Source organism: Natator depressus, chromosome 12, assembly GCF_965152275.1.
Source record: "Natator depressus isolate rNatDep1 chromosome 12, rNatDep2.hap1, whole genome shotgun sequence".
Lineage (NCBI taxonomy): Eukaryota > Metazoa > Chordata > Testudines > Cheloniidae > Natator > Natator depressus.
In genome coordinates, this window is record NC_134245.1 from 26288654 (window position 1) to 26577011 (window position 288358).

Genomic DNA, 288358 nt, shown 5'->3' on the forward strand with positions numbered 1-288358 from the left:
GAATCAAAGCTCTGCCCACGCTCCCCTCCCAACTGTGCAGAAGGAGGAGTGACTCCATGGAAGCTGCCCTCCCCCGTGCTCTGACAGTGTGAGTAGCCCAAGGATAGGCTTCTCCCCCTTAGTTCCCACAGAGGGTGTGTAGGGTGAGCCATAATCTTGACCTGAATTAACCTCGTCAACTGGCAGACAACTAAAGAAGAGAAAGAGCAGTCCCAAATCGGTACAGATGCAACAAAAAGCACAGGAGTTCTATGATTTACATGTATGTTCTTTACTAAAAGTTCACTCTGCAAAGGTCAGTATACTAAAAATACCCCGAATAAAGGAGATGAATACAGACATGTGCCAATGGTAACAGCAAGAAACATTGTGTCCACACTGTTTTTCCTGACAATAACGAGATAAACAACAGGCCATGTCCTGCACTCAGCCTGCCCACTGGGCACCCTTTGAAGTTAAGAGAGTGTCCGGGGAAAAACCTGATAGCAGGATATAGTTCTCTAACCCAACTCCCATTAAACTCTGGAGAAAGAATCCTGTTGACTTCAGTAGGTAGGGGTTAGTAAGTAAGTAGGGGTTAGATTGGACCTTTAAATAGTCCTGTGTTCTCTAAGAAATTAGATTTCTCTATTACATAATTAAAAAGAACTACAGTCAACTCTTCTTACTCTGGTGGTGGTAGTAAAAATCTACTGGAGAGAGGTTATAGTTGCATACAAACGTCTGTTAATGGTATTCTCTGTCCTGAATAGTATCTGGGTCACTTCCATTCAGACTTGTCCAACTATTTCCGCAGTATGTTAGCTTTCACATGTTTAAAAAGAATTACCAACCAGTTTTTAAAAAGTCACTCCTGCAAGTCATTTCAGTGAAATACTAATTGCAAAGTTACTTAGTACAATTAATAACGTACTTTTACTTCTAATTCTAATTTGGAGGAAATTTTAAAAAACCCAACAGGTAAATACTATTTACTAAAAGAAGCACTTTTTCATTGGTCACTGTTCAGAAAGCAAGTATTTCTTTATAGTAAGTATATGACAAGATAACATACTTGTGCACTCAGTGCTAAATTACTTATAGAAGTACTACACTATTGTTAGTAGTATTTGTTTTACTTAAAACATATAAACAATAAATCATTGTTAAGCCCCAAACCAGCAGAAGTATGTGCCTGGCTTCTATGCTGAACGTGAGTATGGAAGATGATGTTCTAGTTGGCTTCTGTGTTCCTCGCTGACAAAGAAGCTGGACATATTTTTCATGGATTGGGCCCTCTGAGTGATGTCTACATAGTATGATAAACAGATGAGTTTATTTTATAAAACAATACACCACAAGGGGGAGCAGACAGCTATTTGTGAACAATCCTGCTACCTGTAATCCAGATTACAGTACTAAGAATGTTTTAGCTCTAGTGTATGAACAGAGAGTTTGATTAGATAGCTACAGTTTCAGCACTGGTAACATTTCCCTCACTCGACAAAATACAAATCTGTCATTCTCACCACCGCCTTCATCAAAATGAGAGTTTGGGGGGAAAAATCTGAGCCCTTCACCATCCGTTGAAAATTAATGGAGGGGAATGAAATAAATTAAGGGGGCATTGTCAGGTTAAAAATAATATTTAAAATGTATTTTCTTAGCTGTATGTTCCTAACAACAGACTGGGGACCTGATCCTGTGAGGTACAACGTGTTTGCAGCTTCAAGAGACACCCCCAGCACCACAACTTTATAGTTACAAAGGAAAGACTTTCTACACTCTCGTTTACTTTCTAATATTTATAGGTCAGATTCTGTCACCCGTTTACTTGACTAGTACCTTATTCTGCACGGAGTCCCACTGATTCCAGCAGGACTATTCATGGGGTAAGGTCCTACTAAATTCATAGATGCTAAAGCTAGAAGGGACTATTGTGCTCATCCAGGCTGATCTGTTTAGCCCAGGCCATAGAACTACCCCAAAATAATTCATACAGCAGATTTAGAAAAACATCCACTCTTGATTTAAATATTGTCAGTGATGGATTAGTAAGGAACTAAAGGATGGAAATGAAATTTTACAGCTCTACATGGGTTTATGGAAAATAGATCCTGTCAACCTAATTTGAGATCTTACAAGTTTGGTTGATAAAGGTAATAGTGTTGATGTAATATACTTAGACATCTGTAGAGCATGTGAGTTGGTATGACATGACATTTTGATTAAAAAGCTAGACTAATATAAAATTAACATGGCACACATTAAAAACTGGTTAACTGATAAAGTCTCAAAATGTAACTGTAAATTCGGGATCATCATTTTCATCAATGACCTGGAAGAAAACATAAAGCAAAGATAACATGTACTGTATTCATTTTCATAAGGAGTAATTACATACTTGTCCTTCAGAGGAGATATTAAATGGAGGTCCTTTCTGCCCATATGAAAATTGAAGAACTTTTGCCAGGGAAATATCTGCAAGAGATTTACCAAAATGGGCCAGATCCAATGGCTTCAAAGGTGCTACATTGATTTACACCAGTTAATGATCTGGACCACAAAGAGTGTATGCTCACCATACCAAGTAAGGTCAAATCTTCATATTTACAGAGTTTACCTCTATTGTTATTGGCAGAATGAGTCAATTTCTCTCAGATATAAGAGTGATAGAGATCTAAGAACAGATGCAAGATTTATGGACAGCTAAATTGCAGTGAAAGAGATCATGAATGATTAAAGGGGTTTTTGCAAAATAAGATTCACTATGTCACTGTGCATGCCAAATCCTGGCATCTATTATTTACTTTGCATTTTGGCAATTACTGCAGGGAAAGGTCCTGATCCCTAGAACATACTGTAGGCTCATAATTGAGAAAGACGACTAGCTCATGCCTGGAAATACAGCTTTGTACCACGAGAACCAGGCCTAACCTACCTGCTAGTATTTCAGATTACCTTTCCAGCCATGGCTATGCCAAGCCACCATGCTGTGACAGAATTTTCACAGGTACCAACCCCACCAGGAAGGCTGTTGTAGGCCTTCCTCATCAATTAGCAGTTCTGGAAACCCATTGCTATAGGTCTAGCCAATTAGGATTTCTGAGACTCCACTGACATTTCTAGCACTCCGATATCTTTTTTTAATTTTGAGGTGGGATTGGCACTTTTTGGAATGGCATCAAAAGCATGGTAGCAATATGTGTAAAGGTTAAGAATAGCAAAATATAGTCTTTCATCACCTTCAAATAGATGAGCAGTTGTGATGACCACATTTTCCAGATTCTATCCAGCCTGTCTACTTGAAATATATTTTAAATAAAAATTGTAGGTTTCTTCTTATTTCTAAGACATTTGTTATAATGTACCAATGATGTACACGAACAACAAAAAACTTTTTGCTCTACTACATGCGAATACCATAACATTGACAAATTGTGTCAATTGGCTAACGTATCTACATTAACAGTGGCTGACTTGAATGTGTTTTCAGATGCTTCAGAAAGATTGGATGAACTGCTTGTTGCTGTTGTTTTATTCTGCAGTTGTTTATATGAGACACCAGGGAATAATTCAAAGCCCAAAGATAAAAGTTTACCTAAACTTTCAAAATTCACTGTTAAAAAAATCCAGCCTCATTTAAAGATATAAAATAGATAAAAGTTTTATGGGTTTTATTCTTCCATTTAAGCCCCATCTTTTTTCATTCTGGCAGACTCCTCCTAAAGAGTGGGTGGAAAGAGCCACTTTCATTTAGATGATTTGGTTGAGAAGGGTTTGACAGTCAGTTGAAGAATTTTTCAGTACATCCATTGGAACCAGCGGAATGGGGCTATTTTGTTCACACACAACCGTCTCATACGTGGGGGCAGCCTCCAGAGTGAGTGCTGTCAAAGAAATTGATGAGATGGGCTGCTGCAAGTCTTGCAGTCTGACTGGATAATTAGAAGACCTTCCTGTAGTCCCAGAGGCTGCCTCCTCTTCCAAGCTAATGTTTATAGACAATTCATTCCTTTGACGAGGATCTGTCAGAGAATAGGGCGGAGGATCATCTGTAGGAATATAGATTTGTGTCGCTTCAGGCCCAATGCACTCATCGTAGCTGAAAGAAAACAAATGCAATGTTAGGTCTGTTGGCAGAATATATCAGACAGTAGTGTTCAATGTAAAAGAGGCAGGTAAAATAAAGGGGAAGCGATTATTTGATATTCCTTCCTCCAGATTGCATCCTCAGCCTGCCACTTTGGAAACTTAAGAGCATGAAAACTTAAATGCATGTCTTCAAAGAGGTCGTGAAAAAGTCAAGATATGCATCAGAGGCTCAATGAGTTTTAAGCCCCAACCCTTTCCAGCAGTGGTAGCCCATAGTAACACCTCACCTGGCATGAGCCAGCAACTGACCACAGCCCTGAAAATGAGGCAGGCTATTTTTTGTTTTATGTGATCGTCACTGTATATATATACACAGGAAGAGACAGCTTTAGATGGTAAGCTTGACTAGCTTACCATCTAAACAGGCGAGGTAGCTCATGGGTGGGAGAAAAAGAAGTACGCCCATTTTACAAACAGGGAATTGAGGCAGAGAGAGTAAGGCACACAGGGAGTCTGTATCACAGCCAGGAATTGAATGCTGGCCTCCTGAGTCATAGTCCAGTGTCTTAACCACAAGAATATCCTTCCTCTCTTCGTTTTCCGCATTGGGATAGCTAATTTCTGCTGGCCTGGAGGTGCAGAGGTTAAAGCTCCAGCCACTCTGTCTCTCTTCCCTGCCCACATGCTTGTATAGCGGAAGGAGAGCATCAGGCATGTAGACCTGTTTTCTAGCCTGCTTGGATCTGGAATGCATGAAGTTCTAATGTGACCATGCTGGGGTTTGGTGTCTGACTCCCCCTTAATCCTGTGCCTGGCTGCTTGAGGCTCAATTTCAATCTGTCCCCAAATAAAGAAACAGGCTGAAATTTCCTGTCCAAACCCCATCCTGCTCAACTGAATTGCCAGCCAGTTTTGCTGGAGCCAGATAAATTAAGAATCTATTTCCTCAATTGTATTAGCATCTGAGAGATGTCACGGGCCACTTCCTGAACTATATAATATTTAGAAGGGTTTTGATTCTGCCACATTTGCTCATGGTGAAGAATACTTTTGTCCATGAGTAGTCGTGCTGATTTCAATTAAAGTGCTTGCAGGTGTACGTATCCTATTCAGCATGAATGAGGGTGGCAAAACTGGCTGCAGCAGGCAAAGGAGGGAGTGAAAAAATACAGCCTGCATTGCTAAAGTATCTGGTTAACAAACTGCTCATAAATCCAGGGGATGTTTCTGTTTTTAGCTTCCTGGGGATAGTCCCTCTAAGAAGAGGCAAATGCTTTTAAACTCTGAAATTCAGATTCAGTAATTCAGTAATTGTTTTGTTTTAACTTGTGATCTTTACACATTTTGCAAAAAGTCTGTGGTTTTTTTTTTTCAGAAACAAAGCGTAGCAGATAAAAGGTTGAGTTCTTTTCACTCATGCATCACTTGGAAACCAACTTGGTCCATTCCTTATTAGTCCCACTGAAGCTTCCCGATGTATTTGATTTTCCTTTCAATAAAATCAGACCTTGAGCCAAGGATTAAGCATCCGTTGCTGCAAAGTGCCAACTCCGAATTAAGTCAATGGGAGTGAAATCTACTCAGCACCTTGCAAGGTTGGACTTTTAAACAGGTATTCAGAACAGCAGGTTTATTTTGAAGGATGCAGAGCCCTTGAAGTGAATGGGAGTCTTTTTGATCGCAATGGACTTGATGGGGCTGACAGAGCATCTATCCAGGCTACAGGTGTTTGAACAGCTTCTAAAACACAATCCAGGAAGCAAAGAATAGCTCCCGGATACCACCTGACTGTAAATTGACACAGCTCCATAGATTTCAATTGGGTTACACTGATTTACAAGAGCGATCCAGCCCAATAGCCTCTCAAACACCATAACTCAACTCATGTCACAAGAAGTCATCTGGAGCCCATCCAAAGTCTACTCACACTCTCCAAAAGCCCCAGTATCTCAGCCCTCTGCATAAGGGAAAACAGACAGACTTCGCAGGGGGTGTGTTTGAGATATTTCAAACCAGCCATGTAATTGGGTGGATGAATAGTAAGGCTGAGGACCCTTCCCAGCGAACCACCTTCTGGCTGACCCTCAGGATGCTCCACGGTTGTAACTATCAGTATTGCACAGGAAGAGGCAGCCTCCCAAATAAGTGGGTCACAAGCTAGTTACAACTTTATAGGTCAAAACTAACCCCTGAAATCCTACCCAGAAACCAAGAGGCAGCTAATGCCCATCACAGGGCATGGGTGTCCCATAGTGAGAGACTTGGTTTAGCAAGAAGGTTGCCTCAGTTTTCAGTGCAGTGCCAGGTAGAGTGGATTGCAGTGCTGAAGACGGGATGGATCATGGCAGTGAGGGAAAGGTATACATGCTACTGACCAGACAGAGAGTCGGGGTGAAAGTAATTTAAAGGACTTACCGGTACTTCGGAGTCCTCAGCAGGGGGACATGGCCTCGACCGGAAGAGGCGGGGGCTTTAAATACCAGAGCCCTTTAAATCAAGATTTAAAGGCCCCAGGGCTCCGGCTGGGAGCCCTGGGGCCTTTAAATCACCCCTGGAGCTATCAGCTGCACATGCAGCTGGGAGCCCTGGGGCTCAGGGGTGATTTAAAGGGCCCCGGGCGCTGGCCGCCGCTACCGCAGCGGAACTCCAGGCCCTTTAAGTCACCTCCGGAGCCCTGCCACCGCTACCCTGGGGCTCCGGCAGTTGGGCTTGGGTGGTGCTTTCAAGGGCCCCGGGGGCTCCGGCCGCTGCGGGGGTCCCCGGGGGCTCCAGCCACTGCGGGGAGCCCCGGGGATTCGGGGGGGGTGCTTTAAAGGGCCCTGGTAGCGGCCGGAGCCCCTGGCCCTTTAAATCAGCGCCAGAGCCCTGCTGCTACTCTGGGGCTCCAGCAGCGGGGCTCTGGCTGCGCTTTAAAGGGCCCGGGGCTCCGGCCACTGCGGGGAGCCCGGGGCCCTTTAAAGCGCCAGCCTGGGGAAGCCGGTCTGGTCTGGCACGGCACACTGGCTCTTGATGGTACGCTGTACTGGACCATACTGCAGAGAGGAGAAAGCAGCAGTTCTAGTGCCTGACTGAAGTCATTGTGAATTCTGACATTGACTAAAATGGGACAGGGTACAGGATCAAGGCCCTAGTCACCGCTATTATCTGATCATCAACAATTCCTTTCCTAGGATTCAAAATAATCTCTTTTAATATCTGTGATGGATTGTAGCACAGCTCTGTAAAACTAAAATGCTGAGTGGGATAAACATCAAAATGGTCCTTTGTGAAATAGACTTTGAGCAGGCTTTTAAACATCAAAATAAACAGAAACAGAATGACCATAGCCAATACTTGCTTTTCAGTCTGTTTTATGTAAAATAGCAATATGTTCTCAAAACTATGATACCTGCACGAGGAAATAAAGAAACAGATCAACAGAGCCAGACGTGTACCCAGAAGCCTCCTGCTGCGAGACAAGCCCAAGAAAGAAACCAGCACAACTCCACTGGTCATCACATACAGTCCTCAGCTAAAACCTCTCCAACACATCATCAGTGATCTATAACCCATCCTGGACAACAATCCCTCGCTTTCACAGGCCTTGGGAGGCAGGCCAGTCCTCACCCACAGACAACCCGCCAACCTGAAGCATATTCTCACCAGCAACGACACACCGCACCATAGTAACTCTAACTCAGGAACCAATCCATGCAACAAACCTCGATGCCAACTCTGCCCACGTGTCTACCCAGCGACACCATCACAGGACCTAACCAGATCAGCTACACCATCACCGGTTCATTCACTGGCACGTCCACCAATGTAATCTACGCCATCATGTGCTAGCAATGCCCCTCTGCCATGTACGTCGGCCAAACTGGACAGTCCCTACATAAAAGGATAAATGGACACAAATCAGATATTAGGAATGGCAATATACAAAAACCTGTAGGAGGACACTTCAACCTCCCTGGACACACAATAGCAGTTGTAAAGGTAGCCATCCTGCAGCAAAAAACCTTCAGGACCAGACTTCAATGAGAAATTGCTGAGCTTCAGTTCATTTGCAAATGTGACACTATCAGCTCAGGACTAAACAAAGACTGTGACTGGCTCGCCAACTACAAAAGCAGTTTCTCCTCCTTTGGTGTTCGCACCTCAACTACTAGAAGAGGGCCTGATCCTCCCTGATTGAACTAACCTCGTTATCCCTAGCCTGATTCTTCTTTGCATATTTACACCTGCCTCTGGAAATTTCCACTACTTGCAGCCGACGAAGGGGTATTCACCCACGAAAGCTCATACTCCACTACGTCTGTTAGTCGAAAGGTGCCACAGGACTCTTTGCAGCTTTTACAGATCCAGACTAACATGGCTACCCCTCTGATACTTACCAATATGTTGTTTCTCTATCTGTGCTCTGGAGAAATAAAAAAACAAACAAACCACCACTGCAGATTCAATCACCTTGCTTTTTTTTGGTAATCAGGATCACATTTTAAAAAGCTAATAGGGCACACTTGCCAGGTTTTCAATTAAATACCTTTTTGGCACTCTCAGTGCTGAATCTGCAGATTATCATTGCAAAGCAGGCAACTACAAATCATTCAGAGAGTGTTTTTTTACTCTGGAAGCGAGAAATACATTGTTGTATTTCATTTGCATTTCAGGGTCTTGATGTTAATGTTGAATTAGTCTTCTCTGAAAATACGTACGTGTTCAGTATATAAGTTGTTCTTGGCTAAGGACAGTGCTTCATTAGCTTACAATGCACAATTAACCCTGCAAACAACTATAATTATTATTTATTATAGGTGGCACAGGTAGTGATGCCTATAATTGAGTGCCCAAAATTTTCTATTAATGGATGCCAAGAATAAAAAGAAATATTGAGTAGCTACCCGTTCACTGAACACCATCTGTCCTGTGCACTGAATGAGGCAGGGTCTTGAGGAAAGAACAGTACATGCTTATGTAATTAAAGCCTATATTATAATGCATTATACACAAGAGGGCCAAACGAAGGTTACACAGGCATTTCCTAACTTTTGAGTGCTTGACTTTGCAACCGTAACTTTCTTCTAATGGGGGGTGGTGGGCTGTATGTAGGTACTGCAGTAATACATATACTAATGTATGCAATATCACAGGTCTGACTCGTTCTTTACACACACTAACACACAGCCCCAGCTCTAAAGAACTCACACTATATGAACGTCATTCTGCAAACCCTTGCTCATGTGAGTCATCCTTACTTATAGGAGTAACAGACCATCGCAAATGAGTGTTCCTAACACATTTATTCCACTCCACACAGTCATGGTTTTTGGGTATGCCTCGTGTGTTTCACAAACCATTCCTCCTCAAAGAGTTTTTAGGAAGTTTAAAACAATTGAATAGGATTATTTCTTGCATCTTTCCACCTGCAAAACCAGGTGCCTTAGTTACCATCAGTCCCACTGTACATGGCACAGAGAGAGTAACAAACCCCTCTAAATATGACCTTAACAAGCTTTTTTAAATACATTGAAAAGTCACAGTTTTAAAGTCAGATTTATCAGGCTCTTCCAGGGTTAGAACTGAGCACTGGGTCCCATTGGAAAGCTGGAAATCTGCGTTTCCCAACAGCCCTGCAGAGGTTGTGAGATGATGTGTTTTAAAGCCATGAAGTATTTATGTATGCAAAGGCTGTCAGTGGCCCTGGGCTGAATCTTCCCCTATTCTTGGCCTCTGTTGGGGGTAATTTTGGGGTGAAGTTCTACATTTGGGGACAGAAGATGGAACAGACCCCTCCACTGTACTGAAGGCTGCCTGGCATCGTCAGGCTGTGCCTTGGCGGGTAGGCCTGCTAGCCTGCAGCTCTGGGCCACCTGCTCCTTGGCTCCTTGCTTCCTGCACCCCAGCAGCAGACAGACCCAAGGTAGAAGGAGGGGAGCTGCCCAGCCAACAAGGCATTTTAAATAGGGGTGGGGCAAAGAGGCAGGAAGTTACTGGGCTGACACATTGTTCATCACACCAGAGAGGTGTGGAGGGGCATGAGAAGGGCCAGCCTTGAGCTGGGGTGTGTGTGTCTTTTTATGCACCTGTGACAATGGCATTGGCTCCCTTTGCCTCCAACTGAAATTGCTTGGCTCCTACTCTGCTCCTTGCCCTAGTCTCTTTGCTCCATGGAGTGGATTGTCTCTGGGACAGAAAAGCATATGGTCCAAGAAGACAGTGGGTGTACAGCAGCAAGGTAGGGAGATCCAAGCAGCACTAACTGGGGGAGGAAGGGCATTAATGTGTGTATTGGGGAGGTATTAGTTGTGTTGGGGTAAGGAATGAGCATCTGTGTGTTTGTCAGGGAGAGGGTTTGCATTAATAATAGCTGACATATTGTGTGTGTGTGTGTGTGTGTGTAGCTGCAGTAACTAAGGAGGAAAGTGGGCACCAGTTTGTGTGTGAAGGGGCAGGAGGGAATAGGACTGCTGCATTACTGAACTGGGGCAGCCCAGGCAAGGGCTCCAAACAATCGGAATGTGTTACCCCTGTGCACTGTTGCATGTCTTGCTATAACTGACAGATTATAATGTTTTTAAAGTGTAAAACTTGTTTTCTCGTGTGTGAATTCAGTTTTGCAATCCCTAAGAGGTTGATTTAGGGGAGGAAGGCTGTTACAACTCACAAAACTGGTTTAATTGACTCACATTGGTGAGAAAACACCCTTAAAAGCCAGGCTTTGCATTAAAAAAAAACACTATGAAGACTCAATTATGGCAGAACATGCAATGCAATACAACACAGGTGTCACATTTTGGTCACACATTTTGATGACTTGTGTTACACACTGGCCGTTTTGGAGGAGACTGAGTGGTATGAGATGCAAATGCTTCTATGTCAGGTTGATTAAAAATTGATGGTGGTTTGAAGCTGATGGAATGTTGGAATGGCACAGCAAGTCCTTGGGAGATGGATCCAGGGGCAGAGGGTAGATGTGATGGTCAAAGGTACATAGTAGCTTCTGCAGTTTATTAAACAGCTACAATACATTTGGATATATACACTTTTATTTTCAGTAGTTTGGTACAAGAGTGTGGGTCGCTGTGGAGGGATTGGGGAAGGACTACATTAAAATCTTCCATTGTTGTATGCAGTGTAGTTATAGCCATGTTGGTCCCAGATATTAAAGAGCCAAGGTGACTGAGGTAATATCTTTTATTGGACCAACTTCTGTTGGGGAGAGAGCCAAGCTTTAAGAGCTCTGTGTAAGCTTGTTTCTCACCAACAGAAGTTGGTGCAATAAAAGATATAATGTCACCCACCTTGTCTCTCTACATTATAATCAGCATTCTCAAGCTTGGCTCCATTTATCCCTTTACTTTCCTAGTAAGACAGTATACATTTCATTTTACAGCCATCCAATTAATAGTACAACTATACTAAGAAGAGTCAATGCCTGTTCTTGATATTAGCTGCCAGTTCTATATCTTAACTAAACTTGAGATGGTGTGTAGGATTTGTCAAGAGCTCAGTTCACTCAGACCTCAGTCACGCCATGCATTCCAACTCACTTTTCCGCCTGAATCAGTGTCAAGGTTCTTGCTTGTTCTCCCCACAGTTCACATACAGCCAGCATTTAAATTGGTTTTTTAAATGTTAGCAACAAAAGTCACATTATTCTTGGTGCTCTTGTTCCATTTATTTTGTAGAGTAACATGTCTTACAACATTCAGGTTAAACAGAAATGTCAACAGCGTAGCAGTCTAACTAGAGAAGGGTTGAACTGACTTGAATACAAGAAGAACCAAACTGACCCTTAGAAAATGGAACCTGGTGTTGATTAAAAAGGGTGGTTAACATTTTTACAGGTTGTTTTCATTTTTGTGTTCCTTTACACTTCCTGCTTTTCCCTGGGATTCAAAGTGGAAATACCGCACAGGAAAAAAAAGTCAATGTGTACCACGTCAGCGACATCCGAAACACCTGAAGGACAGTGTAAAAGAAGAAAATGTCTTTTCTCCTTTGAAATAAGGGGAAAGGGGAAAATAGATGTCAAAAGGTGGACAAAGGAGGGCCCCAATCTGGCAAACACTCACGCACATGCTTAACTTTACTACCATGAATAGCCCCATCAATTTCAATTGGACTACTTACAATAGTGAAGCTAAGCATGTATGTGTTTGCAAGATTGGGTTTAAGTGCACAATGCCTAAAGTAGTGAGCACTTGGAGACATAATTTTATATTAGGAAGATGAAACTTGCATCATTTGACGTTAGCTGAGGACCAATAATATTTGTTAACATTGTACTCGGATTTTTGCATGCTCCTATGATCTTTTATCTTGACATTCATGCTTCAAACTATTACAGTAGAACTTCAGTGTTACGAAAACCAGAGTTATGAACTTACTGGTCAACCACCCACCTCATTTGGAAGCGGAAGTATGCAATCATGCAGCAGAGACCCCCAAAAAAAGGAACTATTGTACAGTACTGTATTAAACTTAAACTACTGAAAAAATTAAGGGAATTAAAAAAAAAGACTTGACAAGGTAGGGAAACTGTTTCTGTGCATGTTTCATTTAAATTAAGATGGTTAAAAGGCATTTTGCTTCTGCATAGTAAAGTTTCAAAGCTGTATTAAGACAATGTTCAGTTATAAACTTTTGAAAGAACAATCCTAAAGTTCTGTTCAGTTACAAACATTTCAAAGTTACGAACAACCTCCATTCCCGAGCTGTTTGTAACTCTAAGGTTCTACTGTCATCTCTGAAGTTATTGTACCTTTAAAAACACAGTCTGCACATGAGGTTCAATGTTGCATACATACAGAGAAATCCTTCTAAGCAAAAAAGGATATACTTCCGGGAATGACTGTGTTATTGCAACATAATGAACTGGGATCCTGGGAATTTATTACACATGCATCTCTCCTGAATGCTGCTATTGTCCTCCCTGAAAGAATTTGCAGAATCAGTTAATCTTTTGTTTCCTGACTCCTCAGTTAAAGCATTTTATGAAGCATTTATTTTAATCCATTATTTTCTTAATTGCAGCACATTAAGATACAGTACACCTTACAGGCATTCCTGACTGGGTAGGAGGGTCATTGACCTTGAAGCATGCTTTAATCTATATTTCTCTGGCCTGGTTTCTGACAGAATGATGATTTCATTCTTCTTTTAGCCTTCTCTTTGCCATCATCGTTTAAGAGAGGATATCTTATTCATCATAAGGAGAGGAAAGATGGATGATTTCTGGTACATCCATCCTTAGCAAGAGCAAATTTATTCTCCACAGGGAAAATATCACTTTCTGATTTAAAAAAATGCAGTGGATCTCTCGTCTGACCCCGTTGACTCAAACTGTTGTAGTTGTTCTAAAGAGGGGAAAGGGAATCACTCACTCCATGATTGTGTCAGGTCTTACTGAAATGAGTATTAAGACAGCTTTGTTGCCAAGGAAACACAAAAGAGCTTATTTAATTGGTTGTCATTCATAAATTATGATCTTCTCACTAGGAAGAGACGAAGACGGTTCTGCTAGCAGAATTTGTTAAGAAGCAAACAAACAGACTGATTAAAATAAGCTGGTGATGGGGGAGAAGGGGTGCTTCAAAAAAGGATTACAAATTTATGAAATATACAGGGCTCCTTGTTAGCTAACATTGGGCCTGCATTCTCCACTCCACTACATTGGCATAAAGCCACTGAAGTTACCTGTGTCATTATAGCGTAACTTAGGTGGAGATCTACTGTTTTCTTTTAAAATCTAGTAAACAGAACCACACACCCCTGCCTAGAAAATAATTCTGTTAACAACATTAAGCTCAAAATAAAGGTTGTCTACATGATGATGCTGCCTAATAAAGGAAAGCTGAATCTCGAACGAAAATGCTGTGACTTCCTAAAATGAACATGAAGAGAAAAGCTGTAATGTGACTGATGCTAACCTGAGTGGTTTGGATGGTGATGGTGCTTCATCTGATTTTATAACTCCTGGATATAAATAGCTGGGTTTGTAGGACAGTGGCTTGAAAATCAATGTCATTATTTCCTCTTGAGTGTTTCTTCTTAAAATTGGTATACAATTTTGTTGTGTAACTGTCATGAGGAAACGTTTGCAGTGTTATTGTAGCTGTGTTGGTCCCAAGATATGAGAAGGACAAGGTAGGTGAGGTAATATTTTTTTATTGGACCAACTTCTGTTGGTGGAAGGGATAAGCTTTCGAGCTTCCCTGAGCTCTTCCTCAGGTCTGGAGAAGATAACCAGAGTGTTCAAACTAAATGTAAGGCGGGACAATGTTAAGCATATGGGGTTCATACATGCTGTTGGAGATCACTCAAAATGAAGTGTGCAGTCAAGGATTAACAGGCGGTACAGCGTGTTACAAATTATTGTAATGAGCCATAAAACCAGTGTCTCTGTTAAGTCCATGGTTTTTAGTGTTCAGCAGAGTTATGAATTTAAGTTCCCCAGAGTTGTCTTTTGGAGGCGTTGTGCAGGTTTCCGTGGAGGACAAGGACTGAGAGGTCAGATGCGGAATAATCACTTTGTGAAAAGCGTTTGCCCATGGATAGAGCTTTTAGTCTTTTATCAGTTTCCTGTGTGAATTCACTTGAGAGCATAGTGATTGTCTGGTTTCACGCACATACTTGTTGTTGGGGCACTTGAGTTACTGCATAAGTTACACCAGGGGTTCTCAACCTGTTTCTTTCTGAGGCCCCCCCAAACATGCTATAAAAACTCCACCTGTGCCACAATAACTGATTTTCTGTATATAAAAGTCAGGGCTGGCGTTAGGGGGTAGCAAGCTGGGCAATTGCCTGGGGCCCCCGTGAAGTTACATTGCTCAGGCTTCAGCTTCAGCTCCGGGTGGCAGGGCTCAGGGCCCCGGGCTTCAGCCCCATGCAATGGAGCTTCAGCTTTCTGCCCTGGGCCCCAGCAAGTCTAATGCTGGCCCTGCTTGGCGGCCCCCCGAAACCTGTTTGCGGCCCCGGACCCCTGATTGAGAACCACTGAGGTACACCACAGGTTGTGACAGGCATGTGTAGGACTTATGGAGCTTGAAAGGTGTGTTGGGGGCGGGGGTACTGATCATCATAGGAAAGGAAATGTCAAATTGTGATAGCATTGCTCTTATCTATCAGTGAAACTTTTTATGCTAGTGGACTGTGGATTTTTCCTAGTTGTCCATATTTTTAAATAGAGATAGTCTACACCTGTCTGATGTCTGAGTGATTTAAAAAAATCTATGAAATGTATTTTGATCTTGTTTTTAGACTTATAGGCTAAATATAGGCTTCTATTTGCTGGTGACTGAGTAAGCATTAAAGTACTATTTTCGCAAACTCAAAGAAAGTTTAAAAAAAAATCCACTCCGTGTGGACATCTTTCAGGTGCTTGTGGAGTGCTACATCCATGGGAAGTGCTGGCCACATTAAAAGTCACCGGCTGCCTGTGCCACTGGATGTAAACCATAGAAGTTATGGATTCTGCGGCACCATCCACCTGATTTAATTATCAAACTTTAGTCTATAATGAAGTCATGAAAGTCTGTTTTATTTGAATAACTATTAGATCACTTTCTGGAGATATCCGTATCCATGGACACAGCACCTGTAACATGCACGTTCGTAATACACCCATGTTGCTTCTTCCCTCCCAGCTACAGATTTATAGCATCCTCATATCAATATCCATCTCTCTCGGAGATTCAATAATAATAGATCAGGATTTTTGGTATGACTGGCCCTGAAGCAGGGAAAGAAAGAAAGAAAGGTGATAATTAACAATGTCTGCCATTACCTCATTTTCAGCAAATCTACAGCACCCTTAAACAGGGCACAGACATTCATGTACCATGACTTAGAGACATCTAGTAACACAATCTCAATAATGTTAGACCCAGAAGTTGAGTGAAAGACAAACTGTAAACAAAGGAAAGCTGTGAAGCAAGAGCAGCACCCATAAGACTTCAATTAGAAGTGAATCAATGACTTGTCCTTCCAGTTCTGTTGATGGTTCCAGGGATATGATGATCCTCTGACTTGAAAAGGCTGAATCATGACAGTGTGACTCTAATGCAATGCCATCATCAGCATGTGGTAAAGGTTTGGGAATGATAAGTGCCAGCCAATAAGGTGTTGGGATCTCTCAACCCGTGCTGCTTTCAACAAGAACTGATGGCATGCCCAGCCATACAGGACTGAGGCTTGAGAGACTGATCCAGCACTCACTGAAATCAATGGGTGTTCTTCTGTTGGCAGACATATCAACCTCTCAATAAGCTGGCCACACATGCACGACACAGGCGGCTATAACCAAACAGAAAATTCTCCTTTAAAGAATACTGACTCTGTTTTCTAGAACTGTGAGAAACTGGCTATCTCCTCTCAGTGAATAAGCTTGTGAGACTCATAAGTCTTTTGGAAAGCTTAATTAAAGTCAAATAAAAAGGTGGTGTGAAGGCACGCTCTCACTCTAGTAGAGAGGAGACTAATAAGCTGTTCTGGGCTGGTTTAGCACTAATCAGGCACACCTGTAAGGCTTGCATGGTCTGGAGGGCAGAGAGCTTAAAGAGGGACACCTGAGGAGGGTGGGGGTTGAACTGGAAGACTTCTGTACTGCAGGGACTGCTGACCCCCCACAGTCAGATCAGCTAAGATGGGAGACAGTTGCAGGCCTTGCTGCCTCTGAAATGGCATGGTTCAGCTATAAAGCAGGTACCACAAGAAGAGGCGCTAGAGGTAAGCCCTAATAAAAGACACTGTACTAGCTGATAAGCCAAGCCCTAAATGCGTAACCCCAAAAGACTGCCTGAGGGACAGATCACCTTTGCCTTTCTTTTGCTCTGATTTTTCCCTCCTCTCAAGGGAAAGAGAGAGACTAGGATCTTTCTTTTTTTTCTTTTGTTTGGAAAACCCCTTGTGCCCTACAAACAGGGGATGGACATTACAAACAACCTGAATTGGGTTGGTAGGGACTCAGGGGAGCCCCAACCCTCACAGGTGGGAAAACAGACACTTGAAAGAAAAACAAAGAGCAATTAAAAGCAGAACAGTGTGGGGAAATGGTGGTTGGTTGTTTCTTTAGCCTTTCTTGTAATGAATCCCCTTCTTTTGACTGTTGGTGTATTTTTGCAACAGAGTTTACAAAATAGCATTATAAACAGCAGCTGTTACATATCTTAGAGAACATAGAATATTCTGAGAAAAGGAACCTAAACAGTGAGAGAATCCATGAATGTTAAGGGTGAGGGGAGGAGGCAACCTGCAATTTAAACTCTGATACTACTAACAGGAAATTGATTGTGAAACTTCCTTACACTTAGAAAAGGTGTTGTGGTAAGTGTACACACTGTCTCTAGATTCTGAGCTCCTCAGGGCAGGGATTGTACCTACTCTCTGTTTAGAAAGTGCTGACCACATCTTGGTAGTGACCAAAAACAAATAATGATGGTAATGCCCGTTTTAGACTGTCCAGGACTCTGGAGAGTAGAAAGATGTGGGAGGTGTGGTGCAAGCAGATGCCTGAATGTGTGGGTTCTGTTCCCATCTCTGCAAGCGACTGGTCCTGTGTAAGTCACTTACCTTTTCTGTGCCTCTGTTCTCTCAGTTAAGTCAGCTAAAAAAGTCTCGTCTCAAAAATTGAAGTTGATTGTAGATGTTTTTCATTCATAATGTAGTTAGAACAGTCCTACTGATAAAGTACTGTACTTGGGATCCAGTCCTCCAGTCCTGGGGGATGCGTGTAGTATATTATTGGAGCCTAACAAATATTAGGCTTGTGTTTTCAGTGGGATTACTTGGATGAATAAAAGCTGCAGGACTGGGGCCTTATTTTGCAATATGCAGGGAGGGGGAAAAAAGTCTTGCAGAAAACAGTTGTGGCTCATGAACATTTAATACTTTTATAAAAACAAGGTATAGAATATTAAAGATTGTTTGTCAAACGAGAGCTTTTAAATGGAATGGAAGCACATACAAGCCAGTATCTTAACTAGATAAATTGCTATTTTGTATATTGTCATGCAGCTTTAAAATGACCAAAGCAATCAAAATAAATATGTTCCAAAGAAAATCAATCATTTTATGATGAAAATTTTGTGACACAAATTTCAGCCTGGAAAGAATTTTTTACATACAAATTATAGACCCTTGATAAGCAGTGTTTAGTGAGTGTCTGCATTACCATTATAAAGGACAGTGAAGCTATGGGCACTGCTACAGTAATCAAAACCAATTATGAAAAGTGTGCCTTCTTAAAATAATCCATTATGCATTTACCTCCATTAGAACTACGAGGCCTCGCATGGGGATATAAACATCCTAAGAGACACCAATATTCATTTTAATAATCATCGTTGCAGTTGTTAGTGTCCTCTCATATCTGAGGACCTCTGAAAAATAACCAACATTATGATGGGTGAGTGTGTAAAGTTCTGAATAGGATCATGCTTCTCGGAAAGGGCTTTGTTTTGATCTAAAAATGAGTTTTCCAGCAGGTGACAGAAATATCCAGTTTGGTAGGTAACATGTTCTAGCCAGTGGAAAACCAGAGGAGAACTCAGCAAGGATTTTTTTTTTCTAGGAGGGCAACTACTTACTCTTTCAGTTCTGACTATCAAGGGCCTCTTAACTTTATTGTGGCCATACTGCATAGTGCAATGGATTTCTGGCTAGAAAATCTTGGGGTGCCAGTGGGTTATGAGGTATTGCTGCTTTTAGTGCTGCAGCATATTGCATTTAATAATAGTTGGCACTTCTAGGGTGCAGTTTTGAAAAACTCCTCAGTGTTATCAATATGATCATGAACTCAAATGGGAGCATAGTTAGGCTGATTCCGAGTTTCACACCCACAGTGTGCCTTTTATCGCTGAATTTCAAACATTAATGACATCTCACCGCATCTATTTGAGGTAGATGATATTAGACTCATTTTACAGGAGAAATTGAGAAACAGAGGCAAAGGATCTGGTTCAAAGCCCTCCGAAGTCACTTATTCACTTTCTGTACACCAGTCATGATTGTATAGACCTCTATAATATTCCCCTTTAGTCTGCTCTTTTTTTTTTTTAGCTGAACAGTCTCTTTTAAATCTGTCCTTATATGGAAGCTGTTCTATACCCCTTATTATTTTTGTTGCCCTTCTCTATATCGTTTCCAATTCTTGTATATCTTTTTTGCGATGGGGTTACCAGAACTGCATGCAGTTCAAGGTGTGGGCATACCATGGATTTATATAGTGGCATTATGATATTTTGTTTTATTATCTATTCCTTTTCTAATGGTTACTAACATTGTTAGCTTTTTCAACGGCTGCTGCACGCTGCAAATTCATATTTTGGTGATGGGTGACCTCTGGCAAAGGACTGGATCTTGCATTATATCCTGATGGTATTTGGTTATGTTTGTTTTTTTTTTTTGTAACACTTGTGGAAGAGAATTCCATGCTCTGGATTCTTTGTGCCAGGTGGCATGGATCTTCTTTCTCAGCAATAATGGCTAGAGTTCTTGGAAGTAAATATCTTGCCCTCTTTTATCCCGAAACATTTGAAGCCTCTGTTATGACATAACACCATATAAAACTGCCCCAGCATTGTAAAACTTATTTGTATATGATAGGAACAGGCTATGAGGTGCATCCAAGTACCATTTTGATTCTTTCGTTTAAGACCTGTCAGTTTTTTTCTTCTCACGTAAAATCAGTTTGACAGACGTTCACGCAGATCTCATATTCATTAGAAAGTCATTACATCTCCTAAAGGGGTGTTTATGTATATGAGCACCATATATTTAGGGCTGTCAAGACAAATTGACCAAACTGCTTCTGTTTAACTGCCCCATGAGTGTGGCAGGACTATGACAAAACTGAGTGCCTGGTATTTCTCTAAATCTAATGTAAGAAATGATTAGAAAAAGCATCTACAGCGATAATCAAATTGAGCCCTAAATGAGATTTGCAGCTCAGACATCAAAGCAATTAAATTAACATACCAAAGCATTTTTCATAAATTTCCCAATTAGAGGTTATATAAATAGTATTCTACAGTGGACATCCTACTGGAGAGCTGTGTGTGGATGCGGCACCTTGCATAACTATAGCAAAGTGTAGACTGATTTTTGTGGACTGTTCCCCTAGAAAATCTAGGGTGTTGTGCTCTTCACAGCTCAGTTTGGGCTACAAGATACATCAAGTGGAATCTTGTCTTTCTGTGAAAGAGATTCATGAGATATAGAGGAAGGTCAAATTGCATTTACAGGTATCTCGGTTCTGTTTTTTCCTTACTAATGCTCCTCTTCTGATCTTGAGCTAAATATACAAGGTCAAATACTCTTCTGCATCAGGACAGCTTTGTGCTGCCTGAGCTGGCCCCAGGAGGATCTCTCTTATGTAGTGGGATTCTCAGGTTAGTTACTCCTAAGTCATGCAGATGGCATAGTCAGGAGAAAGAGGGCATGGCTGGGCTGTCCCTCTGCCCTGGCAATCCTGAGCTACAGCTCTCCGGGGCTGTAAGCAACTGTAAAATTTTATTCCTACATGCTTGTATGCAAACACTTTTTACTTTGTATTTAGTTGTAATTTTTTTCTTTGGCTGCTGTTTTTGGTTTAATTCCTTTGTTTTTTTTAATCTTTGTTTTTGGTTTAATTCCTCAAGATCCTTGTTCTCTTCGGCTGAATTAGTCTTGTGTTCTAGGGAAAGTTTATGCTCTGCTCACAAAGGCAACCCTTTCCCTTGCTTCATGTGGAGGTTGTCTTCCCTCAGACTGGTGCAAATTAACCTGAGAATGGGTGTCAGTCAGGGCTGGCGTCAGACTTGCTGAGGCCCAGGGTAGAAACTAAGGAGTGGGCTCCCACCCTGCTGTGGCCATGTGCGGCTGAAGCCCAAGCCTGAGCCGTACTTCACAGTTCAAAAACCTCTGCTTAAGTGTGATTTATTTCCATTTTTAGAGATTAAATTACTTTAATACTCTATTACATTTACCCACAGTGACTCTGTATGTTTGGAGTAACTTAGCTTTGTGGGTGCCCCTGTGGCATGGGGCCCAGGGAAATTGCCCTGCTTGCTGCCCTGTAACACTGGCCCTGGTGCCAGTAGCATGGGCCGGATCGTGCAAAATCTTACTGAGATGAGCAGTCCCATTGACTTCAATAGAGCTATCTGCCTGGGTAAGGGCTTGTAGGATTGGTCTTCAGGGTATTCTTTCATATCTGAATAATGCCATGGCTTTACAAATTCACCTGCAGTACCAGAGAGTTTTTTTTTTTGAATAATCTCCCTGCTGTGGATCTTGGAGGTCACACCCCTCATATTTCAGGCACACCCGGATCCTGGGATGCTGTCTAGCTTTGGGATTACAAATGATGCACCCATTGCAGAGTCTGTGTTCATTTCTCCTCCAGCTAATGATTGGTTAGCACGACATTTAGCCCTCCCCTAATTGCAGAAAAAGGGAAATCTATTTTATGCTCTTGGTTTTCTCCAAACAAACTACCTAATCTCTCTCTCTCTGGTTTAAGACCTGAGTACAAAACCTAATGGAAATGATAGTCTGAAACAATTATAGTCACCCTTTGGGCATAGAGTGGCTCCAGTCTTGCTCCCAGGAATTTTTCAGATGGATGTTTTCAGCAAAAATAATATGCTCAAGAATGCTCAACTCAGTGACACCTGACATTTGGGGGTGATGTAGCACTTCTGACTCTGACAGGACAAAACATTTAGAACAACCTTGCAAACTGAAACAAACTTTTCTGGTGCTTGCCCATGGCATTAGAACACTCATAGACTCCAATCACTTCAGGTATGTGCTAGGGAGGTTTTAATTTATTGCTGCTGTTAATGCAATGACTCCTATTCTGGGCTGCCACTTATTTCTGTTCTTCACCTCTTTTCCCTCATGCTGAGGCCACAACATCATTATTGATTTGTTGGTACCCTAGAGTACTTTTACATTACATGTTCCTCTCTGAATTAGAAGGAGAAACTCCAGTAATTCAGCTAACCTGACATTTTGCTATACCTATTAGTCAACGTTTTTATTTAGTACATAGCAATGTTGGTGCTTAATATTTTAAATTTTATTGTGACTTGCATGAGGACAAACAGTAAATAAGTTAGACCTAGAATTCTCTTCCCCTGGCTTGCAGGCCCAGCCCTAACCCAGTAGAACACAGCACCTCTCAGTACCCATTGTCATGGAGAAGAGTCCTCAATCCAAATCACAATAACTTCGCTGGTTCTAACGCTCTCTAATAGTCAGAAAATAGATGCTTGAACATTATGCCATGTGCCCATGGTATTTAAGTGCTATGAAAGTGGCGATGCTGAATCTTACTGTGATGGGATGGCTGACCCTCGCTTGTAGGTAAGGGGTTAAAGCCACCCTGGGGAGGCTGCGTGGGAGGCAGCCAATGAGGAAAAGGCTTATAGTGCCAGGCAATCAGGAGAAACTTTACTAGAACAGCCAATCAGGGCCTGGCTGGCCCATATAAGAAGGGCTGCTCAACAGAGCAGGGGCAGTCTCTTCCTGGAGTACAAAGGAGAAGGACTGGCTGTCTTAGATAGAGCAGTGCTGGGCAGGGTCAGGGGAGCAATAGGCAGCACCAGCCCGAGGACTGCCAGACTGGAGCCCCTGATAAAAAGGGCCGGGAAGGTGCGAGGGCTACAGGGAAATGGCTCAGGGAAATACGCAGCGGGAGTAGGAGGAGCAGCAACACATGGCTGCTGGCTATAGGGTCCTTGGGTCAGGGCTTGAAGTAGCGGGCGAGACTGTCCCCCCACTTTCCCCACACTTGCCTCAGAGGGGTGGCCAGTATTCGGAGTGCAGTACCCCTTGAGGTGAGGGGCTAGACCAAAGGCTGCAGGAGATCACAGCAGCAAGTGAATGGACTAGACAGCTGGTTCCCCTGGAAGTGGGGAGAAAACCGAGTGGGGCGCAGCCAGAGGGCTGTGCACAGAAGAGGATACTGCAGTCTGTGGAGTGACATGGGTTTTAGCCCTGGTCTACGCTCTGGGGTTAGGTCGAATTTAGCCGCGTTAGGTCGATTTTAAAATGACAGCGTCCACACAACCAACCCCGTTCCGTCGACCTAAAGGGCTCTTAAAATTGACTTCTGTATTCCTCCCCAGTGAGGGGAGTAGCACTAAAATCGACCTTGCTGGGTCGAATTTGGGTTAGTGCAGACGCTATTTGACAGCATTGGCCTCCGGGAGCTATCCCAGAGTGCTCCAATGTGACTGCTCTGGACAGCACTTTGAACTCTGATGCATGAGCCAGGTACACAGGAAAAGCCCTGGGCAATTTTGCATTTCATTTCCTGTTTGGTCAGTGTGGCAAGCTCAGCAGCACGGGTGACCATGCAGTCCCCCCAGAATCGCAAACGAGCTTCAGCATGGACCAAAAGGGAGACACTGGATCTGACTGCTGTATGGGGAGAAGAATCTGTGCAGGCAGAACTCCGAGCAAAAAGAAGAAATGCCAATATATGTGCCAAAATTGCACAGGGCATGGTGGAGAGGGGCTACACCAGGGACGCACAGCAGTGCCGTGTGACAGTTAAGGAGCTCAGGCAAGCCTACCAAAAGACAAAGGAGGCAAACAGTCGCTCCGGGTCAGAGCCCCATACGTGCTGCTTCTATGATCAGCTACATGCCATTCTAGGGGGGGACCCTACCACTACCCCACCACTGTCCATGGACATCTGCAAGGGGGGAGTCTGATGCAACAGGGAGGAGGATTTTGTGGATGAGGAAGAGGAGGAGAATGTATAGCAGGTAAGCAGTGAATCTGTTCTTCCTGGCAGCCAGGACCTTTTCATCACCCTGGACCCAATACCCTGTGAAGGCGGGATCCCTGACCCTGAAGCTGGAGAAGGCAGCTCTGGTGAGTGCACATTTGTAACTACAGTACAGGGTTTAAAAGCAATAGTGTTTAATGTTTGATTTGCCCTGAAGAATTGGGATGCATTCGCGGCCAGTACAGCTACTGGAAAAGTCTGTTCACGTGTCTGGGGATGGAGCGGGAATCCTCCAGGGACATCTCCATGAAGTTCTTCTGGAGGTACTCTAAAAGCCTTTGCAGAAGGTTTCTGGGAGGGGCTGCCTTATTTCATCCTCCACAGTAGGACACTTTACTACGCCAAGCCAGTAGCAAGTAGTCGGGAATCATTGCAACACAAAGCATGGCAGTGAATGGTCCTGAGTTTTGGTTGCATTTAAGCAACATTCAGTTTTATCTTTCTGTGTTAGCCTCAGGAGAGTGATATCATTCATGGTCACCTGTTTGAAATAGGGGAATTTTTGTAAGGGAACAGTAAAAGGACCCTGTTCATGCCGGGTGGTTTGTGCTTGGCTAAAAGGGATCATCCCCGACAATAGCCAGCGGTGGGAGGAGGGGGGAAGGGATCATCCCAAATAGCCACGCGGCGGGGTGAGGCTCCGGGCACCCACTCCAGAGGATGGCCCCAGCAACGGAAGGCTGTCATTCAAACAGTTTTGATTTGTAGTGTGGCTACAATAAGCAATGTGGCCTTGTTCTTCCCTCCTCCCGCACCCCACCCCACCCGAGCTACCTTGTCAGTTATCTCACTTTTTTTAATTAATAAAGAATGTATGGTTTCGAAACAATAGTTACTTTATTTCCTTTGCCAGCTGTGATCAAAGGGGGGAGGGTGGCTGGCTTACAGGGAATTAAAATCAACAAAGGGGGTGGGTTTGCAGCAAGGAGAAAAACACACAACTGTCGCACTGTAGCCTGGCCAGTCATGAAACTGGTTTTCAAAGCCTCTGATGCGCAGCGCGCCTAGCTGTGCTCTTGTAATCGCCCTGGTGTCTGGCTGCTTAAAATCGGCCGCCAGGCGATTTGCCTCAACCTCCCACCCTGCCAAAAACGTCTCCCCCTTACTCTCACAGCAAGCAGCAATAACAATAGGAATGTTGGTTGCACTGAGGTCTAACCTAGTCAGCAAACAGCGCCAGCGAGCTTTTAAACGTCCAAAGGCACATTCTACCCCCATTCTGCACTTGCTCAGCCTATACTTGAACTGCTCCTTACTACTGTCCAGGCTGCCTGTGTATGGCTTCATGAGCCATGGGAGCAAGGTGTAGGCTGGGTCCCCAAGGGTAACTATTGGCATTTCAACATCCCCAACAGTAATTTTGTGGTCTGGGAAGTAAGTCACATCTTGCAGCTGCTCGAACAGCCCAGAGTTCCTAAAGATGTGAGCGTCATGCACCTTTTCCGGCCATCCCATGTTGATGTTGGTGAAACGTCCCTTGTGATCCACCAGTGCTTGCAGTACCATTGAGAAGTACCCCTTGCGGTTTATATACTGGTTGGCAAGGTGGTTCGGTGCCAAGATAGGGATATGCGTTCTGTCTATCGCCCCACCACAGTTAGGGAATCCCATTGAAGCAAAGCCATCCACTATGACCTGCATGTTTCCCAGAGTCCCCACCCTTGATAGCAGAACGTCTGTGATTGCCTTGGCTACTTAGATCACAGCAGTCCCCACAGTAGACTTGCCCACTCCAAATTGATTCCCAACTGACCGGTAGCAGTCAGACTTTGCAAGCTTCCACAGGGCTATCGCCACTCGCTTCTCAACTATCAGGGCAGCTCTCATCTTGGTATTCCTGCGCTTCAGGGCGTGGAAAAGCAACTCTCAAAGTTCAAGGAAAATTTTTGCAGGCACTGTGAATCATCCCATGCCCGCAACACTCGGTGGTCCCAACACTCTCTGCTTGTTGGCCGGGCCCAGAATCAGCATTCCACTGTATCAACCAGCCCCACTGCTGCCATGATGTCCCAATTTCCACAGCCCGTGCTTTCAGGAACGTCTGTGTTTATGTCCTCATCACAATCGTCCTTGTGCTGGTGTCTCTTAGCTCGGTTCTGCACATAAACTCCAGGATAATGCGCGAGGTATTTACAATGCTCACAACAGCAGCGGTGAGCTGAGTGGGCTCCATGATTGCTGTGGTATAGCGTCTGCACGGGTAACCCAGGAAAAAAGGCACGAAAGGATTGTCTGCCATTGCTTGCACGGTGGGAGGGAGGGGCGACTGACGACATGTACTCAAAACCACCCGCGACAATGTTTTTGCCCCATCAGACATTGGGAGCTTAACCCAAAATTCCAATGGGCAGCAGAGACTGCGGGAACTGTGGGATAGCTACCCACAGTGCACCACTCTGTAAGTTGATGCTAGCCACGGTAGTGAGGACACACTCTGCCAACTTAATGCGCTTAGTGGGGACATAAGCAATTAACTGTATAAAATTGATTTCTAAAAATAGACTTCTATAAAATTGACCTAATTTTGTAGTGCAGACATACCCTTACAGGTGGAGACACCACCTGAGGAGGGCGTAGTGGCAACCCCCTGAGCTAATTCCCAGGGTGGCCAGCAGGAGGCACTGTGGGGGTGAGTAGTACTCTGTCACACTTACCTATCATACCAATGTTTTTGTATTATGTATTGCAACCCTTTTGTGAACTGAAGTTCCCACAGCAATAAATAATGCATTCAGCGAAAGCTTAAAGGCCTCACTACGTAATTCTCCACATTTTACTTTCAACCATCCGCTAAACTCTACTTCTCCTGAGATTTGGCCCCAACCGTGTTGCTAAGATATACAATTTAAGTTTTTGAATATTTGTCAAAACTATTCAGTGTTTTCTGCCTTGAATATTTAACTACTGTGGTAGTGAGACTAGAGAAAAAACTTTAAAAATGTGGGAATGCTTACTTTGTGATTATGATGCAGAGTTGATGGCTAATTTGGTGATCAGTGTTTATTTGCATATATAGTCACATACTGGGCCATATGTACAGCTCAGGCCTGGGATAGGGAATGGGAAAGTGGCTGTTAGCCACCTTTATGCCTCTCTGATCTTGGTCAATCAAGGTGCTGGCTGGTCCCCAAGTACAGTGTAGACTGTAGAGCACCCTGAGGGCTGCTCTAAATGATACAAAGTTGCTCTTGGCCCCAGGAGCCCAAATGCAGCTGGGGATTGCCAAAGCTTAGAGAGATTCTGGCCATGCACCCCTGTGCCAAAGGGATGATGTAAAACTATTATGGCAACTCTGTGCCACCTGGCAATTCCTCTTATGCAAGGGATGTCCTGAGGGGCCAGTTAAAAAGTTTTCTGACAGGGGAGGATGGCACTTCCAATCCTGTACAAACTATCGGCTAATAAAAAACCACTATTTTCTAGTACTGAGCTGGTTCAAAGTAAATAGCTAACCTTACACGCAAGCTTTCCCATTGCTGTCAGTGGATATGCTCTGATCAGTAAGGGTTTGCAGGAGTGGACCCTAGAGCAATGTATACTTGTAAGTGGATTTATGTACAGTTCTATGGATTTAGATGCAGGGTTCTGGTTGATTTCACACTTCTAGTCTAAGTGCTTTGTAAAAAACATATCAGGAAACAAGCATTTATTGCTTGGTATGGTTTTGAGATAGTTAATAGCTCCTTTGGAGGGATCAACAAACTGCAAAATGGGTGTCAGAGCCAGAAGAAATGGAGATGTAACCACTGTAAAACAGGTTTATGGGATAAAGCTGGCTGTTTGCTTCCCCCTCCCTCCCCATAGCACAACAGAGCAGGTAGCAAGTGCAGTGCCAGCAGGCGCAATGCTGGTCAAATCATGTACTAATCATGGAGCTGTCTTGCAGGTTGATCGTATTGCTGTACGTCTACCCACATGTCTATACACCTTATCTGTTTTCTGACTTAGTGGTACCTATTTACCAGGTTCTGCATTTTTCTATTTTGTGGACTTGCTACTGAAGATATCTGATCATGACCTATTTTTTCTGCCATTTATCCAATTCTCTCCTATCTTGGAACATGTCTGGTTAGTTCTGGTGGCCCCAAGAACTCCCAGAAAGGTCTTCTCAACCACAATTTGAGGATATGGAGCTACTATACACAACAGGGTGGCCAAAACATTCTGTTTACAAGCTTTTATTTGTCCTTGTTAATAGTCTTTAGTATAAGGTAATAAAATTATCCAAATATATTTATACTGCCTCTTTTGGAATACTTAAAAAGGGTATTTACTTATGACTAGTAACAGTCCCTTTTCACAAAGGCTCAGTCAGCAAAATACAAATATAATCACAACATTCTTTTGCAAAAAAAAAACTACCACTCCTGTACCTATAATATGTAAACAATCCTAAAAAGGGCTGGCAGAAACCCAGAAATGTGCTTACCATGGAGGTGAGTCAGGATACATGACATTGACCTGAGAGAGAGTCTCCATGTAGGAACTGAAGTCAAAAGCTGGTGGGAACTCTTCTGTGCAGGTGGATCTCAGCTCTCCAATTGAGCCACCGTAGGAGAAGCCATCTGGAGCTATAAAACAGGCAATTAATACTGAGTCTTTTCTCCATGGTGGCTTCTCTGCAGCTCTGCCATAATTTATACCTGTCGTCCACAAATGAGACGGCAGGATTGTTGGTGTTTAGGGGCAAGCAGGTCTTAAGGAAATAAAACAATTCCCTCTCAGGGGTGGCTGCCCACTAAATCTAAGCTACTGTGTATCATGGTGTGGAGCTAAGAATATACACCCCGTGGAACTCCCCAAATAGTGAGTGTTATTAATGCCCTACCCAAATAGAATACAAGGTCTGTACACAATCTCAAATGTTAGCACTGCTTCTCCATAACCACTGAAGTTATTGGGAGCTGCATATATTCAACATCTCTGAAAACCAGATCACTTCTATGTAGGTGTCTAAATAAGGGGCTAGGTGCTTAACTTTAGGCATCTGTGGGGATGTCTACGCTGCGGGTCAGAGGTGTGATGGCAGAATGGGTACACATACCTGAGCTAGCTTTGATCTAGCTAGCCTGAATAACAATAGCAGTGACGCTGCTGCAGCAGCACAGGGGTGGCAGCTTAAGTACACATCCTAGGTCCTGGATGGGCTTGTAAAACCTGTCTGGCTGCCCATGCTGCCACGGCTTGACTGTCATTGTTTGAGCTAGCTAGATCAAAGTAAGCACAAGTATGCCAACATGTGCTGCAGTCACACTTTTGACTGCAATGTAGACATCCCTTAAATTTGAGTCCTTAATACTAGGAGGCACAGGGGAAAAGAAACTGGAGAACAGGACTGGGGGGGAGAAAAAAACCAAAATACAAAACTGCAGTCCTTACGTGGCTCCCACAGAGATATCAGGAAACTGGTTGAAACACGGTACAAGCAGGGAGTGCTGTGTAAAGGGGCATAGTCTTCCATTGGAAGTTTGACACCTCAAGGTGTGCCAAAATCTAAAGGGGCAAGAGGTAAACTGGTGGTGCTCTTTTCTCTGCAGTCAGTGTTGGGCTTGCCTGCATGCAGGCTGTCACTGAGACAGGGGTTAGTAGCATAACGGAGAGAATACCAGCACAGACTGTGTGGAACCGTGGGCAGGTGAAGGGCCTACACCCAGACTTCTCAGCTGCACCACTTTGTGGTGTAGATTTGGCATCGCCTCTGCTTCTCTGGCTGTGTCTCACCGGGCCAGAGGAGCAGCAGCAGCACTGGCTGGCTGAAGAAAGGAGGAGATGATTCTCCTCCAGCAGTTCCAGGCTCCTGGCCCCTCTCCCCTTTCCTTCAAGCACCAGAGAGATGCCCCTAGGGACGGGAGTCAGGAGCTGACATTGTTTTTGGTAGGGCAGGGGTGAGGAGGTAGGAAGTCAGACCATTAGATTACTCTTGGAAGGGGAGGGCGAGCAGGCCCTGAGATACTGGGAGACTTCAGTGGCTGGCTGCCCCTTATGGAAAACAGTCTGTTCCTGAGCAGCTTGGGACCCTCTCTGTTTCACAGATGGGAGGGGAGAAGAGGAGGAGCTAGCAGTCAGCACCTCCATGGGGACAGCAGCTGTGGAGCCTTGCAGATGGGTGAGGGTGGCTAAATGTAACTGAACTGTAGGGGAGAGTTCATCTGGTCTGAATTAAGCTAACTGTATTGGGGGCAACCTGGTGCCCAGAGAAGCCTAATCAGGGACTCTTTCCCCAAACCCACCAGTGCCTGGACAGTAGCCCTCCTTCCTCTCTCCCTGTGTGCCCCCCCCCACCCTATGCACACCTGCTCCCATTGGTAACTGGTTACACAACTCATTTGCTTAACTCCTACAATAAGGAACTATATTTGTGTGTAATTTCAAGAAGTACAATGCTAATGTCTTCCTAGAGATTTTGTAGGGAACTGCTTCATAAAACACTGTTTTGCATAATTGTAGTTTGAAAGTAAAAACAAAAGTGGGGGTTTCTTTTTTGCTAGGTAGTAAAATGAGGCTTGGATAGGCAGCTCATGTGAAAGGACCCACAAAATGGAAAGTAAACACCAGGGTTGTAATTTGTAAATTATGCAGTTATTCCTCCTGCTGTTGAAAGCTAATACTGTTTCTTTTTGAGTGTGGGGGTGTGTGGAAATAAAGATGTAAAAGTTTGAAGTGATGGCATCATAGTAACATCTATAAAAATACCTACCCCCTGCAATCCATAGCATGAAGGGATCAGTGATAAAAGGTCAAGTCAATTTTTAGGCAGAATAGCCAACATATTTTTAATAATGAATCATCTGATCAATATAGTGAGCCAAGAAATATATCGTAACTGTTTAACTCTCCTTCCACAGAACATGGTGCCTTTCTCAGAGCAATAAGGTCTGACCTTAGCTTCAGAAAATATATATGAATCAATGCACTAAAATAAGATAGGAGTGTGTGTGGGGCGGCAGAGGGAACAGTAAGCCTAGGAGGTGCATCATTTTCAAGCTGTTTTCCTATTAATATTGCCTAATGCATACCTAGTCTTATCTAAAAGCAGGACATGTGTAAGGATACTGCTTAATCACTAGCTTAGGAGAGGCCATGGTGTCATTAAAAAATTCTGGTCTGAATGTGAAGGGTGAGGTAGAGTGAAGATGAATGGATTGTGTTAAGTATAAATGGGATAAGGCTTGTTACAGAGGGAGGTAAACTCTGTAAGATTCCCCTTGGGGGGGGGGGTCTTTTCCAGACTTTTCTATTAAGGGAATAGTGTTTGCAGTTGGTTTATGCACCTATCCAGGACCTCCTGCAGCTTTTCCTGGCAGCTCAGCTCATGTGGCAGCTAGAACTAAGGGAGTTCTCAGGGGACTAAGTAGGAAATTGAATACAATAGCAGGTCTTCAGTGACATGATGCCTCAACCCCACAGCTCCACCTCCTGCCCTCCCCTTTGTGAACAGAAGAGGCAAAATCAATCTAATAAAGGACTTCTGTATTCTTTCCTCAGCTCTAATGGTAGTTGTCAGACTTCCCTTCTTGTCCTGTAAGAGTTACCAGTAAAGCTAGTCACAATTTCATGTACAGTAGCACCATAAATGCTGCAGACAGAGCTTTCAAAATCTTCTGTAGTTTTCCGATGGCTTTCTCTATGTGAACAAAAATAACCAGGACAAATTGTCCCTGACTCCCTTAAGGAGCCGACAAGATGACAATTTTATTGCCTGTCTGTTTTTATGTCAGAGACATCATCCACTATGGGATTTTGCTGGTGGTTACGCCACAACCAGGTGCACTTCATGGAATGTCAGCATTACTCAGCGGCAGGCTAGGCCTGTTCTTTAGTGAGCTGACAAGGGCAGTCATGTTTCACAGAGGTGGTTAAACTCACTGATGTAGAAAACTAGTGTGGATAAAAATTCATTTGTAAATAAAAAGTAGCTCCTGTGAACTGTGTGCCTGCTTCCCATTTGTTAAGCTATCCATAAGGTGCACTGCAAAGTGCTTCCTTGCAATGATTACTCAGTCAAGGGCCAGATCCGCAGCTGATATCAACTAGCATAGCTCTATCAGAGCCAGTGGAACTATGCCAGTTTACACCAGTTGAGGATCTGGCCCTGGAGTCTGCGCTCATTGCCAGCACCACTGCTTTTAAATTTGACTTTTCTTTACCACAAACACATTCAGCAAATCTCCACAGCTATGGGTTACCCTGAGAAGACTTATCTGAAACTCTAAACAGTGGTATAAACTTTCTAAAGGTGTTCTGAGCTGTAGATAGAGAAGAATATAAGTTGTGCCCTCTAATGAAGCAAATCACTCTAGATCCATGAATTAGGGCTGTGACTGTATATAGGGATCAATATTTTTTTTTTATTTTGAGGGAGGTCTCTACCAGAGTAGTGATTTTTTGGATAGAGGTTGGGACACACTTCAACAAGTTGGGGACTGTCTGTGCCTTCCTCAAGCATTTTTCATCAGTGTGCACATTTTCAGTTAATTTTTCAGGGTCATTTTAATGGGTTAATTTATTACTGGTGGAACTCCACCAGGGATTAATTCAGGGCACCATGTTGACTGCACCTCTCCTATGTTTAGTAAGCTTAGTCAGCCAAGTTCACAGTGGTTCCTGGTGCTACAACTGGAGCCAATGGAAGTGTGCCCAGATGCTATGGTGATGGCTGCTAAGGTAAAACCTTAAGATAGGTAGATGAGCGCCACTGAGCTTGATTATTATTTTGATTTTTTTCTTAAATGATGCTGCTGAGCCCTGTCGTACAACTTAACACTTATTTCTAATAATCAGGTGGTAGATGGGAAAATATCTTTCTTCTTCAGATTGTCCTTTTCTCTGGGGGGCTTTGATGCCCCCGCCACCTTCTGTGTTGGTATGGAGCTGAAATATTAACATAGGCATTTTTGTTTAAATAATGACGACTTCATCTTATATAATATACAACACCTTTATAACGCCAAAACATCTGTGTACCGGCTTTACTGATGATACAGTAACTGTACAGCTCAGGGATTAGTGCTGCAAAGCCAGAAAAAAGACCAGAAAAAAATAGGTCTTACAAAAACAGTAGACGTTGCTTTTAATTTATCTCCAATGGACTAAGGTTATTTATTTATTAATTAAATATAGCAATTCTAAAAGAGGTGAAAAATGTGAATCTAAAATGGGGTCCAAAAACCTTGATGATAATTGCATTATTTGAAGAAGCTGACTGTAGACACTTATCTATTAAACACAGATCGAACACAAAATGAATAATTACAATAAAGATGAAAAATACGGCCCCAGATTGAAGCCCCATTGATTTCAATGGGAGCTTTGTAAATTACCTCAGTAGACTAAGTTTTGGTCCAATGTACTTTTAAGCGGCCTGAGAGGTATCTTCCAAAAACAGGGTAAATTTGTTTTCGGTAAGTGGTTTTCCTCCAAATTATAACGTTTTAGAATTGTTTTCTTGTAAAATCCTAAATGAACAATCCCTTGAGAATAACTAGAATTAAAAAAAATATATAAATTAACTGTCTCATGACAAACTGCAACCTTGTGGGGCTAGATCCTTCGTTAGTGTAAATAGCCAATGCCCCATATAAATTAAATGACCCTCAACTTCAGTGGAGCTACAGTGCTTTGCAGCAGCGGAAGATCTGGCCAATGGGATCACTTTTTATATCCATCCCTAATGTTTTCCGTTTTTAACTACAGAAGCGCATCTTCTGTCGGTTTTTCTGGTGTAATTGGCTCTCAAGCTTTTCTGATTTGCAGCCCTCAAAATGGCCCCAAAAGTCATCCTGGGACTCTTCACATCTCATATACTTTGAAATCACAAACGATTTCAGTCACAGGAAGAAAAAATTGGGACACTTTTTGAGTGGTAGGTTGACTAGTGCTGCTGGGAAGGGGCTTAAAATCTAATGTAACCAGATGTCCTGCCATGTTGCCAGGGCAGCATCATTACATGGAATTTTTCACTTCTATAGAAAACAAAGGGGCAATTTTCAAGGTCGGTACAGATTTGGAGACTGAGAACTCCATTATTTCCTGTTCTAGAAACTACTATATGCTGGCTCTCTAGCAGACACAAATTAAACTGGGCCCACAGACCAATGGCAGTAATGGGATTTCAATAGAGTGCAGCAGGAAATTAGGAGACTATAGGGAGGGAGACACAAATGTGTACAATACCAAAGAAAACTAAGCAGCCTGACAAACAGGAGCTATGCAGTTGGCTTTCACATATTCATTTTGACCACTTAAAATACTGAAATGTAGCTCTCATTACTTTGAGAGATGCAACTAAACAAGAAAACCAGTTGTATCCTCCTTTTGTCTTTTTAATGTTTGCTTTGCAGTTTCTGCAGTCATGCTCTCGCTATCCATAGGAGCAGTGCAACAAGACACGTAAGCACGATCTCACCATAAGTAGCTTCTCTCCTCAGGTGTGGGTGTCTTAAGCGTCCATCCTTTCTCAGGCTGCCAACAATGATTGTCACACAGGATAGAAACAGCACAAGTCCAATCACTACTCCAGCTACCAGGAGGGGGGAGACCAGCAAGCTGGTGTCATTGCTGTTTTCACTGTAGCCGGGAAACTCACTGATAGGGCTGCTCTGGTTCAAGTGAACTTCTGCACAGGAGAGAGAGAGTGCATAAATGATGCTGAAAGAGACAGACTGTGTTTAATTAAAGCTGCTGCATAAGCAACAGATATCCAGAGCAACAAGTTACAAATGGATTTCAACTTGGACAGTTGTTTGCATTGTACAGATTACATCTTGCCCCAATGATCTCCTTATGAAATTGTTAATATTTTTTCAAAAGATCTTTGAAGAGTAAGAATGTCCTGGCTCCCAGCCCGTAAAACTTCCTGTGTAGTGATGCACATACTCACTTCAAAGGCTAGAAGCGATCTGCTATTTGTACTCACCCCCTCCTGATTATTACTTCATTATCTTCATGAGATTATAGATATTTTATTTCTGTCTGTGTTGTTCTGGTAGCAAATAATAAAAGTTCCAGTGATCTCTACTGGAAATAACTGCCATGAATCTGAATAATTTGTCTGCCTGGGATACTTGGATAGAACCTATTTGGCTTGTCTGAGAGCTGAGTTTTCTCTCTCTCTCAGTATTAGTGCGCATATAATAACTGAATATGGGCACTTAGTCAGCCTGGTATGGTATGTTAAATATTAAAATAATTAATAAAATCAGCCAGCTAGCCTACTCTTTCTGCAGCAATTTAAGGATAGCGCAGCTGCACGGTAGCATCTCTGCAGGCTCTTCCATGCTAGAGTCTGTCTAACTTAGCAGTCCTGATTATCTAGTCATTAAGAATGTCCATTTAACAGCACAAGGTTGTCTTATCCTGCCCAATCTTCTGTCTGGCTTCAAGGAACATGTGCTATGAAGAGTGACCCTATTACCTAGACAAGTCCTACATTAATACCCACCTCATTAACAAACAATTTTACATTATAGTGATTACTTAACATTAAATTTAAAATATATGTATAAAGGAACTTTACTTAGATTTTCTTAAACTGTATTTAAACTATGGCAATGAATAGTGAAAGGAAGATAAATATTCAAATACCCTCACCATTCATACAGTTTCTAAAACAAATCTATAAGGTGCAGTGGGCTAGAAGCAGTGGATGAATCTGTGGTCTTTGTTACGCAGGAATTCAGACCGGATAGTCGTAATGGCCCCTTTTGCCCTTAAATTCTATTAAATGTCTGAGTACAAATGCATCACATGGCACAATCAAAAACCAAACCAGAATGGCAAACTATTTTTTCCCCACCCTGGGAATTTCCTATTTTTTTTAAAATAAGGAATATTAACGAAATACATTTCAGCTATGAACACGTCTATGCAAATGTTCTATAATAGGCATCAGCACAGGTATTTATATGCTGAAAAATAAAATGTTCAATGTACATAAACTTTAATTCTGTGAACTTTAGCTTTCCAGTTCTCCATACGTGCCTGAGAGGTTTAAAAGCTTCACAAAGTCTCCTGGAGGACTTACAAACTTTGCATGGATTCCTACATACAACCGTATTTCAGCATATTAAGCTTTATGTACTAATTAGTCCCACTCTCCCTTCACTCCAAGCAGCTACTGCTCTCCTAGACCATATGAAAGCTGGGGTCTCTGGGCCTCACTTAATCTCAGCAGATCTAATTCATGATATGGCAATATATAAGATGCACAGGGACAGGTATAGAGCACATTGGCCAACATCCTGGTGTAAGCTGCAGAACTGAGATGCCAGGTTTGCTCTTGGCTGGGAAGTCAAACTGGCTAGAGGTCAAGTGAGGACTAACAATATTGGGTGAATATAAGTATTATGTTTGTTTGTCTTTACCAATAACAAAAGCTTTCCAATACCATGAACAATTCTACTAAATAAAGTCATGTGGGGAGTTGCTTTTTGTTTTTTTCCCCCCAGTGTATTTTCTGAGCACTTCTTTCATTCTTATTTCATGTTGAAACTACTGTGTGACTTTGGCCTTGAAAACAGTGTAAATGTATTTCTGGCTTTCCATGTTTATTTCAGAAACTTTTAATTTCTGGAATTTTTCAGGATGTATATTTACATTTTTATTTTTTTTAAAAGAACATTAATTTCCAGATAGGATACAATTATTCTACATAGGCTTTTATACCACACTCATCACTGTAATATGAGTGGTTCTCATCTCCCTGGGGGAGAAGTGTGTGCAGTGTTGTGGATATATTTAATACACACACACACTGCTATATGTTTATGTAAGAGAAGACCAGGTCAAAGAAATGAATCTTGCACTTAAGGCGGAAGTGGTGAGATTTGTGGTAATTTTTAGTTCCTGCAGGAGTTTGTTCCACAGTACTGGCGACCCCCTGAGAAAGCTCTGTCTCTTGTACAATGTTTCCTTCCTGCTATTATTTATCAATTAAAAGATGACTTCTCACCAAATATAAGAAAAGTTATTAAAAAACCTCTGCATCTTCCAACTCCATTTCTAGATTATTTATCTGCAACAGCACATCCAGAGACACAATTCAACAGAAAAGTTGAATAAAACAACAACAAATCTGAAGAGTTAGAATGACTGCAATTGTTTTCAATGCAAATCTCATCCTGAGAGAAGCTAGACGTTTAACTTTGGGTTCCCCTAGAGTGTCTACTGGTGTCATGTGGATGGGCATGTGTTGATATTCAAAGCGCTGTGATACTTACAAAAAATGGAAAGTGTTACAAATGATGGGCTTGGGTAACGGACATAGCACTTGACTTGATAGGGTCCCCTACTAAGTAAAGCTATGGGGGGAAGTGGGACATAAAATAACCCTGTCAATTTCAGGGTGAAATTTTTAAAGCTAGCTGCAGCAGGTATTGTTTTCATGCCCTGTTACCCCATATTGCCTTGATCAGCAGAAAAACTCCAGTTGACTGCAATGGGTTTTGGATCAGGCTGTCTCTGGGAAGGAGGAGCCATATAGGGCTTTCTGGCTGCAAAAAGTGCAACTTACATTTTTGCAGGTGTACCCATTGGGACAAACTTTCAAAAATGGTACAAGCTGACATGCACATTGAGAATTTGTGTATGCACCATTTCTATGTACCAATGGGCGATTCCCTTTCTGGCACATTCCCCTTCTGTAGACATTCTTGCGAACAAAATTTTGCTCCTACAAATATTCCTGAAAAGCAAATAAAACATGTTGGGTGAGTCCTGTAAAGGTGTATATGCACTTTTTATTGGAATGGATATTAACAGATAATTTTCTGCAGTATTTATCCAATTCTTGCTACTGTATGATACTCTTAGTATACTCTTGCAGCCACATTGAGATTGCAAAGAGCAGCAGTATGTACATGATGGCTTCACACAAACATGTATTATCAGTGGCTAAAGCTTGATACTCTGTTTTTACTGGGGGGGGGGGACCTTGGGAATTTGTGTGCAGTGTTTGTGTTAATTTTTAGCAGCACTTGACTGACTGAGAATCTTCATGGGCATTTAAGACAGCTTTCCAAAAAACTTAGGGAGCTCTTACAAAGTCTTGCTCTTTAGTATAATAAAGCTTTTAGTCTGCAAGTTGGGTCCTTAGTGTGTGTGTGTGTGTTAATCCTATCCTAATTTTACACTAATGAAAACTCTTGGCTCACCACTTTCTCAGTGTGTAAAGTGCATTTGGGTTTAGCTGAGGTTGTGGATGTTGCATTAGGAGCCAGTTAGTAAATATCACTTCTAAAGATGGGTGCACAGTGCAAAGTTTGGATCTGGTTCTGAACCACAAGCTCATTGTAAAGATAGGAGCCAGCTGCAAAGTTTAGATCCAGATTTACATCCAATCTTTCCTGAAGATTGAGATCTCACCTCTAGTAACTTCCATAGGCTACTGATTGCTCACCTGTAAAGCTTTCATATAATGATAAGAAGCTCACAGAAAATGAGGATTGATTTTTACAATGTAGCTTTCCTGCTGTTATCACTTTATTCCACCTGAAAAGATATCTGGCACATTGACTACACTAAAACAAAGATGTATAACTTTTTTTAATGAGTGATTCCCTCCTGGTTGTTGGTGGGCGAGATTGAACCTGGGGCCTCTGGAGCTTAGTGCATGAGCCTCTACTGTATGAGTTAAAAACCAACTGGCTGTTAACTAAGGCTGTAGAGCAGACTCATTTTCTCTCTCTCTAAGTGGTCTCGGTGCCACTAGAGGAGACAGAACACCACACCCAGAAGGTGTGTGGGTTACACTGGCACTGGATTGCAATGACTTTGCTCTCCCTGCTTCACACTACCTAAATTCTTGCAGGATTAAATAGCAAAGATGAAAAGCATTTTCACAAGGACTGAAAACCCTGTGAAGTCCAGCTCTGAAAATCAGGCCAAGATATATGTAGCCAGATTTGCACAAATGTTCTGCAAGCTTTTGAAGATGAAAGGAAAGTGTTAATGTAGTACCCACCATAATGACATGAGATTGAGTCTTGATGTGGCAACAGACACTACCAGGTAGATTATCAGCATTTGAAGCAGAACAGAATTAAAACCACACAGACATTGGCATATTGACCTCCAAATATTTATTTTAACCAATTAGCAGATGGGAATATGCCATTACTAAAGCAGAGATTTTACTGTCAGTTTGGCTGAAAGCAACCTACTATAATCAACTGCCAACCATTTAACAGATCTTATAAAAGCTAAGTTCTCAGATAGCAGAAATGAGAAGGTCAGGAGAGAGTCACAGACTTGCAGCCCCTCCTTGATGCCTTTATCAGTCAATTGTTTCACAAGGCAAGTTTAAAACTTTCACATTAGGTGTGGCACTGATAATATTGATATTATACATCAGGTTGGTGATTAAAAAATGTCAGCCCTCTGAAGATGTTTTACATTTGAAAAACTGGCGCAATGCACAGGGCCTATTAATTTTGCTAGAATTTCACTGAATGCTAGGCAAGTCCACAAGACTATGTCAAAGGCTTTTCATCAGATTGATTTTAATTTGTAATTGGTGCAGGATTCAGAGTGAGATTAGACTTAAACTTCATGGCCAAATCTTTGATCTATTATTATTATTTACTTGTTAAGCACCAGCAATGTGCCTGATTCTTTCCAGCCCCTGAAAGAAGTGGACAGATTCTGCTTTCATTTATGCTGGTGTAAACCTGGAGTAACTCTAGTGAATTTGAATGAGATTGACACATGTCCTAGACCTAAGAGACTACTTTTGCCCTTTTTGTTTACTTAGAAACCTACTGGGAGATCCAGAGGAAGGTCCCAGGTTAATACTGTTCTTATTTTTGGGAGTGGGTGGATTACAGAATTTTGGATGGTGTGGGTTAACTTTCATGGACTTCACAGGAGAAGCTTATGGGTGGAATTTTCAAAAGCACTCATTGTTGGCTTACCACTGCTCCCATTGAATTGAATGGGAATTTTACCATAGACTTCAAAACTGACTATGATGAGCTGTTTTGAAAATCCTGCCCTATATGACAGTTTATTCCCTTTCTCATGCTCAGGATGAGTTTTTAACAAACCTGGCTCCTCACTGTAAATATGTATATATTAATCACTGTCAACAGAGTAGTAAAAAGTACAAGGAAAAAGGAATACAAAGTCTTGTGATAAGGACATGGAAAAAAATATGTGGAGTAATTAGCTGTGATCATTGGAAGGATCATGACCAAAAGGATTTGCATTAGTTTAAGAATATAGGTAGAGTGGGCTATTTTGAATATCCAAAAACTTCTGTTCTCTCCTCTCCCATAATTTTCTTTCTTATCAGCTAAACAAGCTCAGAAGATTACTGCAAGTGGAAAAAATGTACATTTCTACATGTAACAGAAATGCTGCAACAGAAGATGCCTCCTGAGAGAGGGTTCTGACCAATTTTATGAAGGTGGAATTTATTCCAATAATTACAACAGCCAAATTAGAATATACAGCCTTTACAGAGCATTCTAATTTTGGTGTTGGATCCCACCATTGTTATGCCTAACCTAACAAAATTCTGTGACTTGTTTGGTCAATGTTTAAGAATAAATCAGAAGCACTGGCAATTTCCTTTCACCGAAATACCTAATGGGTAACTGACGAAAACAAACCATTGTTTGGGTGTACAATTTATTGACTATGGTACAGAACTATTCTACAAACTATTTTGCTCTGCTTTTTAAATAACTGTAGATCTGGAATACTGGAAAAGTCTGAGCTGTCTTGGATGACTCACACGCAAAGGATAAATATCATACCATGGTTTAAACTAGTGCTGATGGTGTTTGATTCTTTTAAAAAAGAAAAATGGCTACTAGAATTACTATTACCCTAATAAGATTAATAGCTGCCTCTCAAACAAGTAAAGTGTTTACCAAAGAAAACTAAAGGATGGGTTGGTGCAGCAGGGTGGCTACCCTGCTCCTAAAATTGGAGGGGTTAAAAGCAGCCCTGCAGAGGGCTGTGGCTGGGGATAGCTGATTGGGGAAGCAGCCACAGCTGGGCCACGCCCCAATCAGGCCCTAGCTGGCCTGTATAAAAAGGCTGTGAGCCAGAGGCCTAAGGAGTCTCTCTCCAGGCAGGGAGAGAGCAGGGCCTGGCTGCCTGCCTGACAGGGTATTGAGGGTGGTGCTGTGCTGGGGAAGGAGCGGGGGGTGCTCCAGGCTGGCAACCCCCAGGCTGTAGGGCCTGGTCCAAGGCCCACAGAGGTACAGGGAGCAGAGGAAGGCAACAGGTCTGAACCCCCTTGCCTATGACGAGTGGCCTTTACACTGCAGTCTGCCCCAGGGAGCAGGGGCTTGCTGATGACTGGCAGTAGCCCAGACTGAGGCAAGGTGGGGATAGTGGGTTGAGGGTTCCCCAGGAAGGGGAGACCCAGAGGCAGAGTGTGGGGGTACTGCCAGGGGGCAGAACCCCAGAGAAAGGGGCACCGGCATCTGTGAGGGACACAGGGGCCAGAGCTGTGCAGATCACTGGCCTGCAGAGGGTGCTCCAGGCTGGAAAAGAGCTAATTCCCAAGGATGACTAGCGGGAGGCACCGCAGGGGCGAGTCCACACCTTTACAGTTGGCATTGTACAACCTTTAGACATTATTTAGCTATATGCGTTATGGATCAGATTCTTATATCCTCACTCATGTTGCACAGCACTTTAGTCGATGAGTAGCCTCACTGAAGTCAGAGTAAGGGTATCAGAATCTGGCCCTATTTTTGTTTATAGGAGTTTAAATCTCATTAGCAGGGAGTTGAAAAAGAAATTACTTCTAAACTTTTTAAATTCCCCTTTTGTACCCAAAGAAGCATTTCTTCTTGTAAGACAAAAAGCCTACTTATCTAGCACTGCTTCAGAGCTTTGAAGATGCCTAAGCTGTTCAAACTCTCATCCTTTTATCTCCTTTTACTCATTCATGAATCTTCCCCCTTTTATATACATATTAATCTAGTTGAACCCAGTCTCTGGCAAAAGCATGATATATTACAATATTACTGTTATTAAAAGGAATGAATTGCCCTTAGCCCAGCTTCTAAAACAATATGCAGTTGATAATCTCCTTCTTTTACAGTATTTTAAATGCTGAGGCTAATCCTGTGGACTTTACTTCCTGAATAGCATTAAGTTCAATGGGAGTACTCGAGAGTAAGGGCTACAAAATGAGACCCCTTATTTCTATTAACCATCTCCAAAAACAAAATGTATTCGTACTACTCAGGGCAAAGAATAACACCAACATTTTATATTTTTCTCTTACGCAAATTCCTCTGTTGGTAATCTGCATATTTATGCCTGGCAAAATAATTAACTTCCACTTTAATAAATATTAGGAATATGGATACTTACTTAGAGCTCACAAATATCTTTAACAGAGTTCCTAGTTATTCCATCATGCAATTTTTTGTAAATGTTTTCATCCAGTTGTGTTTCTGTAGCTTGTAAATACTTCATTGTGAATATTCCATATTAGTCCTTCAAAATTTGCCCCTTGTTGGTTACATAAATCACATCAAATTGCTTCTATTTGGTAATGGGGCAAATTGCACAACCCATCACAGGCTGTAATAGCCAAAATATGCAAACTCCATGCCAGCCAAGGGTTAATGAACTGCTCTGGGCTCAAGCAGCCCTACCTTGTCACATGTGCAACCATATCGAGCCTAGAAGAAAGGCCTAAAATGGGGAAACTTGGCTCAGTTAGCAGCTGGCTGAGGAGAGGAACATCCCTTCAAATCTCAGCTCCCAAAGAGGGGCTGGGCTGTTCCCTTGACCACTGCCTGGTTGAGCCCCCTTAAGGGAAGGTGGGCCACACCCCAACAGTTACTTTAAAACACTTGCTAGGAGTCATTCTCGTGAGGGTGTTGAACTGGACAAGACAGGGGCCTGCTGCCAGCTTCTGCTTTTCTTTTCTTTAGTGCTTGAGAGGAGCCTTTGGTAGTCCCAGAAGGGATAGATTCCTGTGGACTCACTGAGCCCTGGTCTACACTAGGAGTTGAGGTCGAATTTAGCAGCGTTAAATCGATTTAACCCTGCACCCGTCCACATGACGAAGCCCTTTTTTCGACTTAAAGGGCTCTTAAAATCGATTTCCTTACTCCACCCCCGACAAGGGGATTAGCGCTGAAATCGGCTTTGCTGGGTCGAATTTGGGGTACTGTGGACACAATTAGATGGTATTGGCCTCCGGGAGCTATCCCAGAGTGCTCCATTGTGACTGCTCTGGACAGCACTCTCAACTCAGATGCACTGGCCTGGTAGAGAGGAAAAGGTCCACGAACTTTTGAATTTCCTGTTCGGTCAGCATGGCGAGCTGCAGGTGACCATGCAGAGCTCATCAGCAGAGGTGACCATGATGGAGTCCCAGAATCGCAAAAGAGCTCCAGCATGGACCGAACGGGAGGTAAGGGATCTGATCACTGTATGGGGAGAGGAATCTGTGCTATCAGAACTCCGTTCCAGTTTTTGAAATGCCAAAACATTTGTCAAAATCTCCCAGGGCATGGAGGACAGAGGCCGTAACAGGGACCCGAAGCAGGGCCGTGTGAAACTTAAGGAGCTGAGGCAAGCCTACCAGATGGCCACTCTGGGTCAGAGCCCAAAACATGCCGCTTCTTTGATGAGCTGCATGCCATTTTAGGGGGTTCAGCCACCACTACCCCAGCCATGTTTGACTCCTTCAATGGAAATGGAGGCAACATGGAATCAGGTTTTGGGGACAAGGAAGAAGATGATAGCTCATAGCAAGCAAGCGGAGAAACTGGTTTTCCCAACAGCCAGGAACTGTTTCTCACCCTGGACCTGGAGCCAGTACCTCCCAAACCCACCCAAGGCTGCCTCCCAGACCCGCCAGGCGGAGAAGGGATCTCTGGTGGGTGTACCTTTTTTAAATACTATACATGGTTTAAAAGCAAGCATGTTTAATGATTAATTTGCCCTGGCATTTGCGGCTCTCCTGGATGTACTCCCAAAGCCTCTGCAAAAGGTTTCTGGGGAGGGCAGCCTTATTCCATCCACTATGGTAGGACACTTTACCACTCCAGACCAGTAGCACGTACTTGGGAATCATTGTAGAACAAAGCATTGCAGTGTATGTTTGCTGGTGTTCAAACAACATCCTTCTTTATCTCTCTGTGTTATCCTCAGGAGAGTGATATCATTCACGGTCACCTGGTTGAAATAGGGTGCTTTTCTTAAGGGGACATTCAGAGGTGCCCGTTCCTGCTGGACTGTTTCCCTGTGGCTGAACAGAAATGTTCCCTGCTGTTAGCCATGGGGAGGGGGGAGGGCCTAGCCACGCACTGTGGGGGAGGCAAAATGCGACCTTGGAACAAAAGCACATGTGCTATGTATGTAATGTTAACAGCAAGGTTTACCCTGAAAGAGTGTACCCTTTGTTCTATAAAATGTTTCTTTTTAAATACCACTGTCCCTTTTTTTCTCCACCAGCTGCATGTGTTTCAAGGATCACAGGATCTTCTCCTTCCCAGAGGCTAGCCAAGATTAGAAGGAGAAAAAATGCACTCGCAATGAAATGTTCTCTGAGCTCATGCTGTCCTCCCACACTGACAGAGCACAGACGAATGCGTGGAGGCAGACAATGTCAGAGTGCAGGAAAGCACAAAATGACCGGGAGGAGAAATGGCAGGCTGAAGAGAGGGCTGAAGCTGAAAGGTGGCAGCAGCGTGATGAGGAGGCAGGATTCAATGCTGAGGCTGCTGGAGGATCAAACTAATATGCTCCAGCGTATAAAGGCAGCAGGAGCACAGACCGCCGCTACAGCCCCTGTGTAACCAACCGCCCTTCTCCCCAAGTTCCATAGCCTCCTCACCCAGAATCCCAAGAACGCGGTGCGGGGGCCTCCGGCCACCCAGCCACTCCACCCCAGAGGATTGCCCAAGCAACGGAAGGCTGGCATTCAGTAAGTTTTTTAAAGTGCTGTGTCCTTCTCTCCTCCACCACCCCTCCTGGTGCTTCTCTCCTCCTGGGCTACCTTGGTAGTTATCCCCCGATTTGTGTGATGAATGAATAAAGAATGCATGAATGTGAAGCAACAATGACTTTATTGCCTCTGCAAGCGGTGATCGAAGGGAGGAGGGGAGGGTGGTTAGCTTACAGGGAAGTAGAGTGAACCAAGGGGCGGGGGTTTTCATCAAGGAGAAACAAACAGAACTTTCACACGGTAGCCTGGCCAGTCATGAAACTGGTTTTCAAAGCTTCTCTGTTGCGCACCGCGCCCTCCTGTGCTCTTCTAACCGCCCTGGTGTCTGGCTGTGCATAACCAGCAGCCAGGTGATTTGCCTCAACCTCCCACCCCGCCATAAACGTCTCCCCCTTACTCTCACAGATATTGTGGAGCGCACAGCAAGCAGTAATAACAGTGGGAATATTGGTTTCACTGAGGTCTAACTGAGTCAGTAACCTGTGCTAGCGTGCTTTTAAACGTCCAAATGCACATTCTGCACTGGCTCAGCCTGTAGTTGAACAGCTCCTGACTACTGTCCAGGCTGCCTGTGTATGGTTTCATGAGCCATGGCATTAAGGGGTAGGCTGGGTCCCCAAGGATAACTATGGGCATTTCAACATCCCCAACGGTTATTTTCTGGTCTGGAGCCCCTTCCTGCAGCTTTTGAAACAGATCAGAGTTCCTGAAGATGCGAGCATCATGTACCTTTCCCAGCCATCCCACGTTGATGTTGGTGAAACGTCCCTTGTGATCCACCAGAGCTTGCAGCACTACTGAAAAGTATCCCTTGCGGTTTATCTACTCACCGGCTTGGTGCCCTGGTGCCAAGATAGGGATATGGGTTCCGTAGATGGCTTTGCTGCAGTGGGATTCCCTATGACCTGCACATTTCCCAGGGTCACTACCCTTGATATCAGCAGATCTTTGATTGCATTGGCTACTTGCATCACAGCAGCCCCCACAGTAGATCTGCCCACTCCAAATTGATTCCCGATTGACCGGTAGCTGTCTGGCGTTGCAAGCTTCCACAGGGCTATTGCCACTTGCTTCTCAACTGTGAGGGCTGCTCTCATCTTGGTATTCTTGCGCCTCAGGGCAGGGGAAAGCAAGTCACAAAGTTCCATGAAAGTGCCCTTACGCATGTGAAAGTTTCGCAGCCACTGGGAATCGTCCCAGCCCCGCAACACTATGTGGTCCCACCAGTCTGTGCTTGTTTCCCAAGCCCAGAATCGATGTTCCATCACATGAACCTGCCCCATTAGCACCATGATGCCCACGTTGCCAGGGCCCGTGCTTTGAGGGAAGTCTGTGTCCATGTCCTCATCACTCTTGGCACCGCGCTGACGTCGCCTACTCGCCCGGTTTCGCTTTGCCAGGTTCTGGTGCTGCATATGCTGCTGGATAATGCGTGTGGTGTTTAATGTGCTCCTAATTGCCAAAGTGACCTGAGTGGGCTCCATGGTATGGTGTCTGCACAGAAAAAAGGGGCGGAACGATTGTCTGCCGTTGCCCTGATGCGACTGATGACATGGCTTACAGGGAATTAAAATCAACAAAGGGGGTGGCTTTGCAAGAAACAGAATGGCCCCCTCAAGGATAGGACTCAAAACCTCAAGGATAGGACTCAAAACTGGGTTTAGCAGGCCGTTGATTTCACAGATGGAGGGAGGAGAAAATGAATACAAAACAAATCTGGTCTATTTCTTGTTTTGAGCCACTTCATCTATCTTTATACATCTTGGCCATCATCTTCTGCTGGCTGCTGATTAAAAGACAGTGCATTGCTGGTAGGAGTGAACTGCCATGAGACAAAACTTAAAAGGGAAATGACCTGGCTGAGTCACTCCCATGTTTGCCCAGGTGCCCCTGACCTCATCGAGGTTGGTTAAAAGAGCACCCAGGACTACGTTGACGACGGCTACCAGTTATATTGCACTGTCTGCTGCCAAAAGGCAATATAACTGCTGCTGTGTAGCAATGCAGTACCACGTCTGCCAGCACCCAGGAGACATACGGTGACGGTTAGCTGAGCGGCCTCCATGCTTGCCATGGTATGGCGTCTGCACAGGTAACTCAAGAAAAAAGGCGCAAAACAATTGTCTGCCCTCGCTTTCACGAAAGGAGGGAGGAGAGGGGGGCTTGACGATATGTACCCAGAACCACCCGTGACAATATTTTAGTCCCATCAGGCACTGGGATTTCTACCCAGAATTCAAATGGGTGGCGGAGACTGCGGGAACTGTGGGATAGCTACCCACAGTGCAATGCTCTGGAAGTCGACGGTTGCCTCGGTACTGTGGACACACTCTGCCGACTACATGCACTTAGAGCATTTGTGTGGGGACACACGCAATTGACTGTATAAAAACGCTTTCTACAAAACTGAATTCTATAAATTCGACCTAATTTCGTAGTGCAGACATACCCTGAGGGCTGAATCTCCCACCCCTGGCCTGTGCTTGAAAACTACCTGGGTGTGGAAGGCTGCTGCCACGGTGAGTGCAGGGCTCCCTCACACCCCGAGGGGGCATTGTGGGAGACCAAGCCTATTACACAGCAAAATACACAATTTGAATATTAAGGCATTTGAGCTGGACTCTTTTTTTTTTTTTTTTTTTTTTGTGCTAGCAAAGCTCAGCCACTTTCAGATCCACAGAAAACAAACCTGAAATGAGTGCAAATGTGGTGGAGGCGAAGCTTGTTTTTGAATGAGAATGAATACTGGTGGAAAATAGCCTATTCACCCAGCTCTAGACAGCAACATCTGTCTGCAAAACCTCTCTAATACCTCCACATAGAATCTTAAACTGCCCTTGCACCACTCCTAACAGACTGTTTTTTATACACACTCCATTATGCTGGGGGAGGGGCAAGTCTTCTGGAAATTTTATCACGTGGTGCCATTTTCCCCTACCATGAATCTCTTTTGAAGAGAAACTTTTTTACACTGTTCTGGTTTATCTGGAGGAGGGAAAGACAGCTATTCAGGGTCACTTTGAATCTGATCCTAACCTGGTACACAGAATCTCTATCACAGTACTGGACACTTACTTCCAAAGGCTTCAGTGAGAGCTGAGGCTTCTCAGCACCTCAAAGGATATAGCCCTGTAACAGGGCTTAAACTGGCTTTCCCCATCTTGCAGTTCTACCTTTTTGCAGTTCGTATTGTCATTGGGGCAGAATGGAGGCCATACTGAAATTATTTCCTGAATGCATGTCATCTTGAAAGTAACGTGTATCCGGAATTTGTGCTGATGGGCATAATGTTCTTTGTAATTAGTAATACTTTTTTTTACCTGGATCCTTAAAAGAAGCTCTAGCCAGCCCTATGGGCAATGAGTTGGCTGCCAAGTAGATAGACAACGAGGAGAAGGGGAGAGCAGCTGGTCAAGATTGATGTCGTGTTGTGGTTATCATGTTTACCTAATAGGCAAGAAGTCCAGGCAGAAACCTGGTCTTTCCCTGCTGTGCAGGAATCCTCTTACTGCCAGTAGCCTCTGCCTTGTCATCAGTTCTGCACACAAGAGGGCAGTGACATCACACAAACGTGCATCTTTACATCAGCCTGGGCCAGATGGAGGGGTTAGGCCAGTCACTTTCTAGAGACTTGTTCTTGGCCGCCTCTGCCTTTGCAGGTTGGCATATAGAGGTGAGTTCTTCCTGCTGGCCTCCTTGGCATGTCTTCCCAGTGGAAGAACTAAGGCAGGAATGGGGCCAGGAATGTAGGCAACAGTGGATCTTGCTTTACTGGGCTGGCTAGAATGTCTTCCTCCTTGTGTGGCATGACTAGGGAAAAAAGCCCCTGAGAAAGTAATGAGCACATCACAAAAACCGTGACTGCCACAATTGTTGCCAATCTCAGTTAAGAAGCAAAGGCCTGAATGATCATGGAAAGCAAACCTCCTCTCCTGGAGATAGTGTCTCTGCTCAGATTTAAGGCATCTTAAGACAATACTGCATTGACACTGCCCATGCTGAATTTGTTTTGTGGATTAATAGAAAAGTTCATCCACTAGGGCTATAAATCTAGCACTTCCCATGAGCTTTAAATATATTGAATAAACAAACCCCTATATGACTGAACATGGGTGGAGGGGGTCTTATGTTAATGTACGGTGGCATATTGTGTAAACATTGTAAGTAGGTGCCATAGTTAACAAAATAAGGTGCATCATGTCTAAGCTATTCAAAGTATATTTCAAGAGCCTCATTTTCTCTACCTAGGATAAATTACTTCTTTTAGGAATGATGAGACAGACTCCTGAATATGCAGACCACTGAATATGCAGCCTTTTAATCAAGGGGAGAAGATTGACAGATGGTAAAGAAGGAATGATAGATAAGGCAAATTAGCAGAACGGATAAAGATTTCGTTGCTCCTGCTTTATAAGCAGTTCTTGTTCAGTGATCATTTAGTTCGGTCAAGAATGACCAATTGGATTCTGTGCTGTCTGCTGGACTGTGAAATAAACCTCTGGCTACCACAGCTATCAGACTGCTATCATGCTGTTTATTCCTATAGCTTCCATGCAGGAAACCACAAAATGAGCAGGGTAGGTGCATTACAAAAATAATCTCTCAAACACTTCAAACTACAGCGAACTGGCTGTGTGCCAAGTAGCACTGTCGCAAGTGAAGTGATGTAATTTAACTCATTCATACAATGTCCACATCAGGGCTAGATCTTTGAAAAAGAGGTCTGATGATTTACAAGACACTACACTTTGGATCAGAAAGAAAGACTGGTCTTGTCCATAAGGTCAGACATGCCAAGAGGTCTCCTGTCCAGCAGAGTCCATGGGCCATCTGCGATATGAAGTGTAAATCCAGAGTAACTCCAGACAGGCTTTATATTTGATTTATGACTATAGATGGCCTATTGTTTCACTTGTGTGCCAGAACAGGTTGCTAGTTTAATTTAAAATCCAAAATGGAGCTCTGGGGTGCATTCTTGTATTCAAGTAGAGGTTTTTAAACTGAGCTGGCCATTTAAAAGAAGACAAACCTTCTTAGTAATCTTTCAGGCCTTGAATTGTAGTGAAAGCATTTAAAATATTTTCAAGATATTTTGGTGTCATGTGTGATGGTTCCGATAGAGGGCTCATAAATTGCCTAAAAGGAGCAACACTACTTTCGCCATTCATAAAGCAGAAAGAAACTTTAGGTTTTATTATATATATATATATTTTTAAAGTCTTTCCTAAATTGCAGACCAGAGCGAATGTTTGAGAGTTTTCTGCATGCACATTTCTGCTAAGGGAAGCTTGGAGCACTGCTCAGTGATAAGTAATCTGATAGTGATCTCAACTGGACCCTACAATCACCTGTTTATTTTAATAACAGGACAGGGAGAAAATTAGGCCTGAATTTTATGCCCATGGGCAGCTTTTCCCAGCCCCTTGCTGCTAAACAACCACATAGGTACCTCCCCCATTCCACCAACCAGTGTTTTCTCCTGCCAGGACTCTCTCCTCCTGGTTGGGCAGTGGACAAACAATACTGTCTGGCATATGCCAGTCTACTGAGTGTTTGATCATAGAAATGTAGGGCTGCAAGGGACCTCAAGAGCCCCCATGTGAGAGGTCAAAGGCGGGGAGAAAAAGAGGCCAGAGGGGTTTGGAAGCGGAGAATGAGGATTTCATGGGGAGGTACCAGCTATTGTGGGAATCTGGAGGGCGGAAGATCTGCTAGTCAGTGGGGGAGAATGAGAGAAAAGGTCTTGCAGATCTGGTTAAAGCAGGGGGTTCTGTCGAGTGAGACTCATGGGCGGTGCCTTGTACGTTTGTGCATCATTTGGATGCTTAACCATACAACCCCTTGAACTTTGAGATTTACTTGTTGCTAGCATTGACACAGCTATGGTGGTGTGAATGAGTGCCTCAATATACAGTTCATCTGCAGTTCAAAAAACTACTAATTGTGCAATAGGAGCAGCATGCAACACAATCCTATGTATTAATCTTAACACACACAAGGCAGATAACTACTGTCTCAAGATGCCTAATATCTAAAGAAGGAATAAAAGAAATCTCTGAACCTGTGAACTTGTGACCTGAAGGCTCCCTCCGTAGATAGGCATATTTGCTTCTGCTGGTCCCTATGCTTTTGTACTCGTTATCTGCCAGCAAAGCTGAGTAAATTGGTGGAAAAATAGAATCATCTGGAAATTGTCCAGTATAAATCAGCTTAACAACTGTGAGAAAATAGTTTGGGAATAGGAATTCCCAGCTCAGGATGTCTAAGAGCTGATCTAACCCCTCTTTCTCGTTCACACACAGATACCTTTAAAATGAAACAGCTGAAAGACCATCTGTTTCTTAAGCTTATAACCCATACTCAATTACTGTACATAGACTGCTTTAAGCTTTACTTATTTCCTGTATTGTGTATATGTATCTCTAGATAATTAACAGATTTTTAAGGCCAGAAGGGACAACTAGATCATCTAGTCTGACCTCTTGTATAAAGCAGGCATAGAATTTCATCCAGTTACCTGTGGATTTAGCCCAATAACTTGTATTTGACTAGGTCTTGATCCGAAGACATCAGATCTCAATCTTTTTCTTGATAAGCTAAATAGAGTGAGCTCTTTGTCTCACTGTCAGGCATTTTCTCCATCCCTCAATATTTTTTGTGGCTCTTTTTGCACCTTCTGCAATTTTTTCCACATCCTTTAAAAAATATGGACACCCAAACTGGATGCAGTATTCCAGGATACTCTCAACACCCTATCCAGAAGTAAAATCATTCCTTCAAATCCTCTCTCACATCTAATTGCCACCTGAAGGCAGTACGAATAGACTTTAGCCCTGTCCATCTGGGGGTTCCCCTTAGCCACAGAGCAGCCCCTTCTGTATCCAACCTCCGAGCATGACTGGGTCTGTGATACTGGGCCTCCTGGGGGGGAGCTGCAGACCAATCCGATCCCATTCTACAGCTGCAGGAATTTTGCCTCAGGGCCATTTGGGTAGTGACTGGAGCCCATAGTCTCGGCTCCCATCATGGACTGTGCTGGGCTTGTTAGTGTCTCTAGTGTCACAGCCTCATACCCATCACCCTGCTACAAACACTCTGATACAAACCAGGCACAAACACACCCGCTGAGTGGATCCATGCTTCCAGCTGGGCCCTGGACTTGCTCTGCGCTGGCCACTCACCTGCACTCACAGACACAGCTTGATATTTTAAAATTTTTGTAAAAGTGGGATCAAATTAATATGCTACTTCAGAAGGGGACCATGTACTCACATCTAGGACTTTACAGGAGGGTCAGCTTATTTGGGCCCTGTGTGATGGGGGCACACTGGCAAGGAAGGGGTTAATGTGGGCCTGTGGACCCAACTGGCCCCATCCCACTAAACCTGTAGCATATATCAGGAGGGGAGTTATAAGGCAGAGACTCTGGCCAGTTTGGGGCTGACCGGGAAAGAGAGCTGAGCTCTGCTTGTCAGGCTGATGGAAACTGCGTTTCAACCAGGAGAGCGAGACAGCTTGCTGACTAGATGAACCTCCCAGTGTGTGGTGCGACCAGGCCCACACAGACTGACTGAAAGGGCTGGCTGCATAAAGACAAGCCCTAAGTAGAAGGGTGTCAAATTAGAATGGTGTAAAATTAGGCTTGAATAAAGACTGGAAGTGGATGTGTCATTACACAAAGTAAAACTATTTCCCTATGTTTATTCCCCCCCTACTGTTCCTCACATGTTCTTGTCAACTGCTGGAAATGGCCCATCTTGATTATCACTACAAAAGGCTTTTTTTCCCTCTCCTGCTGGTAATAGCTCACCTTAACTGATCACTCTTGTTATGATGAAGTGAGCTGTAGCTCACGAAAGCTTATGCTCAAATAAATTGGTTAGTCTCTAAGGTGCCACAAGTACTCCTTTTCTTCTTGTTACAGTGTGTATGGTAACACCCATTGTTTCATGTTCTCTGTGTATATAAAATCGTCCTACTGTATTTTCCACTGCATGCATCCGATGAAGTGGGCTGTAACCCACGAAAGCTTATGCTCAAATAAATTTGTTAGTCTCTAAGGTGCCACGAGTACTCCTGTTCTTTTTGCGGATACAGACTAACACAGCTGCTACTCTGAAAAGTGGCAGTTGTGGGCTCAAAAGGATCATAGGATCAGATTTTTAATGGTAAACAACGTTCCAACAAGATACTTGATAATATTTGAGGCATGACTGAAGAGGAGGGAAATAACGCACAACAGCTGAGTACAGGCTGTGGGCAAGCCCCCCTAATGCACTGATTGCCATTTGTCCTGACTGTTCACCAGTTCTATGTATTCCTCTTTGTTTCATAACCATGTGAGTGATGTAGAAATCAACAGGAGGTTCAAGTACAAGATCTTTGCCTTCAAGTGCCCTTTAGTTCTTAGAACAAGAATCTTGTAGGCTTTTCCCATAGTGCTTTCATGCAAACTATGATATGAACATCAGAGCCTATTTGTGCAAGTATTGGGTATGGCAGTTATGACTAGTAGAAGAGAAATAAATGCCTCTAAATCCCTGACACTGACAGAAAACAAAAGGGAATCTAAGAAATCATAAGGGATGCAAGCTATGTTGGCTGAAAGGGAAAATACCCACCTCCAAAGAGGTTAGGCTGATATTCTTAAAGAAGCAAAAGGGAGTTAAGCATCCAACACCCATTAACAGTCAACGGTATTAGGGTCCTTTTTGAAAATCCCATGTCTCATCCACTGACACGCTTCATCTTTTTGGTTTTGAGCACCCTAAATAATATTCTTACAAGGACTGTACTGCAGTTCTACTATGATGCTTTTTACTAGTGGTGGACCACAACTGGGACACTAAATGTGTACTCCTTCCAGCTCTGAGGCATGTTTATTATTTTTAAATTTGGGATCAGATGCAGTAAAAATCACTACTTTAAAAAAAAACATCCAGCTGTTCTCACAAGAGTTTGCTTTATTTGAGGAGAGATTTCAGCACTGTATCATCCAAACCTGAACCATAGCCATGAACTGGACAGAACCCCTAAATTTAGAATGAACCTGCGCCACATAACCGCCACCTCTTTGGCACACCTCTTTGTTTATATGTTCTAATTATAATTAAAACTTTGCCACTGTGTAGCAACCAACAAATCAATATCTCATTCAAAACATGAAACTGTGAGTATTAGGAGCATTGCAGGTTTATCAGATGCACTCAGTACAGATAGATTTAAGTGAGTTTACTGCATATTTGCAGGTACAAAAGCTACCAGTGACCTTGAGAAGCTCATCCAACACAACAAAGGTGGTCCACCCTCTGAGATAGCTAACGCTGCCTTTTTTATCATGTCTGCTAGCTATCAGATAATGACTTTTCTCTTCTTGCATGGACATCCTTATTATAGAGCCAGAATGAATAAGATTGGATCACCAGCAGCCTGCAAATTGAGAATGTCAGAAGCAAAGAGAATGCAGCTGCATATAAAGGCTCAGAAAATAAATCTTTTCAGATCCCATGGCTTTAAGGTATTATGTTGATGTCACCGCAGCATGTATAGGTGCTGTTTCAAATTAACAGGAAAAATCTTCCAATTTTCGGAACCCTGGCCTCTTTTATCAACATGATAAATACCACTACAGTGAAACAAATCACTCCGGAGGTAAAGCAGATCACCTTATGATGGAGAATATATATTTTCCCCCTTTTCTCCTGCTCAAACAACTTTGAGCTAATGCAGTTTTATAAACAGGACTTGAGCCTACTATTTCTTCTTTCCATAAACCATAATAGGGCTTAGAAATAGGTAAAATGTTATGTTATGTGAGTCTGTTAACGAGCTAAAATAAATTAGCATCACCAGATTAAATCCAGCCCAGAGCTCGTCAAAAATTGGAATCTCTATCCCAAGGGAAATTGCTATTTTGACATTTTCTTTTCATCCTGATTCAGCCTCCACAAAAAAATCAAAATAGTGTGGGGGTTTTGGAGGGGATGGAGAGTTCTGGAAAAATGTTGGTTTTTAAAATGTTGAAACATTTAGTTTCATCTTGATTCAGTACTGAACTGTGTTTATCTCCATTGCTGTGCTGCCTCGTGGCCACTGTAGTGCTTTGTGCCCTCATTTTCCTTTGTGCTGGGCTCCCTGGCTGGACTATATCTGATGTGGCATGGTGGTTTGGCCAGAGGAGAGAGCATGATGTATCATGGGGGATGTAGGCCAGCCAGAGAGCCCCACTCCTATTGAAAAATTTCTGCAAAATATAAATTTTCACATGCAATGTCTGCAAAATCAGAATTTTACATTTTTCCTTAAAGAAAAAAACCCCCGCAAAAAATTTGTCACAAAATTCTCAACCAGCTCTAGTAGTGCCCAGCAGTTACCAGCTGTCCACTGGCTAGTGCATTATTGCCAGCCCCATGCATTGAAAAACCAGGGGTTTAGATTGGCTTCAAAATTATAAGCTTTAAAAATATTTTTGGATTGTTTTACTTGCCTTCTGTTGTTTGAGACATTAAGGTTCACATTTTTCAGCTTCTTTCTGCAAATATGAGGGGTAGAAAACTTATTTTATTAAAAGCTGAAATTCTCCCCTATGATTAGGATTCCACAAACTGTGCCTATTAGAAAAGCATCAACTATTCTAAGACTTGCAATAAAATCATGAGAGTTGACACTACTGTTGGTGGCCTATGTGCAATGAGCTTGGTGGCTTTAAGGCTGTTTCCAGGGGACAAGTGTTCACACAACAACTCTGGAGTCACAATTTCTTCCCTGGGCTTCTCTTGGGTTGCTGCTGCCTTGTGCTGCTACCCCTTTATACAGGAAAAGTCTCACCCCCTCATTACTCCTAACCCCCTGGTGTTTAAGGGTGACAAGCCATGAGGGGAAAATCATGAAGATATGATTGACATTTCTACCTCTCAGTTCCTTACTATTTGACAGGAAATTTAGTAGCAGTAGAAATATTATGCTAGTTGGTTGCATAAGCAGCTAGGAGCAGACAGAAGCTCATTAGCAAGTGGCTGAATCTACATATCTTTCTCTCAAGACAGTGAATCTTTTTTTTTCCAGCTCTGAGATTTGAAACTTAAAATGATTTTGAAACTATGTACTGTCATGTGAGTCATTATTACAGGGGAGAGAGAGCAATAAACCAACAGTATGACACTCAATGGTCCCACCACTTAGGATCCCACAAACATGAGAGAGCCAGGCCAACAACTGACTGCATACCTAGCATAAAATAGGTTAGCCTTCTCCTAATGCTAGGAAAACTTAGGAATTTATTTCATTCATTCAGCTTTGGTATCAATAGCACCTTGACTTTAGTGTGTGTGTGTCGGTGTGTGTTTTCTCCATCTAAAATCTGGCTTCACTGCAGGATTTATGTTGAAAATTGCAGAGATCCCCACTGGCACAATTTGCTGAGCATCCAGTTTGCAGAGAAGTGTCTGTGATTTACTGTCTTGTCGGGAGACCCAAAATAGGAAGTGATGATGGCTAAAGAGGGGACTTGTGCAGGGTGGCTGAGAGAGTGACTGAATTTGTGAATACCCTGAGAAGAGTGCACTGGCTGACTGTGCTGGACCCCAGTCCGGTCTGGTTGTAAACTTCTCTGCCCTGCTCCAGGTTAGGAGGAACCTAGAACAGGACTGTCTTTCAGTTATGCCATTTTATAAAATCAATAGGAAATGGCACAGTGTACTGATCAGGTCTGACATCACTGCAGCTGAACTCGAATGACAGACTATAATGGAAACCATCAAGAAAGATACAGAATAAGCCTGCAAATAGAACCTTCCCTTGTTTCTTAGATTGGTCCAATTTAAATATTTTTATGTCTAAGAGAAGTTAATTACATTTGGACGGACAAAAATTTATAATCCTTTCATAATGAATGGCGTTCCATATGTGTTTGAACTCCTGTTATACCCGTACTCACACAGTACACTTGACAAAATCTGAAATGAAATACAGAATCTTTTCCAAACACTGCAACCCTATAGGGCATTTTGAACAAAACAGGCCATTGTTTAACGAAAAATAAATTAACATGAAGTACAGGGATGAATCTAATGAGACCTAAATAAGAGGTGTTTAAATGATACTGCTTGCAACAACAAAGACAGAAATGGCATGCAGCTCTCCACTCTTCTCACTGGTGTTATGTACATCAGAAACATGTTTATGGTTTAGTCTAATGTTAAAGGTCAGTTTTTGATCTAACGATACTGCATGGTAGTGATTTCATACATATGCAAGTAGTTCAACAATATTTCAGCTAGGGAAGAAGGCATGATGGCCTTTTGGTTCTGATCTAGCATTCAGATGGTCTGGATTGTATGCCCCCAGCTCCATCACTAACAGAAAACATTACGTTGGGCAAGTCACATAACACCTCTTTATCTCAGTTACTTCCTGTGGAAAATGGGGCTAATAAAACCAAACTATTCCCTAGGGTGTCATGAGGTTAATAAACACCTAGAAAGTGCTTGGAGATTCCTGAATAGAAGGATAACATATTATTCAGCTACGCATAGTCCTGGGTTTAACTGTGGGGAACTCGTTCATGTGTAGGCCCGCTGTGACCCTCTATGTCAGGGCTGGGCAAACTTTTTGGCCTGAGGGCCTCATCTGGGAATAGAAATTGTATGGCGGGCCATGAATGCTCACAAAATTGGGGTTAGGGTGCGGGAGGGGATGAGGGCTCAGGTTGGGGGTGAGGGCTCCAGCGAGGGGCCAGAAATGAGGAGTTCAGGGTGTGGGAGGGGGCACTGGGGTGGGGAGTGGGGGGGCTGAGGGCTCCAGCTGGGGTTGGAGGCTCTGGGGTGGGGCTGGGATGAGGAGTTTGGGGTGCAGGAGGGTGCTCCAGGCTGGAATTGAGAGGTTTGGAGGGCAGGATGGGGAACAGGGCTGGGGCAGGGGGTTGGGGTGTGGGGAGATGCTCAGGGGTGCAGGCTCTGGGCAACGCTTACCTCAAGCATCTCCCGGAAGCTGCGTCATGTCCCTTCTCCAGCTCCTAAATGGAGGTGTGGACAGGGGGCTCTGCATACTTCCCCGTCCGCAGGCACTGCCTCTGCAGCTCCCATTGGAGCGCCGGAGGGAGCCATTGTAGCAGGGCCATTGTAGCGTGTAGGAGCTGGAGGGGGGCCATGCCGCAGCTTCCGGGAGCTGCGTGGAGTGGCCCTCAACCCTGGTCCCTGGCTGCAGTGCCGGAGTGGGGCAAGCCCCAGACCCTGCTCCCCAGTGGGAGCTCGAGGGCTGAATTAAAATGGCTGGCAGGCCAGATGCGGCCCGTAGTTTGCCCACCCCTGATCTATGTAGTATGCTTTGGATTTTGCATATGTCCCTGAAAGTCTCCCCAATGAACTTGAAGGAATAAGGAACTGATCTTTGTAAGGTTTTTGCAGTTCACATTCTTAAATTCATGATTCCTAGCACTGTGTGCAGATTATAGTATAATTTTGGCCATGATGATTCCAGTATTGCCAACACCCAGAGTTCAAAAAGCATATCAGATGCTCCAAAAATCATGAGACAGACTTAAAAATGATAAGGTTTCAGAAATACACTTTGGCTTTTTATTTACCTTCTGGTTTTTGAACCTTTAGGGGCACCTGAGTCACACTTTTAAACTTTTTTTCTGAAACTATGAGGGCTAGAAACTTTTTAAAAATAAAAGCTGAGATTCTCAAGTGACTCCAGGACCTGGGGATTTAAGAAAAATGTCAAATATCACAGATGGGAGCTGGCAACACTGCAATTCTGTATGATTAGTGGACACCTAATCCTAAAACACTGTTTGTATCAAAGGCCTCAGTCCTCTGCTGTACGCAGTCTCTGGGGGGTACAACAGGGAGTGGCAGGGAATTCGTACACCCCATTGTTCTTAGGCTGCTTTTATATTGGGCATGGTGGAGATTAAGGCATCATGTGGGAGATTAAAGCAGTATGCCAGACGGTAGCAGCTCCCATGGAGTTGTCTGCCAGCTGGAGATATTTGAGCACAACATGCTACGTCTGCATCACAGTTGCCAACTTTCACATGGTAAATAAACACCCCAACTTTCACAATAAACCAAAAATCAAGCTAATCCCATTTCAAAACAAGGTCAAAACAAGCCCTAAGAGCCCCAACACTATTTGACTAGATCTCTTCCCTCCCCTTGCTCTAGTTACTTTCAAGTGCCTGGCCAAGTACATTTGGACAGAGCTACATTAAACAATTTTGTAACAGAAGTAGGTTACTTCCGCCCTGGCTTTCCTTAACATACATTAAGGCAAATTTGATTTCCATCCTGACAGTTTTTAACAGCAAGGGCTTCAACAATCGCAGATTAACAAATTAATACAAAAATGTCTTAGAAAAGAAATTGCTGAACCCTCTCTTCAATCTTCCCTCTTATCTGTCTTAATGATACATTTTATCTAAGTGCTGGAAGAGAAGATTTACGCTGTTATATTCATAAAGGGGTCAACAGAACCACTTATCTTGAACAATAGAGTACACCTATTCAAATGAACTAAACATAGCCTCTTTCTAAGGAGTGCTATAACACAGGGAAATTCAGAATGTGCTTCAATACTAGAACTGTAGGAAAGATTCCTGTTGAACTAGATTTACAGCTGGGTCAAGATGGTCTCTAAATTCGTACATGAAGTGTGCACACATGTATGTGCATAGGTAAATGGATATTTATGCAAGCAAATTAGATACTTGCATGTATAACAGCTTGGCTTGGTGTGTGCATAACTCAACTTTTTATGCACAAACAAGTGCAGGCTTCAAAGATACATTCCTAAATTAGAAGCAGGTTAAAATGTGGTCCCTTGAGTGTCAACTCCCTTATGTTTTAAAAATTCCATTAAGCTATCACCAGCTAAATACAATTATAGCTGAGAAATAGACACCATTTTAATGTGACATGCCAGAAATATAGCGTGTGAGCTGTTAACAAGCAAATGCTGCTCCTTGAGGGGCACTCATCCCTGCTGATACCATCGATGAGATTGGTGCAAAGCCTAAGTAGTAAAAGGTAAAAATAAAATTCAGTGTGCCTGCAGTACTCGCCATCTCAGTAGGGTGACCATACATCCCATTTTGGCCAGGACAGTCCCTTTTTTAAAGCCCTATCCCCGCTGTCCTGACTTTTTTTGCAAAAGTGAGCATTTGTCCCACTTGCTGTTCCCATTTTGATCAGTTGGCAAGAACAAACGGGACAATTGCCCACTGTTATGAAAAAAGTGGGGTGTGGTGGAACATGCAGGGGGCGAGCAGCGATGCCAGCCTCACACAATGCGGGAGGCAGGGCTCGGGCGAGCAGCGATGCCAGCCTCACACAGTGGGGGAGGCAGGGCTCGGGCGAGCAGCGATGCCAGCCTCACACAGTGCGGGAGGCAGGGCTCGGGCGAGCAGCGATGCCAGCCTCACACAGTGGGGGAGGCAGGGCTCGGGCGAGCAGCGATGCCAGCCTCACACAGTGGGGGAGTCACGGCTCGGGCGAGCAGCGATGCCGGCCTCACACAGTGGGGGAGTCATGGCTCGGGCGAGCAGCGATGCCGGCCTCACACAGTGGGGGAGTCATGGCTCGGGCGAGCAGCGATGCCGGCCTCACACAGTGGGGGAGGCAGGGCTCGGGCGAGCAGCGATGCCGGCCTCTCACAGTGCGGGAGGCAGGGCTCGGGCGAGCAGCGATGCCGGCCTCTCACAGTGGGGGAGACAGGGCTCGGGCGAGCAGCGATGCCGGCCTCACACAGTGGGGGAGTCACGGCTCGGGCGAGCAGCGATGCCGGCCTCACACAGTGCGGGAGGCAGGGCTCGGGCGAGCAACGATGCCGGCCTCACACAGTGCGGGAGGCAGGGCTCGGGCGAGCATCGATGCCGGCCTCACACAGTGCGGGAGGCAGGGCTCGGGCGAGCAGCGATGCCGGCCTCACACAGTGCGGGAGGCAGGGCTCGGGCGAGCAGCGATGCCGGCCTCACACAGTGCGGGAGGCAGGGCTCGGGCGAGCAGCGATGCCGGCCTCACACAGTGTGGGAGGCAGGGCTCGGGCGAGCAGCGATGCCGGCCTCTCATAGTGCGGGAGGCAGGGCTCGGGCGAGCAGCGATGCCGGCCTCACACAGTGGGGGAGTCACGGCTCGGGCGAGCAGCGATGCCAGCCTCACACAGTGCGGGAGGCAGGGCTCGGGCGAGCAGCGATGCCAGCCTCACACAGTGCGGGAGGCAGGGCTCGGGCGAGCAGCGATGCCAGTCTCACACAGTGGGGGAGTCACGGCTCGGGCGAGCAGCGATGCCAGCCTCACACAGTGCGGGAGGCAGGGCTCGGGCGAGCAGCGATGCCAGCCTCACACAGTGCGGGAGGCAGGGCTCGGGCGAGCAGCGATGCCAGCCTCACACAGTGCGGGAGGCAGGGCTCGGGCGAGCAGCGATGCCAGCCTCTCACAGTGCGGGAGGCAGGGCTCGGGCGAGCAGCGATGCCAGCCTCACACAGTGCGGGAGGCAGGGCTCGGGCGAGCAGCGATGCCAGCCTCTCACAGTGCGGGAGGCAGGGCTCGGGCGAGCAGCGATGCCAGCCTCACACAGTGGGGGAGTCACGGCTCGGGCGAGCAGCGATGCCAGCCTCACACAGTGCGGGAGGCAGGGCTTGGGCGAGCAGTTCAGGCCAGTCCTGTTCTGTGTCCTGTTTTCTCTTTGGTCACCCGACACCTCAACAAATTACAATTGGGTCTATTCTCTCAGCAATACTGGTGGCAATTTTTTGGGACACTGATCTCCCTGTGACTCCTTGCAGGAGACTGGGAAATCCAGTGCCTAGCATATCACATATTTAAGCTCTTAAGAAGAAATCCTTCCAGGAGCACTGGAGCCATAGAAAACCCCAAATGCAGTGGAAATGCAATTCTGAATGGTGGCTGCCTTTGTGGCAGGGTGGACAGGAATGATTGGTTGTTGGAAGGTATATGGCCACTAGATCTGCAACTACCAAGATCTATTAATCAGAACCCAGAAACAAGAGCTGAGTCTAGGGGCTGTAATTAATCCTTCTGCCATAAGATTCTCTATAGATCTCCTGTATAAAGCCTATTTAATAGGCCCCGGTTTAGGAATCCAGAATTTTTGCCTTAGGGCACCTGCATATTCCAGAACAGTAGCCAAATGAATGTTTAGGAGAATCTGCACTTACAAATCTTCAACTACAAAAGGGTTACATGTGAGAGCACTGTAATGACTGGTTTGATTGTTCAATTGAATAAAAATAGTCCACTCGCTTTTACTGAAAGCAGCTTCACTTTACTGGCAGCATGAACTCACCGTATCATAATGGGCACTGAAACACTGCACTGTATATCCAGGGGGGAAAAAAAACACATTAAGCAACATTTTAATTAAGAAACCAGCCGCACTTTCTGGCTCTGCTTAAAAGAGAGAGGAACAAAATAGTAGCATGTAAACTCACAACCATCCTATGGCCTTCAAGCAGATGTGGTACACACAGCATTAAATAGATGTGGTGGCCAAACAGGCATTTATCAGAATTTACAGATCATAAACTCTGCAGCACATTGTAAATCCTGCAGTACAGGAAAATGCCACCTTGGATGGATACTTGGTGATGTAATTGCCGCCTGTTGCCCACACAGTCCTTAACTTGGAACAAAACATTAAAACCTTTTTTAGGAACAGGTTATAAATTCTTTACCCATGTCAAATAGTTTCTTACACCACTCGCTCTTAACTTGGGGTGTCCCCAACAGTTTCTGGGGGTCACAAACACTCTCTCTTGCTTGATGGCTACTCCATAAGGGAAGTCCAACAATTTCTTTCTACCCTAATATGGGGACATGAGAGCCCCTGCTTTCTTCCACAGGTTGCTCATTGAAGTCAATGGAAATGCATCCGGAGTAATTTTACTGCTCACTGTGAATAAGGGTGTCATAATCTGTCTCCTAGTGACTATGATGCAGATATAAAATTCTGTTTGAACTTCTGCCCTCCTCAGATAGCCAGATGTGCTGGCATCATTTGGAGATCTGTGCTATCAAATATTATCAGTTGTGCACTACATAGCATAGGACTGAACACACATGCTAAATGTTTATGCTTTGTACAGAGATTTATTAGTGTCTTTTAAAACTGGCTTTTCTGGGGTCCAACTGGCTATTACATGGATCAAGGAGTATAACTTTAGATCTTATCTCTGTTTGTTTGTTCATTAATGCACTGATATGGCATAGAATGCAGGAAATAAAGAGAACATTTCATATTTTTGGATGGATTCTGTAGATTAGTATTTTCTTATTCTTTCTGATACAAACATCCTCTTCTGGGGATGAGTTCCTCTTCTGGGGATGAGTTCACAAATTCAGCCAACCAAGAGGCTATCTCATAATCTCATAAAACACCAGATTTAAGGGCAGGGTCAAGAAAGGCAGTATCCATGATGGGTACAGGTAGTGACTTTGCTGACAATAAACCTGATCTTGCAAGGCACTGAAAACTTACTTGAGGTGCTGTATTCTCCACTCGTACTGATTTAACACATTGCAAGATAGGGCTCAAAACAAGATCTTTGCCTCTATTCATCTTTTGTGTTAGTACAGGATACCCTAATCTTCCTTAACAGATTTTGTTTATCTCTAGGAATAAACATATATTCATTAATGTTCTACTTTGTCAAGTGTTAGATTATCCAGAAACTCATTTACAAAAAAGAAACAAACACCAACCAAGCCTAGAAAGTTCCTGTGGCTGAAACATAAAGTGACAAATACATTAATTTATGATACTTGCCACAATGATCGCTGACTACATTAGTTATGGCCCCATTTCCTCTGACGAATCTGGCATAATATGGCATTTTTACTACTCCACTTTATATGAAATGGACATCATTAGTGAAAGATGTGCTCTCTGTAATTTCTTTCACACTGCCTTCATAATATCTGAAAAAGCTTCCATTATTCACCAGCTACTGATCCCTGGTGGGAGCAATCAATACTTGAATGTTCAAGAAAATTATCATTGTGCAGTATTTTCATTATCTGTTCATCTTTAAGTTTCACAATTATTTACAAACATAAATTGCAGAGAGGCAGATAATACACTGCCATAATATTCCAAATGGAAAGGATGCTAATAGTGTGTTGTGTTACAGAATTGATTTTCAAAATTGTATGCATACAATTGCACGTGTAAAACTGTGTGTACATGCCTAATTTATTTAATGATTACCAAAGTTGTAGTCACATATTAGGTATTTGCACACACATAATTAGTTAGATGAAAAACTGACATTTTTGCATTAATACATTTGATTGGCCCATGCAAACATCTACAAATTAGGCAAGCAAGTTCATTCATCTTATGAAAACAACTACATTTGATTTTTAAATTGAGGCTCTATTTGTTCTTTTAATTTTTCAACCAATTGCTGTATTACGATCTTGGCAAGCTATTTCTCATGGTAACATGTTGTTTTAGTAACTGAAACAAGTAAAGGGAGGCAAAAATGCTCTTCCTTTGTGGTTAAACCTATGTTTTCTTGAACTTCAAAACAATTTAGTATTGTGGTTAGTTTATCCAAATCAATACAGTTCTCTTAGTGTTCATCATTACACTGAATTACAAGCAAATTAGGAATCATTTTGAACTCTCTCTTGCAGAAACATGTGCAGATGCAGACACAGGGCTCAGAATACTTCTGTGAGTTTGACCTTGTGGCATTTCCCTTAGATCTTTCCTCCTGGGGTAAGAGTGGAAGAAAGCATGAGAGGACCAAGGTTGCCAAGAAAGAGATGGTACAGGAAGCCCAGTCTGGCAGAGTTGTTTCTCCTTTGGCTTGTCAGACATCCCACACCTGCACTCTTTCTCTGAGTAGCATTAACTTGTGCGGGGATATCCAAGTGACTAATGCACCTAGAGTGGAGAACACTGCAAACAGCCCCTCTTCCTCCTGCCCCCAGCACAACTTCCCACTCTCCATGTGGTCCTTGCACAGAGCAGGCTCTTCAGGGTCATGAGGCAGAAGGATGCTGCAGCAGAGATGATACTGCTCTTTTCTATTCCCCAGCATCTCCTTTCCACTAAAAAAAACAGAGGGGCTGTGATAGCACCCTAGGTGTATGATTTCTAATAAAGAAGCTAGGATTAATGATTGATACAGAAAGCTACTTGTAATATTAGTCCTCAAGAAAAAGAAATCAAAGTAGATGATATGATTGCTTTAACTGAACCAGCAAATAATCTATAACGTACAAGCGTTGGCTAACAGGCTGCATAGAAAAGGTACATTTTCGGTCTAAGTGCTCGTGTAGAACAAATTATTTGTTGGAGCATTACCACATCATAGACCTTGCTGCATTTTTTGATGATTGTTAAGGCAGCAGAGCCAAGAGGGCTCCATCCCAGAGCTCTGTGTGGAACTTAGCAAAGATGGGTGGCCTACATCTAGTTGAGAGCTACGAACAGTCATTCGAAACAGAGTAAACCCCTGGATGTTAAATGAAATCACAAAAGAATAAGGGAGGGTTTGTGTCTGGCTGCCAGTCTCTCACACACATATGGACATGGTAACTATCCAAATAAACAGACCAATTAGTTTGGATTAATGACACCAGAGCTGGGACTGGGAAATGGCAGGAGCTATATTACTGTGGGGAAAAAATAAAAGGAGAGGAGGAGGCACAAGAAACAACAGTGGGGATTGGACAGCTGCAGGTGGAGGAAAGAACAATTTCTTTTCTCCCAGGGTGCTAGCAGCCATCTCCAATTGTTTGGGGATGAGACAGTTACTCCCCAGATACATTTTTGAGCCTGTGGCCACAAGATTGAGAGTGGCTGCGATGAAGGAACATGTATACAGAACTGACCAAAGACAGCCTGGATTCCCAAAATGAATATCATGCTAAAATAACAAGCCAGATGGAATTTCTGGAACATAGAGAATTGACAGAGGAGTTAAGGTGTGAACATAATTTACCTGGACTTCAAAAAGCTATTGAAACAGTTCTGCACACAAGACTAATCTGCAAGGTTCTAGTTAGATTTGGGGGAAGAGCTGCTAAAGTGGATAAAGAATTAGGTTGGGGAATGACAATTTAGCAATCTGAACACTGAATTATGCATGGAGATGGCATAAAAACCTCAAGGATCAGGATTTAGTTTTATTATTATGATTATTATTTAATTGTATTATTGTATAACAAAAACTTGGAAGAAAGCAAACTTTGAAAGGGAAGCAGGATCAGGAGTAATAGGATGGATCAGGAATATGCACAGACAGTTTGACTTATGCAATTGACCAGATACGTATATTTGGTACTGAGGTGAGGGAGAAAAACATTTATAAACAGGAATGTACAGTACAAAGGACATATACCCTAGTTAAAAGAAGTGCACAGGATTTAGCCACATGACTTCCATTGACTTTTCTTGTTGACTTTAATGTGAGCTGCATGACTGAATCCAGTTCAAACCTTTGAAACTGCAGGGGATACAAACTTTGACAGACCCAGAACAGTGGGGTACAGGAGAAGGCAAATATGCTGGCCACTGGATGAATAGTTTTTTGTTCCCTGAGTGACTGGAACAGGGGCTGCCCTAGAGCAATCAGGAACCTGGTAGAACCAATTAAGACAGGCAAGCTAATTAAGACACCTGGAGCCAATTAAGAACTTACTAGACTCAATTATGGCAGGAAGGCTAATCAGGACACCTGGTTTAAAAAGGATCTCCCATCAGTTAGTGGAGGGGGCATGTAAGGAGTGAGAAGGTGTACTGCTGGAGGACTGAAGAGTACAAGCGTGATCAGGCTTCAGGAGGAAGATCCTGCAGTGAGGGGGAAGGCCATGGGGAAGTAGCTCAGGGAGTTGTAGCTGTCATGCAGCTGATACAGGGGACATTGTGGACAGCTGCTATTCACAGGGTGCTGGGCTGGAACCCAGTATAGTGGGTGGGCCTGGGTTCCTTCCATTTCCCCCCCCCCCCCCAACTCCTGATTGGACACAGGAGGAGTTGACCTGGTCTATGAGAAACACCAGAAAGGAAAGTCTAATTTGGAAAGGGATCTGGTCTGTCCCTGACCCACTAGGTGGGACACAGAGGCTGCAGGGATTGTTCTCCGTTTCCCCCATGCTGGCCAATGATGAGGTTAGCTGAGTGAATGGCAGGTTTGATCCTCTAGCAGAAGCGGCCAAACTGAGGGCTGGCATGAACCTCTGAGGCAAGCAAATCCACCAAAAAGTGCAGGACCAACCAAAAAGTGCAGGACCCACCAAGGAGAGGAGGAACTTTGTCACAAAATGAATACAAAGAATGAGGAAGATGTGGGGGTGGGATAGTTAAGTCTTACGGCATAATATTTGGATGCAATAGAAAGTTTAAAACTCTGGGATACAGAAATAAAATAGAAGCGCAAGGATATATTTGTAGCCCTAAAAATGAAAAGGCTTCAGTTAAAAGACTGTGTACATTAGAGTACTTCAAAGCTCTTTCCTATCGAAAAGAGCTAAATAAACTTTTTTTTTCTTCTCAAGATTAAACTAAGAGAAGACCTGTCTGAAGCTTACATAAAAGCTGCCATACGATAGCCTGTGTTCATTGTGGGGAGTGACCACTTTTAGTGATTCCTACAATAGTTAAAATACAAAACCCTTCTGCTTAAATAGATCCTTTTGTGCTCTCCCTGAAGGCTAGTCCAGCTTTAGTACAAACAGTTTTACCAAATGCAAGTCTTTATGCAACATGTGGTAAAATAAACAACACATGGAGAAATAAGAGGAACAAAAAGAAGAGCTGCATATATGTTAAAGGCCAGAGTGCTTGAAGGCCTTACGCTTGAAGATAAATTAAGAAGACTTTTCTTCTCTATGTCAAAATATAAGTTATTTAAGCCCAGATTCAACCCTCGTGCAACCCCACTAAGATAGCAGAGTTGCAGTAGGGCTCACAGCCTGTACTCCTTGAATCTAGATGGGCATTTTTACTAATTTAAAAAAATTGAAATTATTATATGTCCTGATTGACTTTGTTATTGAAAACTTAAAACTTTTTTGGGTTTGTATTTAAGATTTTCATCAGATTCTTAGCTGTTTGGGGCTTTCTCAAAGGATGGTTGCTAGCTTGTCAGTGGGATAGAATGAATTCAAAAAAACAAAAGGAGAGTGGCTGGAGTTCTCTGTGCTGTTAAAACTTTTCCCAATATGTTTGTTTGAGTATTGATGCTATATATAAAGTACGATGAGTAAATCAAAAATTCACAGAACTGTGGAAAGTTTCAAGTTACCAATAATGAAGGTTTAATATCTAATCTTATTTCATTAGTTATAAAAATGTAGCGTATGCAAAGGAAATTGAATAGATGCTGGCTTTGGAAAACATTCTCTCCTTCTTCTGTATAATAATACTTCTGTAGCACAATGTCAGGTGATGAGGACCAGGGAAAAAAGTGAAATCTCTTATCTGCAAGCCTGTGTGTTTTTCTACAGGTTGGAATTGGTAGAATGCAGTGTTTGCTGTCTTCACGGTCTCCTTAGCAGTCAATCAGCCAAGGAGACCCTGTCCATGTAATAATTGTATCACCTGACATGGGTCAGGGTTACAAAATATCCATGTCACATGGCAGGGATCACTGTCCACTGACTCTAGTAGACTTGCCAGGCAAGGATATCCGCTCTCTCCAAACGATGTAATATAACTTGGGTTGGACGTTACCTCCACAGAGGCTGAAACCTAGTGATGGGAGTTGGAGGCATGAATGATTCAATTGTCCTACCAGACATGGTCATGTCTGGAATTTCAGCCTCTGTGGAGGCAAATTCACGATATAATGAGTAGTGCTTCAGGCCTCTTGGTATCTAACTCTCTCTAAAATGTACTTTATGACTGGGTTTAGTGAAATGCAAACTATTTATAAAGATCAAAAGGTATGGAATGTTGTTGACATTAATGGGGGCTAAGCACTTTTGTCTTTCCAAGCAGTTTTGCAGGAGTGGGAATAATACATGACAGAAGTTACCATTTTGAAGGTCTTAGTCTACACTATAGTGAATTATACTCTTTTTAACTACAGAGAGATTTAGGGTGACTTCAAATTCTTATGATAATTATTGAATACTAAACAACTTATATATTTTTTCCCCTCTTATGTTGCCTCATGCACTGTTACCTCTTCTGTAATATTTACATCTCTCATACGTTTTCTGATTTAGGGCCTGAGTCTCATGTCATGTACATTGGGGTACATCAAGAGCACCCTCCTTGAAGTAAACAGATATACAAACAATGTAAAATTGGTATAAGAATCAGGCCTTAATGCTTATGGGTAAGAGTCTGATCCCCATACATGCTCTGAATTGTGATTTCATTGGGCCTGTTGAAGAAAGGTACAACTCAATATGAGTAAAAGTGGAAGGACTAGGCCATTAAATAATGTTTCCCCAGTCTGAAAAATAAGAATCTATTTGAAATACTAAAGTGTGTGTGTCAAGGGGCGGGGGGTTATGTTGTAAGTGACCACTGCCATCATCTTATTTTTCATTTCTGGGTATTTTGTCTTTTTAATGAAAATGCTCATTAAATATAATATTCAAAAGTGTGTGTTTGGGGGGGGGGAATGGCAAATCTGCATCTTCAGTAGCTTTCAGATTTTATCAGCTTAGTGCAATCATGATGTAGATCAATAATATTATACTTCATACAAAAGCAGCATTACAGAAATGATTCTGGCATGCAACAAACTGCTTATTAACGTCTCTGAACCAAAGAGTATAATTCCCAATGGTGCCAACATTTGGTAAGCAAAGAAAACTCTCAGGAGTTTGTTTTGTAAAAAATGTCTGTTTTGTTATATTGTCTATAATAGATTGTCTAACCCAAGTAGAGACTAGATAAAACAGTTTGCGGCTTCTGTGTTTTTATTACATTTGTATTTTCCCATGCAGCTTTACTCTCATAGTGACAGAAACCGTTGCAAGCTTATTTAAAAGCCCTGTCATGAATGCATCAAGATTAAATTTCAATAGGTGTTTACAGTATTTGAGGTAACATTACTTCTGATTTTCCCACCATGTTTATTCTGAAATTCTTCTTAGCAGTAAAACTGCAGTATAGCTAGGAGACTGATGGTGGGAGTTTTTAATAAAGGGCAGACAGTCCTTCTGCTTTAATCTGGCTCAGCATTTTACTTGTTTTTCTAGCTGTTCGTTATCATTCTAAGAACATACAAAGAAAGTCCTTAGTGTTGATCCAAAGAGTTTTTTTGTTTTTTGTTTTTGTAATGAACTGCCTGCCCTTTGCAAGGCAACCCCTGATAGAACTGCAGTGCTAAATTGGGTGGGGAACATATAGCCTAATTCACAGCATCCAGGAAAGCTAAGGACTTGACCTGAAGGTTAATTCTTAAAGGCCAGATTTTACTTGGGCTGTACAAAGGTGTGCGGTTTTGAGGGAAGGGACCTCCCTAGCCCGGCCTGCATAAGTGCCAGGCAGAATTGCAATCCATTTACCTGGGACTGTAAGGGCTACTTTCTCCCTACTCATTTGGGGTACATGGCAGCCCAAGGAGGGCAGGCAAGAGACAAGGTCATGGCTCTTCCCCCGATGTGCGAGCCACAGGGTAGAGCATACTTCATCCCACAAAAAGGATGTTCTCTGTGGGCCCAGGAGGTATTCTGCTTCCCCACACACTCCTAGGATTGTCGACTCCAACCTATCTCCTTCACTGTGGTTTGTGCAGTTGTGTCCGTAATGATGGACAGTAAATGTGGCTGTTTTCCTCTGTGCTGTGACTGCCTCTGCTCTAGGCTCAGATTTAGAGGTGATATGAATGCAAGGCTTTGTCTGCACTATCACTTTTGTCAGTCAGGGGTGTAGAAAAAAATACCCCCGACCCATATAAGTTTCACTGGCAAAAGTGCTGGTGTGGACAGTGCTATGTTGGCAGGAGAGGCTACACAGGAGTGCTGTAAGGTCTGTAGTGTAGACATAGCCCAAATTAAACATCAGTAAATTAGGGTAAAATGGGATCATTTACACACCCAGAGGGACTGTAGAGGGAAAAGCATAGAGCCTATCAGCCCATGCCTGGAGCCCCAGCCCCTAAAATCTCATGATAACATCAGAATCTGTTTTTATTTAAAAAAAAAAAAATTACATTCTAGTCCGCATGCTTGTGAAGGAAACCTAGAAAAAATAACCTGAATGCTGAGTCCTGTGCGTGAAAGATTCTGCAGACAGCCTGAAACAAAAGTGTGTAAGCCACCTATTCATTCCAATGAGGTGTCAATGCCGAAACCTGTTCTTGTGGGGAGCTGACAATGTGATGTCAGCAGGGAGGTCTTCGTGGGGAGCCCTCCCTGCCACCACCCCATCATGGCTCTGCCATCAGATTCCAAGCTACCAGAAGACAAGGAAAGATGGCCTGGGGAGGGAGAAGGCCCCACTTCTTTAAGAGCAATGATTGTGTGGAACAACTGTAGTGTAAGGCTTTGTCTACACTACCACTTTTGTCGGTCAGGCTTGTGGCGGGGGGGGAACCCACACTCCTGACCAACATAAGTTTCACTGACAGCGCCGTCCACACCTGCACTTTTATGTCGGCTGACACAACATCACAGGGAACCAGCAGTGCACAGATTTGAGAGCAACCAGGAAAAGTTTTCGCAGCCAGATGCCTGAACTGCACTTACACAGCCAGCCAGGTCAGAAAGCTTGAAACCATCACCAGAATTAAGAATTGGGGGCGATGTGAAGGATTATAGTGGATGCAGACACAATGAGCAGTGTCAGAAGCTGTACTGTGGCCTTAGATATTATAGTTTCCAGCTCTCACCTGCAGACACAACTGATTTTGATAGCATTCTATCCTAGTTTGAAGCTTAGCGTGTGCCTAGACAGAAAGAAACCTTTTGAAGGATTTCTCTTCCACATAAGAGCACAAAAGACACATGAAAGTATTGAGGGATATGGTCCAGATGTGAAGCTCAACAGCCAGTCTTGCAGTGTTGGTCCTATGGTGAATGGGGGACATCTCTGTATTTGTCTTATAAATGTAACGTGCACCTCAGTTTACTTGTTTGATTTAACTTACTGCAGTCAGGCAGAATAATATCAAAGGGGGCTGCAAGAAGGAAACAAAGAGGCAATGAAACTATGGCAAAGTATCATCGAGAATACCAAAGGCTTTTGGGGAAACAATGGATAATACCTCCAGCCTGGCTCCAACTGGGCTTGCGAGGTTTATTCTGCCCGGGCCAAGCCCAGGATCAAAGATTCTAGCCTAGACAGGAAGGGATGGGGGTTGAGCAGCCAGCAGCTGGAGGGGAGTCTACAGAGAGAGACACAGAGATCATGCTGCAGCAGTGCAGTCTATTTCTCCCAGCCCAGAGATGGAGGAAACTGCACTGAATAAACTTACCGAAGTTTGCATGGAAAGATTAAGGTTTAGGTATGCGTATAGGCCCTTGTTGCTTTACCCTTCGTCTCTGACTGCTATGTCCCTTTGGGTGAATGAATAAATAATGCTTTGTTTTGAAGAAGTTTCTTTTTAGTTCTCTTAATCAACTGTGGGCCTCAGGCTTTTGGAGAAAATGGGTTTACAGGTGTCAAATATTGTTGGACTTATTGTGTTAACCTGGTTGGGAAATGGGCTCTGTCACCCAAAGATCCAGTCCTTGAGTGGTTACACCATGGGGTTCTACCCTTGAGAGAGGTGCAGGAAGCTAGGCCTGTCACCTGTGGGGTGCACTTTAGAGGACACAAAGGGGTCTAAGGTGCAACTCACCCTGTAACTCTGACAGGCCTTACAGGAGAGTCTCTGATTACAGACAGACTGGGTGGTGGTCTGAAGAGACTGGAAGGTAAGTGAGCATTTGCTGGGAGATTGTGTACTGACTTCAGAAAAAGCCATACAACCTGAAAAGCAGTGGAACACACAAAATTTCAGATTCAGGCTTTAAGTAAGGAAAAGAGTTAAGAAACCATTCATGAGGTTATTGTGCAGTGGAATATGAAGGATGGACATGAGGGGAAAAACACGAGGAAATCAGGCAGCATAAGAAATGGCATCAGAACTTTGCAACAGACAGGCCAGATAGCTGTGTGGGAGGTGTGGATGTGAACGTGCACATAGATCAGCCAGCATTTGGACAGAGTCTGCCTCAAGTGCAACCATTTTGCAGGACAATGCAGGCAAAAGAAAACAGTAAACAAAGTAGAGTTGGATGGGAACCCAAAGGTTTTGTTTCTTGGGAAAATCTGTGAATTCAATTTTTTTTCCCCAATCTGAAATGGAACGCAACCAAAAATTTTTAAATTCCCCATCAAACAAAATTCTGAAAAACAATTCATTTTGGGTTGATCAAAACATGCTGTTAAATTCAAAATGTTTCATTCCAATTTTGATTTTTTTACTCACTTTTATCATAACAGAAAAGTTATAATGGAAGTGAGTAAAATGGAAAATCAAAACATCCTGTTCCAAAAAAGCTGAAATGGAACTTTTCACCTTTATCAGAACACTCATTTTAGTTTTTCTTTTTAGACAAAATGTTGTTGAAATTCATACATTTCCAAAAAATGTTTTGTTTTGACAAATTTGCATTTTCCCATGGAAAAATGTTCCATCAGAAGGTTTCCAACCAGGTCTAAAATGCAGTGAAGATATCCAGTTTTGGCTTCACTGATTTGGGGGGGGGGGGGATGGATGTTGTTTCTAGGGACCAATTATCAGAGCCCTGGTAGATGGGGAGAGATGATTGTAGCACTGCTAGCTAGGCAGAGTATGGATAATGGCTGCCCAGATTCCAGTAAATTCAGCTGCACTGAGTCCAAAACAGAGACTGAAAGTGAACTTCTGAATTTCAGCCCAAAGGAGACGAATCAAATTTGGAAGCAGCTTGGCGTGAAGCTGATTCAGAGAAAAATTTCCTCTATCTCATGAAGGGGGACAGATGGTAGCAGAAAGAAAAGGAACATCTTCTTGAATGTATTCCTGTTGTTTCAGAAGGAACTAGACACAGAGGGACTAGAGGTCATCCACCTGATAGACTCCAGATGTACAGAAGGAGATGCTCCTGTATGAGATGGTGACCAATAAAGAATTCTTCAAAGCTGCCAGAACTAGCACCAGACTTGCAGTACTGTTTCTAACCACACATTTTGGTGTGCAACAATATGCCAATTCCAGAACTAGGTGCAGTATTACTGTAAAGAAGAGACCAAGTGTGGTGACTTGGAGCAGATTCAGCCAGAGCCTTCACAAAGACAAATGTTTAAGTTTAATTAGGTATGGCTGAATGGAACAGCTGTTGTTGTTGTGTTATGATGTGGGCGTGGCTGCAGAGATCAAACAAAAGTCATGCTCCATTTCGGAAGCCAGGGTGCTCTGGATTGCAGGGAGCTGTAGCCTGCACCAGGTTCTGGCTGTGTTATGGTCCTCTAATGTGTGTGTGGGGGGGTTGTTTTTTTTTTTTTTTTTCAAATAGTTAAATACAAATTCTCTATGCCTAAAAAAGAACCACAACACAGTGGTGATAGGCTTGTGCAGTACACCTAGTCACTGCCAGCTACGGGAAGAGCAGGCCCAAGGAGGAGGGTAGTGCCATGGGGCCCCATTTGATGTGTGTTTAGGTCCTTGGATTCTTTAATCTCACCCTGAATCAACCAGCAAAAAGACATACACTAGTCCTGTTTGATTTCAGACCTTGATTGCTTTTCCTTCCTACCTCCTGACCCGCTAGTGTAATTGCCACCTTTTTACACACATGCTCACCTTCACTTATGCCCACTTACCAACATGTGACTTATATCACCATCCACCTCACTGCTGAATTTGGCACTAGGAGGGGGCCGGTGGGTGTGTGTTGATTTAGCTGGCACTGTCCAAACTAACAGCTAAATGAATACTTTAGCTGATGCTTGGTGTGTAGGTGATCTACAAAGGGTTAATATTTTCCAGCAGCAGAGACACATGCCAAAAAATATACACATGATTGTGCATATATCAGGCCCTGATATGTTTTCATCTAAACAAACCTTATTATTAATTAGTAACTTTAACTGGGATAGATTCCACTGTCTCTTCTAAAGCACTCTGGGAATCTGAATTACTTACCATATTTTAGCAGATCCTGACCACAGAACCTCTTTCCTTGGAGATGCTGACAAGGGAGAGGCAGGTTCAGATACAATCAGAAGTGAATGACCAGAAGATCTCATGTTTTCTGGTATATAACATTGTGACTGAGACCATCTGAGTCTCAGTGCAAGAAGGGGCATCTCTTAGAACAGGAATGCTCCAAACACACTTTCTTCCTGTGGGGTGGGTAGGCTGCCCCCACTTCTCCCCACTTAACACGGTGACGCCTCATTGTACTTCTACTCAGCACAAATGGACCATGGCAGCTGTCCACGTACAATCATTTGTGACATTTCTTTCTGTGTTTGTTTCTGCTGCTTTCATTTTTCATCAACATCACACAGCATTTATAAACAGCCAGGTTATTTATAACTCCTCCTATTCCTGCTAAATTTAGTGTCATGACTAGAAATTATATGTTTATTAATTGGTGCTTTTGAGTCAATGAGCAGTGTCTCTTCAACTCAAGAATACTCACAGACACCGAACATGACCATAGGAGCAAATGAATTAGTGAGTGAAGGAAGGAGATGATGAATGGTTGAATATTCACTTGTGGTTTGTGTTTGTTTCATATTTAAATTTAGTAAATTGCACCATAGCCCATCCCTCTCTTTGGGCCAGAGTGGGTCTATCCCTTGCACAGGTGTGCAGTGAGCAGGGGCCTTCCCCTCCACTTGTTGGGCCTGCATAAAGGTCTGGCACAACAGCAGTTCTTGTATTCAAGGGAGCCCTGGTGCTGCCGTCTCTATACTCTCCTGCTGGGATAGGGAGCAGGCAGAATCTTCCACTAGTCCATAGAGGTGGGGAAGTATGCAGCAGTTCCCTGGGGAAAGAACATCCACACCACAAAACACACCCTAATAGTGACTGGGTGTCTCAGCGTAGTTGTCAAAGGCTGAGCGGGTTGAGAGAATTAACTACTCTCTTATGCTTAGAGGCAGTTACATACTGCAACCATGCCACTGAAATATGTGGGGCCATGAGGGAGGCCTGCGCTGTACCTGCCCTGTGAGTAAGCAGAGTAATTCAGTGTCCAGGCACCTTGAATGGCAAAAAGTTCATGTGAAAATTTTGATGGCATTTACAATAGATGCTTCTGATGGCTCAGTGTTATCCTATGACTCTCACACTCAGGTTTACTCCTTAATTACTGTCTTTTGGCCCTTATTATTAATTGTTCTATAATAATCATGCTAATTTAACATAAATGTATCAAACCCTGCTCTGCCTCCTGCAAATACATGTTTATGTGCATATATTATCACAACTAGTTGCTGTACTGTGTGCCCAAATCAAGATGGATCAGAAGCTGGGTTGCTTCACCCCAGCCTTCATCTTACCTTTAACTCGCTATCCTTTAATAAAGAGCAGTTCCGATTTCTAATGCAGCCAGCTCTGTCAGAACAAGGCTTTCTCACTGCAAGCTGCATGTTGCGACAAGGCTGACGTGGCTGTGAAGTGGTAAAAGAAGATGCTGTTCAATAAATATTCTGTTTTGTTCTCAGTTTCCTCCACAGTGTAGAAACTAAAGCTCCTCCAAGACAAAACACAGATGGGATGAGACTAGAACAAAGCAGAACCAAATCAGCATTCCCTTCCCCTCCCCTGCATATCTTCGATTCCACAGTAGCCCCTCTCGGTGAATATGCCTTGACATGAACTTTGTGGCTCCTCTTTTTAGAGGTAAATGTAGCTGGCTGGGTGTGGCTCGGGCATGAGAGAAATTCCGTGGAGCCCTGCTCCATGGTGCCAAAACCCCTTGCTGGAGAATAAGGACTGTCTCAAGGGAAGTGGAGTCATACAGCTAAAGACCAGGAGGACATGTCCCTTTCTGGATTTTGCAATGAATCATGGGATATTCCTATGGTTGGAAGCCCATCTCCTACACAATACTGCCAACCCTGCCCCCTTCCCTTGACTAGATAATGCATCAGGAACTTACAGAGTTCAAGGCCTAACCATAGGCGCCAACACCATGGGTGCTCCACGGAAAATTTTTTGTGGCTTCTTAGCACCCATCAGCAGCCAAACTCCCCTCCTCCTTCCCAGCACGCCCAGATCAGGTGTACAGGGGCTGGGGCATGATGGGGTGTGTGTGTGTGTGGGAAAGAAGTGGGGGCTTGGAAGAAAGGGTGGAGTGGATGTGAGGCCTGGGGCAGGGGCAGGAAGAGATAGGGTGGGGGGAGCTTGGAGGAAGGGGAGGAATGGGGGCAGGGCTGGGACGGACGGGGGGTTGAGTACTCCCCCAGGTAGAGAGAAAGTCTGCACCTATGGGCCTATCTGTACCCTCCCTATGGGCTCGTCTGTGTGAGAGCATGGTATTAGTGCTACCAGTTATCACACACTGTATGAGGATTTTCTGAACATCAAACCATTACGATGGTAGTATCAATACAAAACAAAAATCCCTCTTGCAAGCAGAAGAAAAACCCCAGTGTACATGCACTTCAGCCAGTGACACTGTTTGGCTTGTTCAGTTATGGAATCCCATGTTGACCTCTGTTAGAACCAGCATGGAAAAATGCTGTCAGTCGTGTACTTTATTTTATGGTTTCTGAAAAGACCAGCAATGTGCTAACTGCACTGCAGTCTCCTGAAAACAAATGGTTCTGCTGGCCTACTGAGTTGGTGAGCCAAGACGCCAGGGAATTTGGATAGGTTGGGGTGAGGTTATCATTTTGTGTCAAATGAACATGCCTTTCCTAAAACAACAAACACGATAGAAACAACTCCTAACTCCTTGCAACCATCTATTTGTTTTGTGATTCCAAAGAAAACTACACAGTTGATATTCTGCTACACTGCGCCATTGCTTCCTGATGCTCTGCTTTATGTTATGCTGCAATTTGTTGCTTCTGTATACATCTGTTTTTCCGCTGTGCCTTTCCTGATCTTTTGAATGATCAGCACTGTATCTGTTTCCTTAAGCTAAGACATTTTTGATGAATATTACACGGGTTGTATTAAAAAAGGAAAACAGAACTAAAACAGAAAAGAACACATTTATAATGTAGACAAGGATTCCCCCCCCCCCATATTTTCATTGGTTTTCATTAGGGATTGCTGTTGTTTTATTTCTTCCATGACAACCTCTGTAGTAGTTTTAGTTTATAATGAAATATGGTATCTGTTCTGATTTTTCTTCTTACTTTGGTTTATATTCCGCCAAACCTGTGAACACCAACTAACATTTCTTAGATTTTTTTTTTAGTTTGGTTTTATCCCAATGGCATCTCCTTTTGCCAGTCTGCAGAGGTTAAGGGGTTTAACCTGCTTCTCTAATTTATTCATTTCCATCACCAGATTAGCCTTATGTCCTTCCCTTTAGCTTTCAAGTTCTATAGTGTGTTTTCAAAAAGAGATTGAGTAGACTACTTTGCATATGCTCTTGTCAGCAAAGCTAGCTTGGACAGAAAACATCTGGAGTCCAAACAAAACTTGTGCGTGAATTCAAAATTTGTATCCCCATCCGATCTGTGATCCGCAAAAATGGTCCACGGACATCCACAGATTTGCAGGGCTCTACTTGTGGGAATTGGGCTCAGCAGCTAACCTCCCTTTCTTTTATTAAAGTAATGAGTCCTCCCTTTGTATTTCATTGACTACCTCCAATTCCATATTTCCATCCATAAACCCCTTCCTAGCCAGAATTAGATTTTCCTGGAGCAATGTACTAATCCAAAACAACTAGCTCACTGACAAGCTCAAGATGCAAATTTCATCCCCTTGGCACTAACCCATTGGTCCCAAGAAGCAGAAATGCATCCTAGTGCTCCTGCCACTGAGCCAACAATTTCAGCCTGAGATAAAGAGAGAGAGAGAACAACGTTCGTCTTCCCCTGCTAAATGCAAATAGGAAAGTTCCGTCTCCTTTGCCAGTCTTGCTGCCCTGAGTCAGTGCGATAATTTACACTTTAGTGACACTTATAAAAATCTTGCCAACACAGCTGATTACTACAAACAGTTCTGACATTTTTCCTTTGTGAAAAAATCGCAAGAATGGCTGAATGCATCCGATGAAGTGAGCTGTAGCTCACGAAAGCTTATGCTCAAATAAATTGGTTAGTCTCTAAGGTGCCACAAGTCCTCCTTTTCTGTTTGTTCACAGTAAATGCAAAGGGCTAGATTTTCAGAAGTCTTCTGCACCCACAGCTGAGGTCAGATTTTCAAAAGAGCTCAGTTCCTATTTGGTGTTTAAATGAAGTGATCAGATTTTTAAAAGTGCCCAACAGTCAGTTGAACAATGAGAGCTTCTGGATGTCCAGTTTATTTACACTGCTTACATATACCACTCAGTACACGTGCACCTTTGTTCCCTTCCCCTCCGTGCTGCAGGCAGCAGAACAGGGAAGGAAATTTTGATCCAGGGTTTTGCTTCCCTTCAAGATAGATTAATTCTTTGTGTTCAACTATAAACTGTATTTACTAGTTCTGGTGAATTGCTATTGCTCATGATCATGACGGGCGCTAGCATTGGCTAGTCTCACACATACACAGGTTTTTTTCAAGGTTGTCCATATCTGCCAATGCACCTTATCCTGCCCTGCTTTTTAACTACTGCCTTCTCTCTGGAGCAGAGACTAGCAGTTCTGAACATTTCTCTGTGTCCATAGCACTATGTTACCAGAGCTCTTCCACATGGGACTCAACTGAAACCACATAAAAAATTTCAGTCATGACCTAAGGCAAATCTGAACTTAGATTTTTAAAGAAACCTTTGTGTCCCCTAGCCCCTTTGTATTTTTTAAAATTTGCTCTCCTAGCCATTTTTCATCTCGTCTCCAATTACCTTGTGTTTAGAGTTTCCTTGGGGTATGCTGGACCTAGCCTCTTGGGGGCTACATGTAGGAAACTTCAAGGGCCTCCCTGCTTTATGTTTGTAATTGCAAGGTAAGCCAGCAAAATGTGCCCAAACTTGGAAATACTATTGTGTAGAGCTGTATGTTGTGGCAAAAAAATTGTGATCCCAGCAGCTGTCAGTGGCTTGCAAGGTTCACTGACGAGTACGGTGAAAGCACAGGGCTAGGAGTCAGGAGTTTCTGATCTGTATGAAGCCACTCATTTCCTGTGACTTTAGACAAGGTACTTAGGCCTCAGTTCAGGAGAGCACTTAAGCCTACAGAGAGACATTAAAGGCCCGTTGTTGAATTCAATACTAACAATGACATTGAGGGAGTTGAAAATATGGTAAAACAGTTAAAATGTAAGCATAATTACAGTTTCTATCCTAACAGGGTATCAAGAGAAGAATGGGAAAAACACATACATTTAAACTGTTACAAGTCAGCACTGTTTTGCTAAGTGGTGGTATTTTCAAAGGAATTTATGGTTAACTCTTGAGCAAAGATTATACATCTGATTTCCTTTAACAGCAAGGGAAATATTAGCTTATTTTCTCAACTGGAACAAATCCATGCATTGCTTTTCAGGGCAGTTTCTCTTGAGTACATGGAATACGAAGGCTTTTGTTCAGACTTAACAGTAGTTCTACTTGTAGTGTGTGAGGATTTAACAGCAGAAAATTGCTATAGAGTAAAATACAAAAAGAGAGACAGAGAACCTACTTGTTCATAGAGGGATTCAGGTTGATTGATACAGGAAGCTAGAGAAAGTATATTCGTAGCAGAATGCACTTAAATAATTCACATTCTGTCCCAACAGGCCAAATTTCATGGTAGTTGTGCAGATTAAATTAAAACCCTGTATTTAGTGCTAAAACTACACTACTCCAGAGTATGCTAGAGAAGGAGATCTGTTACTTCTCTGAAAGGAGAACTGTTATATTGTGAAGTCCAGTTGAGCTGCAAGGATTTCTGACCTTGCAAGATGGAATGAATTTTGTGTATGTGTGTGTAATTATTATTAAGACGAACTTTCTATAGAATGGGTGGGATTGTTCTGCTCCCTGAATATATCTGACCATACCCAGTTTTCTGTAATATAAGGCACTGCTGTGGACGCACACATGTAACTACTCACATTCCCCCCATGACTACTGTGATCCATGCAATACACAGTACTGAGATTACAGGATTCATGTTGAATATATAGGCCAGTATTATGAGTACTGTGGTAGCACTTGGGAGTCCCTGTCATGGACCAGAACCCCATTGTGCAAGGCGCTGTATGAGCACAGAACAAAAAGAAAAATGTGTCCCAAAGAATTCACCCTAAGAAACTGTGGTTCCTGGTAAGAGTAAGCATGGGCATCCTGCCACAGCAAGTCTTAAAGATGTCTTGGTATCCACTGAGAACAGTTTGAGCCCCCTTAATCCTCCAGGATGGAGCTATATGCTGAGTATATGATAGCAACCTCTCCTAGAATAAATCTATACAATTTCCTGCCTGTACGTCTGCTCTGACTCTAGACAGACACCTTGAAAGATGAACTTGGGGACTCAACCTTTCTCAATCCCACTACTGATAATTTCCCAGATCCTTCCCCACCTATTGTGGAAACCCCCTAAGCTTCCCAAAGACAAATTTCCTGATTCCCTTCCAGGCTAACAAAGCCCTGCATCTATTACTGGCAAGCTACCTTAGTCACCCCCGCTGCCTAACCCTTCCATAACCCCTCAAAGAACATGGTGCTATGTGGGCTACATCGGCATGTCATTATTCACAAGAGGTCTGCTGAAATCTGGGCTCAGTTCTGCCCCTAACGGAATACACAAATACAGGGAGAGACTGCAGCTCTGCCATTCACTTTTATGTATACAACAAGAATGCTGGCCAGCAGCTGGTACATTCCCTACTGAAATACATGAGTGATGGGCACCTTCTAAATACTATGGCCTGATTCTCCACTGTGTTACACCCATATAACTCCACTGATTTCAATGGTATTACACCAAGGTAAAACAAGTATAACAGGATGGAGAATCAGGCCCCATGTCACTTTCTATCTAAACAGTGACAGAGAGAGAGAGTGTGCCCGCACTGTCAACCATGCCTTCCCTCTCCTCTAATCTCCTTCACAACTTTTATGAAATATAATATCTTGGATTTTTAGAGGAGCAAGCTCTAATACTGTTAGGGCCCATACAACTGCAGTTTTAAACACACTTACTCATGCTTTTCGTGGTAATCACAGCTCAATGAAACATTAAAATTGAAACCAATCCACTGAATCAAACTGAAATGAACAACTAAAAACTTATTGAGTAAAAGCAAACCAAAGGCAATAGCTTTTTAATCTCTCAGCTCTCCTCTGGCCAAATCCTAAAGTCTTGGCTCAATCCTTATTAAGGCAAAGCTGCCACTGATCTTAGTGAGAGTTTTGTCTAAGCAAGAACTTTGGGATGTGGATCGTGATCCTGCAAGGTCCTGCTCAATGCCTTCCTCAGCCAGTAGCTTCAGTGGAAGTTGAGGAGCCTCATCACCTTTCAGGATTGGGCCCTGAGCCCCAGCATCTGCTATCGCAGACCAATGCCTCCTCTGTACTTTCATTATTACATCACTCTCTTCCTTTGGCCTGTCTCACACACGCACTTCATCCAAAGCATAAATTTATATTCTACCCTCCTCAGAGACAGCTACAGCGGCACAGGAGCTAGCAAACAGAGCTGTAAACAGGGGAGTTTGAGTAGGAGTTCTGTTGGAGGAGAAGGTATTTGTGTTTGTTTGGTTTGTATTGGCAGTATTTGTATGTGTAGAGGCTTGTAGGGGCTTTGTGCTGGGAGAGAAGCTGAGCCCTGATTAGGGGGCGGGGCTTCACTGACTAGGGGTCCTATAAAGGTAGCAGCCAGCCAGTCAGGCAGTGGCACAGACAGCTGCAGTGGCACAGGAGCTAGCAAACAGAGCTGTAAACAGGGGAGTTTGTCGTGTGGGGTTTGGTTTTGCTGTGGGTGGTGGTGTTTTGGTGTGGTTTGTGTTTCCCAGATTAACAGGATTTAGGTGGGAAGGCTATGATAGATACAGAGGTAGCAGTGGGAGTGACCCATGTAGCAGAAGACACAATGAAGATGACTGGATGTGGAAGCTGTGGTATGTACATGATCCAGGAGGGGGCACCTGGTAAGAGTTTTGTCTGCATGAAGTGCCGTCTGATAGAACTGATGGAGGAAAAGATCCGAAGTTTGGAGATGCAGGTGGAAAGTCTGGTAGAGTTTAGGAAGGGGGTTGAGCAGATTATGGAGCAAAGACATGAGGTATCTGAAGGGAAAAGCTCAGACTTGCAGATGGAAGCAGGACTGGGGAATTCCGAGGGGAGACTGGGTGAGGAAAGCGGTCAGTGGAAGCATGTGACTAAAAGAACTAGGCAGAGGAAAAGATGGGCTAGTGAAGGAGAAATAGAGCTTAGGAATAGGTTTGCAGAGTTGGAAAATGAAGAAGGGGCTCAGCAAGTAGTCACTGAAGGTGGAAGGGCAAGGAAGAAGAGAAGAGCGGCTAGTCCTATAGGAAAAGGGGAAGAGTTAATGGAGATTACACCAAATATGAGCCCCAGGAGGATACAGGATGGGTTAAAAAGGATTACAAGGGAGAATGGGAATGGAAAGAACTTGCAGCCAGAGGGAACAGGGGATAGACTGGAGAATAGCACCGTCACTAGGAAAAGGCAGGTCTATGTGATTGGGGACTCTTTACTGAGAAGAATAGATAGACCTGTAACCAAAGCTGATCCAGAAAATAGGAGGGTGTGCTGTCTTCCAGGTGCTAAGATACGGGATGTAGACCTGAGGTTGAAAAGGATTCTAAAGGGAGCGGGAAAGAATCCCCTAATTATCCTTCATGTGGGAACAAATGATATGGCTAGATTCTTGCTGGAAAGTATTAAGGGAGACTATGTTAGGCTGGGGAGGACGCTTAAGGAAATTGAGGCTCAGGTGATCTTTAGTGGGATTCTGCCTGTTCCTAGAGAAGGGCAACAAAGGTGTGACAAGATTATGACTATCAATAGATGGCTTAGGCAGTGGTGCTATGAGGAGGAGGAGGAGGCCTGGGATTATTTTAAATCAAAGCTGCAGAAGCTATCGGAAGCCTGCATCCCAAGAAAGGGGAAAAAATTCATAGGCAGGAGTTGTAGACCAAGCTGGATGAGCGAGCAAGCATCTTAGAGATGTGATTAAGAAAAAGCAGAAAGCATACAGGAAGTGGGAGATGGGAGGGATCAGCAAGGAAAGCTACCTTATTGAGGTCAGGACATGTAGGGATAAAGTGAGACAGGCTAAAAGTCAAGTAGAGTTGGACCTTGCAAAGGGAATTAAAACCAATAGTAAAAGGTTCTATAGTCCTATAAATAGGAAGAAAACAAAGAAAGAAGAAGTGGGACCGCTAAAAACTGAGGATGGAGTGGAGGTCAAGGATAATCTAGGCATGGCCCAATATCTAAACAAATACTTTGCCTCAGTCTTTAATAAGACTAAAGAGGATCTTAGGGATAATGGTAGCATGACAAATGGGAATGAGGATATGGAGGTAGGCATTACCATATTTGAGGTAGAAACCAAACTCTAACAGCTTAATGGGACTAAATCGGGGGGCCCAGATAATCTTCATCCAAGAATATTAAAAGAGTTGGCACAAGAAATTGCAAGCCCATTAGCAAGAATTTTTAATGAATCTGTAAACTCAGGGGTTGTACCGTATGATTGGAGAATCGCTAACATAGTTCCTATTTTTAAGAAAGGGGAAAAAAAGTGATCCGAGTAATTATAGGCCTGTTAGTTTGACATCTGTAGTATGCAAGATCTTGGAAAAAATTTTGAAGGAGAAGGTAGTTAAGGACATTGAAGTCAATGGTAAATGGGACAAAATACAACATGGTTTTACAAAAGGTAGATCATGCCAAACCAACCTGATCTCCTTCTTTGAGAAAGTAACAGATTTTTTAGACAAAGGAAACGCAGTGGATCTAATTTACCTAGATTTTAGTAAGGCGTTTGATACCGTGCCACATGGGGAATTATTAGTTAAATTGGATAAGATGGGCATCAATAGGAAAATTGAAAGGTGGATAGGGAATTGGTTAAAGGAGAGACTACAGCGGGTCCTACTGAAAGGTGAACTGTCAAGCTGGAGGGAGGTTACCAGTGGAGTTCCTCAAGGATCAGTTTTGGGACCAATCTTATTTAATCTTTTTATTGCTGACCTGGGCACAAAAAGTGGGAGTGTGCTAATAAAGTTTGCGGATGATACAAAGCTGGGAGGTATTGCTAATTTAGAGAAGGACAGGGATACCCTACAGGAGGATCTGGATGACCTTGTAAACTGGAGTAATAGGATGAAATTTAATAGTGATAAGTGTAAGGTCATGCATTTAGGGATTAATAACAAGAATTTTAGTTATAAGCTAGGGACGCATCAATTAGAAGTAACGGAGGAGGAAAAGGACCTTGGAGTATTGGTTGATCATAGGATGACTATGAGCTGCCAATGTGATATGGCTGTGAAAAAAGCTAATGTGGTCTTGGGATGCATCAGGAGAGGTATTTCCAGTAGAGATAAGGAGGTTTTAGTACCGTTATACAAGGCACTGGTGAGACCTCACCTGGAATACTGTGTGCAGTTCTGGTCTCCCATGTTTAAGAAGGATGAATTCAAACTGGAACAGGTACAGAGAAGGGCTACTAGGATGATCCGAGGAATGGAAAACTTGTCTTATGAAAGGAGATATGATTGCTCTCTATAAATATATCAGAGGTATAAATACCAGAGAGGGAGAGGAATTATTTAAACTCAGTACCAAGGTGGACACAAGAACAAATGGATATAAACTGGCCACTAGGAAATTTAGATTAGAAATTAGATGAAGGTTTCTAACCATCAGAGGAGTGAAGTTTTGGAATAGCCTTCCGAGGGAAGCAGTGGTGGCAAAAGATCTATCTGGCTTTAAGATTAAACTCGATAAGTTTATGGAGGAGATGGTATGATGGGATAACATGGTTTTGGTAATTAAATATTCATGGTAAATAGGCCCAATGGCCTGTGATGGGTTATTAGATGGGGTAAGATCCGAGTTACCCGGGAAAGAATTTTCTGTAGTATCTGGCTGATGAATCTTGCCCATATGCTCAGGGTTTAGCTGATCGCCATATTTGGGGTCGGGAAGGAATTTTCCTCCAGGGCAGATTGGAAGGCCCTGGAGGTTTTTCGCCTTCCTCTGTAGCATGGGGCACGGGTCACTTGCTGGAGGATTCTCTGCTCCTTAAAGTCTTTAAACTATGATTTGAGGACTTCAATAGCACAGATATAGGTGTGAGGTTTTTTGTAGGAGTGGTGGGTGAAATTCTGTGGCCTGCGTTGTGCAGGAGGTCAGACTTGATGATCATAATGGTCCCTTCTGACCTAAATATCTATGAGATGTCCTGGGGTGTTTTGCACAAAAGATTGAGGATACAATGTGATCTTTAGTCTCTTGGTAAAGGACATTTGTCCTTTTCATGACTGTTAGTGCTAGCTACATGTGACAGGGTATTTGGTGTCTTAAGAGGGGATCTGGGTATTTATGCCCAAATACATGCACCTGAGAACTAGATGCTGGTTGCCAAGGACTACTAATGACTGAGAGCTGGAAGAGTCTCAGCTGCACCAAGTTAACAACTTATCAAGGCAAGAGGAAACTTTATAAAGGTAGAGCAGAAGCCTAATTGAGTGAGTGAGTGAGGATGAAGAGTGTGAGTACTGTCTCAGTGTTGATGCTGCAGATGGTGGTGGATGATAACCTGAGGTATGTCATTGGCTTTTTTGGGGGGGGGGCTCTGGTTCTTTCTCCCAAATTTGTGTAAGGAAAGAAATCAATCAATATTCTTCCCCTGATGGACTGGAAGACCTATTGTTAATTATAAAGTGACCCAGCTGTTGAGACCCTTTGTGTTTTGACAAAAACAGACAGCAGTAAAACATGAGTTAACAGGGTAGGTAACTGTGGCTTTATAGCAAAAGTACTCACCTACATATTCCTTCATTTTGGCTTTGTAGTAGGTCAGGGCCTCACCATTTTATGTAGATAACACAGCTTTTTGCAAAATTGTCTTAAAATGTAGGGGTGGCAAGTACTAATCATAGTTTTGTCATGACAACAAAACTGGGAAGCCAGTGCCTAGTCTGCCCCTCTGAAGTGTAGAGAAGTGTGGGAGGTGAGTGTAAGCCCCATCTAACTCAAGCAGTGGTTATTTCCCCAGTTGTCTTTTAAATACTCTAGTCTCCTTTTAATGTCAGTGGAGAAGTGACTTTTTTCTTTTTTTATTAAAACCCCAGCCCCATAGTGGGCATGTTGCTTTTGAATATGAATGTTTTTTAAAATGCATGTACTGTATGGTTGCTTACAAAGAAACCCTACAACTGTCATCTGCTGTTGTTACAGAATGATCGACATAGCTTTTTTTCCTAATTCAAAAAGCCTTGTATCTGGCTGCCCAGTAGTGATACAAATGGACTTGTAGCTAAGGCTGGAGAGATCTAACACAACCCATATGTGACAAACATCCCTACTATTTCTTCCTATACCACCAGCTTTGCTTGCAGCTATTTTCTTGGGACCACTGTTCATTCATCCTTGTGCCTCCTGCTCTTAAAGGGTTTTTTTTTATGCTGAACTTATTTTGTTAACCTTTGCTTCTCTCTAAGTGTCTGTCTCCTGCTCTGAATCCTCTACCTACAGCTGATCAGATTTTCTTAATATTCTTTTGCACTAGCAAGCTGGATTGAGAATTAAACACTTGCCCTTCTATTTCATCTTCTGTTTCTAGCCAGAACCGTTTGTTTGAACGCTTCTTGTTAGTAGCCACCCTCCTCATTTCCCCAACTCAGGTGGTTGGGGTTGGCGCCATGTCCTCAGGCAACAGAACAAATGCTCACTACTGTGAATACAGAACGATCTTCAAAAACCAGAAATTGTGGCCTGGATAAAAAAGCAGGGGCATACAAACAAGAATTTGGGTGCTTTTTTTTCTTATGGGTGGGAAAAGGAACAGCATATTGGGCCAAATCTTGTGGTACTGAGCAGCAACATGTCACACTGATGCAAATAGAAATTGTACATGATGAGGATTTGACCCAGGAATGCTAGCGTCAAAAAGACCATTTGGGCTATCCAGTGTGACTGCTCAGTATGTAATTCCTGCTAAAATATCTTCTAATGTGTTTTTTAGATACATGTAGTAATGGTGCCATATCAACCTCCCTTTGGAATCTACTCCTCTGTCTAATGTCTCTTCTAGCAATTAGAACTTCCCCTGGTATTTAACTTAAACTCTTCCTTAGCTCCTCCCATTTTTCCTGACCCTTCCATTTTTGAGTCTTTCACTATTTGCATATTTGAAGTACCATAGCTTTTCCTGTTCTAAATGGGTCTCTCAGGTACCTAACACATTGTAGTAACTATTGGTAAAGGTACTGTCTCTGATGGACACCACTATATCTAGTTTTATAAAAATAAAAACAAAAGTTCTCTTCTCCTCCCTCCCCTTTTCAGTCACTGACTGAATTGAGAGTATTAGGTGACATTAATGACACTCTAGGCAGGAGTGTTTTGTGTTCCATCCACTTTCATTGGTCTGCTTCAGGGATTGATGTGCTGTCAGTGTTTTAACAGGCTCTCCACAATTGTCTTTTAGCCTGGGATAAATCTTCACATCCCTAGGGTGTGACTGCATAGACAGGAGAACTAATGGGCTGGGGAATCTATTTTAAAGAAAAATGCTTTTGCCTTCTTTGTTGGTTACGGTTTGAGAAAGTACTGGGCAAACAAACTTGTATTAAGTTTATTAGTTGGAAATGTGTATGCTTTGTTCCTGGAAGTTGCACTAAGAATACTGAACTTAACAAACTGTTAAACTTGTATAATTTGAAGTGAGGTGCCTTTATTTGTATAAAGGCCTTGTATTTATGCTGTCTGTGAACAGTTTATCCCAAATGGCGGGTATCTTTAAAACAAACTGGTCCATTCTAAAGGCAAAAGAGAGGTGCTCCTGTGAAGTATTTTTAGGAGCCCTTGTGGTAAGACCTATTTGGTAGGGATGACTTAGCGGTGGGTGTGTGTGAATTCTGATTTCCCTTAGAGGCAGAGAAACCACTCACCTTTAGTTTGGTAGTGGTAATTCAGTGATTCTCAAACTCCGGGTTGTGATCCCATTTTAATGGGGTTACCAGGGCCAACATTAGATTTGCTGGGACCAACGGCTGAGGTGGAAGCCTGAGCTTCACCCCCAACCTGGGGTGGCAGGGCTCCGGCTCTGGCCCATTGTCCCCACACCCAGGGTCACGTAGAATTTTGTCAGAAGTGGGTCACTCTTCAATGACTTTTGAAAACTCTGAGCTAGGCTCTCACATAATATTGTACAGTATCTACGACTACTTGGCTGAATTTTTTTCTCCTCCAAAGGTGCTAAGCCCCTCTGGATAGCTATGTATAGCTGCATTATATGAAAACAATTGTTCAAATGGCTGATAAAATTGCCTCTTGAGAAACTACCGAGTACCTGCATTCCCTGTCCTGAATGCAGTAACATATTAGAAAGTGCACTCTGCTGACTTCCACCAACTGGCAGATTTATTTTTTTCATTCAGTTGTAGACATTTTCAGCCTGGTTGGGACAGAAGTTAGAAAACAATCACTGCCTCACTCTTGATATGTCAATGAATGAGTGGAACATGTATGCCATTTAAGCACTGGTTTTATTCAACCTGTCTATCATGTAGAGTCCATGTTGTACCAGTACCAGCTTTATTCATTGACATTCTCTCACTTATACCAGCTTCTAAGAAGGAAACTGGGGGAGAAGTGGAACAAAACCAAAATGAAAACAGTGGAACAAAATAACTCACTGGAGTGAGTAGCTATTAGTATGAAAGGGGTTTGGGGCTGATAGAAATTCCATAGTAACAGTAAAATACAGAACACACCTGTGTGTTTCACCAGCTGCTTGGTAATGCAATTAATTGATTTATAATAAAAGTGCCCTACTAATTACATGAGAAATAGCTGAATCTTCTGAGCGTTACTTGCACAAAAACTGACATCTGCTGTCTTGTTCCAGCTATGTACAACACATTTAATTTCTTCCTTCCTTCGGAAATAGGGATTCCACCATGGTGCTTGTTACAGGGCAGAGAACCGGACATTCCATTATGGCCAGAGCAACCTTTCTGGCATCTGTGTCCCTCTACTCTCCAAGAGGTTTGGAATAATTGTCTGGTATATGCATATAGTCAGAGATCCACTGGCTGTACGTTCCTCAACACACCTCTCGAGTCTCACTTGTCCAGCCTTCCAAGTCCAGCAAGGATGGAGTGTCCTCCATGTGATGTGGCTGCAATAGCCTGGGCAGTTGATATGGAGGCGCTGCTTTGCCCGTGAGTCGGCGTTCCCCTCTTGACTTCACTCCTTTGGACCAAAGGAAGGACGGGAGTAGATACATTTGGAACCAGCTATGCTGCAGGAGTTGCCAGAGCAGTGGAGATCTTCCATCTGCCTGTCTTTCAGGGCTCCACTCCTAGATTGGGTCCTTCAGCTCTGGTTGATAACCAATCTGTCCTGTGTGGATGTAGTTGAGCAAATTCACTCAGTGGTTTTGCCATCTGCCTTTTGACCGCATTTCCTCCATCAAGGGTTCCACTACCCGCCTCAGGCACTCATCAGCCCAAAGCTGTTGGTGCTTCCTGAGGTGTCTGGGTTAATTAACCACCACCCACCACTCGGTGTTGGCCAGTACCGGTTGTACTGCTTACAATCATAGCAGTAGCAGGTTTTCAGTTTTGACCTTCCAACTAATGGTTGTATTAGGACAGGGGTTTCTAAACAATCCTTCAATTACCTTAAATGCAAACCAGCTAGAAGTAGTTCAGCTATTTAGGTTCTACAGTGACCACCAACCTCACACTGGATGAAGACCTAAATGTTCGCATTGGAAAAGCTGCCACCACCTTTGGCAGACTAACTAAAAGAGCATGGAACAACTCAAAACTGACCATCAAAACCAAAATGCTAGTGTACCAAGCTTGCGTCCTCAGCACTCTCATGTATGGTGGGGAAACATGGACAACTTATGCTCATCAGGAGTCAAGGTTGAACAGTTTCTACCTACGTTGCTTACGCTGCATACGCAACACCAAATGGCAGGATAAAGTCACCAACGCAAAGGTTCTTCAAAGGGCAAATTTACCAACTGTTACAGCCCTGTTCAAGCAAAGATGACTACACAGTCTGGGCCATCTCAGTAGGTTGGGAAACAGATGCATACCCAAGAACATGCTATACAGGAAGCTATCAGAGGGAACAACAGGACATCCCAAGCTTTGCTATAAAGAAACATGCAAGTGAGATATAAAGGAATTTGGAATTGATCCTGACCAATGGGGAAATCTTGGCACCATTTGTTACAGACACTTGCCATTGTCTTCATCAGGGTATCAAAATCCATAACAGAAGCTGGCTCCTGCAGCTTGAAGAGAAAAGAGCCCAGAGGAAGCAAGCAGCTCCCAACCAAGATCCATACACTTGCAATAACTGCTGAAAATCTCATATTGGCCTAGTCAGTCACATGAGACATTGCAAACCATCTACATCATAGGCTGCAATTCCCCCTGTGTCTTGTGGATGAAAGGAGACCAACAAAGCCTTCCAGCTAAGGTATTTGTGTGTCCACCTCTAACACAGTATCTGAGAGCTTCACAACCATCAATTAGTCTGTCCTCACACCACCTCTGTGGTAGGGAAGTGCTATTCTCCCCATCTGTAAAATGGGGATAATGAGGAACAGAGGCTAAATGACTTAACCAAGGTTAAATTGGAAGTCTGGTCAAGAGCAGGGACTTGAATCCAGATCTGATAAGTCCTAGACAATGGTTAAACCAATGGACCAACTTTTCTCCCAACAACTTTTTAGAGAGGTTCCTGTCTTCCATCCATGCTATAGTAGACTGAACATAATCCGTGAGAGACAGAGGTGCAGGAAACTCTTTGGGATGTTCTTAACCTGCACACCTCCCCACAGTGCAAAGTTTACACCTGCTGTACCGAAAGGTGTTACTAGAGCACAATTTGGTTTTGAGTATTTCAGTTTCTGAAATATGGGGATATTTGCCCTTGTGCAGAGAGCTAACACCAGAGCTGTGGACACTGAAGTCCCATTAAAGTAAGCCCTATTAGGGGTTAAGTGCTGTGCCAACCTTTTGCAGGCCCTCTGCAGAGGGGAGAATTTCAACCCAGAAGCACAAAAGCAGTGATTATAAAAACTAAATCACAAAGGAACGAATAGATTTACATTCACATCATGTTGCCATTTTTCTTTCTGTAAATTATGGAGGGCTGAAATCTTTCAGGGTTCAAAATCATGTTTGGTCCACTTCATGCAGAAACTCTTCACTTGACATCCCATAGACTCAGTGAATCTGGTAAAGGCTGAAATTCAATCTGTCCATTCAGAAGTCTCTCATCATGGCTTATGATCATTGTATCACAAAGGAAATTCACTTCCAAAATTATCTGCTTAAATTTTTCTCTTAAGGAATGCCATATGGCAAAACCTTAGACTTTTGTTTGGGGAGTAGAAAAAGGACAGCTGTTCTTTCTATCCAGTCAGCTCATCAAAACTACAGAACAAGTAACTAATAGGATCCACTGCAGACCAATAATGTGTGTTCTTAAATGCACAGACTTGTGATGGAATTGTTGACTGTTGGCATCCAATGGTCTGAAAGGATAGATAAATGCAGAGACCTATTCTCTATGGACTTCTGGTTTATCTACATTTGAACCCATCACTCCCTTGATGTAACAATCAAGCTTTTAATAGTCTCTCTTCTCTTCCCCCCCCCCCACCCCTTTTTCAATTATACTGCCTCTGAGGACCCCTTCCAGATCAACTCTGGCTCAGAAGGGAAGATATTAAGGCAGTCCTTGTCCTTTCAGGAGAAGGCACCTAGAAGGTCAAAACCCTCACCATGAAATCTCTCCTTATTTGTCTAACATGTAGCCATGGATCTGCTTCCTCCCCTTCCCCTCTCCCCAGAAAAAATGGCAATAAGACTTTTTTCTAGTGCTAGTTCTTGCTTCATCTAGCATTTTGCATATAATTACAGAGCGAAAAGACTAGAAGATTCTACAACTGAACAACCAGGACCAGATTATGAGCTGTTTGTGACATCATTCCATATGCTTTATGAAAACATGCTTGAGATGTACTTTATGCAAGATGGCTCATGTGAGATCATTGGAAAGGCTATGATTTACTGAATGTGATTATCCAATTTGTATGCCTGTATCATTTCTGTATCTAAAGTTAGGAATATTGTCTATGTATCGGTATTTAAACTGATTTTTTTGGGTGACGCCCACTGCTAACACTTCAGGTACAACAATGGAAAAGCCAGACAGGATGGATGGCCCATCAGCAAGGACAATGAACTGTAAAAAGCTTGGCTTTCCTGTGGACACTCCATACTGCCACTGACTCATGGACACTGTAATCCTACAGACTCAGGTGCTCTTGTCACCAGATAGTAAAACATTACCTGGGACTTCTTGTAACTTTCCACTGTGAGGGAAGCGGGGTCAAGTTTGGGAAACAAACTATTTCCACCTTATGTAAATCCTATTTAAGGGTGGGGAGGAAAGCAAACAGGACGCCTCCTCTCCATGGCCTGTCTGCCCAAGAAGAAAAACTGAAGGCAAGGGGGGAGTCCAGACTGAGACAGGTCCAGACTGAAAAGAATATAGCTGGAACTCTGAACCACAGAAGCTTTACAAACTGCCTGCAACAATATCTAGTGTGAGAGATACTATTTGTAACCAATTTCTTTAGTGAAACCAGCTTAGTTTGCATGTTTGGTTTTATTTGCTTAGTAATCTGCTTTGTTACCCCTTTACCACTTCAAATCTGCCTTTTATAGTAAAGTTGTAGTTATTAAACAGCTTCTGTAATTTCTAATGGGGAAAGGGGGGGACAAGAAGTGTGCACATCTCCCTCCAAATTGAGTGGGGGGGCAAATTTCATAATATAGCTTTTGGGTTTGCATTCCAAGGGAGATGAACATCAGAAGCTGGAGCAAGTCACTTACGCTGCGTCGTCCCTGTGTGTGTGTGCTGGCTCCGCAAGACCAGTTAAAGGGGGCCCATGCTGGCAGAACAGGTAGATTCAGTGGTATCTCCACACATCAGGTGGCTTCCCAAGGAGTCCAACCCGTCTCACAGTTTAAATTCAAACTGTTATAACTAACTTCATTGACCTCAATATTACTCTAGATCTTCATCGTAACTGAGATTAGAATCTGTCTCTAGTCCTCTAACTTCTGCAGAAACTTTCATTAAGACTTAACAGAAATAGTGGTGATGTTTACTTCATCTGTTTGAAATGTAGACGAAATCAGTTTTGCTTAAAGGCTGTTGTGATCTTCTTGTATAAAGAAATTTCTATTAACCCAGCACTTAAAAAAAACTGTACTGTCTATAAATATCAACATTTCTAATTGATATTAGAGAGGATAGTCTTCTAAAATGCCAGCACACCCAGTAAAGGTCTTGTGTGACAGATTTAATTGCATTTTTTACTCCACATCCTAGTCCAGGGACTTGCAAAGTAAGTGAGGCATGCATTCAACTATTTTAATGCTAACAAACTCATAATAGCTGTTTTTAAATGGTAAATTATTAAGGGAACTCAGAGTAACAGCCGTGTTAGTCTGTATTCGTAAAAAGAAAAAGGAAAAGGAGTACTTGTGGCACCTTAGAGACTAACCAGTTTATTTGAGCATGAGCTTTCGTGAGCTACAGCTCACTTCATCGGATGCATAGCATATCGTATGCATCCGATGAAGTGAGCTGTAGCTCACGAAAGCTCATGCTCAAATAAACTGGTTAGTCTCTAAGGTGCCACAAGTACTCCTTTTCCTTTTTCTTATTAAGGGAACTGCACTTTTCCTGTTGTCTCCTTATCAATGATGTGAGGCTTTTGCAAGGGTTGACAGTTTTTCCTCCCTAACAGATTTACATTTGTGGTTGTACCACACTATCCTTAATGAGAAGCTGTGTATGTATTACAGGCTAAAAAGCACACTAATTCTGAGCTTTAATTAAGAGCATTGGTAATTTGTCTAAATGCCTGATTCCTGGAACCTTTGGGTCTGATTTCAAGGTCTGAGTGCTTGAAATGTTCACTGGGAGTTACTGTACTCAATATCTTGCAAGATCAGACACTAGCTGAAAGGAAGTAGTAATTAAAGCATTTTACTAGTTGAAACACAACAAAGGTCCTTTCCATCCTATTGGAAAAAATTTCAACTGGCCTGTAAGTTGCGCACACATTCTAGACATGCCTGTGTAAATAAGGTTTGTACTTTGTGACCGATTGCCTACGTGCCTGTGAATGTGGGTTTTTTACTGAGGCTGTGACTGAATGTAACACTCAAGGCAGTGCCAACTCAAGTGCCCTTAAGCACACAATCCAATTTTCTCATCTTATTTTGAACATGGTAATGTGCATGGTGTTGCTTTCTCCAGTTGACATTTTCACTACTTTGGGTGGTCTTATTAGGTTTTTTGAGTGATATATTTGATTTAATTTGTAACTTGCTGAATTAAAACCCTGTTACCATTATTATTATTATTATTATGCCAGGAAACACCAGATACTTTTTGCAACAAAGAAGGATGTCTCACATTTGAAATGACTTTAGTCCCCAAATACTAAAAGTGGGGGACAAAAATAACACTGAATTTGCTGTCAGCAATTTATAATTGCATTTGATTTTGGGGCAACCCAGCATATCAGATGCAGTCTCAAGCTGTGTATGGTATTTAAGAAGTGTTTAATTATAGATTAAGAGAACTGGAGTCCTGTAAAGGTCTTAAAATACCACTGAAAGAAATAAGGGTTCGTACAGAATGTGAGCAGATGCACCACAAATACACCCTACATGGAAAGGGATGAAACAGCTAATGTAAGCAGGCACCACTGTGTATAGAAAGGCTGTGCATGTGGAATTAGGTTATTGAAAAGTCTGGGCTGAGTATTTACCCCCAAAAGACGTCCTAAGATCAGACCTAGGCTGAACCAAGACCCCATGATGCCTTTTTTTAGCACAACTGCCTAAAATACCCCACAGGTACCTGAAAAGAGGGTGTTGAAAAGCAGAGCTGTGAGGAGAAAGCATTGTAAATGAGCTGGAAAAGCAAGCTGAGAACATCCTTCCTGTGAGCTATTTCTAGATCAGGTGCAACTTTGCTGCTTCCTCAGGTATGGTGCTGGAAGTAATTGGTTACAATCTAAACCTCCCTTAAGCTGGGTGAGTGTCCTTATGCTTTACTTCATGTCCTGAGGTAAAATCACTGTCTGAAAGCTATTACTGATTGTACTGTATGATCAGATGCAAAGGTGATGAGCACCATGTAAGAAACCAGATAACCATGGAGACATAGGACTTAAGATCTGTTGGGAGGAGAACCCATAAGTAACACATTTCATATGATGCAAATGGATCCACTCTTGCACATTTATAGCAATGAAGTGTGCACAGAATGCAGCTATATAGTATTAAATCTAAAGGCTAAGACCACCTTTAGGCAAATTTTTTTTTATTCTGCCCAACTGCATGTGGGGGGAGGAGGGTTGTTTTGTTCCTTGCACACATGGTTGAATTTTCAGATATGGGTCCCTGCTATAGGTGGTTGCCCACATCTGAAAATCTGTCAGCACTTGAACAATAGTCATTGCTATACTGAGATTCTGTGGCAATACAGTTTGGGGTGGTGGTAGGTGGGCATAAATAGCATGCTAATTCATTCATACAGGCTTCCTAACTTGCTGTAGTGCTAGTATTTTAACAGCCCTTGGTATTAGCAACACCTTCTTAAACTGGCAGAGATGCCTGATTGTGGCAACTGCCTTGTATGAAACTCTTTGCTTTTGTTTTGGGACTATTGGGAAACATACTAGTACCTTACTGCAGTGGTGCTCAATCTTAGTACACAAGAGGGCCACAAACCTAAGTACAACCTTGTGCTTCTATTGATTTTTTTTTAATAAGATTGAGTTCCCTGTGTTTTATATTTTAAGTTGAGCTTGTTTCATATGTATTTGGATAAGCTGTTCCTATATATAGGATTGTATTTTTAGAAACACATTTTATGCACTGGTTTCTTTATTTGTATCAGAAGTATAGAAAATGGGCGGGGGGGGGGCTGTAGCAGGCACATAGAACACAATGCTAATGAATTTGCCATTTGGTATATTGTGTTTGAAGCAGGCTGCGGGCCTTATGAAATGCTCTGCTGGACTGTAAGGCCCACAGGCCTGTAGGTTGGACAGCCCTCCCTTACTGTGACACCTTGCACTCAAGTCCAGCTGCAAATAGCAAATCAGTCCTTCCATGGAAATATAGTGAATTCTTCTTGTAGGCAAGCTTTGCTTTGTATAGGCCTCTCCCCCATACTTGTGGCTATTTATACATGATCTGTTTTATGGGATGTTTGTTCCTCTGAGCTTGTTACAGAAGAAATGCTAAAATGACTCTGGTTAACTGTTTTGTTGATCAGCATGTTTTATAGGGTGTATTTTAGTACTGAACTGATAGCTTTGCAAACAAATTTAGAAAATCCTATATATTGAAGTACCCCATGTTGCTTGGAATTTATTAGATACTTGAGACTTAAGTAGTCAGTTGCTTTAATTCTTTTTTTTAAAAAGTAAATCTTAAAATAACATGCTATTGTTGAAATAGTTCATTTTGCAGAAAAGTTTTAAAAGGTGCCAAAGGCACTATAATGCATATTCAGATTTGGCTTGCAGAAACAGGGACTGGCCAGTTTCCCCTTGTCAAGCATCTACTCTCTCTCAATTGCCATGGCTATCCCAAGATCAAGGCTTTTAATAAAAACAAAAAAAAACCCCACCCCCAAAACAACCCAGGTCAAACATTCATCTCTTCAAGACATGGATATTATGTACATCTTCCTCCTTCTCCCTCCACTCCTTTTTAGATGTCTGTTATGGGGCTTTTCTTACAGGCACAAGGTCTTGCAAGCAGTCTTCTCCTGAATTAGTGCTGATTTGTGGCACAGATGGCAGGGATATTTGGGCAGTGAGTGGCTCTCATAATTACCCTTGAACACTTGTGCATTTTACTACAGCTCCTCAGATCCACTAAGTTGACAGGTGAGAAACCAAGGTCCCACCAAGCCCAGACCTCTTGAATCCTTCTACACAAACTAGTTCTGGCCATTATGAAATTCTTAATTATAAACACACACACTTTCTGTGCTCCATGGGCTCATGGAGTCTAATTGCCTTTGGATTAGAGACTATATTAATACAGTACTTGTGCTTGTATGAATGCTTTCAATGTCACTTTATGTGCATTGCTGCTGGCTGTCAGTTTATTGTCCCTAGTATAACTCTGGCTCCTAGTCATTCCTCAAACTTGTAGCTATATGCTTGTGTGCATGAGGTTGTGTTAACTGAGAAAATGAGGTCAATGGACACTTCTAGCTAGTAATTAAGGACAGTAGTGCACCCTCAGTCCCATTTACACTTTGGAATAGGGTTCTGACAACACTCCTTTTGGCAAGTTTATGGCAACAAACTATAAATATTAAACTGAAGTTCAAATTCCTATAGTTTGAAATCAGCAGTTTAGCAATGCAAGAACAAAAATCAAGGGAACAGGCTTGGCTGAAACTGTTAATCACCCATATACTAGTAAATAGTTATCACTGAAATTGTAAGTACTACTTTTCATAACTTGCATTATCAATTGATAAGTACTCAAGGCATTGCTTGGTCACTGCCTGAATACTTTCCTACATACACTGTCTACAGAAATCAATCCTTTGAATACATTTGACATCTTTGCTTTTACAGTAATTCTTTGAAAGGAACACAATGTGTTAACCTGCTGACAGTTGCGGGGGTTACTTTGCATTAACATTTCCAAATGTAGAGAATCTAGCCTGCAGTTGCTCCTCATGGTTTTTTGTTTTTGTCGTGTTTCCCCCCCCGCCACAGCTGCCAATGTTTAATAGATTCCAGCGCTGGCTGGCTTCAGTAATTTCAGCTTTTGGATTATACTCCGCCTTTTTAAAACTGGCATTTTGTTGCAGCACCTTTCATAATTTAGCTAAATACATTGAGCAGAGCTAAATCATCCATTCCCACTACTATTTGCTTGTATTCTGCTTGAAATCCACATGCAGTATAAAAAAGGGACTTAAACATAAATAAGCCCACCAAGCACCCACATTCATGCAGCATCAAACTCTGAACAAATCTAATGTGAAGTGCAGTCTGTGGAGAAGGATTCAACAGGAAGGTGTACTGCCTGTCCCATGATGGAGGAAATTGAAGAGTAACTCACTTGAGCATGTTAGTTTGATGGACATGTAGTCTCTGCCACAGTCCTTCTTGTAATGACAGCGCAGCCAGTTCAGGAGGCAGAGTCCGTTGCCACACTGTAGTTCTTCTTTCTTACAGGGCAAAATGCTTTCCTCATCTAAAAGGAAGAGAAACAATGAATGGCTTTGTTACTGAAGTAGGAAAGGCCTGCTGCACAATGCCACAGCTCTTAGTCTGTCTTCCTCTTAGCTGTCTCTAAAAGCCCTGTGAGAGTGAAAACAGATTTGCCTGTTCTTCGTCAGACAGCAAAAGGCAGCCTCCAATACCAACAACCTTTAGTACATCGTCAATCATTTATACAGTGCTGTAGACCCATGAAGCACTGCACACAGGGAAAATGTGCCCAGCAAATCGCAGAAGGTAAAATTACCAAGAGTGTAGGTACTTAGGTTAAGTAAAGTCTGAAAATGGGATATGAGTGTTTTTGAAAACTTACCTGCAGTGTTTGTCCCAGACTGCAAAAGGGATGACGGAAAAGAGGATAAACTTAGAGCTATCTAACTTTCAGGATGATGGAAGGGCTGGACTGAGGTAGCCCTGGATGGGAACATCTCGCATCTCCTTTCAGTTCCCATCCTTAATTTTCAAACTGGAATCTCCTAGTGTGTGGGCTGAACACCCTAAACATCAGACAAATGTGCATTTGGACAAATATTAGAGCATAATTCATGTTTGGGTCTGGAGATCATTAGGACCAGAGTCCAACTTGCCGTCACGTTTGAGCATGCTGAGATTTTTCTCCTATCATATGTGTAGTGGGGGAGAATGAAGAATCCACTCACTCCTCAAGACCATCTCTCCTCCTGGAGGAGGCATTTAATAGCTAACCACCTCACCTCTGCACATGTAGGGGAAAGGTTAACTTTTTTGTTGCCCAATGACCCAGCTGATCGTGTTAAGCTCCTCACCCTATCACCTCAGTGTGAGGGGGCAAGAGTAACTCCATGCATGTCTACCCTACAAATGCCCCAGCAGCACAGCTGTGGCACAGAAGCTATGCTGCCATAGTGTAGACTCTTGCTACAGCAATGGTCTGTAATCCACCCCTGGAGGTGGTAGGTAGGTCAAGGGAAGAATTCTTCCATCTGCATCTATAGTGGGAATTAGGTCGACCTATCTGTCTCAGTGTGAGACAATTGTCACATTCCTGAATGAAGCAGCTAGGTTGACCTTTAGTTTAGGTGTAGACAAGGCCTTTGTCTCCAGTCACTATGAAGAAGCAGAAGTTCAGCTAATAGGGCCCCAACAATTCTGAATCATGAGAAATAAGTCATGTGGTGTTCAGGTGAAGAAATGGTGAAAAGTTTGGGTCAGCATTTATGGTTACTGAACATGGTTTCACTGCCCCTCACTGCTCCCTTCCAGTTGTCCAACACTAAGTTCCTTTCTGTAACAGTTTTACAGCTGTTGATTAAAAAAAAAAAAACACATTGGCCTCTGCTGTTCCATAGTCAGGAACTGCAATCTTGCCTCTACACTACAAGGATTCTCTGCTTGATTGCAAATGTCACCTGAAAACACATCCACTGTGTAGGCAAGGGAGAAAAGTTCTAAATGTCTTTCTCTTGGCTATTAGTTGTTTGGGATACAGTTTGTATGAAAGATGCTATTAAAAACTGAACTGTGGTATAATGGAGAGGAGAGTTCTTAGGCTTGTGAGCTATAAGGAATGGTATGGGCAAAATGAGCTTCCTTGTCCTGAGAAGCAGTGGAGGCTGGTGACCCCTAAAAGGGCAGACAAAACTGACTCTTACAAAGGTGTTTATAGTCAATCTACAATAGGAGACACCCTCTCCAAACAGAGGCAGCCTAACCACTCAAGGGGCTTTTATTGCCACAATAATCTAGTGGGGGGAGGGGGTAGAGAAGAGACGGTGAAGGCACTGTTGAAAGACCAAAATATGGGCAAGGGGCTAAATTCTGTTCTCACTTATACTGGGGGAACTCCACTGAAGACAACAGTGTTACTCTAGCAATCCAGTGAGAGTTGGGCATAGAAGGGTGACTGTCAAATTATTTGAGTGAACCATTATATTAGAATAATCTTAGTACTGGCAAGGAAACTGGAGATGCTGAATTTTCATTGTAATCAATTTTTTACCCAGTTCACTTTTAATTTTCATGTCTTCTGAAGTCACAAGGGACTTGATTAAAAATAAAGCACTCTAAGTAAAGGGTTAGATGAAATTATGCCACTAAAATTGGGCATTGTAGTCCTCTCCTGTATTTCTGGCCTCTTTTATACATTTGTATTAATCTTTCTCTTGGCTACCTAGAGCAGAGATTTCAGCTGGGCATCTTGCAGAACCCAGTTATTTCTTACTGTTTTGAAATCTGATCTCTCATCTGCAAACTGAGCTACATGCAGGAGTCACTGAGTGAAATTCTGTAGCCTGTGTTACACAGGAGGCTAGACTAGATGATTGTATTGGGCCCTTCTGGCTTTAAGTCATTTAAATGGTTTTCATTTAAATAGGGAAAACATTAAATGGTGTCAAAAAAAGGGGTGGTAAATACTGTGAGAAGTGATATGCTTTGTGCTCAGTGCAAATCCAAACAATGGATCTTATTTCCCCCACCCTGTTTACTGTCTTCCTTCTGAAAAGGAATCAGCTTGGTACAATTTACATAATATCTAATTACCAAGTAATAGTGACCTTGATTAATGTATTGCTGACTGGGAGTAGCCAACATTGTGTGTGGATACAGTACAAGGACCACGTAGAGACTTAAAATACTCTATGCATGAAAACATCATTTTAATATGCTAAGTGAATGGATTCTAATTCCCAAGGGCATTTTCCTTTCTGAAACAGACTGTAAGCAGAAAGGTGTAATAAAAATGATCAGTTGCCAGGACACAGTAGTCTGGAGAGGTGCAATGCTTCTTGACAGTGACTTCACTAGTCCTATGATAGGTGTCACTGAGATTTAGTCCTATTTCTATTCCAGTAGTGGCAGACTCCAAAACAATGCAAATTCATGCAGTACTTGGTGCATCTGATTTGCAAAAGATCCTAGCATTCAACATTCAAATCCATGTAGCATTATCAATGCTACTCCATTTTGCTCTGGCCCCTATATATTAATGTAATCATAGGGTGTCTTTGAAATGTATTAAACAACATAGGTGATTCAATATTGATTTTGATATTTTTGGTTCAAGCACTGTATTTGTTTCAGCAAGGAGTGGCTTTTGGATTTGTTTATTGGGTAGCCAGTGAATCTGATCTTCAGTTTTGGATCAATCTGACTTGGTACATGACCTAATATGTGAGCAGCAAATTGTTTTCCAAGTTGTTTCTATCTTGGCACAAACCAGCAGAAATTAAGTCGATCTCCCTCTTGATGCGTGATCAGAAAACAACTTTTTCTAGAGGTGCCAGGCAGCTGGAGAACAAGCCTGGCAAGTCTCTCTCAGGTGGAGCAGCTCCCAGCCTATGACCCTACATAGCGAACCTGCCTCCCTGAAACTCTAGAAGTGCTAAGCAGAGCTGGATGGATAACTAACTTTATCTCCCTCAGGATGTAAATTCCAACACCAGGAGACCATTCATCCCCAATCAGCACAAAAAGATGAAAATTTTCAGGGTACAGATTCTGGAAAAACTTCAGTTTGGAAACATTGGAACTACTGTATTGAAATGTTTGCATATTGAAGTATTATAAAATTATATTAGTAAAAATTGGAGCTGAAACTAAATACTCTAGTTTGAAACTTTTCATAGAAAACTTAGTAAAATTGACCATTTCCTTGAAATACTTTGCTACAATTCTCCCAGTGCAGACACTAAGCCAGCTCAGTCTATAGCACTATGGGTGTTTTTGGTAGCACAGCTGCCATAACTTGGATACTGGCCCCTTCCCCCCCCTCACCTGGTCTGAGAGTTCTGTGCTGCACATAACTGTCCCTTTAACTTAAGTACCCTACACAAGGCCTATACAACCTTTTAGCCTCAGGTTCCTTGTGCAAACTAATCCCCAGCTGGTGGTGAATGAGTTCTTACCATCTGATTTGGCTACTAGGGAAATAACTCTTATTTTCTATAGCTTTATTTGAAACCCAGAAGTTGACAGATCTGAACGGTCAGTCTAAAGGTTAGAGTAAACACTGAACTTCCCAAGATTGGAACAACTTTCGATTGTCAGTAAGTGTTTGTGTCAAATTGACAACTGGGATATAGAAGATCTACCTAAAAGTTGAAACTATTCCATGCTATTAAAATAAGAACTGCATTTTGTATATTTTTCTGTAGAAGAATACATAAATGGATGATGCAATTACCATAAAAATCCCTTCTAGTCAAATGACTAATTGGATTATATCTGATTTAATTGTGTACTTGCTTTGGTATCAACCAGCTGAGTTTGAAAAACACACCAGCAGAATCTGAGGTTGGCTTTCTACATAATCCCAGCATGTCCATAGTTAAAGGAACACTATCTGATTTAAATCATGACCCTGACTTTCAGCTGTGTTCCGGCCTTGTAGCCAGTGATGGGAGGGTCTCACCAGTATAGATAGTGTAAAAACTCTTGTGGCTGGAGAAAAGGGTTGGTAGGTGAGGGCTTCCTGCAACTCACAGATCCCAAGCCCCTTTGCACTGTTGGCAGCCAATGACATTTAGAGCAGCCTTTCACTGGAGTACTGTCCCAGCACATAACTGTCCCAGCATTGGCCAGGTAGCTAAATGCCACTTTTACACCCCACTCCTGAGTTGCATTATGCAGTCTTTGGCTGAAGCAGAAGATAAGTGCTTGATTTATTTGGAAACCCAAACCAGATTTCCTTACTCCTGTTTCTAGCTATGTGCTGGTACCAAAACCTCAGATATCATACCCTGAGCTTTGAGGAAGTTCCAGTTGTAGGACCTGACTCACCACTGCATTATTCCACTCTTTTGTGCCAGTGATTTATACTGGCACGGAGTAACACATCAGAGCCATGTTAGGGACTTGATTCACTGAACTTCACAACAGGGCCCTTTCTGTCTACAGACTGTTGAACCGGGACTCCAGATCTAAAGATTCCCCAAACATAGGGGAAGTTCAGATTTGGACTTGCATTTCTCAATCTGTACAATGGCAGTGGGCTCAGGCCCCCATAATGTCTCCACTCAGATATTTCAACTAGGAATCATTTGCCTTTTTTAAAAACTATTTTCTAGTTTCTTTAACTGCTCAAACTCTAGCTCCATTAAATTGTCCTGTAAAATATAAAGTTTGCCAAGAGAAAAAGGGGGTTGTGATAGCAGGACAAAGCCATACTGATATTCTGCTCTTCCTAGGTATTGAGGGCTTCCAATCAGGGCATGCCCTTAAGTAATGTACCACACAGTTTGTGCTCCGGCACACAATGGAATCAATGTATTGTAACTGCTGTGTCAATCTTATTTAACATCTTGGTTTCCTTTCCAAGGGAACACTTGATTTTTACACATTTGTTTAGTTTAAGGAGTTGGATTGTTAAACTGTACTAACATAATCTTCAAAATGATGAAGGCTAAAACAGCAGAGAAGTTATCCCAAACGAGTTGCTGGTTTTTGTTGCAGAAGGGATTGAGTCTCCATTACAGTGCACTGGCTGAGCTGCCAGCATGGTGTTTCAGACCAAGCATAGGTCACTTTGGATGCCACTTTGGACAAATATATGACTAATTACTGCATCTGGTGATTAGATGCTATGGTGATTAATGCCCCAGAAATACCTATGATGGACTGATAGCATTAACTTGTCAACCATGGATTCTAATGCTCACTTGCACAGCAGGGGTTCAGTGTTCAGTTGCAGAATAAAGTCCATGGCAACAGGCCTGACCGTGCTGTCTGTAGAAGGAGGGATAAGGGCAGGGCATGGAATGGAGAGGAAAGCATTCTGTGCTGATGCTCTAGGATCCATGCGGATAGGATGGGTTTGTAAATCCAAAATCCTGGTGCCTTGTGCATGGTTTCTAATCCCTGCCCCTGTACAGAGCAGAGGTTGGGATTTCTGTACAATTTTTTTAAGCTAACTATTTCCTCCTCTTTGGGATGTCTTAAATTGTCTGTTTGTACAGCAGTTAGTGCAATGGGGCAGGATCCTGCAAGGGGGGGCCCTTTGGCTGCTACTGCAATCCGAACAGCAAATCACAATGGCAGCCCACTATCAAACTGTACTTTAAAAGTCTAAAGGTAAAGACTGAAGGACCCAAACCTGAAGCAAAGCTCAATGAGATTTTTAGCCTAAGTGCTTTAGGATTAGGCACTAAATGTCAAGTGTTAATGGAACGCTCTAGTCCGTGTGTCATGTGTTCGTCTCTGTTCCAAATTTACATAAGTTAAAGGTTTGTTACAGCTCTTCATTTAAGAGCCTGGGCCTGTAGCTGAGCCTGTGGAGACTCCAAGCTTTTAGCTCTGGAGGTCCTTGGTTCAATCCTTAGTGTCTCATCTAAGTGGTGGGCATAGCTCATTCAGGATTCAAAAATAAGAAGCAACTTTACCCTTTGCAAATAAATCAAACTGGAAGCCCAGGGAGGTGCTGTGTAGGTGTGTAAAGTCTTGCTTTAGGAAGTCAAACTTTGCATTTTTTGCACATTTCTACACTTATTGGCTCTGTCTGGGCCCAGCAGTGGAAGGGAAAGCACAGGCTCTTCTAGCATTTTTGGTCTGACTGGAGCAATTGCAAGAAAGTTTGCCCCTATGATGAATTTGGTAGACTCAAGAGCCTGGGATAAGCATCCCAGTTTTAGAGTATCTATTTGAACCAAACCTCCCACCCTTTCATAACTCTATCAAAGCACAACTAACAATCCAGCTATTTTGAAAATCCTGTGCAGAAACACAAATAAGACGCTTTGGGAACTGTCTTACAGCACTTCCCGCATATGGTATGTGAGGCTAGTGGGGCACTTCATCGGAGGTGCTAGGATTCACACCAACCTTGGAAATGTATTCACTGAGAAACCAGAGGGCAAGGAGCAGCATGCCAAGAGTCCCCAGTGTGGGACTTCTGGCAAACAAAGGGAGGTACAGTATGAGAGCATGTCAGTCTTCAGCAGAGATGTTCCCATCCTCTTCCCCATTATTTACATACATCCATCCTAGCAATATAATTACAAGAAAAAAGTAGATGGTGCAGTGTAAGAAGCCAATGGGGTTAAAAGGAAATGTTACAGCTACCAGGGAGACCAAGAAGGAGCAAAAAAGCTCTCCAAGGCCTAGGAGTTGGTGCTCAACTGCAGGATATTTATAGGAATCTCACTGGACTTTTTTGTATAGATAACCCTTTGAAAAGCAGTTACTGATAGTCACACACTGAGAAACTGGGTGTGTACGTTCCCTCCCTGCCTGTAAGTCCTGGTAGTAGGTGCTAGAGATGTGTGAAAACCGTTGCTGGCAAGAGTTAGCATGTCCACCCTTACTCTTATTTTTCATAGCCACAAAAATTATCCTCTGCATCATGCCCCTCTGCTTCCCGCCCTTTACTATTGCTTATTTTCCCTGCATTCCATCCAATATTGTAAACTGAGAATAGAGACATGACATGCTGCCACTCATAATTATGGATCTCTTTCTAACTCTTTTGAGCCATTCTCATTTTCTCTCTCAAATTGCTCCTGACCCCTCTCTCAGCTTGGCCTTTCTCTCAATCCAGTCCCTCACCCACAGCACTCTAGATACCTATTCCAATCCTCCGCTTGCTCTGTCTGCTCCTAATGTCCCAGTCTCTCTTTCAGCCATTAAAGAACCTTCTGAGCTTCATCTGACCCACAATCTTCATATCCTCTCAAACTCCTGAACTTCCTATACTAAAACTCAACAGAGGAATTCCCATTGCTTCCAGCAGATGCCATTATGAAATCAGTCCTGGCCACTACTCCCTACACAGCCAATGATGTGCAGATAATGGAGGAAAATTGCCCTCCTAGGTTTATCCTGATTTCATGCTGCTTTGTCCTGTGTGCTGGGGAGAATACTGAATCCTGGTAACAGCATGGAACCTCCCTCCCATCCCCCACTCCTTAATCTGTGCAGCATACATGTACCAGCATCTCTGACAAAGCTGTTAAGTGGTTGGGCTGGAAATGCAGCTACCTCCAAACCTGCAGGGGAAATCTGCATTTCTATACAGACTCCTCTGTGCCTGGAGCTTTCTGGCCCCTGGAAAGAAGACTAACATCTTGCTCTTATAACACAGACAATCCAGACTGAAATGAGGGATAGAAAAGTCAAGAGATTACAGGAAAACTGCTAAGAACTTGCAGGCAGGATGACTAGAGTAGACTGGGAAACAGCATGAGAACAACAGCTGGAAAAGAAAACCCTGATTCCAGGAGATGACATTAACCCATTAGTGGCTGAAATGAAAATGAAAATGATAGGAGGGCAAATGAATGGTGTATATGGGGAAGGGCTCTCTAATGTCTCACTAGTGAGTGAAGGAGCTGTTTGACAGTCTGCACTGGGAGACTGTTGGATTACAAGCACTCTGGGGATGCAACCATCTTGTCAAAACACTGGAGCCTCAGGCATGAGCGGTGGCACAGCAACAACAACCATTGGTACCCTGCCCAGGAGAAATGCTGGAGAGAGCATGCCTGCATCTCCCCAGGGATGTTCCGTGTGCACTCTGTACCAGGCAATAGGATGGTGCAGATTGTTCCTCCAAGTGTGCTGGCCAAGCTCCATGGATTTGTCTGTAAGGAGGTGGGAATGACCCCACCTTTTCCCTACCCCTCTTCAGAGTGCTTTGCTCCCAGGGAAGCAGGGAGTGAGCAACTTCTGCTCTGCCCAAAGCAAAGGACCTGTTGTAGGAAGCCTTTCTGTGTGGGCATGAGGCTGCTTACACATCCCTCATAGAGAACACCGTTCCAGTCCATCCCTTCCACGAAATAGGAAATAAGATCTGATAAAGACACCCCCAAAATAGTGGATACATTATAAAGGATCTCTTCTCTGGCAATGTAATGTGCTGCTGGGGACAACCAAAGCTGTGAGCCACTACTAACCCTCTGCCTCAGCAAGAGCGAGCCTTGCTAGAGGTCAGACTGTCAGCTCCTCACCACACCAGTGTGCCACCCTCACCAGCAAACTCCTTAAGACTCTCTTGACCCAGACCTCACCTAGCAGGTAAAAATCAGTGAATTCCAGTCTCAGTTTCTCAAATGTTCCTCTGCAATGCACAGCTCCTGTCACTGACCATTCATGAAGATATTAAGTTCATTGCTCTCTTGAATTAAGCTGTAATTTATTGACTCTTTTTAACTGGGGAAAATACACACTTCTCTTCAAGCACAGCACTGAGTTGGTTTATAACCAGTTTATTAACAAAAGGACATAAGCTAAGTGATACCAATTAGCAGGAATAAAGGTAGAAATGGTTATAAGCAAATAGATAAGACTAAAACTTAATCTAGCAAGATGCAGTCTTTGTTCAAGACAGCTTCTCTCACTCAGTCTCCTTTCTAGCTTTTACTGGCCAGCCTGACCAGAATCCATCACAGAGATGAAATCACTTGGTTCCTTTGTCTCCTAAGGTGAAGGATAAAGGAGTCTCTGCTCCTTTTATCCCCAAAGGGATGTCTTTACTTTATAAGTCAGGAAGCCCCCAGCCACATGCTCCCTTATACCATGCAGTATGGCCAGGAGGTGAAAACTGTGAGGAGGTACAGGGTAGCATGTGAGCAAGAAAGGTGTAAAAAAATCCCTTTCTTTGTATAGCTGTCTCAAGTCTCTCTTTACAAGACATCCACTTATAAAAAGGGGTTTCAATCAAGGAGCACAGGGAGCAGTTGCTCTGAGTGACCCCCATCCATTGCAGATTAGTTATTGCAGCTCAGGTATGGGAAAAACCTGCCTTCTTCCTCACTTCTGTGGGCATGGAGGGTTTCTGCTGTGGTGGCAGTGGGGTAGCTTTGCTTTGCATGGAGTGGGGCAGGATTTGGGGAATACATACAGGTGTCCTGCTCCCCCTGACTGCCTGGCAGCACAGTTCCATAAGGCTCCTTGGATGGGTGGAGGCTGGATATGGCTGGTACTGGTGGATCTGTTAGGTGACTGAATCACCTATGCATTTCCACCATTCATTGTGCACTGAGAAAAGAATGCAGAGACTTGCAGCAACCTGTGCTCTTCCTACAACTGCTTAAGTAGTGTACAATAGCCATTGGATCTATGAAACCACTGATTCACAGGCCCCACTCAGGTATATCCCCAACCTAATCTTTGAGCTGGGGCACAGGGAACCCTTGTGTGCTACAGAGCCCCATGTTTCACTACACACCAAGACTATAGTCCGCTTCTGTCAGGCCCCTTGATTCCTGGGCAGGGGGACTACACCAATTTTACTATGGCTGGGGGGATGGGAAGAAGCAGGATTTGCTGTCAGGAGCAGAAGCTGAGCCTGCAGTCATGGCTGCAAAGTGACTATTTTGGTGGTTAAGGATTTGGTGGTTCATGAGTTAATGCTTATTCAACCTTCATCCTCTTCATGGAGTCACAGAGCACAGCTGGCAGCCCTGTAGTCAATGACAACACAGCCTGAAGCCAGCTGTGCTGCTGCTCTGTATATGTGGGGACTGAAGTGGAGCACTGAGGCGATGGTTTCTTGAATGTCTATTCAAGGATATGTAGGATTACGGGCAGGATATTCTGCAGAATTTTCTCCATAGCGCTCTGTGTGTGTGTGTGTGTGTGTGTGTGTGTGTGGCCTTGCCCTTTGCTGGCTCCATTTTCATGCATCAGGGGACAAAGCCACAGAATTTCTGAATGTGTCCCTTCATGTTTTTGAAGCTAATTCTTTTAAGGGCAAGTTTTCAAAACCTGCAAAGCTCAAGATGAGGCAATCAAAATCTTGTTTTGTTAAATCAGGCCTGTCTGCCTGCCTTTATCCTGTGCATGCATTTATCCTGATTTAACACCCGTCACTTTCACCTTTTGACTTGCATTCATAAGCTGAATAATTTCATGTGCAAACTAGGTGCACAACTGCACATATATCTTTGCTTTTTAAATTACTTCTTCCAAGGGGGTCATTGGAAAGTGAAGAAGGCAGTGACTTGGGGGGAGGAGAGCTAGCTTGGAAGACTGTGTCCTGCTTGCTTAGTTATGTGAACAACTTTGGCCCATGTTCACCAAACTATCAAGAGTGTGGAGCTGAGGTTCATGACTGCAGACTGAATGGAAACTATTTAAAGTTATTTGTAGAGCTGGTTAGAATTTGTCCCCTCATTTCCATCCAACTTCTTCAGTAAGTTGTTGTTGTGTGTGGTTTTTTTTTTTGTTTTTTTTTTTTTACTTGAAAAACCAAAAGCTTTCTGCTTTTCAGATAGTAAACTTTTTTTTAATTGAAAACTTGAAACTTTGGGCAGAAAGCAAATACTTTGTGGAAAATCTCTTTCATTTGACAGAAAAATAGGTTTTAAAAAAAAGCGTGTCTAAAATGGAAGGATTTCTATCAGCCCTGTTAATGTGCAATCAAGTCAAATGCTTCACCCCGTCATAGTCCTGAATTTTAATCTAATCTCTGAGCTCTTGACCACCAAGTTACTGGTTATTCTGGAGGTCAGGGGCTGGCTCTCCTGTTCTAGTTTTTGACCGGAAATTGCATTCTGGACCTGAGAACTTTCCCAATGAAAGTTTTTTGGATATGATAAACCAATATTTTTCTCTCATGCAACAAAATTTTCATCAAGATATTTTTTGGATGTTAGGAGGTAGTCAAGGCTCCTCTCACTCCCTCCCACCTGCTCAGGAGGGCAAGTAGCAACCCCGTGGAGGCTGCACCATGCAGAAGCATTAGACTGGCCATAGTCTGAATTTCTGGTTTGGCCATCTCTAATTACACAAGTTAGGTACAGAAGAGTTTTACAATTCCCATTCCAACCATTATCCTAATTAAAAACAATTACCAGGCATAGAGTCTGGCTGAACTCTGCTCTGTGCATGATCCTTTGTGCAAAGGTGGGAGGGGAAACAAAGTTGGCTTAAAGACAGAGTAGCACCAGGGCTGCTCTAAAATATGCTGACTCCTTCAGCCCCACTGCACTAGGACCCTTCTGCTGGCCTAGATTCCAGGGGCACACAAGGTACTTTGGACATGCTCTTTTGTACACCAGCTAACAATTGCTCTGTGCAAGGGGTTGACAGGAGAATGGGGAAGAAGCCTGCATTGTCACTATCTGTGCTGTACTTGTTATATGGATATACAGAGGACTTCTGTCTCTAGGGCTGCCAGTCTGGCAACTTTCACAAGTACGAAGTTCTATTCAAAAGCTATTGACTGGAATTTTATCCTCTGTCATTAGAAAATGGTTTATCTCGAGCATGAATTTCAGTAGTCATCACAGCATGGGCATCTGATTTGCGTGGCCAGGAATTTTAATTCCTTCTACACTGCTGTAACACTTTTTGCTGTAACTTTGGGATCAAGGCCTACCGGTATGCAGGGATCACATTTCTTCTGGAGTGATGGAGATGGAGTCTGGAGGGGAATGTGAAGGAATCCTGCTGAGGGAGGGAGTAGGAAAGTCTTTGGGGGAGAACAAGGATAAATCTACTTTGAGGGGGAGAATATCAAGGAATGTGGGGATGAGGAATGGATGGAAAGTATGTACATTATAACAGGGACCCCAAAGGTTTAACGGATCTGGATCATATAGGTAGACTAGTGCTATGTACTTGAACTGTGAATCTCCTGCAGAGTTAGCCGAATGCAAAAGATTAGTTAGAAAATGACTAAACAGTACTTACTTGAACACAGAAGCAAGTACATGTTAGTTTTGTGGCCACAGGTTTCTCATGACATTGGATAGTTTTTTATGATCAGTCCTGTTTTCTTAAGCAGACATTTAGTAGCTTTAATAAGGTGAGCTTTTGTAGTTGTCCATATATTTTGGAAGCCTGTCCCCCTTTTTTTAAAAAAAAATCTGATATTGTTTGGGTGATGGTGGTTGACAATATCAGCAATGTTCAGACAATATCTGCTGGTCTCAAATTTGCTTTAGAGCCCTAGTCTGGCATGTTTTTGCTAGGAGTTCAGGTTCAGAGCCAAACTGAAGTTACAACAAATACCTAATTAAACTCTGAAAGTCCACCACTTTGATCTCTAGATTTGGCAAGTAATCAGCTTTAAGGGTCAAATTCTGCTCTCTGTTGCAGCAGGGCCCAATCCTGCAAACATTAACAAGAACAATTCTTATTACTGCAGGCTCACTGTTCAGGGTAGCATGCTTGAAGGTTCGTAGTGTTTCCAGGCCCTAAATTTGGAGTAACTCCACTGACTATGGTGTTTCTCTGCAGTTGCACCTATGAAACTGAGAGCAGAATTTGCCCATTGTCTCAAACTTCAGACCTAAACTGATTTATTCTTACCATGATGAGGGTCCAGTTTTTAATATTTTTGTTATGGAAAAGTTAATCTATTTACATTATTTCCGCAATACTTCCTCTGTGGAAAAAAAGTCTGTCTTAGTCTTCACTTTTCTTTGCTTCGTAAGGTCCTGATCCAGCATCAGAACCTGTTAGCATGGACTTCTACATTCATCTGGATTCCCACTGAAGTCTGTGCTAGATTTAGGGCCTTAAAGTTTATATTCCCTAAAGTTTTTTTTCATGCAATGTCTACCAAAAAAATCCAAAACAAAATGAACATCCTGAATTCTGATAAATTTCAATTCAGTTTATAGACACTACTTTTCCTCCTAACTGTCAAAAATGGTGTGGAATTTCTGAAACCATGGGCAGCTTAATGTCCGCCTAGCCAGACTGCAAATCGGTTTTGTCAGGAAAGGGCTTATATTTGCCGCCTTTCCTGTTATTTAACATCTTCAGCCACAACAAAACATATCTAAAGATTTGAGACTTTAAAAGTAACAATTTTACAGGCTTTATTCTTAGGCAAATCTCCCTGACTTCAATGAGTTGTTTGTGCCTGAGTAAGGATTAAAGGATTTGATCTTTAAATAAATGGGACCTTTTAAATAATGGCACAGTTCTGTTAGCTTTCTGCCTAAGAAAACAATTATGTTGTTTGCTCTTTACTGGACTGATATCTTATCTTATACAAATATTATATTTAAAGTCTTCTAGAACTGTACATGACTGAAAGCATGCCATGAAAGCAGTTTTAAAAAAAAAATTACTTACAGAGATGGGAATAATTGCTGCCTATTCCAATGTGGATGGAGCTTCCAGAGATGAGAGGAAGATGTAAGAAAAGAACTAAGGAGGGAAATAAAGAGTCCTTAATAGCAGTTTTGTTTCAGAGCCAGATGTCATTTGACACAGGTTGTTGCTAAAGTGCACCCACTCTCTAGTGACAGAGCTGTATATTTCAGACACTGAATCTACAACAGATGCAGTATGAATGTGTAAATAAACTGAGTTATTGCTTTGAATTTGCTAGGAATCAGTCTATTTTAGGAATTGCTATTATACAAGACTTCAGTGCCTCAAGGATTCCAAAAAGTTATGTTTAGACAACAATGTCATGCAAATAGGCTAATTATTACTGTTAAGCATTTTATCAATTACTGCAATGGGTACCTTCTCTGGCAAGGCAAAATAGTGCTTTCCCAACTTGCTTAAATAAACTAGTTCTGTGCTAAACTGGGGCTGGAATAGTAAAATGTATCCTGGGCTTTATACAAAATTTCCCAATATTGTAAATATTAAACTTGCCCTGTAAAGACTTAGATTTAAATAAAATACAAGTGTACACTTTATATGCAATAAAATCCACACAAAGTAGCCTAAATTATAAAAGATGTCTTTTCAGGAAGACCCTGCATTGTCTATATTATTACATATAAAATAAGAATTACTAGATTTATTTAGATAAACTCTTGCAGATGAAATTATATTTATATTAAGTATCTCTACCCCTCTATACTCCAGTGATAGTTATAAAACAGTTTGAGAGGGCTAGCAGGTAAATATTTCTAATCATGCCCCCTTATCTAGTAAGTAGAGAGCGGAACCACCCCAATCTGCATTTCTCAGTAAAGGCGCACAGCCCCTTAAACAAACGGAGCAGAGACCGACTGGTTTTTCGCCTGGGTGTCTAACACATCTCAAAGTTTCCCCTGTCACACGTCCCCGCTGGGGCCGTACCCCCATGATGGGTGGGTGGCAGGAGCCCCAGACGCCGCATGGCCCAGCGCTTATTCCTCCCTCTCTCCGTTGGCCGAAGAAAACCCCAGCCCTGCCCTAACCCTGCCCGCCCTGGGCCCCGCTCTGCCGGTCGCACTGTGCCTAGGCGGGGCCCGGAGGTCTGGGGCTGCGCGCAGATGGGGGTTTGCCGGCGATGTCTCTGCAGGGCGGTGCCCCCCACCCGGTGGAGGGCTGGGGCAGCCCCCGGGCACAGCGCCCCCCATCCCTTACCCGAGCACACACAGGCGGCCGTGCTCTCCATACACCTCGGCGACCGCTCGCGGGGCTCCCAGGCGGCTCATGGGCGGCGGCGCGGCGGCGGGGGAAGAGGCGAGCACGGCTCCCAGGCGCTGACGCTGCCCGCCGCCTTCTCCTCGGGTCTGGCGGGCCGGAGCAGCAGCAGGCGGCCGGGCAGGGACCCGGCGCCCATGGAGTCTGTGGGCGGGCGGCGAGTGACCTCAGCCCAGCAGGGGCCAGCAGGCGGCGGCGGCGCTTCCCTCCCAATGGCCGGGGGCCATCGCTGGCAGGGGGGCGGTGCCAGCTGCGCGGGGGTGCGGGTGCTCGCTGCCTGCCTGCCCCCCCGCCCGCGGAGCCGCTGTCCTGCCGGGCGGCGGAGCGGGGGTCCCGCACACGGCCAAGGCAGCCGCTGCTGCGCGGGGCGCGGGCGAGCCGCGCGGCGGAGGGGGCGGCCGGGGAGCGCGGGCCCCGGGGGCGCCAGGTAACCCCGCGCAGCGCTCGCCCTCCGGGAAGGGCGCACCGTACCGGGGGCGGCCAGCGGCGGTGACTTGCCCAACGGCAGGCGGGGCGTGCAACAGCGAAAGGTGCTGGTCCGGCACCCGGCCCTGCGCTGGGCAGCTTCCAGCTAATCCTCAAAGGCACCGGGGAGGCTGAGCGCCTTTCGGAGTTTGGCTCCGTGATTTTGGGTCCCAATAGCCTCCTCCAGCACCAGGGTTTGCTTTTTGTTCCCTCGCCCCCGAATGCTGATGAAACGCAGCCTTGGGCTAGGGGTTACTTTGGGAACTGTCTGCCGGGGGGGCATCACTTCGCTCTCCGTTTCCCTTTTCGCTTCCCTCCTCCTCTCGCTGTCACTTTGGGGGAGGGGGTAGTGAGGAGAGGATTGAAAAGGTTCTGCTTTGTTTGTAAATACGTTGTCATTTTCTTGCTCTGGTAAGGTGCTCGAGGCATGGTCAACCTGTGGAAATCGTTGCCAGGGGATGTAACTTGTGAAAGCCAAAGGAATACCTGGGTTTAAAAAAAACTAGCGACATTTATGGAGGATAGATCCATTAATAGCTGTTAGCCAATATAGTCGGGGTGCAACCCCATGTTCCAGGTGTCCCTAAACCACCAACTGCCAGAAGCTGTGGCTGGACAACACAGGATGGGTCACTTGATAATTGCTCTGTTCTGTTGCTCTAGGTTTCTTTTTATCTAAGTGACCAATGATGATATATAAAGCTTTGTTGAACTTCAGTATGTCTCCTGGCCTTTGGAAATATATTTTGTTCTCTATCATTGCTGATTTGCCTTGGTGACACTATACATTTTGTGTAATTCCCAGAAATACTCGCTGTGAGATGCTGAATAGCTTCAACTCACTGATTTCCATAGGTGTTGAAGTCTGTTAGCTGTTAGCATCACACAGGACAGGGCCCTCTGAAAACAATACTGTCTCTTCTGTATAGTGTTTATACAGTGCCTAGCATTGTCAACAAATACCCCCACCCTAAAATTCACCCCTGAAAAGTCAGTTGCTAACTTGTAACATCTTCCTCAGGCTATGCTGTCTAGAGATTTGCATCCGATCTTGGTAGAACAGGTGCCTTTTATGAGCACAAGTCATAATTTGTTATGTCTACACTCCAGCTGGGAGTGTCTCTGAGGCTACATAGACAAACACAGGCTAACTCCGTTCTAGCAGTGTAGACATTGCAGCACAAGTTAGCCACCCAAGTACAAGCTTACTTGACCCCCGGTTCCCAACTCAGGTTGATAGCCCATGTCGCAGTGTTCACACTGCGATTTTTAGTGCACTCATTCAAGCGGACTTTCAGTGTGTGTGTCCCAAGCAGAGCTAGTGCATATTTTATCTACTTGGGCTGGGATGCATGCTCCCAGCTGCCATGTTTACAAATCCAAAGTGTCTTTCATCCAGATATATCGCAAAGTGTTTCACAAATTATATGCCGTATATAGGAACTGCTTCACCTAGCAATAAAATATAGCTACTTCAGGGGCAAAAATGAGTAGTTGTTTAACAGTACACATTAACACACTACAGCAGTTTAGGGTAAGATATTAAGAATATTTTATCCACTTTAAACTCCAAGAGCAACTCTGGTAGGTGGACTTTATGCCAATTTTGGTGATGTACCCCTGTTAACCAGGACATCAGCATTAGTGCTTTATCTTACAGAAAATGCTAACCCTAGCCAAGATTATTCAAAAGTATGAGACACAAATTTAGGCTTCTCAATCCACATTAGGCATTTAAATAAACTGCCAGATTTTTTAAAGTGCTGAGTATGCAGCTGCTCCCCTTGACTTCAGAGGGAAACTGCTTGGTGCTAAGTACTTCTGAAAAACAGATTGCTTAGCCTCAGGGCTCTGTCTTTGAAAATCTTTGGCCCCATCTGTAATGAGAGCTGTGGATGCTCAGTGCTTCTGAGAAACAAATCAGTGTTGTTTAGATGTGTCAGTTTAGGTGCCCAAGTTTGCTAAATTTCATCTAAGTCACTGGAACTGTGGAGTTCCTGCTCCCTGGGTCTGCAGTCCACTGTCGCTTAGAGGAATTAATAGGTTTGAGTGAAGGAGAAGCCGTAGAAAATGTTGACGTAGGACAGTTCCTTATTGAGCTGAATACTTTAAAAAAAAAAATCTGAACATCTCTTTATGAAAGACCCTTCCCATTTGGCACCATATACTGTGATTTAGCACAGCTTTTCTAGGTCAGCCCATATAATATGTAATATGACCCAATAAAATCTACTGTAGCATTTTCACAGTACACACAACTTTCCTGCCAGTCAGTAACACTGACACGGTGCACATATTAAATGCATATATAGATAGGTATAGGAATAGGTATAGATTTTTGATTATGGCTTCTGACCTCTTAATGATTAAGGAGATCATACAGTACGTTCTCTCCCACATTCCATTGTGTGTTTTTTCTGGGTCAGTCATGCACCTGAATGAAACCAGCACATACTGCTGAGTTCAGGTCAGAATCTTATTTGCACACTTGGTGCAATAAAGCAGCAATAACGTGCATTTCCTGGGCTATACTATAGGAACATTTATATTTAGTCAAATTCACATTTTTGGTTTTGACAAAGCAGACTTTTAATTATAAAGAGAATCCCACAGAAGATGAATGAATCACACTCCGAGATCAGTTTGCTGTGTTGAACACTAAGTTTTCATACAGAGAGCAAGTGCAAGGACAAAAATAATTGAGTTTCAGCTATCAAGGTTTGTTCATATTCAGACTAGCTTGTCTTGCTAATATCACAAAACAAGGAGCATCTGTATTTCAAAAGTGTCTTTACCTTGTGATTTACATACTGTATCTCCATGTTATTTTCCTTCAGTCATGCCAGAATGTGTTTTTTCTTAATATTTTGAAATGTGGGTCTTGACAGACTGTTGGAAACTCAGATACATTCACATTCGGATCACCATGATGGATGGAACTGTGAAGGGGTGACATTTGCTGTGACTATTTCTCCTTGTACTAATAATGGACATTCAGTGAGTAGCCCTTGCTGAAGACAGATAATTTTATTCCTGGATGATCTTATATTTTTCTTCTATCCAGGGACGACTTCGTGGTTAAGCCACACAACTAGTACAGATTATAGAATTGACAGGGATCTTCAACCACATCACCACCTTCTGCAACTAAGAATTTCCTTTAGATTGCTGTTGCTGAGTGCTGAATTGAAGCTGAAGAGTGGTAGTAATGTGGTGACTCATAGATGGGTGCATTTTGAAATGGCTGTCCATTTTTGGTAAGATAAAATTAATATTTTAACCATATCTCTAATTGACTAACACACCCCAGACATCTCTTAAACATTTAAAAATGTTTAACATTTAAATAAACTATATCACATCATACTGTTATGGAAAAGGTGGTAATGAAATGTATGTTATTGACTTGTTGGGACATAGTATGGGCCTTAGCTAAAACACTTCACCATATCAGATGTGAGCATGGCTGTTTGGGAGGACATGGGACTCACTTATCCGGATGGAGAATCCCAGGCCTTGTCTAGAATATGACCATTGATTTAGCACCAGCGAATCTCCGGCAGAGATAGCAGATACAGGCACTTTGGCCATCGTGTCATCTACCCGTCTTTTAAGCCTAGTCTAAAGTAGCATTCCTCTCCAAGCTAGCACAGGTGCACCTATGCTAGGTTAACAGTGGAAGAATGTTCCCAATGTAGAGCAGCCCCAGACAATCTGGCTCCAGTAGGCATGGATTAAAGTTGTACCTGTCTGAGAACTTCCATTGTGTTTCAGAGCCTGACAAAGACAGGGTGGGGGACAGGATTAACACGCACGCCCACCTGGACTAAACTAACCCCTGCTCAGTACTGAGGAAAGGCACCTTGAAGTGAGAGAAGATGTGGCTTTGGACAAGGGTTCCCAAGTCAAGGTGCAGGGACCAGAAATACAGGACAACATATAGGTATAAAGAGACTGGTCTACACTGGGGGGGGGGGGGGGGGGAATTGATCTAAGTTATGCAACTTCAACTACGTGAATAACGTAGCTGAAGTCGACGTACTTAGACCTACTCGCCGTGGTGTCTTCACTACGGTGAGTCAACTTTTGCCGCTCCCCCGTCGACTCTGCCCGCGCCTCTCACGGCACTGGAGTACAGTAGTCCATGGGAGAGCACTCGGGTCGATTTATCGTGTCTAGTCTAGATGCGATAAATCGACACCACCCACCCCCCCCGCCTGGATCGATCACTGCCCGCCGATCCTGGTGGTGGGTAGTATAGACGTACCCTGAGATATTTTTGACTAAGAACTGTGTGTCTTAGGCCTTGTCTGCATTAAGGTTTCAGCAATGGGCTGTCTTGCAACTGTGGTTTAGCTGAACTGGTATTGACTATGGTGTCACAGGGTTGCTGGTCCCTGTAGATCGGCTAAGCCCAGCTCCCCTGGACCAGGGGCAGGTGAGCCCTATCCAGCCAATTAAAGAGGGCTGGGCTATACCTGGGCTGGGCTGTGACTAGGCAGTTGTAGGAGACTGACTGACTGACACGCCCCAGGCTGTGCCCTAGGGAGGAAAGACCCGTTCTAGAGCAGAGCCAGCTCCTGTGGTGGCTCTCTGGAGCATGGGGCCAGAGGCTCAGGGAAGCAGCCCTGTGGCTGTTGCTCTAGGAAGGGAGCTGTGCTGACAGAAACTGGGAAGCTGCCAGGAGCAGGAGTGCCAGAGACCCTTGGAGGGAGTGGCCCTGAAGCCTGACGCTGAGCAAGGAGTCTTTTCTGTTTGCTAACCTCTAAGAAAATAAACTGGGTGTAGCATGCTTTGGAGGCAGGGGGAAATATAGCCTGGAGACACAGTGAGATTCCAGCCCACTCCTAGAATAAGGGGGAAGATTGAGGGGGAGATCCACTTATTAGTGACATGACGGCAGCAGCAGGTGGCTGCTATGCAGCAGCAGTAGATCCAGGCCCTGCTAACACAATCAATGGTAATGCAGATAAACAAAACCAACAGGAGACCCAGTTTCTCATGCAACAGAGGTGGCAAGAAGTGCACTCCAAACAGAAGTGGATGAAGAAACAGGCTGAACCACATCCGAACACAGTTGGTGATAGGACTGGGGGCCAGTTGGCTCTAGGCCTGGTGTAGCTCAAACAGGAGGATGACCCTTAAGCCTTCCGCCAAACATTTCAAGATGGCAAAGGCAGTGGACTTGGAGGAGTTGACTTGGATAGCCTGCATGGGCGAGTTGCCGGTAGCTAACTGAGTGGTAAGTGATGAGCAGGTGAACTCCTATCTGGTACTGAAGGCAGCCATCTTGGATCGATTAGAGTTGACTCCTGAGGTCTGTAGACTCAGGTTTCGGGTAGAACCATTCCCACGAGGGACATGACCATGGATAGTGGTCCAGAAATTGTGACTTTGTGGTTGTGGCTGTGCTTGAAGAGTAGCTCAGTGGATAAAGTCCTGTATCAGGTCATCTTGTAGTAGTTCCTGAAGGTTCTACCTCAGGGGTTGCGGAGCTGGGTTAGGCCTCAATGTGGGAAGGTGCAAAGCAAGCTGAAGCCTGCTTTGAGGCCGAAGGAGACGAGCGGCTGGGGCAGTATGGTAAATTGACGAGAGCTCACCAGGGGATGATCCCAGGAAGCTTTCCAGAGGGAAAGACCTTGAGTGGCCAAAGCACAGGGGGCACACAGGACCTACAAGGGACCTGGGTAGCCCTACAGACTGGTGGAAGTACTCCTGGAAGGGGACCACATGGTTTGCTTCAGGTGTGGCCAGTCTGAGCATGTTAAAAGGAATTGCCCAGTTATTGATTACTTAAGCTGTTACTACAGTGGGACCAAGTGGTGGGAGCCCACTCTAAAAGTAATGGGGAGACTACAGTGTGTAGAAGCATTTAGGGTGGGGAAAATAGTAGCTAAGAGACTTGTAGACTTGGGTTGTGGGTGCACTCTGTTTCGGGAAGATCAGGCGAGAGTATGTAGCCTGGATTAACATCTCCCAGCACATGTCTTCTGTATCCATGATGAGACCTGCATCTACCCCACTGCAGAAGATGAGCTGGAGGTTTGGGATTGAAGAGTTCAACTGTGTGTTGGGTGGTCAAGGGCCTGCCTTGGCCCAATAGCTCTAGGGAGAGACTATGTGGGTTTCTCAGCCCTTGTATAACCAGGGGCTAGGACAGCAGGGCAGGGTAGGGGGATCCGGGGCTGACTAGGAAAGTAAGTAAGAGGGCTAGAGGCTGGAGTAAGGATAGGAAAGGGAGACAGAGAGGGAGATCGCAACCTTTCCAGAGGACTGAGGGATCAACTTAGAAAGTGCCAACAAGAGTTGGTCAATGCAAACATCTCACGGGGAGGAAACAGTCAACCAAGTGGTCAGATTAGAACAAGACTTAGCCTAGGGTCACGTGGGGGCCTGAAAGGGCAGAGGAAACAAAGCTTGGACCTGCAGGAAGAATTTTCCTACGCCCAGATAAAGAAAACTGAACAGGGTACCATACTGACCCAGACTGAGTCCCAGGCCAGCAGAAGGAGTCCTGGGCTTGGTGGGACATCCTGGGTACCCAAATGAAATCTTAAACCCTGCAGCATGTTGTGGGGACCCACACAGAATCCTGAATTCAACAGTGTACCATGGAAATATAGGCTGAACTATCCATTAAACAAGCTAGCTGGGGACTCAGACAGGACCTCTCCAACAGGTAGAGTCCCAAATAGGGGGGCAGGATGGGAAACGGGACATCAGTTCCAGGAAAGAGACAGGAGGGGAGTCATAAAACAAGTCCATGCTAAGAACCCACAAGCTTACAGAATGACTGGAGTCAATGGAAAGTGAATTACAGAGCCTCAAGTTTGAGAAAGAGCAACTTGCAGATTTCCTTTTCCATCCAAGAATATTAAAGGAACTGGCACATGTATGCAAAGTCTTGGAACAAATTTTGAAAGAGAAAGCAGTTGAGAACATAGAGGTGAACAGTAATTGGGATAAGATATTACATGGTTTTACACAAAGTAGATCGTACCAGACCAACCTGACCTCCTCCTTTGAGGAGAAGATTGGTTTTCTGTTTATTTGTTTCTTTAGACAAAGGGAATGCAGTAGATCTAATCTACCTGGATTTCAGTAAGGCATTTCATACACTTCCACATGGGGAAATTATTAGTTAAATTGGAGAAGATGGGGAATAATATGAAAATTGAAAGGTGAATAAGGCACTGGTTAAAGGAGAGACTATAATGGATCATACTGAAAGGTGAACTGTCAGGCTGGAGGGAGGTTACTAGTGGAGTTCCTCAGGATTGTTCTTGGGACCAATCTTACTTAACATTTTTATTACTGACCTTAGCACAAAAAGTGGGAGTGCGCTAATAAAATTTGCGGATGACACAAAGTTGGGAGGTATTGCCAATACAGAGGAGGACCGGAATATCATACAAGATGATCTGGATGACCCTGTAAACTCAAGTAATAGATATGAGATGAAATTTAAAAGTGCAAAGTGCAAGGTCAGGCACTTACGGACTAACAAGAAGAAATTCTGGTATAAATTCGAAGTGACAGGAAGAAAAAGACCTGGATGTATTGATTGATCACAGGATGACTGAGTCGCCAATGTGATTCGGCTGTGAAAAAGGCTAATGCAATCCTAGCATGCATCTAACTGGCTTCAAGAGTGACATTGATAAATGTATGGAAGGGATGGGTATTATGAGACTGCCTACAATGGCATGTAGGCAATTTGCAACTGCTAGCAACAAATATCTCCAGTGGCCGGTGATGGAACACTAGATGAGGAGGACTCTGAGTTACCACAGATAATTCTTTCCCAGGTGTCTGGCTGGTGGGTCTTGCCCACTTGCTCAGGGTCAAACTGATCACCATATTTGTGGTCAGGAAGGAATTTTCTCCCAGGTCAGATTGGCAGAGACCCTGGGGTTTTTCGTCTTCCTCTGCAGCATGGGGCACAGGTCATTTGCACGTTTAAACTAGTGCAAATGGTGGATTTTCTGTAACGTGAAGTCTTTAAATCATGATTTGAGGACTTCAGTAACTCAGCCAGAGGTTAGGGGTCTATTACAGACATGGGTGGGTGAGGTTCTGTGGTCTGCAATTTGCAGGTCAGACTAAGATGATCATGATGGTTCCCTTTGACCTTGAGTCTCTAAGTCTATATTTTTGCTGTTACTTTTCACACTTCACTTGTGTTCAGTGGGTTTCTGTTTTACTTTCTGGTTCATAAGTAACATACATTTGGCTTGCAAATTTTACAGGAGGATAATTAAACCCCTAGTTCAGGTTTAAACTACCTAAGACTTTGATAGAAGATGGACTACCCCCTTCTCTTCTAAGTAAACATTTTTCACATGTAGCTTACTTTGTCTTCTGGTCTGTCTTGCATTGTTCAGTTATCTCATATTTTTCTTTCTCAGTGTCAAAGATCTTGCCTTCTTGATGTAGCTTACCTTGTTAGATATCAGTGTTATCACTATGGCAATATAGTGTCTGACTTGTCAATATTTGCTTGACAAACACTGGGGTCAATTCTACTCTCATTCGAGTCACTGGGATATTTGCTATCAACTTCAGTGGAAGCAGGAGCAGATCCTTGGTGATTTGAATTTCGACATGTGTTGCAATGTGCAAATCAACTCCTGTTTGTCTTACTCATTGAGTAGTCCCATTGACTTCGGTGGGTCTGCTTGTGTGACCAGGATTTGTCTCATGAGAAGAATACCATGTGTGTGAAGGATGTTGTCTTCAATGGGAGCAGAATCAGGCTGAGATTTTACCTGAATTTTCTAGCTTTTAGAAGTTCAGCCTAAGTTAATAGCATGCTTGTGATATAATTTTCTGTGTTCGGGGGGAGGGGAAAGCATGTGGTGCTGTATTTCCTTTAGCTATGTCCTCCTTTTAATGTTTCCCTCCCCCTCTTTTTCCATTTTTTTTAATGCAGTCTTTTAAACAGATTCACTGTTCCAAGTTACTTCTATTTCCATTTTGAGATCAGTTGTAAAATGGATCAGGATTTCCTAAAGAGTTGTGACAAAATGTTAGCTTTTTAAATGGTACTGTTTATTTGGGGTTCTCTAGAAAACATTTCCAAGAAATCCCAGGATGAAAATAGTCTTCAGTGATCAATACAATTTCAGCTGTTATGCTGGCAATTTTCAAGCAATGGGTTTGAATGTAATTAAAGAGACATAAATTCCCAGCATAAGGATCGACCAAGTTTGAATATATACTGTAGAATTATTAAGAGAACTGCACCTGTTTTTCTTGAGTGGATAGGGTTTTAAAAACATGCTGTATAGATCAGTATATACAAATTTTCAACCAACACTTGTAGGACATGTGAAATTAATATGCTTATAGATTTAAAAATTAGTTGCTAGAGGTATTTTCCCAGGTGATGTAGATCTTCTTCAGGCACAAGTTATCCAGAGAAGAAAAATATATTTTAAAAAAAATTCATAATCTAAATATACCAATAAAAAGATATTTTAAAATAATACTAGGGCCTAAATTCTGAGTAGTAACTGAAGTAACAAAACACATAATTAATACTGAAATTGTTCTTACATTAGTTCAGGAGATTGGATTATCAGAACAATCCTCTACAAGAATCTTAAACCATGCCAGAACCTTCAAAGTCTAATACGGTCTTCCCTCTCTTTTAAAAGCTGTCTGATTCTTTTCCTTCTAAACTTTGTAAAAACAAAAATTGTTCCTAACTAAGGATCAAGAGCTAAATTCAGTTTGCTGCTCACTAACTTTATGCATACTTCTCAGGGGGACAGTCACATACACTGCAATCCTCTTTTTGTGCACGTTTCCTCCTGAATACACTTGTTTGTAGGTTTGTCTCTTTCGGATTTCCTGGTGCCAGCCTGGCAGTAGGCTATTAAAGGGAAAATTTTTATCTCAGTTTTATCATCTTTTCCTGTCATTCTTTGACTCCTCAATTAAATTTACAGTTAGTTATACATTTTATTTTGTGTTGACCTTTACAGGAGCTGTCTGGCAATAATGCAGATTCTCAGAGTCTCTTTTCATCACTCCTTATTATAAGTTAACCGCAAGTTCTAGTGAAGCTCTGGTACATAGAAATGGGAGGTAGAAAATGGTCAGTAGATAAATAATAAATAGTATATATCTAAAGCACACCTGTGAGGGATCTGCATTGTAGAATACTGTTTGTCGTGCACTGTGTTTAATGTAAGAAATCGTTGATGATCCGATGTATCTTTCATCCCTAAATACCCAAAGTATCTTACAGATGATGGGCCCAAAATTAAGATTCCCATTTTTAATAGGGCATCCAAATCCTGACCAGATTTCAGAATTGGTATCCTTAGGTACAGGGACCACTTCACCTACAAGAATTCATCCATCCCTAAGGCAGAACACAACAGACGTTCTATATCGGAAACAACAGAACACAAGAGCTTCTAGGGGTAAAATGAAGATAAAGGGGAAATCCAATACTGGATCTGAACTCCTTTTACAACTGCTCTTCACTGCAGCCTGTTGTGAAGATTCTGGGGTTTATGCTGCATTTCTGTGCAGGTGGATATTGAGGTAACATAGTTATCTATGACAAGCAATCTTTTAAAAGAGGCTTTTGTCATAGAGCTTTCAAGAAGAATGCCTGGCACACAGATTGTTTGTGTAGACTTATGAGTCTAGGGTGAGTTTAATAAAACTCCAAAGGAAATAAGTACAAATGAGAAAAAGAAATTGCAGCAAGGCGAGAAACAGCAACTTGATCTAAAATTGGTATTATTCCTCCTACCAAAATTGTCATGTGTCTTAACAGCACCTTAGTGAAAACCTATAGACCCCAGTATGCATTAAGAAAAGGAGTACTTGTGGCACCTTAGAGACTAACCAATTTATTTGAGCGTGAGCTTTCGTGAGCTACAGCTCACTTCATCGGATGCATACTGTGGAAACTGCAGAAGACATTATATACATTATATATTATATATAATGTCTTCTGCAGTTTCCACAGTATGCATCCGATGAAGTGAGCTGTAGCTCACGAAAGCTCACGCTCAAATAAATTGGTTAGTCTCTAAGGTGCCACAAGTACTCCTTTTCTTTTTGCGAATACAGACTAACACGGCTGTTACTCTGAAAAGTATGCATTAAGTCTCTCTGGGTTTTACCATGAATACAACAGCTATTTAACTGAAGTCATGCCTAGAGTTTTAGTAGGGTACCTCACAGGAAATTCAGAGCCAGTAAGGTGTTAAAGGAATCTTAGAATTTTTCATTGTAATATGTTGGAGCAATGTCTCCAAATGATCTGTCATATTACAGAGGGTTGTCAGTATCAGACACTCATTCAAACTCTGTATCAGCAGCAACTGTTGATCATCTGATGGAGGATCTCCATATTTTGGCCTAATAGTATTAACTATTTAACTTTCTCCATTTCCGAGAGTTCATGGTTACATACATGATAACATTTCTGGTTGCAGTGAACAAAATACTTTCAGTGAATGAACAAAATATTTTCAGAACAAAATACTGGAAAAAACTTTCATATGCTTGTCAGCAGTTCTAGAGTAGGTCCTCTGCATTTCTAAACTGGACTCCAAAAAATCCTGTCCAAGTAACATTTGTCCTGTGTCAGGCAAGAAGTTTTAATTATTATTACATTGGTCTTTTCTGCCATGAAGCTTCCAACCCCATGCTGCACTCCATTCTCTTCTTGCAGACTGTCCTGAAAGGAGAATTATTTTAGAACCTCGTGGGCAGTGGTGCTGGAACAATTTGTATGGTGGCGGTGCCAAGAGCCATTGAACCAATCTGTAAACCCTGGATATCATGGAAACCAATTCAAGCCAGGGGGTGTGGCAGCATACCCAGCATCCCTAGTCCCAGCACCTATGGTCATGGGTGGGTAAGCAGAAAGTGTTTTGAGGCTGCAGCATTGTATCGTCATAACAACCTGCATTTCCCTCCTTCCCCCGTTGAAACGTCTTCATTGTCACAATGGTCAGAGCAGGGTAGCTATTCCTCCTCCTTTCAGCCTGTACAAATGCAACATCCTCCAGCAAAGGACCGAACGAATGCACGTGCACAGCACAAAGCACTCATTTCTCACTGGAGCTTAGCACGTCATCCCCACAACACTCTTCTGGTCTGGGGAGACAGAGATTGAGATTCAAACTGTTGGATGCCATATTCTGCTGTCAGCCAAATTCATACAAGCCTTCTATGTCAGTGGGATTGCAGAGGCATAAATGAGGACAGAACTAGGTCTTGTCAGCTCTATGCCCCAGTTTAGAGGAGGAATTGCTGAAAGGAGTAAAAGATACTGACTGGAAAGAGTAAAAGATTCTGAGGTTGGGTGGTTCAAAGATAGTCAGTGTGTCACTTCAAACTGCAATCCCTGAAAAATCTGACCATTAACCTCCATCAGCATTCCTTTGTATCCTGCTAGATTGACATTGTTAATGTGAGACATGGTGTGGGTTTTAAAAAACATTGGATGCTTGAAGTGTCAGGTGAGTCCTTATGAGAATGTAATGTACTTTCCTGTACTTAAGTACATTTTAAATAACACTGACCTCTAAAAAGGAACATGCGGCCAGATGATAAACCCAGCAGTTAATGTAAAATCTCAGGAGAGGAGAGAGGGTCACTGATACAAAAGAGAAGCACAGCAATAAATGACTAGGGAGAGATTGGGTACCAGGGCAGCCAAGTGGTTTATACAATTCATTTGTAGAGAAATGTGATGTAGGCTTTAGGGCACAAGGGGAAGAAGTGTTTTAAAAAAAAAAAAAGAGAGAGAAGGAGAAACAAATACATCCTCAGGGTTATACAGTACAAAATACTGTTAGAAGAAAGAGCTGGGGTTTAGAGGCAGATAAAACATTGTCTCTGGCAACTTTGGCATGGTATTTAATGCAGCAAAGAGCAAACAACAACATGGCATGAACAAATAGAAGTCAGCTGAAATGCGATTCAAGGACTGGTAAGCAAAGACACATTTAAGAGCGCAGGTGCATGGATTTTAATTAATCCCTGTTCTTGCTTTTTAACAAAGCGAGATATCCCTCAAAATAGAAGATGAAACCATAGAGAAGCAACCAGAATAATAGATAAAAGATCTTAGTCATGGAAATATGTGAGTGAAAGCAGGTCTGAATTCTGTGGAAAACGGGAAATCGAGACCTCAAAAGGGTGAACAAAACTACAAAAAGAAGCTGAGGAGATGGCTGCTGAAAGGCCATGTGAGCTAGTGATAAATAATCTAAAATGAGGAAGGAACAGTGTAGGCTCCTTAGCACTTAAAAGAAAAACAACCCTTAATCAGAAGCCCAAAGAATAGATAAAATGCTGGGAGCACTTTGTGCTGATCCATATCTCTGCAGCCGTAGCTCTTTTAAAGTGAATGAGAGTTTTTCCACTGACTTCATTTGGACCCAGCCCTGAAGCTGTAGAGTTGGTTGGTAAACCAAAACTTGCCCTGGTCAGCCAAGCGGTCCACCAAGACTCGCAAACATAGGCCAAAGAAAGTAAAGAGCAAGTTGATTTATTTGATACAACTGGGTTGTCTTTCTGAAAAGTAACTTTTCTGTTCTAGCTTATGCTTTGTCTTGTGTAATTCCTCAGATGGGTATGGTAGGGACTGCTCTGCTTTGGTTGTTCCAAAGTGCCAATCAGCAACTACATGTTGTTAAAGAAACAGTTCTTTAAAAAAATAGTACAGATTAAAGTGCACATCCTGATGACTCCTGCCAAATGTATCTCATTTATGAGGGTGACCTCTCTAGAACATCACTTCTGAGGCCAATTTGATTATTCTGTTTTAAGCAATAAAAGACATAACCATGAGACAACTGTGCATCATCTAATCTGTGCTTAATGGTACTTTCAAATGAATTAAGAGATGCAGTATGGAAAGCTGAATTTGCGATATTTACTTTGGTAATAAGTGCATCCAACTGATATGAAATCTTATACATTTTACTGATGACTGGTATACCTCAAAAGGGTTGTATCTGCAGTTCAATTTGGCTATGCATCTGAAGAAAAACTGAAGTCCTAATCATTTGTGCTTAGTTAAAGATGCAATGGTTTTAACAAATGGAGCTTTGATAGTATCCTGGCCAAATTCCAACTCAGGAAATTGCATTCTACCTAACTAAATTCCTGATGCAGCTTCCTCTCCTTTTAAAAATCACTATTACATGTTGATGCCAGAAATAATCGGCCAGATCTTCAGTTGCTGTAATATCCACTGACTTCACTGTAACTTAAGGTAGACCTGGCCCAGCATTACTGATGCCATTTCTGTAGCACATTGGATTTTCCCTGGAGATCTCCCATCCAGATACCCACCAGACCTGATCCTATTTTATTGTGGTGATCTGACAAAAATCAGAGCCTGAGGTGGTGTGCTGTGTTCTGCAGACATAAGATGATTAGCCTCTTGTATCTTGTATATGAAATAGTTTAGTCTAATTGGCTTCAGAAGGCTATTCAAACTTTCAGCATCAATGTGGTGATGCCTTTATTTTTTTTAAAATACTTCTCTCTGGGATTTCTAGCATTTTGTGAAAGCTACAAGCACCATCAAGTCAACTGAATCCACCTGTCCTTTTGTCTGATGTGGAAACCATCAGGGAACTCTCCAAATCTGCCACACAGCAGTGGCCACAGGTAAAGTAAAAAAACCTGCCATTTTAGATGTCCATATTTTCGCCTCCTGACTGGAAAGCTGTCACCCAATACCAGCAACATTGTGATCTTTTGCTGACCAAGCCAGGGTTACTGAGACCTCTGGTCAGCATAAAGGGACCTTTGAGATTCTAGTTTTTCATGTGTTTCTGTTCAGTGATATATCTGATCCTAGTATCTAACATTGGTCTCTTCCCAACAAACCCAGCTCTGCAGAGATGCTCAAAGAAAGCTGGCAGAGACTTGGAAAAAGTCCATGGAAAGTTACATGTTCTCTGAAGGCTCTCTGAGGCACCCAGAAAAATGTAACAATAGGTTAAGCGTTTACCCCTTTTTTAGCTGGAGTGGTGATCCTATATTCAGTCTTGCAGGTTGTTTCCATTGCGGGGCGGAAATTTGATGGTAGACAGTATTGCATCAAAGAAATGCCTGAGTCTATTTACAAAGAATCTACAAAGTTCTGTTTCCATGGAGACAGTTGGAATCAAATGGGAGGCAGTTTCTTTGCTCACAACTCCTAGCCTCCTTCCAGCCAGAAATCTGCCCCCAAAAGCTCTCTCTCGACTCTCTCTCAGGGACAAACTATATATGCTTCTCTTGCTGTCTGGTGCTTCTGCTGCCTTCTTTGCATGGTTTCTGGCTGCTTCTTACTCAGACATACACAGCCCCATTAAACAATACCCAGCCCCTACATCCACATTCAGACTCCAGGGAAAATCCTTCAGACTACATGGCTCAGCTTCTACTCCAGCCTTACCATGCCGTGCTGGTCTTTGACTTGGGCAGTGGCTTCTATTGTTTCAGTTATCACCAAACAGAGGCATTTAACTGCTTCCCAGCTTCGGTGAGGTTTTGTGAGTGCCCACAGATCAAACACACAGTGCCTGGGAGACGCCCAACCTCTAGCATAACGCTATTTTATACAGCTGGAGGCCTCTTGCCTTTGGAGAGTTATTTCGTCATTATCTTTTTGGGGGCAGAAAAAGGGCAAGACCCAACAAAGAGGGTGGTAGGAATTCTAGCCCCTTCTGTTTCCTCTTTTCTCTCTCCTCCTCTTTTTGTTGTTTCCTATAGCATTGTTCTGTTCTGTGTCGGCTAGTGGCTCCTGCAGGAAGCATAAATTAAAGTCCTACATTTGTGGGTGGTCCATTCACCAAATCCTGTTAAATGACTGGATGTAGAATCTGCTTGTCTGTGATGTTGCTCAGCACTGCCACCCTGCCTTGGTTGCTGCATGCAGGACTGTTCATTTGCTTAAAACTCTCTTGTTGATTCCGTCCTCTATTTGCCATTACTGATTACAAATATGTGGGGGAAAGTGGTGTGTGTGGAGGGAACAAAACCAAAGCAAATGTTAGTGTAAGCTGCTGATTTCAATGCCCGCTTGATATTTCCCCCCTCACAATCTTCTCTGCAGCCAAAGTCCCACTCAAAAGGCCATTGCTTTATATAGGAGACCACTGCACAAGTCACTTTCCCCCCAACTCTTAAAGATGATCTGCAGAGGAAAATCACTGCATGTGTGATTTTATTTTATTTTATGTTTTATTTTATTTTATTTTTTTTTTTTAAAGCTCCAACAAGCACGTGCCTACTGTGCTTAATTGGAAATCCGGCCCTGGAGGTTAGGGGAAAGGACCTCGTTTATGTATTTGTTTTGTGGTGAATTGTTTTGGTTTGGTGAAATAAAACTTAACCCTAAGGAGAAAGGACTGATAGGGTGCTGCTAACCATCGTCCTCCACCACTTCCACTGCAACTCTGCTCTCCTGCAGATGCCATACCACGGCAAGCATTGAGCCCACTCAGCACAACCACTGCTGTTGTGAGCATTGTAAACACCTCGCACATTATCCTGGAGTATATGCAGAACCGGGCTAAGAGATGCCAGCATGAGGAGGATTTTGATGAGGACATGGACACAGACATTCCTGAAAGCACGGGCTGTGGCAATTGGGACATCGTGGCGGCAGTGGGGCTGGTTGATACAGTGGAACGCCAATTCTGGGCCAGGCAAACAAGCACAGATTGGTGGGACCGCATAGTGTTGCAGGTATGGGATGATTCACAGTGGCTGCGAAACTTTCACATGTGCAAGGCCACTTTCCTGGAACTCTGAGTTGCTTTCCCTCACCCTGAAGTGCAGGAATACCAAGATGAGAGCTGCCCTGATAGTTGAGAAGCTAGTGGTGATAGCCTTGTGGAAGCTTGCAATGCCTGACTGCTACTGGTCAGTCGGGAATCAATTTGGAGTGGGCAAGTCTACTGTGGGGGCTGCTGTGATCCAAGTAGCCAATGCAATCATTGACGTTCTGTTATCAAGGGTAGTGACTCTGGGAAATGTGCAGGTCATAGTGGATGTCTTTGCTGCAATGGGGTTCCCTAACTGTGGTGGGGCGATAGACGGAACGCATATCCCTATCTTGGCACCGGACCACCTTGCCAACTAGTACATAAACCGCAAGGGGTACTTCTCAATGGTGCTGCAAGCACTGGTGGATCACAAGGGACGTTTCACCGACATCAACGTGGGATGGCCGGAAAAGGTGCATAACGCTCGCATCTTTAGGAACTCCAGGCTGTTCGAGCAGCTGCAAGAAGTGACTTACTTCCCAGACCACAAAATTACTGTTGGGGATGTTGAAATGCCAATAGTTACCCTTGGGGACCCAGCCTACCCCTTGCTCCCATGGCTCATGAAGCCATACACAGGCAGCCTGGACAGTAGTAAGGAGCAGTTCAAGTATAGGCTGAGCAAGTGCAGAATGGGGGTAGAATGTGCCTTTGGACGTTTAAAAGCTCGCTGGTGCTGTTTGTTGACTAGTCAGACTTCAGTGCAACCAACATTCCCATTGTTATTGCTGCTTGCTGTGTGCTCCATAATATCTGTGAGAGTAAGGGGGAGACATTTATGGCGGGGTGGGAGGTTGAGGCAAATCGTTTGGCCTCCGATTTTGAGCAGCCGGACAATAGGGCAATTACAAGAGCACAGCTAGGTGCACTGCGCATCAGAGAGACTTTGAAAATCAGTTTCATGACTGTCCAGGCGACAGTGTGACCGTTGTATGTTTCTCCTTGATGCAAACCCACCCCCCTTGGTTGATTTTAATTCCCTGTAACCAAACCACCCTCCCTCCCTCCTTTGAAATAAAGTAACTATTGTTTTGAAACCATGCATTCTTTCTTTATTAAAGGGGAAAAAAAGTGAGATAACTAACAAGGTAGCCCGGGTGGGGTGGGGGAGGAGGGAAGGACAAGGCCACATTGCTATTTGTAGCCACACTACAAATCAAAACTGTTTGAATGACAGCCTTCTGTTGCTTGGGCCATCCTCTGGAGTGCAGTGGCTGGGTGCCCAGAGCCTCCCCGCCCGCATTCTTGGGCATGTGGGTGAGGAGGATATGGAACTTGGGGAAGAAGTCAGGCGGTTATACAATGGATGCAGAGGGGGTCTGTGCTCCTGTTGGCTTTCCTGCAGCTCCACCAGATGCTTCATTATGTCAGTTTGCTCCCGCATTAGCCTCCGCTCTTCGCATTCCTGCCTCTGCTCTTCACACTCACTTAATGCTTTCCTGGCCTCTAACACTGAATGCCTCCATGCATTAAGCTGTGCCCCATCAGTGTGGGAGGGCTGCATGAGCTCGGAAAACATGTCATCGCGAGTGCATTTTTTCCCACCTTCTAATCTGCGATAACCTCAGGGATGGAGATGATAGGGGGAGCATAGAAACATTTGGGGGGAGATAAAAAGGGAGAGTAAAATTTAAGATGATACATTTCTGAGAACAAAAGGGAGACTCTCTCTTTCACAGTGAATCAAGCAATTCACAGCAGACAGCACGTGCTTTAGGTACAAGGTCGCATTTTGCCTTTTGTATTGAGTGCCTGCTGGTATGGTCACACATGGCTAGGCAACAGAATTCAATTTCTAGGCAGCCATGGTAAGGCACAGGGTACGCGGGGTTGGCTTCTTACGCATAACATGTGGGAATGGTTTCAAACTGCAGCACTATCCTTTCCCATAGCAATCAATGGGTTTGGTTTCACATTTAAAAGGAGGGGCTGCGGTTTTCGGGTGGATGTGCAGCACACGCCTCCCTCCACCTCACCGCGTGGTTATTCTCTGGGATGATCCCCTCCCCCCACCGCGTGGCTATGCTCCGGGATGATCCCTTTTAACCAAGCACAAACTGCCCAGCATGAATGAGGTCCTTTTACTGTTCCCTTACAAAAATTCCCCTATTTCAAACAGGTGACCATGAATGATATCACTCTCCTGAGGCTAACACAGAAAGATAAGACTGAATGTTGCTTGAATGCAACCAAAACCCAGGACCGTTCACTGCCATGCTTTGTGCTGCAGTGATTCCAGACTATTTGCTACTGGCTTGGCATAGTAAAGTGTCCTATCGTGGAGGACGAAATAAGGCATCCCTCCACAGAAACCTTCTGCAAAGGCTTTCAGAGTACCTCCAGAAGAACTTCATGGAGATGTCCCTGGAGGATTCCCGCTCCATCCCCAGACACGTGAACAGACTTTTCCAGTAGCTGTACTGGCTGTGAATGCATCCCAATTCTTCAGGGCAAATCAAACATTAAACACTATTGCTTTTAAACCCTGTACTGTAGTTACAAATGTGCACTCACCAGAGCTGCCTTCTCCAGCTTCGGGGTCGGGGATCCCGCCTTCACAGGGTATTGGGTCCAGGGTGATGAAAAGGTCCTGGCTGCCAGGCAGAACAGATTCACTGCTTACCTGCTACGCGTTCTCCTCCTCTTCCTCATTCACAAAATCCTCCTCCCTGTGGCGTGAGACTCCCCCCTTGCAGGTGTCCATGGACAGTGGTGGGGTAGTGGTAGGGTCCGGCCCCTAGAATGGCATGCAGCTGATCATAGAAGCAGCATGTATGGGGGTCTGACCCAGAGTGCCTGTTTGCCTCCTTTGTCTTTTGGTAGGCTTGCCTGAGCTCCTGAACTTTCACACGGCACTGCTGTGTGTCCCTGGTGTAGCCTCTGTCCATCATGCCCTGTGAGATTTTGGCACATATATTAGCATTTCTTCTTTTTGGTTGGAGTTCTGCCTGCGCAGATTCTTCTCCCCATACAGCAATCAGATCCAGTGTCTCCCTTTTGGTCCATGCTGGAGCTCATTTGCGATTCTGGGGGGACTGCATGGTCACCTGTGCTGCTGAGCTTGCCACGCTGACCAAACAGGAAATGAAATTCAAAATTTCCTGGGGCTTTTCCTGTGTACCTGGCTCGTGCATTGGAGTTCAAAGTGCTGTCCAGTGCAGTCACATTGGAGCACTCTGGGATAGCTCCCAGAGGCCAGTACCGTCGAATTGCATCCGCACTACCCCAAATTCGACCCAGCAATGTCGATTTTAGTGCTACTCCCATCGCCGGGGAGGAATACAGAAGTCAATTTTAAGAGCCCTTTGAGTCGACGGAATGGGGTTGGTTGTGTGGACGCATCCATTTTAAAATTGACCTTATGCAGCTGAATTTGACCTAACCCCATAGTGTAGACCAGGACTAACTGTCTCAAGTTGGATGCCTAAACACTGATGCACCCAAAACTATGAATCCTTTTTTATTGGGTTCCAGAATTTTTGTGTCCACAAATCAGGTATTTGGATGTCTACATTGTCATTCCTGCCCAAGTTGTCTGTGTGTGAAGTGAAAGTCTGGGTTATGCCCCTGTTCGCATTTGGCTTGTAGTGTGTTTGTGTTTTTATTAAGAACAAATATTTCTAGAGCTCTCTGCCACTATTTGCAATGTAATCTGTCACTTAATGGGCAAGGTTCCTTCCAGTCACTGGGGGGGGGGGGGCGCACAGGTTTGTATTGCAATTCTGTTGCCACTGCCATCCGCTGTATTCCAGTTGTAACTTCTGCAACACAATTTAAAGGATCACATTCAGCCCTGGCTTAAATGAATAACTTCTCTTGAAGTCTGTAGCGTTGCAGTCACTTATGCCAGGGCTGAATTTGGCCCCAAATAAGTCAGAAAAAGGTCTAGAATGGCATTTTCTTATGCAACATATTGTTGCCTTTGAGTCTTTTAAAATTGTCTGACTAGCAAAAGCCAAGATTTTTATTAATTTTAGTACAAGGGAAGATCCATATGGAGACCCAGATAACCTTGAAGTTTGTTGTTGGATCCAATATTAAGCTTCTTAGGTTGGGCATTGCAGAGCCCCTACAGCCATGGGAAAGCGAGGGAGATGCCATTCAGCCTTGTGTACCATCAACACTGACAGAGATGTTCTACATGTAGATGGTGAGATTTTATTCATATTGTGGTAGACTCAGGCCAGTTGGGTACAGCAGAATAGCAGAAGGCAGATATACTGACCACTGGATTAACGGTTTTCTGTTCCCTGACTGACCAGAGCAGGGGCTGCTCCAGGCTAATGAGAACACCTGACTCCAATTAACCTGCAAAGAGTCAGGTGAGGCCATTAAGCTAATGTGACCACCTGACTCTAATTAAGGCCCCCTCTGATAATATAAAAGGGCTCACTCCAGTCAGGCAGAGAGGAGCTAGAGGAAAGAAAGTGTGGTTGAAGGGCTGGTTAATGAAGACACCCTGAAGTCATTTGTAAGGGAGCCCTAAGGTAAGGGAGAAGCAGGAGAGCTGTGGGGAAGTGGCCTAGGGAAATGTAGCAACTCTGACAGTAAAAGGTTGGCTGCCAACAGCTGCTACCATTAGGGTCCCTGGGCCAGAACCTGGAGAAGAGGGCGGGCCTGGGTTCCTCCCAACCCACCACTACAGAAACACCTCCTGGGAGGGGAAAACAGGCCCCTGTCAGGACAGGAGGCTAAAATGCTTTGGCATGAGGCCGTAGGAGCAATGGAGACTGTGGGAATTCTCTCACCAACCTCCATTGCTGGCTTATGATGAAAAGGGCTCAGTAGACTGTATCCTGGCCTGAGAGAGAAGGGCTATGTGGAGGGTTGCAGTGAGCCTCTGAAGCTAGCATAAACTGCCTGGAAGCGTGGGACCCACGGGGACAAGGTGGGAGCTCTGCCACAATATCTATTTCCTCTCAGTTGTATACAGTGAGATAGTGAATACTGGTGGGCCAGTTCACTGGCAAGGGCATCATATCACACTGTCACAAGCAGCAGGATTTCAGTCCCTTCTCCTCAGGGTTGAGTTTTATTTCTCCAAATCAAAACAATGCAGTGTAAGCCAAATGGATAAACCAGATCCCTTCCCCCAGCTTGGGGTTTTCTGAAGCTCTTATTCCAAACTGGCTCCTGGTTGGCCTTTTATCTAACCAGTTGGCCTGCATGCTATCACCTGATTTGTGGTTTCACTCATCTCCTGGGAGGCAGCTAATTTAGTCACAGGTGCAGCAGCTAAGTCCACCTCCCTTAAAGTTTCAGCCCACCCTGGGACGGGCACCTATCTTGTGCTCTAGCCACTGCTTTTAGTTTTGGATGATTCTGTTTTCAATGAGTGGATCCCACAACAATCTCTTGAAGAGCAACCGCCCCTTCCCCCCCCCCCCCCCCCGGTGACCCTATATCCCATATTCTTCACCGAGATGATATTACGATATGATTATGGCATAACTCTGATGTATTTTATGCAAGATGGGTCATGTGAAAAATTATTGAAAAGGTTATGATTGATTATCCTACCTGTATGCATGTATCATTTTGGTATCTGAAGTTAGGAATGTTGTCTATGTAGCTATTACAAATGTGTTTATACGTGGGGCACGCCCACTAGGCAGAAGGCAATCAGTCTAGATGGCTGGCTGGAAGGGCCATTAGGCAGAACAATAGGTCTTGGAAGAAGCTAATTGCTCACCGGGGAGTCTTCTACAAACAGCCTCAGAGTCATGACTGCTGTGACCCTACAGGGACATGTGACCAAGTCACCTGCTACTGGACTCCATCTTGGAATACCAGTGTTTTTCCACTGACTGGGCATGGGAACCAAACTAGGAGACAAAGTGTTCCTCCCACATGAAAAAAGCTGTTTAAGGCAGGGGAGTGACGTCATCATGATTCTTCACTGACTCCCCACCCAAAGGAGACTTTTGGAAACACCTGAGGAAGGACTGGACTGGAGGACAAGGGTTGGACCCAGGGACCCTAGAGGGATTTCTAGCCTGTGAAGGGAATACCTGGGGCCTTTAAGCTGCAAGCAAGGGCAGCTGGTCCCTTAAGCTGGTTGTAGGGATTCTTAAATCATCATTTAGAATGAGAATTTGCTACTCATGTCCAATCTCTTTAGTATATTAAGCTTAGATTGTGTTTTTGTTTATTTGCTAGGTAACCTGCTTTGTTTTGTTTGCTATCCCTTATAATCACTTAATCTATCATTGGTAGTTAATTTTGTTTTTGCTTTATCACAAACCAGTGTGTGGTGGTCATAACTGGGGGCAGAAAACTGTGTGTATTCCTCTCCACATTGAGGGAGGGGGTGAATTTAATGAGCTTACACTCTACGGTTCTCTGTTCAGTGCAAGACGGTATAATTTTGGGTTTACCCTCCAGAGGGGGTGTGTGCATTTGAGTATTTGGCAGTTCCTTAGCTGAAGCCTTCCCATGCAGAGCAGATCACAGCATCTGTATGTTTCTGCAGCTGGGAGTGTCCCTACCTGTGTGTATGCGCTGGTGAAGGTTCAGACCGGAGCCTGGGAGAGGGCTTGGCAGGCTGGTCATAGCAGTACAGCGTAAAGGGAACTTAGGCTGGTGGGCTCAGTGGCACCCCAGTTCCAGGGGGCACCCTGGGGGAACCCAACACATCCCCATAGTTACCTCTCCCTCACTCCCCTCCTCAAAGACCCAAATCTTTCAAGCACTTCAGCCCTCCCACAAGGCACCAAGAACTTAATGGGCCTGAAAGGCCCAAACTTTGGGCTATTTCAGACCAAGTGTGGAGTGACTTCCAGTGCTGAAGTGTCTTAACAAAAAATGCCTTATCAGCTGCCTTCTTATTTTTCAATCAGACAGGTCTAGTTCTTCAACTGACTGCAACTACTGCAGTATCATGGGGGTCTCTGAAGGAGGGGTACTGAGGGCCATTGAGGGATTTATAGGTCAGAATCAAAACTCCACATAGAAGCCAAGAGACTCCTCATGTACACTGCTTATTATTTGTAGACCAGGACCCCATTTTTAGATGCTGTACAAACACAGGATACTCAGCAAACAGACTGCAGCATTCGCCGGGAGGGTTTATAAACCCATGGGTGGCATCTATATTGGAAAATTTCAGCTCCATCATTGATAACATGGGTGGAAGCAGAGCTCAGAAGTTTTTTAGCATGCTGTTGTCTAACCGTGCTTACAGCCATGGGGAGCTGTGACAGTGATGAATTAGGGCTACTGATTTTCCTACTGTTGACAAGACCATTTATAGTGCATTGCAGTAGTCTAATATTGAGGTAATCAAGGCATGGATTATGGGATCAAGTTCTATAGCCAAAAGAAATCATAACTCATGACTTATTTAGGAGGCAGAACACAGGTGGATTTCTAGCTTCCAGGTTTGTATTTGCTGTGCTGCTAAGGAGAATAAAATGTTACTTGTCTTGTAAACACAGCAGACTTGATTTCTAAATCACTGAGAGGATAAATCTGGAGATGTCATTTTGACGTAGTCAGTTTCCTGACTACAACTGCCCTTTCAAGTGGCAGGACAACATGGCTTTGATCTGTCATGATGAGACATGTTACCTTGAGACACACCAACAAAGACATTTTCATGATAATGGTCCAGAGAAAAGCCAGCATAACTCTTTGATGGGTTTTTTTTAAACTCTGTGTTGGTGGCATAGCACAAAGTGAACATTTGCAGCTGCCAAAGCCAGCTGATGCTCATGTACATCTGGCCTGGAAAGCTTTGATATGAAAATTGCTGACATATGAACCAAAGTGAGAAACATCACATTTATGTCTGTGGAAGAAGAGTGTCACTGAGAAAGCAGCAAGGTTTGAAGGGAGGTGGAGGGTTGGGGAAGAGGAGAGTAATGCTGAAGCCTGAGAAATATGCAGTCCTTGTTGTATTTGTATATGAAAGGACAGGATTCCTCTGTGGAGGGAAGGAAAGTTTTGCCAATAACAATGTCAGCAAGGTAACCACAGCTAGTGCTTATCTGCCCTTCAGTCCAAAAGAAGTATTTGTGCCAGGTTCTAACGTTTTCTTAGTAAGATGTGGAACTAGAAAAGTAGGACATAAACAATCCACACGTCCATCTTTTTATTGTGCATGTATACCATGGGCTGCTAGAACCTGAGTGTAGGGGCAGTCCACAGCTGCAGTATTTCAGGTGGAGCTCCAGGAGGCCTTCATGAACTGCTTTGTGTGGTGGGGAGCTTACCCACTACTTTTATTCTTTTACAGAGTGCAGCATCCCTCCCCCATCCATGACAGTCCTGTTTTTGGGGCCCACTGCACCATGTGCCCCAAAGGGAGTATTGAGGATGCTGTGGAACATTCTGAGACCCTAACCTAATGTATCCTCAAGACCTACATTATGTGTGCAGGTACATATGACCTCACTGCAGTCCTAGACAACATATATATAAACTGAAGTTACTAATGTTTGTTCTCAAAATACAATTCTTTAAGAGACTAAGTGAACATTTTTTTCAATAAAAACTGCTATAGAACATACATTATTTAACACATGGCCTTGTGATGGAGTTTAGTCTGGAGATGTACCCATCTTTGGTTGTAATTGCATATTTGCTTTACCGGTGGGAGCCTCATAAATAGATTTCGAAGTCTTGCTGAGGACCGTGTTGTTGCACTGTATCTGTATTACTTTCAAAATCACTTTGCTTCAGGCAATGTGAACTGACAACAAAATGAAAATGTGTCCCACTGCATTAGGGTATTTTGAACATTCTTTCTTTCAACTGCAACTTGATTTCAGAAGTATATCACATGATTGGCTCTGTGCAGAGGCTGCCCTTAGTAGAAATCAATAGCCGTGTGTATTCAAATTATTACAGATGTAAGCCCTATGGCCAGAAGCTCCAGGGAGAAAGAACTCCCTACTTCCCCTATTGCTGAACAGGGAAAAGTGCTGTCATAGATCTAAGCAAATGAAGCTCTCTACCTGCAATTCCATATTGATACCTGGGAGGTCACCATAACTTGTCATGAAGTTGGATTTTGGGCATAGTGGCTCCTAGAGAGGCTTAAGAGGAGAAAAGCGCTATTACGTTGTAGCAAAGAGCTTGTTTTCAAGCAGCTATGCTCTATCAATGGAGGTAGGTGTTCTTGACTCCCTTCCTATGGTGACTTCACTGCTGGAAAGAAGGCAGAGAACAGCAGCACGAATAGAGCGGATTCTGGTGAGGCCCTTCCTTACTTAGCATCTTATTAAAGTTGAATCATTAAATGGGGCAACGGGCGTTGATGCATCTTTTGAGACAGGAGACAGACCTGAAAAGAGATCCTTGAACTACTGCTACTTGCTGGTCCTCACTGTGAGTGGGGTTTGATGCATGGGTTGAGGTGATGCAGTCAAGAGACTATCTGCAGTACATTTTTTTTTACTGCAGGGAGGGGGGAGGAGGTATTTTACTTTTTATTTGTAGACGTTCTGTTGCTGTGTTTCCCAAGTTTGACCATTCCCTTTCCCCTAATAATTTCTTGTTTGTGCACAGTTTCGGAGTGTTGGTGAGTGGGGAAATTCTGTCCGTTAAGGACATGCAGGGAGTGGGTGTTTGATTTTCCCAGGTGCCTGGGGGTGAGTTCAAGCCACTTTAGTTACCTCTCAAGAGGGACCCTAGATACATTGAACCATTTTGCTGCCGTTAACCACCTGGCAGAAGGGTTGCACAGTACAAGGAAATTGCAAAGAGAAACCTTATAGGGTCTGGATTCAGGAAGAAACTCTCCTTGGGTTCGCACTTGTAATATGAAACATCTAAGTAAAGGCATACTAATTTAGATTGAATGGCAATCCTCTGTCTAGCCTGGAAGTCAAATATCCACAAACAGAAGAAAAGGTCAATGGAATTGTGCTAGCTGCGTGGCTGATAGTCAGAACAGTAGAAAAAGGGTATTAGAAGGAGTGCAGTGGAGGAAATGGGACCAGGTGCTGCAGTACTTTCCAGGTAGCAGGCCTTGCCTGGTAGCTGTGCGGCTGAGACTGTCCCTATTACGGCGAGAACTATTATAGACTGGGTTTAAATGTCTTGCCTAGCAGAGCAGCATACTATAACTAAGCTTGCATCAACATATCTGTTATAAATTTAGCTTTAGGGATTTATAACCCTCTTCAACTATTCCCTCCGAGCTGTAAAGTGCCATGCAGTGACTTCACTTAAGTGCAAAGAGTCTAACGCCCAAACTGGGCTCTCACTTACTCTGGTGGAGCCCCATTAAAATGAGAGGGGTTGAACAGATGTTGGGCTAGGCTGAAACTGGCAACATGTGGTATGTGCCTGTACCACCCTGGGGCAGACTGAGTCACAATTCACGTTCTAATCGCAGTCCTTCCTCTGCTCCCCTGTTTTTTCGGGGAGGGTGTTGGGACTACTTTATTTCACCCCCTTTCGTGGAGCAAATGGGAATGGAGTGGAGCCAGGGCTCTTCCCTTTGCTATCCCCTTTCTGTCTCTTCCCCATCTACTTGCTCTCCTCTCCATGGCAAGAGTTAGTCTGAGCAGTTATGAGCCCTTATTCCTCTGGCTTATTCTCTCTGGCTAATTGCTGTGCTGCCTCAGGAACAGGGCAGGAAGCAGATTGTCACAGAGTCACAGTCTGGTTCCTGGTTTCCTCCCCTCCCCTTTGCTCCAGGAGAGATGTTATCTCTCCCAGCCCCTTTGTTGATGCAGATTACTTCCCCCATGGCATAGGCTCAGTTGTGGTAGCCAGGACCTTGGTGAGTGGGTAGAAACAAGGCTACATCCAATTCCTGCTCACCTGCACAGGAGGGGAGCGGCACTGGGCAGGTAGGGCCAGAGGGGGGCAGGACATTGACAGAACTTTGGTTCTGTCCCACCGCACCAGCTAGCAAAGGGGCTGTAGCAAATTACTCCCTCATAGGAGCAAAGGAAGAAGTAGACTCTACAACCTCAATTTCTTCATACGCAGGGTACTGAACAAAGGCTCAATCAAGCCAATAATGAACACAGGGCTTTCTGTTTGGACTGTGAGGAGGCCTCAGGATGATGAGTTTCCCCTAATATCTCCATCTCTCTAAGTTACCACATTAGCTGCAGGTGAAACTCTTTTTTACACAGTATATAAATGCAAGGAAACCTTACTGGGCTGTGACTATATTTAATGTTCAGGGTTATTTCTGCGGGCAATGAGATGCACAGCTCAGGGTTTGAATTTCCCTTCAGGAATGCTGTAGGAGTGTGTCTGGAGTTAGACATTCTCCTCTCCTCTCTTGTGTGAGTTAATACATATATTTTGGAAGAAAATAAAATACTCACTGAGGATTCTTATCTGGCAGAAGCCTGGAGACTTAAACTGAAGAGGACAGCAGGTAGGGAGACTGGAAGCTATTGATGAGCTGGCTTTAAGAGTGTTAGTATGTAGAACTCCCTCTTTTCCTGTCTCTGATGCCTCAGATCACATCTCTCTAAATCCTGCCTTAAACCCCTTCTTTTCTCTTCAGCTTATGACTGACTCTGTATAGTGTATTGTGATACTGTGTATTAAGGACATGTCATAGTAATTCCATTACCAGATCTCACAGTTATAACATACTGAAAACTCCCATTGACTTCGGTGCGGACTACAAGGTCAAGTTCTGTTGGTAGTGAGGATTTCACTGGGCACCAATGGCACAATATCGAAATAAAAAGCATTGCGTGATCGTGTTGTAATGTAACCCACTGGTGAGTGGGCACAAAGAGCAGTAACTCACAATCTGCACAGGATATGTCTGTTACCGCCCCAGCTGGAGAGCTTTGGCTCAAGCTGGAACAGCTCATGCTTTAACTCCTGAAGTCCCTGCCTCAATCCACATGTTGTGTGTTGTCCAACATGTAAACTGTCACAAAGATGAGGGCTCGTGGTGTTCAAACTGCTGTGGGTCTCTGACTTCCATGACGAGCTTCCTTTTGATCAGAGGAAGTACATAAACCATGAGCGAATGGGAGGGGGTGCGTGTGTTACATTCCCCCTTCTGTGCTGATTCATGGAGGATATAAGTGTTCTACACACACACACACACACACACATTAAAAATGAATCTTTAAAGGTTGATGGCTGAAGATATTAGGCTGGTACCATTTAAAACAATTGAAGGAGTAACAACAAGATAGTTGACATAGGTTACACGTTATTTGGAAAAGAAGAAATTACAGTGAGGCCAAACTAATACTGCTGATGTTATGGGTGTGCAATGCAGGCACTGAATTTACGTCACTGCTCATGGTTTAAATTGATGTGACACAGGTAATTGCCAGGTTTAAAGATTGAGAGGTTTGAATGAGCACTCTCTCGGGTTTTGTTGTTCATTGCTTTTTTTAATTCTACCTCTAGAGTTTGCATTCAGCTGAATGTGGGTCTCCTTGTAGGTTTCTTGGCGAAAGGAAGCCATTGCACCACCTGTCATGTGAATGCTACAGGTCTGTCCATAAAACTAGAATACCCAATTATTGCCCCGCTCATAGAAAGAAATGTACGAGTTAGTCTGTTGCAGTGCAGGAACCGTAACCCAGTTTTGTTCATGTAATGTTGTATGTGCATGCCCTACTTTATCTTAAATAACTAACAGGTTAGCTTTAATTTTCAGATTCACCAAGATGTTCTCTGGCTGAATAATCATGTGATCACTATGCTCTAATCCTTGCTTATACCTCTTCTACGTTTTTATCACCCTCCCTTATAGCGTCACATGTAAAACGTGGGGCTTGACCATCATTTACAATCATGTGTAGTGCTTACTAACATGGCTAGTCCCTTTGACCTCAGTGTGCCTACTCAGGCATGAAGCACTGCAGTGGGCAGTAAGTGTTTGCAGGATAGGGTCTTTAGATTGTAAACTCTTTGCAGCTTTCTGTGACACCTCTAGTGTGCTATAAAATGCTTTACAAACATTTATTAAACCTCACAATGCTGGCAGGAGGTAAGAAAGTATGGTTACCATACATTAGCCTAAAGGTGGCCTCTAATTTAGAGCGCCTCCATTTTTGGTAGCAAAAATTTGCAACTGCTTTTTGAAATCTGGGCCTAAATGACCTCACCTGAGGTTGAAGGGGATCAGAGTCAGAGCCTGGATAGGAACTTGTTAGTGCCAGTCTCCTATTCCTGCATATAGACTGTTCTTCTCTATGTACATACAGTTTAGAATGTCACAAACTTTTTTCAAATGATTCCTTCTGCTAAAATAGTATCTATTTTTAAGAAAGGGGGGAAAGTGATTTGGGAAACTACAGGCCTGTTTGTTTAAGCTCAATTGTAAATTTTGTCCCAAGACATTGCATACAAAGAGAAAGTAGTTAAGGACATAGAGGTACACAGTAATTGGGATAAAATACAACATGGTTTTACAAGAGGTAGATTGTTCCAGAGCAACCTGATCTCCTTCTTTGAGAAGACAGCTGATTTTTTTTTTTTTTTAGACCAGGGAAATGCAGTAGATCTAATCTACCTGGATTTCAGTAAGGCATTTTGATACAGTTCCACATGAAAATTATTAGTCCCATTGGAGAAGATGGGGATTCATATGAGAATTGAAAGGTGGATAAGTAACTGGTTAAAGGGGAGACTACTACGTGTCATACTGAAAAGTGAACTGTCAGGCTGGAGGGAGGTTACTAGTGGAGTTCCTCAGGGATTGTTTTTGGGACCAGTCTTATTTAACATTTTTATTACTGACCTTGGAACAAAAAGTGGGAGTGTGCTAATAAAATTTGCAGATGAGACAAGGTTGGGAGGTATTGCCAATATAGAAAAGGATGGGAATATCATACAAGAAAATCTGGATGACCTTGAAAACTGGAGTAATAGAAATGGAATGAAATTTAATAATGCAAATTCATGCATTTAAGGATTAACAAGAATTTTTGCTATAAACTGGGGGCGTATAAGTTGGAAGTGACGGAGGAGAAAGACCTGAGTGTATTGTTTGATCACAGTATGACTATGAGCTGCCAATGTGATGCGGCCATGAAAAAGGCTAATGTGATCCTAGGATGCATTGAGCGTGGTATTTCCGGTAAGAGACAGGGAAGTATTAGTACCATTGTACAAGGCACTGGCAAGACTTCATTTGGAATACTATGTGCAGTTCTGGTCCCTGATCTTTAAGAAAAATGAATTCAAACTGGAACAGGTGCAGAGAAGGGCTACTAGGATAATCGGAGGAATAGAAAACCTACCTTATGAGAAAAGGAGGCACCTTAGAGACTAACCAATTTATTTGAGCATAAGCTTTCGTGAGCTACAGCTCACTTCATCGGAAGCATGCAGTGGAAAATACAGTGGGGAGATTTTATATACACAGAGAACATGAGACAATGGGTGTTACCGTACACACTGTAACAAGAGTGATCAGCTATTACCAGCAGGAGAGTGGGGGGGGGGGGAACCTTCTGTAGTGATGATCAAGGTGGGCCATTTCCAGCAGTTGACAAGAATGTGAGGAACAGTGGGGGGGGGGGGAATAAACAAGGGGAAATAGTTTTACTTTGTGTAATGACACATCCACTCCCAGTCTTTATTCAAGCCTAAGTTAATTGCATCCAGTCTGCAAATTAATTCCAATTCAGCAGTCTCTCGTTGGAGTCCTATTTTCCCCATGTTTATTTCCCCCACTGTTCCTCAGACGTTCTTGTCAACTGCTGGAAATGGCCCACCTTGATTATCACTACAAAAGGTCCTCCCCTCCCCCCCCCGCTCTCCTGCTGGTACTAGCTCACCTTACCTGATCACTCTTGTTACAGTGTGTATGGTAACCAGGGAGCCCTGCTCTGTGGCACATGGAAGGGGCAGAGACCCCCTGTGTGCTATTGATGTGTTCTAGCCCCCCCCCCACCTGGTCCCCCTCAGCTATCAGCACAGTTATAATGTTCTAGCTGCAGGGGAGCCTGTTGGAGGCAGTGCCATAATTTAAACCAATTTTTGCAAGTGGTGAATTTAGCCTTCTGCTCTGTTTGTGGATTATGCACAGAGGCTATGATTTTTTTGTTTTGTTTTTAAGTAATCTGCTGTTCGTAATTGGGTGGAAAAAACAGTTTAGGCAAATAGATTCAGCCCGTGGGTTGTGAGGGAAGGGTTCACTGGGAGTAGTTGCTCTTCATTTTTCATAGTGTTTGATTATGTACATCACACAGGGTTGTTTCTGCTCTCTGTTGGATGACTTGGCGCTTTGAAAATGAGTTACAAATGATGGCTAGTGTGTAGTGCATGCTATTCATGTACAAATACCCTTGTTCGTGTTCAAAGGACAGCCATTCCACAAAATGCACTGGAACAAAAACTGATTGGTGGTTGAGGAAAATAACTAGAAGGCGCATTTTGGATGCACTGGAGAGGAACACTGTAGGTAGCTGGGAGGCCAGAGACAAGAATTGTGCAGGACTCTTGGAAGGAGATAAGTAGGACAAGGCCAATTACAGTGGATGAAAAAGGAAAGGGTCAGGTTTGCAAGATTTTGTGGCGCCAAACTGGCGAGACTTAGTATTATACTGACTGTGTGGTGGGGAGTGAAAGATGACTTAAAAAATTGTGATCCTGAATGACAGGGAAGGATGATGATGATTGTTTGTTTGATTGGGGGGGGCGGGGAAGAAGAAAAATAAGCAGTTCAGTTTTTACCATGTAAATCTGGGGTTGGCAATGATTTTTGGGTGGCGGTGGCTTTTTTTTTTTTTTTTTTTGGTTAAGGTTTCAATTTTAAAAGGGCCCCTGTGGCATATTCAAACTTTCCCTCAGACAGTTTTCAATGAATGCAGATAAGAAATAAGAAAAACAAAATACCACGATCACAGGAGTTTTCCCACTGCCAGTATCTGGGAAGCTATCGCTAAGAAAAAACCCCATTGCGATCAAATGCTGGTTCAGTTTAAAAAGAATAAAAATGTAACATTGATTTTTTTTCAGTGGGATCAAAATTTGATCCTTAATGGTGGGTAGTATTTGATTCATATTCCCCTTTTCTCCTCCCACTAACCTTGTCTGGAGTTCACCTCTCTCCACTCCCTTCCTTCTTCCCCACAGGTATTTTAAAATCTGTTTGGTCTGAGATCATGATTCAGGGTTCCCTTTCTGAATGTAACACTTCATTTCATCATTTCAGCTGGCTCCACAAGCCTCAGGTAATACACTCGAGCATGACATAAAAAGTGAGCCTAGCAGGCTATAACAGCATGATGCTTGGAAGAGTGTGTGTTCTGAGTTCACTGTCAGGGTATGAAACAGACTGCAGTGTTAACCATTATCTAAATAAAATACCATGTGAGCTACAATACAAAACTGCAAAGAGCAAGTGCCCTATGCTGGTGTAGCATGGTCTAATAGTTAGGAGAGAGCAGATTTCTGATTGCATTGTTCTGCACAACGTATTTTGCAATGCCATTATGTTTTTCTCCCATGGTATTGCTGGAATTGAGTGCCACCAGGTGTTCACTGATGAGTATGACACAAAAATGCTGATTACATTTAGAATCTTTCTTTCTTAATTTAATAAAGAGACAGTGGCCTGTACTGTAACTCCACCAGCTTCACTGGCGTTAGATCAAGGAGAATTTGGCTCAGTGCCTCATCTTGCTTAACAGCTGTAGCATGGAACATATTGCTAATATTGTGGAAGAGCTGTGGTAGCCACACCATAGTTAAAAATAAAGAGCTTACCAATATAGCCCCATTTACAATCCCACAGCCCACCCAACCTCCTTTAAAAAGAAATCAGTCCTGAAATTTTGCATGCTATCTCATCTTAGGGGTAACTCCCTTGCTGGGAAGTTTTCAGGGAAAAAACCGAATAGGAGATTTAAAGTGTTGGTCAGACTCATGGCATGGTCCCACTCTGGCTTCTTTGTGCCACTCCAGTCGTATAAAGGGAACACAAACTAGTCAGATCTCACTGCAGTTATACCCTCAGCGTAAGGAGGGTATCCTAAGGGCAGCTGGAATGGTTACATGCTGCCCCCACTTGAAACCTTTAGCGCAGAGGGCGTCAGTGATGTAGGGGACATTGTAGGTCATGGCCAGACCCTTCTGGCAGCCAAGAATAGCCAAAAGGGTGAGCCAATTAGTTTAATTTTATCATTTAATTGTGTTGTAGTGGTTAACTCATGTTATTTCATATGTAATCAATGTGTGATGAATAGCTAAATTGGATAGGATTATAGCAGTAGAAGACTGACAAGTATTTAGGAATGACAGGTGTGTATTAAGGACATAAGCTGTAATGCAAGGTCTACAGGCAGAGGACTGTAAGATTTTTGCTTAGCTACACTAGGCCACAAGCTTAAGGAGACTTGATATGGGTGGGTAACCTAAGACTGACCCTATGCCAATAAGATCACAAGATTACTGTAAAAGATGTGCCAAAAGGTGACACTTCAGAAAAATAGACTGCAGGATACCTGATTTGTAACATCATGGGAAGTTCTATTCTGACCCCGAGTTACTCTGGAAACAGGCTGATGTAAATATTAATAAGATGCTAATAACGAAAAGGGGGAATGAAGAGAACAACCTATGGCAAGTGGGGCACCCCAACATTTATGGGGTGTGGAAGTACGGATAAGGAAAAAGAGGTTGGAACCCTCATGCATATGAATAAGGTGTTTAGGCATGGTCAGAACAACAATATAATAGAGTTTCCCTGGTTGGGTAAAAATGGGAAGACCCCAGCAGGAACCACCTGACTATTGATGACCACATGTTGAGACATCCACCAGACTCGCGAATATCTTCGGGGATGTGATTATGAATACAGCATTGGCTCTGGCTTGGGCTCTGTCAGGTTGGGTAGATACGTATGTGAGTGTAACATATAACTTATAATACAAACAAGACTGTTTACTTGTAACTGTGTTCGTGGTCACTGTATTCATTCTTCATGTGCTCCTAAGAGTCTCCAAGCCTAAGAGTAAAGGGTAACTTTTGATTTGGAAACTGTAGCAACAGGAGCTGAGCCCATTGTAGGTTAACATAGAATCATTAATTCAATTCAAATAAAGAGAAGGCTACAAGGGTCCCCCGGGGAGCTGCTGTAGCCCATCTCTCCTTGCTTTTTGAAACCTGTCCCATTTATCTGGCTTATTTGCTTCCCCCCTCCCGCTTTTGGACAGAAACCAAAGCTATTCCTTTGTTTGCTCATTATTTGGACCAGATTGAAGAAAGTCCTAATCTTTTTGCTCTCTATACGTTGGGACATAAACTGGTCATTGAATAAAGAAAATGTAATGGAGCTGAGGGTGAAGCCCTATTTATAACGTCGCCAAATTCTGTTCACATTTACTCTGGTGTAAATCCAGAGTAATTCCCTTGACTTTAGCATAGTTGCTCTGGATTTATGCATGCGTAACTGAGAACAGTATTTAAAATGTAATCTGTAAAGCACCTTGAGGTACTTCCGGATAAAAGGTACTGTATAAATTGAGGGGTTATCGTCAGTAGCAGGTGCTTTTCTTGGTAAGGGAGGTTTTCTTGGCAAGGCAGGATCATAACAAAAGCTTTAGATCTCTGAAATTTGACAGTGAATTTGCCTGTCCACGTGCCTATGATTCAACACAAGATCAAGTGATACAGTGAGCTGTATGTACTTTCTGACTTGAAGCTGTAACTCTATACATCATGAACACACAAGAAGAGACACTAATGCAAGGTATTGTTAGCACCTGTTCCTGACAAAGTGGCCTATAATAATTTTTTTATTTGTCCCTCTAAAAGGTTTTTTTTTTTTTTTTTTTTTTTAAAAAGCGTTCAACAAAGGCATTAAAAAGTCAGAAGGAACCCAGTTAGCCCTTCTCACTCAAACTTCAGATCTCCTCCTATACGCTGGGTTTAGATGGCTGTTCGGGCTATTTTTAGAGCTAAATTTGAAGAGGATGATGCAAGTTGGTCATACATTCTACTTGTTGAACTACAACATGCATTGTTTGAGGCTTGGTTTATAAATATACATAGTTGCAAATGTAACCCACATCCAGTCTTCCCCTCTCACGATGGCTGGGCCATGTACAAAGATTGAGAGGCCTGCTACAGCGTTGGATGACTGAGTTGGGTCTTCTAGCTCAGACAGTAGAGGATTGTGCTTAAAGACCCTGAAGTCCTGGTCTGATGCCTGTTGCCAGTGATCTACCCAGAGACTTGTACTACAGCGTTAGAATGATGAAAGCTGGAGTTTGTTTTTGTCAACATCCCTGTTTCATTTACATAGCACTCTTGTTGAGCATGATGCTTTGCAGGAGAAGGCAAAGTCCTTGGTCCAAGGAGCTTACAGTCTTGTGCTTTTCATGCCTGTCCTATTTAAAGATGACAACAGGCAGGTGAAATGCAGGGTAGGCATCAGAAAATGGGTTGGAGGAACCTGTTCTTAAAGTCTTATTTATACAGAATAAATAGAATGACCCCATGGTCTAAAGATCTAGTGGGCAGGACAGATGGATTAGGAGGAATAATAAATTCCTTTTTTGACCTGTCTAATCTGAAGTGGTGCAACATTCAGAAAGAGGTTCCTGATTGGCAGGTGGAAATGTGGGGTTTTGGGGAAGGGAAAAGATTCAGCACAGATGTAGATTTGAGTGTTATAATTTCATGAGTGTCCGGTATTAAGTGCCTGACCCTGAAAGAGATCTGATCGCTTCAGAATGCAGCGACTTGCCTGCTCCCCGGCACAAGCTGGAAGTGTCCATTTCCCCAGTCCTTTGCTTGCTGCACTGGCTCCCCACACAGAGATCAAAGCTTCCACTTTTTACATTCAAAGGCTTCTGTTGGATTGGCCTGAGCCATTTCGGAGGCTATCCTGATCTCCCACAACAGCTATGATCCACTGGAACAACAACAGACCGCCTTGTGAGCATGGCAGACAAGCTTCCTTGGCAGCTGGCCCATCACTGTTGAATTCTGAGATTAGAATGAGCGTTGGTGCATTCGGAACAAACTGTAAAACTCACATTTTTGGCCTAAACCAAAGAGGACAATTCTATTTAGGCTGACCAGATAGCAAGTGTGAAAAATCGGGACAGAGGGTAGGGGGTAATAGGAGCCTATATAAGAAAAAGCCCCAAATATCGGGACTGTCCCTATAAAATTGGGACATTTGGTCACCCTAATTCTATTCAATAGGGATGAGGTGGAAAGGAACATAAGGGACCTGACTTCCCAGTGCCTTGCACCGTCATCTACTTCTGCGCACTGGGTGTAAAATGTTACAAATCAAAATAGCAGCTTTTTGTACTCTTTGCACAGGTGTAAATAACTGCACTAAGGGAGGCAGATTTGGGTCTAAAATCTTTTAGAAATGGAATCTTGTAAGTCACTCAAATACCTTGATGAGCATAACATACATGTGTGGATAGATTTGTGAGCCATGATACATCTGTGTGCGTACTGCTAGCCTTTCACCAACACACAGCATTACATAGCATATGCAAAATGTAAGTGTCAGAAGGGGAAAAATATGAGTTGGGTTTAGGGAGGATTCTTGTATCAAAGCACTAAACTCCAAAGGAGACCCTGTTGCTCTTCATGACTCAGGCATCACAACTAGGCCTGACCAGAAAACAACAATCGGTTTAATATAAAATTTCAAGGTGGTTTTTTTTAATTTGTTTTGGTTGCAATATGTGGGTGCTCTCCCTCTCCCTTTCTCTCTCTCTCTCTAGGTATGCCGTTATGAATCCACAAAACCTTCCAAATGCATTTTTCATTGAAATTGATACATTTCCATGAAAAATTTTGGTTTTGATGAAATGACATTTCAGCTCTAATAACAACGTTGACTGGACCCCTTCTAGAATTAATTTGTATTGCTGCTGGGGAGGTAAGAGAATCCATTAACAAGGAGGGGAAAAAAACAATAACTCCAGGAACGGTTAAATGTGTTTTTTCCTTCTCATTTCTCGTTTTATGTCCTCTTTCCTGGCTTTTATGTGTTTTTATATTTCTCCCTCAGGTTACAATAGCTGTGCTGAATGCTAATAACAATATTTGATGCAACTACAGGGCTCATTTTTGAATTATTTTCCCTTGAATATTGAAAACTCATCTGAATTATTTGGAGTAGTAGCTGGGTCAATTCACCAGATTATTTTGGCGTAGAGAGGGGTTCAATAAATGTTGTTTTAACAGGTATTCCTTGCTAATTCGTTTAGCAAGGATTTCAAGCATAAATGACTATTTCATAAAGGATCCCTAATGGGGGGGCCATATAAAAATCTTTATTAAATGCATTAGTCCCTTGGCATGACCTTTTATTACATAAAAATAATACAATAAAAATTCATGATCAACTAAGAATAAAAGTCAAATGTATGTTTTAATTAAATGAATAACACTTAAAATATTTGGTGAAAGCAAAATTATCGCGGATATTTAATTGATCTTTCTTTGGAAAAATGCATTTCATTGTAACTTAATTGACATATGTATTGCACTTTTAATGCAATGCGGCTAAATTTGTGTAATCTGAAACTTTTATATTATTCTGCTCCTGACAATTAGCTCTGAAAGAACTGACAGTTTTCATTTGATTTATATTTGTGTAAATACCAACAGCCTGGGCAAGTCTCTTTAAAAAAAGTTTTGGCATGATCTTTCTTTGAGAGTGAACATAGAAAAAAGGTGATAAAGGACTGTTGTCTAAAACACTGAATTTAAAGGTCTTAGAGTGTGAGACTTAAGTATTCACAGATGGTTGGTTGCAATTTTATAGTGCAATTTAAAAGTTACTACTAATTTCTGCAAACACAGCTTTCTCTGCTGAGTCAGTCCTTTCCTTTCTGCCATGACTGTCTACTCATCTGTTGTGTGCTAGCCCTTAAATCCAGGGTTATGGGCAATATGGGGAAATGACTATCTGTTGTTTTTGTACAGTTTGAGGCACCCCTGCTCAGTCCCTTGCTTCTGGTGTGGCAGGACTAGAAATATTAGGGAGACACTGGGCCATGCCATTGCTGAGGGGTGATGGGGAAGTGTGCTTTGCATTGCTTGAAGGGATGAAATATTACTAGGGAGTAACATTGTTGAGTGCAGAGAAAGTTGGGATATGTGCATTCTGGCTGGCAGCTAAGTCGTACACACACAACATGAGGGATAGGAGTTGGGACTTTCATCTCCAAAACCAAAGCCCTCTGTCAACTGAAATAAGAATTTCTCCTCTAACTGCTGGTAATGCCTCAAACAGTTATGCAAAATTCCCTGTAATCTCAATCAAACTCATATCCCCAGCAGTCTGTTAATTTCACTGAAAATGTCCTCCATTTGGTCATCTAAAATTGTTCAGTGCATTCCGTGATACATTTGATAACTGAGGACGGAACTGTTCTAGTGGTAGCTAATGGGGTAGTTCAAACAATAGAAGATTGTATTTTAAGGTGGGAAGGTCCTGATCCCTGTGCTCCATCCTGCAGGTGTGGGATTTAGCTGATACTATACCAGCGTTCTCTGTGTATTTGTATCGCCCTCTAGAACCACATCGATTCTGTAACCAAACTTTCAAAAGATCTCCACACCCTCAATTGGGCCAGATTTTCAAAACAACTCCATACACTGAGCTCTCTTGAAAATCTGGCCCCACATGACAAGAAAATTGGTATGTTGCACAGCTCTGATTTGCCTGGAAAAGGGTCTCCGTGAAATCAGACGTCTGAGAAGGGAAGATTCTGTGGGAGAAGGTCTTAGAGCAGGGGTTCCCAAGTTTCATTGCACTGCGACCCCCTTCTGACAACAAAAGTTACTACATGACCTCAGGAGGGGAGGAGTGAAGCCTGAGCCCACCCCATCCCTGCCTCCCTGCATGGAGGGGCCAAAGCCCCACTGACCTGGGGTGGGGGCAAAGCCAAAGCCCAAGGGCTTCAGCCCCAGGCAGGGGACCTGTAATCTCAGCCCCACTGCCCAAGGCAGAAGCCTGCAGGCTTTGGCCCAAGTCAGTAGGGCTTGGGCTTTGGCTTCGGCCTCTGGCCCCAGCAAGTCTAGCCAGCCCTGGCGACCCCATTAAAACGGGGTCGCGACCCACAGTTTAAGAACCACTGTCTTAGAGTATAGCTTCCCAAGTACATGAAAAAAATCATTTTTACACAGAGCTCCTCCATGAACTCATGTCTATCATTCTATGGGTTTGATGACTTCCTTTCCCCTTCGCTAACAGATTCCAGCATTCTGCTGACTGAATTCACTGCAGCAAGTTCACCCAAAAGCCTATTGTCTTATGCATGCAGCTTATTAATTCACAGAGAAATAACACTACATTTGAATTTGGCTTTTATGTAAGTAAAAACAAAACAAGTATAGCAATATTAAAAGAAAATATCCAGTGCAAACACCTTTTGATGTATAGTAGAGATCAGTACGGTGTTCCTTAGAATAATGTTATAATGCAGACTGCAAAAAACCCCACAGTGATTATAGGAAATGTTATCTGGATGTTGTTTACAGAAGACTCTTCAGCTATGGCACTGAATAATTTTATAGCTAACATTTCCTGTTTAATAGCAACACCTTATTATACATGAAAATCTTAAAACATAAGTATTAATAACACAATCTTTATAACACAATCTTGCATTGAGGACTGGATTTGCAAATTAATGATTAAGTGAACAAACACAAATTTTAAAAAAAGTACATTATTTATAAAGGGCCTAATCCAACCACCAATGGGAAGATTCCCAATGGGTTTGGATCAGGCCCATATATGGAAAGTGTACTATAATTTGAATAATTGATGACAGTGTCCTACTAAATGTTGCATAGTGTATTTCGAAAAAAGTAGTGAAGTACGAAAAGGAGACCACCCTGCAGATTTAATACCCTTGCTATTAAATCTTTGCTGAAAAAGGATACTGGGTTTTGTGTATCAGCTGTGGGTGACTTAGTGAAATGCAAACCAGTGAAATTCTGCCACACTGGTTTAAAAGAGACGACTTTAGTATTTGGATTAGCGACTATAATATAAAATCCAATCTTAAATCAAGAGATCAGCTAAACTAATTCCTACAGATCCTGCAAAACTGGGTATTTCATTGGCAGGACCCTGCTCCCATTAAAATCAATGGGAGTCCTACATCAGTGGGAGCAGGAGCCAGCCCATTGTCATCACTTGCCTAGATCCTGAAAAACATACATGTTTGACTAGATGCACTGTCCGCACTGGATTTCAGCTGAACAGGATGACTCCCCGCTGTGCATGAAGTTAAATATGCGCATGTGTCTTTGCAGGATCAGGGATGCAGTGGTGGTGGCACCCAAAACCTTGCTTATGTTCATGCCTTGGTCTTTCAGACAGACAGTAGAATATACAGATACAATACTTTCCTAGGTGGAAAATACCCATTTTACAGTACCTGTTTAAAAACAAAATTCACAGTAATGAGACCCTTGAATTTTTTCCCCTGAAATAGTTAAATTTCTTCAATATTAAAAAAGAAAACTCCTAGAAAAACCAACACCTGCTTAGCCTGTAATACGTGTGATTTGATTGTTGCAATCCAGTGAGACCTACAGTTCTGGAGCCTTAACATTCCACCTGATCTGCCCGTGTCCTGCCCGGCAGGATATAGTACATTGAATAGCACCAAGATCTTAGTTAAGAAAGGAAAATCTTTTTTTCTGAGGATAAAGAGATTTTAATACTCCAGGACTGTGCCAGAAATCCCCACAGGCAACCTTTTCAAAAATGACCAATTAAAACCACTCTGGTCTTTTAAAAATCCCAAAGAGTTCCACTATCTTCCTGCAGTAGCCATTTTTGGAGTGGAAAGGTAACTAGTGAATTGGGAAGAAGGGAGAAATCATGAATCTCTTTGAACATAATGGAAGCATCTTTAATATTAAATGATGATCCTCCCCTTTACTGTGTAAGCAAGGGCATGAATTATCCATGCAAGATGGTACAGGAGGCAAGGCAGACTTGAGGGGGAGGTGGCTACAGGTGCCTCCATTATATGTTCCTTCCCAGAGCTGCTAGACTCCTCTGTTCTTAATTTTGCATTGATAAAAGGGGGTGTGACCACATGGAATGGGGAAGAAATCAGGGCCATGCTGCTGTAGGCATCAGCATATATATGGAAAACTTTCACAGGTGCTGGGCAGTAATGACGCAAAAGACATGCTTTGTGGAGCCTACCTGTGGGTCATAGAGAACTAGTGTCAATGGAGGAGTCAGTGTGCTAGCTGAGCCGCCCATGCTGCGGGAATGGGACAAGAACAATGTCATTAATTTTTAAAAATGGATTTTGTTGTAATTTTTTAACCCAAAATGCGTTGAGTTTTTGGTGTCTAGAATCATAGTTACATCCTGTGCTGCTTGTGTAAAGATCTGCTGAGCCTCCTTTTGCATACTAGTTGCATCTTGGCTTTCCTATCTGTCTCTAGAGGGGGAAAAAAACTAAACACAGTTGATTTGAACTTAATACACAAAGTCTTCATTTGGCTCCAATCCATAAAGCTCAGCTAACATTTTAAATCTTGGACCCCAGTCATTTAGAAAGTCATAGTCAATATCTGAATCTGAGGATCCTGACTCCAAAGAGCTAAGAGATTCTGCAATGGACTCAGCACCTTCATAGCCATAAATGTGAAGGGTGTCATATGGCAGCAAATCCCCATCATTGTCAGCTTCATCCTTCTTCACCTCAATCATAATTGCCATTTCCCCAGTACCAGAATTTCCATTTCCTGTTGGCTTCTGGACCTGTGCATACAGGCAGGGCCTAGTCTCCAGGTTCATGCCATTCTTGCGGACAGAGTTGAGCACAGACACATCGTAGCTGGTGGTGTCCATTTCACCACCACCTTCTTCATCGTAGGTGACAAGCTGCTCATGAATCTCTGCCACATTCTTCCTGAGTACAGTCAGCTCTTTCTTGTGCCTCTTTCTCAGAATGATTAACAATGTGATTACTGTAGAGAAAACATATCCCAGCAGTTGTAAATAAAGGCAAATATAGAGAATTAGAGTAAACCAAACTCAGTGTAGTTAAAATTGAACATAATCTGAAGTTTTTTCAGGAAAAATGCCATTACATTCTTTTTTGAATGTTATCTAAAACATTTCTAATGTAGGCCTGATGTGTTGACAAAAGGGGCCCGTTTTTGCATTCTGTCAATCTGCTTTAGTGTTGATCTCTTCATCTCCTTAGAACTTTATTTTTACAGCACCAGACTGTTAGTCCTGGAACCTGAAGTCCTGTATTCATGAACACAGAACAGACAACAGCAGTGCAAGCTTTCCCTATGTTGCCCTGCCAATATGCCTGAGCCCTGCCCTGGAGGGTATATCTCTAGCAGAGAGACCATAGTTCATCCTCCATAATCAGTTGGCGTTTTACCTCTTTTTTGCTGAGGCTGACTTATGGGTGTGGCGTCGTGATGTGGACACTTGTCCGCTAGGAACTGAGTTTGGACCATCCAATCATTTAACATCTAGGCTATCAAACAATACCCACTTTCACCCTTACCAGTCCATGTTAAACTCAAACTGATGACCTAAAGGTGAACAGCTCCATCACCCAGCCAATCCCCACATGTCAGCCAGTTCATGTTAAGCGCTATATTAATATTTTTTTAACATTATGCATTCTTATGCCACCCAAGTTACAATCCTGGATACCAGCTTTCCATTCACAATACTGCAATATCCATACATCAAGTACAGCAGCCTATTGTTGCACCATTAATGGGTTATGCAATATCATTTCTATTGGTGTCTTATTGCATTGTTACATGTTGTGCCCATATGAATTCAGCCTTTTGAGATAGGGGCCCTGTTGTTTCTCTGGCTCAGATTCATGTACAGTTACATTATGCCTAATGGTGCTAAATAATATTAATGGTGAAATTACAACTGCTCCTTAGTTACAATAAGACAACTATTCTAATAGGCCAAAAAGAAAGTAAATGCAAGAGTTTACTGAATGTGACTGACTCTCTTTAAAATGTTCTTCTTGATCCTGGAAAAGCACACAACTTCAGGTACTTCAATTAGAAAGAACATGTCAAGAGCAGAGTATGCTTGAAATATCAGATATTTACCAAGGATTGTGAGGATGCAGATAAAAATTGCCACCAACGCCTGAATGCTAACTCCAACTTGCTTAGCTGCTTCTTCGCAAAAAGTGAATTCTCCTTTCTCATCACACTTGCAGACACTGATGGAAAGTGTGTTTGTGCTGCTTAGCTCAGGTGTACCACTGTCTGAGATGATGATAGGTAGGTAGTGGATTTTTGCCCGCTCACGGTTAAACTGTCCATATTTGACGGTGACATTAGCTGTGTTCTCTGGAAAAGGTAATGACATCTAATTAAGTGGTGATGTCAGCCTCCTGACTTTCTTTATAGATTACAAATCATCTAGCACAATCCCCTGAGGCTAACTGAGCCTTTAAGGAACCCCGCAAATAGTTGGGTGGGCATGAACAACTCTTTATCTGCTGAAAAAACCTTTAACTTGTTTATAAATAACAATAGCCCACTTGGACCCATCACAGATTATCTCTAGTTTTCACCTCATGTTTCCTGGTGCCTCTTTTGCTATATGCTGAAATCTACTGAGGGGATACACTACCGTGATTGTCAACCAATGTGAAGTTGCTATCTTCTGTGGTCAGGGAATATTTGAAGTTAACGCCAGGCAACATTTCATCCTTGTCAGTAGCTGAAATCCTGATTATTACCTATAAAGATTCCAAAGTTCATAAATTTCAGGTATGCAGTGAACACAGTGGTAAAAACACTCATTATGTAATGCAATAGCTTGTGCTGGGCCTTTCATGGACCATCTGCAGTAAGAGGTTGTGTGAAGCTGCATCACTCCAGAGGGGCCCCCAGAGAGGCGCAGTGCCTCCTGGGGCCTCCTATCCTTTGCAGTGCAATAGGAGTAATTTGATTATAGCCCTCTTCAAAGGGCTGCTTCCTTCCCCCGTTGCATGACTAGTCAGATCCACTGGCTGATGTGGAGGGAGAGTCAGAAAGATGGGTTTGCCTATTCCCTGCTTACGTACTTTTTATGGAGAGAAACTGGTGCAGAGCCTCTATGCTCCCCCCACAGTAGCATGTGCTAAAAGCCAGGTAGCGTCAATCCTGCCACACACAAAGGAAAGGGATTCTCTCTCCTACTCTGCGGTGTGGCTGTGTTATGGCTTGAAATTAACCATAAAGAGAGAAAACTAATGTTCATTTAAATATCTTTAGGTGGAGTTTTTCTGAAGTGCCTAATGGATTTAGAGCACTAATAACAGTGAATGTCTAAGACTTCTGCTCCTAAATTCCTTGCTTGCTTTTGAAAATCTCCCCCAAAAACTGAAAACACACAATACAGCTACTGCATGTATGGCAGATGAATAATCTATATGACATCAATAAATGATATACCAAAAGTATTTCAAAATCAAGTTAAAGATCAAATACTACCCCTGGGTCTGTACACACAGCTCCCATCAACTGGTAGAATCTGGCTCAAAGACTGTAAATTAATGAATATAAATAAAAAAAACTTAATGTAAAAGCTGCAGCTGAGGAACCCATGACACCTAAAAAATACCAACTGTATTTGTTGGCACACAAACTGGGCGCTGACGAAATTTGCAGTCTTAATATTTACTCTTTTTTTCTCCTGCCTATGTTACATAGCTCAGGTTTTGCATGTATGAATATTAGGTAGATGAAAATGAATTGCTGGTAATAACTGCCACCTTGTAGGGTTAACTGAACTGGAATGGCTAATGTGCATGCATACTGCCGACCTTCTGCTCGATGGGAGGGAGAGGGATGGTGGGGGTGTGTGGCGGTGTGTGAAGTGATAGGTCTGTATTATAGCAGCGAAAAGTCCTGAGTGCTGACAGCTCGGAAATCAATGGAGTAGCCACTGGAAGCACATGCAGATCAGTATTTAGGATTAGCAAACAGGATAACTCTTATCTAAAGAGTTGTGGTTTAACTTGTGTTTGAAGGTATATGGTTAAGTATAAATGGAAACAACCCTCTCATGTATTACCTACCTTTCCCGGTGCGGCATTTTCACACACTTTGGGCTCATAAGGATAAGCAAATTCTGGAGCATTGTCATTTTGATCAAGAACCTGGATATAAACTTGTGTATGTGATTCTATGTCAGACAGTCTATCTGAAATGATAAACATAAAATAATGGATGATTTATCATTCAGTTGTCTGCAGACTGAGCCCCATACAGAACACTTGTCCTGTGCTTTGCATCATTCATGGAACTTCTTCATAATGAGCAAGAATAGTACAGTATATCACACTTTGATGAATTTATACTCATCCTACTTATTAGATGTGAATTTAGGCCCAGATTTGTTCCTACACAGAGATCCTACACAGGGTTGAATGGGATGAGGGGGAGCTGGTGACGGCTCCCTGATTTACTGTGCTGGACTCTGTGTAGGTTATAACAACCTAGGGGCTGCTCTAAACCATGCCAGCTGTCTATAACCCGAAAGGAATGTATGCCAGTTGAAGATTGCCAAAGTGTAACAAGGAGGCTATCCCTCCTTCCCACTTGCTCCTTGGCTCTTATGGCAGGACTTAAATGTTGAAGGGTCTGGCCTGGGAAGTGGTTACAATGGCTCTACATATGGATGTGAGGGGAATTTTGCTCTCTTTGTACTGTGGGAGTATAATCAGGCAAGATGCTTTTTCTATGACTTATGTTAGAGATCCAGGCATAAAGGTTAGTGGTTTCAAGGGATTCATTGCATTTGTACTGAAGGCTAAGTATTAAATCTGGTTTCTGGATTCTAGAGGGAGAAGACTTGCTGAGCAACCTTGAATCTAAAACATACATTGTATTTTACAGAATCTATACTTCACCTTTTAATGCTGACCAACCAGTGTTCTTGAGTATCATGAAAGTGCCATATTGAAAGTTACATTCACTGAATCCAGTAGAATGTAGGTAATGTGGATTTTTTCCTCCCCGTACCCTTCAGTTTACTAGTACTTTGAACTAAGAGGAAATTATTAGAGGTGAAATTGCCTCTGATGGAGAAGTGGGACAAGGCCACTTTAGAGTGATGCTATGCAGGGTTGCTGCTGTCCCAGCAGCTGTGTAGTGGGATTCTGCCATCTTGCATGCTTTGGAGGTGGAGCTCTGTGCCCTTCCTGCAATAAGTAGGTGTGAATGACAATGATGTGGCAGGCTCTGGGGATGCCTCTGGACAAATCCATTTACCTGAACATCCTGGGGAACAGTTGCTATTCCAGACTGCTTGTTGAGTGTCAGCCATGCACTGGCTCAAAAGTATATCTAGCTCAGCGGTTCTCAAACTGGGGTTGGGACCCCAAAATGGGTCGTAAATAGTGGACGCCAGCGTTGGCGTTACATTTGCTGGGGCCCAGGACTGAAGCCAAAGCCTAAGCCCCACCACCTGGGGCTGAAGCTGAAGCTCCAGGGCTTCAACCCTGGGCAGCGGGGCTCAAACTTCAGCCATGGATGGCAGGGCTCAGGTTACAGGACCCCTGCCTGGGCTGAAGCTCTTGGGCTTTGACTTTGCACCCCCCACCCGGGGCAGCGGGGATGGGGCTTTAGCGTTGGTCCCTCCAGCTGGGGTGGAGGGCCTTGGGCAGACTCGGGCTTTGGTCCTCCCTCCTGGGGTCATGTAGTAATTTTTATTGTCAGAAGCGGGTTGCAGTGCAATGATATTTGAGAACCCTTGACTAGCTTAAAGAAACAAGGTATATTCTGGTTAATGAGCTGAGTGAATTTGCATATTAATAATAGGTCAAATTCTGAAAAAAGCATACTCAGCTCACTTGCTGAAGTACACGTTTGTCGGATTTGAACATTTGCAATGCAAAATCATTCTAAAGCAAACATAGCCACTTTGATCAAAGGGGTGCATTAGCTTGTGTCAAATGTTGACAGGTTTTTTTTTGTTTGGCTTTTTTTTTTCTTTTAAACAATGATCATTCAGAAGAAATATACTGATTTTCCCCCTCTCCCCCCAATGAAACAAGTTTCTAGTTGACACTTACTGTCTGCCATGATTTCTTGGGCTGCCACGGTTAGGTTATGCCAGGCACTGGCTTCTCTGTCCAGAGGCTTTGAGATGAAGATATCTCCACTATTGGATACTTTGACATAGTCCCCACTAGGGCTGGATCTTCGGAGGGTATATCTGTGTTTTATTTAAGAAGGATAATCCTCAACAAAACAAGAATAGTAACAGTGTGTAGCATTTCAGTGATTCATAGCAGAAGGTCTGGAAGTTGTTAAAAATTGTATGATAAACTGCAGATCTGATCATTTGCATTTACCATGCGCTTTGCTAACCATTCTCCTCTCGGACTAACATTTTAAACAGCTTCAAACGCGTGGCAGAGAAATATTTTCTTCTCTTCCAGCCCTCCTCACCAGATAGAATTTCCTCCCAAAATTACCTGGGCCAGAATAGAGTAATTAGCCCAATATATCTTATGTCAGCTAGAAAATTTTCCCAAATTTATGTAGATTGATTTATTTATTACTCCTTTGCTGATTTTAAATTAGTTCACTTTGTTTTAATTTTGGAGACTATACATGCCAAGGCAGTAGTTGCAATATAAAAAATTGCAACAATAATTGTACAAAAACATAAAGTAAGACCTACAGAATTGTGCATTTTCACTTGTCTGCTAATCTGCATAGGCATAATGCGCATGTGCTATCATAGTGACCGTATGTGGTAATTGCATGTGCAAGTGCCCAGGCACTTAACTTTTGTGCAGTTATTGCGTGTGTGTGACTGCACATGCAGATTATGCATTTTTGCATACACAGTTCTGAAAGTTTGGCCAACTTCCTTTATCTTTAAAATGTTGAGAATTTAACAATGTTGTTTGCTGGGAACTGATGTAGTATCCAGCATCATTTACCTAATTTTCCGTTTTGCTGCATCAGGATCTACTGCCAAAACTGTGCCAAGTGGGTTTTTTGGGAGGTAGTTTTCTTTTATTTTATAAACATAGGATGGCTGAGAGAAGATGGGAGGCTCGTCAACATCAAGAATTTCAATGGTAATGGCTGCAATGCTCTTTGGCCCACCAGACTTGAAGAAACGCATATTAACTGTTGGATCAGTTGCTTCAATGTCAAACTTGTACTCTTTTATTTTTTCATAGTCCAATGGCTAAATGAAAAGAGAAACATTCTTAGTCAGTAATAAAAATGCTATATATGCAAACTAAAGCACCGTACTGCAATGTGTGATTTGGAAATGCTAGTATGTTGTAACGGAACTAGATTATCAGGGAATCATTTATTCAGTGAATTTCTCCCATTTTATGTGCATTTATTACTTGAGCAGCTTATGACTTTTTTCACAAATCTAGTCTTTATTCAAAATTCAGCACATAATTCTCAGTCTGTACTTTTATGTTTACAGTTCTGTGGCTACAAGCTTCAGTCAGAGCCAGCTATCTCTGACCGTAGGCAGGATAGCTAGTCTAGGGTGATCTGAGCTAGCTCCTTTCTTGAAAGGTGAGGCTGAAATCCACATCTCTGCCCTTCCCAACTACGTTTCTCCACATTCATTGAAGGCAGGAGATGGGGCTTTCTTGCTTGAGAGCCAAGACCCTTAACTGTAAACTACAGCCAGCAATCCAGCTAATAGTAAACAAACTATACCAGATTCTTATTTCATGGTAGAGGTCTGTTGGTGCCCTACCTACCAAAGAGAGGCTGGCCATGATAGGCCTCTCAGCCAAACTTGCTCACTGTGTGCAGAGTAGATTGCAGCGTTCGTGCTACGTGTGAGAGCATTTGAACTCAGGAGAGATTTGGACATTTTGCCACGAGTTTGGAGTGGTGCAATATTATCAGGGCTTTAATGTAGCCAGAAATGCCTGGAAGTAGGCATGTCCAAGAGAAAACAACTTAATCTACAATGAAAAAAGAATCTGGTATAGTGGTTTTTTTGTTTTTTGTTTTTTTTGGGCTGGTGGGGGGGATTCCTACTGCAAAGCTGCTTCAGTCTGGAGGGACAGTTGAGAACCATACTGATAGTTGGAGTGATTACACATGGGCCTGAATCAAAAAAGCTTGGATCTGACCTAAACGTTGGAGAGAGATTTCACAGCCTGCACAGGATTCAAGAAAATAAAACATCATCTCCAAACAGCTGTGAATGTTGAGATGCTCATAATCTCCAAGTTGGTATTCTGTCCGAAGCATTCAAAAGCCATGTAACAAGTCATCAGAATCATGAGATTTTTGAGAAGTAAAAAAATGTGGGTATATTTCTTTGTCTTCTCATTTTGTTTTTAGGGTTCATTTTCTTTTTTTCCCTTCAACCATAAATGCTAGAAACCTATTTTTTTTTTTTTAATGAAATCTGAGATTCTCCTGTAATCACATTACTGTAAGAGCTGGGGCTTTAAGAAAAACACCAACCATCCCTAATTTTGAAGGTTGAGTCAATCTCCACCTTGTAGATAGTGTAGGTGTAGACAGCAGTGTTTGAGATACCCAGTATTCCTCATATAATACACTAATCTGAAACATGCTAATTAAATAGTGATAAAGGTGTTAAACTTATGACTGGACATAGTGGCAGAGACAATGGCCTTGAAACTGTTACATAAGCATTGATGTTTTGCCTTAGAGGACAGTGCAAACTTATCTCTGGGACAAATTCATTCTTTTGGAAACTCCACCGATTCCAGTGAAATCGCACCATGGATGACTCTTGTCCATTATGTACTTCAAACAATGAACTGAGCCTTTAAGTAGTTCAAGTCCCGACTCCCCTTTTCCCCCACCCCCACCTTCTTCCAGATCATGTGCTCGAGCAGGTGAGGAAGAGTCATGCCTGCTTTGTAATATAAACAGCAGCATTTTCCCCACAGTGGGAGAGGCCTGCAGGGAGGAAGAGATGCTTAGAGACCTGGGGAAGAGCAGCAGTTTGGTGGAGGTGTGCTGGGAACTGCGGTACTAGCGGCTGTGCCTTTAAGGGCTGAGCTTCCCAGATAGCATTTGGGTGGGGCATTGTGAAGCTCTTGTTAAGCTCAGCTAATTAGAAACAGACTCAGAATAAATCACAATAAATCTTGCAAGCACTCGCCACTTTCAGCACTGTGGGATCACTGAACACCACAGAAAGAGGCCATGGAGGAGGCCTAGTGACAAGGCCAATGTTAGCAGCTCTTATGATTTTTACGAAGTCTTTGTGTTTAAGACCCTGATGCTGGAATAGAGGGATCTGAGAATCTCAGCTTCATTTAAAAAAAAAAAAATTTCTAGTCCTGTTGACGACAAAGAAAAGCTTGAAAACATGAAGTGTGTATATATAGTCAAACAGCTCAGGAACCAGGAAGCAAATAAAAACAGAACCGAATTTATAATGTAAAGTAGTATCATGATTTGGGGGGGGGCGGAGTCATGATTTTTGAATTCTTGGGGTTGGTAGTGCTGAAGCTAATGATGAAATGTCCCTGATACCAGTGACGCAGGTTTGGGAGCTTGAGGGCAGGGTTTTGGGGAAGGCCCAGGCTCGTGGAGCCCCTACCACAGTACCTGGAGGTAGTGTGGAAATCCTCCCCTTTGTAGGGGAAAGGGTGGGTAAGGCAGTGAAGACTCAGGGAGGACAAAGTGCTGTAAAACCGTAGAGAAGGGAGAGGTAAAGAGATTAACTAGAAGAGTTTGAATTTTTCACTTCATTTGGACTTTGACCCCAGAAGGGGGTCCGGAAAGTCAAAGCATTAAAATTACTGGCCCACCAAGCTATCCAAATACCTAAGGACAGGGGAAACTAAGACACCAAGCTGAGGGGAATCTGAGGTGTGCATTCTGGCATCTGATCAGGTAAGTCTCCATTATACACTGTGTGGCAAAAATGAGTTTTTTATCCTACTAATACCGAATCAATGCACTTAATATGTATGTTACCTTGAAACTAAAAAAAAAATTGGATTTTTCTGTTCCATATTGTTTTTAGAGTATAGGTTGCCTAGATATCAGTTGTCAACACAACAAACAACACATTTTTCTTTGTCACTAGGAATTGTACCTTCTTTGGCTTAATTATTCCTTCGTTGGTGAATGCATTTGGTATAATTTCAAAGGTATCTCTATAGTGTCCTCTGACAAAATTATACTTCGTGTTTCTGTTTTGTGGCTCATCAATGTCTTCTACTTTCAATCTGCCGACTTCACTTCCTACTCTAATGTTTTCAGGGACTTTAAAGTGGAACGATTCTGTTTTAAAACAAAAAATAAATAAATAAATTTAAAAACCACAGCCCCCTAAACACCACACATTCAAGTGAGAATTCTGTTAATCAATTGTTCATCTCAATTTATTTTTAGTAACAAGAACATAATTTCACAGAGAATACTGAGATACTTTGTCTGCAGGGACAAACAATCTCACTATTCTCTGTGAAATTAAGTTTTTAATTTTAAAAACTGCATTAATGCTCAAAAATGTCAAGATAGCACTGAATGGATTTATTCTGCCCAGGATGTGCATCACAGCTTAATTGCAAAATTCAGGGCCTTTAACCAAACTTATGCATACAGTGCTGGGTGGGGGGCGGGAAATGAGGAATCGGGAAGGGAGGAAGTTCTGTTCAATTCAAGAGATATTTTAGCAATTTTTATAAAGAAATCTTGATTGGATAAACTCTGATGAAACCATTTGTTTTAATCATGCCTGTTCGTGCCTTTCAAACAAAAAATCACTCTCACAACTTACGCTGTTTAAATGTTGGGAAGTTGTCATTGATGTCGGATAAAGTAATGATGACTGTAGCAGTGCTTGAATCCCCACCGTGAAGCCCTGGAGAATCTTTTGCTTTAACAACAATTTCGTATGTAGACTGAGTCTCTCTGTCTAAATCAGCTGTGGCTGTAGAAATCACTCCTTTAAAAAACACATTAAAAAGGATCAGTTTGTGATGTTACGCCCCATATTCCTCATAGAAGTATTGTTATGAGATGAATATGGCCAGGGCTGTCCCTAGCAATTCTGGGGCCCTACGCAGCCCCGCCCCCAGGGAGAGGGGTGTGTGTGTGTGGTGGTGGGGGGAGGGCGGGGGAGCAGGGGGCAGGCCCCAGGCCTCTGCGGAGGGTGGGGCTGTCTTGGTGGGATAGGGGGGAACCACTCACTGGTGGTGTGGCTGGGGCTTGGTCGCTGCACTTCCCGCTGCCGGTGAGTGCAGGCCCAGCCTTACTGCAGCCCTCAGGGGAGTGGGGCTGGGGCTGGGGCAGAGCAGAGGGACAGAGCAGGGACAGGAAGAGGCAGGGCTGGGGTGGGGCAGGAAAAGCTGGAGCAGCACACAGCTGCGCAGGGCACCAGGAAATGTGGTGCCCCAAATTTCCTGGTGCCCTACGCAGCTGCCTACTTTGCATATGGGTAAGGACGGCCCTGAATATGGCACAACTAAGAGATGTTTTATGCAAGATGGGTCATGTGGGGTTTATTGGAAAGGTTATGACTTACTGAATGTGATTATCCAGTTTGTATGCATGTATCATTTCTGTGTCTGAAGTTAGAAATATTGACTATGTAATAATTACAACTGTGTTTTCACCTGGGGAATGCCCACCAGACAGTATGCAAACAGCCTGAATGGGCCATTAGGAAGGACAATGAGACTTTGAAGATGCTAATCTAGCCTCCTTCCTGAGAAGTTTCCTGGGAGGCTGCTTTAACGCTGCAGGGTCAGGTGATTATGTCACCTGGTACTGGACATCATTTTGGACTTCTGGTATTTTTCCACTAGAAGAGGTGGGGGGTCAAACTAGGAAACAAAGGATTCCTGTGATGTGTAAGCCCTATTTAAGGCTGGGGAATGAAATAATCTTGGCTCTCCTCCACTGCTTCTCTCCCCAAGAAGGAAGACTGCTGAAAACACCTGAAGAAACAAAGGAACTAAGCTGCGAGGGTGGGTGGGACAGCAGCTGAGCCCAGGTGAGAAAGGTCAGCCTGTGAAGGGTATAGGAGGAGATTTAAGCTGAATGCAGTGCAGTTTACCTTCAAGAAACTCTACAACCTGCATAAAACAACATTTAGCGTGAGAAATTACTATTTGTAGTTAATTTCTTTAATGCATTAAGCCTAGTTGGCACATTTGTTTTATTTGCTCAGTAATCTGCTTTAATGTTTTCTATCCCTGATAATCACTTAAAATCTACCTTTTTGAAGTTGTTAAACTTTTATCTTTTGTTTATTCTAAAACCTGGTTTGTGTGATTCATAACTAGGGGATGGGGGAGAACGAATTTCATGAGCTTACGCTGTATAGATCTCCATACAGTGGAAGACCATATAATTTTGGGTTTATACTCCAGAAGGTGTCTGCACCGGAGTGATGGGCAATTCCCCGAGCTGAGTCTTTCCACACACTGCTGATTGCAGATTCTGTGTGGTTCTACAGCTGGGTGTGTCCCGACTGCGTGCGCAGCGGGACAGCGTGAGGGAGCCTTGGCTGGTGGGCTCACTGGGACCCCAATATATCAGGTGGCCGAAGTGGGGGGTCCAACCTGTCACATTTATTCTAGCATTTTTCACTTCTTGGCAATCTTCTGTTAGATGTCCCCCTGTGTACTTCTGCTGTTGGCTTTAAGTAGCATTTTGGCTATTGCTTCTAATGCTGTGGTTAGAAATCTGATTTCTAGATGATGGGATGTTTTGTATATCTCCATGCACTATTTTGCATTTTTGAATATTTTGATTACAAAGCCACAAACACTGGCTAAATAGTATTCTCCTATTATAGATATCCTTTGTAGAGGTATTGCAGCTGGAAAAAGTAATGGATCCTTGCACAGTGTACTGCTGGGAATAATGTTACTGGTTTAAACATGTACATCTAATAGCCGTGTTTATTGTATGATGAATGAATTAGGAAACAAATGGTCAGGTATTTGGGAGTAAGGGTAAAGCCCTTTAAAGTGTGTACATGTACTCTGTAGAAGCAGTATTTTATGTACATCTGGATATAATCAGGCTCATGCGCTGCCCCCTATTTCTACTTAGCATGGGAATAATCTGAGGTGTGGCTGGACCCAGAGAACATTGGCAGATCAAGCACATTAACGTGTAACAATAGCTCCACAAAGGTCCTAGAGGGCTTGCAGAGCAAGGTCTCCATGAACTTATTGGAGAAGTCAAGTTCAGTGCTATGTGGCATGCGTATACATCCAGCCAAACTATGGGGCCATGGCTTTGTATGTGAATGCATCTAATGTAACAATAGAAGTCATATGGCATTCAACAAATGATGCAGCCTTTTTCTTTAGTGGAGATCAGTTGACTGTGGGTGGTGAAAAAATGAGTGCTGTGTGCTATCTCAAAGGGTGTCTGGAAAAGCTGTCAGACTTCCTTTTTAATTAATCTATAGACACAACCTCAGCTTGAAGCTGCTATTTATAAGCATAAACATTCTGGGAAATGGTAAAATTCATTTACATATTTCAAATAATGTATTTCTGTAGGTTGAATATTTATAGGAACCCTCCTGCTGTACTATATCATCAAAAAGGTGACCATTGCACTTATTGGAAAAATTAGTGAATCTATGCCTTGTTATTGGTATGAAGACAGTGGGAGATAACTCTCTGCCCCATATAGCAAACAGCATGATGGTAGACCTAAAATAGAGGTAAACACAGTATTTATAAAAGTTAACTACAATCCTGAGTGGTTTTACAAATCTCCTATAAGGCAGACATGACTAACTCAATTGTCAGTGCTTAAGGGCCAAATCAACTGCTGGAAGTCTACCTGTTATCCCCCCCAGTGAGATGCATAAACTGGATTAGTTAGGTTCAGGGGTCCCAGGACAAAGACACTTGGACACAGATAAAAGGATTGCCTCTCTATGAGCTCTTCAGGGGGAGACAATGAAAGTCAGACTGAGATGGGGGCAGAGGCTGGAGAGGTGCAGACTCTTGTCCTGGGACAAACTTGCACATTTAGGCAAGTAAAGATTTACGGGAGATAACAAAAGCCTATATGCATACTGTGTTAACCTTTTCCCTCTCTGTTATGTTCCTATGGATACATTATTAATACTTTTGTTTTGAAGAGGCTGTTCTCTGTCACTGCATTTACCAGCTGGTCACAGCTGCCAAAGGGAAATCTGTAGCAGAGGACTCCTGGGTGGCGAACAGGGCTACTGTGACATGAGGACCCCGTCTAAAAGTGGGGTTATTTGTGGGATTCCACCCTGAGAGAAATACAGGCATGAGCCTGTCACTTAGTGGTGCCCATGGAGAGATTGAATGAAGGGTCTAGGATACAGCCACCCCTTGCCCTATAACAGGTTTAAGAATTTCAGTGATGTACAGTGTTTCTGTGCTATCTTGTTCTTATTCCTGGTCAGTGGCTCACTCAGAACAGAAGTTGTTGGCTAAATTCAGCTCAATTCAGCCTTGAGCTATTGTGCCTTCGCTGCACCTGCCTTCACCAGGGGGAAATGCACCCCTTTACCTTCCCCTTCCAGCAATTAGCACACAAATATCTTTTGGTTTTTCAGTTCACTTTTACATTCCTAAATAATACAGACAGTGGCACTTTGTCACTGTACCAGAACAAAACCTCTCTGTAAATACATACATTCTTGCTGATAACTAAACTTCCAACTCCTTCTCCCGCTTGGCTAGAATGATAAAGGCTTAAACGTGTGACATTTTGTAACGTATATGGTAAAAGTCGAAAAATGTGTGTCATGCCTACCAGATTCATCAACTGTGAAATAGCGCTCTCCTTGAATAACTTGGTATATAACTGTGGCATGACCTGCAACTGTTGGGTCATCAGCATCCACTGCTGTCACTTTGGTGACTGAAGTTCCTAGAGAAGGAATTATCAAATGATACATTTTACTAAAAATCCCTTCTGTTAAACAGAAACATAAGGAGAAATGAGTAGTCAAAGAACTTACCTACTGGTGACATTTCTGGGACAGAACCATTGAATGCTTTTTGTACAAACACAGGAACATTATCATTAACATCGTAGACTTTGATGATAAATGTGGATGGTGGCTCCAGTGCCTTGTTGGTTGTTCTGTCAATACAGTGAGCTGTCAGATTATACTCTGATTTCTTTTCTCGGTCCAGCCTCTCAAATGCATACACATCTCCGGTGTCCTCACGGACTTTAAAGATGCTGTTGGCATATTCCCCCTCAAGAACATACATAGCATTCTTCTTCCTTGCACTTGATGTGATCTAGAAAGCATAGTTGAGGGAGTTAAAAGGTGAGTTTTAAAATCTGAAAACAGAACACTTTCAGCCTGGAGATGGACATAATATTCGCACAGATAAATTCAGCAACTAGCTAAAGCCATTACTTTAGTTCATCTATAAATAATTTGCAATTGCTGGTTTGCACAAATCAAGTATAAATTAGGGAATTCCTGCCTCATTTTCCCCTTTGAAGGATGGGCAGTTATCCAATTTGCAATCAGAAAGGCGAGATTTATATACGCCCAGAAGTGCACCACCAAACTTTACAGTTGGGTTTTTGAGGCCATTTGATGCCTATATCGCTTTTCCACTATCACCTCTTCCTAGCTACTCTTTTTATAAGTTCAATCCAGCTATTAGCAATCTACATTGTCCCACTAAAAATGGCCAGAATTTTCAGACCTAAATGCGGAGACTGGAAACGCTCACCAGTTTTGTTTTTCCAATAATGTTGTCTTATCCCAAGTCTTTCAAAAGTGACTAATGACTTTCTGATTTCCAGAAAGTGCCCAGCACCCACCTTCTGAAAGTTTGGCCCTCTTTTTAATAAGGTTTCCTAAGCTATCATCCGAAATCACTAGTTAATTTTGAAGATCTAGGCTTTCTTGGTTTTAATGCCATTTTTGTAAACCTTACCCAAATGTTGAACCAGAGCAAGTATGTGACATTTCATCTGAAAAAATAAATGGACTTGATGAACAGTTGAGGATTTTTATAATTTCTGTAATGGAAATATTATGCAAACACTCAACTTCGGATTGCTATGATCATTAGGCATGTGTTCCACTTATCTCAGATTTTGGATCATGGGGTCAAATCCTGACCCCAGTGAATTCAATAGCAAAACGCCCAACTGGGCCATGGAATCCAGGGCCCCTTGGAGTGGTGGATCATCTGTCACACCCGAGTATTAATAATGTATTTTTTTTCTACTGCTATTTGGGTTATAGTAGTAACCTCAATGTGCTAGGCGCTTTCAAAGCATGTAATAAGACTTAGTAGTTTACAATTTAAGAAGATGAATAACATAAGAAGGATGGAGGAAGAGGGGGAAAAAATATATGATCAACTTTTTAAAAATAATTGAATCCACTCCCCCTACTGGTTCTGTGCATTATTATTAATCTGGAGGTAACTTTATGATTTTTCTATTTCCACATTTTATCTCCCAATTCCTGACAGAAGATTTAAACCACTTAAAATAACACTTATTGTACAATGATATATGTACTCGATATATTAGCACTCTGATTCCATTTATTGCAGTTGGATACTCGCTGGCAGTCCTTATAATTAACCAAGAATTTCCAGTCCTACATCTCTGATATTATCAGAGGTTGCATTTGCTTTTGTGTTTAGCATTTCTGCTTTAGCTTGCTGATGGTCAGGCTATTGCTGTTTAAACAGTTTTTTTGTTTACACCGTCCCTTTTTGTAGTATGTCATGGAATTCTTCTTCCTTTAGTCCCCATTTTACGTCACGTTTTTTGTGGCTCCCTGATCCTGTGGCTGCTGAGGGGTGACTTAGAACTCCTAAGATGCAATTTAGGGCAGCTTGAACTCTGCTGGCTCACAGTGACTCCAGAGGTCATTCTGGCAGCCAAGGCTTCTCAGGTTGTTGGGATGCCCCAGCACATCCCCTGCACCACGAACCATACTGATGTGACCCAGAGCCTTTACACCGGCTCTGCACCATTCATATATTTCCTTAGTGAAGAGAGATGCTTATGATGGCTTTAAAACTAGTCCGATTTTAAAAAAAACAACCCTTCAATAAGTAGATTCTATGCAGGTATTTGTATATTTCAACACGTTCCTTCAAAGTTAATTTTGTGATTGAGTTTGTGGGAAGAAAGTTCTCTTCATTGAAGGGTTTCCTAACTTCGTAAAGTGGTCTTAAGCCTAGGTGCTATGATTTTGATATGAAAGTCTAGCTAAAGAGGGAGAGAGATTATAAAATTTGGTGGGTTTAATACTTTTCATTAGCTCTTACTTTTCTCACTGGTAGAATCTGCCCAGATAGATCATGGTCCGATTAGTGGAAAAAGCTTATTAGATTGGCTAGTTCATCCCCATAGGGAGTCGTGCCAGATTGTTCCCTACAGCAGTCTTCTTTTAAATGTGTCAGAAAAATTAGGCTTCCTTCATGTTGTTGTGGGTGTTGTCTAGCTCCCAAGCAGATGCCTGAATATTATTTCTTCATGGGATAAGTGCTTCTCCACTGACGTTTTTTGCTTTGGATCAGCCCTTCCCCCTTGCAATGCTCCAAGGAAGTGCCCTCTCTTGATATGTTTTCAGGTGACTGATAAGACAGTCTCACAGGATTTTGGCTAGCATCCCATTACTGTGTCCATTCCTACTCTAACTGAGCTACGAAGAATAGAAGATTCTCTGCTTTACAGTATGAATTCTTTTCTTATTATACTTGGTGATGTAAATTTTTCATTCCACTGTTGTCCTATTAGCACATGGGGGAAAAAAACTCCCACCACATATTAAAGGTAGGAGCATACTCTTTGCCTTCTCTCTCAATCTGTTTTACTGATTCAATGTAAAGCACAGGGACTTCCAAAATTGCCTTTGCTAAAATCGTGGGGATGAACCTACAGGGAAAGCATCCCAGGTCATAAAAAATAAAATCAAACTGTATGAGCATATTCCTACTGCTGTCACTCAATTTTACATGCCTGCTGCTGTGGCCTTTATTTAAAGACTTAAGTGTTCAGTCCAATGCACTGAATGCAGACTTTGGAAAAGTAATCAAAAGCATTCCACTGCTGGAAGACCACAGAGCACCATACAAAGTGAATTATTCTCTTATTTAGGACAGCACCAGGAATAGAGGTGTTCTCCTCAATCTCCTATGGAATTGGTCTGAAATGAAACAGAAATGCCCTGTGTTAGCTGAGAATACCCTATGGCCTCTTTCTGTCTCTCGCTCTCCGCCAGTAAACAGCGCTGATCCAGAAAAGTCTGTTTCATTTTACCAAGGCAGGCTGACAGATGCTGATTGTCGTACATGGGAAGAAAACGTACAGCTGCATTTATCAGAAAAGTGTCAGACTTGTTCAGATTGAAGGACTACATTTGAAGAACTTTGCCAGGGTGATGTGCAGTTAATCACAGGATTTTATGAGCAATGCCCTATAGAAAACGAGTTTGCAAGTAGGTCAAGGCTCATTTTTTTTTAACAATTAATTTTTTACTAAATTGTGATAAAACCTGAGGACTACAACATTTCTAAACACAGCCCCCCCATTTTGGTCTAATCTGAGAACTGTAGGCTTTCTTTTAAAAGAAACAGAACCAAACAAGTCAATATCATAACTGCATCTAAGGCGGTATAATCAAACCACTGAGTGCTGGTATAACTCTTCTGCCTTTTAAAGTCCATTGTAAACTTTTACATGAAGTCTAACGAGAGTAAATTTCAAGAGTGGTGGGCAATGGCCTAAAATCCCACCCTTTGCGTATACCTAAAGGGAACCTTTCAAATGATGTTCACTCTTGCAGTATATAGCATGTATGTCAGGTTTAGCTGCCAAATTTTCATGGTTCTAGTTTGATGGCTCGATGAATAAAACAAAACACAAAAATTGACAACCTGTTTGAGATTAGCCATGAACGCAGCATGCCTGGAGAATGGCTGACAGATTAGAATTGTATCCCTTTAGTATATTTAATTCATCTAGTGTTCATGAGACATTTTATATGTCATGGTGACTGATTTTTCTTATTACAGAGACTTGCAGTCAACACAGTTGTTTAATTAGAATATGCAAATTTGCCATGCACGCGGAAATAAGTTGATTGAGTGCTGATAATGACACTAGTCTAAATACAGTATAATTTAGGAAGCCTGCAGATATAAGTGGTAGGACTTAAACTCTTCTGAGACTGTTAGAAGCTGAAGATCTGGTAATGTATTTTTGGAAAGGTAGTTTTCCTCTGGATTTGCAGTAAAGTTGTAGATCTGACCTATGACTTTGAAATTAGGACCTGTTAAAGAAATCCAGAAGGTAATAAGCAGAAAGAACTTTCTTCAGATTTGCTACAATTGTATTTTGGGCCCAATACAACACAGACTGAAATCAATGGAAAGACTCCTATTGATTTCACTGAGCTTTGAATCAGGTGCTTGGTGAGGGTAAAATCTATTAATAAACTCATTAACTTCTGAAATCTGATTTATTTACACTGACTACATCCATTCCTTAGCTATGTTGCTCTATTCATGTGTGCAGAAATAACAAATCATCAAATTAAATGAGCACACAACACAAGTTTTTGTGTTTGCATCAAATATACTCTGCGCATCTTGACTTCTGGCATAATTAAAAAAAAGATGTGCACAAATAAAGCATCTCATTCAAATTACTCTTCATTTTTTAATCTGCACAGATTGGTATCTACAGTTAATAATGAAATGCAGCCGCATGAATCTACAATTACACATATTAAGCATATCGGAGCTTTATTATCATTTTAAAAGTGAAGCACAAGTTCAGTAATGTCATATGTGATTTTTAGGGGGCAACCGTGGAGTAATTAGAATATGCACTTCTGCTGCACAATGAACAGATTAAATCTATTTTCAGTAAAACTGGATTCTCAAAATAGACCGTGTTGCTTGTTGGTGGATCAACTGTCTCAAAATGCTCTGTAGGCTAATTTGTTTCATGACTGCCACATAAATCTATCAAAGTTTCAGATTATAGGTTGTTTTAGCAGAATTGACTTAGGAGAGTCAGAGTAGAGGGTAAATAAGATTAGCATAGTTTGATATTTAAATGAGTGATTTTGTGTGTGTGTGTGTGTGTGAGAGACAGAATTTATTAAATAGTCTTGTAAAACTATCCCTGCTTACTGCAGGCATTTATCACTAACTTCACAATTCCCAAAACAGGTTGTAAATTGGGTTCCTAACTCTCCCTAAATAACCCGATACTAATGTACAGTCACTGGGGGATGAGAAGTAGTAATGTGTATCTAGGGAGAGAGACTGGCATGCTAAACTACCTAATCATTTCTCTATTGTCTATAGAATTAAACAGTTTCTCTGGTAATCAAGTTTTGTCTCTGATACTGAACCACCCACAACCACTTCCTCATACTCACTTTCCCTGTAAAAGGAGAACAGCAGTCAGAATTTATGAATATTGTAACAAAAGCACAAGTTCACTTCTCAATACATTTATTTAGAACTTAGAAGCATGAGCCAGATCCTTCGCTGGAGTAAACTGATGTAGCTGCACTGAAGTTAACAGAGCTGGGCCAATTTACACCAGCAGAAGATATGGCCCTTAAAAGACAGAATTCTGGCCTGTGCTTCAGGAGGAAGATAAAATGGTGGTGTAATATTTAGTGCAACTAATTTACAATTCATCCCATTACATCTGTATGCCACCAAAATACTCCCCAGTTGCACAGATGCCCAACCAATCTATAAAACTGATTTGTATTTTACAAATCAAGTAATTTTATTTTTGTAACATTCTTCTTGGCTTATTATAAATCTTCACATTGTTACCATTACCCCTGTCCTGTAGTTTGGGATTAAAACCACATTACAATTCTTCTTACTTTTTGACATTGTAGATGTGATCGAAGAAACGCTGTTCATCATCCTCTTGGATGGTATTAATTCACCCTAGTTAGTAACTGCTGACTGATTGTTAATTACCTTTCCAACATGATGTGGTAATGGTGAATTAATCTCTTCCATGATATGCATTTGATTCCAGATCCATTCTCTTTTAAATCGTTTATGACTGTTTGGTGAAAGATTTAGTTTTGTCTTGAAATCTTCTGTGTAAGCGGAGGCTGGAGCCAAGATCAGGGAGAAAAGGAGAATAAGCGTTTTCATCTTCTTTTGCAACCTAGAAAACATTGTAAAATATGAACAGTAGGGAATATAGAACAGAGATTTCTTAAGCAATGGTAAATTGTTGCTAGAGATGGCCAAATTCATGAAGGCTCAGAACTGGCTCTGGCTGAGCTCAACATCCAAACCTATAACCCTACAGAGCCTACCTTTGTTCACACGCTAATATAGGTCACAATTAACTCCACTGAAGTTACTGGATTTACCCTAGAGTATCAGGCCAATTCATTACAGTAGAACTAAACCTGATTAAAAAAAAATAATGGAATTTCCATCAGTAGTATATATCTCGATCGCATTCATCACCATGTATTTTTGAAAGGTTTCTGCGCCCCATTTACGGCTTATATCCTGCCCTCCGTCCCCGTTTCTGTTGGCACTGAAGTTTGGCGCCATCGGTCATTTTGAAGAAAAGATTATTTTCTATGTTTGAATAGGGGGTATGTTGCGTGCTTGTGCTTTGATACATTTGATTGTTTAGAGAAAAAGGTTGAAAGAATAGTGTGTGAGAGCATGAAGATTAAAAATAAGAAAGCTTTGGTAAGGTTTAGAGCAGTGGTTCCCAAACTTGTTCCGCCACTTGTGCAGGGAAAGCTCCTGACGGGCCAGGCCAGTTTGTTTACCTGCCACATCTGCAGGTTTGGCCAACCATGGCTCCTAGTGGTCACGGTTTGCTGCTCCAAGCCAATGGGAGCCGCTGGAAGCAGCGGCCAGTATGTCCCTCGGCCCACACTGCTTCCAGCAGCTCCCATTGGCCTGGAGCAGCGAACTGCAGACACTGGGAGCTGCGATTCCTGAACCAATGCTATAATCCCAAGGTTTTTAAACAAGAGCCATCTCCCTCCCCCACCCATCTTTAACTGCCTTATTCTTATCTAAAAAAAACAGACCACAAGCATTTTTCCCACCATGTAGCCCTTTTACATAGGGGCTTTAATAAAAGCCCTGAATAACAAACAACTTTTAAAAGTTTCCCCCTATGTTTTAGACTAAATTGGTCATTTTTTAGTAAGAACAATTTGAAGCTGCAGCAGAACCCCTGTTAGCAAAAGATTTAGTGACTGCCACATAAAAACAGCATCTGTGCGTCAGTGGATCGGAGATAAGAAGGCTGCTTCTTCCCCAGACTTTTTAACAAGTGCAAGTAAAAGTTATATTATGTCTTGTAAAGGAATGAACACTTGAAAAGACAAGCCTATATGAAGACACATCCCTTCATTTAGCACTTTTGCATATGTTTCAATAAAAAGTGAGCATGCAGAAAGATCCCAGGGTTAAAAACACAGAGAACCTGTTTATAAAAGTAAATTATAGTGGTAAAATAGTTTTCCCCCTATGTTTTAGGGAGGGAAAGCAACGGCAGCCCTAAACTATTGGTAAGAGTATCGGGCGGCCTCCCTCCCTAAGTAAGGAGAAGCTTCTATTTAAACGGGTCTGATGATTAAAGGTGGCTGCACCTAGAAGTCCGTGGCCAACACAAGCCGTCAAGCCTCTCATGAAGAGACATTATACGGTTGCTACTATGGGACCTGAAGAAACAAACACACCATTGTGGCAAACAGTGTTTGAGACGGGTGATGGGAGCGGGGAAACAGGGATAGCTAACGATGCGTGTACCTGCAAGAACAACACGATGGAGAAACACGAAGCCAGACCGCTGGGCCAAGATTTGTGTGAGACTCTAGACCCTGGCCAGGAGAACCCAAACGAATCAAACAAAGGGCTGTACGGAGACGAGGCACAGGTACCTTGTATGTAAGAAAGTTCAAGGGATAGTTTGGCAGGGACCCATTCACCAGTGCTCGGTTAGCTAGAGCCTTTTGGATCAAGCCTGCACAGAGACATATTTCATTTGTTGTTTTTAAAAGCTGCATGCGGAAAGGGTCTCTTGACACACGATGTAAAAGGTTTTTAAATCAGGTTATGGAAAAAGTACAAAGTTGCCTTACACTTATTTCTTACTGTGAATTTTTCAGCAGCTGAGTGATGGCTCTTCAGAGGACTTGGAGGTTCTAGCCACTGACAGCTCCAAAGGGCCAAGTGGATTGGGCCTGATCTGTGTTTGCCCAGATGCTCAACAGAATGCTGAAACAGAAGGGGATGCTTATTCTATAGGCCTGTACTATCTAAAGTTGAGGGAGAAATTTGGTATTAAGCATGTGCGAGTTCATAACTGTAAGACTGATTTGTGCAAGCCGTTTTGCACGGAATCATCAAGCACTGCCTGAGAAACAAAATGAGGATTGTCCTGGGTGCACCATAGATGCCCCCAGTCAGAGACGTCACGACTGCATGTACTGGTCTTTAGATGATGTGAACTGTAAAATTAAAGAAATTAGCGATAGTTTGTGTATGGAGAGTGTGTTAAATATCATCACCAGGTTGGGATATGCACTGCAGTGCCTCTGTTTAACCCAGGAACATTTAGTTTTAGGGGCAGATTTGGTGGACAAAGTGACAGAGGCCGAGGACCCAAATAGCATTTTAGATGAAATCATCAAACTGACAGATAAATGTTTAATGCGAAATGTTGAAAGTCGTCTTTGTTCAGCAAATTACAAAATCTTGCTAAGAAAAAACACTAACAGAGTGTGTTTTTGGGAACAAAACAGGGTGTATTGTAAAATAAAATGTCAGTTGAAAATAACTGTGTGAAGCGTGTTTTTATGGAGTTAAAGGGGTGTGAGGTTTGTCAAAAGGGAAGCAGGTTGTTCCCGTAGCATACGTGCAGTTAGGTTACAGTTTGTCAACAACAACAACGAGGTATACAAGTGTCCTGTTGCTCTAACAAAGGCCCACCCACCCCACACAGCCCTGGTGCTTGTGGATGAGGGATATAGGCTGTTGGGGCATCTGGACCATTGCAAAGCAGCCCCAGAACCCCTCTTAAATCATACCATCTTCTGCTTCGGCTGTACCTTTTTCATTTCCCCCTCAGGCCCTCTGCATTAGGACTTAATCATGACCCTTCAGATTTCAACAATGTCTCAGGTCTCTTGTCTATTGTTTCATATTATTTAATGCTGTACATCATCAAGGATTACAGTTTGCATAAAAGGGTTTTATAAAAACAAAAATATATTCTCTAGGAGCTTAGACAAGATAATGAACAACAAAATTGTAATTGTTGCTTTGCAGGCATTGTTACAAAGTGTCTTTAAGTTTGTTTTTGTTAATATTTCTGATAGGCCGTAGGATGTAGGAGGTAATACCTCACAAAGTGGGAAAGTGTTTCTGACTGACAAACGCTTGCCTGTGCTAAAGCATAACAACTAACACAGAATGGCTGCCTATGAAACGGTTTCACCAGAAGAGTTATCAACATTCACCCTAAAACTCTGGTCAGCTTCCTTACTCCAATGGGCTGATCTCTGTGGCTGTGGCTCTTTTAAAAATTTGTTTGTCCTCGGTTTAGATTTTTAAAAAACATTAGAAAAGAGGAGAAAGGAGGTGGTGGTTGGGGTGGGGTTAGAAAAGTGTGTGTGGCGGGGTGGGGAGGAAGACTCTTTATCTCTGTGGGTTTTTTTGTTGTTTTTTTGTTTGAAAAAGCTAACTCTTTTTACATAAGCTAATTTTTTCTTGTGTTTTTTGTATAAATCCAAACTTTAAAAAGCAATCTTGTTTGTTTTTTTGTTTTTTCTCTCTTCAATTGACAGTTTTCATATTCTTACCCAATTGATGTTTTGGTACTTTAAAAAAAACAACTATTTTTAAAAGGATAGGCTAGTATCTTAAGCCTTTTTAGTTCACTAAACTTCTACAAAACATCCCTAAGAAGGGCCTTGTTTTGTTACAGCTCAGTCAATACTGCTTTTTCATGTTAAACTTTTAAAAAAACCAAACATAATGCTTCAAATAGGCCTCACTGCATACAGAATATCCTTAACAAAGGTCATGTTATGTTACATCTCAGTCAATGCTGTATTTTCATGTTAAATGTTAAAAAAACAATCTTTATACAATGAAACACTGCATGTTTAGCAAGTGTTTAAAAGTATGGGGGAAAAGTCGAGGATGGGGGCGTTCTTCAGATAGCCTATCTCTGAGTTTCATGCAGTCACAAAGTGATAGTTTGTCTTTTACAATCCGTAAATGGAATAAAATATTTGTTATAACTTTCACAAAGTATCTTTCAATGCAATCTCACCATTTGTTAAAACTTTAACTGTGTTTAAAAAGTTAGGAAAGAAGTCTGTGTAAAAAAACAAACAAAAAACCAAGCAAACTGAAGGGGTAACCCCTGGAGCCTTGCTAAGGCAGACTATAGTGCAAGGATCAGCAACCTCTGGCACGCGGCCTCCTAGGGTAAACCTCCTGGTGGGCCGGGCCAGTTTGCTTACCTGCTACGTCTGCAGGTTCGGCTGATCGTGGCTCCCACTTGCCGCAGTTCGCTGCTCCAGGCCAATGGGAGCTATGGGAAGCGGCGTGGGCTTGGCCTTCTTATCTCTGATCCACTGATGCACAGATGCTGTTTTTGCTAACAGGGTTTTGCTGCAGCTTCAAAGAGTTCTTACTAAAAAATGACCAATTTAGTCTAAAACACAGGGGGAAACTTTTAAAAATTGTTTGTTATTCAGGGCTTATGGTTTTAACTTTTATTAAAGCCCCTATGTAAAAGGGCTACGTGGTTGGAAAAATGCTTGGTCTGGTTTCTTCTTTTTTCTTTTTTTTAAGATAAGAATAAGGCAGTTCTCGGAGACCTCCCTACCAACACTACAAAAAGAAGGATTCTAGGTGGACTCCTCCTGACGGTCGAGACAGCAGACTGGACTTCTACATAGAGTGCTTCCACCGACGTGCACGGGCTAAAATTGTGGAAAAGCAGCATCACTTGCCCCACAACCTCAGCCGCGCAGAACACAATGCCATCCACAGCCTCAGAAACAACTCTGACATCATAATCAAAAAGGCTGACAAAGGAGGTGCTGTCGTCGTCATGAACAGGTTGGAATATGAACAAGAGGCTGCCAGGCAGCTCTCCAACACCACTTTCTACAAGCTATTACCCTCTGATCCCACTGAGAGTTGCCAAAAGAAACTACAGCATTTGCTCAAGAAACTCCCTGAAAAAGCACAAGATCAAATCTGCACAGACACACCCCTGGAACCCCGACCTGGGATATTCTACCTACTACCCAGGATCCATAAACCTGGAAATCCTGGGTGCCCCATCATCTCAGGCATTGGCACCCTGACAGCAGGATTGTCTGGCTACGTAGACTCCCTCCTCAGGCCCTATGCTACCAGCACTCCCAGCTACCTCCGAGACACCACTGACTTCCTGAGGAAACTACAATCCATCGATGATCTTCCTGATAACACCATCCTGGCCACTATGGATGTAGAAGCCCTCTACACCAACATTCCACACAAAGGTGGACTACAAGCCGTCAAGAACACTATCTCCAATAATGTCACAGCTAACCTGGTGGCTGAACTTTGTGACTTTGTCCTTACCCATAACTATTTTACATTTGGGGACAATGTATACCTTCAAATCAGCGGCACTGCTATGGGTACCCGCATGGCCCCACAGTATGCCAACATTTTTATGGCTGACTTAAAACAACGCTTCCTCAGCTCTCGTCCCCTAACGCCCCTACTCTACTTGCGCTACATTTATGACATCTTCATCATCTGGACCCATGGAAAAGAAGCCCTTGAGGAATTCCACCATGATTTCAACAATTTCCATCCTACCATCAACCTCAGCCTGGTCCAGTCCACACAAGAGATCCGCTTCCTGGACACTACAGTGCTAATAAATGATGGTCACATAAACACCACCTTATGCCAGAAACTTACTGACAGCTATTCCTACCTACATGCCTCCAGCTTTCACCCTGACCACACCACACGATCCATTGTCTACAGCCAAGCTCTACGATACAACCGCATTTGCTCCAACCCCTCAGACAGAGACAAACACCTACAAGATCTCTATCAAGCATTCTTACAACTACAATACCCACCTGCAGAAGTGAAGAAACAGATTGACAGAGCCAGAAGAGTTCACAGAAGTCACCTACTACAGGACAGGCCCAACAAAGAACATAACAGAACGCCACTAGCCGTCACCTTCAGCCCCCAACTAAAACCCCTCCGACGCATTACCAAGGATCTACAACCTATCCTGAAGGACGACCCAACACTCTCACAAATCTTGGGAGACAAGCCAGTCCTTGCATACAGACAGCCCTCCAACCTGAAGCGAATACTCACCAGCAACCACATACCACACAACAGAACCACTAACCCAGGAACCTATCCTTGCAACAAAGCCCGTTGCCAACTGTGCCCACATATCTATTCAGGGGACACCATTACAGGGCCTAATAACATCAGCCACACTATCAGAGGCTTGTTCATCTGCACATCTACCAATGTGATATATGCCATCATGTGCCAGCAATGCCCCTCTGCCATGTACATTAGGCAAACTGGACAGTCTCTACGTAAAAGAATAAATGGACACAAATCAGATGTCAAGAATTATAACATTCATAAACCAGTCGGAGAACACGTCAATCTCTCTGGTCACTCAATTTCTGATCTCAAAGTGACTATCCTTCAACAAAAAAACTTCGAAAACAGACTCCAACGAGAGACTGCTGAACTGGAATGATTTTGCAAATTGGATACAAATAACTTTTTATAATGAATCAACCATTCCCAGTCTCTATTCAAGCCTATTTCCCCTTGTTTATTCCTTTCCCCCCAACACTGTTCCTCAGACATTCTTGTGAAACCCTGGATTTGTGCTGGAAATGGCCCACCTTGATTATCATACACATTGTAAGGAGAGTGATCACTTTAGATAAGCTATTACCAGCAGGAGAGTGGGGTGGGGGGGGGGAGAGAACCTTTTGTAGTGATAAACACCCATTTTTTTCATGGTCTGTTGTATAAAAACATCTTTTGTATTTTCCACAGTATGCATCCGATGAAGTGAGCTGTAGCTCACGAAAGCTTATGCTCAAACAAATTGGTTAGTCTCTAAGGTGCCACAAGTACTCCTTTTCTTTTCTATGTTTGTGTTTCTCTTTTATGTAACTCCTTTTAAATGCTCTTTTCTTAACCTATCCTTGTATTTAATAGTTTAAATGTTTCTTTCTTAACCAACCTTTATATTTTACCATGTGCTTACTAAACAGTTTCTGCTTTAGTAAATGCCCTTTTTTGCCATGTTTGTTCTTTATCTATTTTTCAATATTATTTAATGTTTTTAAATGCTCTTTTCTTAACCTACCCTTATTTTAAACGTTTCCTAACCAACCTTTATATTTTCACCATGTACTTACTAAACAGTTTCCTTTGTTTCTCTATTTAACTTTTTAAATGCTCTTTTCTTAATCTACCCTTATATTTACATTTTGCACCTTTTACATTTATCTCAAAAATTGTTATTCTTTAATATTCCAAACTAGTCCTTTAAAAACACCTCTCCTTACTAAACCTCACCAAAAATCTCTTCTCTTCAATAAGTTGCCTTTATTCTTTCAGACTATCCCTTTTAAAAACAAAAATCTTTTTTTCTTTAAACTCTTTCTATTTCTTTAATAACATGCCAAAGTAGGCCTTTAAAATAACCTCTCCTTACCCAACCTCGCCAAACAACCTTTCTTTCCTTTTTTCCTCTAAATCTTACCAAAGCTTTCTTTTTTTAATCTTTGCACTCTCTCACTCTGTTTCGAGAAAAAGGTTGAAAGAATAAACAATCAAATGTATCAAAGCACAAGCATGCAACATACCTGCTATTCAAACACAAAATATAATAATTTTTTTTTCAAAATGGCTGATCTTGCCAAACTTTGATGCTTATGGAAACAGGGACAGAGGGCAGGATATAAGCCCTAAATGGGGCATGGAAACCAGTCAAAAATACATGGTGATGAATGGTATCAAGGTATATACTACTTCAATCCCATAGGAAAATTCTGATATTTTGACATTCATTTTCATCCAAATCAGAAAAATATATGAAATATCAAAACTTTTCATGGAAGAAAAAAAATTGTTAGAACATTGTTTTGATACTGCTCATAAGAACATTTCAACATTCATGAATCGAAACTTCCTATTTTGTTTTGTTCAGTTGATATTACTCTGCGTCCACCTGAGCTGCCTCAGTTCATCATGGGAGCAACTGCTTAGACACAAGGGGAAGCTCTGTGCATCACAGGAGATGTAGTCGGGCAAGGAAGCACAGCCCATAGGGGTGAATGGGGGTAGGAGGCAATACGACAGTTTAGGTAGATGGAAAGGTTTAATGTCAACCCAACCTGAAACAAAATGTTCTGGCTCAATTAAATGAAATGTTTTGATTTTCCTGACAGTAAATTCTGCTGAAATCAGTATTTTCACATGGAAAACATTGACTTAGACAAAGCCCCATCTTTTGAATGAAAAAATGTTTCACTTGAAATGTTTCAACCAGCTCTGAGTAGAACACAGGAACAAATGAGCCAGCTCAGAGAAATCTTTAGGTACTACTTCAGTTCCCTGTATTTGGAAAAGTTTCAAACCAAACATGCAGTCCCCTCTGCCTTTGTATTCTTAAATTGTACAAGGTATAGAGTTAATGTTTCTGAGGCTGTTCTCTAGAACAATTTTTAAATCACGTTATTACTAGCTAACTTTAGACCTGACTTTCATATCAGATGGAGAAGTTTATATCATGTAGCAAAGCTGCCAAATTTTCCTTCTGAATCTTCCTTTCTACAGTACAAAGGACTGTCAGGGAAAGATAACATTCAAATAGTTGGAAAACTTGAAATTACACATAAATTGTTTCCCATTACCTCTTAACAACTGTCAGTAGGTACATCAAAAGAGAAGCAATTATTAGTGATAGAAAAGTAGACACCACATGATTAGCTGAATGTTCTATTAAGCCAATATTTTGGGACGTAAGGTAGTCAGATGTATTCCAAAGTTACTCTTCAGTATTAGGCAGTTACTTTTGTTCTGTAATGCTGTAGCATGGTTGGAAAGTGGTGTTTTAGGACCTTCATGTCATAATGATGTGTTTTTGTTTTTTTCCTGTCCCTTTATTCTGCATCGTTGTATGTGAGCTACACACACTGCATTCCTCATTCTACACGAATGTGTAGGAAACTGCTGGGCAAAATGATTGTAGCTTCTTTAACATCAAATGCTCATTGTTAAACTATGTTTAGGATGTACATCTAGGAAGTAATTGATTTTGTTTGCAATTGAGAAACCTTACACTGCAAAATGTAAAGGATCCCGGGGGGATTTTGATTCTGAAAGTCATGGTGACCACTTAACCGTATCTGTCAACCCTTAATCTGAACTATGGATGATCAATTTGAAAACAGCTTGTTAATGTCAGTTAGGATTGACTGTAGCTTTGGGAAATACTTGTGAAAAAGACCCCTCCACCCCCATCCTCAGGAAAGAGAACAACAGTTGGAAATCTGTCCTTGCACCAGCCTAGGACTGAAGGGAATGGTGCTTTTCATCATTCTGTTCTATCCCTAGTACAGTAATTATCTCGTTGTGCATTGTTGTATTGTAATGGCTAGTTGGGAAGACTGAAACACTACACTGCAAGCTTAAATTGCTATTAACTTCACTAGCACTGACATATTTACAAAGACGCTCTCAGAAAGTGTTATCAACTTAAGTGGCCAGCATTTTTATTAGAGCATGAGGATGGGAGAGTAGCTTGTCTTTCACATTATTCCTATCTTACCTAAAGGAGAATAATTCACGTCTGTTAGTTTGTTTTGCTTTTTACAGGAGAATATCCAGAGGCAAGAGATATTGAACCAAAACCACTTGCTTTGAACGGGCTTTGAACCAAAACCACTTGTCCAATGCCAGCCACTAGGAAATTCAGATATGGATCCAAACTTTGAGGCTCTGGCCTGTATCTACCAAAGAACACCTTGCTAAGCATACCTTTCCTTTCAATTAACCTTAGAAATATGCTGTCCAGAAAGGCATAGGTGCTGGAACTAAGGGTGCTGGGGTGCTACTGCACCCCCTGGCTTGAAGTGGTTTCCATTATATACATGGTTTACAGTTTGTTTCCATGGGTCTCAGCACCCTCACTATACCAATTGTCCCAGCACCCCTGTAGAATGGTGTTCTCTTTTCTGAACATCCTAGTCTTTAAAGAGCAGTTGCTAGAGAGTGAAGAATTTAATCTGAACAGATAATCAGTACCTTGGCTATCTCAATGTTGTGGTGATCTGTGGGCATGGAAATTGAAGACCTGTATCCAGAGAAGTCTGAGTGGATGGGTTTATCTATTGTATGAGCTCTGGGCCTGCTGCGCTGTCCTGATCCTTCTAAAGATTTATCAAGCTGGAACAGAGCTCCCTGAGAGGGAATATGGGGCCTTCACCATTTGAGCCTCATACAAATATGTCAATCATTAACAGAGAACACAATACAAGAATAAGAAGCCAGGAACATCCCTGAGGCAGAGGGGAATATTGCTGTAGTTTACAGTAATAACCCCAAACATAGTGCAGAGCACAGTAATAAGTGGTGAATATCCCAAGGCATTGCATTTTATTTATGGGCCTTTGTCACCTACGTATCAGACCGAACCTCTTAAACAGATGTACAGTTTGGTTACAATACAAAATGTTTCACTTCTCTCAGCAGATCCCTCTTTCCATGTTTTCCCAAGTTTTGAAATGATTTCACTTTTGCTGGCTGCTGGCTAACAGACTGCATGTCCCCAAATGAAATAGTTTTGCTGTCTCTTGACTTGCTTCAGAACTGCAGCTTTGGCTCCTTCCTCTGTAAAACAATTTCTTCAGTTAAGCTAGTACCCCACCCTTTGGTTTATCTTTCAAGTCAAACATATAGTGAAAACAAAACTCCAGGACTCCTTGCAAAAATACTTCCTCTTTTCTCCTTGGCAGCTTTCATCATTTCAATCAGAAGTGTCGTTGTCTACTCTGCAGTTCCTTTGTATGGTATCGTTATGAGTGATGCTTGGCTCCATAGCACAGCTGGAGTCTGCAAGGAGATACTCATTTCGGGCTAGTCTGTGAACATCTCCTTCAGCAAAAAATCCTCCCCTTCTGGTGAGCCAGTCCCGGGGAGCTCCTTTCCCTGAAGTTGGCGATGTAACCACTCATGTTCAAGTATAACACATCCCTTGCCACCATTCTAGCTTTAGAGGTCCTTCAGAAGTAACTGGGTAAGGGCATGAGGATCAAGTTCTGCAGATGTTAGACCCCTGAAGAAAGGCTAGGTAGTGCACTATTTCAGTCAACAAACCCCAGAGATAGTAGCAGGAGTTGTTGAAGCTGAGCAAGGGAAAGTATGCCCTATGCAACATGGTGCAGCATGTTGGAGTGACCAGAAGCAAGCAGCTAAAAATGCAGGGCTAGGTTATACCCATGTAAGTAGAGAAGTAAGCCTTCAACCAGATGTTCCCTTGCTCAGCCTATCTGTATCTTGGGTGTGGCTCAGGGGTGGAGCACACTCTGCTCTCCAGATACTTGCTGTGTCAGCAAGAAGGTGGCAGTGCATAAGGCAGAGTAGCCCATCCTATCCATCCCCATCTGCTGCCAGGAGTAGTTGGCCTGGCTTGGGGCCTGGTGGGGCCAGGAGAGGCAAGAGTAAGCTGCATCCATTTAAATGCTGCAGCAACTTACTCCCTCCTCCAAACATCCTTCCAAAACAAGAGGATAATAAAGGATGAGCTATGACTGAGACAGTTCCTTCCCAAGCTGTTCCTTTCATCAGATCTGAGACTATAGGCTCAGTCTAGCTTTGGTCTGACTACTTGTACCAATAGCTTAAACCCCATTTATTTGAAGCAAGGACCTTAAATATGTCCTGAAGAGAGCAGGGGAAAAAAATTCACAATTAGTTTATTCAATTAACTGAGCTCTCTACGCTCATAAATCATCTTTGAGCAGATCATGATTTTCTCAAATGTATTCATTATTTGAAATTGTGCTGGATAATTTCAGCAAATAATTCTTAGCCTGCAAAGTATAAATGGAGAGTTCACTGAAAGATTTTGATATTCAAGCCGCTTTGCGATACACACGTCATGTGGTATGGTTTCTTTTCCTAATTGGAAGAGTATAATTCTTTAGAATCAAGTTTTTGGTGCAAATGTATGTAAATAGTGTCCTAATTAGAAATGTGCTTTGCATAAGTAGTTCTGCAATATTGGCTTTAAAATGTCCTGTTTCAGTGATGGTTGCTCCAGAAAATTTTTGCAGTCCCTGTCCAGCTCCGATTTGTTTTCCTCCCATTCTTTAAAGTTAATGTAATGCTTAAGTGAAATTAGTTTTAGTTAAAAATAAAAGATGCATATCTAGGCTCTCAAGTGCACTGTCCTATAGCTCTATCCTGTGGAAACTAGTAATCCAAGTCTAATGTATGGTTGATTAAATAAATGACTAAGCAGTCGCAGTTGATACAATTTTTATTGCCCTGGCTGAGGAGGTTGAAATATCTCACAATAATCTCATGTAAAGAATCATTTTGATTTTTTTTTTCAATGAAGATTCCTTTAAAAGAATATCTCCAGTCCAACTGGAAAAGATTGATAAATATCCCATAAAAGAAATTTGACTAAAAACAACAGCCATGAATCAGACTCGCAACAGAAATTTTCTGACCAGCTCTAGCAGCTCTTAAAATAGATCTTTTTACAAAATTTAAATTGAAGACAACTCCCGCGCTCCCCCAGTGGTTTTTGTGGAATTTTCTGGGTTATTTGTTGACAAACCAGAAATCAATTTTTTTTTGGTTGCTGACAACCTAAAATGGTAGGTTTCCCCCTTCCCCCCCAGTTTTTTAATGACAACCTGAAAGATATTTATGAAAATGGCTGTTCTTTTAAAAAATATTAGAATTTTAGGTATAAAAAACAAAACAAAATAAAATATATACCGAAGAATATTTCAACCAGTTCGAGCTCTTGTATGATGAACTGCAGAAAAATTAAACCTTCCCATCACACAAAATATTACTATAAGTTACTAAAGGTAATATAAACATTTGCCAGTGTTTGTAATAAGAATGCTTAAACTGCATTGGAACTACCAGATAGGTATAGCGCAGGCATTTCACTGATGTAGTGCCCAAGCCCCCACTCACTGATATCAATGGAAGGACTCCCATTGACTTGGCATTGGACCTGTAATTATATAGTGGAAATGTTGCTCAAAAATACTGGGGTCCGATTTTGCTCTGTTACACCACTGTAAATCCAGAGTAACTACCGAACTCAGTTAAATTATATTGAATTTATACCCATGTAACAGAGAGACGATTCTGACCCGATATCTATCTGTACAGTAATAGTATGTATCTCCATGTAGAATCTACACTAAAAAGTTCTCACTTTGTCATCTATCTATGAACTTTGAAGGGTAAAGGCTCATGAACAGAATAACTGGCAATAAAAAATACAGCAAGGTAACCACTAAACGACATAAGGTAAATAAATTATCTTTTTCTTTCTAAGGTGAGTGCACACCCTATTTATGTAATGGAGAGACCTTCACTGCAGCACTCAAAGGGATAAAACCTTAGTAAATGAAAACAATCCTAGTAATACTTTGCGCTTTGAAAACACCTTTCATTTAAGGACCCTAAAGCACTTTGCAGAAATGAACTAAGAAAGCCGCCTCAAGCTCCTGAGCAGTATAGGGGATACAGCATGCATTATGTACATCTTACAGATTGGTGAATTAAAGCACTTACAGGTTCAATGACTTGGCAACGTTCCCACAATGGATCAGTATCAGAACTAGCCATAGAACCACAGGTTCTGGTCTCCTAGTCCCTTGGTCTAATCATTAGACAACATTTCCTGGTGAAAGTCTAACAAACCTAATTAAAAAGAGAGGCAGCACAGTACAATAATAAAATAGAGAATTGTTACCTTTACTGTAGCTTCTGTTAGAGAACTATATCTAAAACCGTCAAAATGAGCTACTTCATTTCCTTGGGCTTAAAATGTAGCAATAGCTGAGGCAGTACATTTAGCTCAGTGCAAAATGCTAACTGGGTAGATTTTTAAACTCAAATAACACTTTTTTTTGGTAGGATCTATGATATCTTATGTGACATGAGAGTCTTGGGACATTCATAACTTTACAAAACTGTCATTTTCTGAGATTCCAAATGGGATAAACACTGTTTTTTGTTATCAAAAATTATTATTAAAACACTCAACAAATGTTCCAAGCAATATACAGAACTTAGAGTACTTTTTGGAAGTGACCTATTTTGACCTTTCTTTTATGACAATGGTCTGTCACTTTGTGCTTATTAGATTAAGGAGCTGATCTCAACGGTGACATGGTGCTTTCCTTCGTTGTATCATTTTATTTTGGAATGTCATTTTCATCTCCTGGTTTACAGATCACAGAAGTAATCTCTTTGGGTAACCAAGCATTCTGGAATGTTTGTGACTATCTAAAAACTATTGGAGCATCACAGATTGAGACATTCTAAACAAGGATGTCTCTTTGCTTGGATTTTTATAAGAAAGATAGCACTACATGGAATACATAGGTACCTCAATATCCTAACCATAATTCCTCTGAAAATCTGGTCACACAACGTTACTGCCTTTGCAGTGTTCTTTGCATCATATTCACTCAATTCTGGGTCCCAGCAAGCAAGGGCCACGTATAATTATGGTTGAGGAGGCAATACACCGTTTTGTTGTAGGCCCCTGTTTGCAGGTGCTTATATAATTTTTCAGAAGAAGTTTATGGGCTGAAATTTCCCAGGCCTGTTTTATCCCTTAGATGATTCCTGGGAACTTCAGAAAAATTCTTATATTTCTGAATTAACTGAACATAACACTGTTTTTGTACATTCAAATATTATTTAGAAATGTCTTTCTATTTAGAACTCAAACAATTGCATTTTAAACTTCAGGCTTTCCATGGACTGAGTCTTCAGTCAGGACTGGTGCTTTTTACATCTGAAGAAATTTGGTTAGGAAGTTGTAAGTGTTTTCAATCGTGTTGTGCACGGTGAAGATTTATTGCTTATCAGTCATAGTCACAGGCTTTATGTTCACAGAGTCCAACAGCGAGAATGATATTTGCTTTCTTATCCCAGGACAGGCAAAACTCATATAGACCTGCTGGAAAGTAACAAACAGAACAGAAGTAGGACATCTGGTCTTTCTACAACTATTGTCTAAAATATAGAGCTGATAGGGGAATAGGGGAGGGGAAGTGTTGACTATTGGGTTTTTCATCAAAGTTTCAATTTTTGTCGGTTTTCCAGCTAGCTTTAATGAAATGTCAAAAAAGCACCAAGCAAATGGACAGATAACAAATACTAAAGATAGCTTGGTAGCAGCAGCCAGAACTACAGCAAAATCCCAGTGACGGTACAGAACGGGAGTCCTCTGTGTGCATTTTGGATCTATTTGCTGAGTCTTGGACTAAAGAACTGGAGAAAACACTGAGGGGGTAAAACAAAACAAGGTAGAATGAGCTATCCACACCAATGTGGAATGAATTTAGCAAAGCCCACTGAAAGTGTTCTCAAGATCTGTATGTAAATGAGTAATTTCAGGGTAAGGGAGATAAGCCAGGAGGAAAAATAAAAGCTCGTACAAGGGGCTCATAAAGGTCCCTTTTTCTTCCTCTCTCCTGGGAATTTTTTAAATGAAATTAGATTGATATTTTGTGTGATCCTTTTCACAGAGGAAAAAAATGTTTTTCAGAAGTGGCCCCGTTACTGTAGGTATAAACCGTTATGTGGTCCCTCTCCCCTCCCCATAGATCTAAAATGGGAAGACAAATCCTGAGGCCGTATTTAGTCTAAGGGTCTAATCCTCCTGCATTCCTGATCCAAAGAACTCTCATTGAATTGATTAGGAGTTTAACCGACATCAAGAGTGGGCCCAAAGTATTTTAGGCATATAGGCAAAGAATAGGATAAAATAACAGTGAATGGAGAGGAATAGTAAACACGGCCCATTGTCTTTTGGTTTGATTTTGAATGAGACTCTCAAAGTCAAATGAGAGCAGTTGCTCTGAGTAGCACAGCACCAAGCAGCGTAGCCCAAGCCCAAATGAGGACATTTTGTGTCATTCTGTCATTGTCCACCTCAGACTGACTGATTTTTGCTCACGTCTGTCTTCCCAGAGAGTCCAGTCCAGAGAGTTTCTTTCCCAGCCAGTCACTGCATAGCTGCCACGCGGAGGAGCACGGACATACCATAAACTGTGATCTTAAGCAAACATCCCATTTTGCTGACAGTCCTTGACTCAGATGAAAAGATTTGGCAATGGGAATGAATGCTCAGCAACAAGTACCACCAAGATTGTCCTCCCTCCCCCTGTCCTTACCTCCATCCCCCCTCCCCAACTGCAAGCTACAAAAGTTATCTCAATTCTTAGAGCAAGTTAATGTGTGGCAGCCAAATAAGCACATGTTTGTTTAAATTGCAGCCTCTCTTGTTTGGATTGCTGGGGAATGTTTGAGACTATGAGGGAAGGGGAAGAGAGGAATTGAAGTTCCTGAACCAGGAGTGAGGACACTTGGGTCATAAACCTTTGAAACCAATGTGAGTTTTGTCATTGGTTTCAGTGGGTTTTGGATCAGGGTCTTAGATACCATGGTGACAGGCACTTCTGATCTATTTTTGATAGATGAGAAGCCTGTATGGGGTAGTTTTGCAGTATCATACGGGCATGAACTCCATGAGAGACAAGATTATTTTATTCCTTCAACTCAAATGCTGCTTTTTCCTGAGCAAACTATTAAAAGGAGCCCAAGAGCCATAGTGGAGACAACTGGTGCTAAAGAACAGCAGGGATTCTGTATGGTATACAGGAGTTAATTCTAAACTGATTTATACCCTGTGCAATCCACCTTGATCTCAGTTCTCATTTGGCCTGCAAAAACTCCTCAGGGCTAGGTATTTACTTTGTTGTTGAGAGAGTTCAGTCTAATGTTTTGTCTATGGGGACTGCTATACACTAACTGCTTCTCCATTGTCTCTGGACTTATAATGAATAGTACATGTAGTCTTGTCTTTTTTTTTTTTTTAAAAAAAACCTCTAATATCTGAAGGGCACGTTTGGAGTTGAATACTATTTGGAGAACTGTGGTGTTTTGGATGTGATGGAGAAGGCCTATTGTTAGAAAACCGGTTAATATGTTTTTGCTGGCATACACTTTTAGGCTTAGCTTCATGCTCACAAAAATGTGTTTGGTTGGCTTATGTTTTGATTAATTTATCCACCTCACAGTTGCATGCATGCCTATGGCTATGGGACAAGCTTTTTCCAAACTGTGAACCCTAGGAGGAACGTGATAGTTCAAGTCTGACACGTCCATGAAATTCTTTGTGGAAGCAAAAATCAAAGCATGTGACAGTTCAGTGAACTCTTCAGACTAGCAGACTGCATCGATTTCCTCCTTTCTAGATATAGAGGGCCAAATTCACCTCTGCCTTAACTCCATTAATTTCAGTGCAGTTGCACTGGCTCTGAGTGTGGCCTGTGTTAGAATAAAATGCAATCACCAGTTGCCAGTTAGTTTATTTTAAAGTTATTCTTGGAAAGTTTGAAAGAGACACATAGTCCCTTGGGAGCCTGTCAGAACTTTTCCGGGGAGATTTGTGTTTAATCATGGGATTTGTTTTGTGCATACTGGGTCTGCCAGAAAGAGAACTTCTTTTTTTCCTTTTAAATGCTTCTATTTGCCTGTACTTATGAACATGGGCATTAGGATGGGATTAGGATGTTGTATAGGGCTATCAAATGGCCTTGCAGACAAACAAAGCTGTGTAGATTTATTCAGAAATCTACATGCACAAACAACATCTAATTAAACAACTATTCCACTTACAGAGAATCAGGTTATATTTTTTTAAAACAGTACTTCCTTATCTGAAAAACTTGCTATAGAGTAATAGAGTTTAAGGCCAGAAGGCACCTTAAAAACTAGTCTGATCTGCTATCTATCACAGTCCACCAGCGCCCACACGCTATGCCCATGAACATGAAGGAAATGGAATGGTGTGTGTTTTTATTCATTGAACTAGACTCTTTCCCTAGACTTTGCAGGGGCACGCAACCCAGAGACTAGGTAAACTAACATTTTTAGGAATCATTTGAATGGCCCAAAGGGAATTAATGCTGTCACAGAGAAGTGTGAGGCATTGTTTACTATGGTAAGAGTGACACATGTATCATGCAGGCAATGAAAGAATTTCAAATCCCAAAAATGGACAGTAGTGGCATTAACCAGTCTCACCCACTTCTCCCCACATCAGTTATGCAATGTAGCTGTCATTAAAGTGCACGACTATTTTCATTTTATTTGAGAATCTCAGCATGACTAGCAAGCAATTCACCAGATTTTATGAGACTGCTGGCTTTCCATCTGTCCCAAGAGATGAACGCACACAAAAGGCTATTAGTGCACCACTGCATAATGAGGTGAGTCTGAGGAATCTCACATCATTTCACTGTCTCAGTATGCAGATCATGTATCATGCCAGGTGCAGAATCAATGATGTCCTTGCCCAGTTTCCAGGATAATGTTATTTGTCATCATAAAGACTAGGGAGACACTTGGGAACTGGTGAAAACCCATTGGGGGCTGAACAGGTATAGTGCCTGCAGTATTCTATGTACGTTTGTTTTGGCACTGACTAAGAGTTCTTGTTCCTTATAAGCTCTTGAATGATATATCATAACGCCTTATTCCAGAAGCTTTCCCTGAAGTGATCTGCAAATTGGATTAGAACACTCCTAAAGGGTGGAGCAAGCATTATTATTGAAAATGGTGCAGGGTTTCCCTGGTGCATACAGCCCTTAACTTCACATGCAAATCTATTAGCACAAAGGATGCTGCATGAGTATGCTGAAGAAAGATACTGAAGGCTCCTGAAGGGGAGTACTGGCTAGGAAGAGGGAGTAAAGACGAGAGAAAAATCTATCTGTTTTGGAGGGAGAGTAGAGAAGAGTGTGTGAGGGAGTGGTGGGGGTCGCAGGGAGAGAGAAGAGGGACCTAAGAAGGTTAGGTTCTGCATCATGTGCTGAGACTGAACCCAGTTGCTGAACGTTTTGAAGTTTACTACTTAGCATAGCACCAGCCCACAGTGATCATTATTTTATATTTGTGACATCACCCTTCATTTTGTAGTAATGAATGTAATGTCACAAACAGAGGATTATGACTACTTGCATGGAGTTAGTAGCATGACCAAGGAATCGCTACAAAATTCTATTCTCTGATCTGCATCCACAGCTCCCAGGAATGGGCCACAAACACCTGAGAGTAGAAAGGACTCTGGAGAAAGTAACGGAATACTTTGCTAATGCACATATAATTAAACAGATCAGCAGAACTTTTGTTTCTGATACAGAATACTTTCACTTAGTGCTCTATATTATTCATACTGTCATATAGCAATTTGTATTTTGTTGATTCAAAGGATTCCATTTTTAAAATCAGCAAGTGCAAGGGACCTGTGACTGATGTGATTTCTTGGCTTGGAAAATATTGTAGGAAAAAAGTAACAAGCAACACAAGATTTACATTTTGACCAAAGCGTTTTGATGACAGTGGCCAAATGCCATCAAACTCCAGGCTGTGTTTTCACGGTCAGATTACTCTGCACCTCCACCCATCTTATTAGATCATTCTGGAACAAAAGAGCTGTATTCAATGCACTCTAAAAATAGAAAGTAAGTAATGTTCTCCTGATGAATCCTTCATGAGAAGTGATAAGGTAAGGAAAAGGTATTGTTAGGCAAAATGCTAGTAACTTATTGGACAAGGACAGATGTAGAAAAATATGACAGTGACCTAGTGAGAGGGAGCAAAATTGCAAGGGATATGTTATCCGCTATATGTTCCAAACAGAAGAGGTAGTTAGGGATGATGATCTGGCAATTTAGGTTCACTGATCCGTGAAGAAGGCCTCATCTCATTTGGAGAGTTGCTTTGGTTTGGATGTATTTCCTGAAGGCTGGTACTTAGTAGAAATTCTGAAACAATTAGAGCCTTTTCCTTTCCTTCTCCCTAATGCTAATCCTTGCTCCTAAGTACATCCCTCTTAATCATGGCATTGGATTACTAGCTGACTTCCTGCAAGTCCCCTCAATCAGGATCTCCAGCTGCTTATGACCTGCAAAATGCAGTGACTTGGGAAACCTTTAAAAATCCTTCTGTTTTGAGGAAAGCATTTATATGGGGCCTAGTGGGTCTCTGTTCTATCTGCTGGGTGCAGGTTTTTCCCCGATAATCTTACTGATTCTGGTGTTTCCCTATCAGAAATGCACAGCAGTCCCTAAGGCTTGTTGATTAATTAGGAAGGTGTATGCTGACATATCTAAACCTTTACAAAGGTTCTAGTTCATTAAGACTGGGGGTTGGATTGAGATTCTGTCCAGTAGAATCTGTAAACATTGACCATCTTTATTTTCCTTTATACAACCTTCCTGCCAAAGGCCTCATTGTCAATACAATAGCCATGAAATTTAACTCTGAGACCACTGTAATCGTGAGGGATGACTTTTTCCATGATGTGGCAGAATAATTTTAGTAAAGCTTGTGTTATAAATAATAAAGATCTATATCTGTATGCCTTGCCTGGCTAGGCTGCTATTCATAAGGACCCCAGCCAAAATATTGCAAACTATTTTCTGTTCTTGCTGCAGTGAATTTAGTGTGTGTTTTGGAAATGATCTAAGTTTTGTGCCTTCCCCTGGTTAATTCTGCTGTGTACCGAGGTGTTAAATATTAGCTAGAGTTGTTCCTGAATGTTAAGAGCTTGTATAAGCCAAAGCAGAATAAGGTCCACTCTGCACAATTATAATAATGTAAAGGAACCTACATAGAGTACAACAGAATGAAATGTATTACAAAGCTTTTATTGCTCCTCCTGTTTCCAAATGGAGACAGCCCTGAGTGGTGCAGAGGCTTCCTAGCACAGTTTAGTGTGAAATGCCAACTATGTTCTTGAGCAAGGAAAAAATCTCAACACCTCAAGACCTGTGTACAGTAATTATCACATGTTTTTAAAAATAAAAACTTTAAGGAAGCTGTCTTTACAGCAGATTAAAATTTTAACTCATTCATTCGACAAAGGCTTAGTGAACAGAAACATAATATCCCCCCCCAGTGCAAATACGGTGTATGGTCCACAATAACCAATATTTATTACACAAAAGCGCTGAAGTTTTGTTTGCTCAGACTGCAGTTAAAACTGCATCAACTTGTGATGGGATGCATACATGCCACACTGGCAGCAAAAAGGTTAATGGGAGCCTGAAGGCTCAGTTAGCCCACCTAAGGGCACCTGTAGGGAATATTAGGTACAATTCCTTAGAAGACTTAGCTAGGCCTTCTTTGTACAGGGAGCAACTCAGCACAGTGGTGGAAAATATAGTGCCAATCTATAAAAAGGGAAATAAGGACAACCTAGGGAATTACAGACCAGTCATCTTAACTTCGGTACTCAGAGAGATTATGGAACAAATAATTAAGTAATCAATTTTCAAACACCTAGAAGATAATAAGGTGATAAAGTAACAGTCAGCATGGATTTGTCAAGAACAAATCATGTCAAATCAACTTAATAGCTTTCTTTGACTGGATAACGAGCCTTGTGGATAGGGAGGAAGCAGTAGATGTGATATATCTTGACTTTAGTAAGGCTTTTGATACTGTCTTGCATGACAGTCTCATAAACAAACTAGAGAAATACAGCCTAGATGGAGCTACTATAAGGTGGGTGCATAACTGGTTGGAAAACCATTCCCAGAGAGTAGTTGTCAGTGATTCACAGGCAAGCTGGAACGACACATCGAGTGGGGTCCCGCAGCAATCAGTTCTGGCTCTGGTTCTGTTCAATATCTACAACAATTTAGATATGGCATAGAGAGTACACTTAGAAGTTTGTGGACAGTACTAAGCTGGGAGGGGCTGCAAGTGCTTTGGAGGATAGAATTAATATTAAAAATGATCTGGACAAACTGGAGATAATGGTCTGAAGTAAATAGCATGAAATTCAATACAGATAAATGCAAAGTACTCCACTTAGGAAGGAACAATCAGTTGCATACATACGAAATGGGAAATGACTGCCTAGGAAGGAGTACTGCAGAAAGGGATCTGGGGGTCTTAATGGATCACAAGCTAAATATGAGTCAACAATATAACATTGTTGCAAAAAAAGCAAATATCCTTCTGGGATGTATTAGCAGGAGTGTTGTAAGCAAGACACGAGAAGTAATTCTTCCGCTCTACTCCATGCTGATTAGGCCTCAGCTGGAGTATTGTGTCCAGTTCTAGGTGCCACATTTCAGGAAAGATGTGGACAAATTGGAGAAAGTCCAGAGCTGAGCAACAAAAATGATTTAAAGGTCTAGAAAACATGACCTATGAGGGAAGATTGAAAAAAAAATTGGGTTTGTTTAGTCTGGAAAAGAGAAGACTGAGAGGGGACATGATACTAGTTTTCAAGTACATCAAAGGCTGTTACAAGAAGGAGGGAGAAACATTGCTCGCCTTAACCTCTGAGGATAGGACAAGAAGCAACGGGCTTAAATTGCATCAAGTGAGACTTAGGTTGGATATTAGGAAAAACTTCCTGCCAGGGTAGTTAAGCACCTACGGAGGTTGTGAGAGCTCCATCATTGGAGAATTTTAAGAGCAGGTTAGACAAACACCTGTCAGGGATGGTCTGGAACAGTCCTGCCTTGAGTGCAGGGGACCATACTAGATGACTTCTTGAGGTCCCTTCCAGTCCTATGATTCTAAGACACCTAGGAGACAGGAGGCCCAGGGAGAGAATAGACCTTGGGATCCTCTCCCAACAAGGGAGCTCTGGCAAAGGGCCAAAGTTGGGAGAGGGACTGAGAAGCTTCTGGAGTGGACAGAATTCCTGTGATGGGCACTGATAAAGGGAAAAGGCCGCAGGCAGTCCTGTGGGGTGGTGCTCCAGAAGAGGTGCAGGGAGCTGGGGAGAACCCAGAACTGCAAGCTGAGGCCTGGGATGGGCAGAGTGGCTAAAGTTATGTCTGGTTCCATTTCAGGTTTGAGTTTTGCTGGGAAGGAGTCTGGGAGCCCACTACTCTGAAAGAAGAATGGGCTTGAAGAGGAGCTGTGGAGGGGCAAAACATTATATTGATAACTAGTGTCACGGGACATTGATACCCTGGAAAGGAACTATGGTGTGACTTGGCTGGAGGACCAAGTCACCACACCAGATCACAGGAGCCCTGAGGACAAGAGGAGGCAGAAGTACTGCAATGCTGGGCCTCAAGACAAGGGACATTCTGGGACGGTGAGTCTGTCATGCAGCTATTAGAGCCCTTGTTTATATGTCGATACTCATGGATAACTACATTCATTATGTTATCATTAGAAAAGGAAATATTAAAGACTTCTTATCCCACATACATAAATATCTTTTGAGGAAGGGGGCTACAATGTATGGAGAATGTGGATCTGCGGTGTATTTTGTTGAGTGCATAACCACTCTGTAATCTTTCCCCTTTTAAACATTCAACTCAAATGTCCATCTCTTCTCTACTTCCTGGAGCTAGTCAACTAGTTCCCCAGACAATGCCTACTTAACCCTTCAGACCTTCCTGGTCCTCCACCTATATTTACCACCTCTTCCAGTACCCTTTCTATTGTTGTGACCACTGTGCATTGTGAAATAACAACATTATGAATGACACGTCTGTTTTGTATTACCCGTTTTGAAACTCTTGTGCTTTTATTGTGAGTCTTGTCATTTTTTCTTTCTTAAAGCCCCAGCTCCTGGAGTCATGTTGTTTTTTGTAAGAATCTCTCTCTCTTTTGGGAAAAGCAAGTTTTTCACCCTCATGGTGGTAGAGAAAAGCTTGAAATGAGAAGCCTAAAGGCTCAAGAGTCAGGAGGCAAAAAGTAATTAAAAAACATGTTTTGTGACTTCGCTTTCAAGTCAGTTTCATTCTTTTTTGTTGCCTGACTAATTTTTGAATGGTCGGATATGGCGATACCAACTTACATTGTACTGCAGTTCAAGTGGCCATATATTGGTTGCTAGGGAATGGGGTGGACTTCAGAGCCTGAGCTCCAGCCCAAGGGTCTACACAGCTGTTTTTTAGTGTCATAGGGCAAGACCCATGAGCCTAAGTCTGTAGACCTGGACTCTGAGACTCTCTGCTGCATATTCTGCTCATGGGGTAGACATACCCAAAGAGGCCTGTGCCCACGCTGGGAAACAGGATGGAGGGCTCCCGCCTTCTCCACAGCTGGAACACCAGCCACTGCTGCTGTGCACCTTCCACAGCTTGAGACCTCAAACAACCCCAGCATTTGTAAAGTTCTTATTCAGATCTAGACCCAAATCCAAGTTTTGTGGCTTGATTTTGTTCAGAAGGTGGGTTTGCTCTCTGACTCTGAAAGCTTCGTAGCTGTATTTCTTATGATTAGGAGGTAATTGTTACTACCTTTGATTAATGTGAGAATATGTGGTAAGTGTTTATGCCCTAGCTCGGTCTTTTAGTTATAAATTTCTTATGTAACTGTCTTGATTTAGAAAAATCAAAGATGAGACCATATAGGGAAAGGGGAACAACTCACAACCTCTCTAAGTTAGGTCAGCACAAGGGAAATGAGGCAGCGTTTTATGACAGGAAAACTTACTCAATTCCTCCTCCTAGAGATTTTAGTCATCTTTAGTACTGTTACTGGAAGATGGACCTGTCCTAATCCAAAGATACTAGCAAACTCTTGTGGCAATTCTGGCCACAAGGGTACAGAGCTACTGTATCTGTTAAACAGAATACTTTGTTCCGTGCAACATTGTAATGGTTTAGTTGCCTTCCCAAAGGGAAACTACATAAGATTTCCTCCCCTTCTACTCATTTCCATATTGGACGAGTCTTTGTTTTGTGGTGTTTAGAGGTATATTAACCGTATGCTGGCTGCCTGTATCGGCAGTGGCATTTGTTGACCTTTTATAAGGAAGATAAAATACCAGTCGAATTAGTGAATAATAGAAAGTATATCTATTCATTGCAAGTTTGGGCCCCTAGATACCACAGTAGTATAAAGCCGAGAACGCATCAGTTGGTCATAGTTATAATTTTGACATTACTGTCATATAAAAACTGTTTTCCCTAAAAACAGATAGAAATAAAGCGAACCTCATATCTTAGTAGTAGTAAATATTGAGTACTTCAGACTAACCCCAAAATGTTGTTTAAGTAAATTGGCATTTTCAGATAAATTTCATTTACTTTGAGTGGACTTTAAAACAAATCTTATGAATCTGGGAGATGACCATGACACCCTTCTATAACATGCTAATGTGGCATAGGGGATGTCCTCCTCTGAAGGCAGGCTGAGTTCTAAGGGGGAGTGGCAGCACAAACAGAATGGAATGACTAATTCTGAATCTTTGCCCCAGAGGAGATTAATCGTTGTATGAAGTCTGTTCATTCATACAGGGCCCGCTCCTGCTCCCATGGCACGACTTTATAGCCTGGTGAGCTTCCTGTGATATCAGGAGCTGCTATTCTAAACTCTGCATGTGCAAAGGGGATGGAGATTTGTTCACAGGGCGGGTCTGATCTCAGGAGGGGTGTGTGGGGAAGATGCAAGGAGCGTGTCTGGCGCTCACCGTGTTGAGGGAAGGACAAAAGTTATTTTGTGGGGGAGAGACTGGAGGGTGATGGGTCGAAGAATAGTTTGTTTTTTTAGTAGGCTTTTCTTAATAATAAAATAAATAAAAAGCTTATTATGGGTTTAAAGGTTTAGGTTTTGGATCTGATCTAGAACCAAAACGGTACAAGAGGGTTTAGATACCAACTCCTACCTGAAATTCAAATGGGATCAGATTCTGTTTTTGGCCCATCTCTAACTGGAGTGTGGCTTTGCAACCATCCTTCCCACTTGAGACCCTGGTGCTAGTACAGCATGATACTCCTGGTCTCTACCGGCCTAGGAAACAGCTGACTTTATATGGTGTCTGAAGCGCATCTCAGGTGACCATGCTTTTCCCTCCCTCTGAAATAGCAGGCTTTTCACTGCAAGCTCAGTGTTTCCATACTTCCAAATGTAATATTTAGTAATACTTTTACCTGATAGTCCTAACCTTCAAGAGCATTTGCTTACTTGGCCACACAAATATATCTGTGCTGAGAAAAAGACTGCTCAAATGTTTGGGCTGGCAGTATTGCTTTGCTAGAAAGGTTAATTGCCAGATGACTGAATGACTGTAGTTTTACACTATCACAGACAGACAGGTAGAAAAAAATAGAAAGCCAGAAATAAACTATACCTCAGGGAAATTATATCCTTGATCTTTATGTGCCTTTGTTCCTTAGTGCAGCTACTGTTTTCAAGAGTTATGAAACTCATGTGAATTGAAGTGACTCAACAGCCTGATTGCTGAAAGTTGACTTTTTTTTTTCCCAAATTATTTTTCATATATAGTAAGTCCCATATAAACCAGGGCATACTAAGTTCAGGAGGTGCCTGAAATAGGCATAGAACAACAGCTACTGCCTTTCAGCAGAATCAGCCACAGGACAAAACGTGCGTGTGTGTATCTATATCTAAAATATCTTTCTAGCTCACTGACTTCCATGAGTTTCATGGAATTTGCACTTACACAGGGTCTGGTTCTGTAAGGTGTTGGAGTATTTCCCGAGCTCAACACTTCAGAGGGTCAGGCCCAAAATACCATCTCTGCCTGCCATACTGATATTTCATGCAGTACAATGAGCTCCCGGAGGCAGTAATATATTCTTGAGAAGTGTGTTGTAGTTAGAACTGTGCAAAAATATGTGCAACAAAACCACACATCTCTCAAAATTTGCCTGGATTTATACTTTGTTACGAACTTGAAATTCAGAGCAAGTTCACTAAAAGGTATATTTAAAGCTCACATTATTTTTGAGTAAACATAAGGTCAGTGAATGGGCCAATTTATGTTTTTGCAATGAAGTTGTGGCCTTTAATGGAAAACTTGGCATTTTTGATGGAGTTTGTTTGGGGATTTGAACAAACCCCAAACTCAAAGCAGAACTTGGGTTGTGAACTTGAGAGAGGTTGAAACCAAATAAAATGTTAATGAAAACCCCTGATAAGTGAATTATGTTGAGTTTTATGCAGCTCAAAACATGAAAAGGAATGATGCCATGGTTACCAATTTCACAGCAGTATTTCTGAGAATGGTTCCCAGAGCTGTGGAGCTGCCCGCAGCAGGTGACATGGCGGCTTCAGATCACCATGTTTGCTTGTGACTGGCAGTATGTTGGCTCCCTGTGTTTTGGTGTTTGCAGTAATCATGACACTAAATCAATTCCCCCCCCAGACTGGATCGCTCCAAAATGTTGTAGGTGTTTGAAATCTAAATCCAGAGTTGAGTTTAGCAAACAGTTGCTATCTTTGTAGTGGGCCACACCCATATCCCTGGATCTGAGTGTAGCCAAGGTCTGTTGGGAATCCAGATATAAATTAAAATTCTTGAGAGGATTTTCAAAGGTACAAGTAGGAGATAAGTATCCAGCTCCCAGTGAAAATCAGTGTGGCTTGGGTGTCTGTCTGCCTTTTGTGTCTTGCAAATTCCCCTCCTATCCTCCCACTCCCCCGGCTCTTGGGCACATCGCCAGTTTGCACAAATAATCACTCTGACACACAACAGTGCAAGAAGGAAACTAATCCTTCCAACATGTGTGCTGAGCAGTAGGGGCTCATCTAATTTTAAACATACTGGATGAAGATTGGAAAGTACTTTGTAAACTTTTAAAATGGTTTTTCTCCATCACAAAATATTCCCATTTTACACATCTCATGAAATAAGTTGGAAAGACTTTTTCCCCATTTGCCATTAGAGTTTGGACCTGTCTAAATTAAACTCCAAAGTGATCTGGAATGTGGATACTCTTACCTCAGAAACCAAAATGAAGTACAAATGGATTAAAAAAATTATAGATTAAACCTTTTTAAAAACCCAACCACCAGCAATAACCATCCTCTTCCCCAGACAGAAAGCACTAATTGTTTTAAAGCCAGACAAGAAACAGAAAAAAAATTCCTATTTTTCACTGGAAAAAGGAAGAATTTTTCTTTGAAATATTTTTTATATTTTTATAGCCTAGCTCATCAAAAATTATCATCATATGCATGTCTAAGGTAGAAACTACACAAGTCCCTTTACCCATATCCTGTTTTCAATTACTCTATTCTACTTCAACAAAAGCAGGATATGAGGCAAACATATATTCTTTTGGCAAATATCTTCAAAACCATTAACTGTTTAAGTGAATCTATTTCTACTTAAGCATCTTGAGCACTGAGCCCTGCATCTGGTCTTACAACATATACCACAATTTTAATACTCTTAATGACTGAAAACTGTTCAGGTGTCTTCACAAAAGTAGCCTATTCCATATTTTTTCTTTCATTTCACATTCCTTCCTTTTCTGTATTACAGTATGGCACACTGCACAGTAAGATATTGTCTGCCCGACAATCCCACCACTACAAAATATAATTCCAACAGAAACAAAGATGCATCAACTCCTCTCTTCATAAACATTTGTGTCTTTGAAAGTTGTGTGGAAAACCTGTTAGCTGAGGGACCTGCTACGTGAAACATTATAGTTATAACAACATAAAAGCCCTGTTAGCAGTTTTCTTGTTTCAAGGCTTTCTCCGTGAAGTAACTTACCGGAAAAATAGGTAAGTTTGGACAGCTGAGAGCCAGAGATTTCTACTTCCAGACCAATAGACAGTTGTAAGGTCTAGGTACTGTTAACTGGAACTTGGAAGATCAAGGGTAAAATTTTCAAAAGCACCTGAGTCCCATTTTCAAAAGTGGCCCAGGCACTTAGGCCCCAAAATCTCATTGAAAGTTAATGGGGACTTAGGTTCCTAAGTGCCTGAGTCACTTTTGAAAATGGGACTGAGGCTTTAAATCACTTACATGCTTTTGAAAATGTTACCCCTAGTCTTTACACAAATATAGCTCCAGCTATGTGAGATCTGCATAGTGGCTGCCTTGGAAGATGAGAACTCTAACCCTTTGGTTCTTAGTCCAGTAGCGCTAAAATTCCTTTAATAATTTTAAGAAAGAAAAAAATACCAAGGGCCTCTGCAACCTTGATCCAATGTATTTATGTATAAAGGAAGCGAGATATAACATGTACATTTTTCCAGTGACAAAATAGTAAGCCTGTTACTGTCTGCACTGCAACTGAAAGGTCCCCAGGTACATTTTATAGTATTGATCTTGTTATGTCTCATTGTAAAAGTCCAGTGGCCGCATACCCTGGCATCTCAGTTTGCATTGTGAACCAGAGGTACAAAAAGATCCATTTCTTAATGTCTAAGCATTCTTTATAGTGTGGAAGCATTTTGCTGTAGCCTCAGAGAGCCTGACTTTCTTCTCACACCAGTGTAAATTACCACGTCAATAGAACTATGCCCAAGTGACAGCAGTATCCGATCCGAGGATGCTGCGAAGATGTCTGATGCACAGAGTATTAAGTAAATAGCCCATCTCAAAACTTTAAACAAAAATCAAAGCAATTAAATAGGGAATAAAGCCCTGGAAATTAACCTGCAGAGAGCAACACCAGCCCATTGTCCCTTACCTGATTCACATGAGTCAGTGAAGCTTCAGTTTTATCCCAAGTTAGGCAAACTAAATCAACAGTATCCAGAAATCTACACAGCACTACCCAGAGTGAAGAACAATAACAAAAAATCAGTTTTCATTTCATTAAGCAATACTGGGAGTGTTCAGCTTTCCAGTCTCCAAGGTTCCCCAGCTGGGAGTCAGCCTTTTCCCATCCTCCATCCCTGCATCCTGTTATTGTTCCAAGCCTTACTAATGCCAGTGAGAGAAAGGAGTGGAGGAAACCAGATAAACTTAGACTTGTTATTACTATGCTTACCTTTTCAGAGGGAGCAACAAATAAGTAGCTGAATAAAGGGAAATGGACTCTAACAGAAATACAAAGCCAGCGCTGGTGCTTAATATGTCAAGTACTAAACAGTGTAAAAAATAAATCCAGAATGAATATTTAGATTATTATTTGAATGTTTGATCACTATGGTCAGTATGGTTTATTTTCAAATGTTGTGTGTTCAGGCGGAACAGGATTTTTCAGCATTTTGGTGAGTCCTAGCCATCGGGATTTTTACACCAGAAACAACAAAGACTGAAGCTCACATCCATCATATGGGAGTTCCCATAAAGTTCCACTACTTCCCAAAAATCGATGAGTCAACCTTTGCTAGTGGTATGAAAAAATATGTAGTAGATTGAAGTATAATGAAATTGTGGGAAAGAAACATGGGACAAATTCTGTTCTTGGTAACAGTGGTGTAGATTTAAAGTAACTGGATTCACAACTGAGAGCAGAATTTGGTTGCATGTCTCCAATTTAGGGCCTGATTCTCCTTTGCACTTTGTATATTCATTTCCACCTGTACAAGAAGGGCGCAAAAATGCTGCCATTCTGATTTAGTTGCAAGGCAGTAAAGAGTCAGGCCAGAAAAAAACTTTAAAGGGAAAACTGTTGAATTAAATTGTTGCCCAAATTGCATTTGAATTTTTAAAGCAGAGGAATATTTAGGGGAGAGGGAAGGGGAAAAGTTAAACATTCCAAGTGAGTGGTTTGAGTTATGCTAGTGGACCTGATTTGTTCCTCTGTTGCAGCCCAATGGGAGTTTCCCAGATTCAGGCCACAGTGACTCTAATGGGCATTGCACCCATGAAACTTAAGGTAGTTCAATGTGATGAGTAGATGGGCTCTCCTAGAACTCACATAGAATATTGGTGCTCTGTTCTGGGACAGCAACATATACTTAAATTTCTCCTCCTACCCTAAAACCAAAGAAAAAATGTAGACCCACTATTTCTTTTACCCTACAAGCCAGAAGGGAATTACTTTATTAAATAATTCAGGAGACACTCTGAGAAGCGTGAGATGAAAAAAGAGACCAATTGTTGAGGTCTTACAGGTATGTTATAATAAATGTAGCCAAATGTGCAACATATTTTATAGAAGACTTTAAATAATAACATCCTGCAGTGAAATACGCTCTCACCCCTATTCTTCATCACAATTTAGCAAAGGTAATGGGATTGATTTTTCCAGTTTTCTAGAAGACTAGGCTTTGGTTACATTATTTCACATTTTTATGACATGCAGCAGCAAAGACGAATAGCTCTTTTAAAATTTTGATACATTAATTATTCAGGAAGGTTAAGCAGCTAATGAGGGGACATTTTTCAAAGTCTTCTTTAAGGAGACTGATTACAATTAAGTTTCCTCATAAGAAAATAAGCAGTTTCTATTTCATTGCTGAGAGAAGAGGAGAAGGGGGCCGGGGAGGATGTTAACGGCGGTTCACTGGAAAACAGTCATCAGCTGAGGATGCAGCTTAAGCGATAGGCTCTGGTACCCAGAGCAGATGACAATGCTAGATATTGTTTATTTTTGTAAATAACTCTAAATTTGTTTGACTGACAGAATCATCCTTGGTGCCATCAGTCTAACAAAGGATGGGGGATAAGATAGTCCTTCATGCCCCTTGCTTTCAAAAATGCTCATGTCTTCTTTACAGGTCGTTTCTAGTCCAGGTCTCACCAAATCCACACAATAATCATCTACTTCTATCCCTTTAAGGACCAGTCATATAGGGCCTGATCCACAGCCTCTAGAAGTCAATGGGAATCTTTCCATGGCCTTTACTGCAGTGGTTTTCAAACTTTTTGTATTGGTGATCTCTTTCACACAGCAAGCCTCTGAGTGTGATTTCCCCCCCCCCCCAGCCCCTTATAAATTAAAAATGGGGGGGGGGATTTTAATTTAATCGGGGTTGGGGATGTCACTAACCACTTGAGACCCCTTGAGGGGTCACAACCCCCAGTTTGAGAACCCCTGCTTTAGTGGGCATTGGAGGAGTCCCATAGTGACAATTTGTCTAGGTCTTGTAGAACTTGTTTCCTTTGCCTTTTCTTCCCATGCGTGTCCTGGGACAGCAGACCAATCTTTTCCTTTGGATCCTATAGAACTTAATGGAGAATTGTCTGCTACAGAGTTCTGAAAGATGGTGGGGGAAAAACAAAACCAAGAAATACTATTTTTCTATCGGTTTTTAAAGTATTAGAACCTTATTAAATTTCCATAGACCCTTTTCTCACTCTCTAGGTTTCACTTCTGCTGAATCCCATAGGATTTAAGAGATGATTATGAGGTAATGTAAGATTGGATATTTTAGGATAAACAACCCATCTTTGGATACTTATCCAAATAGAAACAAATCTCCTAACCTTTCAGGCATACTCTTCACCAATTTGAACCCAGCCTTTCTCACTCTTGTGCTTTCTGGACAACACAGATTTTAAATAGAGGCACCTAAATAAAAGTGGTCTGGTTTTCAAAGGTGCTGAACACTTGCAGCTCATGCTGACAGTAATGTAAGCTCAAAATCAGATCCCTGTTCCAAGAACAGCTGGCATGATGGTTTTCCCTTAGACTGTTTCTCTTTCCAACTCTTCTATAGGCCTGCAGGGTAAATCTACTAGTCTATGGGGAAGTGCCCTGCTGACTGGCTGCTTACAAATTAATGTAATTGTATGCAAATCTAAAAGGTACTGTGTTTTGTCCAAAGATGTTGGTAGAATCATAGAACAATAGGGTTAGAAGGGACCACAAGGATCATCTAGTCTAACTCCCTGCCAAGGTCAGGATTTGTTGCGTCTAAACCATCCAAGGCAGATGGCTATCCAGCCTCCTTTTCAAAACCTCCAGTGATGGAGCTACCGTAACTTCCACAGGCAGTCTGTTCTATTGTCCTACTGTTCTTACAGTGAGGAATTTTTTCCTGTGATTTAATCTAAATCTGCTATGCTGTAGTTTGAACCGATTGCCTCTTGTCCTGCCCTCTGTGGCAAGAGCAAACAATTTTTCTCCATCTTTTTTATGGCAGCCTTTCAAATATTTGAAGACCACTATCATGTTCCTCCCCCCTCTTTTCCAAACTAAACATACTCAGTTCTTTCAACTTTTGCTCACATGGCTTGCATTCCATCTCTTTGATCATCTTTGTCGCTCACCTCTGGATTCTTTCTAGTTTCTCTACATCCTTTCTATACAGCTGACACACTACTCCAGCTGACGCCTAACCAACCAAGTAGAGTGGTCCTATTGCCTCTTGTGATTTGCATGATATGCCTCTATTAATACAATCCAAAATTACATTTGGTAGGTATGTTTTTATTTAGGTGCCTAACTTTAAGCACACAAGCTTAAAAATTTAGACATCTGTGTTTAAATAGAAAAATTTCTGGAAGTGGATGGGAATGTGCAGACAACGCATGGAATCCTCAGCGAGAAATGAGTTCCATGCAGAGTGGAGGAGAATTAATGTTCCTTAGGAAATGGAAGGACTCAGAGGATGCAGACTTCGAGCCTGCAAAAGATGCTGAACTATTCACGTAGGACCCAGGGTAGTTTGGTGTGTCTGCATCTGTAAATCTCTTCTACCTCAAGGAGCATTCAGCCTTTTCCACTGATGACATATCTCTTCAGCATTTATTCCACAACACATTTTTCAGTTAACTGTAGCCAGCTATTTCACCCTGACAGCTTTGTTCCTTTCTGAGTCTTTGCCCCTTGGATGTTCAGCAGCTGCTCTGCATGCTGTTTTTGAGTAGCACAGTCAGTTTAGTGCCATCTGGTTCAGAGCAGCACCTCTTTCTATCACAAGCTAAGGTTTCAGAATCATCCTTATGTTAGAGATGTTGAAGTAGACGCAGATGAGCTGAACAATTTACTTTTGTAACGTTCAGTTTTTAAACAGTCTTTTTACTAGACTGGATAAAATTTTAGCTTTATTGTAGAGATTTGTCGGTCTCATCCAGCACTGTTTAACCTTGACATTTGCATGAATCCTAATAATTATATAGGGGTTTTCTTTTATTAATGAGAATAACGCATTTCAGTGGCCTGTAATTGACCTACAATTTCATATGGTAAATACAGTCAATCTGCTTCTGCACTCACTTCCATAGATGTAAATCAGGTGTACCTTCATCAAAATCAATGGCATTACACCGGTGTAAAACCAATATGAAATCTGAATCAGTATATTGTCTTTTTTTTTTTAAATTTGCAAGATTATATTTTATGTTTAAAGTACTGGGCAGGTTGTTTAGTTTATTATTAATCACGTTTTATTGTGATAGTGCCTAAAGGCCAACTCATAGTGGGGCCTCACTAGACACTGTACAAACACAGGCTCTGTTTACGGTTGGAGCCGGGGCTGTGATTCGTAGCTGGGGCAGGTATGCTCTCACCTCCTTCTCATCACGCTGGCACGCTAAAAATAGTAGTGTAGTCATGGTAGCATGGACAGCAGCAAGCAGCGGGACAGCCTAGTGACTCCAAGTGCCTGGACCGTATGGGTACGTACCAGGGGTGGCTATTCCCTGCTGACACTTGGTGCTGCCTGTGTTACTGTGACTATGCCACTATTTTTAGCAGGCTAGCTTAATAAGAGCTAGTACGAGAGTGTCTACCTGAGCTGGGAATCGCACCCCTAGCACCAGCAAAGACATAGCCACAGCGAAGTACAGAGTCCCTGCCCTGAAGAGCTGGTAACTTGAAACTCTAAGTCCTCATTTTTGTAGCCAGCACAGTGGTGTGAAATTCACCGTACAGTGCAATATATTACGCCAGGTTTTAACTCCTGATAGGACTGTTGCCTCAGTCTTTGCTATTACAGTCTCCATCAACACTGATAGCCGCATTACATCACGTGCTTCTATACGGAGAGCCCCATTCTCTCTGTTACACTAGTGTAAATTCAGAGTAACTCCATAACTGAACACAATTTGGCCCATAATGTTCATACTTTTAAAGTTGCTTCTTATTATTGTTCCCCCTGACAAATGTGGAGTTTACATCTCAGTAAATGACCTTTTGTTTTGTTTTTAATTTTCATTTTAGTTCTTGATTTGGGTTGCTTTCTATCTCATCTGACTTGTCTCTTAAACATTGCTGGTAACATTCCTGAGAACTGTAGTTTTAGGGCCAAATTCGCGGCGAGGTGAAGCAGAAGAAATTCTGCTGACATCAATGGAATCAAGTCTGCTTTTTGATAAGAGAGAGTTTAGTTCTTCAAGTTAGATGCCCCCACATATTCTGAGAGTCTTATTTAATTTATGAAATGAAATCATTTACCATGACAGCTATTGGAATGATAGAAACCAATATTATAGCAATTGTGGATTCATTAATCATAAACACTTGCTGTAATAATTTGACTCCTTTTGGCTGGAGCTTTACATTTGAGCAGTATACCCATAATTTGTTCCCACTGTATGTCTTGTAACATAACATGAAGACCAGGGCCAGTACACTTAGGGTGACCAGATGGCAAGTGTAAAAAATCAGGACAGGGAGTGGGGGGTAATAGGTGCCTATATAAGAAAAAGCCCCCCAAAATCGGGACTGTCCTATAAAATCGGGACATCTGGTCACCCTAAGTACATTGTCCTCATAAAACTTACCCACAAGGTACTGTGCAAGTGAAGCTGTGCCAGAAGTTGACATTTAATCACAGCTGTGATATTTGTGTCAGTATTTTTAAGACTAGCTAAGAATTATGGAGAGACAGCTTTGCACCAGTTACAAAAATAATCCCTAAACTACTAATTTGAAAAGCTTACATAATCATTGTAAAATTCCTCACATTTTAAATGGGGCACAATGGCATGTGACAGCTGTCTGAGTCCTCTCTGACAGCAACATAATTTATGGTTAAAAATAACAATTAATGTGCAATGTGACAGGTTTAATGTTGGTAAAAAGTTTTGTTGTTATTTCTGGGACTTTTAATCAGGGCTCTGCAGTGCTATCAGTCATTTCCATTTACTAGCTGTTTCCCTCTGTCACCGATTGATGTTTATATCCTGGAGCAGGTCTGACTTCAGCCTCCTATAGTGAGATTTGTTAAACAGAGGAATGTAATGCTGGACGTATTTGTGATGTAAGGTTTGTAGAAAATGTGAAGAAACATCAGCTCAGCAGGCTAATGGAAGCCGACATCGGTATGTGTAAAATAATCGTCTCAGTAATGTCTTCAGTTTGGGCTACTGCAGTGGTGACATCTGTATTTGATTACCTAGATCCCAAATAAAGGGCCAAATCCTACACACACTTATCAGGCAAGCTTGCCATTGATTTATTATATCTGAGAGTTCTGGCTGCATACAGACTAAGGCCTGCAGAATTTGACACTAAAAAATTCACTGGGGCAGAGTCCTACCAGGCAAATTGTCCTATTTCTTTGTTTATAAATGACAGGAAGAAATAGTTTTTTTGTTAGAAAAGTGGATTTATATTTGACTCTGACTCGTAGTAGCATTGTCAGAATGAGCTATCAAATGAAACTCTACCTTACTGCAGAGTGACAATAAGAATCTAAAAAAAGAACAGGAGTAATTGTGGCACCTTATAGACTAACAAATGTATTTATTTATTTATTTATTTATTTGTCTCCTTTTCTTTTTGCGGATACAGACTAACACAGCTGCTAATCTGAAATTTATTTGAGCATAAGCTTTCGTGAGCTTTCGTGAGCTACAGCTCACTTCATCGGATGCATGCATCCACTCACGAAAGCTTATGCTCAAATAAATTTGTTAGTCTCTAAAGTACCTCAAGTACTCCTTTTCTTTTTGCGAATACAGACTAACATGGCTGCTACTCTGAAATAAGAATCTAGCAAGCATGCAAGATGAACCTGTTTGATTTGGTTATTAAAATTACAAACAAAGATTGTAACTGGCAAGCTAAGCTAATCAATCCCTAATATGTAATATGCATTTGTGAGAGGCAGCTGTACTTTAATGAAGTAGGACTGGTCAGAAATTTTGCATCAAAACTTCTTTTAATGGAAAATTGTTTTTTTTTTCTTTTTCTTTTTTCCAGAAAGTGACTGTTTTTCTTGGCATTTTTTGGTTTTCTGGTGGAAAACAGAGTTATTTGAAACTGTTTTTCCCCCCCAATGACAAATCAAAAATTTGCATGGAAAACTTGAACAAAAATGAAAAATGTTTAGCTTTTGTTCTGTGGACGCTCTGGCACCATTCTCTGACTAGAGGAGAAAATACGCAGTCAGGAGAGCTGCACTCCTGCTCAGCTACCTTTTTAAAGTCCCTTAAGATCGTGGGTTAGAAAGTACTATGCAAATACAAAGTATTATGAATATTATTCATAAAAACTCTCATATCAGTGGATAATTGACAGACTGCATTCCTATATTCATCACTTTCATAAGAATATGATACATTTTGTACAAAGTATACCTTGTGAGGTATCATTTGAAAAAACATAATTTGCTGATTATTGTTGTCCTAGTAAAATGTGTGGCAACATTGTATGTAAAATTATAAGATTTTACTGTATGATGTTACTAAGGCATATTCCAAATCCAGGGAAGCAGCCCAAACCAGTTCCTGAGAGACGAAAGGCAAACTGATGTCTCAGCCAGGTGTTAACTAAATCAAATGGACTATCACCTGGTTAAGCAGCCATTCTTTGGCAGGAAGAAGGGTGTGAATGAGAAATTTACATCTTGGCAATGGGAACAGCTGTTCCCATGTAAACAAACTGGCTGTCACCTGAACCCCAGCTGGAGATGATTCTCAAAGAAGTGGAAAAGATATAAAAATGAGGAACAGAGGCCTGGAATCACCTCTCTCGCCTCATCTCTACTCACAGCATCAACAATGTCTGAAAGACACCCCCCTCTCCCCCCCCAAAAAAGCATTCAACTGTGGGAGGGGTTCTGGCACAAGGATTCCAGCCACATAGATGTAAGCATGAGAAGCCTTTTTGCTTTGAATTCACTTGATAAATCTGGTATTAATTTGTGTTTTACTTTTATTTCTTTGTAACCAATTCTGACTTTTATGCCTCATTACTTGTAGTCACTTAGTCTTCCTTTCTCTCTTTTGTTAATATACCTGTTTTATTGTTTTATCTAAACCAGTGTGTGTTTGGATTGAAGTATGTGGGATAACAAGATTTGGGCATATTTTCTATAAATGAAATGGTGGACTTTCTAGGAGCTTGTATTGTCTAGAAAGAAAGAGCTGGCCAGTGCAAAATGCGCATTTCTGGGGACAAGTCTGGGACTGGGAATTTGCTGGTGTCACTCTAAAATATAATTTTAAGAGTGGCTGGCCAGGAGCACTCCTATAACTCAGGCATTTACATGCTAGAGGCTGTGTGTGAGTAGGCCAGAGTGATGGTTTTCACACCACAGCAGTGTGAAAGGCACCCCAGGCTAGAGAATTGAGGGGGGACAGCTGTCCAGCAGTCCAGATTGTACCCTGGGAATGTCACAATAATGGAAAAGAAAAGGGAAGCAGTGCTTGTTAAATCATGTAGTTCTCCACATTAATGGGGCAAACTCTGCCCTCTGAAATGTATATGCACCTGTGATTATGGGGGTTAGTTGGACATTTGTAGTGATCTGGTTCCCTGTAGTCTCGTGGCTGCATCCAGCAATTCAAACTGCACTCAAAGCTAAATATACTCCAGAGTACTCCAAAATGAAAAGAAACTTAAGCAAAAGTTTAAAAGAACTCTCAGAAGGTGCTTACTTTGTTTCTCTCATTTTATTTAAGAGGTTGCAGGGTAAACCAAAATCTGACATTTCAGCATCTCATTGTGCTCTGAAAGAGGCCAAGAGGGATAAATGTCAGATTTCTGTTTTTATCCACAACCCACTAAACACAAAATAAATAAATTAAAATAAAAAACAACCCAAGGACCTGGGTTCTATTTCAAGATCTGTCCCTGACCTGCTGGGTGACCTTGGGCTAGAGCTGGTTGGAGACTTTCTAATAGAACAGGGTTTAGTCAGAAAAGGCCAGTTTGTTGAATGCTGCCTACTGGGCAGGGGTTTGTTTGAAACCTACCTGGTTTCCTGCCAGCTTGCCTGACAGGCTGCTGGAAAGCCTGGGCTTTCCGAGACCATCAGGCAGACTGCCCACGATTGGGGACCCCCAGCTTCCCAGCTCCCTGTTGAAGAGCTGGGAGCTTCAGCTCTAACTCATGCTTTGCTCCTGGCTCCTCAGCTTGAGGCTGGGATTCTCAGGGCTTCCATGCATCCTACCACTCAGCAGCGAGCCTAGGCACTCCAAGGCTCAGCCAGGGCTTCTGGCTACCTGTGAGTCCACTGGGAGTGGAAATTCCAGCTTTTGACTAGCTCTACATTGGAAAAGTCATTTTGCCCCTGTTTTGCCCCAAGCTTTGTCTGTCTTGTCTATTTAGATTGTAAGCTCTCAGAAGCAGGGACTACCTCTCACCAGGGGTTTGTCCAGTGCTTGCCGTGTCTTGCTAATTCTTGCACCAAAATATGCACCTGCAAATTTTTGCAGAAAACATGGCCCAACGTTTTAAAAATACAAATTACTCACAGAAGGTAGGAGGGACTTCTGAAAATGGAGTGTAGGCCTTTGTACTACACACGGACCTGAGCAGCAAAATTGAGTTGAGCCATATTTTGAAAGATCTCTTTTCCCGCCCTGCCCCGCTCAAATTTCCAGGGTTTATGTTGTCCCATGAGTGCGATAAGGACCAGATGGATTCAGATCTGAAAGCACAACCACCACCACCCTTATCCCAAGCCTCAGGATTTCAGACCTGGTTTTCTTGTGCCCATATCTAACACAGTACACAGAAAAGAGAGGCAGATACATGTGCTCTGTATAAAAGCTCTTCATGAATGAGTCCACCTGGCTGTTTGTTTCAGTGTGTTTGGATGTATCAAAAGGGAGTGGAGAGAGTTATTCTGAAAGATTTTGCTTTTGAAAGTTTTGGGGGCAATGCACTAATGGTTTAAATATTGCATCAATGACTTTTCCCTCATTTATATGCGTTCTCTTTATTATACCTCAAGATCTATGTTGCTTTGTTTTTGGTACTGCTGCAAACATAGTGCAAATGCAGATGATTTAAGTGTATGACTGACATTCCCCCATGTACTGTTCCTGTTCTGTATTCTGCTTTGTGATTCCTTTGAGCGAGTGAGTGTATGCATCAGAACTCATAATGGCTTGGAAATCTCAGTCAGTATAGATATATTTTTCCCAATAGACACTGATCGATATAATTGGAGGTAGTTGGGGTGATTTTAGTTGCACATCTGAGGTCCGTTTCAGCTCTGATGTCAGCAGGCGTAACTCCACTGATGTCACTGAAGCTGCACCCATTTTCACCTAGACTGAATTTGGCCTTTGGCTTTGAATAGAGAATGAATGGAGAGTTTGCTATAAATAGGGTTTAACTTTGCCCCCGGGACTAATAGAAATACCATCATTTATGTAATGTTTGATGGAAGACTAAATCTATTTGCCAAAATAATTCTTGACTAGTGTCCAACAGCATAGGCGGAGCTCAAATCTTCTGGAAACCCTAGGAGTGAACTTGCATTTATTTTTCCTTTTAAACTAATTGAAAGAGATGCCGGGGGGGAGGGAGAGATATTGAAGGTCACTGCCTATAAGACTTAATTCCAGGGTTATATTGTTCTTTGTCACTGTTGGGAAACATCAAAAGCTGGCAAAATGAGTCAAGTTCTAGAGCACACGAGTGAGTAGGCTGAGTCTCTTAAGTTTTGCCCCCAAAGACTCCAGTGCCAACCCTTCTGCCATCTCCAGAGCTATTTGAATTGTTTGCTGCTTATTGTATAATTTGCTTCTTCCTCCTTCTACCTCTACTAGTTTCATCGAGCTGTTGTTTCGTCATACCTCAGATTGCTAAACTTAAGGGTAGGGACTGAGGTTTCTATTGCTTGTCTGTACAGTGCCTAGAATAATGGTGTTTGATTGGTGCCCTTAGATGCAGTTTGGCTGTGAAGTGGTCACTTTGACTCTTTGTGCTATGATGTGTGGTTGGTCTCCTCAATCACATGGTATTGTTTCTGCTCCCTAACTGTATTATTGCAACTCTTTTAACCTAGAGAATAATGAAGGATGAGTAATGCATAGTGGATAACAAACAAGACTCTTCTGGTTTCAATTTTTAGAAAATAATCATTCATGCTGAATTGTGTCCCTGGATGGCTTTCTTTTGCTGATATGCTTTGTATGTCTAAAATGTTATCTATTGCCCCGCACTCTTCCCCAGTCCACTTTAACCTGGCTTTTCAAAAACAGAAGCCTAAAATTAGACTCTTAAATCCGTATTTCTCTAGTAGCACCTAAATAAGTGGGCAGCTTAAAAGTACTGGATAACCAGCAGTGGTACTTCTGGATGCTTAGAACTTCTGAAAATCTATCCATTTAGTAAAGTGCCCAAGCATGGATTTAGGAGTAGTGCTGAATGAATAATTGGTGGTGGGGTGTTTTTTTTTTGTTTTTTTTTTTTAAAATTCAGTGGCTGAAATGAAAACATTACATTTCAGGTTGTATGAAACATTCATTCAACACAAACTGACTTTTTTTTTATTTTTTTCATTTCATTTTCAGGTGTTTCTTTTTGGTTATTTAAATAAATTGAACTAAATTTTGGAAAAAAGATGTCTTTCAGAAATGAAAAGTCAAAACATTTCATTTAAAAAAAAATGTCAAAATGAACGATTTCAACTTTCAAAAAAAAAAAAAAAACCCAAAAAACCCCCAAAACTGCTTAATTTTTTCCAGCAGAAACTACTTCCCAATTTTGGCCTGAATTTGTAATTTAGTCAAATAGTTTCTTCATGTTTTTGGTGAATAAACTATTCATCTGAAAAACTTTACTAGCTTTTTAATGAATTTAATTTTAGGATCCTATTTTAAAAAATATTGGCTGTTTATAGGTACAAATTTATCTTTTATGCTTTTATGAAATCCAGCTAAATGACATGAACTATATCCTCCTATCCTACCCATTGAATACTGTACTCAAAAATTCAAACACATTGTTCATGCATGTTTGAATCCATTATGATTTTTTCTTACTAATTTTTTTCTGTAAACAAAAAGGCCTCAGCAACCACTTAGTGGGTGACTTCCCTTTGCTTCTCCCTAAATAAAATAGTAAAAATCTTTCCCAAGCATATCAGTTGGGATAGAAATTATGTACAAAGAAGCCATTTTTCTCTGTCTCCCCTTCACTTTCTCATATTGGGACAAATTTTCAGATGCAGAATTCAATATCCAATTTTGTGCATTTTGCGTAGGCACCCTACATTATTTATACATGCAAGTGTTGGTGCACTGTCATGCAGGTTTGTGCAAGCTAACAGGAATACATTTTTGTGGGTGTTAGAATCTGAAAATTTTTCTTTTTCCGCCATGCTTTTGTCAGGGAGGCAACAACTTTCCATCTCACATATTTGGGCTATGGTTAAGACCTTCTACCTGAGTCTACTCTGCCATTAACTCCTATTTCTTTTGAGGGATTATTGCTGCTATGAATCTAACTGTTCATTCACACTAAGTATTTGTCAGTGCTGGACATGTGGAGTTAGGCACATTGTGCCAATTATTGTTATGGGAGGTTTTGCACATAATCAAATATATGTGCACTTCAAATGTACCTGATGATGATATATTAATATTTTACATCTATATAGCTCTCTGCCTTCCGATAAGATCTGAAAGTGCTTTACAAATGGTATAAAAGTACTGTATGTTGAGTTGACATAAAATGCTGCACTAAGACAGCCATAGGCAATGAACAACAACAAGCTTATGGGTCCTACAAAACCCTGGAACTATGCTACACGTTTTTAAGTGACACCTACTGGCACCTTATCTAGCAATTATTTACATATATACCCATCACTCTTGTAACACAGTTTTTACCTACCACTGAAATGCAGCCACTTATTGGGTGTAGTATGCTGTGTTTAACAACTCACAGCAACACCACAACAGTTTAGGACAGAAAATGGATCAAATTCTCTTCTCAAATTAAAATAGCATAATAAATGTAGGCAGGCATGTTGTCCTTACACCAGCTGGGATTTCCCTAACCTGAAAGAATTCCATGCCAGTCTTGAACTGATTTTGTGCCAGTGGACCATAGCAAAGCAGCTGCAATCTCTATGGGGGAGCAGGATCTGGTACATGGAGTCCACATTTGATTGAGATAAATGTCCAGATGTTAAGATACTTGACAAGTGCTTATCTGAGCTATCGTAAAGCTCTGTTTCCAAAGCTGGGCTGAAAACCTTATGAGAATTGACTTCTGACATTCCCAGTATTTCCTGCTTCCAGTCTGAATGGCAAAATAACAAGAACAGCCTTTCTCGAAGAAGTTCGTTGTTCCCACTTCTTGCACTGGCTGGGGCCTACAGGTGCAGGAGTAGCACAACAATAGAAATGTTTTCCTTTAAACCTTCAGAGAGCTTTGGTTTGGGCTTGGATCAAATGTGGGGCATATGGGGATGGCTCCACCTATTCCTAATTGTTTCTGTGTAGCATTATCATGTACTATAATTAAGGCCACTGTATAGGAAATCAGTGTAAAGTGCTATGGGAAAGTTTGCATTAAAATATAAGCTTTTACATTCTGAATGATTCTTTAAAATCTGGTTCCTAAGAAAGCAAAAATGCCTCTGTGCAGACTCCTGTAATATTGAATCAATGAACTGGAATATTCCCTTTAAGTCTGAGCAGCTGCTGCTGGTGCCTAGTGGTTGATTGCTCTGATGGTGGCCTCCATCTGCAGTGGGGAGGAGGGGTGTCTTAAGATTAATAAGGAAAGAAAAGATCAGCTATCCAGAGTGTTTGCATTTTGACTTAGGTCAAAGAGATAACATAACCAAATATAACACCCTCCCACTCACAGTGAGATTGATTGATGTGCACCTGCCAAGGCCGAATTGTGAGTTACTATGCAGTGCCGTGCCATTGGTGTTTGGGGCCTCCTTCCCCCACTGCAAAATACTACACAATCACTACTAAATACTTTTACTAAGGGAGCTTCCTAGCCTTCTCTGAAGTAGTCTCGTTAATTAGCTGATCCCAGTCTATCTGCATTGCTTCCAAGTTCTCTAGAGAAATAAGTCAAATTGCTTAACCTTTCCTGTCCCATGGACATTCTCAGATAGGTCTTGATTAATTTTAGCTTGCTGAAACTCCTTTCATTAGCAACTATGGTATAGAAAGCCAGCAAAACCGCACATTGCTATTTCTGAATTCGGGAAACCCTTCTCTATATACCTTTTTGTGAATGTAGCTAGCGAGATCAACAGGCAGCTTCATTTCCAAGTTGTCCTTAAAAATTCTACAAAAACTGGTGAAGAGTTTCATCTGATTCTCAAAACTGAGTTTAAATCCTCAAGATGGCTGCTTGCTAAGTTGCGAGCATGCCTTGTTAGGACTTCACCGCAGAGACTTTTCAGCATCGCGCCTGTCAAAAAAGCTAACCTTTCTCTGACTCCATTGTACTTACACATCCTATTGGCCAATTATGTTAATATTATGCATAAAACAGGGCTGAAAACCTCACATTCAGAAATGTTTTCAGGATCTGATGTAATTTTCCTTGGCGTTGCTTTCCTCCTTTTGAGATCATTTCTTCTTGAACGGCTTGGGTGGGTATTCTAATGTTTCGGCTTGTGAAGCAACAGCTTCCATACATGCAGCAAACCCAGAAGATCATAATTCTGATAAAGCATCTGATAAACTAGGACCCCTTTGAACATCAAGATCTGGACTGAGCAATTTTTTCTTGCAATGTTAATTTTTTGATAAGATAGTACACCATATCTTGGCCAAAACTAGAAACTAAAACTCAGAAATGTTTGTTTTGTGAGGTATCTTCTTTTGACTAATAGAAGCAGGAAACAGGGTATACAATCTTGAACAATTCCAAAAAACAGAACAATTCACTGAATCTTGGGGAAAAACCATTGCAGCTGTTCTGTTTTTTGGAATTGTTCAAGATTGTATACCCTGTTTCCTGCTTCTGTTAGTCATTTGGATGTGCTGAAAAACACGTATTAGGATTACATGCAAATGGTAAAGCATGACCGGCAAAGGCCAGAGGCAATCCATCTACTATGAAATCAGGTTGAGGGTGTCCTTCATGCTTACGATGAGATCAAGGTTTCACACAGTTTTATGCCAGAACTTCAGTCAGAAGAGGATACCTCACAAAACAAATTCTGATCTTGGTTAGGGAGGCTGGTGTAAACCCAGAGTAACTCCACTGAAGTCATACCATAATTTAAGGTTTCCAGAAGGCTGTGATCATATCTAAATCACAGGTAGTAGTAGAATCTGCAGTGGATTTCCTTATCTTGAAGTGATTTTAGCTAGTTTGGATGCCCTAGGGTTTTAAACCCCCCTGTCTGCCCCTCCCCCCACTTTATTTTTTGTATAATGATCTGGTAAGAAAGGAGAAACTACAGAGAGCAACTCATCATGGAGTTTAACCACTGATTAAGAAAGTTTTCAGCATCACAAATAAGGAGAATAACAATTCCAGGATCTGGCTTTGCTTTCCAGAGTGAGACATAAAGTATAATATAGGTACCAACACTGTAGTATGGTATATAAATAAGAAATATGTACCATAGAGTGATATAAACTTCAGAAGGCCTCTGTAGCCAATATAATTTAGTGCCAGAATATTCTTATTAGCCATGAGGTTTCTTTGCCAGGTTCTCTCTATTATAACAAGAAGATTTCCCACTTTGTTCCTTCTGTATGCTGAGCTGTACACCCAATGAGTGAGAGGAGCATATGAAGCTGCGGTCTGTGATAAGCATAAGCAGCAGCCTGGGGGGCCAGAGATATTTCTCTGCCTTGAGCAAATTTGGTGCGGGAGCTCGTGAGGTCAGTGCCCCTTCCTGCAGTTGCATGCCTTCTCCGCCTCTATCTCTGGGGCTTCAGCCCCTTTCTCACACTGTGAGCTGCTACTGTCTCTTTGTGACGTGGCCCTCCAGCCAGGTCACTATATGCATGTTCCCCTTCTGGAGTATCAAGGTGTTTCCTCACCAGCAGTCCTAGACAGTCTTCCCATTCACTGCCTCATTGTGCCACTGCCTCAGTGGCTGGCAGGGGAACCTGGGCCTGTCCTTTACTCTGGGTTCCGGCTCAGGAAACCTCTAAACAGGAGTTCCCAAACTGTGGGTCACAGCTCAAAGATGGGCCATGTCATAAATATAAAGGGAAGGGTAAACACCTTTAAAATCCTGGCCAGAGGAAAAACCCTTTCACCTGTAAAGGGTTAAGAAGCTAGGATAACCTCGCTGGCACCTGACCACAATGACCAATGGGGAGACAAGATACTTTCAAAGCTGGAGGTTGGGGGGGGGAAACAAAGGGTCTGGGTCTGTCTGTGTGATGCTTTTGCTGGGGACAGAACAGGAATGGAGTCTTCAAACTTAGTAAGTAATCTAGTTAGATATGCGTTAGATTCTGTTTTCTTTAAATGGCTGAGAAAATAAGCTGTGCTGAATGGAATGGATATTCCTGTTTTTGTGTCTTTTTGTAACTTAAGGTTTTGCCTAGAGGGATTCTCTATGTTTTGAATCTAATTACCCTGTAAGTTATTTACCATCCTGATTTTACAGAGGTGATTCTTTTTACTGTTTCTTCTATTAAAATTCTTCTTTTAAGAAACTGAATGCTTTTTCATTGTTCTTAAAATCCAAGGGTTTGGGTCTGTGGTCGCCTATGCAAATTGGTGAGGATTTTTTATCAAACCTTCCCCAGGAAGGGGGGTGCAAGGTTTTGGTGAGGATTTTGGGGGGAAAGACGTTTCCAAACGCTCTTTCCTAATAAAAAAAAACCGGTTAGACGTTTGGTGGTGGCAGTGAAAGTCCAAGGGCAAAAGGTAAAATAGTTTGTACCCTGGGGAAGTTTTAACTTAAGCTGGTAAAAGTAAGCTTAGAAGGTTTTCATGCAGGTCCCCACATCTGTACCCTAGCGTTCAGAGTGGGGAAGGAACCTTGACAGGCCGCAACACAGTTCTGTGTGGTCTGCCAGCGCAACTGCATTCTCTAGTTGAGCTCTTAGTAAATCTTTAACTCCACGTACCAGTGTCATCTACTTAAAAGCTATATAAATGTAATGTTTTGAACTGTATATGTTGGACACAGTATAGAAAAATCTTTATTTTAAAAAGAAAAGGAGTACTTGTGGCACCTTAGAGACTAACCAATTTATTTGAGCATAAGCTTTCGTGAGCTACAGCTCACTTCATCGGATGCATCACAAAAGCTCACGAAAGCTTATGCTCGAATAAATTGGTTAGTCTCTAAGGTGCCACTAGTACTCCTTTTCTTTTTGCGAATACAGACTAACACGGCTGCTACTCTGAAACCTGTCTTTATTTTAAAAAACCCAAGCTGCAATATGTCAAGTTTAATTCTTGCGAGTACAATGGTGTGTTTCATTGCAAGGTAACCTAGCAACGTACACACAGCCCGCCATTTACAACTGTAAAAAACAGCAAGCGGTATTTCAATCTGACATGGATCGATTTATTTTTCGACAATGAGAAGGGTGCGCTGGTGGAGAAGATAATGAAAGTCTTGGACCATCTACGGATACATGAAATGAGCCAGCCAAAAAAAAATAAAGTGATAAGAAAATATGACACATACTTGAAGTTTGGATTCTACTTTACCAGATGAGTACCCATTGCCTCAGTGTGTTATAAAGGAAACATGTACATTTCTTATTTACAGTGTTATAGTTTATATGTCCATAATAGATAAAATTAGTAACCTTCCTAAAGAAGTGTCAATAGTGGGCTGCGGTGCCCATTGTAGCAGCATAGGTGGGCCTCAGGGGAAAAAAGTTTGGGAACCTGCTTTAAGCCAGCAGTCAAGATCTGTTCCCTTCCAGACCTGGCTGTATTTCCCTGAGCCCTTTTTGAACCTTCTGGCTCTTCCTTGCTTCTCTGGGTCTGCCAGTTTCACTGCTCCCTCCTCCCAGGGAGCAACTGCTGCCTACATGTTTCTGCCGCCGCCAAAGAGACCTCCCCCTTCCAAAGGAGTGACTGCAGACATTCCCAGCAGCCCCTTCTGCTTCCAATTTCCTGTCTCTATTGTCCCAGCCCAGCTCCTTCCTCCTCAGCTGGGCTCCCTCACACAGTCAGGAGATTACTTGGCCACCTGATTCCTCTCAGCTGTGGCTTGCTGAGTTAACCCTTTCCAGGCAAGTGTAGGGTAAATACCCCATCACCTAGGGGATGTGTAGCGTGTAGGGGCAGGGTAATGGGGACTGCGGGAGGAGGAAGATACAGGTGCATGGGGAGCTACAGACACCCACCAGACAGTCCCTGCAATCACAGCTACTTTGTTTTTTACCTTCTAGTTATTTGTTAACCTGCTCCCTCCCCCCAATTTCCTTCCCACCTGATCCCAGAAGTTCACACCCCTCCTAAGCTCAAGTTGGAATTGCTTCCCCCACATCCCCTTTTCTAGAGTCAATATTTGCAGAGGTTTAACTGAGAAACCCAGGGTTCCTTATAAACAGTTCCTGCTCCTCTCCCCTGTTTTCCTCTCTTCATCTCTCCCCTCTTCTCATGCCTTCTGGGTCCCTGCAAAGTACAGCAGCAAATCAAGTGGAGGAGCTGGGGAACAGAACAAGAGTCCTGATTCCCAATGACTAGAACTCATTCCTCACTTAAAGCTTGATTGTTTAAAGTGCTGAGGGATCCCAACTCCCACAGGCTTCAATGGGAGTTGAGGATGCTCAGCACATTGCAAGAGTGAGCCCTGATCCAAAGCACATTAAATCAATGGCAATCTTTCCACTGATTTCAGGGTTTTGAATCAGACCAGTGGTTCTCAAACTTTTTGCAGCATTGGTGACCCCTTTCAGAGAGGAAGCCTCTGAGTACAACCCCCCTTTATAAATTAAAAACACATTTTTTATAATTAACACTATTTTAAATGCTAAATTTATAACCCTACTGTTTAAAATGAATTTACCTTTTCTCACTGCTTTTCAATTAAGATTAACACACATTTTTATTGCAACATTGTTACGCAGAAAAGTTTTAAAAAAAAGTTATTGTTTAATACTGGGAGGGCACGAAGAAACTTTGTCAGTATCACTTTTCACAGCAGACTCACTGCCCCATTGCCACCCTTACTTCTGCGCTGCTTTCAGAGCTGGATGGTCGGAGGGTGGCGACTGCCAGCCAGGCGCCCAGCTCTGAAGGGCAGAACTGCTGCCAGCAGCAGCGCAGAACTGTAGAAGTAAGGGTGGCAATGCCATACCATGTCACCCTTCTTTCTGCTGCATAATGTTTGACCTTTGCACTGGGAGGGGTGGATATGAGGGTGGGGCTAAGGCAAGTTTTAGGGTGGCTATAACCCCTGCAACCGCACCCCACCAGCACTGCCCTTGCCTATGTCTGACTGTTAAAATATAAATTACTTTTTTTTGCTGATCTCAGTGTTCTGATTGGTCTGCTGTTTAATGCAGCTGAACAACCAAGCCCTCTAATGTTGCCTCAGTCCTACCCTTTTACTCTCTCAAGACAACAGATCTGTGCACAAGATACTACAATCCCCAGAGTCCAGTTTCCTTAAAGTAGTGGTAATACAAATATATATATTTCATTTAGGAACAATGATCACTGCATTATATGTTTACAATGCTTTTCAAAGTAAATACACTTCAGCGGACAGGTGTGTGTAATTTTCTAAAATGCTAGATTTAAATTTATATATTTTGCGCTCTGTTTCGTGCATGTACTCATGATCCCCCTAGCTAACAGCTTTGCGACCCTCAGTTTGAGAATCCTCGAGTCAGACCAATGAAGCTGAGGTTTAGCTAGGGTAACACGTTTATTGACTTACCCCCACTCTAGCTTAATTAACATTAAAAGTGGGCTGGCTTTGCTTTTATGACTCAATATGCGCTTAACTTCTGAAATAGAAATTTGTTTGCTGCAAATGTATTACTCAAATGTCCTATTGATTGATTATACTCCTTGCAGAACATATTGCTTTAAGAAAGGCATAGATTGTCCACTGTCTATTCTGATCTGTACACTGTAATTTGATAATACATTGCTAATGCTACTCACTTCACTCATTAGAGTAGCCGCATTGTCTTTAATAGAACTGCTTGTATGAGTAAAGTAAACTGAGTTTTGTCCCTGTAGGCTGACACTTTGCAATGGATCTTTTTTTCTTTAATCACTCTGTTTATGGCTGTTATGTGATTTGCTTTGGTACCTTGCAGAAGGAAAAAAGAGAAATTAAAACACTTTTGTAAGTAAGCATTGTTTAATGACTCTTATTACCCTGTAATATCAAATATTGTGTATATTTTAGACGTTGAGAGCAGAAGTTGATGTTTTTTCATTTTTATTCAGATATGGGTGATATTTCCATTCACTTTGTTACATGCAGCCTGTAATGCAGCAGAGCTGCTTCTCTGATTATATCAACCATTCAAATGCTCACAAAGCTCTCCATCTCGTTTGCAAAAAAGTAGAACTGGTGATGCTGTAAAAGTGTCGAGCAGGGAAAGGGAGGGTTCATATTCTGCTGTGTTATGCTGCGGTAACTAGGTGTCAAAGAGTACCTCTTGATTTACACCAGTGTCACCAAGATCAGACTCTGGCCATTAGCACTGGTGAACTGGAGAGGGCCCTGGAAGCTTCTTGTTAAAGTTCCACTAATAAGTGAAGGGGTGATCTGCATCCAGCTAATTTATTCCTTGCCAGAGGATCCCTGGGGCTAATAAAAACACATCTGAAAGAGCAAATTGAGATGCACCAGATGGTGCCAAGTGTCAGATATGTTGAGAAACATTTTCTGGCTGAAGATAACCCTCCCAGATCCTCTTACAGAGTCTTCACCCCCCACCCCTGCCACTCCCCAAAGTGAAGATTGTGCTGATACTATCAATGTACTCTCTAGTTCACAGGAACAAAGGATCATTTCCAGCTAAGTGCACTTCATGTGCGTATTTACTAAGTGATGTTGCTTCTCTCCTTGGTTGTATGAGATGCTGGGAAAACTGACTTACTCTCCAGCCTCTCACCCCACTCTCAGTGGGCAAAGCCGCCTCTTGTACCCAGGGGATTGATCCACAGGATAAGGGGGGATGTTATTGGGTGAGCCCCTTGTTAAAACACCTCAGTGTGGTACAGTAAACGCAGGAAAGTCCAGCCCTCCCCTCCACCTCTTGTAGAAGATCCCCTGGCAGGGGAACGGGTCTGGTTGTGCTGTGTAAGGGGCAAGGGGCCACTCAAGGGGTAATAAATAATTGAAATATTTTGTGTTTAATAGAGCTGCAGAATTGTGGAGTTGGAGTACATGGGCCCTGTCATGGCCTTGAAAGTTTTGAATTTCTAACCTTATAAGTTTTGCTGTCTCCTCTCAGTGGGAAGGAGTATTTGGAACCTTCTAATCTAGAATTGGGCTGTTTTTTAAAAGTTTGCAAGTTGTTTGTTTTATTTTAAAGAGGTTTTCAGAAACATGACCTGTGCAATCTCTGGGTAGGACGTCAAAGCTCTCCATTAATTTATTTATCTCTGGTGGACTGCCCTAGACTCAATGTTGTTACTCAGATGATGGGGTAAAATAACTTAAAGAATACACTCCCAAAATACTTGACTATTTATTTTTCCTTTCATTTGTCTGGTCAACTAAATGACACATACAGTTATGGGAAGAATCTCCCTTTCCAAAATTCCCTTCCCCCTGATTTCCTAGCAGATGAATCTTTTAAGGTATTGCTTTCCTTTTCCTTCCAATCCTGAATTTTAAAGAGTTGTATTTCAGTTAGGTGCTACAGTAGATTTGCTAGCACTTTCCTGAAATGCTTTGAAAAAAGGAACTTCTTGTTTCCTTTGCTGAGCATGTAGTTTTGCTTGTGTTGACCCATCTGGGTTTCTAGCTAAAGGATTTCCTTTGTATAACAAAGCTCGGGATGGGGTCTAAATGACAGGAAGCACATTGTATTTGCACTCTAGCTGAAAATGCTCTAGGCTGCTGTAAGATTAATGCATATTAAATCCTTGATACTGAAAAGTAGGTTTTCTTTTTTGAATTGTTTCTTTCCACTTTAGAAAGAGGCTGTTAGGAGAACAAAGGCAAAAGAAGCAATACAGGAGGCTAACGTCTTGCTCTCAATGTCCGAGAAATGTTTATACTCTAACAGAGATGGAAGAGCTTGGGAAAGGGAAAAGTGTTCTCGCTTCAAAGGTTTAAAAAAAAAAATCTCTAGCTTGGTTATGTTGTTGCATTTACTAGGCTAGGAGGAATCCATGGGATTTTTAGCAAATCACTTATCCAGTATATTTTTCTTTTTAAAATTCATCCCAGAGCAGGCATTGATTGTTACAATTTTGTTTGTGGCTCAGAATTGTTTGAGGAAGTTTTATATGCTTACACTTCAACTATGGATTGTCTGTGACCTGGTCACTTTGGCTGTGTCCTTCAAGTATTTGCTACTTGTTCACTGAAAGATGGTAGCTAGGCCTTGTTAATCTACAGGCAAGCCTGTGTGCCTTGACCCCACTCCCTTGCATGAACGCTGGGCCGTAATGCTGCTGCCTTTGGTGAGACACTTCTGAGAGTATCAGTTCAGGACAAATTGCTTAGAGCAGGGCAGTTACAGCCCAAGGCTGGGGTTTCTCCACTTCTAAGGCACACCAAATCAGCCAGACAGGACTTTGGTTTTACTCCACTGGCTAACCACAAGTCATACAAGCAATTTCCTTAGACACTCAAGTTTCCCAGTATCACCACCAGTGCCACTCGTTATGGGGGGCTAATGGTTATGAAAACTAATACCCCAGTAAAAGACAAAAGGTTCTCCGGATTCCAAAGGACCAAGCTCCAGACCCAGGTCAATATACAAATCAGATCTTACCCACAAACACACTGTTGCCAATCCTTTAGAATCTAAAATCTAAAGGTTTATTCATAAAAGGAAAAAGATAGAGATGAGAACTAAAATTGGTTAAATGGAATCAATTACATACAGTAATTGCAAAGTTCTTGGTTCAGGCGTGTAGCAGTGATGCATCACATATTCAATTTGTGAACCACTAGAACCCTCAGATCCTTTTCTGTAGTACTACCACCTAGCCAGTTACTCCCCCTTTTGTATTTGTGCTTTTGACTTTTCCTTCTTAAGGATAGTGCATATGAGATAAGGGGGTGAATGGAGAGATTTTTGAGGTAGAAAATAATGATGTAAAAGAAGTCTCGTCAGATGCAAAAGGTTTGCAGAAGGCATCTGCCTCTGAAGTCAGGAACAAATTTGTATTGGGGCCAACATAGCATCAATCTAGACGGTTTATAGGACAATTTACTTTCCTGATGTTTTACCCTGAATAGGGTCTCAAAGCAAGGAGAAAATTTGGAGTTTGTATATGAAATTCTGTGTTAATTTCATTGTTTTAATGAGATACTAACTAGAGAGCTTGTTGAGATTACAGAATTTTCTACTGGACATATAGAAAGAATGGCTTGAACCACTGTGATTGTGTATGAATGGAAACATTTTCTGCACTCTTCATGACCCTTTATAAACCCTGCCCCAGAGCTGCTTTCACCACAGGTTTATCATCTTCATGCTGTTTTGTCCACAATGTGCAGGCCAGCCCTCATTCCAACACTGAAAAATGTACCCCACCTTTTGTGAGTGAATCAACTTTTAAGTTCAGAAGGAAAAACTCATTGTATCAATTACTGTGCGGAATGCCTTGGCAAGCTGAAAGTTCAGGGAAGCCTTAAGAAAGTAAACTGAAAACCAGACTGTGTTAAACACAGTTTTTAACCTTCAATGGATAACATTTTAGGTAATTTAGTGGATAGTTATCTGTGGCCAGAGGCTATCGCATACCTCAGCCAACTGCAGTGGACATGCAATTCATTATGGGGAGAAGTCATTGCTAAAGACAGAACAATGGTCTCCCGTTTCCAGAGCAAAAGCTCTTTTACTGAACTTAGAGCAGCTAGTTTTAAGCCAGCATGTTTCTGATGCATAATCAAGAAGTCTTCAGATGTCATCGTGTGGAAGGACTGAATGGAGATGTATAATATGGTACAGAGTCTTTCACTAGTTCTAGTATGTGACTGGTGAATAGTAAATGGCTGTTCAGTGCCTTAGGAAAAACGACTTCATGGCTTCAAAGTTGTTCTGAGGGAGAGGGCAACATCTCGGCAGCAAAGCTAAGGAGTGAATGGGCATTATGGAATGTAACCTACCATCTCCTTAAAACTGGAGCAATGCATGGGATATTTGAAATGCTATCCTCTAACAAAAAAAGGGCTAGGGCTGGTAATTACAAACCATTCAGGAGTTCCAGTTAAATGGAGTTAATTTTTTAACATCAAAGTGGCTCACGTAACTAAAATGCCAAATCTTCCGCATCTATATCAAGCACTGAGACTCTGTTCTGGAACTTGGGGGATCTGCAGGTGTTAGTTACTGATAGCAGATTCAGTGCCATTCTGTGGAGAAATAAATTTGCATCTTTTACCAGTGTTAAATTCACTTAATGAGAGAAGAGGAAACTGCTAAAAAGTTTTCTCAGAAAAGATGCTAACTGGTTTTCAGGTTTTAAAACAACTGATTTCATTAGTCTCCTCAAGTCCTGTGGATGTCTCAGAAGGTCTGAAACTCCTCCCAGAATTACTGAACTGCTGATGAAACAAATAGTGTTTTTTTCCCCTTGCCTTATAGCTTCTGATTACATCAGTGACGTGTTACATGAAACCACAAATTCTGGACTTCAGAAAAGCAGACTTTGACTCCCTCAGGGAACTGATGGGCAGGAACCCCTGGGAGGCTAATATGAGGGGGAAAGGAGTCCAGGAGAGCTGGCTGTATTTTAAAGCAGCCTTATTGACGGTGCAGGAACAAACCATCCTGATGTGCAGAAAGAATAGCAAATATGGCAGGTGACCAGTTTGGTTTAACAGAGAAATCTTCAGTGAGCTTAAACACAAAAAGGAAGCTTACAAGAAGTGGAAACTTGGACAGATTAGGGAGGAGTATAAAAATATTGCTCGAGCATGCAGGGGTGTAACCAGGAAGGCCAAAGCACAATTGGAGTTGCAGCTCGCAAGGGATGTGAAGGGTAACAAGAAGGGTTTCTACAGGTATGATAGCAACAAGAAGGTGGTCAGGGAAAGTGTGGGACCCTTACTGAATGGGGGAGGCAACCTAGTGACAGATGATGTAGACAAGGTCAGCTCCCAGACTGCTGCACTGGGCAGCACAGTATGGGGCGGAGGTGAGCAGCCCTCAGTGGTGAAAGAACAGGTTAAGGACTATTTAGAAAATCTGGACATGCATAGGTCAACAGGGCCGGATGCAATGCATCCAAGAGTGCTGAGGGAGTTGGCTGATGTGATTGCAGAGCCATTGGCCATTATCTTTGAAAACTTGTGGCGATCGGGGGAGGTCCTGAACGATTGGAAAAAGGCAAATACAGTGCCTGTCTTTAAAAAAGGGAAGGAGGAGAATCTGGAGAACTACAGACTAGTCAGCCTCACCTCAGTCCCTGGAAAAATCATGGAGCAGGTCCTCAAGGAATCCATTTTGAAGCACTTGAAGGAGAGGAAGGTGATCAGGAATAGTCAACATGGATTCACCAAGGGCAAGTTATGTCTGACCAAACTGATAGCCTTCTATGATGAGATAACTGGCTGTGTGGATATGGGGAAAGTGGTGGATGTGATATACCTTGACTTTAGCAAAGCTTTTGATATGGTCTCCCACAATATTCTTGCCAGCAAGTTAAAGAAGTATGGATTGGATGAATGGACTACAAGGTAGATAGAAAGCTGGCTAGATCATCAGGCTTAACAGGTAGTGATCAACGGCTTGTTGTCTAGTTGGCAGTCAATATCCAGCAGAGTGCCCCAGGGGCTGGTCCTGGGGCCAGTTTTGGTCAACATCTTCATTAATGAATGATGGAATGGATTGCACTCTCAGCAAGTTCGCAGATGAAACTAAGCTGGGGGGAGAGGTAGATATGTTGGAAGGTAGGGATTGCGTCCAGAGTGACCTATACCAATTGGAGGATTGGGCCAAAAGAAATCTGTTGAGTTTCAGCGAGGAGAAGTGCAGAGTCCTGCACTTAGGATGGAAGAATCCCATGCACTGCTACAGGCTGGGGACCGACTGGCTAAGCAGCAGTTCTGCAGAAAAGGACCTGGGGATTACAGTGGATGAGAAGCTGAATGAGTGAACAGTGTGCCCCTGTTGCCAAGAAGGCTAACGGCATATTGCCCTGCATTAGTAGGAACATTGCCAGCAAATCGAGGGAAGTGATTATTCCCCTCTATTCGGCACTGTTGAGGCCACATCTGGAGTATTGCATCCAGTTTTGAGACCCCACTACAGAAAGGATGTGAATAAAATTGGAGAGAGTCCAGCGGAGGGCGATGAAAATGATTAGGGGGCTGGGGCACATGACTTATGAGGAGAGGCTGCAGGAAAGGGGCTTATTTAGTCTGCAGAAGAGAAGAGTGGGGGGGGATTTGATAGCAGCCTTCAAGAACCTGAAGGGGGGTTCCAAAGACGATGGAACTTGGCTGTTCTTAGTGGTGGCAGATGACAGAACAAGGAGCAATGGTCTCTAGTTGCAGTGGGGAAGGTCTAGGTTGGATATTAGAAAAACTATTTAACTAAGAGGGTGGTGAAGCAGTGGAATGGGTTACCAAGTGGGGTGGTGGAATCTCCATGCTTAGAGGTTTTTAAGGCCTGGCTTGACAAAGCCCTGGCTGTGATTATTTAATTGGGGTTGGTCCTGCTTTGAGCAGGGGGTTGGACTAGCTGACCTCCTGAGGTCTCTTCCAACCCTAATCTTCTATGATTCTATGTACTAGGCCAAATGGCTGAATGGCTTTGTTTGCTATTCCTATTTCTGACCCTTTTTGAGGCTTAGTAGAAATGGCTACAGCACCATTTTTTTGCTTCTAGGCTCCATGTTCCTTTGTGAAAATTGTCTCATTGGCATGCTCATGAAATTTGCACCACAGTTTAGAATTATTTCATAGATTACACTTTCATTTCTAGACATTTGAATGCACCCCAGCAAGGTCTGTTGCTAAACAGCTTCAAAGCAGCTCCGTTGTGAGAAAAGTAAATCAAGGCAAGATAATGATTTCTTTGTGTGGAAGATCATGCATCACTAAGCATGATTCATTACAAGATGTATTGTGCTGGAAAATGAAGTACATTTTCGTTGCCCCTTTTCACAGAGATGAACTTATTCGTTAACCTTTATGTTAGCTCGCTAAAGAGATAAGCGTTTACTTATTTTGTCTTTGTTCTTTCTTTTGCTGCTTGTTTGCTTATATCTCCTATTTAACATTTCCACACTTTGCTTCCTTTTAAAATATATAGTGAGTAAATCCGTAGGCCACGTTGAAGTAGCATTGATAAAACCCAGTAAAAGATAGATGATCTTAAGCTGATGGTATATGTTAGAGGTAATTAGTTTCTGCTTTGGTACACATGAAGGAAATGTGCAGACAAGATAATCAGTTTAAGAGTCAAAGCTCAGCTATAAAGTTGATTGCAGCAGGACAAACATCCACATACCTTTCCGTACCCTGCTTTCTCTGATGGTCTGATAAAATTCTTCCTCAGCTTCAGTTTACACATTCATATTTCTTAGCTAAAATGTTCTTGTGATGGGTTGGGTCACAGAAACCTCCTTGGGACTGCCACCTCATGTGCTGAGACTACCTCCGAGCCCATTTTCCCTGGCAGCTTGGGACTTCAGAGCCCTGCCTTGTTGAGCCAGACATGCCAGTCTGCTCCAACACAGATCCAGGGTCTGAACCACATCCCCCCAAAACTGCAGACTTAACTGAAAACTGCCTAGAAAGTGCTCCTGTCTCTAGCACCCAGATACCCAGTTCCCAATGGGATCAAAACCCCAAATAAATCCATTTTACTCTGTATAAAGCTTATACAGGGTAAACTCATAAATTGTTTGCCCTCTATAACACTGACAGAGAGATATGCGCAACCGTTTGCTCCCCCACATATTAATTAATTGCTCTGGGTTAATAAGTAAAAAGTGATTTTATTAAATACAGCAAGTAGGATTTAAGTCGTTCCAAGTAATAACAAACAGAACAAAGTAAATTACCAAGCAAAATAAAACAAAAACACTCAAGTCTAAGCCTAATACAGTAGGAAACTGAACACAGATGAAACCTCACCCTCAGAGATTTTCCAATAAGCTTCTTTCACAGACTAGACTCCTTTCTAGTCTGGGCCCAATCCTTTCCCCTGGTGCTGTCCTTGTTCCAGCTCAGGTGGTAGCTAGGGGATTTCTCATGACTGCAGCCCCCTTTGTTCTGTTCCACCCCCTTGTAAACCTTTGGCACAAGGCAGGAATCTTTTGTCTCTTTGGGTCTCCACCCCTCCTTTTAAATGGAAAAGCACCAGGTTACTTGGTCACATGTCCTGTGAGACCCCAAGCCTTCATTCTTCCTCGCCTGACTCTCAGGAAGGCTTGCAAGTAAATGGAGCCATCCACAATCAATTGTCCTAGTTGATGGGAGCCATCAAGATTCTAAACCACCATCAATGGCCCACATAATTTGCATAATTACAATAGGACCTCAAAGTTATATTTCATATTTCTAGTTTCAGATACAAGAATGATACATTTCGTACAAATAAGATGAGCACACTCAGTAGATTATAAACTTTGTAATGATACCTTACAAGAGACCTTTTGCATGAAGCATATTCCAGTTACATTATATTCACACTTATTAGCATATTTTCACAAAATCATATGGAGTGCAACATCACAGTTCTATCCCATACTTAACTCTTACTGTTGGCAGGTGGAGTTCAGGGATTTCCTGTTGACAGTAAACATTCCTGTTGACAGCAAAACTTCAGTGTTGCTGGCATGAAGGTGTTAATTATGTGCAGCCCATACTGTTCCCTCTCTTTGGTTATGTTTTCTTTGTGATCTCTTACACAGTATTCCTGTCCTCCCCGGGTTGGGGTGGGAGATGATCGGGTTCATATAACAATGTTTGGAAGGGTAGGTAAAACAAATAACTTAAGCACCAATGTACAAGTGAGCTGGCAGAGCACCACTGCAAGCAGTATGTACCTCTGAGAATGGAGGCTGGAGATGGTGTAAAGATTTTTGGGTTATCTGAAAAAGTGTCACCTTTAGCCATTGCTGCTATTCCTCTAGCACAATCAGCAGATCACTTCAGCGGTTGAGTAAGCATTCCATCAGTGACTTCTCCCTAAAAGTGATTTGAATGACATGCACAGGGCAGTACTGCTGCCTAACTAGATTTGAAATGGTTTGTATTGTTGCATCTGTGCCTGGAAGATATAATCATAATAATGCTGTTTTGTGCTTAACTAGGGACATATTCTGATGCCCCTATGTTGGGTGGCATCTTACTCCATGATTAGTTCCACTGATGTCATTGGGGATATTTGTGCAGTTAAGTAATATTCGTTGTGAGCAAGGGGATCTTTTCATTTGAGTTACTCAAAGTGCTCCAAAAATACTGGGCTGGATCCTTAGTTGGTAGGTCAGCGTAGCTCCATTGACTTTGCTGATGGATTTACCATCAATGTGCCAATTAAGTGGTCCATTAAATATTATAGCCATCATTCTATCCTTTTAAAAAGATAGTCTAGCTCAGTGGTTCCCAAACTTTAATGGTTCATGTACCACCTTTTTAAAAAATTGATAATCGAAGTACCGCATGCACATTTCTCCTTTCTGTGCACATTTATTTAAGTTCAAAATAGGTATTTCTGGACTCATAGTAAAATAAACACTTAAGGAACCCTATAGAACACACTTTTTTAAACATCTCAGCTTTTTAGACAGTGCATTCTTTTTTTGCATTACTCAGATTACAGGAAACAATTAAATGTCAACTGATGTCTTGGTGTCTTTTTTGGTATGCTGCTGGACTAAATCAAGAGTTTGACTTGTCTAATTTAAAATTAAAGTTCCTCCTAATTCTTATCCGGATTTTGTTGAACATGAGCTAAATTTCACTTTGCTTATTTTTGTACAAAAGTTAAATCGAGAAAAATACAAAACTTTTGAGTAGCTTTCAGAGAAAATTAAAAAGTGCTAGAGTGTACTTGCTTCACAGAACATAGTTGCTTTATCACGTGAAGAGCTGGTTCTGCATCAAAGTTTGTCCTGTAGTTGTTTTCAGTGGTACACCAGGGAAGAAAAATTAATCTCACAGAAGTGCATAGTGCTGAAGGGCATCAAAATTTCAAAGCTCTGTCAGATACCAGACTAAACTTCTCTCTCCCCTTCTCAACCATAAGTCAGTGAGCTGCATTTTATTGAACTCAAGCTTGAGCCCACCATTATATGTAAAGCAACTCTTTCTATTCCTTTGCCGAGAACCCCTCTGGATGGATGTCTTCTACAGAAAATGGGTCTCTGATCCTAACCTGGCCCCTGGGCAACTTTTGCTTCAGTTCTCCCTTGTTCCAATGCTTTAGATTCCTGATTGCCCTCCAGCTCACTCTGAGCTGGGGAGCCTCTGCAAGTTCCACTTCAACCCTTGGCCTCGCTGGATAACCTTTTCCACAGATTTCTTCCTGCCCTGATCTTGGATTTGCAACATCTTACCCCTCGACTTAAGAAATTCTTAATACCTCCTTAATGGGGCTGTGCTGCAATTCAAGAAGGCTTCTCCAGCCCACCAGTTCCCAGGTTCTTGGACTCTCCCTCCTTGGTTTTAGACCCAACAACACTCCTCCTTGGGGCTGTGCTGTGACTCAGGCAGGCTTCCCCAGCCCACCAGTCGCCCTTATGGTTTGGTTCCCACCCTAGGGAAATTCACTCGTGACTCAATGCTTCCCTGAAGTTCTCCCCTCCAGACTGTCTGTCCTCCTATCATCTTGGGAGTCACATGGGCTTCATCATGTTAAGGTGGTATTAACACCTGGCCCCATTTGTCAAAGAGTCTACTGCTCCGTCAAACGTGTGTTTCCTTAAAGAGGCCAGGCTATGGAACAGGAGTTGGCTGGCCCCAGGCCTCACTGCGTCTTAAAAAGAAAAGGAGTACTTGTGGCACCTTAGAGACTAACAAATTTATTTGAGCATAAGCTTTTGTGAGCTACAGCTCACTTCATTGGATGCATTCAGTGGAAAATACAGTGGGGAGATTTATATACACAGAGAACATGAAACAATGGGTGTTACCATACACACTGTAACGAGAGTGATCAGGTAAGGTGAGCTATTACCAGCAGGAGAGTGGGGGGGGAAACCCTTTTGTAGTGATAATCAAGGTAGGCCATTTCCAGCAGTTGACAAGAACATCTGAGGAACGGTGGGGGGGGGGGATAAACATGGGGAAATTGTGTAATGACACATCCACTCCCAACCTCTATTCAAGCCTAAGTTAATTGTATCCAGTTTGCAAATTAATTCCAATTCAGCAGTCTCTCGTTGGAGTCTGTTTTTGAAGTTTTTTTGTTGAAGAATTGCCACTTTTAGGTCTGTAATCGAGTGACCAAAGAGATTGAAGTGTTCTCTGACTGGTTTTTGAATGTTATAATTCTTGATGTCTGATTTGTGTCCATTTATTCTTTTACGTAGAGACTGTCCAGTTTGCCCAATGTACATGGCAGAGGGGCGTTGCTGGCACATGATGGCATATATCACATTGGTAGACGTGCAGGTGAACGAGCCTCTGATAGTGTGGCTGATGTGATTAGGCCCTATGATGGTGTCCCCTGAATAGATATGTGGACACAGTTGGCAACGGGCTTTGTTGCAAGGACAGGTTTCTGGGTTAGTGGTTCTGTTGTGTGGGTGCTGCTGAGTATTTGCTTCAGGTTGGGGGGCTGTCTGTAGGCAAGGACTGGCCTGTCTCCCAAGATTTGTGAGAGCGATGGGTCATCCTTCAGGATAGGTTGTAGATCCTTGATGATGCGTTGGAGAGGTTTTAGTTGGGGGCTGAAGGTGATGGCTCGTGGCGTTCTGTTATTTTCTTTGTTGGGCCTGTCCTGTAGTAGGTGACTTCTGGGTACTCTTCTGTGGGACAGACCACCCTTTTACAGCATACAACTTCCAACAGGCTCACATATGACAGTGATATATGTACTGCAGTTTGGGAACCCCTTATCAAATATGCCTGTAATTATACTTATGAAACCCCATTAAATCTGTACAACCAACCCCACTGCAAATGTTCAGCTGGAACTAAATTGTAAGTGGTGTCACAGGGATGTAACCCAAAACAGATATTTAATTAGTTGCCAACTTTATCTCTTTTGTTCTGAAATATTTATACCTGCAGAAGATTCTTTAGAAAATCTGCAAACAAGGTATGATACTTAACATGGAACTTCTTAAAAGTGCGAGAGGTGCGGAAAGCCGTGAACAGATTGTTTTGTTTTTCAGAAACCAAATGAGGTTAGTAGCACCATCATGCGTAGAAATAATTCAACAATGGAATGTGCATTTTGTGCATCATATTTTGCTGTTGTAAAATGTGTATTTTGTGCATATGTAATGCTTGCACTGACACCATTTATGCATGTTGCTTGAATTTTATTGAAAAACGTATATAAGGCTTTTGGGGAAACTGGTATAGTTACTATGATAAATATTTTACTTAGGAACATGTAGAAGCTAGTAGATATGACTGCGAAAGAGATATGAAATGAGTCCTATATGGTTATAGTCTACTAATACCTTGCACTTCTGTAGTGCCTATCATCAGGGGAGCTCCAATTACACACACTAATTAATAAATTATGCCTCATAACAGGAGGTGGGTAAGTAGTAGTAATCTTCAAATCTTTAATTGGGACAGAACAGGTCAGCATTAATGTACTCTAAAAGTACAGTGCCCTGGAAAGTGACCTGATTCAAAAATCTCTGAATAGCTGCTGTCCTCTTTAAAAATAAGTAGAAAACTTAGAGCAGACAATTCCAAATCTTTCATGAGTTCCAGTTAAATGGTTTTAATTTTTTTAACATTTACATTAGTTCAGATAACTAAAATGCCAAATCTTCCCCACATATATCAAGCACTGAGACTCTTTCCTGGAGCTTAGGGGATCTGTAAGGGTTGCCTTCAAACTTTCCCCAAAAGTTCTCTTTTTTTGGCTGTGACAAAATAGACAAAATTTTCCCAAGAGCAAAAATATTCAGAAAGTGAAATGAGTAAGTGAAAATAGATTGTTATAATGGAAATAATTTCCCATACTTCTTAAAATTATGTGTAGTACTTTTTTGTGTTAATAAGGTCTGTACGCATTTTTGGTGAAACTATATATTGGGCAAATCATTTACTTCATTTTAAGGTCAGGCTGCTTTTAAATCACCTATTACTATAACTCAATGTGGAAAGTAGTCATAAATTGCATTGCGTAACATTAAGCATAAAAATGTTAATGGATTCCCATTGGATTATAAATAGTGGTGGTTGGAAGACCTTCAAGTTTGTGGCTTTGCCATGCTTGAATTATGGGCATGATCTTTCACTGGAGGGATGCATATAAATATCTATAATCATTCTGTATACAGTTAAAACATGGGAATATAAATGAGAGCACAGTTCAGCAAAAAATACATTTTGACATTTTTGCTGCAGTGGTTTGTGCAAGAACAGGAAACCTGGCAATAGCACCTTCCTCCATTCTGGGTTCACTGATATGAGAAGTACTATGGGCAAAGTCAAATCTGTTGCATATCAGTAAATTAAAAACGGATGGTGCTGCTGATGGCTGATTAATATTGATGGTTACAGCATCATCCGTTTTTAATTTACTGGTTTAATCATTTCAGCTCTTGTCACACTGATGTTTAGGTATATTGTCCGTGGTACCAAATCCTGTCCACCCTCTTGGCTTCAGCACTTAAGATTTCATTCCTTTGATGTGGTAAAGAGCGGAACAGTTACAAACTGTAACAAAAGATAGATAAACAGAAGAGACTTCTTTGGCAATACAGTGATTATGTTCCTAGTCTGAAGAGTGGAAAATTGTCTGTGTAGTCATAAAATCTATAATGTTCAGCTGTGTATCATAACATATTACAGGACGTTCTTTGAGTTGAATGAGTTCATCATACTCAAGCTCAATCTCTTTGCTTCAATATGCACTAAACCAGAGCTGGTTAAACCTTCAGGCTGGCTTTGTGGTGAAACTAAGGACTGACATAACATTTCACTGAAAACAGAGAAACAAAGCTATGCAACTCGTTGTGATGCTTGTCAGCATGACATGAAAATTCGCTCAATATAATTAAAAAAAAGCGCTGTAGCTAGCAATACTAACTAAGACCACTGAAGAGTGCAATTCTGGGACTTCAATACCAAATACTTTTAAGATGCATCTCATTGATCCTCTTATTAGATCTTACTGAAGAGTGGTGAGTATACTTTCCGTGAAAGTGCATGCAGCATATGTTTGTGCATTGTATATTCTGTATGGAAATGTATCTGCATGCTAGGTATATAGCTAGTTGTGATTAATCTGAAATTTTTAATTTTTTAGTTTGTATGTGTGTCTTAAAGACATCAGCCCTGCCCCTAAATTATTTCCCTAGGAAAGAGACTTTGAATTGGAGTGGGTGGGGGCAATAAAGGCAAATTAATCTTTACTTATGCATAAATAGCGTCTTCAAAGAACTGCATCACAGCTAACAGCACAGTATTTCTGCCAGGGCTACTTAAGCACTGCAAGTATGACTATCTGTAACAGCACCATCTGTGACTTCTGCAAATATTACAGGCATGATGGCCATCCCAAACTCCTAAGGGTAAAAATCTTTACACCACTCCACATAATGATGTACTCATTTTCTCTGCTTCACTCAGTGATGCTGCACCATGCACACCAGGTAGCTCCCTATGCAGCGCTGTGCCTAAATTACTCTTTTATAAAATTACTCACAGGGAAGCCCTTTTTACCACAGAAGAGGAAGGGGAGGAGGGGACAGGTGAGGGTAATCCAGAACAGTTCTACTAGCAATCGTTTCAATAAAAGGAAGAGATGCAGGAAACTGTTTGCTGCCATAGACTGTGCTTAATTTTTGCTGTGGTTTTTTGCTCATTGCTGTTGAGGGAGCTGGTTTTCCTTTTAATGACTCATTTAGTTACGACTACCCAAAATACTCCTCTCCTTCCCATGAAAAAGTTTGATTTCTAGGGGCCCCCAAGCTGGCAGGCACCCCTCTGAATACTTAAAAAAGCTTGTAGTTCATTTCTTCTGCTCTTGTTAATGAGCTTCCCTTTTTACAGTTATACATGACTGCAACTTTTTTGTTATGCCGGGGAGACCTGGATGAAATGATGCCGGAGACTGAAATTATTCTTGAGATTGTATTCCCAGTCCTTTTGTGATTCCCTCCCAATTTGAAACTTTGGAATGAATTTACTTGCAAGTAGAAGAAAAACAATTTTCACTTACAAGCACCATCGAATAAAATACTGCAAAATAGACCCCATTGGTGCGCAAATTTATAAAAGCACGAACAGAAAAATACTGCCCTGTCACAAGAGGCATTAACATGTTGTTTTCAAATTTCTGTTAAATCTCCAATGTTTGAGGATTTGTTTTAATGTAGTTACCTGAGGAGTTATTTAAATGCACTTCCTCCTGTAATACCATCAAAAGAGGTCTGTAATACTCTACTTAATTATTTCAAAGAATGAAAATGAACTTTAATGCCTCCTTCTGCACTAAATATGTCCCCTGTAGTAGAAAGGATGGTGCACATTATAATTTTCATGCACTGAATGATGGTTTCATGCCAGGCCTAATGCAATCTTGATTTACATTATATCAGCATATTAAAGCAGATCAGTTGCTGCAGTAATTTGGACTATGTTTCTTTCTTAGTTCCTGTTGTGAATACTCTCAGCTGTTTTCATCATGTAGCCATATGACTTCTGCAGCTAAAAAGGCTGAAGCATGAACTACCACTGTCTACAATGTGCTTATTGTCTAGATTTGAGGGAAGAGACAGTTTTTGTGCCATGATTCAACCCTCACTTTGTAAAAGTCTAAAGAAATGCATTACTGCAATTTTTATTTTAATGAGAAACATTTTTTACACTAAAGAAGACGGTGTTTTAGAAGAAAATGTAGAGAAGTTCACTTTATAAACTACCCCTAAAGTTTACTGTCACCAAGCTCGGCGCGTATTCCATGAAAGAGCTGTGTTGCTGTTACAGTTGTGGTTTTCAACTAATAAGTATGCTTGTATTTCCTAACTGCTGCTCCCACAGATCTTGCTATGCCATGGCTTCACCTATAGATGAATACAGTGTCTGAATAAATACCACCAAGTGCTGTTAAGATCAAACGTGATTCTCTAAGATGGTGAATAAGCACTCGGTAAACGATAACAACAGTGCAAAACCTGAGGCCAACAGTCAGTGACTGTAAAGCAATGTATTTTCCTGAATTGACATGGTTTACTGTAAGCCTCATCTAACTTAGGAGCTTTTATTCATTAATTGTTTTGGCTCCTTGAATACTGCAGAAAGGTTCAGTGTTTTCAAAACTTCGCATGATTGCATGTTCATGCTACTTTTTATAACTACTCTAAGTCTAAACACCAATTTTTAACAGTTGCCCTTTAAAATGGTGCCTGGAGTTTTGCATGGACAAAAGGCAACATGCAGCCAATCTGTATTTTCATTTGCTAAGCATGTAGCTGGGTACTTAGCTGGCCCGTTTCTGCATCAGATCCTAAGCTGGTGTGCAGCACTGTTGTAATCAATGGATTTATGCCTATTGACATTAGCTTGGGATCTGCCCCCGTTTGTGTAAATGTGAGGTTAACATGGTAAGCAATTGGAGGTGCAATTTAAGGTACAGAAGTTTAGAGGCTCTGGCTGAGAAGTTGGTCAAAGTAAGATAAATAGTACTCATGGGCGATGTGTGAACCCCACCTTTTGGGGAGACTAGTTCCCCGATGCCCTGCCCCAGCTCTGCCCCTACCCCAACCCTGCCTCTTCTGTTCCCCTCACCCGCTGGAGCCCCTACCCTCCCCACCCTGTGGCCGGAGGAACCCTGGCCGAATTGCCCTGAGCACCGGCCTGTCTGCCCAACCCGCCCTGAGCACTGGGCCGCCCCAACCCGCCTCTGAGCACCGGGCTGACAGCTGGCCCTGAGCACTGGCTTCAGCTGCTGGTTGGCTGAGCCCAGAGCTCCAGGCTGCCAACCTGAGCTGAGCCCCTGTTAGCTTTGTGGGAGAGTGGAGCGAGGGCAGGGCCTTGGGGCAGAGTGTGGGCAGGGCCATGGCCTGGGTTAGCCTCCCCTGGCCAATTATACCCACCGCCCATGCTAATACTCCATGCAGTTGTTAACAGTGAAAAGGATGGGTAGATGACAGCATGTAATCAGAGCATACAATCTGTCAATAGCTGTTTGTTTTTATATTGCACTCATCAACAATATTGTCACAAAACCTGTATTTGCTAAGTAAATTGGGAGGAATATAAAGCAATCCTCACAGGCTCCTTGTTCCAGTCTACTTCCCCCATCCCTAACTTGTGTCCCTCCTGCATTCGAATCAGACAGCTTCTTCCTCCATATTGTCTGGGCCTAGCAGTGCATGTGACTGAGAGACTGAGAACACAGGAGTGACAGGCTCCTTGCTCTCAGTTCCAGTGCCTAGCTCCAGCAAGACTGCAGCTGCTCTGAGGTGCACTGCAGCAGAGGAAGTCATGCTCTGAGCATGCCCGGTGTGGGCAGAATCTTTGAGAAATTTTGTTTTATGCCTGGTAGAGACTTGCAAATTGATTTTTTCCCCCCCAAAGGCTTAAACTGGGCCAAATTTGGGTGGATTTTCACAGGTATTGCAAAAGGCGCATTGCTTACGCAAAGCCCGTCCTTATCAAAATTCAAGAACGTGCTCTAAAGCATGGGGTTGCTAGAGTATTTCGAAGGAAAGGTCACCAGAATCTTTTAAGACGTGTAAAACAATAGATGTTTGCCTAGCCTCATTCTCAGAAACAGCTGAACCATTTGGGTTGAATTTTTCACATTCAGCCTGAGGTTGACCTGGCATGGAGAATTTCAGCCTGAATAGATGAAAGTTTGGCCAAGTTATAAGGATCTCATAATAGGCTACCAGTCCCTCCTATAAATCTTCAAAGGGTTATGACTTTCCTATATCTCCATATATATCCTGGCTTTCCTGGGCTGCTTGTTTGTGTTGCAAGCCTTCAAGTCATATTATTTATAGTAGCCAAGCTACTACATGTTTTTGTGCTGTATATTTAAATCCCATGGGATCAAGAATGGTAAAACATCTATTTAATAGATTTGCAATTTTTGTATATTATGATGTGTCTAGCAGAACAGCTATAATGCTTTCTTAGGAAGTCCGGACAAAATCTCTGTGTAACGATCGGTGTATTACACATGCAATGTACATAACAACAAAATCGAGCAGGCAGAAGCTCTCTGCAAGTTCTGAAGGGCAAACGAAGGAGGAATAGTTTTAATTAGTGAACCTAGTTTGTATTACAGAGGGATCAAAGGGGACAAAGCTGTCTATAGCACTTTTTTTGTAAAATAAAGATGCCAATTACAGAAGTTGGTGCAGCAGCTGGGCCTCTCTGACTGTTTAAAAGGAAAAACAGAACAGTGACTCTTGTTGCATTATTATTATTTCTTGCTTGAAGTAGGCAAGTTCAGGAATTATGTACTTGATTTTTCAAAAGGCTAGTCTGGGACTAGGGAGGAAATGCTCAAAGGTGACTAGACCCAGATTCTGAAAGATATGTAGGCATTGCTGTGCTCAGTGTTGCAATGTCTACCTGATTTAGGAGCCTAAACATCATTTTCAAAAGTGATTTTGGCACTTAGGAGTCTAAATCCTGTTGATGGGATTTAGGCTCCTAAATGCCTAAATCAGTTTTGAAAATATTTAGGCGCCTAAATCAGGTAGACATTGCAATATTGTGCACTGCAATGCCTAAATACCTTTCAAAAAATCTGGGCCTTAGACACTTAGGAACTTAAGTCTCTTTGAAAGTCAATGGGATTTAGGCTCCTAATGGCCAGATTTTCTAAGGTATGTAGGCACCTAGTGATTTAAGCTCCTATTTTACTTAGGTTCTTTAAAATTTCTGCCCTATTGAATAGCTCGTCATACCTAAATGTTGTCTGCTTTATTGGCTAATATTGGCTAATTTTAAAGTACTTAAAATATGTTGAATTAGTTTTATTTATTCTACATTTTAGGATTCTTTGATATAATGTATACTTTCAGAGCCCTACATGGTTATAGTTGAAATACAAAGCAGTCATACTCTTTCTGTGCGGCTAGGATGTTTATACACCAGACCCCACTACTGGCCACTTGTTAATATTACTGCAACTAGCACTGAATAATAAGTTGGCACTTCTGTAGCATCTTTCATCCAAAGATTTCATAGCACTTTACGAACACAAGTTAACTATATTTCACAATACACTGAAGTTAGATACCTATTACTATATGTACCCATTTAACAATTAGGGAAATTGAAGGCAAAACAAGTTCATGGCTAGATTGCTACTTGGACTACATACCTGTGCAGGGAGTAAGGGGGAATAAGAATCTCCTATTCCTGCCTGGGCTACCCAGACCTTGACTCTGAGTCCTCAGGAACGAGCCCAAGTGCCTAGAGAGAGGGTAGGGAATGGTCAGAGCACCTCAGTGTACCAGCCATTGCACCGCAGGGGGAATGTGGTGTGGATGGAGAACTAGTAATTTCCTGCTGCTGTAGACTAGCTGCAAATTACTCTTCGTCCCTGAGCAAGGGGAAAGCCAGGAGGGAATAGTGCCTCAATGGGTTATGTCTGAGGCTGTCATAAATATAAAGGGAAGGGTAAACCCCTTTAAAATCCCTCCTGGCCAGAGGAAAAATCCTCTCACCTGTAAAGGGTTAAGAAGCTAAAGGTAACCTCGCTGGCACCTGACCAAAATGACCAATGAGGAGACAAGATACTTTCAAAAGCTGGGAGGAGGGAGAAAAACAAAGGGTCTGTGTCTGTCTGTATGCTGCTTTTGCCGGGGACAGAACAGGAATGGAGTCTTAGAACTTTTAGTAAGTAATCTAGCTAGGTATGTGTTAGATTATGATTTCTTTAAATGGCTGAGAAAAGAGCTGTGCTGAATAGAATGACTATTCCTGTCTGTGTGTCTTTTTTGTAACTTAAGGTTTTGCCTAGAGGGATTCTCTGTTTTGAATCTAATTACCCTGTAAGGTATCTACCATCCTGATTTTACAGAGGTGATTCTTTTACTTCTATTAAAAGTCATCTTGTAAGAAAACTGAATGCTTTTTCATTGTTCTAAGATCCAAGGGTTTGGGTCTGTGGTCACCTATGCAAATTGGTGAGGATTTTTACCAAACCTTCCCCAGGAAGTGGGGTGCAAGGGTTGGGAGGATTTTGGGGGGAAAGACGTGTCCAAACTACGTTTCCCAGTAAACCCAGATAAAGTTTGGTGGTGGCAGTGGAAATCCAAGGGCAAAGGGTAAAATTAACTTGTACCTTGGGGAAGTTTTAACCTAAGCTGGTAAAAGTAAGCTTAGGAGGTTTTCATGCAGGTCCCCACATCTGTACCCTAGAGTTCAGAGTGGGGAAGGAACCTTGACAGAGGCACAATGGCTCCTGGGGTTATTCCTAGGGAGGTGCAGCTTATATTTATCGCTGTGCCTAAAGACAAATATTGCCCATGTTCCCAAAGGCATTTTGAACCAAACCCCACTGAAGTCAATAGAGTGACTGGCTGACAGGTTGCTCCTCCCTGCGCCAACAGGATTGAGTCTGTTGTGAATGTATAAATTGTGCCACTCAAAGATGTGAAGACTGTAGGCAATTCATGTGCAAACTAAACTTGCAGCATAAGTTATGGTGTATTGTATTTTCCACTGTGCATGCAGGGCACTGAATTGCAATCGGCTGTCCAAGTGTCCTACTGATTGCTAATGTGAGACTGTGTTCTGCTGACAGACCTCAAGTTGTTCATTTCTGTGCATAACAACGTATTCTAACAACGTGTCACATGCACTGTTAATATTATGACAAAGCCTTGCGAGGATGCTGTATACTACACGGAAAATAGCTTTCCAAAACTTTACTGCATGGTACTATGCCAGCCTGGCGGAACTTGCTTGTGTGTTGTTTGAGAACACGCAAGCAAGTTAGTTGGTTGTTATATGGTAGCAGATTGGGCCATGCTGAAATTGCTTTTGGCCTGACTCTGTGAAAGTGCTTTGCAGTTCTTTACGCTCACCTTAAAAGACCCTGTACGTTACACTATTGTGCTTGCATAGTCTACTTGCACCAGCATTTATTGTACCTGTGCTGGCCATTTTCCAGTCACATCCCCATTCTGTGAAGCCACACCCTTTACAGCCGCTAGACTTATTCCAGCTCTAGTATAAATCATCTCTCACTTTTCTAGTTCTTATGCCACTTTGGAGACTGATCTTCAGCTGGTGTGAATCAGTGGCTCTATTACACCAGCAGACTATTTGGCCTGATGTTTATCAGTTACATAATACACAGTGCTGTTTAACTATAACATTTTGTGAACAGTTACAAGCTCTACAATAATAAGACAAAAACAGTGTCTGGAATATATATTTTGATGCACTAGATTTCAGTCATATAGAATTAATCAGTTTATGCTTGGCAAGGGTAATAGGATATGAAGTTACATTTGGGGGACAAGTTAAAAATAATAAATTGGATCAGTATATTGAAAACCCAGAGCTCCCAGACTACAAATATTATTCACAACAGCAACACAGTCTGTTAGTATTTGAGTTGTGTGTCTCATGAAGGTTGATGACATAAATGATTAACCCTTTCTTCTGCTCTGCCACGGACTTCACTGGGCAAATCTGCAAACACATCTAGGGTCTAGATTCTGTTGCAATTGAGTTAATTAGCAGTGAGATTAGGTTCTCGGGCCTGATCTGCTCAGAGAAATAGCCCAGTTGCACATTTGCCAGAGGTTTAGTGAAAATATATTGAGAGCATCTTCCCTCCACTCCCACCCAGTTGTACTAGAGGATGATGTGCACTTAGGCACATGCTGGCTATCAGCAATGTTCATGTGTGCTTCCAAATTCCATAAAACACTTGTTTTCATTTGTTTTCCTGTGAAAAATCTGGAGAAGTTACCAGATGCTTTGTTGTTGTTCTGCAAAACCAGTTGCATTGGGATTGAATGCTACCCATATATTTTCCTCTATGGTTTAGTTTAAATCCTGAGAAATACTGGTGCTTGCTTGAAATATGTATTAAACGGCATAAATAAGTATATTAGAGGAGGTTGAAAATGGAGAGGAAAATTGACCCCTATCATAAGCAGATGCAACGCCATTCAGTATGGAACTTGGGAAGGCTCCATAATACTATATTATTGGTGATTATTTATTAAAAATTAATAAAATTAAAATATAAAAATATCACGAGCCCTTTTCCACCAAATTTGTCTAGAAAAATATATAGCATTATTAGTGTATGTATGGTATTGCAGACTTAGTTCTGAGTCCCTTGAAATCAACAGGAGAATTCAGCCCTGTAACTCTATTACTATAATTATTAATATTTATGACAATAGTGCCTAAGGGGCAGTCAACCCCATAGTGCTAGGCACTGTACAAATACAGAGCAGTGGATGGTCCTTGCCCTAAAGAGCTTACATTCTAAATAGATAAGACAGACACAGAATGGGAGAAGAGGTACAACATGCCTGCAGAGTGAACAGTATGATGGTGGCAAATGTCAAATTAGTTCTAGGATTTAATTTTTTTTAGGGGGCTGTGTTTAGTGGGGATAAATGGAGTGTGGAAGAGAAGTGAGGAGATAGGACAGGGGAAGAGGGGCAGGTGTGGAATGAAGCTGAAGTGAAGAGACTAAGGGAGGTGGAAAGTTGGAGCAAACAGTCAATCAACACAAGGCCAGAAATTCCAGCCACAACTGTAGAAAGTTCTCTGAATGTCCAAAGGGCCCTGCTTTGGCTGCTTCTGCTGCAGTGTCTGGCTGTCTCCTCTCAAACTTTTTTATTCCAAAGCTACATGTGGAGGAGGAGGAGAGGAACCACCTGGTTCCTAGTGCCCCCAAAGCCGGGGTGTGTGTGTGTGTCCCTTGCACAGTTCGGTGTCCAGCCAGGTACTGCGGGGAAGTGAGGGGTAGCCCCAGGCATGCCCCATTTCACCCTACTCCCCAGTACAGCTGTGTTTGCTTTGGCTGCTTCTGCCCCTACCAGCTGGAGTTTCTGGCTGGCTCTTCTCTGCAGTTTTCTCTCAAGGTCACAGTAACTGCAATGTTGCAGTTCTGATCTCAGGGAAACCACTTTGCTATAAAAGTGGCTTCCATCTCAAATTTTAATTACAAATCTTTGTGTTATACTCTGGCTCTTTATAGATGCTCCATTAAAGGCATAAAACTGCATCTATATAAACATCTTGTAAAAGTGTGATTCCCGAAACAAATGCTCCCAGGTAGACAGTATCTATTCAGGTGGGGTTTAGGGTTGCACTGAAAATCAAAGATACAAATGAAGCCTCATTGTATATATAAAAATATTAAGTATATGCACTGCAGTAAGCACTTGTCAGACACTAAAGGACAGATTCTGATATGTTTAATCATATAGAATAGTATCTATCTTCATCAGTAAGCTTGCAGAATAAGGTACTACTACTCAATGTCAATAAAGATGGCAGAATCTAGCCAAAAGATGGCAAATTTTTACCTTTTTATTTGTTAATTTTTCAGCAGTTCTCTTGCCTCTTCTTCATGAAACTTTTCCTACCTCTACATTCTAACTTAATGCACAGATCTAAAGGTTTGCCTAGCAACCAATAGATGCAATAGCTAGCATGGAAAAGCTAATTAACATCAGTTATTGGTACTCAACATCACACATTATTCTGTCAGAGTTCACATATCTCTGAGTGACAAATATAGCTGGTTTGGATATTCACTGCATAATTTCCTCTGTGTCACATCAGTGTGGAATTATTCCTGTTTGTTTGTTTACAGGCTAAATTGTGGAATTTGCCACAAGCCCTGAGTAAGGAACCAAGGGGAGACCAGGGACCATATTACAACAACCTCTCCCTACTGGCCTGTTGCTCTTTGGGAGAATGGTCAAGGAAGCCTGGAGTTTTTTGTTTTTTTTTAAAAGTTGATGATGTCAGAGCTCTGTGGGCCCTGTCCCACTGCTACAGCTCCATGTGATGGGGGGAGATGAAGGGCTTTTCACCTTGGGCTTGGTTTCTTGGAGTGGCTACTGCTGGTCCAACTGAGGTGGTGGGAAAGGTAAGAGGGCTAGTTGCTCCATTGGGGCTGGGAGGCTCTGCATTCACCACCCCAGACCCTGCTGCTGGTCTGACTCATGCAGCTGTGTTTAGGAATGACAATGCCATGTTCTGCCGTGTATTGGAGTACTTTCTGAATGATGTTCTGTGACTTTGGCTGCAGGCCATCTCTCTTATTTTAGTGCAAATAAACATTGCAGCATCTTTATATTATCCTCCACAAACCAATAAATAATGGTGATTAATGTATAAAGTCAACCCTTAGCAGATTGTGTACATGAATTCCTTCAACATTTCTCTAGTTTAAGGATATGTGGTGGTATCTTAGATATCAATGTATGGTAACTGTCCATTTTATAGTGGTGATAGGTGAAGTTACCAGAACAAATCTCTTACCTATGACAGTGCCTAACACAATGGAACCCCAATCCCAGTTTGGGACTTGAAGTGCTACTGTGATACAAACAATGATGATGATATGCAAATTAGGAGTAACATTTTGGTTTTGAGTTACCTAGAAATTGCAGCCAGGAGGTGAACAGCAGGGCACAACTGTTGAGTCTCCCACCTGAGCATTCTGCAAGAGACATGCTAAAGGTTCTCTGCACTTTGGTGCAATAAAGTTGATACAATCCTTACTGTTGACTAAAAGTGGGCCCTCTGTGCTTCAGGAGATTGTTGCAATTTTGGGCCAGATTACACACTCTGTGTTTTACTGTGGAATCTGCTCACTCACCAGAGGCTACTCTGTACCCTCCCCTACTTGGATTTGGATGACTTGGACACCTGGCATGAGTAACCTATGTGAACAGAGGTGGGTAAATGACTGCCTTTGCCCATCGTGGAGAGGTGAAGGTAAAGAGAATCAGAATTTGGCTTTTGCATTCTTCAGCTGACCTGGCATGTGCTGGGCAAGTCACTTCACTGCTCCATGCCTTTTTCCCTATCTGTGGAATGGGAATAATGGTACCCTCCTTTGTAAAGCACTGTGAGATCTCTAGATGAAAACTGCTATATGCATGTTGATATTTAAAACAAATGTATGTAGCACTAGTACTGTGCCCATCAGTGGAGGAAATGGCAGATATACCAAGACAATGCACATACGGCAAATCAATACTTTGTGCTGCATATAAAATAAGCTATTTAATTAGATATTAATATAGTGTATAAGCAAGTGTTGATTCAGATACACTGGAATCCATGGAAATGATGTCTATGCCTCAAGATATGATGCATATAAACCAAAATGTATTTACTTTATTTCATTCCTAATTTGTGTTTTAAGGAAATAAATGCCATAGACAAGCTATTGTGTTTTATTAAGAAATCAACATGTTGGAAATGCAAGCTAATCTGTTATGCAGAGGAATCATGCCTGGGTATAAATGCAATATATAATATGCACAATTCTTAGTGGCTTTTTTACTTTACTGTTTAGAACCTCAAATAAAATAGCCTCCATTAGCTGCTTAGCTAGTAAGTAGAGAAGAAGACCATTTGAAACTGCTGTATCGTTGTCTTTTGAGCTGAACTGTTGAAACTGAAAAAATGGGGGCAACATGGAATATGGGGGAGACAGTTATTAAAATATAATCACAAATGCATAACTAATATGCAAATCAGCAAATTTAACTGAAGCAGGAAAATACTGTAGAGTGCTAATAATCAAATGAATATACAGGAAAATAGATTGTTTATATATCCTATCATCCAACTGATTAGTGTGTATGCAAATAAAAGTGACAATGAAATACCATTTCCTCTTACTCATTATACAATAGCTTGTTAAGAATTTTGAAGCTTTACAATAAATACACAAACTCCCCATCTCATTAATAACTACGTGTGCAATATTGTTTGCTGTGTTGTAGCTGTGTTGCTCCCAGGATATTAGAGGGACAAGGTGGATGAGGGAATATCTTTTATTGGACCCAACTTCTGTTGGCGAGAAACAAGCTTCTGAGCTTACACCAGCGCTCTCCTCCAGAGCTGAACTTTGTGTAAACTCAAAAGCTCATCTCTTTCACCAATGAAGTTTGCCCAATAAAAGATACTATCTCACCCACTTCGTCTCTCTAAATATGCAATAGTCCATTAAGCCTATAGTCTAGGTCTCAAATTCCATTACAGCTCATCATCAGTATGATACTGTGATATAGTACTTCAGGCCCCGTCTTACATATGGGTTAGTATTAAAAAAATATTTGTAGCCTTAGAAAATGGAATAGAACACAGGCTAGATTGTGTTCAAGTGAAATAAATTATGCTCACAAGTGCAATGGTAAACAAGAAACATGAAGATTTAGAGTAGTAATATATTCAGCTGTTTTCCTTTATTTAAAATGACTGGCAAACAGTCAAAGTAATTCAGACTATGGGGTGCAGTATGCTTTCAAAGCAGTGAGCAGGATTTTGGCTGCATGACTTCCATTGACTTGAAGTGCTAACTGAAAATGGATCCACAACTCCAACCATGAATGAATTAATACCTACATCTCTACTTATTTAATATTGCAAGAGCTCTTTGGAAGTACAAAGTGTTGGCTTGACCTGATCTGCAAAATTTTGCAAGATAGACACTGGGGTGATAAAAAGAAAAGAAGTCAGCAGGCTGACATTTTACTCAAAGGGTATGATAAACTGGGCTGGATAAACACCAGTAGAAGCCGCCTAAAAGGAGAGACTATTGTCAGCCATTATGAGGGGCTAGAATGTCTATGGTTCAGATCCTGTTAAATCGGTCTTTCTAAACTTTGCTTGGTGGAGCACAGAGTGCAATACACACAGTAGTATTCTGAAAGTAATGTAAGAATCAAATCATCTGTGTAGATCACCAGTACCTTTTGCATAGATTATCTCACCCCTCCTGTTTCTTAGGGTGAGAATCCTGTGTGGATGGTCCCATTTCTCTGATGCTCCAGACGGTCACTATATGTGTTCCGAGATAAAAGTCCACATGCCTTCTCCAGCTATACATCTGGGTAGCATTGCACATATATTTGTGCTTTTCCTTCCCCTCTCATTTGGTGAGACTGATGGCTCATATTTGCATTTGAGAGCAGGGAAGTCTCAAAAACTGGATCGTGCAGGAGTCAGGGCGCCATCCTGTTCCATTTTTGCCATATCTCCTTTTGGCAGGTAGCAAACCTTTGTGCTGTGCCTTATTGGTGGGGGGCATCAATGAAAGTTGATTTGGGTCACTATACACCCCCACACTGAGAGCTCAACTGTCGCAGCCCTAGCTTAGCCATGCAGGCTCCCATTGCACCTCCTATGGAGGATAGCAGGGGCTACTGCTCACTGTGACCACATGCAGGCTCCATCTGCCCAGCCCCCCCTCACTGGCCAGAGTAGCTGGCTAGGCATGGGAGGGAGGAAGTAAACTGCTCCATGAAAAGAGGTGAACTAACTTATTCCTCACCATGTTCAAAGCAAAAGGGGAACATGGAAGGAATTGTGACGGTGTCACAACCTGTTCTGTGGTCTGTTCTGGGGTTGGTGCAGCTATTCACGGCCCTTTAGTCAGGGCAGAGTGTAAGGCTAGTCCCAAACAATCAGAAGTCAGGATCCCCCTAAAAGTTCTGCCTCATTCTTGTTTTTCTGGGGAACTAAGGGAGTGGTTAGTGCCATTCTCAGAATATAGGGGAGTCCTGATAGGCTTGTGAAGAGACTGATTACTCTCCTCCCTGATACGCCATTTGTTAGGGAAATAATTAATCGCAATTCCCTGTATATAGTCTGCAATTAATATATCAGGGTGAGGAAAGAAACTTCATGTATAGAGCACCTTAAAATTGTATATACCTTTAAAGCTTAAAAATAGCCCCTTAAGAATGGCAATTTAAACTAATTTAGCTATTTAGAAAGTTGTAATCTTATTGTAACAGATAATGACTTTAGCTTTTTTTTGTAGTTAAGGAAACAACAGCACATATTTAAGAGGAACATTGCCTTGTTTATAGATAGAAAGATTTCCCATTTTATGTTTGCTAGATAATTTGAGTCATTTCTACAATACACTGTAAATCTGAATTTCCTCTATAATTTGAAGTAAATTGAATAGAGATTTGAAGGGGAAATTATCTTTTAAACTGAATTTACCAGACTTAGGGAGTGGGAAGAGCTTATGCTGGCCAATGTGGTGTTGCCCAAATTATTGCAAGGTATTGAAATTTACAAGGGTATGTTGCAGCTGTCCATATTATTCAGAAGAACATGACAGCATTCTGAAGAGACTCTATGGTTCATTTACACTTGATCACATTTGGTAAGTCAGCATTTACTGTGCCTACTCAGCTGCCTCCATATCACCCCAGACATCATCTCTGCTCTCTGGGTATGATCTAAAATGCACTGAAGTCAAGCCATCCTTTTTAACATCCATATGATGTGACTAGGGAAAATGTGAGACACCCAGGGTCTAAAGTACCAGCAATATGCAATTGGTTCCCAGGGTTGCATCTGTTTCCTCCAATACAAATATCATTATTGCCCATCAGTCCTCCTGGCTGTCTGATTTGAGCAGCTTGTTGAAACTGAACAGGGCTATTAATGCTCCTGATTCTGTCACTTGCACTATCTGAAAGGTGTTGTATCCAAGTCTTCAGCACTAATCGGCTCAATTTGGGTCCACAGATTTAGGAAGAAGACACTCAGGCTAGAAATGTGAAGATAGGAGAAGTTGTTACTCCACAATATAAGCCTTGGTATTGCCTTTAAAAAGTTAGGTGTAATAATATTCTGTGCTTTATTCTTATGTAAGATGCAAAGAATCCCAAACATGAATGGAAAATGGATTTTTCATGGCATGGTCACAACCAGTAAGTAAGCCTGAAGAAAAAATGCGGTCACTGGAAAGAGAAGATATGCAAGCTGTTTAAAGAAATCATGATTTTACCCAGTGCATTAGAGAAATTGTTCAAGAGAAGTTCATCCAGCTGAAAATACGATCCCAGTAATGTTGCCAAAGTCAATGAGGCACTGTAACCTTCTGGGAAAATGCTAGCTATGTGAGTTAAAGCTGCCTGAGGGAGCATTAACATCTACACTCAGTTTTCAAAGATTCAAACAATGAGAGACTAGAATGAGTAAGTTGCTTATGTGGGTCAGTTCCTCTTCCTCCCCCACCCTTCCATTGTTGATATACTATACATGCTTTCCAGTCACAAATGGGAAGTTTCTCAAAAATCAAGGAGTGGAAAAATAGTGACTGAATGCTATGAACAAAAGAGAGAACTTCAGTGTCCACCATTTGGTTAAGGTTGGATGAAAACCCGAGATACAGAGAGTGGTGGATCAGAGTGAATTAGAACCAATATTTGAGTCGATTCAGTATGGTACATGCTAATCCTCTGCTTGACTCTGTTAATAATAAGAAAATATTTTAATGTTCTTAAAATATTTAAGGTCAGAAAAAAATCAAATAGCATGATCTCCCATCCTCCAGTTTGTTCATATGCACACATTTATGAAAGCTTGGGTGCACTATCCTCTACGTTCGTATGTAATCAATTCTTATTGAAGAGACTCCTTCACCTATGAATATCGATGCTTGTCCACCAGACATGTACGCATAAATGCATGTGCCAAATTACACATGCATAGATGGATGCTGTGTTAAAGCCCCCTTGAAAATCAAGCCCCTAAACTCTGAAACAGGAATATCTGAACCAGCAAATGCTGTATTTCTACACAGACAACCCATTCTTAGGACTGAACAGAGGACATGATTGACAAAGAACTCTAAGTTTCAAGGTCTTCCTTTGTATGCATACATGGCTCCCATAACTTCAATGGCAGCCATTCACATGAAGCTGAGGGCAGAATTTGGATCTAAGTAAACACACAGGGTCTAATTCACTACTGCATTAATCCAGTTGGCTTCAAGGGACTTACAATGGTGTAAAACCAAACTTGCACAGTAGCAAATCGGGCCCATACAATGGCGGAGCCCATAAACTGTAAGAATCATTTGGGAATATACAATGTGCAGTATTGAGAGTCTTTCCTTTGAAGTGGTACTGAGCAGGCCCCAAAGAGTTCACAACAAGATTACAGTTCTCAAGTTGAGAAAGTTGGGCTTTTTTTGTTGCTAATGGAAGAAGGAATTCACGCTGACCAAATGGATTTTTTTTTATGTGAACCAATTGATGCAGGGAGAGAAAGCATTTGAGCAAAATCTTAGGTTTGAAAAGAAAATAGAACAAGAGAATACAATCTAAACAAAGTAGGATCAGAACATGTTGGGAAAATCTGTTTTATGGAAAAGGAAAACAAATGTACTGAATACATATTGCTATTTAGGGGCTGTGGTAGCAATAAATATATCAGCATATCTGACAGAAGGCCAGATGATCAATTTTCAAAATGAAGTGAGGATGGAGGAAAAAAACAATATGTTAAGGAAACAAGAACAGAAAAAAGGGGAGCCAAAGTAAATAGAAATGAAGTCTTTTCTGTTCCTTCATCAAATATATCCATATCTTTAACCTCTGCACAGTGATGTCATTTCTAAAATTAAAGGGCCAAATTCTGCATTGACTTATGTCCTGGGTGTAAGTCAATCATGAGTTTCCTTCACCATCTTTTGAAGGCAGTACAGCTAGGAATAGCTTTGAGAAACATTTCTTCAGTTAAGAGTTTTCTGCAGTGAAGTTGAGATGCAAGTTTCGCATACGGCCTCTCTACTCACAGGTCTGTGGGCACTTTTCTTTGGAAGGATACCTAGTAAAGCTATGCTAGATGTGCTGGTTTGCGCAATTCATTTTTTCCTGTTTTCGGCTCATCTTGTTTCATAGACTCTGAAGTTCCACTTTAAGATTTGAGACCATTCAAAGAGAGAGATTAAACTTCCGTTCAATATCTCGCAGTCAGCACTGAAAATGAAACCAAAGAGTTTTGTAAAACTCTCTGCCATGTGTGTGAGGGCCATGTGTGCCATCTTTGGAGTTATTTCTAAGCAGACCTACCATGGGGCCAATAGTTAAAAGTTTCATAATACAATCAAAATGAAGACCTGAAACTCAGTCTTGAAAGGTTCATTTTTTCATAGACAGCAAAAAGTATGACTTTGGGTTTCAGTGACAGTTCTACAGACCTGTTGAAATTGTGCCCAATAGTTGGTTAGTTCAATTCCACCTTCAAGCATAAAACCATCTGGAAGCTACATAATTTCAGGGTTTCACAGGTCTAGGAAATAAGCATCTATAAGAGTTGTAAATGTGTTTTCCATGGTCTTTAATGAGATTATGTTCTTGTAGGACTTTATTTTTGAAAACTGACCTCCTATTTTACACCTAGCGTTAATAGTGGTTGAAAATGTGGCACAAAATAACGTTGGGACAGGCTGATATCACCAAGTGATGCTGTTACATGTAGTCTTCCAAGTATTTTTTTTTTTTTCAGTGAGTGGGCAAATGTTCAGTCCTGGGAAGACATGTTGTGTCTTTTTTAATTCTGTTATGGATGGCTCTGTGAAGAGAATTGTACGATCAGAGGAATTTGCTCTCTGCCTTGCTCTCTGTTTGGAGCACATTCCTAAGGTGGGGTTGTTCCCTGGGAGCTGGGGACTGGTGTTGGGCTGAGATTCCAGAGAAAAGGAATCACCTACATGCTGTTTGTGACCACCTCAGTTCCAGGACTTTCTCTGTGTGTAAAATAAAACAAGTTACACTAGAATATACCTGGACTCTCTGGCTTCTTGGTGAAGGAAGTATCAGTGACAATCTTCAAGGCCCCAAATATCTGCTACTACATGGCAGAGGGGCCACAATAAGATTACTTCACTGTTTTGTGAAGCAGTTTTCATCCAGACATCTCAGTGTGCTTTTCAAAGTAAGCTAAGTAGTAGTATCCCTGCTTTACCGATGGTGAAACTAGAATAGAGAGGTGAATTCAAGTTGTTGCATTTAGCACTGCAGCTGTCACTGAGATACAAAGCAAGACAATTTGTATTGGAAATATGCAGTATAATGGATTTTTAAGCCCTTTTGTTGGACTTTGCTTTCCTGGGTGCCATGGAGATGATTAAAGATGACACTTGCTAAATGTTTAAATGTGTGCTTTATCATAAGCATTCAGGTATATGGCTTTGTAGCTAAGCGTACCCACTCTGATGACTTAACTAGAACAGAATTGCTGAAGAAAGGCTTTGTGGCAAGGGCAGTGCGTTAGTTGTAAATGGTGAAAATGGATAATTGACTAGGTCACAATGTGTCTTGTTCTTTCTGGACCATGTGATCAGTTCCATACAATTATAGCTGTCAGGGCTCTTTTCGTTGTCCTTAGAGGTTAACATTCACTTGAGGTTAAGCTAAGGTAAGGGCCATATGAGGACAATATGTCTGACAAAGATAAATTGTCATTTCTCCTTTCCATTCTGCATTTCATAGAACTAATGCAGCTCACATATTTCTACAATGTGGCTTATGGCCACCTTCATTTTTAATACTGAGATGCAGCTTGCAGAAGCTGTGGGCTCCAGCATGCTATACTGCCTATCTTGACAGTGATGTACTGCCAATAATTTAAGGAGATGCTCTTGCAGAAATCGACTCCACCAAGCCTGTGAAAACACAGTCTGTTTAGGGGTTGTGCCCATAGAATGTATTTACTTGTTCCTTATTTTATCTAAATACTCTCTCTCTCCTATAAGCCAGGAGGGAGGCAACACAAGTTGCCAAACAAACATATTGAGCACACTTAGAAGGAAATATTTTTATCGTACTTTGTTCTAGAAACGTATTTTCGGTATAGCACAGAGTACAGCTCAAGTCATCTAAAGTGTGTGTGACAGAGAGAGAGAGAGAAGACTTGGGGGTGTGGTTCATGGGGATGGCGGGGGGCATGCTCTGATTGGGACTGTTGAATAGCTGAGACCTGGCACCAGCTGATGTGTAGCAAAGAAATTATTTGCTCTTCAGAAGCATTTTTGTGTGTTGCAGAGAGGATTTGTTTAGTAGCGGGGAGAAGGGTGATGAACTCCTCTATGGGGCAGAGGAGAAATCACTCTAGCCTTCTCTGCAATATGGGAATATATACAATATGGGGATAGAATATTAGCATATGGCTCCTGCAAGAGCTGCCTCCTAGAACATCACTGTAACATTAACTTAAAAGTCTGTGTTTGGATCAACAGGGAACATTGCATGCTGGTCCTTGGAGTCTCCTACGTAGAGAGGGGAGTGGCACTCTGTTACATGACTCTCAAAACTTCTGGAAATGGCCTAGTATGGCCCTTGCTTGATAAGTTTGAGAACCTTCCAGAGTAGTCGCGAGAAAGCACAGTGAAGATGTAAAAGAGAGAGAGAAGTTTTTTTTTTACTGTGGCTACGTGTGTAAATGCAGAATAAACTTGAGAAAGTTTTAAGGTAATGGCTAGAATCAATTACTGCAGCAACTGAGAATTCAGGTGCAGCAAAATGACTGCAGCAGGACATGGGGAGCAGGTTGCTACCAGGGATAAGTTTGTAGTCCTGAAAATATTTCAAAATATTTACTTACTGTGCAGCCCCCAAGTAGAACAATAGTAAATGAAAATGTGACATGCCATTGTCAGGGTTTCAGGCCTCAAATTTCAGCTACGTTAAAGTTGTTATAAGTTATGTACTAACATAATCTGGTTTTGAGAATCCAGACCGTGTATTCTGCTAAGGTCTCTGGAGTAGCATTAAGAGATCTGTATAACTAACGGAGCTAGTCCCCCAGGATCATCCCTGGTGGAGCACTCACTAAGAGGTGCACAGCTGCCAGAAAAGCTCCATGTCCCCTCCTGCAGCACCCAGTGTATGGGGCATGCCAAAAGTGTGGATAGTGGGCATGTCTGGAGCCCCCTGCTTTCCATTTATTTTTTGGCCAGTGTAGCAGCTCCTAGGGGTCAGTTAAAAGCAGACAACACATAGAGCAGCCCTGGTGATGCTCTAAATTGTTCCAGGGCTGAATTGGTCTCTGAAGACTCCAGAATATGGAGATGCACAAAGATATCTTTGAAGCCTCTCCCCTACTCCATTCCTGCACTGAGTAGAGCTCTGGAGGGACAGAGAACTTGGCCCTAAATATCTAGTTGAAAGTATGGCTATTTTATTACTTAATAGAAATAATAAGTAAAAATAAATCTACTAGCCAATTGATAGTTTTTTTTAAAATAAAACAATAAGTATTAGTTTTATACACCCCTTAGAAATGCCAAGTTTTGTACTCTGCCTGCTAGCTCTACAGCAGCAGTTAATTAACAAACACAATTCCCAGAGCTGTGTTGACATTAATTGTTGATGCTGGTGCACAAACAAAGATGTTTTGGCATGAAAAGGTGCTTTGGTAGTTGAAATTGTTGCTGCTGTTAAACAAAACAACCTCATTAATTTGAGATCCATTCAAAACATAAGAAAATAAATCAATGTTTCTAAATGGAAGAGAACAAAAGTGTTAGGGAAATGGATGTGTCGCTCAAAGTTCTTGCTGTGAAATGTGAACAATGGTGAGCAAAATAATGAATAAGAGTACTTGCAATAGATACTCAAGTATTACTTTTAATTGAAGGTGTCAAAGAGAAGAGTAGGGTCCTGATCTTGCCGACATTTATACATGAGGAACTTCATGCATGTGAGTAGTTCCACTGAAATAGCTCACATGCTTTCATGTTTGCTCTGAGCATAGAATTCCCATTGAAGTTAATGGGTGTTTGGCATGGCTGTATCACTCTCGCTCTGATCAGATTTGCTCAATTTGTACCTAAAAAGAATTCTCTCCCCCAACACCGCCCCGATCCCAGATGTTAGGGCTGCTGTTAGACTGGACTCCAGAAGCTAAAGCTGGGCTCTTTGCCTTTCCTATCCATTATTACCCATAATAATGATTCTGCAGGCCAGATTCTGCCCTGACTGAGTTGCACAGATATGACTGAGAGGATAATTGGAAGTTACTGTGTAGAATGTACCATGTGGGAAAGCTGTTTCTGACTCTATTCATTCCGATCCCTTAAATGCCTTTTCTGAACTTCAACTGCATGTTATGCCTGTGGACAGGATGAGAGAGGGGAGCATGCCATGGACTCACCCCTTTCTCTCTATTTGAACTTGGGGGGTGATCAAGGAAAGCAGGATCTATACTATAGAAACCCTTTGGTGGAGTAAGGAAAGTGTGGATGGGGGAGGGGAGAAAAATATTTTAAGAGAATCTCTTAGGATGGAAAAAATAACAAGACCAACATTAAATCACTAATCAAACTTCATCTACTAAGAAGCTGAAGGTGGTTCTCATGTTACCTCTATATAAATCCATGGTATGCCCACATCTTGAATACTGTGTGCAGATGTGGTCGCCCCATCTCAAAAAAGATATATTGGAATTGGAAAAGGTTCAGAAAAGGGCAACAAAAATTATTAGGGGTATGGAACGGCTTCTGTATGAGGAGAGATTGATAAGACTGGGACTTTTCAGCTTGGAAAAGAGATGGCTAAAGGGAGATATGATTGAGGTCTATAAAATCATGACTGGTGTAGAGAAAGTAGATAAGGAAGTGTTGTTTACTACTTCTCATAACACAAGAACTAGGGGTCATCAAATGAAATTAATAGGCAGCAGGTTTAAAACAAATAAAAGGAAGTATTTCTTCACACAACACACAGTCAACCTGTGGACCTCCTTGCCAGAGGATGTTGTGAAGGTTGAGACCATAACAGGGTTAAAAAAAGAGCTAGATAAATTCATGGAGCTATTAGCCAGGATGGGCAGGAATGGGGTCCCTAGCCTCTGTTTGCCAGAAGCTGGGAATGAGCAACAGGGAATGGATCACTTGATTACCTGTTCTGTTCATTCCCTCTGGGGCACCTGGCACTGGCCACTCTTAGAAAACAAGATACTGGACTTGATGGACCTTTGTTCTGACCCAGTAGGGCCATTCTTATGTTCGCTCTCTCTCTCTCTCTCTCTTTTTTTTTTTTTAAGGAATACACATTTACAGTATGAAATTCACAAACCAGATTTTCATGGTTGTAGTTCATTTGCATGCTGGATTTGTGTGTGCAGTCATAGTAATTGTAGCCGCAAATGTTCACCTAACTGGTAATTTGTGGATGGATTTATAATGAATATCTGACAAATCATGGTAATTGCACAGCAGATGTATTTGCGCATTTACATTTTTAAAATTAGGGCCAGTACATAATAGTTTTGTCTAAAATTTCTTTTCTCTTATTTTGATAAAAATTCTGAAGCAGCCAACCATTCCACTGAAAGGCAGATCTTCAGCACTGACATTATTCTTATTGTTTGGCTGGTACCTTGCTATGTTTATTAGGTAGTGGTGGATAGTTAGGGAAAGGATGCTGCTTTTCAAGTCCTGTCTCCATTAAATTTATAACCAAATGTAAAGCTGCCAGATACCATCCTCCTCATTTGAAGATCCTTTGTCAGACTTATTGGTACTGTACCACTGACTAGTGCCTGTATTTCTAGTGTCTGAGGTAGAGGAGTCTTTCTCAGGTTGCGCTGCATGCATTTACAGAAGCTAATGTGAAACATGGTTTGTCCACATATTCTACGCCTTTGCTGTAGTCCTGAATTCTGGAATGTTAATACGAAGTCGTGCTTTAAACACAAGGGAAGGAAAGATGCAACATGCAGGGTTGCAGTAGTCAGAAGTACATAATGACAGTCGTGTTAGATCTCTGCTTGCAATTTTTCAGTGTTGCCACGAAAGAGCAAAGTTCATCTTACTTTCCTGGACTGCAGTCTGTTACAAGGTATGCTCTAAAGAGGAGTCTTGTGTTTTACTGTGTCAATGTAGAGGGAGCAGAAAGGTCCAGTAGAGGGCAGTAGAATTCTAGGGTTCATGTGTTGCTTCACATTAGCTGAAAGTGCCATAGGGAAGTCTTTGACTCCTTTCCTCCATCTATCAGCACCAGAATTTTCAAATGTATGACAATGTCAAACTGTAGCATTTTATAAATGTGAACAAAATACGTTTTAACAATCTGATTTCACCCCATCTCCAAACTGCTTGCAGACATTTTTTCCTTGACAAAATGCCTGTTGAATCAGAATTCACTTTGCAGTTGGATTTAACAACATATGTATTTTTTTCCAATTTGAAAAAAATGTATCTTTCTAACTGGTCATGTAGAAAGACAGATAAATTGTTGCAAGATATTGTAATATGCTATTCTAGTATGATTTATTGTATTAGAATACTCAATGGTTGACATTGGTATTATGTTCTGTGTCTTTGCTACTGTATAAAGTAAAAGGGCTATGCACATGCCTAACATTAGGAACAATGCACCTTCTGTGAAGGTATTATACAAGCTCTGTCTACTTGCATATTGAGCAGGAGGACAAGCTATTATTAAAAGATTGTAGTTAATAGGAACATTTCTTTTCACCCTTAGGCTGATATTAGGTATTCTCAATGTCAATTGTGGGAGAATATAAAGGAAGACAAAAGCATGGGTAAGGCCAGTTGTATTTTCTATTTTCCATTTAACTGTAGCCTTCAAATCAGAATAATTTATATCTCAGGTGTACCTCGCTCTGACCCTAAAGTAAATTCCCACCGAGTTCAGGAGAGCCCTTTCCTTTGTGCTGAAAATGCAGCTGCACGTTCTTCTGATTCAATCCCTCTTGTACACATCAGGGCGCTAGGAAATGCCTGAAGTTTTCTTAGTCTGATTATGCTCCTATTTTTAATTACAGTTTTTCTGCTTGTGTGCTTATTTGATCTTATTTGACACCTGGAGAGTTTTATGTACCAAGACTGCATTCAAGTTAGTTCAAATGTGACCGTTGGTCATTGGAATCTAGGCTATTGATCATGGCAATGATTTATAGTAACATTTTTTAAAAAAATGTGCTTAAGAAATGCTTAGCCTGTGATCCAGAGGAACAGAAGCCAAGAAACTGAGGTTTAAAGATGGAATTACACTTCTGGCTCACTTGGTTTTTACATAGACTGCATCTCTATGTATGTTTTAACTTCTCTTGGAGCCATGTGATCCTCCTGTACTCGGTAGGGTTGCACATGCATAAATGAGTGCAGAATCTGTCACATGCTGCAACATAATGCACTGATTTGTAATCTCCCTTCAGTATGTATGTGCAGTGGGACAAATTAAAGATAGATGACCATTTTCTCTTTGAATTTACTTGCTTTAATGGATTTGGTTCAACATCAGTGGTATTAGGATAAACCTTTAAAATTATATGTTAATACCCTGTTACTACTGGAGGGTACTAGAGAAGAAAAATAAAATGTCAAAAAACCCAAACAAAACATCTAAAAACTAGAGAGTCTCCTATTAAACCATTTCAGCCTACATGGTTACAGGCTACTAAGTAGAAGGGTTATTCATCAGCTCATCCAGGGCAGCTTCATTTATTGCTAAATTGACAGCTTCCCAGCTGTCTTTGAGCAAGTCACTTAAACCTTTTGCCTCACTTTCCCTTTTGCAAAATGAATGGCTGTAATACCATTTGCCTACTTCACGTGGGTTATATGACACAAAGTATTTTAATTATTAATAAAGGCCCAAATCCTGGTGGTCTTGAAGCAGTGGCAAAACTTTCATTCATTTCAGTGAGATCAGGATTTGGCTCAAAATGGATTTTATGTCCAAATTAGCTTGGCAGTGCAATACAATTAACGAATTGCATATTATTACCACAAATAAACTTAAAAGAAAAAACTCTTAACAATAGTCCCTAAAAGATGGTGCAGGAATTAAGACCTATTACACAAGCAGATATTCGTAATAATCTTAAATGTTTTTATACCAGTTGGTTGTTGGTAGATGTTACTGATTATTAATTATAGAGCACATATTGCAATATAAATAAATGCATAAAGACAGTCCCTGCTCTTGGGGATGTTACAGTTCATTACAAAGGTCTCCCTATGAAATATTCTGCCTGGATTAAGTTTCATGGGGAGCATGCCTCATTTTAGGATTTGCTACAAACTGGAAATTGAGCCATAGTTCCATGAAAGGTTTGTGAACCTTCTGAGTGAACAAGGCCAAGTTTCAAGCAAATCCAGGTCAATTTTGGTTTTGATGCACAATCTGTCTGTTGGCTTGGTCCTTGTGAAATTACACTAGAGCCCAGTCTTGTCACCAGTCTCACAGAGGTCAGTGGCACTAGGATATGGCTCTTGGTGAAAGTCTGCAACATTTTTTTACCAGGATGCCACTGCTATTGTATAGAACTGCACATTATGGACAGTGTCTTCACACTTAAGTTAGACTCCCAATAAATGGCCTGATGATCAAAGGTGATGTGAGCAGAAGCTGTGGTACTTAGTGCCACTCTGTCCAGAGTGGTTCACGACCGTGATTGCCAACCTCAGGGCAGATTGTCATGAGCATTGCAAGCACAGGGCGCATGATCCTGCAGCATTTGCAGAGCCACAAGAGGAGCCGCGGAGAACATGATGCTTCCTTGGAGGCTAGATTGCTGTGAGACTTAGAACGAAACAATTCAAGGTTGTTGATAGTGTTCATGGAGAAGCTGGAGATAGTGGAGTGCTGGTTCTAGGCCTAAGAAACAAGCAGTGACAGGTGGGATCATGTTGATTTGGGATGACGAGCAGTGGCTGAAGAACTTTCGGATGCGGCAGGCGATGTTTCTGGATCTGTGTGCAGAGCTCACCCCAGCCCTCCAGCACAGGGATACAAAAATGAGAGCTGCACTAACAGCAGAGAAGTGAGAGGTGATTATACTATGGAAACTTGCAATGCCAGATTGCTACTGATCAGTTGGAAATCAATTTGGAGTTGGGAAATCCACGACAGGGGCCATTGTCATGGAAGTGTGCAGGGCCATTAATCGCCTCCTGCTACCTAGGACTGTGGATCTGGGCAATGTGTAGGACATAGTGGATGGTTTTGCAGCAATACGGTTCCCAAACTGTGGTGGGGTGTTAGATGGCATGCATATCCCTATTTTGGCACCAGACCATTTTGCCACAGAGTACGTCAACAGAAAAGGCTACTTTTCCATGGTAATTCAAGCACTGGTGGATCACCTGGGACGCTTTAGTGACATCATTGTGGGCTGGTCAGGGAAGTTGCATGATGCATGCATCTTTAATAACACAGGCCTGTTTAGAAAGCTACAAGCAGGGAGTCTCTTTTTTCTAACTGGTGGATTACCCTTGGGAATGTTGAAATGCCAGTAGTGATCCTGGGAGACCCAGCCTACCCCTTGCTCCCATGGCTCACGAAGCTGTACACCAGCTACCTTGACAGCACCAAAGAGTGCTTCAACTACAGGTTCAACAGATGCAGAATGACAGTTGAATGTGCCTTTGGTCATTTGAAGGGTTGTTGGTGTTGCTTACTTACAAGATTGGACCTCAGTGAGAAAAATATCCCAATGATTATAGTTGCCTGCTATGTCCTGCATAATAACTGTGAATCAAAGGGGGAAAAGTTTCCCCTGGTGTAGGCAGAGTGGCTCTCTCTGATGAATTTGAACAGCCAGATACAAGAGCCATTAGGAGAGCTCAACATGCAGCTACATGACTCAGGGAGGCTTTGAAAGACCATTTCAATAGGGAGCCAGAGTAGTGTGTGTTGCTGTCGTGTCCTCTAGCTGGGCTTGCCCTTTTGCAGCCTGGTATGAATCTTGTAGTGATTGCTGTGTCTGCAGGAATATAACAGTCAATGCATCTATTAATATTGTCTGTGAATGATGTTATGGGTTCTGTGACAAAGTGAAGTAACAGCAAATTGGTGAGTGTCAGATCTGGTGAGCACCGGACAGAATATGTTGTGAGCCAATAAAGACAAATTTTCCCCAAAAGTATAATTTTATTTTGTAAAATGAACTGGACCATTAAAAACATTTAAAACTTAATAAATTAAGGGACCAGAACTTATGAAGTGGAAATTTCCATTTCAGGTATGCGAACATCCCTGGGTAGAATGATAGGTAGTGTACCGACTCCTGATGCCACGTGGAATGTTGAAGGGGGTATAGAGAGGTCTCAATATTGCATTTTCTATGGGCTGCAGAGGGAGGTGAGCATGCAATTGTTGAGCCTGTGGGTCTACCAGAGTCTGCAGCATCTCTGTTTGCTGTCTGAGAAGCACAAGAATCTCCTACTGCACATCCCTCTCCTTTTACTTTACCCTTTTCCACTCCACTCCTTCTCTATGCTGACTGCAAGGTTGATCATCTAGGCCCTGTGCTCATTCTCTGATGCAGCACAGGCTTGTAGGATCTCCTGGAACAAGTAATCCCGAGTCCTCCTCTTTCTCCTCCATCTCTGGCTCAGGTGTTCCGCAGGTGTGTAGGTGGAGACCCAGGTACAACACACAGAGGTACCATTGTCAGTGTATTTGCAATGAAAATTGAAACTTAAGATACTGAACTCATTCCCTCTTGCTCCCCAAAAGATGTAAGTACTACGTCCTCACTTCTGCATGCGATTGATAGAGAATGGCACCAGTCACAGCACCAGCCATGGTGAGTATAGCCCTTGGGGTGTATGTGTTGGGGAAATGAGGGGGGAATGATTCTAGTAGCATAAGGCAATGGAACTGAACACTGGCACCGTTTTCCACAGATGGTGGTTATTTTAGCTGATATCTCACTCCTGAGGGTAACAGAGGCGGAAAGATCAAAGCTGCAGCTAGATCCCAATGCTGCTTGGGCCCATATACTGCTAGCCTGTGTACTACCATGGTGCCTGCTGAAGTGGCATGGAAAGTGTCCTACCGCACTGGAAGAAATAAGGGAGCCCTCCCCAGAAACCTCCAGCAGAGGATTGCAGAGTTTATCCATGAAAGTTTCATTGAGATCTCTACTGAGGATTCATGGGATATGCCGGTGCACATAATAAAACCCCTGCTCTGCATAGCCCCATCTGCCAAACTTTAGAGGGAAGTGGAAGGCAGATAGCACTCTACCTCTCTTGGTGGTTCCATTACCTCTTCTGGCACAATAAAAAAGAGAGAACCAACAAATGTGTCCTGCTACTTTGGGGGTTCCATCCCCGTAATTTCAAAGGAAACTGCATACTTATCTGAAGTTCCTTCCCCTGCATCAGGCTTACCTGTGCTCGACTATCTGGACTGTGGTGGAGTCAAAAACATGTCCTGGCTCACTGCACAGCTGGATCCCCCAGTCACCTGTCCCCCATGCGTCTCTTTCTTTTCCTCCTCCTCCTCCTCCTCACTGTGACTTGGGCTCCTTGGAAGTATTCATGGTGCTCTTGGGGGTAGTGGTAGGTCTCCATTGAGGATGGCTTCTAGCTCTTTGTAAAAGCGTCAGGTCTGCAGCTCAGACTGGATTGATTATTGGCCTCCCTGGACTTCTGCTATGCCTGCTGCAGCTCCTTGGCTTTCACACAGCACTGCTGCTGGTCCCTGTTGTAGCCCTTCTCCTGCATTGGCAATCTGCTTGTAGATGCCATGTCTGTGGCAGGATCGAAACTGTGCCTGTACAGCCTTTTCTCCCCCCAGACCTAGGAGATTCAATCCCTCCTGGGCGTTCCAGGCAGGAGCACGTCTGCAGCACGTCACTGGCTTGGTCAACTAGACAGTTACACTAAAAAATGGAGAGCTGCTAGGTGTGCTCACCAAGCTGGGCAACCAGGAAAAGGAATTTCAAAAATTTGTGGAGCTTCAATAGGGTGGGGTGGGGGACTTCCTGACTACCTGACCACCGGGCAGCAAAGATCACAGCAGTGACCAGAGTGGTCAGTGTGGGGCATTGTGGAAGAGCTTCTAGATGCCGGTAACAGTCAATGTAATGAACTCAGTGTCTATGCTATCGCTGCGTTGATCTAACTACATCGACTGTGTCTCTGTGCGGCTCGGGGAAGTGGTGTTATTAAGTTGGCATAGCACAGCACTTATGTCAGTGGGAGCCAAATTTAAGCAAAGACACATCCACAGCTGAGTCGATGTAAGCTGCCTTGCACTGACCTAACTGTGTAGTGTAGACCAGTCCATAGGTAGTGCATATGATTAGTTTAGCTGGCAGGTGCATTTGATAATAGAATCCTTTTTACCATTCTGAACATGGTGGCAGAACTCTGATACCCTAATTTTCCATGTTTTGCTCTTACCTATTCCAGGAGTGCTGGTGTGTGACATTTTAATGACTGCTTAAGTTGATCCTGGGGTTCCTTGGAGCTTTTTGGGGATCCAGCTTTTACTCTCTGGTTGTGAAATATTTTGTCACTTGAATTATGAAATACTTCACAACTAATTGCTGGATGTAAAATTTCAAACAAAATATTACTGATTCTATTAACCAGTGTTAGGGGGCTTATTCCTTCACCTGCTTACTTCCCTGGTCCTTCTCGCATGAACAGAGAGCAACAATACCCAAAGTCCAAAGGTGCAAACAATTCGATGTTTATTGGGGTGAACTTCCAGCAAGCATGATTCCAGTTTCCTTCCTTAGTGTCCCCCTTCCCAACTTTGACACCACAGAGCCTTACCTGTGTCCCTGTTCCCATTTCCCCCCCTTAGCAAAACATGATTCCAATTTCCCCACCCCCATTCCGTGTTCCCATTTCCCCCCCCCCTTACTTCCTGATTGACTGCAGACTATATAGTAAAATGTGAGTTCTGCTTAGCTATACTTTAACCAATCATTTTCCTGAAATTTAACTAACCAATCCTAGCATATTGTAACATGATTATTTAACCAATTATATCCCACCACCTTAATTAGTTTACACCCAGCAAAATTAATTATACAGCAGACAGAAACAATCACAGAACCAGACAGAGATTATACAGACAAACAATAGGGAAATGGGGACTACATAGATAGAAGAAACACAGAAATGAGGATTTCACATCCCAGCTATTGATAAGTGAGTTCTTGCCAGACAGGATGCTATCAAACTAAGTTTTCTTTTACATTTTCTAGGCACTTCCCTTTCTCTGGAGGTAATAGGCACTATCAGGACAGGATTGTATTCCTAACAGCCCAATAGCACCTTATTTCAATGTGACTAGTTCGGAATGTAAGGATGTGACCATTTGCTTCCCAGCTTATGGCTGCCTCTGCTGCTTAGCCAGAGGCCGTAGCCTAAGAACAGGGCCTCAGACTGTCACAGTGAGAAAAGGCCTTATACGGTCAGACAGTGATTTTGATTCTCTTTTATACCTCTATAACCAGCTAAGTGATAGGAATACACCTAAATTCTTTTAGAGTATAGACCTTTACAGACAGGCCTGAATATCTATATCCTAACAACCAGGTTTTATAAAAGGACTGTTTTTAGAAGGTGAGGGTGCCATCTTCTTCTTTCAGCACTAAGGTCCTAATTCAGAGACCCGTCTCCATTTAGCAGCATGCTCAAGTCCCAATGGGATGTGAGCGTACACTTATAGTTAAGCATGTGCTTAAGTGCTTTGCTGAGTAGGAATGGACTTAAGCATATGCTTAAATACTTTGCTAACATTTAGTCCCTAATTTAATTTCCTATAGCTCTGCATGTAAAATACCAGCAGAATGCATACTTGCACTGAATTTTCCTATCTTGGTCATGTATTTCACTAAAAAGGAGGTGCTTTGTCTGTAGCCCTGCTTGCTATTTTATATTTAGTTCCTTTTCCACTCACGTACATTTCAACACCGAATAGTTCAGTAAGAACCAATCAGGGACTTTGACAAATGTTTTAAACGTCCATATCTTTCTTCACTGCCAGTAGAACACTTATTCTCATTTCTGTATGTCAACTGATTTGCGCAAGCAGTTTTCTTCTTTCTTTCGTATGGCGTTTTGAAAAACAGGCTGGGATTATAATTGAATTTTAACATTTGAAATGTTAACATTCAAATACTTCTGGGGTAGCTACGTGGGTCCCCCTTGTACCACCACTATAAGCCTGAATGGGGCAGTTGTCCATGATGTCATATGATTTGTACCTCACAACAGTCACAATTTGGTGAGTCTCTGATTTTTTTCCATTTGTGGAGGAAATATCCATACCTTCTGTGCATTGTCTGAACATAAGAAAGGCCATACTGGGTCAGACCAAAAGTCCCTCTAGCCCAGTAGCCTGTCCTCCATCAGTGGCCAATTCCAGGTACCCGAGAAAGGATGAACAGAACAGGTAATCATCAAGTGATCCATCCCCTGTCGCCCGTTCCTAACTTCTGGCAAACAGAGGCTAGGGGACAAACAGGGAATATGGTTGAGTGCAGTACACTGCCTACAGGGAAAACAGGGTCTCAGGACTTCTTTCATTAGAGTTTCAATCAGGTCTTTGTCTGGGACATCACAAATGGCCCACAATCCAAGCCTGTGAGTGCTGGCATCTTTTCTGTTGGCCTGGGCTGTTGACGTGTGGATCCAGAAAGGATTCCTGGATTTGAGTCAGGAGAGTGGCAGTGAATTGAGATCTTGGTGTATCAGCAGGTCCAGAGTGGCCAGTGCTTACTCTACTCCTGGACCACATTCGTGTCTCGCCTGATGTTGACTGGTGCAATAACCGCCAAAACTGGGAGCCAGGGTATTGGCGTTGATTTGAGAGAACTGCTCACGATCCTAAGTGTGGCATTGATTTTAGTGCTAACGAGATTGGTGTGGGAGCTGTTGCATCAAACTGGTGAGCAATACTCTGCTGTTGACAAAATCAGGGTTTGTACTGATGTTTGAAGTGTGCATGCATTACATCCCCAGGATGTGCCAGCAAGCTTCTGAATGATGTTAACCCTTGTTTTTATCTTCTTTTTGGTGTTGTCAAGGTGTTGGCAGTAGGTCAGCGTCTGATCGAGGGTAACTCCAAAGCACTGTTAATTGTGGTCCTGAGATAAAGGCAGACCACAAAAATCCACTTTCAGTGGCACTTTGGCCTTGTGGTTGTTCAAGTGGAAGGCAGAGACAAGTGTTTTCAAAGCGGTGGGTTTCAGTTGCCAAGCTTTGAAATAAGTCTCAAGTGTCCAGAGATCGGAGATATTTGTTCATGACGTTTTCTGTGGCCTTAAGAGGGGATGTTTGCGTTACTAGTGCAATATCATCTGCATAGATGAATTTATGGGATGATGTGACTAGAATGTCGTTGGTGTAGAGATTGAACTGTGCAGGTGCTAAAATGGATCACAGACCATTGTTCAATCTCTGTGACTTGCTAGCAGATTTACCAAAGTGTATTGTGAATCTTCTGTTACTCAGCATCTTGCTGATGAGTCTGTTGGTTGATTGGCATGGGAAAGCTAGTGATAACTTCAGCAGCAGACCTTTGCATCATGCAATAAACAAACCTCACTAACACTCACTAGGGGAAGTAAACTAACAATGCTTCTTCCATCTTTACAAATTAAACAAACCAGCAAATAATTTAAACAAATATTGCAGATTTTTCTTTGAGTTTAGCTTTCCAAGGTTTGCATATTTTTTTTCCTCCCCTTATAAAAGTCTCTCTCTCTCTCCTGTTAATAGTTTAAATGCATTGGAATGTAAATGAATACTTGTTTTTAAATGTGTCCTATAACTAGATGGGCTGGGAGTTAAGCTAACACTTTTTCCTGCAGCCTCTCTCCTCTTGCTCTAACACAGGACAACTAACACGGTCAGGGTATAATGTACCCATATTGAGAAATGAATTCTGGCATGAAAATTCTAATTTGCCACTCAGGGCCTGATTCAACTTTCAAACCGATTTTTTTACATGGGTGCAATTTCACAGACTCTGCTGGAGGTACTCCTATTTTACACTGATGTAACTGAGCAGACTCTGGCCCTTTATCTTCATCTCTCGCTCAGCAGTCACTATCGCTATTTCAAAAAGGCTGTTCTATCTATTCACCTCCCCTACATTTTTTTATTCAGTAGAGGCTCTCTTTTCTGATGGAAACAGGTTTTACCCTTCTACTTGATTCAACATCAAAAATAAAGGCCAGATACTGCTCTTGATCCCCAGTGGAACTCCAGTAGATCAAGGGCACACGGACTGAGGGCAGTATATTGCTCTAAGAATACAAATGACCTGATTATCACAGATTGTGTGCTGTGTTCAGATCAAAATACACACTTACAACTCTGTCTGTAGAAAACATAGGAAATGAAAACACTTCTTGGTGTATTTCACAGGTGTTGTAGGGCTACATTCAACCTTCAGATTTCAGTATAAACAGCATGTGTGGGCCTTAGTTTGTTTAGCGCTTTGGGATGAAGAGTCCTATGTAATGTAAAATAGCATAATTTATTATTGTGTTGACTGTTCAGTAGTAAATTACACTTCATCAGATTCACACATTACAAAAGATTTGGCTGTCTTTAAAAGTATAAACTTCTGTATCTGTTATGCCTGTACAGAACATTTTAGCAAGTGTCCTGTATCCTGTTCCCAGACAAAACTCTTTGGGAAAGGTCTCATAAGGGCAAAATTCTCCTCTTGGATTCACTTGGTAGTACTTGGCTCTGGTACACTGCTCTCCATATGTATTAGGATTTATCATTCATGTCAAAGGGAGAGGCACACAGTACTACTCACTAGCTCTGAGAGGGCAGAATTACTCGAGAAGGCTGTTCCTGATGAGTCTGGTCTGAAAAAGGATACCAAACAACTGCACTTTCAAGAAGCCAGAGTGGATGTTATTCAAAATACCAGGTTTGAAGATCAACAGAGTTGGGGAAGCCTGCCACAGGCAGATGTCAAGTGTTAGGCTATTAGGTAAGTCTGCCCCTATTTCCTTTGATCTACAATGTTGAGAGAAAGTTGGAAGAGGTGAAACTGGCATTTGTAAGTGAGTTGGGAAATGCATGTTTTCCCCACAGGCCATCTAACTAGTGTGAGCAATGTTCACATCTCCCTGATGCTATTGTACTTTATTTTATGCAAAAACCCCTCTACTTTTCTGTTTTAGGAGCAGTTGTATTCTAAGTAGATAACGTACTGAGCTTCATCTGATGTGCGACCCATTTATTTACAACTTTTCTTTGGTTCCCACATAGGCAAATAAGCGATAGAGTGGTGGTTTGCTATACGTAGGGCAGAATTACTGATGGTACCTTCAGGTTATGGAGCAGAGCTTACTGAATATCAACTTTCTGCCATGATAAGTTGCTGCAATTAGCGTGTAGAAATACCAAAAATATACATAACACCGGCAAAGAAAATGAATGGATGTGTATATGAGCAAACATTCATATATGTGTGTTCTCTAAATAATTGCATGTGTGAGCACACATTTATATATAGATAACAGGGATGTGAGGAGAGTAAGGTCCCACCACCATTTACTCCCTTTCTTGGATATACTGTGGTTGCAGGGGGCAGAGCAGGAGCTGCTCTTTCATTCTCCTTTCTGAGCAGTGAGAGGTGGGGAGTTAGAGGAATCTTGGCTCCATCCCTTCCATTAGCCAGCTGGTGCAGGTTCTCCACATGCATAGGGTGGACTAAATTTCACTACAGAAATGGGGTGCAGTAATTTACTCACTAGCAGAACAAAGGCAGAGCAAGAGAGAGGCACAGTTCTTCTCTGAGCGCCACGTGAGGTAATTCAGATACGCGTCCCTCCTACAAGTAAGGTGAGCCCTAGTGGACACCTTCTAGCCCAGGGATTCTCAAACTGGGGGTCGGGACCCTTCAGGGGGGTCACAAGGTTATTACATGGGGGGGGGGTCGCGAGCTGTCAACCTCCACCCCAAACCCTGCTTTGCCTCCAGCATTTATAATGGTGTTAAATATATTAAAAAGTTTTCTTAATTTATAAGGGAGGGTCGCACTCAGAGGCTTGCTATGTGAAAGGGGTCACCAGTAAAAAAAGTTTGAGAGCCACTGTTCTAGCCCCTACAAAATAAATGTGGTGGTGGTAAGACCACATGCTTTGCAAGACCCTCTAAATATCTCTATAAAGTAGGGACAATGCTCTGCAGATTTTTTTTTTAAACATAACTCAAGCTGAGAAGTTTTTCCCCATGCAATTGTTGTGCTTGACTATCTGGAAGAAGCTCCAGTGCACCGTCAATACAATGGATTGGTACTGTGTCTTTGTATAAAGTTTTCATATTGCATCTTGGGAAGGAAATGAATAACCTGAAGAGTAAAGGTTGAGTCCCAGTAAAAAACAGCACTTTAGCCTAACTGCACATATAGGCTGGTAAATATACAACCTTCTGTCAAAGAAAGAAGAACTATAAATGTATATTAGCTGAATCTATGCCAAATAGTATGACTGCAGTTGCATCGTCTCTGTGATAGAGAGTGCGCTGCCTGATGTCAACATAAATTCTTATATTATTTTCACGGTGGGAAAAACAGAACTTATTTTAGACCTACAGCGAGGTTATATATCAGAAATACAAAATGCTGATAGTCCTGGGTTTGAAATATAGACAATCTGGAAAGTTGAAATGCTCTAGTCATCTTGTGGTATCTATGGCAATTATGTGCACCTACTTTCTCAGAGAGGTTTATTTGGCTTTGTGTAGTTCTTGAAATGAAAAAAAGAAGAGGAAAAGCACTATGCAGAGACTCAACCTACAGTAGAGAATCTCAAAGGACTGTGAGGGTAATTCAACTTCATTATTTTCTACCGAGACATGAACAAAGTAGAGAGTGGGCAAAATTAGTTTATCATTTCATTTACATGGAGAACAAATGATTATGAATGAATATCAAAGAAATCTGCCTGACAAAAACCCAGCAGAATGTAGGTAAGATTTGCATTGTGTTTATGCCTCATTTTCTACAGCACTCCTCAAAGATAAACTGAGAGTTATTCTTCATTCTAGTTTAAAAAAGGGGGAAGGGCTTCGGCAAGAGGTGTAATTGCTCAAACCATTAAGGTGAAAATAGCTGCTGACTGCAGTTATTTTCCTCTACGACAGGCTGTAGGAATTAGTCTAGGGTGTGATAGCCTTTCATTAACATCAGCACCCAAGCTAATGATACAACTAAAACTGTTGTACTTTATTACGTTCTTGCTGTCATTTAATTGCCCGATAATAGGTTTTCATAACAATAGAGGCCCACAGAAAGCTGACTGGAGTAATCCCAACTGATGTATTAACTGTAGCAAAGTTGCCATTAACAAAGCAGGTTGTTTTGGGAGGTCATTCAGAACAGATGGCCATTATTTAGGGAAAATAGCAGTGGAGCCTTGCCCCATGAGAGGAGCTACAGTTCTCATATTTAATAGGAACTATATGAAAAACATGCAAAAGTGTTCCCAGGGCCACATACACACAAGCAATAGTCGGATGTAAACACTTCACAGTGGAATCATTGTGAACAATACAAGTGCTGTTAGATGGAAATTGCTTTTAAAAATATGGACATATATGATGTTCATTTTCCCTTCAATAGGTTGTTTTACTATAGAGGAGATTCTCTTATATTTTGTCTCTCTCTGTTTTGTGCGTATGTATACAAAACCACCAGTGTGAATGAAGGAAAGCAACTACCTATGAATAACCGCATTAATCATTACTAATACATAATGTGTGCATGCAAATTTGTGCATACAAACATGGGTGTTGTACATGCACATTTTGAAATGCTGTTTTCCATTTGTGACTTCGAACGCTCACTGGTAGCATTTAAATGGATGCTAAGAACAGTGAGTGCTCTGAAAAAATATTAAGTACAAACTTTTTTTCAATGTCTTTGTAAGGGAGGAATGATAATGTCTGTTCCACACTTTCTGAAATTGCCAATTACCACTTTTTCTCTCTAGAGGATACATTTCTTAACATCACAAGTGGTAGGCCACGTTGCCTGTTGCAATTCTTGACAATGTAAAGAATTTTTCTATCAACATTGTGAATCATCCCAAAAACCCAAGGAACTAGGAGATGTCTAGCCTGTTGAATAAATATTTTCTACCCCATGATATTTGATAGCAATAGGATTAAATCCTTACAAATCATGCAACTCCAAGACTATCAGTGGCAGTGTGGCACATCAGCACTTTCATGTGGCCATTTCTCTGAGGGAGGTGAACTACTTTCATAGAGTTATAGAACCAGTGGTGCAAGTAGATTTTAACTCTTACTGGCATGGTACTGACCCTCCCAACACCATCCCGCCTCACAAAAAATGTTCTGTGACTAGAGCCTTGCGCGGATTCAAATGTATACCTGTGGATGTGGCTATCCAGAGACAGGAATTGGTACCACTGAACTGCAGGGCTCTCCCGGGAACTGCAGCAGCGAAAGGAGCTGAATGTGGGGCCGCCGCTTCCAGTGCCCTGTGCTGGCAGCTCCTCCAGTGCAGATGTACTGCCCCTAACCCCGCCCCCAGCCCTGTTCTCCGGCAGGGCTGTACAGATCCCAGACAGGAGCTGCAGCTGTGTGGAAGGGCTGGGGGCAGGGCAAGGGCTAGGGGCAGTACCGCTGCACCAGAGGAGCTGCCGGCGTGGGGCGCTGGCTCCTGGGACCAGCGGTCCCACGTTCTGCTTCTTTCGCCACTGTGGTTCCTGGGAGAGCCCTGTGGTTCAGCAGATGTCTATTTCTATCCGCAGATATCCGCATCTGCAGGTATAAATTTGTATCCGTGCAGGGCTCTACAGTTCATTCTTGAAAATGTGCCTTTCTGGTAAGGCGTATTGTCAATAAATGTCTTAAGGGTACAACGTACCTGACCGTATCAGCTTACTAGCACCACTGTATGGAACGTGGAGTTGGAGTGTAACTATTAGATAATATGGTCCATTTTGCCCTATTGTAGGCATACTTGCATTTTGTATTTTAGAGTCCGTTTGAATTATCTGAGAATATTTCAGACACAATACTCTTGAAGCAATACACTTTTCATACTCTGAAACAAATACTTGTAATCATTCAGTGAACTGGGCTGTGGTCTTGGCAGATCTCACAAGTTCGACAGGCTCCGAACTTGTCAGTAAAACTCCAGTGAAATCCTTGTGTGCTACTGGAAGTGATGCTGGTGATCCAGTGGGTGGCACTCTTGCCTCTGGTTTGCTGCTGAACTGGTGGCCCAATAGGGGGGCAGTGTGCTGTTGGAGATGCTTGACCTGATTCTCAGTTCCTTCAAGGCCCCTGTACATCTCTCTGGCAGTGTGAATGGGCCTCAAAGGAAATGTAAATTGTGGTTGTACCCACTTGAAGGCCCCTTTATGCTGACAGACTGGTAAAGTGGCCTTAATGGAATTCAGAATTCAGGCTACTGCCTGTTTGGATGAGATGTAAAACTGGCACTTGTGAAAACTGCTGGATCACTTATAATCACGAGAGTAGGGGTGCTAGCTCATTGTTCTGACTTTTGTGTGGCTACTTCTATGCTTAAAGATGAAACATGATCTTTGCTGGATCATAGCCATAACCTCTAGGTAATACTGCCCCTCAGTGAGTTTCATCTCCCACCCAACAAATTTAGAAACCACTGGGAACCCTACTATTTTTTAAACCACATGAACTACAGAATCCTTAATTCACAGCCAGCTCTTTAAGTTCTACTGAACTTTCTTTTTAGTGTACACTTACATTTTACACTCTGAAAACTAAAAGTCCCAGTTCAGCAAGGTGCTTAAGCCCATGCTAAACTTTTAAGCATGAGAATTGTCTCATTGGTTTCAATGGTACTCAGGTCCTTAAAGCTAGGCATGAACTGAGGCCAGAGTGAAGAAGGTGTATGACAATGTTCTGAAAATGTGTTAGGAGAAGCAAGGCCCCATAATACCCTAGCAGAACAATGGTGCTCTACTGATCTGTGATACACATCCTGATAGCTCTTTGCATCAGTAGGCCAGAGGACTTCAGTAGGAAGTGCACAATTATACATTGTCTACAGAGAAAATATGAGAGGGCCTATATGTACACTCTGGAGAGAGCAGTGACTCTTGAAACATGATTGTTTTAGTGAATTGACGTAGTTTGGGGTATTCTAAAATGGCCAGAGCCAGTGCATTTAATTTGTGTGAAGAACAGTTTTTGCTCACTTTAGGAAAAAAGCCATAAATGCATGGAAAGTAAATGGACTTGTGTAATGTGTCCTTAAAAGTTCCTTTTGTAACTTACTTAAAAAAAAAATCTTATACAAAATATTCCGCCATAAAATGCAATCATGATGCAAAACATTTTTCAGCAAAAAGCTAGTCAGACACAGAAGTGGATCATTGGCCTCCTTGGGCCAGGCCAAAACAATCAAATACAAGTCATAGAAGTTAGAGATGGAAAAGCCTTTTAGATCATTGCAGCTTTGCAAATGCAGAAAAACTTCCCTGGAGATGAAGGACATATTAACTGAATCAGAAAACGTAATATCATCCTCAATCTGTACCTGAGTGTTTCCTTTTAGGAAAGAACTATTTGTGTACTTGGAGTAGGGTGGAGATAGAGATTCAGGGTGTGGGAATAGAGGAGAAGAAAAATTTGAAGAACAGTAGAAGTTTGTGATAAATAACCCCTAGGGTGGAATGAAATCTGCACCTTAAATGACACATTTACTTGGCACCATTACTGTAGTATATAGGCCCCTCAAAGCTAAAGGATCACAGTGAGAGAGGTCCAAACAACTTTGCTGACTTTAGGGGAGTTACACCAGTAACAAATTTGTTCTATGCTATTTTTAGTTCTTTTGCCTAAATGATAGCATCTTCCTGGAAAAAGGCAGGTGTCAAGAACAGATTTGCTAAAGCAGTTACTTTGTTCTGCACTTTTTCTTGGAATAGTTTGAGCAGATTCTGTCATGTTGGGCCTCGTCCAAACCCCACTGAGGTTAATGGAAAGACTCCCATTGATTTTAAAGTTGTTTGGATCAGACCTTTAAATCAGGATGTTTCTTCCAAGAGAAGTTCTGAAATTTCCACGGCCATAATAAGCCATTTTACCCCACAGGTTTGATTATACTTAATGCTTATCTCTTGGTTTGCCTGCTGTACCTCTGGAACTGCATTCATGGAAATGCCTGCCTTCTAGGGATGTAAACCCATCAAAGATAAAAATAAGAGTCTCTTGCTTTGAATTGGCCGGTCTTAATTGAATTTTGGGCATAGTTTTGTAACCATTTCTTCTTAAAGAGTTTTGCTGTGCATGTGCTGTCGAAAAATCAGATCTAACGGAAGGATTCTGTATATTTTATACAAACCTCCTTTAAGTTCATGAATAAATCTGTGTCTCTAATCAAGGTTTGCTATAATGTTGGGGAACCTTATTAATAATTTATAAAAGCTATTTCATGTAATTAAAAGTGGAGAATAAAGTATTATTTTACAATTATGCTGACAGCCTGTCTTTGATCTCGGAACCTTTGCCAGGCTATGTTAGTAATGAAAGAAAATGCCCTCTGACTTTAACCTCTGAGTAAAGCTATCATTATGTTTACTAAGGCAGAAATGCCCTGTGAAAGCAAAGTAGTACATTAATTGTACTCCATGATAGGATCTGCTTGGCTTTTTTAACCTTTTTTCCCAGATCCCGTTACTTTTGAATCACAAAGCTTTAATGAATAACGCTTAAAAAAAGAAATAAAATTGCCATTGCTTTGTAATTTTTCAAAAATTTAAATGTAAAAAGTTATTAAAATACCAATGCACCATCTGTGCTTTTGTTAGTTTACAATATAATTCTGTGAATGGTACATTTCATGTTTTGATTTAAAGCACAGTACAATGCTTTCTCTCCTTGCCTTCATGATAACTTCATTTCACAGCAGCATGATAGGTAGCAGGTGCTGACTCCAATGGAAGTTTAGGGTACTCAGAATATTTAATTGCCTAAATAAGGATTTAGCTATCTAACTTTAGACATCCAGGTTGGAAAATGTTAGTTTTAGCCACTGCATTAGTCAAAAACAAGAGATGTGGTTTGGTGTGCTGGGTGTGGGTGTGTGAAATATTGCTTTGTAAAGAAACAATGGTTAGACTTAAAAAACAAAACATAACCAGAAACAACCTCCATTTCAATTCCTTATATTATTTCTCCTTAAGGTTAAGAGGCAGCTTTGGAATATGTTTTAAAGGACCCTCCTTCTTAGCTTATTTGGTGTTTCAAAACCAATTTTAAACCAGAGTAATATTTACTAACAGGTTCTCTTGGAAATGCTTTCCTTTTAAATAAAAATCAATAAAATAAAATCGTGGAAATTTATGTACTGAAGCAAATCGGAAAGTATGCAGTAACATATTCTACTGCATAAAACAGAGGAATTGCCATTTGGTATGCTTAGATCTTCAGATGGCTGTGGACTGCTATTTTCTTTGGGAGTCAGTGTATCTATATGTGGATCTTGAACCAACACTAATATCTTGGCCTGCCCTAACTATACTGTCTCCCCAACACATTCCCATGGGATGGATCATCATGGAGCTTGAGTTCAGGGAGTGCAGGAAGCTATGCAATCGCCTTGATCCACGTTCTGCCACACACAGTCACAGTTCCGCACTTTATGGACCTTCAACAGCTGCCCTCCTTCATCCCTACTAGAATGTCACCTTTGTTGAGCAAAATTCCTTCTGCTTGCTTCCACCGCCAGGTAGCAGCAGAATACCTGTTATCCATAAGTTATTACCTGATTTTTCTCCCTGTGTTTATCTGTTGTTAATTCCCCTTCATAATATTAAAAATGTTAATTCACTGTTTGCTAAGTCTTCTGTTTCCCAGTGAGAATAAGACCAAGCTGTTTAATCTTTCCACACAACCCACTGTAATTTTTGAGAATTGTTATCATTTTGATTACTCTGTAATGCACCTCCCAGAACAATTACAAACTCTGTAAACTAAAGCTGCAGCAAGCTGTTTGTCAGAGATTCAGATTCTGGTGAACAGGCCTTTGTAAGCTTGCCTTAAAAATGTCCCTTCCACTGTGCTTGTGTATTGGGTGCGCAGTGTTTGTAAGGCACTAGAAGACATGTCTTTAGGGTCACTTCCGTGTTGTAGGTCTTTTAACACGAGGAGAAAAAATAGACGTGTTTAAAAGCAGCTTGGATGGATACAAAGTCAGGATAATGAGAAGCTGTAAGAGAGTTTGGTTCTGATTGTGAAATGCAGCACAGCTCAATGAAGAGGCCAGGGCAAGAAATTGACAACTAAAGGTACACATAATGGGTGGGAAAGCAACGTGACCAGTGCAAATAAAAGTGCCGTGCCTGCACAGCCACTTGGCTGGCTGGCCTCATGGAGGGGCTCAAGTCAGTGCTCTGTATTTGTATACCGGACCAGTACTCCCTTTGTCGTCTTTGTATAAGCTAGTGGATTCACAAACATGAGTCAGTTCAGAGGGGCTGATTGCTCCCTAATCTTCAATGGCTACCTTCATACCCAACAAAACAGGAGCTTTGAGGAGCTGTCAACCTTCTGAATTGACTCAGAGATTTTGTGAGTTTACTGTTTTTTTTGTTTGTTTTTTTGTTTTTTTAAAGAAGCTGAGGGACCTTTCTGCCTCCTATAAGATTTTCTAAATTTCACAGCTCCACTTGTTTCTTGCTTTGTGTCTCCCCCCGCCCCCTTTGTTAAGGGTAAATTTTCAGGTGCCTTTCCTTTCTGAGGGTGAAATCGGCACCTGCAATGAAGCTGTGCGTGCAAATCAGAGTAATTACGCCTCTTGCTGCCTCAGAGCAGGTGCCGATCAGGTCTTGAGAGGTGTTACTATTTGTTTCTCCTTGAAGTTCATTCTATGGGAACAATTTAAGCCCACAAAGAGGGAGCCCATTTTTGAACCCGACTGACAATGCATCCCCTCTAAACTCATTAGACTGTAAGCTCTTGCTATGGTTGAAAGACTGGAAGATCTTTTTTCTTTAAAGAGAAACTCACTAGCAGGCAGATTTTCTCAAGCTCTACAGCAAATTGTACTCTAGCGCCTCACATAATAAAACAATCATCCCATTTGATTTATACCACAGACTTCTAGCAAGACATTCTAATGTCCCGTTTGCCTGTTTCACAGCACATTGGGCTGAAGGTTTTAGAGATGGTTCTGTAATATCTTCAATATAGGTGGGTATGCTTTAACACCTTTCCATTTAATAGATCTTTGCTCTTTTGCTTCTTTGCAGCAGGACTTATTAATCTATATTTAACTCTAATGCTATGCATCTGAAATCTGTTTGCTTAGAATCATAGACAGTTTGCCTCTCCTTGCCTTTTGTCATCAGGGTGTATTGTGGCTCCCAGTTTAGTGTGGAAATGCTACTGTCAGTTTTTGGCTTGCTTCTGTAAACCAGACATTTAGTCTTGCACTAAATAAGAGCTATTATAACACCCCCCCACACACACAGAATCCTGGCCCAAAACCATGCTATCAAGAGCTAACAGCAACCTTCGCCACGCAAAAGCTTGTTTTATGTCTCAGCTACTAGAGCGATAAGGGCAGTAGAAGTACCTCGCTAGCTACCAGTCTCTTCCACAATCTCTTCCACATTCCAGGGCATGCTCCTCTTAGTTCAGCATGTATGTAGATTCATCATGATATAATTCTCCTCTGACAATAGTTCCCTGTCTGACAATGCCATCTGTAAAGATACTGTTTTCTACATTCTCCTTGTAATTTTTCAGAATTCCCTAGGGTTTTGATAACCCCAGAGACATGTGACATCCAAATGGAGAGAGAGTCATTTGCTATTTTAGTATGGTGTGTCTTGCAACAGAAGCTGGTTTATTTAAAAATATAAATAATCCCACAACACTGGGAAAGTCTGCATTTTTACAGTAAATGTCTCAGTGAACTGGGGCAAGGTATGGTAATGCAGAATGGCAGCCTAGATGGGGAGGGGAATGATTTAAATATGTGACACATGACTTAAGGCATGGGAATGAGATTGAAATTCTGCAACAAAGGGGTATGTTACATTTAGAATAATAGTCTTGTGAAGGGTGCTGGGTTGACACCTCTGGTGATTTAAGTAACCCCCAGAAGACTCCAGACATGATGCCAAACCAGTTTGCTAAGAATTAGACTGAGACCACCAAATAATTTCACTAGCCCATCAAAGAGCCTTTAGATGGTAAATTATTTTCTCTTCCAACCTTGGTTGGATGAACACTAGACACTAATTGGCAATGGCATAACATTCCTTTCACCTGTCTCCTGAATCATCCAGTTCCCTAGGACACTTTTTTATAATATGACAGCTTGATTGTGGAAGCCATTGGAATCATGAAATCTTGTTCTTTAAACAGGGCAGGGACCATCCTATACTTTGAGTTTTGTGTGGCGTCTAGAATGATGGGGTCCTGATGGTGACTGGGAACTGTAGGTTCTTCTTTCATGCGAAGATGTAATAGTAAAATGTATGTCCAGCAGGGTGGGTGAGTTGGCAAAATAAAGTGCAATAAATTCTGTATTGTCTTCTCAATAATTCGGACACTGCAATCTCTCCACTGCACTTCTCCAAGCTAGTTTTTCCTCATTTTACAGTGAAATGGCCAAGGATTACAACTTGAGAATTGTATCACTTAGGAATGCTGGTGTAAGATTTTGCAAGAGAGAGAGGTTCCTGCTGCCATGCTCAAATGGGTTCAGAACTGTCCCAAAGGTCTAGAGTGATCAGAGCCAGTGTTCAAATTCAGGCACATCTCTGCACAACAATAGAAGTAACGTTGGCCAGACAAACCTGATTACCTAAAGTTAGGCCTCTAATTTTATATTTGGCACCTACATAAAAATGACCAGGTATTATGTGAGAGAGATAGTTTGGAGCAGTGGAAACAAGTGGATTATCAGCGAGATGTTTCCACCACCCGTACTAGATGTGTTGTCAGTGAACAAAGAAGGTAAGCTCTTCCCTCTGCTGCTTGAGACCGCCAAGTAGCCCCCATCATCACAAGTCTTGGATCTACAAGGATGACTGATTTGCATCTCTGTGATGAGAACTGGTTGGATGTTTTTTCCACAGAAAGTACGAAATAGTCCCTCTCTCCTTTACAAACTGCTGTGGGGGAAACATTTTGGGGAAAAATATTTGGATTGAAAATCAAATAGATTTTTTATTAAAATGATCATGGAAAATAAGATTCATGTGTTTTTGTTCACGGTATCTTAGACTGTATCAAGTCAGAAGTACCCAGCCTTTGCATACACTTAAGACTGTTTTTCACATAAATATGGTATAGTTTTGTGACTCACACTGTGTAGATTTTGAAAAACAAACCCCCTCTGTTCTATGAAAGTGTCGAATGAGATTATTAACAGAGAAACTGTGTGTGTGTGTGTGTGTGTGTGTGTGTGTGTGTGTAAAATTATACTCCTCATTCCACCAATGATGCATCTACCACCATTGTCATATGTTTAGTTGTGAATTATGTTTTGCTAGTTATCTTGTACAAGATGTCTCCTGAGCTGTACCTCAGGCTTATCCACTTTCCATTTGCTCCTGCGTGGATCTCTGCATCCGGAGAGAGGCCTACACAAAGGAGATGAGGTGCAATGAAAGGAGCGTATCCAAGAAAGGGATTCCATGTGGGAGTGTGGGACATCTGTGTACGTAGGGGCTCCTTCTGATATAGATTTGGAGGACACAATCCTATGTCATTGACGTCATGTGGTAATTCTTTTGACTGCGATTCTGAATGTAAGTTGTTCAGGTAAAGTTAAAAAAAACAACATAAAACCCAAGTTGTAACTGATTATCAAAGGAAGAAACACATGATAAAAATAGAAAAATTACTCTTTTTTGCTTACTACAGAATTAGTTCCACTGTTCTATCTGTGCATGAGAAAGAGTTTGGGAGTGAAAATGAATATAGCTGCAGGTAATTGGAATAACTATGAACACGTAACATACCCTGAGCAGCATAAGTTACAGTATGTACTTTGCTACCCATGGTGGCATACTTCAAGTGGCTTATATTTGGCATAGTATGTCTTTAGATTACAGAAAGAAATACTATACATGGGGCTCTTATTGCTCCTCTCAGGCTTAGCAATTAGGAAAAATAAAAAATTTACCAGAGCCTAAGCTCTCAGAGTAGTAAACATGGGGAAAATTAAGGGACAAGAAAATTATAGCAGCTTCAGTAAACCACTATAATTAAGGCTGAATTGCTTTTTATATTATAACATTCATGAAGCAAAATGTTGAAATAAGGGAGAAATGAAAACTCAGATGCTAGATGAGGCTGAAACTTGGCAGGCCAAATCTGATCTATTTCCTCTTTCTCTGAAAATAATTACATCTTTATTTGGTGGTTTCTTCCCTACGCATCCCATTCCCCAAGGGGTGATTTGACCTCCAGAGAGCATGACGGACAGTATGTGAGCTC

At 42.1% G+C, this 288358-nt stretch overlaps 2 protein-coding genes and 1 long non-coding RNA gene across 5 annotated transcripts; 1 reads left to right on the forward strand and 2 right to left on the reverse strand.

Moving 5' to 3' along the window:
- Window positions 1–268: 268 nt before the first annotated feature.
- BEAN1 (brain expressed associated with NEDD4 1) lies at window positions 269–114767 on the reverse strand. 2 transcript variants are annotated; one of them, XM_074968794.1, is made up of 6 exons: window positions 114585–114767; window positions 113349–113423; window positions 99187–99321; window positions 34245–34454; window positions 28269–28410; window positions 269–4084 (listed from the first exon to the last, which is right to left on the reverse strand). In XM_074968794.1, exons 1-6 carry the CDS (start codon window positions 114613–114615, stop codon window positions 3736–3738), a joined length of 942 nt encoding a protein of 313 aa, XP_074824895.1. In that variant the 5' UTR covers window positions 114616–114767; the 3' UTR covers window positions 269–3735. The 2 variants fall into 2 exon arrangements, with proteins under 2 accessions (XP_074824895.1, XP_074824896.1); XM_074968795.1 differs by lacking the exon at window positions 113349–113423 and having other exon boundaries at window positions 114585–114766.
- Window positions 114768–117895: 3128 nt separating this feature from the next.
- On the forward strand, window positions 117896–132900 carry LOC141996621 (uncharacterized). 2 transcript variants are annotated; one of them, XR_012641577.1, is made up of 4 exons: window positions 117896–118366; window positions 126811–126996; window positions 129656–129767; window positions 131360–132900. It is a non-coding gene; the product is annotated as an uncharacterized LOC141996621 (long non-coding RNA). The 2 variants fall into 2 exon arrangements; XR_012641578.1 differs by lacking the exon at window positions 126811–126996.
- Window positions 132901–155008: 22108 nt separating this feature from the next.
- CDH5 (cadherin 5) lies at window positions 155009–207773 on the reverse strand. Its single transcript, XM_074968796.1, has 12 exons — window positions 207582–207773; window positions 177775–177970; window positions 171786–172074; window positions 171578–171694; window positions 167592–167759; window positions 166905–167092; window positions 163774–164027; window positions 162895–163037; window positions 160897–161021; window positions 159465–159573; window positions 158933–159178; window positions 155009–157801 (listed from the first exon to the last, which is right to left on the reverse strand). Exons 2-12 carry the CDS (start codon window positions 177955–177957, stop codon window positions 157308–157310), a joined length of 2316 nt encoding a protein of 771 aa, XP_074824897.1. The 5' UTR covers window positions 177958–177970; window positions 207582–207773; the 3' UTR covers window positions 155009–157307.
- Between the last annotated feature and the right edge of the window lie 80585 nt (window positions 207774–288358).

Excerpts from the sequence above, each read along its gene's own strand:
- CDH5 (XM_074968796.1), bottom strand. The coding sequence starts at position 177,957 with ATGAAAACGCTTATTCTCCTTTTCTCCCTGATCTTGGCTCCAGCCTCC. Across the intron at positions 164,028-166,904 it reads GAATAATTAAGCCAAAGAAG|CCATTGGACTATGAAAAAAT; the intron begins GTACAATTCCTA and ends CTTTTCATTTAG. Across the intron at positions 159,574-160,896 it reads AAAATGCCGCACCGGGAAAG|GTAATAATCAGGATTTCAGC; the intron begins GTAGGTAATACA and ends GAATCTTTATAG.
- BEAN1 (XM_074968794.1), bottom strand. The coding sequence starts at position 114,615 with ATGGAGAGCACGGCCGCCTGTGTGTGCTCGG. Across the intron at positions 113,424-114,584 it reads GGCCGCCTGTGTGTGCTCGG|TTCTTTTCTTACATCTTCCT; the intron begins GTAAGGGATGGG and ends TTCCCTCCTTAG. Across the intron at positions 4,085-28,268 it reads TATCCTGACTCACCTCCATG|CTACGATGAGTGCATTGGGC; the intron begins GTAAGCACATTT and ends GTTTTCTTTCAG.